The sequence below is a fragment of the Hippocampus zosterae genome, chromosome 4 (assembly GCF_025434085.1).
Source record: "Hippocampus zosterae strain Florida chromosome 4, ASM2543408v3, whole genome shotgun sequence".
In the NCBI taxonomy this organism is placed as follows: domain Eukaryota; kingdom Metazoa; phylum Chordata; class Actinopteri; order Syngnathiformes; family Syngnathidae; genus Hippocampus; species Hippocampus zosterae.
The window spans coordinates 22357753-22582591 of NC_067454.1; the positions used below are offsets into that span (position 1 = coordinate 22357753).

A 224839-nucleotide genomic window follows, 5' to 3' on the forward strand; every position below is an offset into this window, starting at 1 on the left:
CTCAATAGATCTCTGTTGCTCATTCCTGGTCAATTTTTGCTGGTCAGTAAGCAAGCAAATGACACAGATACATTTGGCCTAAAAGCGATCGGTTTCGAACGTGGTTCAAAAGGAACGGGTGGTGACCGTTTGTATGATATTCACTGGAGGGCCTAATCATTTTAAATGCCGGTAACATTATCAAAGATATGTGTGAACTGTCAAAATCATCATGACTACTGGTTACTTGTGGGAGAGCTAACCTGACGCTCGCACCTTGGAAGTAAATATTTCACTAATTCCCGTCACAAATACCCCACATCTTTACTATTTAAACACCATATTACCACCATCATCATTTTTTTTCACGGTTGATGTCACGTATCATAGTCATCAAATCAAAATTATGAATGAATACGTCTCTTTTTTTTACCTTTCACACAAACACTGGTTCCTCTCGGTGAGCCGTCACCTTACCGTGGTGGAGGGGTTTGTGTGTCCCAATGATCCTAGGAGCTAAGTTGTCTGGGGCTTTATGCCCCTGGCAGGGTCACCCATGGCAAACAGGTCCTAGGTGAGGGACCAGACAAAGCACGGCTCACAAAGCCCCTTATGAAAAATAAAATCGATCCTACTCAGTTTCCCTTGCCCGGACGCGGGTCACCGGGGCCCCACTCTGGAGCCAGGCCTGGAGGTGGGGCTCGTTGGCGAGCGCCTGGTGGCCGGGCCTACACCCATGGGGCCCGGCCGGGCTCAGCCCGAAGAGGCAACGTGGGTCCCCCTTCTCATGGTCTCACCACCCGTGGGAGGGGTCAAAGGGGTCGGGTGCAATGCGAGCTGGCACACATGTTTTTGGAATGTGGGAGGAAACTGGAGTCCCTGGAGAAAACCCACGCAGGCATGGGGAGAACATGCAAACTCCACACAGGAAGCCCAGAGCCAGAATGAAACCCTGCACCTCTGCATTGTGAGGCTGATGTGCTAACCAGTCGATCACCGGGCCTCGCGCAAGTAATTAGTCGTATGTAACATATTACATTTTGGAAGTCACTTGCACAACATTTTTCATTGTTGACCGACACTAACCTCACACAGGAAATTGTGATATTTGATCTCAAAATTAACCCATGACACTCGACAAAGTTGAGGGCATGTTTCCAAACTGCAGAAAGTGTTTCTCGAATTAGATGTAAGCACCACATCTTCTGAAAGTATCTTCAAATCTGAGTTAAGCGAGTTCTCCTCCGCCCTCTCCCTCACCAGTAAATCTATTATGTGTTAGAATCTGTTTTTGTGATGCACAATATCAAATTATTCTCACCAACAAGGTCTCATTCTCCATGAGGAAGATATTCACTGATGTCTGCCTTTCTCACGGTTAAATCCAAAGACCAGCCCCCTTAATTCCAGGAGCCAAACATGAGGTCACATTTTTAGCTATCGAAGGGGAACCAGCGGAGAGCGATATCGCTGGTGCTCTTTAAAATCACTGACAAGGAAATAAATGTCGGGAATAGGAAAAAAACAGAGGAGTCTCATTGTTGTGAGAAAAAAAAAAACTGTTTCTTTTCTTGGAGAAAGAAAGAAGTGGGACATTTGAAATGAGCGACTTAAAAGCAAGAGGTTCTCTGACAACTTTTGGAGTTAAGTACCGGTACTAAGAGCAAATGACAATAATACAGTATTAATAATATAGTGAAAATGGTTCCATAGTAATTATTGAGCATGTCCAAACTCCAATCTATATTAAAAAAATGTGAGAAAGTGATCTTGCCATGCATTGCTCATCATGAGGTTGCTGAATAAATTGAAATAGAAGGAGGACAAATAACCTATGACAAAATGATTACCTGTATTGTAGATTTTGTGATGTGATAACAGTATTCAGTGAACGTTCACGTGAAAGAGAGTTGAGACGCAATTTCCTTCCGACAAAGGCAATCAATCCAGAAGGAATTTAGTGACAGAGCACAGTGCTTTTTGTATGAAGAGGGCAGAGAATAAGTACCGGTAGAAAGAAAAGAAGGTGAGGTAGAAAGAAATGTTTGTCATCAAAGGTCATACCAACTCTTTCTGCTGCACTGTGGATGACACTGAGTAACATTTGTTTCTACTAAAGTCCTCTGCCACCTCTTATGTTTTTTCAAGGAAATATGAGAAGACGTACCTGCGCAATTCACTTGAGAAACAAACCAAAAAATAAAAAATGGTGGTTGCAGATGCACTCCTTAAGTTCACTGCTCTGTATTTTGTTCGGTGGTGATTGGCGGTCACACTGGGCTCGTTCCAGAAATTGTCCTCATTCCCATCTTTTATTCGATAGCTGGCCTAGAACATGCAATGCTCTGTCACCCTGACCAGCACCATCCATATGATAAAATGCTCCAGTGAGACAAATGAGATACACAGCTTGGAATTTTCAGGCAACTGTCCAATCGATCAGATTGTGAGTGTAGAGACATCCTCAGACCCACATTAGAAACATGAGGAACCCATCACAATATCGCAGTCCAGGAGGAAGGAATGTACTGACATCCGAGGCAGACTACGAGCCAAAGCGTAATGCGCCTTTGAGCCGATGGGATTCAGCCACACCTTCCCACTGACACTCTGATTTCCCAAAAGAAAACTTTGCAAGACTTACAGAAAGTACAAAATAGGCCAAAATCCCACAACATTGAATACCTAAGGTAGAAAAGCGCTGTACAAGCGAAAGCCCACCTACCACTTACAAATAGATAATGGGGCCCGGCACACGGTGCGTCATCTACGTTATGGGAATGTCGGCCTCAGGTAGAGTTTCCACTTTCAGTTGCGCTCTTTCCTTCACCACAAAAGACCAATGCAAAGTCCGAATCAGTGCATACACTGCGCCAACTTGCCTGCAAGATACTTATACTTCTCCACGTAGGGCAGGATCTTATCGATGAGCACTTCACCCTTTTCCGATTGAGTATCATGGTTTTAGAATTGCAGCTGCTGGTTAGCATCCCAACTGCTTCACACTTAGCTATAAACCACTCCAAGAGTTGACAATTTGGGCTTTAAATTATGTCGACTTTGGCATTCATTTGTTAAGTTCTGCTGCTCTCCTGCAAGGGTGCAGCCAAAAACCAACTAAGAACAGGTATCATTTTGAACCTACAACTGTGCGGTAAATTACGTACATGTGTGCAATTATTACAAAAACATCACGTTGCAGCTGGTGTTGATGGTTCCATTCACTGTCCAACCTTGCTCACTGTTTAGTCTTAACACTTATATCTTCCCAACCACATCCTCGGAAAGGTGGTTGCGTCCCTAAACTTCCACACAGTGCACCAAGCATTCTTGAATATAAATGTGAGTATATAATGGATAGATGTATAATGGTTATAGATGTGAGTACATAATAAAGAATATTTCTTTATTAAAAGCAGAAGCGTTGTTCATTGCAGGCATAGTCAATTAATGATTGCAGGCATAAGCATTCTTCTTTGCATGCATAATTAATCAATCAATCACTCAATATCAATATAACATTAATAATAACATTCATGATAAGCAAATGTATGATAGCTAAAAATAATCAACATATCAAGGGGCCTCGTATCGTCGAGCTTCTAGGCGTGATTAAATAATCCAACTGAGGATATACATTCTTCTGCTTATTGATGTGATTATAGCAAGCATTAAGATAAAATAACCAGCGCATGTTCATTTGTGCAGATCCATCAAATAAAGTTCCGATAAAGACCTTTTTGAATTAATGAATTAATTATTGTAATGTCACAATAATGGTAAAAAGTCAAGGGACTGACTCCTTTTGCAAGACACTGTACATTCAAATGCTAGCTATACCCTGGCAGTATATGGATAACTAACATACAATATATAGTGATCCACCAGACTGACTGTTTCTAGATGACCACGTGCTTGAAAAAAGATGAATAAATGATGTGAATTTATGCCTTCACTGTGGTATTTATTTTTGTACCACATTCTCAAGAGACCACATTGAAAACATCCTCATTAAAGTTTGGTTTTGACATATGAAACCCAAAGGTGCAGAGGACAATGAATATCAAGAAAATCACGAAACAAAGACGATCAATCACAGCAGCAGCAAATTTCCAATCACCGCGCATGGCCTCCACCTGTTGCTGGTCACGGAAATGTTTAGCAATATAGCGCACTTCATCAAGGATGTTGGCGAGCTGTGATTCGCTGCTGCTGACTGTGGGGCTTGGATATTTGGTGAGAAGAAGCTCTCCCTCACCAGGCTCTGGTGAGGCCGAGTGACCACTCTCCATTTTGGCTTTGACATCCATGCTGGTCGGATTGCTCTGTGTTTTGTCCTCACCTGGACGCTTCATGCGCAGAAACCAGGCACACCATTCAAGGAGGCCCACACGGATCTTTGGAATCAAGCAACAAAAAGAGATATGACTCATTAATATTGTTCATATGAAATGCATTGCTGAGTTATCCCATGAGGGATGTTACCAAATGACGAAGCAGCTCTTTCAGTAACCTATCCTCACAAGAGTTGCGGGGCTTGCTAGAGTCTATCCCAGCTGTCTTCGGGGAGTAGGTAGGGGACACCCTGAACCGGTTGCCAGCCAGTCACAAGGCACACATAGACGAACAACCACCCGCGCTCACTCTCAAACCGAGGGACAATTATAGGTGTTTGATTAACCTGCCACACATGTTTTTGGAATGTGGAAGGAAACCGGAGTACCTGGAGAAAACCCACGCAGGTACGGGGAGAACATGCAAACTCCACACAGGAAGCCCAGAGCCAGAATCAAACCCTGCACCTCTGCACTGTGAGGCAGACGTGATAACCAGTCAATCACTGAGGCGCCTATATTCTGAGTAAATTTATCATATTTCTTCCCCTTTATTTTCATTATAATGAATGTAAATGTCAAGTCTACATTTATGTGCGTGTTGTAATGCCTGATTTTGTTAATATTCGTTTTATTTTGTCTTTTCAATTGCACTGTCCATCCAGAAACTTTTCATTTGATATACTTTTGTGAATGGGAGTCACATCTTGGACAAGCCCTTCTGGCTTCATTCCCTCCTTGTGCTTTTTTAAATTGTGCTAAATGAATTAGGTGTGTTCGTATATGTTCAAACATATTTGCAAACCACTGCCACCATGTTGCGTATCAATAATGAGAATTGATTGTATGTCGATGAACATTTCATGCCACTTGTTCTCACATCACACCATTACAGAGTCCCACAGCATATCTTCTCTCTCATCTCTATACTGTATGTTGCATTTCACCCTGGCGAGGGCAGTTACAGAGTTCCCAACAGATGTAGTGTGTTGGCTTGCCAAAAGTTTACAGGAACTACCTGCATGTGTCTGCCAATACAGTACAAGTTAAGGGATTAGATTTTGATTCAACAAGAAATAAACCAGTACAACATAAAGGTTAAGCTGAACAAACATTCATGGTGAGGATGATTTTCTCTCATACAACGAAATGGACACTCACCCACTTTGGCATCCTTACTGCATTAGGGTCACGATGGTGAACTTGTAGGACCACAACCGTGAGAATCACAGAGAGCGCAACAATGCCCATGGTGATGACAAAGTACTGAACTAGAAAGTGAAAGAATAGTGGAAAAGATTATTGGTCAATTAATTCATCTATCGGATACAGTATACCACTTCTCCTGATCAGTGTGGGGTAAACTGGAGCCTGTCTCCTCTGATTCAGGGCTCAAACAAATTGTAGCTCAAGTGCAGATATGAAAGAGTGAAGCAAATACCTGGCCAGCATTTTGGGGGGCTGCTTAATTTAATTGAAACCCTTCCAGACAGATTCTGAAATTCCCCGCTTACCTATTAGAGGGGCAGAGTCTGAAGTGGCCGGCATAATTTCTGCAAGTAGCAGCATGAAGACGATAAGGGAGAGTAGGACTGTGATTCCTGAAAATACCAAATCTCAGTTAGTGTTTCAAAACCAAACCTGCAAAGCCTTTGTTTCTTACATACAAACATGCAGAACAACACATATTGTTTTGATGAAGTAACTGTTACTGTCATTTAAAGAAATAGTAGTTTCCCCAAAAATCCCATGTTTGTTGAATGGTAAACATTGCATCGTTACACAGAGCACACGCTTTTTAACACTTGAGATTTGTCAGTAATTTGAAAAAATAGCACACTTGTGTGGACTAACTAATAGTATATAGTTTTTAAAAATAAATTTTGCCATAGGAGGTTTCGGCCTGACACCAGTGATGCGTGCGTGTGCATGTGCGTGTGCGTTATTGTGACAAATGTGGTTGCGGGAGACGAATATTACTTTGTCAGCATCACCACTTGCTTATTTCACAACTAGTCAAACTTGTTAAGTGAAACTCTAGCTAGCATGAACCTTGCATTACAAGCAATTACTTAATTTGGAGGTAAGTTTTAACTCTGATGATAAATAGACCCCGTTTTTATTAGGATGTTATTAGGCTATCAATACAAATTTAAATTCCAGAGGAATCACAATTGTTGGTTACATAGAATTTTAACAAAATTAAAGTCAATAACTCTACCCAGCGTTATCTTCTCCCCTGAGTCAGCAGGCAGCAGGAAGACGAAAAGGGCCAAAATGGAGATCAGGATACAAGGGATGAGCAGATTGAGTACATAGAAGAGAGTCCGTCTGCGCATCACTATGGTGTACGTGACATCAGGATAGGGTTCCGTACAGCACTCATAAATGTGGTCATTCTTCTTTCCTGAAACCACTGTGAGGCAAAATGAAACATAATTGAGTGTACACTACTCATGGAAAATCTGGAAACAGTTCATGCAAAAAAATGATTGTTTTACAGTATCCATCCATCCCTCTAGTTCTGGGCGACATGGACAAAATTTTATATCTTGATACTCATGACAGATACCTCGATAACGACATGATAACAACAGAGATGGGCATTCCATCCCGAGGATGCCACAAAAAGCGCCTTGTATGAGAATCCATGGTTGTGATGCACAATGTCAAATTATTCTTACCAACAAGGTCCCACTCTCCATTAGGAACATATTCACTGATGTCTGCCTCGATCAGTGATAAGTCTAAAGAGAAGCCCCCATAAGTCCAGGAGCCAAACTTGAGGTCACATTTCTGGATGTCAAAGGGGAACCAGCGGGTATCAATTCGGCAGGTGCTCTTAAATATCCCTGACAGGGAAATAAATTCAAATAAGGAATTAAGAAGACACATAGTAGGGTGACATCATATTCATCTACTCTAAAGAAAGCAATGACACGCATAAAGTAATGAGACCCCCCCCCCCCAAAAAAAAAGCAGCAGGAAATCAACATCAGGAGTTCATGTATTGAGAAGAAATAATAATATGGTCAATGAAGACAGTAATCATTCAGGAGGCAAGTGCCATCCAAACTCAAATCCATATACAAAAAAAACGTGACAATGTAGCTGAACACACGGTCTTTCCATTGCATTGTTAATCATGAGGTCGATTGGGCACTGAATGGATGAAATAAGATAAATGGGCAAGTGAACTACTTCGAAATTACATACAAAATCAAAGATTTCTCAAAAGAAACAACCCCCCCCAAAAAAGTGCAACGTGACTCAATGACAATCTGTTTAAATGCATAGCATTGAAAAAGTGATGGTTGAGAGGCAATTTCTTCAAGGCAATCAATGCCGGCAATCAATGCAGAAGAAACACTTTGAGAGAGCCATTTGTGCTGGAATTAATTCAAATGATGAGGCAAGACGACCGAACAGATGTTTTTTCTTGAAGGGTGAAGAGGGGGTGAAGCGTTTCACAGTGAAGGGAGTAATCAAGGACAACAGCTTCTGTCACACTAATGCACATGTACTTCAAAATTGACAAACATAATCGGACACTTGAGTTACTGAAGGCTCAATAAGTTAAATGAATGTGTTCAATAATGCTTTTGTGCAAGCGCGAGGGTGAACTACAATTTTCCTTACCTGGAGGGATACGCAAGCATTTGCCAGAGGAGCTAACCACAATTTTGGAATTGAAGGTGGGATCAAAGTTTTGGTCGGCACTGTGGATGACATAGATTCTATTTTGACACACCTTTCAAAGCCATTTTTGACTGGACCTGTAAAAATACTTTGATCATGCAAAAGCACCAGTGAGTGAGCATGCACCGTACTGAATATTTGAATGATGATTTTGTAAAATGTCAACGCCCTGCTATTAAATGGAATTGCAAGAGCACCTTGGCAGCATTTTTTAAAATCTGCTGCTTTACAGTGGAGGGTAGGAACAGAACACAAGCTTTTCCCTTGACTTAATATAAGTCTTGTTTGATCGCTCAGTCTTGCATGTGTGCTTTGGGGTCCTACTTTAGAAAAATGATGTCAAAATAGTGTATATTTTTTTCAGCTGGCATAATTAGCTAATTCAATTTTTCTGGTATGTTGGTTGTTTTGGCCTTTCTTTTTAGTTCTGTTCTGAATGCAGTTAAAATAAATACAAAAATAAATAAAATAGCGTGGTTGCAAATCCTTGAAAGTATTTTATATACATGTGTGTACTTTGTGCAACTTGGCTTCAAATGTTGTCACTAATGACAGGTGCAGTACGGTATACTGAGTGCCATTTGAAAGTAAATGACTTTTACACGAGTGGTGCCATTATGGCTGTGTACATGCTGTATAGGACATCTTAAATGTCTTGCATACTGGCATGATTCTGCTTTGTTTTCAGTTCCGGCTACAGTGGATTTCAGTCAAGACTGCCATGCCGACCGCCCAGTGTTGGATTTTTCGCCTTGCTCACGACTCTGTCTCCAAGTGTTCGAATTTTATATTACCGTATATGTTTATGCCTCGCCATATTTTTTGCATTATTTTGCATGAAAGTAGTTTTTTTGTTTGTTAATCATAATCTCAGTTTATACTGTATGCATTTTGGGGTTTCTTGTATTTTCAGAACAAGACATTTTGATTCATTCTTGTCCTCCATCCATCCATCCATCCATCTTCTACCGCTTATCCGGGACCGGGTCGCGGGGACAACAGCTTTAGCAGGGAAGCCCAGACATCCCTCTCCCTAGCTACTTCTTCCAGCTCTCCCCGGGGGATCCCGAGACGTTCCCAGGCCAGCTGGGTGACATAGTCTCTCCAGCGTGTCCTGGGTCTTCCTCGGGGTCTCCTCCCGGTGGGACATGCCCGGAACACCTCACCAGGGAGACGCTCAGGAGGCATCCGAATCAGATGCCCAAGCCACCTCATCTGGCTCCTCTCGATGTGGAGGAGAAGCGGCTCGACTCTGAGCCCCTCCCGGATGACCGAGCTTCTCACCTTATCTCTAAGGGAGAGCCCGGAGACCCTGCGGAGAAAACTCATTTCGGCCGCTTGTATCCGGGATCTCGTTCTTTCGGTCACGACCCATAGCTCGTGACCATAGATGAGGGTTGGAACGTAGATCGACCGGTAAATTGAGAGCTTCGCCCTTTGGCTCAGCTCCTTCTTCACCACGACAGACCGATACAACGTCCGCATCACAGCAGACGCTGCACCGATCCGCCTGTCGATCTCTCGCTCCCTCCTGCCCTCACTCGTGAACAAGACCCCAAGATACTTAAACTCCTCCACTTGGGGCAAGATCTCCCCCCCGACCCGGAGGGGGCACTCCACCCTTTTCTGACTGAGGACCATGGTTTCAGATTTGGAGGTGCTGATTTTCATCCCAACCGCTTCACACTCGGCTGCGAAACGCTCCAGTGAGAGTTGGAGAGCCCTGTTTGAAGGAGCCAACAGCACCACATCATCTGCAAAAAGCAGGGATGCAATACTGAGGCCACCAAAACGGACCCCCTCAACGCTTCGGCTGCGCCTAGAGATTCTGTCCATGAAGGTTATGAACAGAATCGGTGACAAAGGGCAGCCTTGGCGGAGTCCTACCCTCACTGGAAACGATTCCGACTTACTGCCGGCAATGCGAACCAAACTCTGACATCGGTGGTATAGTGACCGAACAGCCCGTATCAGGGGGTTCGGGACTCCATACCCACGAAGCACCCCCCACAGAACTCCCCGAGGGACACGGTCAAACGCCTTCTCCAAGTCCACAAAACACATGTAGACTGGTTGGGCGAATTCCCACATACCCTCGAGAACCCTGCTAAGGGTGTAGAGCTGGTCCACTGTTCCACGGCCGGGACGAAAACCACACTGCTCCTCCTCAATCTGAGGCTCGACTTCCTGACGGACCCTCCTCTCCAGCACCCCTGAATAGACCTTACCAGGGAGGCTGAGGAGTGTGATCCCTCTGTAGTTGGAACACACCCTCCGGTCCCCCTTTTTAAAAAGAGGGACTACCACCCCAGTCTGCCAATCCAGAGGCACTCTCCCCGTTGACCACGCGATGTTGCAGAGGCGTGTCAACCAGGACAGCCCCACAACATCCAGAACCTTGAGGAACTCTGGGCGGATCTCATCCACCCCTGGGGCCTTGCCACCGAGGAGCTTTTTAACCACATCGGTGACTTCAACCACAGAGATAGGAGAGCCCACCTCAGAGTCCTCAGGCTCTGCTTCCTCCAAGGAAGGCGTGTTGGTGGAGTTGAGGAGGTCTTCGAAGTACTCTGCCCACCGGTTCACAACGTCCCGAGTCGAAGTCAGCAGCGCCCCATCCCTACTGTACACAGTGTTAGTGGTGCACTGCTTCCCCCTCCTGAGACGTCGGATGGTGGACCAGAATTTCCTCGAAGCCGTCCGGAAGTCGGCTTCCATGGCCTCACCGAACTCTTCCCATGCTCGGGTTTTTGCCTCGGCGACCACCGAAGCTGCGTTCCGCTTGGCCAGTCGGTACCCGTCAGCTGCCTCTGGGGTCCCACAGGCCATAAAGGCTCGATAAGACTCCTTCTTCAGCTTGACGGCATCCCTTACTGCTGGTGTCCACCAGCGAGTACGAGGGTTGCCGCCACGACAGGCACCAACCACCTTACGGCCACAACTCAGATTGGCCGCCTCAACAATAGAGGCAGGGAACATGGTCCACTCAGACTCAATGTCCCCCGTCTCCCCCGGAACATGGGAAAAGCTCTGTCGGAGGTGGGAGTTGAAACTCCTTCTGACAGGGGATTCCGCCAGACACTCCCAACAAACCCTCACAATACGTTTGGGTCTGCCAGGACGGACCGGCATCTTCCCCCACCATCGGAGCCTACTCACCACCAGGTGGTGATCAGTTGACAGCTCCGCCCCTCTCTTCACCCGAGTGTCCAGAACATGCGGCCGCAAATCCGATGACACGACCACAAGGTCGATCATCGAACTACGGCCTAGGGTGTCCTGGTGCCAAGTGCACATGTGGACACCCTTATGTTTGAACAAGGTGTTCGTTATGGACAGTCCGTGACGAGCACAGAAGTCCAATAACAAAACACCACTCGAGTTCTGATCGGGGGGGCCGTTCCTCCCAATCACGCCCCTCCAGGTCTCACTGTCATTGCCCACGTGAGCATTGAAGTCCCCCAGTAGAACAAGGGAGTCCCCAGCAGGAGTACTCTCCAGCACACCCTCCAAGGACTCCAAAAAGGGTGGGTATGCTGAGCTGCTGTTTGGTGCATATGCACAAACAACAGTCAGGACCCGTCCCCCCACCCGCAGGCGGAGGGATGCAACCCTCTCGTCCACCGGTGTGAACCCCAATGTACAGGAACTGAGCCGGGGGGCAATAAGTATGCCCACACCTGCTCTGCGCCTCTCACCGTGAGCAACTCCAGAGTGAAAGAGAGTCCAACCCCTATCAAGAGGACTGGTACCAGAACCTAGGCTGTGTGTGGAGGCAAGTCCGACTATATCCAGTCGGAACTTCTCTGCCTCACACACCAGTTCGGGCTCCTTCCCTGCCAGAGAGGTGACATTCCATGTCCCAAGAGCTAGCTTCTGCAGCCGAGGATCGGACCGCCAGGGTCCCCGCCTTTGGCTGCCGCCCAGCTCGCATCGCACCCGACCCCTTTGACCCCTCCCACGGGTGGTGAGACCATGAGTCATTCTTGTCCTTTCCTTGCCTTTTGCAAGTGTTTTTGGTTTGTTTCATTTTTTCTCTTTTATTGTAACGAGCATCATTTGTTGTACTTTGTCGGTCTTGTGCATTTTTGTATTACGAAACTAACATTTTTTGTCAATTATGAGTGCACATTTGACGAGTCAAATTCTGTCCAGAGAACTCTGAATTTCCTGACAGATACTACTGTGAGCAGTGTGTCCTTTTCTGCTTTTCTCTGTTTGCGTAACTACAGTATTTCTAAATGTGAAAGGAGGTTCCCTAATTGTTTTGTCCAAGAATGTACAGCAAATACTTTATTTACCTTAAAACCACATTTTTTGTTGATTACTATTTATTTATTTGAGGTTTATTTTTTTTCAAGAGCCTAGCTTTTTTGTTCTTTTTGTCTTTTGTTTTGTCACATGTTGTTTGTTGTTTCATCGTGTGGACCTGATATGGACTGTTTTCAGCGTTTTTTGGCCACGACATTCGTCAAAGGAGAAGTATCTGTGCTTTGTGGTTGCGCCTTCTCGTCAGCACGCCTGTACCAGCACAGATTTTGATTGGGAGGAATGTCGGCACCATTGACTGTCGGTGCTGGACAGACCTGGGACGCTTGTGTTTTTGCGCCTGTAATGGGCAGCATTTTTCACACCCCGTTTTGTTCAGTGGATATGTCGGCGCTGTTGGACAGTCGGCATTGGTGCGGCTGGATGGATGGCTGCTGAAGTTGAGGATGGGGAGAGAGGAGCGTAGGCACAGAGCGCCGATGCGTATTTGGAACCGAGAGTCGCCGCTTGGAATTGACATGGATTTGCATTTTCGTCAATGGATGCTACAGCTTCTTGTTGACTCAAATAAACTTATTGTCATGTTGTTAATGCTCATATTTCATACAGTGACAAACCATTTAAGGACACAAATACTGTACGCTATTGACAGTACGTATAATACGCACCGTAAGTCAAGGACATTTGTAAGCAACAATAACAGTAGCACCACCACTACGACTACACATAATATAAAATTGTTAAAGTGCTCCTTTACACCCAAATCTGTCATGCTGCATACACAGGCGCATCCAGTTGTACCTGTTATAAAGTAGAATATCAGGCTTCCAAAGGAGATCACCAGGAATTCGTAGACTGTCCAAGCCCTCATATTGAGCTGCATCCCATTTTAATTTATAGTCATGCCAGGACTGTGGAGCAAAGAATTACAATTATAACAATTATTACAATTATATAGCATTTTTTCACAATTCACATGCACATGGGATGCCATTCGAGAAAGCGGGTTTTGTAAGAACTAAGTTAACCCACAAATGTGGTGAATTTTGAATTATCCAGTCCAGAAAATCGGTACGAGCGGTTCAGAGTCATTGCTTTTCAAAACATATCGCTACAAACTGTTGGCTGACTTTGTGTCAGTCCCCTCCCACCTGAGACAAACATGACTTAGCTGGAAATGTGAAGCCAGTGCGTAAACAAGTGCATTTGAATGTCTACATTCACTTGTGCATTATGTGCACGTGTTCAGCTCAAAGTGAACATACTAAGAGTTGGTTAGACTAATTAAGATCAGTCATTCTCGGACTGAATATTTAGAGTTCTCAATGTCAGAGGAAGTCAACTCAAAGTTGAACCACCTTTCTGGAATAACCCCCAATTTAGCAATTCAGCAAGCCAAAGCATGATGCCACATAAAAGTCTGAAACTCCACGGAGTACCAACACACATAAGCACATACACGACAATAGAGGCAGACAGTGTTGAACTCAGGTTAATGAAGAGATATATTTTCACCAATTGATGGGCAGGATGAGTCTTTCAGTTAATCTCAAACCGTCTTTTAAATTGCACAAACAATCTAATACAATATTGATGATTTTGTCAGTCTTGATGTAAAAAGTACGGTTTCACTGCTGCATCTTGTGGGTGGAATGAGGGGGAAACAGTAAACTAGTCTTCAGAAAAGGTCCAGGGTTTACAAAAAAGTGGTATACTGTATTCCACATGCAGGGTGCATCATTTAAAGCGGACCTGGGTCACTTGAAACATACTCGTGAATAAACCTTTTCAAATGTTTACATTTCTGATTTGAAATCAAACAAAACATATATTTGACATTGTAAAATTTTCATAGGACATTTGTGAGCTTTTATTGCCCAAAAAGGCATTCTATCAACAAACTAATGCTTTTATTGTGTTATTGTGTTATTGTGTTCAGACTTGGAAATCTTACCATTTGCAGCCAAATGTTGGTTGTCAACACCTGGCTCTTCTCATCCTGTGAGAAGAAGAAGAAAAAAAGATCGTTTGTGGCACCTATGAGTTTAAGATTGATAGTTAATCATGCTGGGCTGGCATTTGATATCTCTTCAAAATCCAATTGTATTACATACATACCTGTATGTACAATATATATATATATATATATATATATATATATATATATATTTATGTGTGTGTGTGTGTGTGTGTGTGTGTGCGTGCGTGCGTGTTTGTTTGTTTTCAAACTCAACTAGCAAATTGGTAGGTATTTTATTTGATGGCTAGTCTTGTAGCTTTTCAATAGTAACAACAATAATAATCGTAATAATAATAACAACAAGGTACACACCACATCCATGATCTGCTTCAGGATGATGCCGACTTCAACGTTAAGAATCTGAGATTCATTGTAGACTGGTCTCTCCAGTTTATTGTATCTATGCAACAGATCTTCAAACAGTCTGCTTTCACTTGGCCCTTGAATAGAAACTATATATACAGTATATAATTAGACAGTTTTAGTGTCGATTATCACTATTTGCTATTTCCACCCATTTCAGTTGGACAAAGCACTTTGTAAATATGTATTTTTAAAGACGCTATATATATGACGTTATTTCACAAGCAACCATGATTGGTGTGAAACAATTCAGACATTTCTGAAAGGTCTGTGGACCAGTCTTTGTTAGAAGCACCAAGAGCTAAACTGAGGCTCAGAGGGGATCGAGCCTTTTCTGTTGCTGGTCCCTCTCTCTGGAATGACCTCCCACTGAACATTCGGCAAGCCTACTCGCTGCCCATCTTTAAAGCCCTCCTCAAAACTCACTTGTATTCTTTGGCGTTCGACTCAGCATGACTTAGATTTGTTCTTGATTTTACTGCTTGGTGCTTTCCACCGCCTTTATTACCGATTCGTCTTACTGTTTATTGTGTATGTTAAATCGCTCCATGTACAGCACTTTGTATGCAGCGATGGCTGTTTGAAAGTGCTCTATAAATACTGTTGACTTGACATTTCCTATCATCTGTAATGATTGTTTTGTTTAGATTACATTTGTTTTTGTTTCATGATTTGCCTTGTCTTCCCGTATGCTTTGTCTTCTTTGTTTCCAGGTTGTTCTCGTCATCCTGGTCCTTTGTGTTAACCAATCAGCTCGCTCCTTTGTGTTTAGTCTGGACATTCCTTGTTGTCTCGTCAGTTAGTTCACTTCTTCCTTTCAGTCTTTGTTACATCATTGCTTCTTTTGGTGATCCTGTCAGTTCCCATTTGAGAGTCCAGTCCTGTTTTTGGTTCATTACCTGTGTGCAGTCCTTTGGACTCCTATTCATTAAGTCTTTATGATTACGTATGCCTTGTTTATCCTTTTGTTATTTCCATCCATCCATTTTCTAATCCCCTTACCCTCACAAGGCCGTACTGGGGCCTATTCCAGCTGTCTTCGGGCAGTAGGCGGGGTACTTCGCAAACAACCGTCCGCTCTCACACTCACACCTGGTTACAGAGTGTTCCATTAACCTGCCACGCAAGTTTTTGCAGGGTTGGACAGGGGAATAGGTGACGATGAGCAGATTGGACGTTGCTAAACGGATTCTGCACTGACTGATTGGGACAACATCTGAAGCGTTGGAGGCGCTGCAATGGAGGATTCTACATTGACCAACTGGGCTAGGTTTTGAGGAGGAACTACTTCACTGAGTGTGTCTCCCTGCAGCGACTCATCAAATTACATTATTCTAACTATCAATATATACCTCCATATTTTGTTAAATATTGCCCACTCTGCATCATTGCAGCCTGGCCATCCTGGTAGTAGGATCCCCATTTTGTTTGATAAAGAAACGTTCTGTTGGAACAGAGAGTATGGCTAAAAAAGGCTTTTTCATTCATTATTTATTCAGTCTTGAATATGGACTTTGCTGGGTAAACAAGAACGAATAAATAAACCTGTTGAGGACATCAATACGTGTCAAAGTGCAAAGATGTGTCAGTGCATGTGTTTTCATGAAACCAGGCCCATTCTAAGCATCAATAACTTTAGTCAGCTAAGAGTTATGTTTATACAACACACTTTATCAGGAAAGTACATTGGCATCATGAGATTCACAAAGCTCTATTAGAAGAAACAGTTAGATTCACAAATGCAGTCAGAGAGATTTAATTCAAAATGTTGGGGTTGTTGTTTGTGTGGTGTAGAACCATTTTGAAAGGAACATCCTACATTGCGTTGTATTGCCATTGTACACCACTGTAAATTACACTCACATTAACAAGCGTAATGCCGTTCTCTGGTATGCCAATCAAAGCTTAGCACTATGTTTTGTTTTATTTTCTTCTTAAATCGACCAGAAAATGAATGTGATACAACGTTTGGATTGTTTGAGTTCAGAGATCCCGGCTGTATTGATCGCTGCAGTTATGCATGAATTCTTGGAACAATGAAAATTGTGTAAACAAATACTAGTTCAGTGCGCACAAGTACTGTGCAACCTGGACCAGTATTTAACAAAATTTACTGAGCCAAGTTACATAAATTTCATTTGGGGGAAAAAAATCTCACTAAACCACTCACCAAGCCAATTATGGCACAAAAAGTGGACATCCAAACTAATTCTGTACTTGTAGTTTAACTGGCCTATTGATGGCATAAATGGAGGGAGGGAAAAACAATACGTTGTAATTTAAAAAAAAATAATTAAGTAAACATGGATCATTTTATGATATCTCAAAAACCATTGTATTCTTCCCAGTATACTGGTTGGAGAGGGACTGAGGGCACTTAATATCTCTCTCTCTGTATAGATAGATAGATAGCTAGATAGCTAGATAGATAGCTAGATAGATAGAGATCTATTTATCTCTCTGTCTATCTATCTATCATTTGTTTAAGCTCGACATGATACAACATGAGTGACCACAGCAAATACAAACAAGGACAGTGCAGGAGTCATGCACCACAGTGACTGTAAGAAAAAGTGATCCCCCTTCTTTGAAAAATCCATCTGAGTGAATTACTTTTTTTTTACATTTTGATTGAACAATCCTCATGGCTGCTTACCTTGGACAGTGCATGCACTCACCAGCAGAACAAGCAAAACATGATGTGTGTCCATGATGGTCCAGAAGAATGTGGATCCTAGTGGGGTGGCTTTTTTTTAATAACATTTGTGGAAACGTGCGTTTGTAGAATGACTCCTCCTACCAGATTGCAAACATTAACATGGCATGCTTGAAAATGTAATGAAAAGGTTACTGAATGTAGAAATGAATACCCTTCACACAATATATTGTTTTGGGGGTTGTTTTGTAGGTCTGTGAAAAAATACACAGTATTAAAAGTATTTTTGCAACATGTTGTGCAATACACTTGTAGTTGAGGAATGTTGGTTGAATCTTGTAATCTGATGAGTAACACCCAGATGCAGCTGGAGTTCATTTGACCTTGAAGTGAAAACACAGATGAAAAACAGATGTGGACATCCCCTTTACTGTGAAAGAAGATTTGCAGTCTTTACAATGATTTGTATTTTACACAAAGAACAGTGGAACATCCACAGCCCATTGCTTTTCTTCTTTACACTGGTCGATTTCCATTTTTTTCCTGTGTCAAAAAGGATGCCTCTCTAAGCAGTGACACAATCAAAGAATAATATCAAGGTTGGTTAAAAACCCAAAATATATCAATATAGAAAAACAAGACTAAGGGGAGTGTGGAATCTGGGAGGCGCGACAGAGTCCCTCAGAATGCATTTAAGAAATGCATTCTCATAAGTACTATTAGTGTTCTTAACTCCATATTACTGTCTGGATGTTCGCCACAGCTCTGACAGGAACTGCTCTTCCAGTTTTTCTCAGATGCTAAAACACAAAAGCCAATCCTCTCAACCAAATGACCGTGTCACGTCCCGTGTCCGCCAGCAGATGGCGGGTTTTCTCCTCCGCCATCAGCACACCTGCCCGTAATTTCGGGCTGATTACCCCCGTTTATTTAGAGACTCCGGCAGTCATCTCACTGCCGGAGAATTCCACGCCGCGCCATTGTTCCTTCGCGAAAGAAAACCCTAAATTAAATTTACTCGTTGCTTCCTAGCCTTCTGGCAATTGTCTAGTCGTTCAAGTTATTGATGGTAAGTAAATTATTTCCTATAGCCTATTCAGATCTTCCTCGCTTTTGTTTGCCGCGAGCGTTTTCTGTTGATACCTTATTTTTACCCTGGTCCTTATTTGACCAGCGCTTTTTGTTATTCTTCCTGTCGGGTATTTTGTGTTTTCGTATTAAAGACTCTTTTTGTTCTTTGACAAGATCTCGTTTTCTGTCTGCTATCTCGGGGATCCACTTCCTTATTTTTTGTTGTGCACGAAGCGATCTGTCTATCGCTTCGGGCACAACGTGACAGAATTCTCCGGCCACCATGGATCCCGCAGACATGGAAAAGATCTTGTCCGCTCTGTACCGACAAGAGCGACAGATGAGTCTGCAGGGCCAAGCCCTTACGGAACTCTGCAACGCGGTTTCCATGCTGGCTCATCGGTTCGATGATCTCGAACCCCGTTTGGTACAGGTGGAGACACGGGGAACACCTTCCCCCGTGGTTCGCCCTACCACCACTGAGGCTCCCGCATCATTCCCCACAATGATGAGGGAGCCCTCGCTTCCACACCCCCCACGTTACGGGGGTGAGCACGGGCAGTGTGGACAGTTTCTCCACCAATGCTCGCTCGTGTTCGACCAACAGCCTTCCGTCTATGCTAATGACGCCGCTAAAGTGGCATATATCATGAGCTTATTGACAGGTCCGGCGGCGTCATGGGCGATGGTGACGAGCGACGCGAAGCCGAGCCTCCGGTCTTCGCTCCACGAATTCGTCACGGCGTTCCGCCGGGTGTTCCACCATCCCGTGCGGGGCAGAGAGGCGGAGGGTCGGCTACTCGAACTCCACCAGGGAAGGCGATCGGTGGCGGATTACTCGATCGAGTTCCAGATATTGGCCGCCCAGAGTGGCTACGGAGACCGAGCGCTGTGTGGGCTGTTTCGCCATGGATTAAATCCCCAGCTCAAGGATGAACTGGCGACCCGTGACCACAGTTCCGACCTGGCGGAGTTGATCGATCTCTCCCTACGATTAGACAACCGCCTGAGGGAGAGAGACCGGGAACGTGGAGGTGATCGGTTCCCGTCCCGGCATACCGCGGAGGAACCGATGCAGCTAGGTGGCAAAGACGCTGTTTTGGAGGAGAGAAGGCATCGACTCAGCGATCGGGCCATGTCTGACAGCGCCCAACAAGGTCCGCACGCTGCTCTCGGCCGTCCGGAGTCGCCGCCCTCCCCTTACACCAAGTACTGTGAGTCGCGACCCCGCGTAGTACCTCCCGAGTCAAGGCGTATCGACCCCCGGCCGGGAAATCCCAACAGACTAGAACTCGAGGGGGAGATATTTGGGGAATCCCGGTCGCTGCGGGTTAGAGCCCTGGTAGACTCGGGGGCGGATGAATGTTTTATGGACACAGCTCTCGCGTCCGAGTTGGGTTGTGGTATTGAGGAGTTGGCTAATAAGAAGCGGGTTTGTGATCTCGATGGGCGCCCCCTGGCGGTAGTTACGTGTAGAACGGAACCACTGAAACTCCGCCTCTCCGGTAACCATGTCGAGCATCGCCGTTTTTATTTAATGCGGTCCCGTAACGCTCCGGTCATTCTTGGGTTGCCCTGGCTCAAGACCCACAACCCCGTAATTTCCTGGGAGCGCCCAGCAGTAGACAGTTGGAGTAAATATTGTTATAAACACTGTCTACGATCTGCCATCGGGGAACATGGACGGACCAGTGTCGAACCCTCCGAAGCTATCTGCCTTGACGGAGTGCCAGATTGCTATCGGGACCTTCGTGAGGTTTTTAGCGAAGATCGCGCACGCGCTTTGCCCCCGCACTGTCCCTACGATTGCGCCATAGACCTGCAGCCGGGCGCCCCGTTGCCGACCTCACGGCTGTATCAGGTGTCCCAACCCGAGCGCGAGGCGCTGACGGAGTATATAAACAGCTCGCTCGCTGCAGGTCTCATTAGACCCTCGCGATCACCATTAGGTGCGGGGTTTTTCTTTGTGGGGAAAAAGGACAAGACCCTGCGACCGTGCGTGGATTATCGTGGTCTTAATGAGATCACGATTAAAAACAAGTACCCACTACCATTATTGGACTCCGCCTTCGCCCCTTTACAAACGGCCACTATTTTTTCCAAACTTGATTTACGCAGTGCTTATCATTTGGTCGGCATCCGGGAGGGTGATGAATGGAAGACGGCTTTTAAGACCCCGTTAGGTCATTTCGAATATTTAGTCATGCCTTTCGGGCTGACAAACGCCCCCGCCGTCTTCCAAAATCTTATCAACGACGTGTTAAGAGACATGTTGAACATTTTTTGTTTTGTTTATCTTGATGACATTTTAATTTTCTCCCGGTCGTTGCAGGAACACCAGCAACATGTCAGGCTGGTGTTACAACGGTTACTAGAAAATCGGCTCTTCGTCAAGGCAGAGAAATGCGAATTCCATGTACCCGTCATCTCTTTCCTGGGCTTCATTGTCGAACAGGGCAAGTTACGGGCAGACCCCAGCAAGACGCAGGCAGTCACTAACTGGCCGGTTCCGACGAGCCGTAAGGAATTACAACGCTTTTTGGGGTTCGCAAACTTCTACCGGCGTTTTATCCGCGGTTACAGCCAGAAAGCGCTCCCCTTGACCCGGCTTACATCTATTAAGGCCCCCTTTAGATGGGACCCGGCCGCGGACGCGGCATTCAAAGACCTGAAGGCGGCGTTTACCAGTCCCCCGGTATTACAACATCCTGTCCCTGATCTCCCGTTTGTCGTGGAGGTGGACGCCTCGGATTCAGGGGTGGGGGCGGTGCTGTCCCAGCGTTCTCCGGTCGACCAGAGGCTGCACCCCTGCGCCTTTTTCTCCCGTCGACTCAGTGCTGCCGAGTCGAATTACGACGTAGGTAATCGAGAACTGCTGGCCGTGGTAGCCGCCTTACAGGAATGGTGGCACTGGCTCGAGGGGGCGAAGGAGCCCTTCACAGTTTATACGGACCACAAGAATCTCGAGTACCTCCGCTCCGCAAAACGACTGAACGCCCGTCAGGCCCGGTGGGCCCTGTTCTTCACCCGTTTCAATTTTATCCTTACCTACTCCCCAGGGTCCAAAAATACCAAACCTGACGCCCTTTCCCGTCTCCACGACCCCGCTGAGAAGGACCGGTCTCCGGAGGCCATTCTCCCGACCCAGTGCATCTTAGGGTCTTTGCAGTGGGAGATTGAGCAGCGGATCCAAGCTGCTCTGGAGGGGGTTCAGGCTCCGGCAGAATGCCCCACGGGGAGGCTGTTTGTGCCTCCGTCGCTGCGGTCAGAAGTCTTACAGTGGGGACACGGGTCTAAGGTAGCATGTCATCCTGGGGTGAACCGGACTATACAACTCGTTGCCCAGCGGTTCTGGTGGCCGGAGCTCCGGAGGGACGTGACGGACTTCGTCAGTGCCTGCACCTCCTGCGCCTGCGGCAAGTCCTCACGCCGGCCCCCGGCGGGGTTGCTCCAGCCGTTGCCCGTTCCGCCTCGTCCTTGGTCCCACATCGCCCTGGACTTCGTGACGGGTCTACCTCCATCCCGTGGGAGGACCGTCGTCCTCACGATCGTGGACCGGTTCTCCAAGGCTGCCCATTTTGTGCCTCTGTCCAGGTTGCCCTCGGCGCTGGAGACCGCCAACCTCCTTATCCAGCACGTCTTTCGCCTCCACGGTATTCCACTGGACATTGTCTCGGACCGTGGGCCCCAGTTCGTATCCCGCGTCTGGAAGCGGTTCTGCCGGTCCCTCGGGGCCACGGCCAGTCTGACCTCGGGGTACCACCCCCAGTCCAATGGACAAGCCGAGCGTGCCAACCAGGATCTGGGGGCGGCCCTCCGCTGTGTGTGCCTTCACCGTCCCTCGTCCTGGGTCGACCACCTACCCTGGGTGGAGTATGCGCACAACACCCTCGTCTCTTCTGCCACTGGTAGGTCCCCCTTCATGGCCGCCTACGGGTACCAGCCGCCGCTGTTCCCGTCCCAGGAGGGGCAGGTGGAGGTCCCCTCTGTGCAGCACCACCTTAAGCGGGCCCATCGCGTGTGGAAGGAGGCCCGGGCTGCGTTGTCCCGCACGGCGACCAGGAACCGGCGGATCGCGGATCGTCGCCGGCGCCCGGCTCCTTCATACGTGGTGGGACAGAAGGTGTGGCTGGCAACGAGGGATCTTCGCCTGGCCGGCACGTCTGCGAAACTGGGACCCCGGTTTACTGGTCCATTCGAGGTCGAGGCCGTCATCAGCCCAGCTGCAGTCAGGCTCCGGCTGCCACCCACCATGAAGGTTCACCCCGTCTTCCACGTCTCCCTACTCAAACCCGTGTCTTCCAGTGACTTGGCTCCTCCTCCCACGCCGCCGCCCCCTCCGTGGGTCGTCGACGGTGACCCGGTGTACACGGTTCGTGCCATCCTGGACTCTCGGCGCAGGGGAAAGGGGTTCCAGTATCTGGTCGACTGGGAGGGCTACGGGCCTGAGGAGCGGCAGTGGGTGCCTCGCTCCTGGATCCTTGATCCGTCCCTTTTGCGCGACTTCCACACTGCACATCCATCCAAACCGGGTAGTCCGCCGGGAGGCGTCCATTGAGGGGGGGGTACTGTCACGTCGCGTGTCCGCCAGCAGATGGCGGGTTTTCTCCTCCGCCATCAGCACACCTGCCCGTAATTTCGGGCTGATTACCCCCCTTTATTTAGAGACTCCGGCAGTCATCTCACTGCCGGAGAATTCCACGCCGCGCCATTGTTCCTTCGCGAAAGAAAACCCTAAATTAAATTTACTCGTTGCTTCCTAGCCTTCTGGCAATTGTCTAGTCGTTCAAGTTATTGATGGTAAGTAAATTATTTCCTATAGCCTATTCAGATCTTCCTCGCTTTTGTTTGCCGCGAGCGTTTTCTGTTGATACCTTATTTTTACCCTGGTCCTTATTTGACCAGCGCTTTTTGTTATTCTTCCTGTCGGGTATTTTGTGTTTTCGTATTAAAGACTCTTTTTGTTCTTTGACAAGATCTCGTTTTCTGTCTGCTATCTCGGGGATCCACTTCCTTATTTTTTGTTGTGCACGAAGCGATCTGTCTATCGCTTCGGGCACAACGTGACAGACCGGTTCTCTAAACACATTACAAAATCTAACCATTTGCCAATACCATAAACACATTTCACATGAAGACACAATTCACAAAGCACAATCCTCGTTCTCATTAATGTAAACACATTTTTCCTTGCTAAAACACAAGTTGCAAAAGAACTCTGCTCATATTTTCAAATAAAAGCTCATGTGATGCAAAATGCTTGCCACAGTCAGCAATATTTGAACACAATAAAAATACCAGGCATCATTCAATACACATAATGCCTCAAAATTGAAGACACCTTTTGCGAATGCTGTGACCACATGTATAAAAGCAAGTTCAGAGTGCACAGTTTGCTTCCAAGCCAACACAATGGATAAAGGCAGAGTCAGGGGAAGAGGAATTTGAGCCTGAGGAGGGAAAAGAGCTGGCCATGGAGTGAGAAGAGCTGGCCACGGAAGAAAAGCAGCAGGCCAACGAGTAAGAGGAAAAGGCCAACAAGGGGGAGAAGGATAAGGAGGAAGAGGAAGAGTTAGAGTACTCTCTGTGGTGCCATGGGCTTGTCCACACATGCTGTCGTTGGATCCTACAACACCCAATGTCTCTTCACGAAAGAGACATCCACCTGGACGGCCAACAACACTATCCTGGGCTCTCACATCCCATATACTGTATGTGAACACCTGGGATAATGTCCGCTTCCACGGAACAAACCAAATCAGAGAGTGGTTCACCACCAACAATAACCAGTTTTTAAATGTCTGTCTGCCACCCTACTCCCCTTTGCTGAAACCCTATTGAGGATTTTTTTCTCTTCGTGGAAATGGAAGGTTTATGACAGACAACCATACGTGACAGATAACCTCCTCAGGGCAATGAATCTGGCCTGTGTTGACAACCCAATGGGGGCCTTCCAAGGATGAAGTCGCCATTCCAGGGTGCTTTTTCCCCGCGGTGCCTGGCAAGAGAGAATAAAGCCTGTGATGTGGATGAAGTGGTGTGGTCTGATGCAGCTCAGGCACATGATTCTGCACAATGATTGCGGTCTGATTATGGTAAATAAAAATACACTTCATTCTCTGAACATATTTTCAAGAGTACTGTTGTGAGCAATAGATTCAGTTTTTGCATTGAATTGTGTTACAGTAATGTACATGCAGTACTTTCTACAGATGTATACTCTTCATATGAAACTCACAAATCTAAACAAAAAAAAAGATCTAAGGAGACTGTAAAATCTCTAAAAATATGCTTTGGCAATTAAGAAACAAAGAAACCTCTCACAAATTGAACATGGTGTTTTTGTTTTTTTTCTGTAGGGTATAACGATGTGTATATTGTTTGAGTTTTGAAGTGAGAAGGTGTGGTTGTGTTCATGTAGCTTTAGAAAAGGGTGTTGTGCTGAGACATGATGGAAACCTTTGTGAAATGTCTTTTAGCATTTGAGAAAAACGTCGAGAATTAATGGTCAATGTTAATGATGTATCCAAATGTATTGCATTTTAGTGGTAGACAATAGGACTTATTCTATTATTCTATTCTAAATTCATATGTTTAAAGTCAAGCTGTACAGCAGTTTTATTTATATTACTTAATTTTGTTTGTGAGCAAATTGGTGCATTGCCTGTGTCCCGGAATGAACTGTTTAACATTCTAAAAATGTCCTAAGCCTCGTGTCAGGTCTCTACTATGGTAGGCAGTGATTTCCTTTTCACAAACTCAAAACCTTGTGAATCTACTTTATTCATCTGTTTCATTCATTTTGGGGGCTGATGTGGCAGTTGCTCATCATGACATGCATGTTTGCTTGCGTGCGTGCGCATGGGTGCGCGTGTGTGCGTGTCTATATTAGGGATGTGAATTTCAGCACTGAGGACGATTCGATACACATCTCGATGCACTACCAGCGATGCGATACTTAAACGATACATGGAATTTTCTGGCGACACGATGCGATACGTTTCACCTTCTTCGCGATGTGATACGACGCGATACACATTTAGTTCAAATCAATGCGATCTGATACGATACAGTGCAATTTGTTGTGATATTGTGCAGTTCAACATGATGCAAATCCGCAAAGAAAAAAAGTTTTAAAAAAGATGGAATTCAGTATGGTATTGCAAATAGTAGACCACTTTATTCCTTATAAACAGTAGAACGTGTAAAACAACTTATTTAAGCCCTTTCACAATTGGGTTTTGTGCAAAGAAAATGTAAACAATTTGGCACCCGAGACTCACAGCTATTGCTGTAGTGTAAACACAAACAGACTATTCACTGAGTAAGAAGATAAGATAAGAAAAACCTTTATTAGTCTCACAATGGAGAAATTCCCAATTCACAGCAGCAAAGTTATGAAAGTAAGAAGTAGAACAACAAAATATAGGAGCTGCTGGAAAGGCAGCCACTGTCGCGGCGCCATTTTGAAGTCAAAATAACAAAAATAACACAAGACAACACATAGGACAGAGACAGTCGTGCAATCTTCACCAATTTTCTGCATACACTTTGTTGTCTGAAGCAGTTCTAGATGAAAGAGGAGAGGATCAAAGTGTCCTTTCTCCAGTGGATCAGAGGCGTCATGCTGAAAATGTGCACACGTCTGCTACAAGCTAAGTTTTGAAAGCAAACACAAAGCTGTAGCATCCATTGACGAAACGAGATTAGTTCACTTCTCCTGTCCCACGTAATCCGCTTCAAACTCCAAGCCGCGACTCCCAGCTCCAAATCCGCATCGGCACTCCGCGCCAACGCTCCTTTCTTCTCATCGTCGGCTCCTCAAGACCTCCATCCATCCAGCCGCAGACCGTTCAACAGCACCGATCTCTCCGCTGAACAAAGCGGGGCTGTGAAAAATGCTGCCCATTACAGGCGCAAGACACAAGCGCCCCGGGACTGTCCAGCAACGACAGTCAAATGGCGCCGACATTCCTCCAGTCAAAAACAGTGCTGGTATACCCATGCTGCCGAGAAGGCGCAACCACCAAGCACAGAGTCTCCTCCTTGATGAATGTCGTGGCCAAAAAATGCTGAAAAAGGTCCACATCAAGTCCACACGACGTAACAACAAACACAAAGTGACAAAAGAAACACAAGAACAACAAAAAAAGCAAGGCTCATGAGAGCACTTGCTGACGGCTGCCTACTCGGGCGCCATCTTGACTTCAAAGCAAGAGTGTCTTATATGAAATATCCATCTCCATAGGACAGAAAAAAAATAAAATTGAAACAATGTGGCAGTCACAGCCTCAAAGCTGCTGTGTGTATTGTAGCGTACACAGACCACTCTCACTGAGTGTCAAAATGAAATGTCCAAAAGAGTCATCCATATATAGTTTTTCCTTGCGTGGGCACAGTGAGCTGCAAGGGGACCCCCAAAATAAGAGGCGATTTTTTTCTGATCCTGACCTGGTTTGCCAAGAGTTTCTCCGGTGTCCAACGAGGAACTGGAGGTGGAGGCGGTGGAGGGGGCGGGAAACTTGTCGGTGATGTGGTGCCATAGGTTTAAGTCAGGCATGTCCAAAGTCCGGCCCGGGGGCCAAATCCGGCCCGCGGTCGAATTTCATCCGGCCCTCGGCCCGTCATAAAATCAGTGCCGTCTGGCCCGCAGTTTGTGCGCAATGGAACACGTGTTGCATTGACTGAGGTCTCGTAGACTGGTGAGTGATGTTTCATAGAGTACTGCTTCCCTCTAGTGGCTAAATGAGTAATAGCATTCACTAAATGAGTAATAGCATTTAGACACTAGAGGGCATCACTCACGAGTTAACAAGACATCACTCCGTGTTTACGGAGTGATGTCTGATATGTCATATTTCAAATGATCCTTGCAGTTGTGGATATGTGTATTGCTTGTTCATTTCCCTGTTGTTCGAGTCAAAGGTTTTGTGACTATTGAAAAGTCATGGTGATACATTTTATGTTTCAAATCAATCAATTTGCACTCAGGAGACTTCTGTTTAAGAAAAAGTCAAGTGAATAAGCAGTTGCATGTGATATACCTGTTTCAAATGAACCAAAAGAAATTCTTAAGATTGTTGAAATTAAAATAAAAATGGAAATGTGAAACAGACTGGCTTACTAAAATTTGTTGAACAATATTGTTGTTCAATGTAAAGAATGTCAGCCAAGGTCGGCCCCCCGACATTTTACCACATAAAATCTGGCCCCCTTGGCAAAAAGTTTGGACACCACTGGTTTAAGTGGTCTGCATATTTGTGGTGCTGCGTTGTATGGCTTCGTAGTGCGATATTCTTTGCAAATTACGGAGCTTTTATCAATCTTTCCGTCTTTCTTTTTGAAGCCGAAGTATTATAAGATCTGAATGTTGCGGAAGCATTAAATACAGTAGTTTCCTCGCTGCTGCTTGCGCGAACTTCCATAGTGTTTCGCTAGTTGTGTTCTGGACTGTATGTGACGCACGATTACCGTCCGTATTCAACACAAAACACAAAACAATGATGGTGCAATCATTGCGCCTAGGAAGGGCAGATAGGTGACGTTTAACATGAATAAAACGGCGCTTGAATCGGATTTTACCGATACCCACCAACGCATCGCGATGAATCTCGATTTCACCCGTCAATCGCGTCGTATCCAGTGAATGAGCCGATGCACTCGCATCGCGCACGTGCGCATCGATTAATATCGATTATTTTCCACACCCTTAGTCTATATGCGCGCACGTGCGGTAACTGGTCGATTGCAGGCGGTTGTTGCTAGTAAAGTAGAAAAAAAGTTGGGCACCTCTGCTGTACAGACACAAGACAGCGGAGACGATTGGCATTGGGCGACAGTCCGTTAGCCAATCAGGATGCAGAGCTCAATGCACTGTTAAAAATGCGCAAAAAAATCTACAGAGAAGGCGTGAAACCGAGTCATAGCGAGGGTTCACTGTATAAATAAGGAGAATTAAAGTCAAATTTGTGATAGGCACAACATTTGTCCCGGTGTGGGACAAATAAAAGATATCTTATTTTACCTTTTCTTATGTTATAGTGAAATAGACGCAGGCCGAAACTCCCCATCCACAGATTCGCTGGATTGATGTTTTTTTTCCATGAAAAAATAAAAATAAAAACAAAACCTTTTGTTGTTCATCTGGGGTCTGTTTCACATAGGAGGTTTTGTGATGGATTCACTTTGTCACACACATTCATTGAATATTACGTCAGCATGTGCAGTGTACTGTATGTATAATAAAACGTATATTAGTGGCGATGGAATGAGGAAAACGTGGATGTATCCTTGTTATTTTGGTTTTAGTGTTGTCTCCCCAAAAAAATGGAATGCGCTTTACACTTTTCCCCGACTAGCTCTGCAAGCATACAGCTCAAAGAGCCATTGTTATAATGTTCTCTGCAGTGCAGCTACTGAGTAATTTATGACTAGGGCAAAGCTGGCTTTGTGTGGTCATCAATTGAAATGTAAATAATGTTGAAATGATTTGCACTCACTGCGAAGCCAATTTATTTTTGCGTGAGCTATTTGTCAGACCAAATTCCAAACGCACACGTCTGGAAAAAAAACTCCCCCTTCGACGTCTCCACTGCATGCTGATTGGTTGGCAATCAATTTGGGGCGGGGACAAGACAGTAAATAGGAAGTGAAGCACTGGTGACGAGAAGATGCGACTACTGTAAACTTTAAATTTTATGTGGGATTTGACTTCGCATTTTGTTTTTATTTTTAGCAAGAGCAACGTCACCGAATATGGAGACAATACGGAAACGTCGGGAGAACGATTTAACCTTTCGAACAAATACACAAAATAGGTTAGTTCGATTGAATCGTTGTGCAAACGGTGCTGACAGTGCTAGCTTCAGTATCGTGTAGGGGTCTAAAAGAGAACAGAGGCTATTTGTTTGCACTTAAGTCAGTTAATGACGTGTGCTACTTGTGTGCCCTCGTGTCGTCACTGCAGTTCTAGCCACGGCGCAGCTACGCAAAGAGTTAAGTGGTTTATAGCCTCCACGAAACGACAGAGAACGTAATGCTGTTTTTTGAGTGGCGGCGGTTCCGCTATCCCTATTTAAATAATTGACAAACCGTGGTGTCTATGACTGCTTCATTCATTTCTCGAATAGTTTTGTTTCTAGTCTGTGCAGTTTGAAAGGCTATTTTATTTTCATTTTTTTTATTTTTACAATAAAAGCAATGTCCTTGCACAAACATGGAAGTTGAGTAGTGTATGAGTTCTGTTTTCTTGGTATTGACACCTGTCAAGTTCCTTCAGCATGAGTGCATTATTGCGGTTTTGTTCTCTTGTATTCGGGCATGGACTTGATAGCCCTCCTTTTGTTAGTGCTCACAAATGGTCCTGTTCCTTTTGCATGAGCAGATAATTCAGCTGTTTTTGTATGCTGTCAATGACTGTTTTAACTCAACATACAAAATCATTAAACTGCGCTAGTCGATAGCTACACGAAGGGCCTTTGAAAGTCTCTATAAATGGTTCTGCAACGTATTCATCAAAATCATCCTCCTCCAGTGCGTATATGACATGTGGGGAAACATTGCAACATATCCTATCAGTTAATATATTTACGCACATTGAAAAAACTGGTCTGCAATATATTTCAATTTTGACTCCATCAATATGATCAGTTATTGTCCAAACACTTTTCAATAAAAACAAACACATATCTTTATGTGTGTGTATATTTATGTCTTTACCAATCGATCTATGTGTTTATCCATCCATCTATATACTGTATAAATTGGCAAATAATCCGCAAGTTAAACATGTAACATGTTAAATAATTCAGTCTGCCCTGTCCTTCAAGCGTTGTTCCCATCTATGTTCTCTCAGTTCAGTTTGACCCGAGCCATTTCAATCTCTATAAAATAAAATTAAACAGATTTTCCTTATCAATGAATGTGTCTGTTGACAACCTACAACAGCCCTAAATGTATTCTCTCTATATTTTATACAGCTAAAACAGTCTTACCAATGTGTGTCACAACAATACACTAAGGACAGATGAAACGCGAAAGAACATTGACTGGAGTAAAACTGATCCGAAAGTTGAGGTTTAACCATTTTTTACTTAACGTCAAATGGTCACATGCACCAGACGGACAAAAATATAAAGTAGCGAAATACTTACATTTTGTGTGAGTATATTTAAATTTGTTTTCCACATTTTTACAGATGTGAATTATATGACAAAGATCCAATAACTGTATCTGTGCTAGAATTTTGTGTAACTGGATTTATCTGTTTTAACAGCACACTTGGTTCGAAGCAGAGCTTGCCACAGAAGAAAAGGCAAGGTTTCCATTTAGATTTGTGGTTCTGCCTGACCCTGCAAAACTGGATTTTAGACTTTGGCCGGCCTATTGTCATGGTAAGTAAATCATAATCCATGTTGTCTGGATTTGTACTTGCTTTAGTAATGTCGACTTGTCCATGAAACAATGAGCACTATCACTTTCCTGGTGTTCTGTACATAGATCTTGATTCCACTTGAGTGGTTTCCTCTGAACAAACCAAGCGCCGGAGACTATTTCCACATGGCCTATAATGTCATAACACCTTTTCTCATGCTTCGGGTAAGTGTGAACATATTGTCAGTACCCATCTGTCTTCAGATATCAAGGACATATCAATAAAACCCCATAAATGTTGAGTGGGATGACAAATCATTCGAAATGAACTCCCAGAGCCACTAGATGGGATTCTGAGGTAAATTCCTTGCTACACTTGCTATATTTTGGTTCACTGTTCTTGCTTTTCCTGTTAGTTGATCGAGCGCAGTCCAAGGGCACTGCCTCGCTCAGCAGTCTACCTCTGCATCATCACTTTTGTCATGGGAGCCAGCATCCACCTGGTTGGAGACTCCATCAACCACAGACTAATTCTGAGTGGCTACAAGCTCCACCTGTCTGTCAGGGAGAACCCGATCATGAGAGATCTCAAACCTGCCTCACTGGTAAGGCTCTGATTATTCCTTGGTGTGAGCCATGTGAAACTACTTTTCTATAATTCAGTATTGGGACAGAACATAAGTGTTCTGTTTTTGTAGTTATTGAGCTGATATCATGTTTTGTTTGTTGACACTATTGCAATACGCAAGAAATTATGAGAGTGGCTGCCTTTCCAGCAGCTCCTATTTTTTTGTTGTTCTACTTCTTCCTTTCATAACTTTGTTGCTGTGAATCTGGAATTTCTCCATTGCGAGACTAATAAAGGTATTCTTAGTATTCTTAAAATGATTGAAAACATCCATCCTTCCATCCATTTTCTAATCCATTTATTCTCACGAGGGTTGCGGGCGTGTTGGAGCCTTGCCCAGCTGTCTTCGGGCAGTAGGCAGGGTTGGCTCAATGGCTGAAATGATTGGCTCAATCAGGCTGTTTAATGAGAGTGACTGTGAAAATAGATTTAAAAACTTTGGTGTCACATTATAAATATAGTTATGTATTGTTGTAATGCACAATATAACTATAATCTATTTGTATGGCTTGACAGTGGTCTGTCTGCTTTTGTTTTACTCACTTAAAACCTTGAATTGTATTTTTAATGTGCGTGACTGCTCCGGTTTCTCCGTCATTCTCCATCAAATGCCCCAGCACCCAGCACACTTCTGGTTCCGAATTGCTTAGAAATTTCTCCCCCAAAAAACCTGAAAGTACTGTACTCAAAGTAAAAATGGTTACTCCATTCATATACATTAAGCCCAAACCTGCCTACACCCAGAGTATTTTTTAAAGTTATTTATTAAACCTTTGGCCTGTACATCAACTGCAATGCATTTTGTCTTCCATGAAAAGTGAAATGTTCTACCGTAGTCTACCAGCCTCACAAGCTCGATGTTATTAATTAGGCCAAATATTTAGTCTCACAGGCTGGTTAAAAAAAATAACAGTGGCAGTGTGCAAGTGGTGAAAATAATCAGTTATTTCAATTAAATTATTAATATTTCCAAATAAGCAAGAGAATAATAATAATCGTAATAAGAATAATACAAATAATACATATTATTATTTACATTATAAAATGAACAGATTTGGAGTGAAAAAGCTTTGTCATATCACAATATCCATGATTTATGATTCATAATTGAACATGTTCCAAAATCATTAAAGCCACATTTCATTTACCGCCATACACACAAAAGAGAAAATGCAGTAGGTGTCACTGTTGCTCAAGAGAACTATGCTGCATTGATTTGTAGTCATTATGGGGGAGATGGGAGTGGAGAGTAATTTGTGATAAATGTGTTTTAATAATTGAGACTGTTTGTTTATTTACAGGTTGAGTCCTTTGAGCTGCTATACTATTATGATGAACATTTGGGACATTTAATGTGGTAAGTCGTAATGATATTAATACAATACATCTAATGGGAAATGAATGGAACCATAATAAATTAATGCAAAGTGTATTTGTCGTGTGTGTTTTGTCAAATACCGTCAACATAATAGTAAAGTATTTGACACACTCAGGCTGAAAAAAAGAAAAGAACAACAGGAAAGACAGGAAGTAAAAATTTCTGGCGGTGTAATACGAGGAATAGGCAACAGTTCCATATCTTTCGGGGCGCAGTATGTTCTTGATTCACTGACTTAAATTAGATTGATGTAAAGATTTGAACTCTCAGTCTCGCAGTCTTGAATTTTAAAACAAGGTACTTTGATATGATACAAGATGAAAAGGAAAATAATGGATGCATACAGTATACTGAAGCACCTGGCGTAAATATTCCCCAGAAAAGGGAAACCATGACTATGACTCGAGCAGTGCATTTCATCAGAACCCATCTCTGGTGTTTTAGGTATATTCCCTTCTTTATCACTCTCTTCATCTACTTCACTGGATGCTTCACGCAGCCTACAGAGCAGAAGATTCCAATGACAGGCCAGCTGCTACTTGCACCAAGCGCACTCTATTACTGGTCAGTTGCTCATCATGTCTCTCAAAAGAAGAAATGTATTTGTTTTTATCCACAACCATCTGCAAAGCAAGCTTGATATTCTCTCTCTCGCTCTCTTTCTCTCTCTTGATAAGTCTGCCCCTGGCATATAGTAAAACTGAATTCTGATTTCAACACATACAGTATACTTGTACAATATGACCGTGGTCCTCTTCAAATCTGCCATAATCATTAAAAACTAACATTGATAGTCAATGGAGAACTTGTAGGAGCACAACCAATCCTACCAAATGTGGCAGTTGAGGTGAGGTTTATTTGCATACATTTACCAAATAAATCTAATAGCAGTTTTTTTTGACTGGCTTAGTTGATAAAATAATGTCAACCAATTAAAAATGGAAAATAAAATTTACTATTGAATTTATGACTATCCCTACGACCAAACAAATCATGTGAGTGACTTGCTCATACACCCGCCACTTCTGTTTTCCCTCCTCTTTTTAAATTTTTTTTTTTTTAGTCATACTTGTGCTCCGAATAGTTTAGGTCACTTTGACATGTTTAGAAAGTTCTCTGGGGCACATCAACAAATAAGCCCCCCTCCCCAAGAGAGGATGCAGGAGGAGGGCATGGTGGGGATGATGGGAGTTATTCGGTATTATAATTTGTTGTTGTTAAATGAACATTGCTTCCAATTGTAATCCAATTGTAATTGTAATAAATCAATTTTAAGAGTTATTGGTTGACATGAAGCTTCCCCACTTGAAAAGAGATCAATTCATTGAGATTTCACTCATCCATGAGCAACATTTTTCTTTTTTCACCTTTCAATTTGGCATAGTTGTGTAGTTTGATGAGAGGTTTCATTCTTTCCATTAGTCACCGGCCGTAAACCACATTAGGTGTATTGGTTGCACTGGCGTTGGCATTTCAGATGAGGAGAAAAACCTAAGAAAAAAACCCACAAAGACAAGAAAGCAGATTATTTTTAATAACTCTTAGTAGTAACACACACTTACAGAGGTAAGTCACATTACATGCAAGTCATAGGTCTCAAGTCGCAACCTTCTGGGTTCAAGTGCACACTGCTTCATCTTGTTACAAAACAGAGAACAGGTGGGGGGTTGAGTTTTGCTAGACTATGCAAACCGCAACAGTCGAAACAAACGGTTGAGACAGTTGTCACAAACAATCCCACCCGTGGTTATGTTACTTAGCTGTACTTAAAATTGCACAATCACATAGTTTTTATTGGTTCCAACCCAATGTTTGTATTGCTAACTAAATTGTGACATTTGGGTTTCGTATTATGAATGAGTTAGATGTTTTTCATTCCATGTGGTGCAAATCATGCGTTTTGTCATCCTATTTAATTCTTATTCTTGAAAAAAAATACCTGTACTATTAATTCAAATTAATGATCCTAGAAGTTGCTCCTTTTGCTGTTGGTGTTTAGGTCTCACCAACAAGTGACGCTGACTGGGTTGCCAGGTTGGCATGAATTAAACAAAAAAACCCTCTTTTTCTTTCTCTCATCTTAAAAAGGCAAACTCAGTTAAAACGCAGATTTCAAACTACAGTATAAACAAGATGACTTGTCAAATCATGTATTTAGTCAAGTTCTATCACTTCTATACAAAGTCCCAATTGAAGTCAAGTCATTCCCAAGTTTTTGGTAAGCAAGTCCCAAGTCCCAAAAATTGCAACTCAGTCTGACTGGAGTTCAGTCCTATGACTTGAGTCCCCCATCTCTGAACACATAGCACAGACGCATACAATTACTATGACATCAAGAAAGAGCCTTAAATGTATTTACTTTTGCTTTACATTTGGACACTACAAACATGAATAAAGCTGTCACAGTGGTTGCCTTTTAATATCAAATATTTTATTGAAAGTGAAATTCATTCACATAAGTGGAATTTCTTCTTTTAATTTTTTTTTAAAATCAAAACACCGTATACCCTCAAAAGTGCAACTAGCACCAAACACTAAGAATGATACTGCAAGCAAACATACCGGTACTAGGCAGTAATCCGGTCACTCAAAAGAGTTAAGTCAACACTGGCGACGTATTCTGTGTAACCTGCTGGGCTGGCCAGGTCATAAACTCTTAACTGATCACAAAACTTTGTCTTACCGGCTGCCTCTTCGGACCTGTGTGGATGATGCAGTCCTCCATGATCTGTTTCGGTGCAGCAGTACGTTGAGGGAGCCTCTTTATACCACTCTGCATTTAGTAGCTGACATTTATTTACATTCGGTTCATCATCAGCTATGGCTGGCTGGGTGTTTCACTTTTTGCACTCTGGGCAGGAACACTGATTTCAAACTCGTTCACCTTGCTCCGCTTGTCTTAATTAAAAATGTATATACATTTAAATTCACGCATCTCTCCTTTCCTCATCGTAAAACATTTTGACTTGACATTAAGACATTAAGAGTCAATAACTAGTTTTAATAAACAGTAATTATGTGAAGGTGATTACACACACAGACACGCGCACAAACACACACACAATTTATGTTGGCCATCGAGGCCATGGCTTTAAAGTTTGCTTGGATTGCCAAATGAGCAAGCCGGCCCTGAGAACCAACCTCCATATTACCGTATTGGCCCGAATATAAGATGGCCCTGATTATAAGACGACCCTCTCTTTGTCACGTCGCGTGCTCGCCAGCAGGTGGCGGGTTTTTCCCTCCGCCTGTTCGGCACACCTGCCCGTTATTTCGGGCTGATTACCTGCCTTTATTAGGCGACTCCGGCAGTCACCTCACTGCCGGAGAATTCCTTACCGTGCCATTGCTCTCTATTTGCTATTCTCGTCATTGACAATTTCTCGCTGCCCTATTGCCTTACGGCCCCCAATCTTCGCGTACTTCTTATTGTGATCAAATTGTTATTTCGGTAGTTCCTCGCCCTTTATCGTTTCGCGAGCGTTTTCGGTTGTCTTCCTTATTTTTCCCTGGTCCTTATTTGACCAGCGTTTTCTGTTACCGTTTTTCCTGTTCGGGCTCCTTTTGTTCTTTATTAAAACCCCTTTGTTCTCACAAGATCTTTTCGTTGTCTGCTTCTCCGGGGATCCACCTCGTTTTTTTCTGTTGTGCACGAGGCGATTTCTCATCGCCTCGGGCTCAACGTGACAGAATTCTCCGGCCACCATGGATCCCGCAGACGCCGAAAAGATCTTGTCCGCTCTTGCTCGACAAGAGCGGCAAATGAGTCAGCACAGCCAAGCCCTTACGGAACTCAACGGCGCGGTCTCCATGCTGGCTCATCGGTTCGATGATCTCGAACCTCGCCTTATTCGGGTGGAGGAACGAAGACCACCTTCCGGGCTTCGTCCTACCACCCCGGAGGCTCCCTCCTCGTACCCTACTATGTCGAGGGAGCCCTCGCTTCCACATCCCCCTCGTTACGGGGGTGAGCACGGGCAGTGTGGACACTTCCTACACAATTGCTCGCTAATATTTGACCAACAGCCGTCCGCCTACGCTACTGACGCCGCCAAGGTGGCTTATGTCATGAGTCTTTTAACAGGTCCGGCGGCGTCGTGGGCTATCGCGACCAGTGACGCTAAACCGAATCTCCGCACCTCCTATCCTGACTTCGTGGCAGCCTTCCGTCGAGTGTTCCACCATCCCGTGCGGGGCAGAGAGGCGGAGGGTCGGCTGCTCGCCCTGCAGCAGGGAGGGCGGTCGGTCGCTGACTACTCCATCGAGTTCCGGATCCTGGCCGCGCAGAGCGGGTACGCCGATCGGGCCCTGTGTGGACTGTTTCGCCGTGGCCTGAACTCACTACTCAAGGACGAGCTGGCGACCCGCGACCACAGCACCGATTTGGAGGAGCTGATCGACCTCGCCCTCCTTATGGACAATCGCCTGAGGGAGCGAGGCCGGGAGCGTGGAGGTGATCGGTATCCGTCCCGCCGCACCACGTACCGTGAGGAACATCGTGGGTTCGGTGATCACTCCCGGGGCCGGGAGACAGCAACCACGGACGAGCCGATGCAGCTGGGCGGCAAGGACGGTGGTGCGGAGGAAGGAAGGCGCCGTCATCGCGACCATGCTGCAACAAACGGCGCCCAACCAACCCCCCGCGCCGCATCCAGCTATCCGGGATCGTCTTTCCACGTTCCTCCCGAGCACTGTGAGTCACGGCCCCGCGCGTCGCCCCCCGAGCCTAGTCGAGTAGACAAGCGACCAGGACACCCCAATAGACTCGAGCTCGAGGCGGAGGTATTCGGCGGTTCCCGGTCAAGACGGGTTCGGGCCCTGGTGGATTCGGGAGCAGATGACTGTTTAATGGACACTAATCTCGCGTCCGAACTGGGGTGCTTTTTAGAGGAGCTGGTTGTGGCGAAGCGGGTGCGTGATCTGGATGGGCGCCTCCTGGCGGTGGTAACGCATCGAACGGAGCCGTTAAAGCTTTCGTTATCCGGTAATCACATTGAGCATCGCCGTTTTTATGTTATGCGGTCCCGGAACGCCCCGATCATCCTCGGTTTACCCTGGCTTCAGACGCATAACCCGGTGATCTCATGGGCGCGCCCCGCTATCGATAGCTGGAGCCCTTATTGTTACCAGCACTGCCTGCAGTCAGCCGTCGGGAGGCACGAACGCGTCACGCCCCCCGAGGAGATCTGCCTTGACGGAGTGCCGGAGTGCTATCGGGACCTTAGGGAGGTCTTTAGCGAGGATCGCGCGCGCTCCTTGCCCCCACACCGCCCCTACGATTGCGTGATAGACCTGCAGGCGGGCGCTCCGTTGCCAACATCGCGTCTGTATCAGGTATCCCATCCCGAGCGTGAGGCGTTAACGGAATATATTAACAGCTCGCTCGCTGCAGGTCTCATCAGACCATCACGCTCACCGTTAGGGGCGGGTTTCTTCTTCGTGGGGAAGAAGGATAAGTCCCTACGACCCTGCGTAGACTATCGTGGATTAAATGAAATTACAATTAAAAATAGATACCCGCTACCCTTGTTGGACTCCGCCTTCGCTCCATTACAATCAGCCACAATATTCTCAAAATTAGACTTACGCAGCGCTTACCACTTGGTTCACATCCGAGAGGGCGACGAGTGGAAAACCGCGTTTAAGACCCCCCTGGGCCATTTCGAGTATCTCGTCATGCCTTTTGGCCTCACAAACGCACCTGCCGTCTTTCAGAACCTCATTAATGACGTGCTCCGGGACATGATCAACATCTTCTGTTTCGTTTATCTTGACGACATTTTAATTTTTTCTCGTTCTCTGCATGAGCACCGGCAACATGTTCGGCTGGTGCTACAACGTTTGCTCGAGAACCGGCTCTTCGTCAAGGCAGAAAAGTGTGAGTTCCATGTTCCCGTCATCTCCTTCCTGGGGTTCATTATAGAACAGGGCAAGCTACGGGCGGACCCCATTAAGACGCGTGCGGTCACTGAATGGCCGGTCCCGTCCAACCGTAAGGAACTGCAGCGCTTCTTGGGGTTCGCCAACTTCTATAGGCGTTTCATCCGTGGTTACAGCCAGATGGCGCTTCCCCTAACCCGCCTTACTTCGACCAAGATCCCTTTTAAGTGGGACCCTGCCGCGGATGCGGCGTTCGCTCGTCTTAAGGCGGCGTTCACTAGTCCCCCGGTTCTGCAACATCCTGACCCTGACCACCCTTTCGTCGTAGAGGTGGACGCCTCGGATTCAGGGGTGGGTGCGGTGCTGTCCCAACGCTCCCCAGTCGACCAGAAGCTGCACCCCTGCGCCTTCTTCTCCCGTCGACTCAGTGCCGCCGAGTCCAACTACGACGTGGGCAACCGGGAACTGTTGGCTGTGGTAACCGCCTTACAGGAGTGGCGGCACTGGCTCGAGGGGGCTAAGGAACCCTTTACTGTTTACACCGATCATAAGAACCTTGCATATCTCCGCTCCGCAAAAAGACTTAACGCCCGTCAGGCCCGGTGGGCCCTCTTCCTCTCCAGGTTCGACTTCGTCCTCACCTACTCCCCCGGGTCTAAGAACACTAAGCCTGACGCCCTTTCCCGGCTCCACGAACCTGCGGGGAGGGACCGTTCCCCGGAGACCATCCTCCCGACCCAGTGCATAGTGGGGGCCGTCCAGTGGGAGGTTGAGCAGCGGGTCCAGTCCGCCCTGGTGGGGGTGCAGGTGCCGGCAGGGTGCCCAGCGGGGAGGCTGTTCGTGCCTCCTGCCCTTCGTTCGGAGGTCTTGCAGTGGGGTCACGGATCCAAGGTGGCGTGTCATCCCGGGGTGAACCGGACTGTGCAGCTCGTCGCCCAGCGTTTCTGGTGGCCGGAGCTCCGCCACGACGCGACGGAGTTCGTCAAGGCCTGCACCTCCTGCGCCTGCGGCAAGTCGTCACATCAGCCTCCGGCAGGACTGCTCCAGCCGCTGCCCATTCCTCCCCGCCCGTGGTCTCACATCGCTGTGGACTTCGTCACGGGCCTACCGCCTTCCCGGGGCCGGACGGTCGTGCTCACGATCGTGGACCGCTTCTCCAAGGCCGCTCACTTTGTGCCCTTGTCCAGGTTGCCGTCGGCGCTGGAGACCGCCAACCTCCTCATCCAGCACGTCTTCCGTCTCCACGGCATTCCGGCGGACATCGTTTCGGATCGGGGGCCCCAGTTTGTGTCCCGCGTCTGGAAGCGGTTCTGCCGGTCCCTCGGAGCTACGGCCAGCCTGACCTCGGGATACCACCCTCAGTCCAATGGACAGGCTGAGCGCGCCAACCAGGATCTGGGGGCGGCCCTCCCCTGTGTTTGTCTCCACCGTCCGGCATCCTGGGCCGACCACCTGCCCTGGGTGGAATATGCCCACAACACTCTCGTCTCCTCCGCTACAGGCAGGTCGCCGTTCATGACGGCCTACGGTTACCAGCCACCGCTGTTCCCGTCCCAGGAGGGGCAGGTGGAGGTCCCTTCCGTGCAGCGCCACCTTAAGCGGGCCCATCACGTGTGGAGGGAGGCCCGGGCTGCGTTGTCCCGCACTGCGTCCCGGAACCGGCAGATCGCTGATCGTCGTCGGCGCCCGGCGCCCTCATATGCGGTGGGGGAGAAGGTGTGGCTGGCTACGAGGGATCTTCGCCTGGCCGGCTCGTCTGCCAAACTGGGGCCCCGATTCGCTGGCCCGTTCGAGGTCGAGGCCGTCATCAGCCCCGTCGCGGTCAGGCTCCGGCTGCCGGCCTCCATGAAGGTCCACCCCGTGTTCCACGTCTCCCTGCTCAAGCCTGTGTCTTCCAGCGCCTTGGCGCCCCCTCCCGCTCCGCCGCCGCCCCCGCGGGTGGTCGACGGGGACCCGGTGTACACGGTTCGTGCCATCCTGGACTCTCGGCGCAGGGGCAAGGGCTTCCAGTACCTGGTCGATTGGGAGGGCTACGGGCCGGAGGAGCGGCAATGGGTGCCTCGCTCCTGGATCCTTGACCCGTCCCTTCTGCGCGACTTCCACACTGCTCATCCGTCCAAGCCGGGTAGTCCGCCGGGAGGCGTCCATTGAGGGGGGGGTACTGTCACGTCGCGTGCTCGCCAGCAGGTGGCGGGTTTTTCCCTCCGCCTGTTCGGCACACCTGCCCGTTATTTCGGGCTGATTACCTGCCTTTATTAGGCGACTCCGGCAGTCACCTCACTGCCGGAGAATTCCTTACCGTGCCATTGCTCTCTATTTGCTATTCTCGTCATTGACAATTTCTCGCTGCCCTATTGCCTTACGGCCCCCAATCTTCGCGTACTTCTTATTGTGATCAAATTGTTATTTCGGTAGTTCCTCGCCCTTTATCGTTTCGCGAGCGTTTTCGGTTGTCTTCCTTATTTTTCCCTGGTCCTTATTTGACCAGCGTTTTCTGTTACCGTTTTCCCTGTTCGGGCTCCTTTTGTTCTTTATTAAAACCCCTTTGTTCTCACAAGATCTTTTCGTTGTCTGCTTCTCCGGGGATCCACCTCGTTTTTTTCTGTTGTGCACGAGGCGATTTCTCATCGCCTCGGGCTCAACGTGACACTCTTGACCCACGTTTGAAAAAAGACTTTTTGAACACCAAATTAATTTTTATACAGAAAATAATTATAGTACGTCTGAAACAAAAGATTATAACAATATATTTGAGAGAAAAAGCGTGTTATTTTGCCTCATTCAAATCTAAAGTGCAATCACATTCGTAAATAAATAGCTTCTGGTTTTTGAAATGTATATTACATCATAACTTCTCATCAGCTGCCGGTTAACTTGGCCGATGTTCAACCCACTTTTCTCCAGATTGTCACTACGTTTCTCCATTTTCTGTTATCTCTTCTATTATGTATTTTCTTCTCTTTTCCTTCTTACCGCTATTTTTTATTTTTCATCTTCGCGCTACCACCATTTTTATTCTTTGTGGCAGTGGTTCACTTTGGCCTTGGGGACTCAAGTTCAGCATTCGCTTCATTGATATCTGGCGCCACCTAGCGTCGTAATGGGTATAATGTATAGACCCCGAATATAAGACGACCCCCACTTTATCAGTATTATTTCAATGCAAAAAACACCATCTTATATTCGGGCCAATACGGTAGTACTGTAGTAGTAATGCACAAAAGCTGCACTGTCTCTCCATCACAGCCAGACTTAAGAGGTAATTGGTGGCAAGGCTGACCTAATCACTTCCACCTCTGACAAACAGGTTTTAAGGCTAACCTCCAAGGTCAAACATCATTACATGTAATAAATAAATAAATAAATATAGATCATTTGCATTTTTATTGACACTGTCTGCTTCAGCTTCCCACTCGCTTGTCTACATCTGCGCACTTGTTTGTTGTCTTGGCTCTTGTGAATGTCAAAGTTGTTTTAATTTGCAGTCCAATTGTGGCATGAGTGTCTTTGTTTCCTTTCCACCGCAGGTACTTGGTCACGGAAGGACAAATCACTGAACTCTTTCTTCTCACCTACTTTGCGATGGTGGCTCTGCTGATTTATCAAAGGCATAATGGCCTGAGCCCAGACAGCAATGGTCTTTTCTTATTCTATAGTTTTAGTGTTACTGTGCTTCTCGTGACACTATGGGTTGTCTATCTATGGAATGACCCGGTGCTACGCAACAAGTACCCTGGTTTAGTGTACGTTCCAGAACCCTGGTCCTTCTACATGTTACATATCATGAAAGAGCAGTAATCTGAACTGTTCATGTTTGTACATTGTTACTCCATATGACCATTTACTGTTGGCTTGAAACTGTATTGCTTTTTCCTTTCTTTTTAGAGAAGATAGCCCGTGAACAAGGAACAAAATTATGTTACAACTGTTTAACGATGTGTTACAGCTATTATGTTTTTGTCATTGCTGAATTGTTGACAGTATTTCTCAAATTACGTTTTCGACACTTCTTTGTTAAGGCAGAACCAATGTTCACCTGTGTATTCAATACCCACTGCCCTGGCTGCTCACTACTGTGCTGACCTCAATAATGAAAGAAGAATGGAATACACAAAATCAGTGCTGTTGTGGATTTCTGTAAAGAACCTCTGCTCCCAAGCAAACACTGTAATTCTTGACATATTTACAACGGTCGATATTGTTATTTGTTTCATTTTACAGTGCAGCATTTAAATATATTTTGAGATTGTCATTCAGAAAACTCCCATGTCCAAATTTGGTGAATTTCCTATTTTTTTCACAAATCCACACTATTGGTTAGTCCATGCGCGAGTGCGCGCGTGAGAGATTATTTTTACAAATCACTGATCAATCTATAGTGTTGAAAATGGCTTGTTCACTTTGACGATCTAATGTTAATAGTTAAGCAAACATGCCGCTGGGTCTCTTTACAAGTGAATATTTTGGAGGAACAAGGATTGAGCCTGATGCCAGTCATATGTGCAGTACATACTGCATCCACAATGCTTTCAAAAGGTCTCCGTACCCCTTGAATATACATTTCTTTTGACCTCTTAACACAAAACTTTTTTCCCCCCCAGATTATATTTGATAGACCAAACACAGAGTAGCATGTGATTGTCAAGTACAATGAATATGATACACAGCTTTAAGCTAAAACGGATCTGAAAAGTGTGGCTTGCATTGTATTCAGCCCACTGTACTCTGATACTCCTAAATACAATCCAGTACAATCAATTCCTTCTCATGGGCTCGCTTATGTGTGGGAGAAGGAAAGGGAATCACTGCTCCATTTGGAGGAGTTCGAGGATGTTGGGGTCTGATTTATGAGTAAGGGGAAAAATGGACAGGCAGATTGGTGAGACGGACAACCACACTCACATCATCACCGAGTGGAAACTGAACCCAGGCGGCCTGCGTGGAAGTCAGGAGAATGTACCACTGCGCCATGAGTGACATGATGATAGTAATGAAGCTGTATTTTTTTGTTCATACTATTGACATGTTTTTTTTTTAACTCATCCTGTCAATTTTCCGTTTGTTTTCATCCAAACTCAAATGTACTTTAAATTAAGTGTTTGTTGAACATTTGAACTGTTGCTTTTGTCGCTTGCTCGGAAAGGACAGGGTTAAACTGCACCTTGGATCTGGTATCTGTGTTTCCAGAGCAACACATATTAAATTACTTGCAGGCCTGGTGGTGTGGACTTTAAACAGGTGGAGGGACAGACTTCAGGAAATTAATTTCTTCTTCCTGGAAAGCAATTCAAGTATTTTCAAATGGTAAGAACAATTCTTTGTGTTAGATTTTCAAAGACCAGCATGAGTTTTTGATTGGACATTGTTCTTTCATCACACAGGCAAAATTCTTTACACCAGCTCAAATCAACGGTAAGATTGCTTGGCAGCACAATCCTTTCCCCCCTGTCGTGCACAACAGAATGTTTGAAGGGCACTTGCAAGTGCGCCTTTTTCAATTGTGTAACAGTCAACTGTTGTGCGGCAGTCTGCAGTGAAATGAAAATAATGTGTGATTTTGAATGTCCGTCTACTTCCTCAAGTGAACTTGTTTGATTCCAGACATTTTAGAATGGGATGAAACTGTTGATATAAAGTCACGATTGAATTTTCTTGTCAGAGTTCAAGGAGTGCTTTTCATTATATGACAAGAAACAAAAGGGAAGGATTGACATCAAGGACCTGATCACAGTTATGCGCTGCCTTGGCACCAGCCCCACACTTGGTGAAATTGAAAGACATCTTCAAGTTCACAAAATGGGTAATCAAGCAACCAAATAAGAATGGCAATAAGCTTCGCAAAACACATTTGTGCAGTAACTCAAGTTGGTCCGTGGCTATTTCACTTGAATTGAATATACCAAGTACTGTCCATATAAATTGGTTTGTTATGTTTTAGAAAAGTCAGGGAGCTTGGACTTCTCTACATTCCTGACCATGATGCACCGGCAAATACAACAGGAAGACCCTAAGACAGAAATTCTTGAAGCCCTGAGGATGACCGACAAACAAAAGAAAGGATACATTCAAGCCTCGGAGCTGAGGGCCAAGCTCACCATGTTAGGAGAGAAACTTACTGTCAAAGAAGGTAAGAAAAAGGCTCACTCAACATGACTGAGGACAGTGTCTCTTCTCTAAGACATTACAAAAATGTCAAAACCCCTGCAAAATGTCCCCCCTCCCATGCACAAAGTGAAAATGCCGGTCCAACTCAGATGAAACCTTAACAAAATCGAACTACTTTTGGAGGTGGAGGGAAGTTATTGCGTTGAGTCTCACTTGAAAAATGTTGTATTTTCCCAATATAGACCAGTTAATCGGGCTCTATTTTCTTTACTGGTGCAAATAATAATAATAACAACAATAATCATTTATATTATTATTATATATAGTATATTATTACTTTATACTATGTCATTATGTAATGTTCATCCCAAAATGTCATGTATTTATGCCAAATTTGGTAAACAAATAATATTCTTGACTATGCTATATAATCAACATTGCCGCACTTTATCGTAAATTGGTATAAAATTCAGGTACTGCATTTTTTTTATATCACCGGTTTTACGAATTTCATGCATTATTTAATAAACTACCAAAATGGTGATCTTAATGAGGGGGAAACATTTCACCATCAGAACACAAGTATCAATTTAAAAAGTACCGTATTTTCCGCACTATAAGTCACACCTAAAAGCATTCAATTTTCTCAAAAGCCAACAGTGCGCCTTATAATCCGATTTGCCTTGTAAGTGAATCAATATTCAGATTTCTTGAATGTAGTATTTTAAATGTTCTCTAAAGCACTTAGAGCTGTAGCTCTGTAAAAGCTCTAAATAAATAAAGCTGTATTGCATTGTATTTCCGTGAGTATAGCTCCATCTAGTGGATGCATAACGCAACCGCAGAGACTGATGTAGCTTCTATTGCATGCCTGATAATTCGGTGCGGCCTATATATGAAAATATATATATATATATATTATAATATCCATTCATTGAAGGTGCGCCTTGTACTCAGAAATGCATTGTAGCGCGGAAAATACGGTAGCTAGATATTGACTTGGTATTACTATGATGACAGCCCTTATTTTCACTCAAATAATCCTCAAAATGAGGGTAGTTCAAGCGTGTTTTTTTTTCTCCCCCTCCCCCTCCCTTGTGGTTTCTTTCTGACTTTCGGTTTTTTGTTTTGTGTTTTTTGTTATTGTAAAGTGTCCTTGGGTGTCTTGAAAGGCGCTTATAAATAAAACGTATTATTATTATTATTATAGAATGCATGCAATGTGTACTACATTGAGACAAAAGGCCAAGAGTCAAACATTATGGCTTCGGTTTTGGGTAACAGTTTTGTTCTCCATACTACTACTCTTCAAGTAGAAAATAATTGAAATGCAAGTGCTATGACACATCAGTTACTGTAAACCATCACGAATAAACCCGATGCCTGTTGGATCAACAACATCTTGATAACCATGAGACATCCCATGATGATTGATGCCCCCCCATAAGATGCTGAAAATTCTGACATGTCCAGCCTGTCAACAGAATTGCTATCAGACTGTATGTTCTGCAGTTGACACTGGATGCGAACACTTCAATGCTTTCAAACCTTTTCAGAACATGACATCACAATTTTGGGACTTTGTAAATCATAACATTTAAAAAATATATAGAAAGCACAAAAATCACTTGAAATATGATTTAAAATACGGAGGGGTCTGCCATATATAATTCAGTCATTTTCAGATTGTTCATTTCATCAAAAAACTTGTTATTACTACAATGACTCACTGTTCTCCTAATTTGGCCAAATGCGGTCAGGAAAGAAACATCCAAAATAATCAATGCGTTAAAATGTCAAACTGAAGTCTACAAATGATTGTGAGAAAATGATATCATATATGGCAGGAAGGCAGGTACTGCACAGTGTATTCAAAATTTATTAATGCTATGCTGTGTTGGTGCAGTGAAGCTTCGAGCAAATAAAGGTGAAACATGGTTTCCACCAAGCAGTTTGTTTGAGTTTGGGACACAAATTTCATTGCGTTCCCAGTGTTTTGGCACGTTCTGTGAAAGCTATTTTCTGTTTGCTTTTTCTAGTGGATGAGCTGTTCAAAGAAGCAAACATCAAGCCAAATGGAGTTGTTAACTATGAAGAGTTTGCAGAAATGGTTACTCTGCCACCTGTGGATTATTGAGCTCAGCCAGTGTGAGGAAGAAACATACACAGACATTTCTGCATGCCGATCTTATTTGAACCGTTTCATGACGTTTGGAGAAACATTGAAGGTCTTGCTTTTGTGTCTGTTGTATTAAAATGCATCTCATTCAGCACATTGTTTTGAATTTTTTATCGAATTGATTTCTCATCATCACTTTTGAATAATTTGTTTGCATATTCATGCAAAGTATTGTCATCATTATCATCTAAATGATTTATTTTACAAAAGGACCCAGTTAGAATCAAATATTTCAGGCAGTGTTTCCCAACCAGCACGGTACGCAAGCACCTTAAAGCGGGTAGATGAACTCTTGAATATTTTATTTCTACCATAAGTACATTTTTCAGTCATTTCATAAAATGCTATGTGCGTGCTAAAACTTGTTTCCATAGGGACACGTGTTTTTTTTTTCCTTTAAAAGCATGTTGGTGGAGCAGGTGAAAGCATCAACACATCACAGTCTTGAATCACCCCTTTTGGAACAATAGTGTGACACCATTTCATGCATACAGCATGAAAATTAACTTACCTGGGGAGTAAAGTAAGATTCACCCTTAAGTTTGTATTGTTTGACATACATTTGACACGCAAAACTTATTGAATGGTTATTCTATACACAGTAAGGAAGAGTAAGTGTGCTACACTAAATTATATACATACCGTATTTTCCACACGAAAAGGTTCACTGGATTATGAGGCGCACCTTCAATGAATGGCACATTTTGTAATTTTTTTCCATAAATTGGACATTATATGACGCAATCTACAATTCATCCACTAGATAGAGCTATGTTCAAGGAAATGCCAACAGAAAACTACACTACATCCTGATTGATAGAGCGACAATGAGATGTCAGTAAAACTTATTTAATAAAGCAGCGACACAGTTCACTTAACCAACAGCAAGTTATAACATTGACTCGTTAACGTTGAACTCTCTTGCCGCTGCTCTATTTCCATATTCAACTGCGAAACTGATCGCCTTAAGTTTGAGCTCTGCGTTGTAAACATTTCTCTAACAAGGAGTCATTATGTGCTTGACACATTACCGTAATGGCCATACACAAGCTGCATCGGATTTTAAGGCGGGCTGTGAGCTTTGAAAAAAAATAGAAGGCTTTTAGGTGCGCCTTTTAGTGCGGAAAATACGGTATGTACCATGGCAAGGCACAGACAATTGATGTGAATGTCTAAAAAATGCTTGGTTTTTTTCAGTACACATGCCTCAATGACCATAGATACATATATATATATATATACATGCATACGTATACATACATACATACATATATAGTCATTCACACCAATTGTTGTTGGGTAAGGATATTGGATCTTTTATACATGCACACTGAGAAATAGGAAAAATTAATTATATGGAGAGCACGTATTTTGCACAACTGCATGTATTATGTCTATCTAAAATACAGTAGCATTTTCCCCATACATCTGGTTCGCAAGTGCATTGTCCAGTGTAGCCCCCACATAGCACTGAAGAAAAAATGTGCCTGCCCCTACCCCTTCAGCATTTAAATTGGCCATCCCTGCTCAAAGAGGTAACGACAAAAATGCCGTGAAAGCCCTCACAGAACAGCTAACTATTTGAGATGAGTTAGAGCCACTGACTCCAATTTAACATGAGTTTAAATGTCTTTGGTGAATTCTGAAAACAGTCACATCCCCAAATAAAAGTGGGCTTGCAAACTTATACAGTACTTCCCCTCCCTAATACATTTCATCACCCACCCCACCCTCTATTTGCATTGTGCAGCTTATACCATTCATGGTGTCAAAAAACGTTGGAATTATTTAGCTCGGTATTATTTTTTTTTTTCATTTCGCAGAAACCTGGAATTTCAGCGGGGGTTGTCAGCTTGTTATATCCATTTTATTTCAAATTGTGTTCCTTGCTCTAATACCTCAGTGGATTGTATGAAATCAAAACTGGACTAATTAGATTGCAGGTAAGTGAATCTTGCAGCATGATGGTCACGCCTGGAAATCTCCGCTAATTACAGGAAAAGGAGGAAGATTCCCTTTGGTGTTTACATCTCAGCTATTTGTGTTATCTGTTTCAACGACTGGTCCATTTGGCAATACCCTCATCTGCAGTTTTATTTTGTAATCCATTTGCATGCGAGAATGTACAATCTACCTTTCCACAGACTACACTCTGTGACACTATCATCTGAACCCTTTTGTCAAGATTGTGATTGCTCTTTTTATCTTCGAAGCATTTTTTTCTGTCACCCCCCCCACCCCCACCCAAATAGCACTTTCATGGCACTTTTCCACTGCAGCCACTGGTTGCTTTTCTTCTTTAGAATAGTATGATGGCTAACTGAGAAAACCATGACTCATTAAAACATTAGTCAGAGACACACTCCCATGGAGAACACGTTACATTTGACAACGATAAGATTGCAAATTAGATTTGAAACTGAGACTGAGGAAAGCTGGGAATCAGGGCGCCACAGCAAAATGGAGACTGAGTTGTCAAAGCTAACAACTTCTCAATAACAGTGAACGCTCATGTGAGCAAGGGTGTATTTGGTGTACACGTGTGTCTGAGCGTGTAGACCAACTGGAAAAAGCAACGGGTAATGACTGATCTTGCCAGTGGAAAAGGGTCAATAGCAAGAAGAGCCACATTTGACAAAGCCTCAACTTTACCTTGGAATAGAGGAATTTTAGTCTGACCTGCAGAGATTTTTAGATCAACAGCAAGCATGGATTTACACACTTGTCATCTCAAAGACGACACTACTATAAAATCAAATGGACCAGAAAATATGTAATTTGCATGTCATTCAAATAATCACGTGTCATGCCATAAATGCATAACTCACAAAAATAAAAAGGAAGCAGTGGGGAAAATGTTTTCCTTTTAATGCAGCTCACTAGATGCAGTAGGTTTTGTGTTTACGCCTCTGTGGCAAGACAAATTGACCAAGGTCAATGCATTTTTTGACAAGCAATATTTAAGCCACTTGATTTTTGTGCTGGGAACAAATGAACCTTTTTTTAGCATAAGGCAAAGCACATATACACGAACACTGTTTTTAATATGAGCATTAATGCCAGCACCAACGTTAGATGTAAGATAACCTGAGACGTGTGCAGGGACCGCCACGGCAAGGACTTATTGCAGAGGATCACCATTTTTTTTTGGAAAACTGGTCCCTTGATTTAAAACAAAATCACAATCCCGGGACTGAGAAAATCCACTTGAAAAAGTGGAGCACAGCTTCAAGTTAATTGCATTTCATTTGGTTGCGCGTGTTGGAGTAACTGATGATACATATACCTGCAGAGTTCATGTTAAAGTATAAGTAGCCGTTAATGTTCAGAATACAATGAAATTAAATTACAATACAAATAAAACCTGACTGCTGACAGACATATGAGATGTATTTCTAGTTGACCTGTGACATCAGCTGGTTGTTGACACCAGATAAATGCATGAAATTGCAGTCCAAAACAGAGTGACCTTCCAGAGTGAATGTATGAAATACGTACATTTAGAAAACATACATTTAGAGTCATGTTACCGCTCACGGAATTATGGGTTCCTAGCTGGTGGTTTTCTTTTCAACACGTTTGATTTATGGCAGGCTGCAATCATTTGCCATTAATACACACACCTCTGTGTTTCTGGTTTCTTATGCGGCATCAAAAACCTTCAAAAGAAACTTACAGAAAGAGAACTGGGTCTGATGTTTGCAGTTGCCAATTTTTGTTTCAGAAAATCTATGTTAAAATTAAAAAAAAGAAACAAAAAAACCCCCACAACACTAACTTTCCTAAAAAATGTGGCATGGTGCGTTTCAATGGAAAAAAGACCAATCCACACCAAAATATAATTCCCCAAACCTACAGTAATATGACCTGGACATATCTATGAAGGTCAGGGGTGTGAAACTCATTTTTGTCATCGGCCACATCAGAGTGTCGGTTTCCTTCGGATGTCAGTGATCACAAATAAATAAACAACATAAACAACAAATTGATTAATAACTAGTTTTGAAAGCAGAGACCAGTGAAAATATTACATTTATCGTAAAAGGGGGATTAGTAAAAAAAAAACATGCTCAGAATATCGCAACATTAAAAAAAAAAAAATGAAGACGATTTTGATATTTTAGCAAGGAACATGAAATTGATGCACATAATTTACTCACGCGGGCCCTGCCAAATGATACGGCGGACCGGGTCTGACCCCCGGGCCTTGAGTTTGGCACCAGTATTACCTAGGTAACTAGTATGATGGCTAACTGGTAACTAGGTAATACAAATCTGAATTTGAGTGACACTTAATTTACTATCAAAAGTCTGGAACGATATGAAAGTTACAGTATTTAAATTTTTAATTAAGGCACCGGGCCCGCCCACGTAGTCCAAAGCACCAAATGTCCTGCAGCCCAATTTTCTCAATTTGTTGTCATCATCACATCATCCCTGAATGATTCTTGTACTTTCCTTGAGCACCATTTAACATCGTTTTTAGGTGTAATATTTTAAATGTGCACAGCGGATCATGAATTAACCTTGCACTATCACTTGTACTGAGAACGCTACTGATAATGAACACTACGGACAGCTGTGACGATGTTTTAAATGAGGTCGAAATTTGGAAACACATTTTGACGTCAAATCAGCTGTTGCGCAGGTTATGACTGAGATGAATCCAATCATCCAAGAGAAGACATTTGAATGTTGCACCGCTACAATTGTCTTGCAACCACAGAATGTCACGTCGAGCCACCTTTCGTTCGCTGCGTATGTGCAGAAATGAAGCGTTGGTAAACAGACGCGTATGGAATGTCAGCACCTCAGTAAATGTGAATGTCCACATTTAATTTATACATTCAGTTCTATTGTACCTGCTACCAACCACAAACATTGATATGTCATTTCTCTAGTTGTGTGTGTGTGTGTGTGTATATGTATACTGTATATTCTAAGCTGGCTACATGGATGGGAGAGCACCATCGTCTGCAGCCTTTTGTCAGTGACCGTTTTGCCATTCTGGGCATTATCAACAAAGTGAACCTAAATATTTACATTCCCTCCGTTACTGAACAGCGGAGTTAAACTGGTAGTCTATTGAGGTGACAAAAATCCACATTTCATCAATGAGTGGTTGCCTTGTTCGCGACTCAGTGGTGACTGATGCTGCTGGTCCGGCCTGGCTGTCTCTTGCAGGTTTTGCAGCACTGCGCTCGCACGTTGGGCAATTGGCAACGGCCCAACCACTGCAGAGTCTGACAGAAGCGGGACGTGAGACGATCACGGAGACAAACTTCTCCTGTTCGGGAGAAAGACACGGATGTGAAATTTGAGACCAACGGGCAGAAATGTGGTACAACCTTTATGTTGACCTGGGAATTACATTGAGAATGAGTAGCTTTGCCAGATAAGTGACTTTAGGTGAAAAGTCAAATGGAAAAAAAAAGGTTTAAATCCAACATTCAGTCTCACTTCTCTTTTTTGGTCTGTACCACTGTCAGGGAGAAAAGGAAACATCTGGAATTCTTGTTACTGAACTCTCCTCTGCTCATATTGCTGAAAAAGCAGAGCATTCAGCAAAACGGAGCGAGCTCTTTACAAATCGTGTGCCTATCAAGCACTCATTGCTTTCTAGGTCATTTTGTCTCATTATGAACTGGCAGGAAGTGCTCAACAGGTATTCCAAAAAGAAAGAAAGAAAGAAAGAAATAATAAAAGAGCCCACTCTTTCCTGTTACAATTCAAAATCTGGAGGCCAGCTTCGGGGTGGGGGTGGGGGGGGGGTGAGTAATGGATTTAAAAGAAGACAACTCAAATATTTAGATGCACTTGCTGAGCGACTCTGAGTGAGCCCTGTTTTTCAAAGAAACTGGAACACTTGAAAGCCCTTTAGGCTTGCAACCCATCATTAAAAGTATTTCCAACTCTAGATTTGAAATCCTTGCCTTGAATATTTTGGGAGGTTTGACTGAATGTTTTGTGGCCCAAGTTGTACACAATCTGAATGTTTTGTGGCCCAAGTTGTACACAATTCAATGGCTCGTTGCCATGATGTAATTGTAACAGCCTTCAAGGTTAACGTCTGCTGTGTATAAAAAGATGGTATTATCCCCGCATGAGTTGAGTTTGAGAACCGCGCTATCACCAATTTATCATACAGTTTGTATGGTATGTTTGAGTCGTCTAGCTTTTGTAGACATTGTATTAGACGTTGAGCATACATGATAAAAGGTGAAACATGCAGTCTCACAAGAAGTGGGCCAATATTCCCTTTTAAAAGGTATTGATTGTCTCCTTGAGACTTCCAGAATTCATTAGATTGCAGCAATTGCCACCAAATGTACCAGCTAGTTTCAACACTTTATTTTTTCACAAAATTTTGTTGGAACATGATTTATTATGCAATGCCCGACATTCACATTTTGAGCTTTTGTCCCGTTCCTCACGGTTTCAGTGCCCGTTATGACTTTTTCTTAAAAGATTCTTCAAAATCCAACATGAAATCTAAACCAACTGCAAAAGCGTATTGACCGTTAAACACGGTCTGATGTCCTATGTTAGATGTGTAATGCACATAATAAACACTTGATTGCATTAGAGGGGCACAAAGGCAGCAGCTGCAACTGAATATGATTCATTTCCTGTTTATGTCTCCTCTCCTATTGGCGATGCTTGACCCGCCTCACCCATAATCATCCCTCGGGCTCCAGCAGGCCCAATATAGAACAGTAATCAACAATCGGCAACGTGGAACATCCTCACTGAGTGATTTGAGTTGAGATGTTGTCATGCAAATCACGTAAGGAGCTCGTCATACGTATCGGTGTTGTGAATTATAGCAGTCTATTGCTTTCAAACATAAACCTCTTGATGCTACTGCACTTCCACGTGGCGATCGAAGGTTCAATTAAATTCAGTCTATGACACGAACCCCTGCCTCGATGCCATTTGCTGTAATACTTGCATTTTAGCCTTTTAGGATCGTAGTTTGAAGGGGAGTGTCAATTACAGTTTTTTTTCCACAGTATTCGCAGCAGGGATTGGTTCTGTCATTGATATTGTGCCTCATAATACGATGCACCGAATGATCTGAATGAACAATGAGTTGGCCATTATTGAGAAGAAGAGCCATGTAGGCAGGAGAAAAAGACATGTACTTTAGTGAATGTTTTCTTGTGAATGAATCTGTTAGAGGTGTTTGAAATGCTTATTCTGTTTTGTAAAAGTTGTAACAAGATGGCGACCCCGTGTCACTCCGTTACTTTACTATGTGGCACCATCTACGTGAGCCAGGAGCTCATATCCCTTTCATGACCGAATGCATGCTGCTCGTCATCTCTTCCTTCCTCGACAAATATAACCTCCTGCGGGGATAATAATGGCAAAGGCACATCAGCAACGAGGGATTTTCCACTGACAAACATACTGATGTTTTGTAGCACACCACAGCCATTTAACATAATGATTGAAAATTACAGTTGTATAAACTCCAATTCCAATCATGTTGCAACTTGGTGTAATACATACTTAAAAATAGAATACAATGATGTTCAAATCCTTTCGACTTATATTCAATTAAATGTATGACAAAGCAATTTTCTGAAGACAACCCCTAGAGTGCTAGCCAATTTCGAGCATTTTGATTCGTCTTTCAAGGCTGACAGAATATTGGGGGCGATGGCTTTGTAAACATGGATGTGTACCACATGAAAGATTGGATTCCAATTAAAAAAAAGTATGGTTCTTCCTTATTACATTCCTTAGTAATCGCTGTTTGAAGAAAGGTGAGTTGGGTTAAACCAGTGCTTCTCAATTATTTTCTGTCCTGCCGCCCCAAGGAAGAGAAAAAAATCTCGCGCCACCCCACCACAACTATAAATAGTATCATTTGTCTATAAAATTGGCATAAGTACACCTTTGCATAACACTGTATCCTTATTAACATATAAGAGAATAAAAAAAGAAAGATATGAACCAACTTTATGGACCAACTTACAACAAAGAATAGCTTTAGTAACTGGAACAGAAAAGATTTATAGTGCATCTGAAATTCAAAAATAACATCAAATCCTTAATTTAACAAAGGTTTTTTTGACTGACCATGTCAAACCATACGATACTGAAAAATAAAATAACTAATAACAATAACTAATAATGCATTCAAACTAATCACCCACATTATCTCAGGAGCACAATATTAAAAAAACAACTTTAACCAGCAAAACAAAAATATATCAAATGTTTTTTTTTTTTTAAATCAAAGATGATTTCTAGATGAATGGCTACAATGAGCACATTTTGCAATGCACAGCTTTTCGAAGCGAGGTTTGAAGCAGGACACAACAACTCTCGGCTCCTGCTCAATGTATAATGGGACCTGTATTTCAGTTTACTGAAGTAGCAGTCACAAAGATGCATGATGGTTGGCAATATTCGGCACGTTTTCGCTGGAAAAAAACTCGAGCAGCTTATCAGCGTGATTGGAGTGTAATATCTTTAAGTGGCGCTTTAATGTATTGAGCTTCATGCTGTCCGCAACCATCATTTTAGACACAGTAAGCTCACCGAACTTTCCTCGTCTGCCACTGTAGTCACAGTGAAGACAAGTGCTACATACATAAGTGATAGTTCGCCACTATTTGAGAAACACTAGGTTAAACCAACCTATTGTTTTTCATTGAAAAGAGAATGTGTTTTTTTTTTTGGCAGAAGTTGAGCTCCGTAATGAGATATAAATGGCACCAAAGTGAGTTACAAAATACATTTGTAACTTTTTTTTAAAATCAAAGATGATGTCTGGATTAATGGCTACAATGAGCACATTTTGAAATGCACAGCTTTTCGAAGCAGGACACAGCAACTTTCGGCTCCTGCTCAATTGCTCAATGTGTAGCCGGCCCGGGACCTGTATTACAGTCTTGGTTCACTGAAGTAGCAGTCACAAAGTGCCATGATTGTTGCCAATATACGGCACGTTTTCGCTGAAAAAAACTCAAGCTGCGTGATTGGGGTATAATGTCTTTAAGTGACGCCTTAATTTATTTGGCTTCATGCTGTCCGCTACCAACATTTTTAGACACAGTAAGCACATCGATCTTTCCTCGTCTGCCACCGCAGCCACATTGAAGCCAAGCGCGACATACGCCTCGTCATTTTTCCTCCCTGAGAATGCTCCCTGTGCAAACTCTGCCAATAAGAGCGCCACTGCCCCTTAACATGGTGGAGGTGCAACCGCACGTTATTTTAGGACAGTAAATTTAAAATAAAGCATGTTCCCTGAGGTTAAACGCGCCCCCCAGGCGCCCACTATTTGAGAAACACTAGGTTAAAGCAACCTATTGTTTTTCATTGAAAAGAGACAAAAACACTTTTTGCAGAAGTTGAGCTCCGTAATGAGAAAAAAATGGCATCAAAGTGAGTTACAAAATACATTAACCAACAGGAGAGGATACACATTTTAAATTGTTTGGGTCCTACATTATACGTAATGCAAGTCATCTTCTCACCGGGAGGATCCTTGTGACAGTCATCCAAGTGACACTTCTGTGTGCTCCTCGGTTGAACCTCATGGTCACACTGGGATGGAAACACCTCTTGTTCTGTTTCAGATTTTGTGTTCACACACTTGATGAGTCGCCGCTGCACTCCACTGCCACAGGTCGCTGAGCACTGAAGGGAAAATTTGTCACTCATTACTTAAAAACGATTCACTTCAAAGATTGCAGAGCTAATTAAGGTGTTTGCCATGATTTGAGGCAGTCAGGAGTTTGGTTTAAGATGCAGCTCTGGGGAAGAAGAGAGCGTGTAGATTTTTTTTTTTTAATGGGAGTTTCTATTTGTATTGCAGTCCTTCCATTCCAGCATTTGATGAATTTCATTTCACAAACCACAGTGTCTCAAACCTGTACACACTGTGAAATTTTGATGAAGGCTGTGGGAGGACGTGGGGGGGGGGGGGTACTTCAGCAAGACTGGAATCAGGCCAAACTTTATAAAGGATGCACGGGGAAAAAAAGTCACATTCAAACTTGCCCTGGCTTTTGTGATTTTAATCAGTGGTCAATTCCTCCAGATGAATACCGGTACTCAACACGTCACGTTCAAAAAAAAAATTGAATTCAGTGGCTCAAATTTGTGAGTATTGTGTTATAAACAAAAAACTTGGGATCTCAAAAGGCAGGGTTTCATAACAAATTTGTTGGTGTATAATCATGTTGAACACTGCAGGTGAAAACAAAAACCACATTTTTTTCTCCTTCCTTTTCATAGAGCTATATTTCATTCCATAATTATTGCCAGCCCTGGTTAAGATGCATTCTTTAGCTTCTCATAAATTCAGTTTTTTTTTCGCTACATAACATAGGACTCTCATTTTTTAAGTGCATTTATTCAGTGGGGAGTGGGAGGGGGGCGGGGGGGAATCCCACATTAAGAAAGAATTATTTTCCATCAAATCAAGTGTGGCACAATTACAATTACTTGCGCTCCTGATGTCAATCCTTTTTAAAGCCAACACAACAGCACCATATCTTCCTCTGTAATGTTTCAGAAGATGGGCGTATAGAGTAAGAGGGATCATCCAGCGAACTGAGTCCTCTCCTCTCAGATGGCCATGGGAGGAGCTTGGCTCTGTGTCTGCTGAACCATTTCTACAATTTTACGTATGAGATTATACTTCTGAAATCTAAATAGAATTTAATAAATATAGAGGGCACTGTATATATTTGTCCACGGTCTTCTAATTAGTAATGCTGCTTCACAGTATGAAGGATTTGGGGTCCCATTTTTGGTCTTTCGCACCCATGCTTCCATCTTGCCCGTTCCTCCAAGCAGAATAACCGTTATGTCAGTCAAATGGTTTCAAAGGCCACTGTTATTTCTGCGCATGCGCGTTCTGTTTTGCGATTACACACATCATCTGAAATATAGTCACACGATGCTCATCCTGACACCATATGATTATCAATGGTTGTTCTGGCCCTGCTGATGTGACAGTGAAAAGGCCTTTGTGTGAGACCTGCAATCAGCAGTCATGTGGGGAGGTGACAGAAGGAGCAGTGATCGGGAAAGAAGTCATACTCCTTGCTTTGTTAGTGTGTGTGTGTGTGTGTGTGTGTGTGTGTGTGATGACACAAAATCATGCACGGATGAATGATGCAGCTCTACTGATGCACTTATATATGTGCCGTGTGGGCGGTGTTATTTCCCAATCAGGGGAACCGAGCACATTTCAGGGGCTATGTGGACATATTTTATTTCCAAGATCATAAGATAAGATAAGATAAGATATCCTTTATTTGTCCCACAATGGGGAAATTTACAGCCTCCAGCAGCAAGAATGTATGTAGAAAGAAGAGAAAAAAAAAACAATAACATCTTTCAATTAAATACAATATGAACACAAATGGATAAATCACAGTACTATTTACAATTTTCCTTCACATCATTTAATTATTATTATTATTATGATTGTTATTTTTTATTCATCAGCCTGACAGCAGTCGGTAGGAACGAGCGTCGGTATCTCTCCTTCTTGCAGCGCGGGTGTAACAGTCTCTGGCTGAAGGAGCTACCAAGTGCTGTCAGGGCGGGCTGGAGGGGGTGGGAGGGACTGGCCATCATAGCTTTTAGCTTAGTTAGCATCCTTCTGTTGCCCACCTCCTCCAGAGTGTCAAGGGAGCAACCCAGGACAGAACTGGCCTTCCTGACCAGTCGCTCCAGTCTCTTTCTGTCCCGGGCCGAAATGCTGCCTGACCAGCAGACAATGCCATAATAGATGGCCGAGGCCACCACCGAGTTATAGAATGTCTTAAGGAGTGACCCCTGAACCCCAAAAGACCTCAGTTTCCTGAGTAGGAAGAGTCGGCTCTGTCCTTTCCTAATCAGGGTGTCCGTGTTTGTGGACCAGTCCAGTTTGTCGTTGAGAAGAACACCAAGGTACTTGTAGGAGGTCACCCTCTCTATGTCCATACCCTGGATGTTCATCGGTGCTGGTGAGGACTTTTTCCTGCAGAAATCCACAACCAACTCCTTAGTTTTCCTCGGGTTGATCTGGAGGAGATTCTGCTGGCACCAGTCCACAAAGTCCTTTGTCAGTCCCCTGTACTCCCGATCATCCCCTTCTGTAATGAGGCCAACAATCGCAGAGTCATCGGAGAACTTCTGAAGGTGGCAGTTTGGAGTGTCATGTCTGAAGTCCGAGGTGTAGAGGATGAACAGGAATGGAGCCAGAATAGTCCCCTGCGGCGCTCCAGTGCTGCAGAGAAGCCGGTCCGACTCACAGCTCTGCAATCTCACGTACTGCGGCCGATTTGTGAGGTAATCTATGATCCATGCTGTGAGATGGTGGTCCACTCCGGCGTTCTGCAGTTTGCCTCCCAGCAAATTGGGCTGGATGGTGTTGAAGGCACTGGAGAAATCAAAGAACATGATTCTCACAGTGCTCCCAGCCTTCTCCAAGTGTGACAGCACTGAGTGGAGGAGGTAGATAATGGCGTCTTCCACGCCGATGCCAGGCTGATAGGCAAACTGCAGCGGGTCCAGTGACGGGCTCACCAGCGGTCGAAGGTGGGCGAGGATGAGTCTCTCCAGCGTCTTCATCAGGTGAGACGTCAGCGCCACCGGTCTGTAGCTGTTCAGCTCCTTAGGGTGGGGGGTCTTGGGCACTGGGACCAGGCACAAAGTTTTCCACAGCTGTGGAGCTCTGCCCAGCTTCAGGCTCAGGTTGAAGATGTGCTGGACAATGTTACACAGCTGGTCAGAGCAGGTCCTGAGGAGCCGGGAACTGATCTTGTCCGGACCTGCTGCCTTCCTCACATTCATCTTCCTCAGTTGGTTCCTTACCTGCTCTGTTGTGACGGACAGGCAGGAACCAGGTGACATACTGGGTTGATGAGAGCTGGTCGAAAGAGGAGGGGGAGGAGAAGAAGTCCTCAGTGAGAGAGGTTGCAGTTTGTGGTTGGGGGAAGGGACAGACGACTGGTCGAAACGGTTGAAAAAATGGTTCAGTCCATCTGCCCAGTCCTTGTCCTTCTCGACCACTGTCTTTGGGCTGTCATGTCCTGAGATGGTTTTCAGGCCCCTCCAGACACCAGTGACATTGCTGGCCTGTAACTGGTCCTCCAATTTCATCCTGTATAACTTCTTCCCCTCCCTGATCTTTCTTCTCAGCCGAATCTGCACGGCCTTCAGCTCCTCTCTGTTTCTCGACCGAAAAGCTCTCTTCTTCTCCTTCAGCAGGGTCTTTATGTCCGGATTAATCCATGGTTTGTTGAGGGAATAATCTCAACTTCTTCACAACCTTTCAAAGAGGTGAAAAGTGTTTTGTTCCTGATAATTAAAGTTTAAATGCCCATTGAAAGGGACCTGATGGAAATTAGCTCCATTTTGAGTGGTAAATGTTATACATAATAAAGGCAGGATTATTATTTTGATTTCATATTTTTGGTATATAATATGTATTTATTTTAAGGCAACATTATGGTTATGTGCGATTTGAAAAGAAAAAAAAATTAAGGGGTGGTCTACCCCAAAATTTTCGTCAATAATATGTTCTAGGCACCGCTACTAGTATAAACGTCACATTATGATTCATATTACCTTTGTGGAATTTGAGTTAAGCAACAAAATCCACCCGGTTTTAGCCATTTGTCCTTTCAGTCCCATTTATTGTATATTGTTAACCTTGAGTATGAAGTGGATCAGATATTCATAGTAATGTTTCCAAAACTAAGACAAACAATCGAAACAGTGGTAGCATGTATATAGGGAGGTCACATTCCTATATATTGCGTGTATACATAGCGTATACCTGTCCCCAGGATCCAATTAGCCATTGAGCGCAAGGCTGAGCATTACATGGCTGAATGTTGTTGGGCTTCAGGCCAGTGTCACAAAGGTCCTCCTCTGGGCATGTGACAAGTCGTTGCTGTCCTCCACCTCCACAAACCTCTGAACACTGATTTCAACACACATACACACACACACGCATACACGCACAATTACAGCTACACAATATGATAGACGCAGGACAAGGTTGCAGGTGAGACAAGTACAACCGTTTATGGTGTATAGTAAAAAGAACAAGTGACCTTCAGAAACACCCTGAAAGGGTTTGTGTTCGTCTCTTTCATTACGTTTGTGAAAAGCAAACCGAGATCTTTGAGCGAACCATTTTCAAAATAAGATGTGGGAAGGAAAAAAAACATGTTAGCTCATTTTCAGCTTCCTAGAAAAGGCAGTAAATGGCATCACTAAAGGTCAAGCAGACTTAAAAGTGATGTGATAGCCTGTTGTCAAAAACATTTCATTTCATAAACCTCCCCTTAAGGCAGCCAGAGTAGGTGGTGCGAGAGGAGAAATTATCTCAATTTAAGTGTCATGTTAGGCACCTGTCCCCAGGAAGAAGTGTACCAGTCAAGGCATGGTTGAAGATTACAGGTCATTTGACTTTGTGGCCTGGAGGACATTGCTCGACAGTGGAAAGGTCGTAGAGGTCTCTGATCCCGCATGTCGAAACACTGGACTTCTCGAGATTTTATGCCACCCCCACAATTCCTGGAGCACTGAAAAAAGAGAGCGCAGTCATTTGGTTAGGAGCCTCCAGGTGTCTTCTAAAATGAGCTGTTTTGTATTCCAGATCTTCAGTGGGCTTATTCTCATCTGTTGCCTGTTTACAAATACTAATTAAAAACACACCTGGCTATGCTGCAACCATTTATTAAATACAATGAATACATACATAGATATACAGAGAGCAGCTTTGACTTTTGGAATGCAACAGTAAATTTTCCAGTTCTAAGTGCACAATGGGAACATGCTTTTAATTGTGATTCACTATTAAATGAGAGCAATGTTAAGTAAACATGCATATACTGTACGCACAAGCTTTCAAGACCGAAGGTACGGCCCAGGCCACATCAGGTCTATCCAGTTTGACGTTATTAAGTTTAAAAGAAAAAGGAAACAATGTGCTGCTTTTATTTTGATGTGGACGAGTGTGGGAGATACCAATGAGCAAAGAGTACAAAAATAGTTACTTTTGTGTCCAGTGTTACCGACTAAATTTTGTTGTTGCTATATTTAGTGACATTGCTCAACCGTAAAGACTTTTGAAAAGTGACTATGCAACATTCTGGCATAGTGAAAGAGGGCCATGGTGATTTACCCTGATAATATATTCATGGAGAGGTGGAGCGGGGGTGTGTAGAATATCAGTTCATCTTGTAATTCTGTTTCCCACATGAAAACAAAGGTTTGAGGTGAATTGAACCAAAAATGGGAATAAATAAACAAGCACATCATCATGTAATTTCGTAGGGCGCATTGTAGTTTGTCCGATTGGAGTTGCCATGGCGTGACATCATCAGCCACCGGACGCCTTAGGCTCAGAAGCAGACGGATTTGCATTTTGATCACAAACATCCAACCAGAATGACCACTATTTTACGCACAGCGATTGATGGCACACGGTTCATTAAAATCATACCTCCAAAGCGCAGTGTTTTGCATTTTATTCCAGGAAACCCTGACAGCGACTTGTCTCACAGTGACTTCTCAGCCATGAAAATTGCTGATGATCATGTACAATCAAATGAAACGCTTGCAAGAGGGATAGAATGGGCAATCCAATCAACTTTGCTGCATTACTTTCCCAGGGGGGTGAAGAAATTCTGATTCTGGTGACTGATTTAGTGTAATATCTTGCCTTGTAGGTGATACATTAGCCTGATTCCCGCTTTAAATTAAGTGATGAAATATGTGTCGCGGTACCAAATTTGTCAAGTGTTACGAGACTCAGTATGTGTAATAATATCACAAAAAATCTGATGAGTAACTCTACATCCATGACAGTTTCTCACACAGTCACACTGGAAAATTAATTGCCCACTCCTGCTTTAAGCCAAGCCACAGACTAATAGAGAAAGGCCAGTCCGGACCCTAGAGGTAAACAGAATCATCAGTCACATTTTTTACCTCAAAGCCATCAACTGGTTAAATGTGTTGAAAGCAAACAGAACACAAATTAATAGTATGTGGAATGTCATCAATGCAAATTCCAAATCCCCACAGTGGAAAAATAAATAAATAAATACATCAAACAAGGCTCATCTCACCTTAGTCCATTCCCCAACTTTCCACATGGAGCAGGGGCGCAGATAACAACGCTGGGCAGGTGTGGGTCTCTCGCCTGGGTCACAATCAGTCTCGGAGCCAGTACTGCACGTCAAAGTCCTCCAGATGGCACCCAGACCACAGCTTGTAGAGCACTGGCCAGAAACACGGTAAAACATTCTAACACACAAAGGACTGTTCACCAGTGACGTTGGCATACATGAGAAACCTCGTTTCATTTCTGAGATCGGGCTAAGCCTGTTAAACTCTGAGTGTTTGTAACTGTGTTCTATGCATCATTGTGTAAAATATTTGGACATTTCCAACACTTCGAGGCAAATTCAGGGCATTAATCATATTACATGGTTATATAAGGTAAATCTGACTGAAATATCTGCAGTGACCAAAATAAAACAGAAAACTAAAACCAGAAACAGTGAGGCACAGACAAGTATGTTGTTTTGCTGGAGTGCAAAAACAGAATGGAAGTGATTCATTGAGACTTACAGAGCTCCAGTTGCCAGTGACCCAAAAGGCTGCCACTTGTGTGGCGGCTGGCGTTTGTTCTGATATTGTCTGGGGGGGTGGCCAAAGAAAAGAATGCCGGCTTGGTGAGATACTCTTCTTCGATTTGTGTGTGGTAATGGCTTCGGTGGACGCGGTGTTCACCAGTGGGGGATTGTATGAAGAGTCCGGGTCACTTGCAATATCCGATCTTATGATCGGGGGAATTAGGATTTGATCGTCGTCGTGGTCATCAAATGGAAATGATGATGTATAAGAGGAATCTGCTGCAGTCCATTCAGTCGAAGCTTTCGTGAGACTCTGTTCCGTTGTTGCTGGCTGGAAACGATCTGGGGGAGGCTGACTGTGTCCTTCCCGGTTCGTAGGCGGCTGCAACTGTGTTCCGGCAGACAATATGGTGTCATCAGGGTCACTTCGATTTCCTGACGTGACAAGATCTGAGGTAAGGAGAAGGGTGGAACTCTCAGAGGGAGGCAGTGAGGTCGTACTGACGCCTCTGTCAGAATTATCTTGAATGGCAACCGATTCCGTGGTGAGATGGGTTGGGTGCAAATTGTCCAGATGAAAATCAGCTGAGGATGCTGGTGATTCATTGGTACTTGGAGTAAGATTTAACTCTGAAGCTCCAACAGTTCCTGAAGACCTTAAAGTTTTAGGCGTAGCGAATTGAGACATTGTGGAAGTTTGGTGCAATTTTAAGCCATCTTCTTCTCTGGATTTTTCTGTCAGTGTGACAGTGTGACGGTCCTCAGCTTGAATACCAGGCTTTGAACCAGTATGTGATGGAGTGAATTCCCCGGTGTGATTTTCCTCCCCTGTGAAATTGTGATTATTTTCAGCCTCGTCTGTATCTTGCCCCACATTTTTACTCTTTGTAGGCTCTCCGGTAGTTTCATTCAAAGGGGAACTCGCATTATTGTTTTCATTCCAAAGGAGCTCATCGTACCCATTTCTCTGCGAAGAATGTTCTGGAGGTGACCTAGTGGTGGGAACAGGCAGAAGATAATCCGCAGCAAGGTAGTCATCAAAATTTCCAGAAGGTTCTCCTTTTCCAGAGTTTCCAATGTTCTCCAGGGTGTCTTTAGTCATGTTTTCTGGTTCTGCAGGTTTCAAAGAAAGAGTTGTGGTCCTCATACTGCCAGTTGGCTCTTCCTCATGCAGAAAATCTTGTTCCTGACTGTTCCCTGAATCTATTCCAGCATTCTCATCTGATAAATCTTCATGAAAGTTGATGAAGTTGTAGTCATAGTAGAAGTCATCCACTTTAGGAGTATTGTCTTCACCTTCTATCTTATTATGATAATGGAAGTCTTCGAAGATGTTATTGACATCATTTGGATCACTCTTTTTTGATTGAACTTTGGTGGAACTGTACTTTGGAGGTAGTTTGGATGCAGGTATGAGGTTAATTTCATTCAACACTTCTTCGCTTGTCCATCCACTTCCAGACCAGTCAATATCACCAAAATTGTCCACAACTTGAGGACAGTCTTGGATTGAACAGGTACTCAGAGAGAGGGGCTTCTTTTGCAGGTCACAGTCCACGCCGGTGTTTCTGGAACAGGTCACATTACGCCGACGTACTCCCCTTCCACATGTTAGCGAACACTGCATGGATGAAGCAATCACAGAATACATTAATTCAACCTCTGACCGTCAGAGCTACTTCGACAAAGTGAAAGCAGATGGCGGCTAGTTGGATTTTTTCCCCCAACATTTACTTGTACTATATTTACAAAACTAACCACTAAAACACTCAGTTTAATTCATTTGTTGTGCTATTTGTGGGGAGTGAAATATCATAAAAACACGAAGAGACTTTTTGGACAAAAATTGTACTTGTGTGCACATGTCCATGTTCTGTGGATATTGGTGTCAACACATGCATATGGAAATCCCAAGTGTACAAATGGACAAGATGGAAGCTTTAATGTCAAGGCGGAGAAAGTTTTCAAGTTGAACCCCACACACCAGATCTTTTGGCAGAAAACCTTCTGGCATCTGCTAGAAAGCTGAAGAGAAAGCCTTTCAAGAAAGTTACAGCATGATACCCCAAATGATTTAACAGCAGTATCTGCATGGAACAATGATGCTGTCAAATACCAAGCCCACAAACGGGCACATAGCTGGGAGAAAAAAAAACAAGCCAGAATTAAAGTACAAGGTGATAAAAAGTCAAAATTTAAATATGTCCAATCATCCATTTTCTATAGCATTGATCCTTATTAGAATCACTGGGTGAGAGGTGGGACCGGTTAGCAGCTAATATCAAGGCTCCCCAATAAATATACGCACATGCAACTTGTTATTATTTAACCCCTCTAATTGCCTTATGAACAAATAACTGTTCAATATCAATACATTTTTCTTGATTTATATCGCAAAAATAAAGTTTATGTGCTGAATCCATTGTAAATGTTACCAACTGTAAAAATAAAATAAAAGGATTCTCCGGGTGCCAGACTGTCCCTAAATAGTAGCATTTTGACAGTAAAATTTGAGACGGTGAATGTAAACCTTTTTATACACTCGTACATGTGAGACCTGACAAAACTCCTGCTTGACACTGCAGCCCATTTACAAGTAATATAGTTCAAATGAGGGAAATGTGAATCTTGTAACAAGTTTGTTTACAGTGTACACACCTAAAATTTCAGTTGTAGGGGCCACTATGCTCCGAGTAAAACAAAGTTAGTCTGGAGCCATGACCTTGGGGAGGACCAGGGTCAACTTTCCCAGTGCTGTGAGTTGGATTTATGTAAACTGGGAAATGTGGTGTACAAAGACGGGTGTCAAAAAAACATGTATTTTGAAAAACAAACTGAGTTTCACCCTTTAGTGTGGGCCAGACAATCAACTAGCATGTCTAAAAGAAGATCCTGTGACATTTGCTTCTTACAGTGGATGAGAAGAAGACGAAGTTGTTGCAGTACAACTCGGGACTGCTTCACCATGGCAACGCATCTGCTTATAATGTCCTCAGCAGCCGACAGTCCCTGCCACCAGACCTGGCACTGTGCAAGGTTATTTTAGTTTTGCATTGTCCATTGTAGTTGGCTTATATTTCATTTAGATTTTTGTTTTTAATTCATTAATTTGAAATAAAATGTAGTTTTTACAACAAGTTTGTTTGTTTAAAAATATTTGAGTTATTAGTTGTATTTTTATATTGTTTTATTATTATTATTTGTTTGTATATTTGTCACTCACTATTGTACCTAAGTAAAGTATTTATAATTCCCCAACAAGTGACGAATGTACTGTAATACCACCCAAAATAAATTTAAAATGACCCCTGACAGCTCAATTATAATATTAATTCACAAAGACGAAGGAAAGGTTTGTGATAATTATAGTTAGCTTTAGTTAGTTTTATCAACATACGATATACAAAGCAGTTTCAGTTCGTTTATTTTTTTAAGCAATCTTGTTTTACATTTATTTCATAAACTAAAATGATTTTTCACTTTTTCTTTTTTGTTGTTACTTTCCGTGAATGATAACCTTCGCTCTGTGTGAATTTTCCCCAAGTTAAGTGGTCATTCAAGGGAACTGTTGACGATGTGTACGTCATTACCTGAACAGTCGTATTCCAGGCCACACTCACCTTTGACCAACTGCCAGTGGTCCAATCTGCCGGGCATGGGGTGTCTGTGTTGCAGGACAAAACGGATGCAGGTTTTGGCGTGGATTCACATTGACTGGGCGGTAAGGCTTTCTGATCATCGACACTGATGGCTTGGATGCACATCACTGTCCTTTTAGTCATTCCAGAGCTCCCGCAGCTTGCTGAGCATTTCTGCCACTCACCCACCCACCATCTGCAATCAGAGACACAGATTTCTTTGGATTGTGGACTGAATTGGGACGGAAATTTCACAATGGAGCCAAACACAATGACTCATGCATTTGACCTTTGAGAGTAAATACTGTAGTGTACATTGGATGAATTTTATTGTATTGCACGCATGAAACAAAATGGCTCTGCTGAGTTTCTGACCAACTGTGCATTCAGCGGTGCTTCAAAAATGCAGTTTCAATGTGGTGAAAAGCCATGCAACATAAACACTTTAACCTTACTACATTGTGTTTGCTAAGAAACTCAAAACTACTTATGCACAATTGTGAACAATCATGATCAGGAGTGGCGGGAGACAAACCCGGAACTGTTTTTTTCATTATTCCAAAAATATGGACGTCCTAAGTGTGTGCATGCCTGGTCTCGCAATTTCGCATAGTCTGTACGATTTAAAGGGCAACAGGTCAATTAAAAGTGTGTATTTTCTTCTTTTTTTTAAGAATCAGAGCAATCTGCGATGCTGTTTCTGCTCAAAAGTTACTTTTTCTTTGAGTAGGAACGTTTTATAACATATCAAAAATGATGTTTGTTGTCTATTGGGTTCGTACATTGCCAGTGGAAGAGGAACTGGAATTTAAAAAGCAACTGACGGTACCAAGTACTGTCGTTTTCTACGTATAATTACAAAAACAAACAATTGACTTTCATCAATTGATTATGACAGTTGATGATATAACTTACTGTAAAGATGACCTTAGAAGAGTTCATGTTCCTGATCATAAACCCAATTTAAGTACTAACTAAATAAATTCTGAAGGAAAGACAGCCTCAAACTTGCGTCAAACTTTGAACTTTGAAATGCGTTGACTTGCACACGTGGCTCTTGGTGCAAGTCGTGTTTCAAACTCACATGGCTGGACAAGGCTCCTTGTTGCATGTGGTTTGGTTGTCATCAGGTCGGGTGAAAGGATCACACAATGACTCATCCACTATTCCATTAGTTCTTTCCACACAGTGAAAAATCTGCCTCTGGACACCTGGAATGATCATGAAATGAGAGGTTTTCAGCCAATAAAGCATTCTTGCATACGCATGCACCATTTATTTTCAAGGTATCAGTGACATAATGTTTGCTCTGCTATCGATAGTAGTTAAGGACAAATGATCAAAATGTCATTTAGATGAGCCATTCATGATGGCATAGTCTGCTGGTAAGCCAGCACCTTAGCCCGGGACGGAGGGAGAATGGATTGATTGGTAAGGAGGGCCAGCTCTTTCCTGGGCTGCTCCCTGGACACTCTGGAGGAGTTGGGCAACAGGAGGATGCTAACCAAGCTAAAAGCTATGATGGACAGACCCTCCCATCCCCTCCAGGCCACCCTGACAGCACTGCAAAAGTTGTATTCAATTCAATTCAATTCAGACTGCTGTCAGGCTATTGAATAGACAGACCTGACCTGAAAAAGTGGACTCACCCCCACCCCATTCTGAATATGCTTATATTTATATTTTATAATTTAGATTTAATGTTATACTCTTTGTTCTTCTACTTCTCCCTTTCATTGTTTTTGCTTCTGTAAAGTGGGAATTTCTCCATTGTCAGACAAATAAGGTTTTCTTATCTGATCTTAGATTGTTTTCACTCAACTATAGAATTGTTATATTTTAGTGTGTGACTCAATAAAAATAATGCAAAAAGAAAGCTGCACTCTGCATCACAAAAAAGGGCGTTGGCCGTTTGGTTTCTGACAAACAGAAACAAAGCAGTGCCTCCAAATGACATATTTACATCTTACTGCAGTACCCGTCCTTGCATTTTCACCTAATGCAGAGAAATATACTTTTGGAGCCCTTGTGCATGCATTTGGTATCATGCACGAAAGATGAATCTATCGAATGGTTGCGCAGCTTTATTGGAAAGAGAAAAGGAAACTCAAACATAAACAATGTACAGGGGGTAAAATAAATAAATAAATAAAAAATATTATTGGAAACTTTCCTCTGTGTCACATAAAAGAACATTGGCTGTTTGGTTTGTCACAGACAGATTCAACCAAAGCAGTGTCTCCAAATGGCAGATTTACATCCTACGGCAGTACCTGTCTTTGCATTTTCACCCCATACAGAGAGAGACACCTTTGAAGCCCTTGTGCATGCGGCTGGTAACGTGCATTATATTAATAGCAGCATGGTTTTATTGGAAAGGAAAAGTCAACAACGAAAGATACTCTCATACATTTTCATTTTGAACTTTGGTAATATTTTAAGGTGAATGGAAACATCCCTGCAGCAAATTAAAAGTATGTGGGTGATCAAATAATCTTGACTGTGGCAACTCTGATCTACTGGAGTGGCATTTGACGGGCTCATAAAAAAAAGAGTTCATCACATTCCGAGTCAGACTCACATGAATAGATTTCTTGTGAAATACCTACAAGATAATATCTACAGCCAACTTTATTTGGTCCAATGCTTCATTTAATTGGGGTGCATGTTGATCACATCTGCCTCATTGTTTTTTTCCCTTGTGTTGTCTCTATCATTGAGGAAAAAAGAAATATTCAACTCGAGTGTGTACAGGAGTGCCTGCCCATGCAATGAGTATAAAATTAACAACCACATTTGATATCAGCCCATTTTAAAAAAATTGTGTCTGTTAGCAAGCAATTAGCAAGTTCTAATTTTCTCCATTGGTGACATGATCGGGTAGGTCAGGCTTTTTTAAAATGTCAATAAATATGTGCAGTAGTGGCATTGAAGCTCCCAAAATACATTGTATTGTATTGTATTGGGTGTATTTATTCCCCCAAAAAGTACTTTGATGTAGCAGACATCAGTTGTAATGGATGACACTTTCCCCGAATTACAGTATGTGGCTGCATTGAACATTTGCTTTCGTTCAGCCCCAAAAGTTGAATTTTGATCTTATCTGACGAAAGCACCCTTTCCCACATTAGCTTTCCCATCTTAGCTGTTGGTCTCTGCAGTTTATGGAGAATGATTGTAGGCCTTTTTGCTGCATATCCCTGTTTGGGCTAAAAGTTTAGAGGGATGGCCAGGTCTTGGTAGGTTTGCAGTGGTCACGCCAAAGAATTCCATCTTTGTCTCATCAGACTAGAGAATGTTCTTTCTCATTGTCTGAGAGGCCTTTTGGATAACTGCAGGAAGTCTGCCATGTGCCTTTTATTAACTCGTTAATTCCACCCATTTTCACTGGAGCAAACCTATATGTGCACGTGTGCATGTGCGTGAGTGCACGCGGGTGCATGCACGTCCTATCCTCCCTGCGTGTTCATGTGTGTGTGTCTCCTTCACCTTGAGATTTAAGCAATTTTTTGGGTGTGTGATGCAAAACGAAGCAATTACGCTGATGCAAGGGCACACAACATGTTTCACACCACATAACTCATTCTCTATCTATCTATCTATCTATCTATCTATCTATCTATCTATCTATCTATATATATATATATATATATTAAAAAATATAATTTTTATAGTGCTTCTCCTGACGAAAACTGTGAGAGCCAGCCTGTTAAATAATGCAGAAAAGCAGAGGACCAAATGCCGGACTGAATATACACACTTGCAAATGAGATCAAGTCCTCCGTGACGCATACACTTTCCACTGAGATCCAGACCACTGTTATGTATACACTTTCCAGCGAAATGACAACATGCACTCTCCATAGCCTCACTGGTTGCCAAGTTCAGGCACCACCCTCTTGATTCATGGGGGATTTTGATGAAAGCATGTCAAAGAAATGTAAATAAAACACCTGAAAAAAATTCTCGAGCAAAGCATTTTCCCCTACCTGTTCCACAGGTGGCACTACATTCAGTCCATGATCCACACTTCCAGAAGAAAACGGAGGCAGAACCGTTATTATTCTCAGAAATATTTTGACTGATTGTGTACTCATAGCGCACTCCTGGATTGGTCTCTTGAAAGAGGAGCTAGAAGAAAAAGTCAAACAAACATAGTTTTGTGTGAGATGAAAATTGAATCGATAAAGAGAGCAGCATCATTTTATGTGTGACCAAATGCTATTCAAAAAAAATAAAATAAAATAAAGGCAACTGAGGTAGAAAACAACTAAAATATTTGTTTTAAAATGTCATAGAATACTATGACTGATGCATTAGAACCGTGCCATTCTTTAGTCAGTGGGCCCCATTAAATTACCGGTAAGTGTGAAATATTCATTTTAAAATGTATACTGTACTTCTACTTAGAAATGTTGAACATTGAAAAGGATTGAATTTACCTCCGAAATAATAAGAGGATTAAATTAATTGCACAGTTTTGATGCAACTACATTTGTATTGACAGCTATCACAAAAAAACCAAAGCAGTGAATTTTATGATCAATCCTACCTGAATCCACAGTGGTTCCATGGTGGGCCCAGGTGAGGTTAGGTTCTCTCGATGGCCTGTTCGTTCATACGTAAATACAGCCCCAGCTGCCTTGTACTCGCCATTCCATTGAATAGTCCAGCCGCCATTCAGATAATACTTGTTGGGGCCGTCACCTCTGAGCGCTAGGAAATTTCCAGCATCGGCCATCTCCTCAATCCTGATGTCCCATGATCCCTCCGGGATCAGTCCAATGTCCACATAACCTTGATGACAACGCATCTCATCTAAGTGTCGATGCTTGTGTAATCACAGTCATTGCAGACATTGTGAAGCCTCGAGAAGTCGATTTAATTGTTTCATAAACATAAAACAAACCTGAAATGTGTTTTACAAAGTAGGTTACGTACTTAAATGTTGACTTACCAGAAAACTTTAGACAGTTCTGAGCCAGTTGATTTCCCTTTTCAGTGATTGCCCTTTTCAAAGTCACAAACATTTGTGGGATGAGCAGCGTGTGTCTTTTAAAGGTAAATCTTCAACACGCAATGTTTTGCACCACCACGCATAGGTAGTATAACGGTGAGACGAAGCACGAAGTGACGTCATTATGAAAGACAATTCCATATATCCACAGTCTGGGTTGTAGAGAATACATTAAAAATAGCCAATATGCCTTGTTTCTTCCTTGTTATCGATAAAACGTCAATCATTCAATTAGCCAAAGAACATCAAACAAGAACGAAGAGTCCTAAGGTTTTTGGCAATGACAGTGATGATTTTAGTCATTCTGTAAAAGCGCTCTTCCCACAAATGCATGAGAATCATTTCAAAGGGTGATATAAAGAAGGTTTCCAACAGAATCACATTTGTGGCAAGAATCATTGCCAAGTCAGAAACATTCGACACTATTGTCGAGTCTATACAACCTTTTCTATTATGACTGAGCTCAAGTGAAATTGCGACAAGTATGAGAAACATACCCAGTCCTGCACTCTCCTCAAATGTTTTTCTCACAGTTGCGCAGGTGGAGCCGTTACCAAGACACACTCCACATCGATCCTCCACTGCATTTGACTCAATCACGTAGTCGCAGCCGACATCCTGCGGCAGGCAGGCAACAACACAACACAAACAATGGCAGAGAATTGAATGAGATAAGTAAAAGAAACTGAAGACATTCTTCTGACGAGATGGTTGAATAAATTGTTAAATGTGAGTGTAAATGCAAGCTTTGGGTGTACGTTTGGAAGGATAACCACGACTGAAGACACGTGCCCTTTTTCAGAATGATAAAATAAGATAACATACTAGTTGCAATTGGTAGCTGAATCTGAAAGGGATTTTAAAGGTGAATGTGGAAATATTTTTGATAGGAACTGTACAGAATGGGTCATTTTTTTTTGTGGTAATGAATTGGGAACATTTTTTCATTATCCTGCATAACTGTAAGCATTTTTATGGGTATTCTCAAGAAGAACAGGTTAGTCTATCCAGGAAGTACTGTCAAATGGAACATTTCTCGATAAATGAACCCTTTTAGGGACAGCGGTTACAACAATAGACAGCTTATCATGTTATTAGGTGACAGGGTGCAGGGAAGGTTTAAAGCAAATCCCATAGTACTTTCTACTACAAGCATTTCAAAGAATGAAGGTTGGCCAATTGCTGTTCTATTCTTTTGCTTTTAACTGAAAACAAAACCCAAATATGATTTCTGAGAGTTTGGAGTAAAAGTAAAGTTCATTTTTTTTATTAGCTTTGATTGAAATCAAGAGTTTAAATCTGACTGCGTGTCGGATCAATGGTAGTTTATTTGGATTGATCAACACGGGCTGTGCGAGGTACATGCCCAAGGTCAACTCTGACCTGAAGGAGGACAAGCACTATGGACAAAGGATGGATAGATGTCGTTGCTATGAAAGAGAAATTGTGAAAGAATGAGTGTCTCAGACAAATGTCACAAAATGTCATGAAATCTGGAGTCTAATCCAAATCCAAAGAGCATATCAGTAACCGGCATTTTGTCCCAGATAGTCAAGTGGATGTTATCTTGAAAAACGGCTACAGCATTTTGAATAACATGAAATGCAAAATGTCAATTGCATAACACTTGCCCGTAGAGAGAATGTAGCACATTCAGCATTTCACCCAAACACACAAAAGAAATACAGTACTGCAGGGGTGTACACATAGTTTTTAGTGCTACTCCCAGCTACAAATGCAATGTCCAAGTCTAAATGATCCACCTATTTTCTCGATGTATTTATTTAAAAATGTACTGAGAATTCTTTGTACGTCTTATATATATTCGGTCACCTTGCATAATTGCATGAACCCATAGACGTCTATGCAGGGTGTGGCATGCAACAGGCGTATGACAGGCTGCCTTGTATCTCAATTAAGTAACACATTTCCCAATGGATGATAGGTGGCAGTCTAGTTTTATTTGATTTATTTTTAACTCATCCACTATCGTTGACAGGCAGGTACAGTATATCAATAGCATTAAACTGAGCGGGCTGGCAGTGATTGAGTTCATGCCATGAGCGAAAGATACAGTACTTACTTCGCGGGCTACTGGTAGCTCACGATCTACTTAATGGCCACACAACTTCGTTCAGCCCGGAGTCGTTCTGTGCTGCCCTAGTGCATACGTGAGCTCAAAAGCGAATCTACTCTTAGACTTGTTACGCATCTTGAGAGTGAAAAGACTTTTCACCTTTGCGTCCTCGACCATCCAATCACAAAGCAATAGCGTTTGTGGTGTTTTTAGTGTGTTGTTTTGTTTTTTTGACTGATCAAAAGTCTGAAAACCATTTCATTTTTGGCAAAGAAACAAGTAGCTACGGTATGTGTGTTATGTATTCAATTTTAATATGACACATTATATTTAATGTTCATCATTGTTTCTGGGAGGAATTTGGGGGGGTTAATTCTTTTTTTTCAATGCATTTCTGCAATGGCGCGGGTTGACTGCAGAGTAAATTTGCAAGTTCTTGAAAGAGAAAGACTGTTCCATCTTCTGATGAAATCGGTCATTGAGTATTGTTTGTTTTTTTCTTCAAACTTAGTGATCGCTGTTCAACTCCAAAAACCTCTATCGTGTAACGTTTAACATCCATGTGTATACCAGTGAATTAATTTTGACAAATGAAATCAGATGTTTACGTTGAGATATATACCCCTACCTTACAGATGCCATTGATGCACATGTCTCGGCTTTTGTTGCCTTCAAAGCACGGGGTGCCATCAGTGACGGCATCGAGCATCTTTTCAGAGAAGTGTTCATTCAGTGGACGGCAGTGGAGTTCACAAGGACTGACTAAAGTGGAACATGGACACGCTTATGTTATACAAGGCATGACAATACATGGAACATTGGGCCAAAACATCACTTTATCAACTTGAATGAAAATCGGCTGCTCACCTCTGCTTATGACTGAGACCCACTTATAGAATTTGCCCTTGTAGAGTGCACTGTTGAAGTGACTGCACTGGATATCTCTAAAAGTGGGCACGTTGTTTGGACACGGTGTTGTGTTACAGATGCGATACCGCCGTCTTTCTCCCAGGCAGTACTTCCCTCTGTTCCTGGGGCTGAAGCACATGTTAGGGTTAGAGCAGTTGATAATGTTGAAGTAGACTGAGTGGCATGAGGCATGAAGGAACAGTTAGAAACAATGATCTAAAACTCCATAAGATAAACTAACTATCGTGATCCAGGTGAGGGAAATTCATTTGTGGTCAGACAAAACACTCAAAAAACACTTGGTCACAGAAGACATGGTAAATAGGCTCAGTGGCAGGAGGCAATAAAACAAAAACAAGGAGACAAAGGCAACAATGAAAACGGTCATTTTTCATAAAAAAGAAAAAAAGCGATTGATTTAAAAAGAGTGATGTGTTGAGCAGCCTGATTAGTAGGAAGGAATTAGAAACTTAGAGAATCATTTCTTTTCTTCATCAGGGGCACAAAATAACGCTGGGCAAAATTTGTGGCGGTACGGGTGGCATTTTCAGCAAATGGGTACCCAAGTCTCGCTGCGTGACGCCACTTGTCTTGGAGCACCCTTAGACAATGCTGTTCAGGCAGCTTTTGTCTTTCACTGGCAACCCATTGAACCAGATGATAAAATTAACAATTGAAAGGTTTTCAATGAAGAAAGGAAATTGCATGAAATGCAATACATTTATCATTTGTTGATCTTGCTTCATGACTGCATGTGTGTTCCAGTCAAACCGAGTCAAATACACTGCCATGTTGGTTGAAAAATTCAACAAGCTCAACTTCACTGTCAATAATGTTTGCTTTTGGTGCTTTGATGTATCTAAATCAGGGGTGTCAAACTCATTTTTGTCACAGGCCACATTATAATGACAGTTTCCCTTGCAGGGCCCTTGTGACGAAACTTTATGAAGAAGTCAAGAATAATGTTTATATTCAATTATTGTTTCATAAACGGCAACGAGGGGTTTGGGCAAAGGACTATGGTGACATTATGTCACCGATTTATCACAGATGAAAACTTGAAACTTTGGTCCAGATTTTAGCAAGTTGGGATCTTTGATTTGCTTTCGGGGGCCACTACAATTGATGTGGCGGGCCACATCTGGCCCCCGGGCCTTGAGTTTGATGCATGATCTAAATGATTGACAAGCTCCTTGTTTTATGAAATAATATTTTGAGAGAGTAAGCTATCTTCTCATGAACCAAAGCTAGAAAAAATGACCACAATCTTTGTCTGGCCCTTGACGTAGAGACAGGAGAGCAGTATCAAAATAGAAGACAACGTACCGATACGCCTTCCTGCAATGTTCTACAGCTATCTGTGTACTTTGGAAAGGTACTTTGGTAACAGGGCACACACAACTCTTAGTGTCAACATGTACACGAAAGCCTGACAAACATCCATTTAACCCAACCTGCTGGATTCTGTCAGAAAAGAAAAAAACATCTTAAAGCAACACACAAAATATAAGGGTGGTCAGCCGGTGAACCCAGAGAAAACACACACAAGCACGGGGAGAACAAGCAAACTCGAGATGGGATTCACACACCAAACATCAGCTCTGTGAAAAAGATGTGTTAACCACTGCTGCCTGGTGCCGCTGATTTTAATATCAAATCTTTGGAAAGCTCTGGGACAAATTGACAGTCTGATGCAGCAATTGCATCAGAAAGTATTTTTTTATGAAAGTGTACTCACAGTGGGTCCGGTCTGTTTTACCTTTGATGGTGCACCTAGTTAATTCACCACTTAACAGTAATTTAAAATGTTTTTTTAAAATTGTTTTTAATTTATATATTTTTAATACATATCTATACTGTATATAGAAGGTAATTTAGGGAAATTGTCATGGTCACTTGAATAGTTTTCAAGTCACAACAAGAACAAAAACAACTGACTAATATGAACTACATACATTTCTTGGTCAAGTAAGTTTTCTTGTTAAAGACCATTGCATTGCATTGTATGGCCTATTTTCATAAAGTGTACTTCACTTGAACTGTCTGACTTAAAATGTGCCATCACCCATTGCCTGGTGACAAATTAAACTATGTCCATCAGCGACAGTAATCGAGCTGGTGACAAGTTTGAATTGAACAACTCCTTACAGCTTCTCTCCTCACTTCAGAGCAGTCAAACTATCACGTATGCATTTTCAAAAAGTTCTTTATCCATACTCATTTTAGGGCCATATTGGCCACATTAAAGACTGGGAGACTGTGAGGATAAATTTACAAAACATTAAAACATGAGATTTGCATCAATAAATGGGTGTGGGATCTTTATAATATTGTTGTGATCAATCAGTACAAATGATAAATGACAACGAGGTAGAGAAATTAATTAAGGGCTCGGAAATACCACATGGCACACATGTCCTGGCATACACTGTAACATGGTAGCCAGGAAGATCTAATCGATGTCATCACGTATGTGATCAAAGGATTTATTTGAATGGGATTTGGCAACTGATTTGGCAACTGAAAGAGTAATTCACTTTTTTCCCTCACAATAAATCATTTGCCTGCTGCCCTCTGTCTTTAGTTCCTTTGATTACAGACTTTTGACCGAGCACTGAACCCCTGTTCGTTGCAGGGGATACCTTCAAGAAAATGCCTAATCTAGAGACCATGTGGAAAAAAAAATCACATCCCTCATATACTTTTAAACCAGAGACGATTGCTCTAAACTGCAAGGGAAGCTCAGCTTCCTCTGAAATGTCAAAAGGTAAGTGATCAAATTATATGTGTGTACGTACAATTGTACGGACATGTCATTGACTAAATATGTGGTACAACGCGCTCAATTTTAATTCCGAATCAGCTTCTTATTACTGGTTACGATGCGACTCTCTTCTGATTCATTCCCGCAGCTTCGCTGTGCTTTAAACTGTGTGGACGCCGAGCGTCGACTGCGCGGACGCTGTGCGTTGAGAAAGTTCAGTGTCAGTTGTCCCAATGCATTGAAACGAGACGAGTCATTGGATAAATGCAGGTTTTGTCCCACCCATTGGACGCTCAGCGTCTCTGGGAATCTATGTACAGTGGGCGTTTATAGGCTGGCCCAGAAACTCAGCTTCTTGCATGATGACTGTATGATCTGTCTGAGGCTGAATCTCTTTTTGATTGACAGCGAAATGAGCCAATCACCGATCTTTTGGTGAAGGCAACCTTCTCATTTTCTTTAAAAGGAACGGAGAGTAGAATTCACCTACAAATAAACATACACATTTTATGATGCAGGCCGAAATTGAGCTTCCCCTCCTTGACAGACCAGCATCCGCCACTGTTTTAAACAAACAAAACATATTTGAACACACAAACAATGGCAGGCCTAAATGTATAGAAGATACTGTATGTATTGTAGTATAGGTGTATTTGATAGCTGCAACTTTACTTTCCCATTTACAAGGCAAGTGAGTATACAGAACTATAAAAAAAACCTTGCAGTTGAGTGGTTGATGAGAGGGCGGCCCGGTGATAAAGCGGTGAGCGTGTTGACACCTCACAGTGCAAAGGTACGTGGTTCATTTCCAGCTCCTGTGTGGGGTTTGCATGTTCTTCCAGGGCCTGCGTGGGTTTTCCCCGGTTACTCCGATTTCCTCCCACATTCCAAAAAAAATGCATGGCAGGCTGATTGAATACTCTAAATTGTCCCTAGGTGTGAGCGTGGATGGTTGTTCGTCTCTGTGTGCCCTGCAATTGGCTGGCAACCGGTGCAGGGTGTCCCCCCCCTATCGGGGAGCCTATCCCCGAAGACGGCTGGGATAGGCTCCAGCACCACCCGCGACCCTTGTGAGGATAAGCGGATCGAAAAATAGATGGATGGAGGATTGATGAGATAGACATGCATAACGTGTGTCATGAAATATCTTCTTCTTAATTTGTTTCCTTTCAGTCAATGAAAGGAGTATCATCATCATTCAAGTAGTGAATTTCGAAGTACATGTGATGCTCATTCGAAAATGGTGGGCTTTTAATACAGATTCGAAAGAATATGTCTGTGTAGATTCGGAGTCATTGAGGTGATCGTGTTAAGCCTGTTAAGATGCAGAACAGCCTTAGCTCATTCTATTCAACCTCAGTCTACTGGCTCCCAAACTTTAGTTTTCGATGACTCAATCACTCATCAGAATCAGAATCAGAATCAGAATCATCAGAATCAGAATCATCTTTATTGGCCAAGTATGTAGAACACAAAAGGAATTTGTCTCCGGTATAACACGCTGCACTAGTATCATCGTAAACAACAAAATCATTGAACCATTTTAGAGTATACCAGTAGTTTTGTAATACCATCTTGTGGTGCAAGAAGAGTGACTATGTCAGTGACTGTTTAAGGAGTTAATGGCTAGAGGGAAGAAGCTGTTTAAGTGTCTACTGGATTTGGTACGCATAGATCTGTAGCGTCTGCCTGAGGGGAGTGGCTGAAAAAGGTGGTGGGCAGGGTGCGGGGGATCCAGGAGGATTTTCCGTGCCCTTGTCTTGATTCTTGCAGTGTGCAAGTCCTCAAGAGTGGGTAGGGCGATGCCAACGATTTTTTCTGCCGTCCTAACTGTCCGTTGAAGTCATCACATTAATCTTAAAAGAACAGCCACGGTAATGTGTGGGCCAGAGCATCCGAAATCAAATCTAGTCTTAGGGAGCTGGTGCGTAACAAGCCAAGACATCTGCTCCAATGACACTAGAATGAGGCAATCAGATATAACAAAGAAGAAGATAGCTAGAACGAGAACCTTGATGTGAACATCAACACGCATTGTTCTACCTTTGCCAAGAGTCGAAAATGTTCACCCTTCAATGCGAAATGACCTTAAGAGGTTTACAGATGAAACCTACACACGTAAACAACATATAGGAAGCTTGGACACAAATGGCATGCGACTAAACTTGAAGCCTTCCATCAGACATTGTGTGATAGCTTGGCTAAATACAAAGAAGCTCTTGTCTGAGCTAAAGATCATTAATTCTCCAGAATAATCAACGCTAAATACTTGTTTTATAGCAATGCTAACGCAACACCATCCGACCTGCAGTAGTTCCCCAAATTCAGCTCACAATTTTACTGTTTTACTCTGAAGATTCATCTTACTAGGGAAGACATTAGCGACATCATGCCTAAACCCCAGTTGAATGCTGCAATTACTGATATGAATTGGTATTTGTCGCACAACACTTTGTCATTTAAAAAAAGAATCCTTTGAAAGCCTTCCACAATTGGCTAATGCAGTAAAACAGCTGACGACTTTAAGACGGACCACCTTAAATGTTACGAATTTATCTTGCCTATGGTGATTTTTAAGAGCAAGACTGTGCAGAAAGAAACGTTTCCAGCTGGAGTGTTCATTAAGCTTTTTTTTTTTTTCACTGAATAATTTTTCCAAAATCAGACACTAGGCTACTAATATTTTATGTACAGTGATCGGTTTCATTTATCTGGAGTCAAAACTAATGCATACATAAAACAAATAATTGTTTTGTTTAAAAAAAAGTTTTGTCAATGCTTTTCGCACAATGATAGAAACTCACTGCCACGTCCACAGAGAGTTGGGCGATCCTCCCGAGAGACATCCAAGAGAGGAATGACACCACCTGTAATGGCAGGTTCTCACACTTCTTTTTCGCATACCTCATTTTCGCTGTGACATATGCCCAATCACAATTGGTCACGGATGGAGCTGGTTCTTTTCTTCCCCCTATCTCTTCCTCCAAGTCCAAGGCACAAAAGCAGCCCCAGTCAATTAAAGTGTTTTTTTCCCCCTCTAACAGGAATTTAAGTGGAATCGTCACGTAACTTAAACGATTCCTCAGAATTGAATAGAACTACTGAGAACCATGTTCCAATGAAATAATGTGTTATCAATTGCCAGCGCGAGTCAGAATATTGTTGTACAGGTACACAGTCGGTAGGTGACACCTGTGTTAAAAAATATCCATCACTCATCCATCCATATATTTTCTGAGCCACTTATCCTCACCACCACCATTCATATTCACATATTTTTTAATTTGACATGGTTTATTTTATGCCTCTTTCAAACAATAATCTCCCTATCCAAATTTTGAAGATATTGTCATTGATGTCAAAGAATTGTCCCTTCTTCTTGAATGCAAATGAGCTTCTCACTGCAGCACCAAAAATGAATAAATAAATAATCATCCAGCGGCGCAATGATGGGCAAGGCAGCTGTTCAAAGGTTGCTTATTTTCTCCAACATGGAGGCTATCGGATTCCTCACTATACTGCACCGCACTGTATGAACCACTTTGCTGAGTTTGCATCTCAGCATTCTGGCCTTGGTGTGAACCAGCTTTTGTATTAAGAAGAAAACATCTTTGGGAGTTTCTTAAACAAACCGGCCACGTCGGGGACAACTACATTCGGCCTCACATTTCTATCTTCAGGCTCAGGTGTCTCCTGGTGGATTGAACAAAGGCCCAGCTAGCCTACCCACTGTTAGTAAGAACTGACAGAAATCAGGGAAGGTCTTGTTGAATCCGACAGGACAAGAAAGGCCATTATAAACCTTTTGAAAGAATGTGAAACATCTTCATTGCACTGAATGTAATAAGGATTTTTTTTGTCTGTTATACATGGAAGTCAACCAAAATATTCTCTTTACAATATGTTATATGCGTCTTTACTTGTCTAAACACAGATTTTTAATTGCTATTGCGTTTGTGGAAAAAGAGTTAAGCAGTAAAATCCACCCATTTTTGGCTAAATCAGGGGGTGGCCATTTTGTTACTTGCTGTCGACTGAAAATGACATCACAGTTACTCAGGGCTCAAGTCACGACCAATCAGGGCTCACCTTCAGAAAACGGGTGAACCGTGAATGGTTGTTAACGGATTATGAATCAGATTGCCATGTTTAGACGAGTGGTGCTGGACATCAACCCCAAAATATTATTGTAAAGAACATTTTGGGGTTGATGTCCCCTTTCAAAGCACGACTCTTGCATTGGATCTAATTACAGTGTGCTGTGTACCAAATGACTAATGTGAGTATATGTGAAAGACAATTGTAAATAGCACTGCGATTTATCCATTTTGTGTTTATATTGCACTTAATTGAACGGTGTTTGTTGTTTTTTTTTCTTCTTTCTTCTTTCTACCTACATTCTTGCTGCTGGAGGCTGTACATTTCCCCAGTGTGGGACAAATAAAGGATATCTTATATCTTATATACACTTGAGTAAAAAGTAGTTAAAAAAACTTACACTGGGTCATCACAGTCCCGCTGTGCACTCTCAACTCCTGCCCCACACGATCTTGAACAGGCCGACCATTCACTCCACGTACCCCAGGCCCCGTTGACACTGTCTGGGTAATGCCCAGCTGCGATACACTGGCCACTGAAACACCACTGGCAAGAAAACAGCACAGTTCAGAATACCGAATGAATTAACACTTCATGTTCTTGGCTGATTGGAGGTTAGTTAATGTGTTAAACCCTAAAACTCTCATGACTTGCTATCAGTTTCTTTTTGAACAAATTATTGTATTGTCGGCACTATAAGATGCTTTGGATTATAAAGAGCACCCTTGAACACCAGCGAGGTAAGCTTAAAACATTTTAAAGTGCTTCAAGCTTTCTTGATATTTCTTAACAATAATTTTGGACTACACTGTTGGTTTTAGGCCACAAAACAATTGAACGAATAGTCGGCTCAACTGACCCATTCCCTGATGAGTACACAATTGTTCAATTAAGAGGGAGTTGATGGGAAAAAATGCTTATATGTTAAAAGTAGTTCTACTTTTAACATATAAGCATTTCTTTTTCAATGTTTTCAATTACATTGAGAAAAATGTAATTTTTCTCTAAGATTTCAACTAAAATGAAAAAAAAAAAAAACGTTACTTAACCTGTAATTCATTTGGTAAAAACTTGAAGGAGAAACCAGGGTTACCATAGTTTCTGATTTTTCATTTTAGTTAGTTTTTATTTCATTTATACTTTTTTTGTACATTAAGTCAGTTTAAATTAAATTGTTGCTTGGTAGTTTTTGCATTAAAAAGAAAATATTTTCATGTTTATTTTATTTAGTTAACGACAATGTTTTTCCATCCATCCATTTATTTTTCGATCCACTTTATCCTCACAAGGATAGCCGGGGGGCTGGAACCTATCCCAGCTGTCTTTGGGCAGTCGGTGGAGGAAACCCTGAACCGGTTGCCAGCCAATCACAGGGCGCAAAATGTTTTTCCACTTTTAGTTTTAGTGATATTGTTTGCATTGGTTAACTACAATAATCTTGCACACAATCTTGTTTGCGTTGGTGGGCCACATTGATGGATGTGGCACACCTTCATTTTGACGCCTCCAGTTTGAAGAACATCATCACTGATGAAACAAGAGACCCACCTTATCTTGGCCACAAGTGGTTCCATCCACAGCACCGTCGAGCTTGGAGTGGCATGTTGCTCCCACAGTACACCACAGCGTGCTGCACACATTCTTAAAAAAAGAAGACAAAAGCATTTGTTTTACCTTTCAAATATCCTGTTCTGTGCTCATTATTTTAGTTCACACAGTAGCAGTAAAGATGCATGGCACCTGTCGAAGCAACTGCCCCCCCCCCCCCCCCACACACACACACAACATTTTCTTGACTGTGTGTGGCAGGGCAAAGTGCCCGCAAGACACTGGTGCAAAGTTGAGGGCCTAAGACACACAAATCCAACCTTGGATTTTCCACTACAGTAAATAAAGAATGAAAAGGAGAAATGTGTGTGACACAGATATAATTGGTTTTGACAAGTGATAACGCAAAAGGTCAAATGTGCTGTTTATCTGCGAGGTTTGCTCACTCAGAGCTCCATTCATTTTGTCGTGACATTTCTGCCGAATGCGTGCGGGTCAATTTGTCTTTTGGCCAACACAGTATATGCATTCATTCATTCATCTTCCGTACCGCTTGATCCTCACTAGGGTCGCCGGGGGTGCTGGAGCCCATCCCAGCCGTCTCCGGGCAGTAGGCGGGGGACACCCTGAATCGGTTGCCAGCCAATCGCAGACAGTATATGCAGTGATGTAAAAATATTCATCTGGGAAACTTAAAAAAACCCAACATTTTACTTCTAATCCAATTAATTTACACCTTCTGTGCTAAAATGATTGTGTTGATGACCTGAGACAGTCAAATCTTAACTTTCCAGATTCTAAGAACAGGGACTGAACACTGAATCCAACACCCTTTTGATTAGAAATGTACACTGGGGTGCACGTCAGCGGTGCGAGGGAAGGAAGTGCGCTTGGTTTAAATCCAGATGGTTCAACTTCAGCCGCTCCACACAAAACTGTTTCGTCCTAATCAGCTGTGCCAAAATTAACAGCGAGACCTCTGGTGAGAACAGATGACCCGATGACAAGTGGGCTGGCGACGTTTGCATTTCGCAGACAAAAAGTTGTGAAGTGGTTACTTCAAGAATGTTGATGTGGCACAAAATCCTGTTATGGCTTTTCGTCAAGTCTTACCAAAATTGCTTTAGTTACTCGAGTTTGTACTGCCTCCTGTGAAAGAAGTCGCTGCACTTAGACCAGGGGTCTCCAACTCCGGGCCTAGAGGGCTACTGTCCTGCCTGTTGTCCGGCTCTCCCAGGTGTAACATATCTGATTTAGACGATTGGCTCATCAGCCAGCTCTGAAGCAGCATTGGAACGATCCTGATTATTTGAATCGGGTGTGTTGCACCTGGGAGAGCCGGAAAACAGGCAGGACAGTAGCCCTACAGGCCCGGAGTTGAAGACCCCTGACTTAGACTGATCAAAACACACACAAGAACAATCAAAACACACACACACACACACACACACACACACACACAAATAACAATGACAGACAGCTGCTTGAGTATATTATGAATAGAAAATATTGAGTCGAAAAGGGCTAAATGTTGTCATCTAGAAAAAAATGGTCACACAATTTGCCACTCACTGAGAAACAGGAGACCCGTCGCTAACGTAAATGAATAAAAGAAAAACATAATTGTCATCCTTGTTCTCTTTCTTGCAATAAAGATAGCCTGACTTTAAAATGACCAGTCCAGTGTTGTATCTGTGCACATAACACACTGCCTTTGTTAAAATCAGTGTAGTTGAGGCCCAAAAACTCTTCAGATAATTTGGACACCCAAGATAATATAAGGTACTTCTATCGTCATTCCGCGCCTTAGGTGAGGCATCAATTTCTAATCCTTAATATGTGGATTGCTTAGCAACTTTCACTTTCAAATTCATTTTTCGAAATCCTTTATTCTGAATCAATTTGCGTGTCATGAGCAATTAGCTTCGGAAAGTAGCAAATATTCGATGCATGTTCCCACCAGAAACTTTTCCCACATCACATTTAAATTATTTGATCTATTTAATTAGGTACGGTCTGCATTCAGTTATACAATATCAACACATCTAAGGTACACTTCTCACGATATTGCTACACACCACATATATTAATAAGGCACTAATTAATACCAATAGTAATAGATCCGAGACTTGCCACTGCCTGCGAGGTCAAAGGGCGGGCAAAAAATGAGCACCAAGTAACAACCTCGAGTGCTCCTTTGAGAACCACAAAGAGATTCTTTTGCAAACCCCAGTTTATAACAATGAGAAGAAGAACCTTTCTTGAACATTGTACAAGATGTTAAATTCCAGTAAATTAAAAGAAAAAAACAAACAAAGGAATTAAAAAGAACTAAAATGGGCAGAGCAAATGGCATTAGCTTGAACAGGCAGTATTAAAGCACTCAGTTTTAATGTGTATAAATATGTTCACCTTCTACTGACTCCGAGGTCACTGAGAAAGCTGTCACAAAATGTGTTGTGATTTTCACTGGCATTCTCCGAGGCTTAATTCCATGGGGGTGGCTGGCAGGTGGAGGGATGGGGAAGAGAGGCCGCTGGTCAGCGGTAAAAAAATCAATTCTTTACATTGTCGAATGCACAAAGGGATTTCAACAAGAAGGCGAATGTAGAAGGGCTGAAAGGACCGTTTACTGTCTGGCATTGGTGCATTATGTTGCCCTCCATTTGGCGCATGTTGTTTCAAGCGTCAGTGCTGAACAAAATATATGACAAATAAAGTGACAAGTGGCCAACCCGCAGCGTGACGTACCTCGATGGGGACTGTTTCCATGACAGTGGCAGCTCGATTTTTAACAATATTTGAACAGGAATGAGACTTCAAAATGAATGTGCTTTATTTGACCTTAAATTGGTGACTCACTAGAGGAAGTAACTACAATTTGATGTTTTCTTTTCAAAGTAATAAGTTTGAGAATGAAGTATTGCAATGAAATGTTTGCATTAAAATATGTTATTACCAAAGCTGTAAGCGTAGTGCGGCTGTGGGCATTAACCTTCCATTGGTGGTGGTCGAATCGGTTGAAGAACTATAAAGTAGGATTTGACATGCAGAACTGAATGAATATGTTCAACTTGGGGTTGTGGAATAGGAATATTCAATGAGTTCAGTGCTGGTACTTTCAGAGGTTGAAATGGCACCAAAAGTTTTAACTTTTCAGTGTTAAATAAATATAAAATATTTGTATCTGAACACGTTGCGGAGTGGGGGTAGAGCTGAGAGTAAAAAGTACAAATGCCGCTGATCATATTCTTATGGGTCAGGCACTTTTACCAAAAGAATAAATGCCTATTCTGCCCCGTTTGATTCTTATGAATATTTAATGAATCCACACCATTGGAGGTCTTAATCAAATCGTTATTTGACTGTGAAAATGTGGTTGATTGTGTGGAATTGAATGTTGATTAATTATGCAAAACGAGTGCACTTCTTCATTCCAACCACCACGGTTCAAGCGTCTCCTGTGCCACACGTCCTTTGTCAGTGGGGCATTTTTGGAGGGGCATTCAATCACCACTTTTATAGCCATGAAAACATTTTCCTTTTTCACATGTCAGAACACGCGCTGGCCTTCAATTCGTTGTGAACGGGGGCCGAGCAGATGGTCACTAAAGGAGAACTGTAGATTGATACGTATGTTGAAAAATTGCATCGATTTTTCCAAATAAGCAATGTAAGATGAGCAAAAATGTTGTCTGATGGGAACGCAGCAAATAATGACACAGAGAGTGAGTAAATGCTAAAGAATAATGTAAAGTAAGTCAGTCATTGTGAAGACTTCCCTACAGGACAGGGAGAAGACATTACTAGACACTGGTGCCTGGTATAGTAATATTATGATGATGATGATTATTATTATTCGCAGCAATATAAGTAGTAGTCGGAGTCACCTCAGCCCTTTCAGATCAAAAGTTAGGAGCCTTTTGATGAAAAAAGTAACCTGTAAGATTGCTTCAAACTGGTCTTCAAATACATCCATTATTTATGTCGACTGATAAAAGCGTGCACATCAAAGCTCCGAACCTGTTAATTGGATGATTATTTATTTTTGTTTTTATATCCACATGTTCATATACTCTTATTCTGCTTTTAAAAAGTGTTTATCAGGGAATGACTCATCCTAGGCTCAGGTGTTGAGGGTCTGGTGGGTTCAGGGGATTTTCAGATTTCAAATAGGGCCCCAACACACCCTGCATACTAGGACTGGGAAGAAGAAGGATGTGGTGGACATGCTGTTGGAAGGTAGTCTTACATCCATGTCATCGCATAGCACGGATCCAGATCCATACTGCAACCGGCATTGATGGGCCGCACTGTACAGAACCCCTGGAAGCAGCAAGCTTTGGGAAACGGTATCCTTCGCTGGGGCATCATCAAGACACCAACCCCAGCCACGGCTGTAATCACAGTAGAGCACGCTGGTTACCTCCCACATTGTTTTAAATTTTAAAAGTATGAACATGAAAACATTTTCCTATGACAATACGACATACTTGTGTTGTAAACAGATGACACAGTCTGCTTGTACATACAGTGGTATAAGTCTTCACACCCCTGTTCGAATGCCAGGTTTTTGTGATGTGAAAATATAAGACGCAGAAGAATCTTTTCAAAACACTTTCAACCAGTAGTGTATGACCTATGCAATCCCAGCGGAATAAAAACAACGAAAAACGATAGCCTTTCGAGAGTAGTAAAAATAGATGGGGTTTCACAAGGGTGCCCACTCTCTTCTTATGCATTGGATGTTGCTGTGTTCAGAATGAACTAATACTAATAATCGGAGTCAGCACACACCTGACACCATTTTAAGTTCATCCCAAAGAAAGTTTAACCTTAGTAGGCTTTACTTGACATTTTTGTGTTGTCTCACAGTACAAACCATTGTCCACTCAGAGCTTCCACCACATCAGCATGAGATCATATCGGAGACAGGATGCCTCCATGTCTTACCTTATTGGACAGCATAAACCAGGAGGATGCAATTTAACATCACTCAGCACACAAGGTCTGGAATCGAAACCAATACACAATAACCAGTAGGGGTCTGCATCTCTCTCTGACCTTTGATACAAATGGCAATTTATTTTCAGAACCATAATGATTGTCTGAAAGGTTTTTGGTCTTGTTTGATTGTTAAGAATGAATCAAGTGACCCGTGTCATACATATGGTGTCCCACAAAGGTCATTTCTCAGTACTCTAATATGGATTAATCATTGAACAAGCATTGCGGGTGATACACAGCTGAATGCAAAGTTTGCCATCAAAGGAAGAAATAAAAAATTTTTCGCAACGTAAGAGGTCCCCCATATTTTTATAACGTGTATGTGACACACTTTTGCCAAAATACCCCATACCTCAACAATTACACCCAAGTATTTAAGACTCCATGTACTTCGCTTGTTTTGGGGGTGCGGTCCTGTTGCATGAAAATGAGCCACTGTTCACCATGCATGCACTACAGTGCAACAAATTCAGAGCGCATGCTGTCATGACGACTAGGGGCGGAGCTAAGGGAAGGAACGAGGAAAGCAGCTTTAACTTGCGGAAGCTGAGCCGAGAGTGTAAAAGGAAATGTGCCCGTACATCAAGAAAGTCAAAGCATTTTCATCTCTGGAAGCAACTCTTCATCCACTACAACTCGTGTGCGGATTCTGGCATTAGTCATCAATTAACACGAGAGTGAATGGCACCCAACCCCATGGGGTGAATGCTTATATTGACAATGACGTAAAATCGCGGTCCAATGAAATTCAGATGACTCACAACTTCAGCAAAAGGCAGCCAGAGAAAAAGAAAATGTTAAACTTTACTTTTATAAGGAGGCTGGAAATCCAAAGACTCAACTAATCATCTAGGAACGTTGCGTACAATTTTGCGCCATACTGTATGTCCCCTTTATAATCCTTTAAAATCTACAACAAACACCCTATTGATATTTAATAGTATCTTTTGCTGTGTTGGCATATAACAGGTGCCACACTTGTCTAATTTGTTCAGAGTTGTTATTGACAGTTTTCATTAGTAAAATAAACAAATGAAAAATAACAGCTCTGTCTGTCATGAAACATACAATCGAAAACCACACTCACAGCTGTCCTTCCTCGAGCCAAGTCTCACGGGTGTCACTATCGCCCCTGGGACCTTTTTCCCCCCCCAACAGTCGAGTCCAGAAGCTACAATACTGTCAAGACGTTGAGCCACTAAAAGTATTCCAGATGCTTGTAGCTCAGAAACTGTGGCAACTACGAGGAAATACTTTCAACATTCAACACAGTTGAAGGCAGAATTACATTGCAAGTCACTGACAGTAGCAGCTGACCGTAGCAGACAAGTGTACACATTATCTAACAAAAATACACACAAACAATTAGAACATGTACATGTATCATGAAAATTAAAACAAAAATACAATGCATGCATGTCCATTCACAATGCATGGTGTCCACAAAATATACTAGAAATAGGGAATCAAGGCATCCACCTGGAACTGCTCATGCATCGAGCCAACAATCAACCACACCTGATCAGTTGTAAATTGTCAATGCAACATTCATCTCAATTAGTAGCACTTGCACACGTTCCTCTCCATTCGAGAAGACAATCAAGACAATGGCAAGACTGCCATCATACAGAAGGTGGAGTATCTCGGACGCGTGTACCACGAGGTGTCAAAAGCAGGTTAAAAAACTGGCACCTTTTGGCTTTGGCTACAAGTGGTTCTACTTAACACTTCAGCACTTTATCCTATCATCAATGGAACTAATCGCGATTTTAATAAGATAAGATATGCTTTATTTGTCCCACACTGGGAAAATTTACAGCCTCCAGCAGCAAGAATGTGGGTAGAAAGAAGAAAGAAGAAAAAACAAACACCGTTCAATTAAGTGCAATATAAATACAAAATGGATAAATCGCAGTGCTATTTACAATTGTTTTTCACATCATTTAATTATTATTATTATCATTGCTGTTATTTTTATTCAGCAGCCTGACAGCAGTCGGTAGGAACGAGCGTCGGCAGCTCTCCTTCTTGCAGCGCGGGTGTAATAGTCTCTGGCTGAAGGAGCTACCTAGTGCTGTCAGGGCGGGCTGGAGAGGGTGGGAGGGACTGGCCATCATAGCTTTTAGCTAAGTTAGCATCCTTCTGTTGCCCACCTCCTCCAGAGTGTCAAGGGAGAAGCCCAGGACAGAACTGGCCTTCCTGACCAGTCGCTCCAGTCTCTTTCTGTCCCTGGTTGAGATGCTGCCTGACCAGCAGACAATGCCATAATGGATGGCCGAGGCCACCACCGAGTTATACTAAGTCTTAAGGAGCGACCCCTGAACCCCAAAAGACCTCAGCTTCCTGAGTAGGAAGAGTCGGCTCTGTCCTTTCCTAATCAGGGTGTCCGTGTTTGTAGACCAGTCCAGTTTGTTGTTCAGAAGAACACCTAGGTACTTGTAGGAGGTCACCCTCTCTATGCCCATACCCTGGATGTTTAATGTTTTGCACACAGGTCAGAGTCATGGTTTACAAGGTAGAAATTAAATTTAATGTGACAGTTAATAAAGACGGACATTCAGCAAACAATGGGTGACATAAAAATACTAATGCGATGATTAACGACCTTTTGGTGGATACATTTTAGTTGTGCAATGCATCCCAGGGACCGGAGTGGCCAAATAACAAAAGTGCATTATTTTTTCTTCACAAGTACCATTGGCAGTTGTCCTAAAGTGCAAAACATTGAAAAAGTTTCCCATCAATGGTCGAGGTGACTTTTCTTGTTTATTTCTTGAAGTGAATTTCATACAACACTTACAGTAAGCGTAACAATTGTTTGTACTCTGACATGCAAACAAAAAAGGAACATAAATGGAGCTTTCAGACCATTTCTGTACCTTTTCTAAACTGTAGTTATTTGTAACTGTGGATCCGACAGGCTTTATCACAGAAATGTGTACCTTAGAGAACAACAATGGGCACCTAAGTGTAGCCATTTTATGGAAGTGCAGAATGATTGCGGGTGGCCCATCATTTGGTAAGGCAGCTGTCAAGCTGCATTATAAGAATGCAGTTTCTGTGTCATTGGCGCTTTACAGCGCACCATCAGAACTATATTACAGCATGTTAGAGAATCAGCGGAGGAGGCATTGCCCAGCATGCTAAGAAGTCGTTACAATTACTACATTTGACTGTTATCATGCCACAATATGTTATGTTGTTCAGTTCTGGTATCCTTGATAGAATGTTGTTGTACAGTCTTGTACAGTTTAATTTACATTACTTTTGGTGGTGGAGAATCCGCCAGCTTGAGTTAAAATGTTAGTGATACTAATGACACCCTGGCCTCTTGAAAGATGAGTGAAGTTGGAATCTGAGCTACATTTGGGCTGCACGCTAGAAGATTTACAAATGTTTTGAAAGCTCACTTAGCTGCTAGAATTTAAAGGTTGAAATGCAAAAGGATTTTCAAGTTATGGACATTAGATCACATATACATATGCAGACAGGTGATAGGAAACATTTTCAAGTTAGGTCTGCACATTTTTGTATATGCAGAGGTGGCCATTCAGGCAGTACTGACAGACGTCCATTTTGCTGACTAATGACAAGAAACTTCAAACAAAGATGTACTAGGCACAGAAGGATTTAGGTTTTCATCCAGCAATGTAATTGTCACTAACCGGGTCAAGGACAGACGGACGCCTGATTCGCTGAGAACTGATGGAAACACGCCCGTCTGTCTCGGTACGTTGCTTAGATGACCTAACTGACTACAAATGCGCGTGAGAGTACTCTGGTTTTTAAAATAATCTCTGCACGGACTGTGATGGCCGGTGGCAACTGGCTGAGGATGTGGAACCAGATAAACTCACTGAAATCAACAATCTTTGTTTGAGTCTAAAATTGTATGTATGTGTACTTCTTTGCATTTAAACATTTATGGTTTTCTGTTAAATGTCGGTGAAATTATTTATGTCACCAATATTTTGCAAACAAGTACGTCCTGTTTGAGAGGTTCGCTGGATGGTGGGAGCAGAGCGAGAGATCGAGAGAGCGAGGCGGCAGCATTAAGTCATGTGATGGACTTTTAATATTATGTTATTAATATTAATATATTCCATAATAGTGATGGAATATAACATTAGTTTATTTATTGAATGTTTGAGTCAAATACATGATGGTAAATGGTGATTGTAAATACGATGGAATATCATCGTTTTAGTTGTCACGGCATTTGGTGTGATTCAATTTGTTCTGCGAATGCATGTGATGTTGAAAATAACAGTAGAAGAAGGAGAAGAAGAGCTTCCGGACCTAAAAGGGCAGCGGCGAACTGTAAATTTAGTCGTGACTAACAGTAATTTCATCTACGACTATCTGTGATTTAGCAACACCGGGGGTGCGGTTAAGATGACGGTCCTAAAATAGAGGTGATGAACTGTAATTGAGCGCATGGAATAAGGACGGTCAAAATAACGATGACAGAATGAGGGACCAACAGTTACAGTTTGGTTCACTCTGAATAACGACGGACTGACAATAATAGAAGTGTGGCCCCTGATGAATGACAAACTAGCAGTATTTAATGACGTACCCACTTCTGTGTACATGTATCTCGACTGATAATCTCTATCGGCATTTGCACAGGTCAGGTTAGTGGACCTGCACAATTTCCTTTAAAAAATATCATCCCAGACACCATGAAAAGGAAGACTGAACTCAGTTTTATGCAGCTCAGACTGTACATGATGTGGAACTCACTCAAGGAAGCGTGTAATATACTGCCGGCTGCATCTGGACCACTTGGGCAGCAAGGTCCCATATAGCAACTGCGGAGACATGATGAAAGGTTTTTTCCCGATGGGTTCACAGTCGTTACCGTTGCCATCATGCTGAATCCCAAAACTGTGGAGAAGCACAACATCAATGTAAAAGTTATCTGGGAGGTACATCAATATTCAACAGTGCGTTCGATTAAATGTAAATGCAAAATTTCCCTATGGTGCTCCACTAAATTACAATGCCATTTTATTGTAGTGTCTGTTAAAGCTAAATTGAAGATGTAAGTTATCCAACGACACAGTGCTTCCCTTAATTGGATTCAAGTTAAATTATTCAGAAACGAATGCGATGGCAATTAAAAATGGGATGGATAGAAATCGGTTGAAAAAAAAAAGGGCAGCATCATGTACTGAATACATACTGGACACAGATATAGATTCAAGTGTCCAATTTAACAAGATCCAACACAACACTCTCTTCCAAAAGCATTACAACAGTGAAGCTAATTCCTTTATTTTGGCTGAGTACCAAATCCTGTTGGGTTTGACGTCAAAACATGAAATGAGATGAGATTAAACTTTCAGCTTTTGTTTGGAGGCCATGTTCTATTTGAACCCACTCATGCTCAAGTGTGTCTATGGACTGGAACATGTTACTGACCAGGATTATGTCTACGCTCAGTTTCAGATTTGAGTTGGCCTGTGAAGAATATTTATACCAAAACCAGAGCGCTGTCTACTGGTGAAAAAGAAATTATTTTAAAACTAAGAGAAGTCAGCGAACAAACGTGTTCTGGTTAATTTAACCATTTGAAATACCCTTGGCAGGGGGGAAGGCCTACCAAGTAACAAACGTCCAACAAGTCGAACATGGAAACAAAAATATAAAGAGCTTCAAGAGTCTAATGATGACATCAGCAACAACCTCCAGAGGGACCAAGTGTCGGTAATTAAACAAAATCAAGCCGCACATTAGTCAGAACTGGATGGTGAAGGTGGAATTGGCAGAAGGAGGCACAACATTTTATGCAAGGATGAGACGATAATTAAACTGGACTAAAGTGACGGTAAGGTTGAAGTTTGGTTAAAGAATGGCTCAGCCTATGTTCTCAAACATACACGCACGTATGAAACAAAGTGGTGTGGGCTCTAATCTCAACGGCAGCAGCAAATATGAACCCGCAGGAATATTTTCTCTGCCGACATAAAACAAGCAAAGAAACCCAACTATTTGGGAGAGCGTTTATCATGCAGCAAGAAAATGACACAAAACGCCACCCCAGAGGATTTCATTGGGGGAAAGAAATAGAAGGTTCAAGCTCAAGATTTAAAGTGTGGAGAGCACATTTCTCAACCATCGGGCCCTGGATCGGCGCAGTCCCATGTGCAATATGGCACGTCATCTCAGTCAGGTAAATAAAAAACAAAACGCCAAGATGGGATCGGCTCAATGAAGAGAAGCAAGTGCAGGCCTACCAATTGTTAAAACAACTACACTCATTGGAACGGAGAGCAGTATGTTTTTGTTTCTCAGATGGACGGTCAAAACATTGCTTTCCGTGAAATTGACCCGTGGCACAAAAAAGCTTGTGTGCCAAAAAGTGCATGCGTTTACCTCACGTTTCAACTCTACCTTTTACTTCGGAGTCTCACGCCCATGCGTGTGGATGTCATCGGAATGGAAAATGGGGTGACAAAGACAAAGTTAAATTTGATATTAAGGGAAAGGAAAATGAAGGGGCAGATGGTGATGGGCAAAACGATGGAAATGGGTGACCTGCAAGAGCAGAGGTAGAAGCGCGCAGTAGGATTATATCTTCCGCAGATGACATCATCTGAAGGAGTTTTGTGACTGTAAGGTAGTGCTTGGGAGAGTGTCGCTCAACAGTTTAGGATAGCGGTGTGCAAGATAACTGTGTTGGGATGAGGAAGATTAGGAAGAAAAAGGCAGAAAAGAGAAGAGAAATCTATGGTGGAAATTGAGAATGGAAGAGTGTTTTATGGAAATTTACAAAGCACAGATGGGGAAACATTAAGCACAAACCAAGTTACGGCCAATTGAACAACTGTCAAGAAACATGTGGAAGAGTGAAACAAAAACTGTACAAGTGAATAACAATTAGTACTCCATTAATTTTGCAAAATGTCACCATTGATCACAGATATTTTGCTGTTTGTTTTAAAGGTAACATGACCGCAACGAAATTTTGAACAGGGAGCTCGAAATTCCTTTGCGACAGTGAAAGTATAGGTTAATGTCTGGTTATCGCTTGGTGAACATTCTTGACCTTGAATGAACACTGACGAGAACGCAACGTTGGTTGCCTTTGAAAACACAGCCATCACCACCTTGCCCACTATTTTGGATTTTCATTGATAATTAGAGGCCCAAAAAATATTGTGTTCTACAGCTACCAAAAGAAATATTCAACTCTATCCTTTCATTAGGAAAAAAAGCTTCTTTGTACATTTCTCTGTTATTCAAGAATCAGCAGTAAAATAGAGCTAATTTCCACCATTTTTCCCCTTTTTCTGATTCAAAAATAAAGAAAATAAGCTTTGGGTGAAAAGATTTATGTCAAGCTGAATGTTGTTGCTCATATTCTTTGCTTTTGTGACATCTCAAAAATCCAAACAGTGGTGTCCTTCTTCTCAACAACATAATAATAATAATAATACATTTGATTTATAAGCGCCTTTCAAGACACCCAAGGGCACTTTACAATAACAAAGAACACAAAACAAAACATAACCAACAATGAAAAAGAGGATTTGATGGCGAAATAATTTATTTTCAAGTATAATACAATACAATACAATACAATACAATACATGCTGATTTATATAGCGCTTTCACAACAGCGGCAGCTGTACCAAAGCGCTTCACAAAACAGTTAACATAAGTAAAATAACAAATAAAACACGGACAGTCGTGCAGTCCTAACCACTTTTCCCTCACACGCGTTGTTGTTTGAAGCAGTATCCAATTTTTAAATACTGTATTTAACTTTAGGAACAAGTGTGTATCAATGTCTGTGTGTGTGCGTGTGTGTGTGTGCGTGCGTGTGTGTCATCCACAAAATGTTGGAGTATCTCGTCTGTGAGAAACAGCGACCGAAGTCAACAGGACAGTGAGAGTGCAACTCTGCAGGACCTCTTTTGACTTCCAGCTGGTTGAGGTCAGCCTGTGATTTATAGAAAACTAAACATTGACCACAAGTAAAGATTTTTTTTCCCAATGGCTGCAGTGTCTTGCGGAGAAAAAAAAAATCAGCTCTGCCAACAGGAGTGAGAAGGATCTTCCTGCTGGATGCACGATCTGTGGTTTGTGGAAATATATACAATTATAATTACAGAAAAATATTTTTATGGCTGCAGAAACAATCCATCCATTTTCTGCAGCGCTTCCATTCTTGTACTTTTCTTCACCACACACATCACATTTCCTGCACTTTGTTCTGCACTCATATTTACAGACACTTTCTGACTGAGCGATGATTCAAGATATACAAAGTTTGCACGCGAGTAATTTACTCTTGCTTGTCTGCAGACCACGTTCCATATTTTTGTCCACATTTACATGGTGCATGATTTGTAAACAAATTATTACTAGCAACAAATGTTTAGCACAGCAAAATAAATGGTGTGCATGTGACTGCAGGAGGGTGCGATCGTTTGAGTTATGACATTCATTAGCTTGCAAGAAACGTAGCACATACCTTCGGCGCTACTCTCAGGGACGAGTCTCCTGTGTGTTACTTCTGGATCATGGCGCAGCTTGTTTTACTTGGCTCTTTTGAACCAGTCCAACTTAGCATTGTCTTTCCTTTTTCTCCGTCTTGGGCTTTTGCTCCAAATAATACTCTGCTTGGGCATCAGCCATCTGTAAATCTCCATTCTGGAGTATGTCCCCCTCCTTCACTTAAACCCATCCCCCGACATGCTGCTTCTTTTTGTTCTTCACGTGCACCCATCCATCGCACTGCTGCCATTCAATGGTGAAAAGGCTGCCAACCTTGAAAATCACAGTCGAGACGGCCCAGGGTTTGAACCGCTCATCTCGGTTAAAAAAAAAATGCTTTGGCGACTTTTTGGTTTGACAAATATATTCGTCAAAGGCAGTGAATTAGTTCAATCAATTCAGCCAAGATTAGGAGTGATGTGATTTTCCATTATTTTATTTGCACTATTGAGGCACTTGCATGTCAACTGTCTGACGTTGCACTGTATGAACAAAAATATTATGAGAGTTACTGAGGGGCGAGAAGCAATCATATGTCTTGGATGGATAGTGTTGTGGACCTCTTTTTCACACAGTATTTTCTCAATAGTGTATTTCATTGAAAGAAATGGAAAAAGTTGATCCACAACCATCTATGATACATTGATTTGTTTTGTTTTTTTTAGTGACTACAATTTCGATATCACACCACACACAAAATGGTCATTTGTTGCCTTGAAATAGGCATCACGTGTGCAGAAAATACAAACCCAATTGCATTGTGTTAAATCAACATGAATACAAACACAATACAATGATTTGCAAATCCTCTACATTCGTGAATACAACTACAACAACAGTATATGTTCAAAATGATCAACTTTCTTGTTTTTAGCAAATAATCATGAACTTTGAAAATTTGGCTGCAACACGTTCCAGAAAATCTAGGACAGGGTCATGTTTACCAATGTGTCATATCAATGTTTTTTTTTAACACCATTCAATAAACGTCTGGAAACCGAGGGCACAAAATGCTCAAGTTTTGTAGGTGGAATTCATTCCCATCAGTTTTTGACAGTCACGGGTTTCCGTTGTCGTATTGTACACTTCATAATGTGCCACTGGTCTGGACTGCAGGCAGACAGATCGAGGACTGCACTCTTTTACCACAAGGTCACGTTGTGCATTTAACACATGCAGAATGTGCACATCACCATTCAATAGGTGAACAGTCTCTAAGCACAAAATAACTTTAAGAATATAAAAATTACAATTAATTAGGTAACAATACATTGAGCCTGCTAATTTTAAAGCATGAAAAAAATATATATTTCATGAGACGATCGGAATGTCATTTCTTAGGTACAAGATAAATATCTCAATCATATCGATACTGCAATATTAAACAGCGAGATTGCATATCGCATGTTTTTCCCAATCTCGTGCAGCCCTATTTATACATTTGTTCGTTTTCCTGAATGTCTTTGTAGCTTGCTCACCTCAAAAAGAAAATTTTATTTCACTAATATCTCCCAGTTTACGGTCCTAAAACCTGCCTTCTACCTTACCACTTCCTTAAGAGAAGCTTTCAATTTATTTAACCAACTGTAGAGAGCTACAAACTCGCAATAATAACGTTTTTTTTTTTAAGTGTACCATGTGCCCCCTATCCAAATTCGATAAGCAACTGCCCTTTCCAAAGATCTTTGCACACCTCTATCCGAAACTATACTTTAAGTGCACCGGTGTAAATAAAACCTAAATAAAAACAGTGTGTAACATGTGCGTCTTGGAAGCTTACTTGTGACCCAGCTCATGTGCAACAGTGAAGGCTAGCGGCAGGCCGGTGTCCTCGCTAATACTGCAGCTGCGATGTGATTGACACATCCCGACCACATGGGACAAACCCAGCGTTTCACACGGCATGTTGATGGATGCACAGATGTCCTTCCTGTGGAAATAGAGGATGCAATCTCAGATGTCCAAAAGGAAAATCAATTTGAACAACCAGTGCCATTCATACCTATTTAGTATGTACAAACACTCCTCACTTCCTCCATTGAGAGTACTGTATTAAAACACATTTACTGGCAATATCTCTAACACAATTATTTTTTGTGGCCAGGCAACTTTTAATCAGCAGCAAGGGTGATTTGAAATGAAACAAACAATATGTGATTCTATAGACAGTCAAATTTAATCAAGAGGGTTCATTTATCATTTAAGAACAATATAAAAGTTATGCTCAAAAGTGTTTGAAAAAATCTACAAAATGCTTGTTATCTCATTTGTCAACATTTGGTTTAGTTCACATTTTTTTCACAAATTTCTAATACTGGTCAGTCCACACATATTTTGAACAACTCGTTGAACAATCTAAAGTGACGACACAATTTTTATGGTTGAACAAATGTGCTCTTTTCTGGGGTCGCCTGAAAACTCATCTGTGTGCACAAGGATCCTGCCAGACATCAGCGATGTGCGTAAATTTGTTTCTCATACTGTCTGTCTGGAATCACACTGTTAAAAGGTGTGTGAAGAAAACAGAAAGAAAATAGACAGTTGTGTCCACACGTATTTGGACACAGTTCCTACATCCACCATCACAATGTGACATAAATGAAAGAATCACGATGTGAATGACTGTGATTGGCCAGTTCAGGTTGTCCTCCGCCTACTGCCCGAAGACAGCTGGGATAAGCTCCAGCACGCCCCCCCGTCACCCATGTGAGGATAAAGCGGATTTAAAAACGAATGTATGGATGGATGGAAGATGTGAATGGAGAAGAAACGTTCATCATTAATTGAAAAAAAAAGGGTTACAAACATTTATGCAGTGCTCGTTCATTGCAGGGGCTTTGAACCATTTGGCCAAAGTCACATAATTGGAAAAAAAAAAAGAATTCCTGCTTGCCCATGGAACTCTATTTGAAGCTTCCATTCTGGCAATGCTTGTTTGCAGCCACCTGTTTGTTTTGTTTTTTGTGGGTATGGCTGCCCTCATTTTTCTAGTCAGTAAGAGCCAATTTCTCGTGTTGTATGAATCTTTTTTTACATGCCTGGGTGGCACACCTTTCAGCTATAGCTTTCAATACACCCACTGTGCGGAGCCTGGCATTTGTGTGCACAACCACCAAAGAGGTGTGACTCACTAACTTCTGAGGTTGGCTGTTAATCACTGAACATTAAGTTTTTTTCTGAGATTTGTTCATGAAGATCCATTTGAAAAATAAAATGCATTTCAATTATGAAAATATTTTCCATAGTCTATGCGTCATCGCCAGTTAGACTTGCGCACGTTCCGTCTAACATGATACAATTTGTAGAAGATATGTATTCCAATAAGCATAATTTAATGAGGCCACTGTGCTTGTGACTGAAAATGTTTGGAGGTCCATCACTAAAAACTCTCACATTCTATAGATCATCGGTACCCGGCGACCTTTCCTGCGCCACAGACCAAGCAAGTCACATCAACATGTTTGACGACCAACAAGGAAGCAAAAACAAACTCATAATTCAATATTTAACCTTCCACTGGGCCATTATAATGCTCGCTGAGCTTGTATTAACTAGTGAGCCCTTCTCTTGAAAAAAAAAACCTCCAAACCATCAGCAGCATGTTGGAAGCAGAAAATCTATTTTTCATCAGTTAATTCATTCAATGCCAAAACGTAAAACTATGTTTGCAAAAACACTGTAATTTAGTGCCAAAACATATTCATATATATTCTGGCTGCGGTCTTTCTATGTTGTGTTTGCATGTTCTCCAGGTGCCTGTGTGGCTTTTCTCCGGGTACTCCAGTTTCCTCCCTCATTTCAAAAACATGTTTGTTAGGTAAATGGAACACTCCAAATTGTACCTAGGTGTGAATGTTTGTCTCTGTGTGCCTTGTGATTGGCTGGCAACCAATTCAGGGTGTACCACACCTACTGCCTGTGGCCTCCAGCACACCCGCGACCCTCTTGAGTATAAGCAGATTAGAAAATGGTTGGATGGATAGATGGATGGGGAGAGGCTAGCAATGAAGTGGCAAAAGCACTAAAAGGGAGGGAAAAAAATTGGCGGACACATGGTCCCACTAAAAAAGTAACACAAGGAGGAGATTTGTGGCGAGAAGAGTAGTGACTGCCTGAATGAAATACTTCAAATGGACAACAACTTCGACCTTTAACAAAGTGCTTGAGTGTTATCGCCCCTTTCATCCATCAGCTCCAACAGCATCGTCTAATACCCACCCCCTCTTACACTCTTTACTGTGTAACTTTTCACTATCATCTCTGCTTCGACAAGGGCATCCTATTGCACAAAACATGCTTCTGGTCATTACCCTGCCAGTGAAAAAGTTCACCCTCTTATTGAGCAAAGCTGATATTTACCTGGTGAGGAGAACGGCGACATCGTGGTGCAGAGGATGATCGTCTCCCTTCATGTTGAGTCGTTTCTGCCACTTGCAAAAGCTACTCAAGCTATTGTCGGCATGGTGAGTAATCTTTAAGTCGACCTGTAGAGCAAATGTCACAACTTAAGATGCACTACAACATATAACTTTGGAAAAAGGTCAAAGCTCCGAAAGAAATGTGCCATAATTGAGCAAAATCTCTAGTTGGTCACCGCAGACAAAACAAAACGTTTTATGACAAGATGCACTAATTGTGTTAGTTTCAGCCACATTAGACCATAATGTTTGAATCCCTGTCCCGAACATGCAAACAGGCTCTCATAACATCTCGAAGATGAAGTACCTTAGCTTTTATAGCTGAATCCATGCTGCTATGAGTAGATAAAAGAATTCTTTTTGGGTAATCGTTCAAAACTATCAACACAAAAAGCACAGATGTGTCGACTGAGATATTAATATTAAAATGGTGATCTCAATAGAAATTGTTGACGTCATGCAATCAAAATAAACAGCTCACTGCAATACTGAACTTTTGTGATATAGCAATGTACAAAATGATTGTTTGATGTTTTCTTCTACAGGTCCTCCCAATAAAAGCATTTGAGCAATTGTAAAAAAGCTAACATTGCATTTCAACATTTGTTGCTTGCAATACAGATCCATCCCGCAAGCTATTCGAAGCTCAGCTTAAATTAATACAAACAATTAAACACAGACAGCGGCCTCACAGTGCAGAGGTACCGGGTTCAATTCCAGCTCCGGCCTCCCTGTGTGGAGTTTTACCCTTTAAGGTATAAGGTTAGCATGTGAATGTGCTTGTGTGGCTTTTTGTCTAATTGGCTGACAGCCATGTGAAGGTGTTCCGCACCTTTTGTCCAAAGTCAAAATGGACCTGGGCAGAATTGTTATCAGAAAGAGTACAAACTACTACTATACCATACTGGCTTTGCTCTGCTTTTTGCAGACAATCTGGTTCTGTTGGCTTCATCACGCAGCGATATCCAAATCTCGCCGGAGTGGTTCGCGGGTGAATGGGAAGCGGTTAGTCTGGGGATCGGCACCTCCAATCTGAGGAAATGTTTCTCAATTGGAAAAGGGTGGAGAGCCCTCTTTGGGTCAAGGAGGGGATCCTATTTCAAGTCAAGCCAAGTAAAACTTTATTGTCAAATATGCTGTATACAGCACAGATGAAAATTCCTCCCTCTTAAATAGACAACATACAACAAGAGGAGCCGCTGCGAGGGAGAGAATTTAAGAATCTCAGGCTCTCGTTAACGAGTGAGGAAAGACTTGAGTGGGAGATGGTGAGGCAGGATGGTCTAGCCTTATTTTCCAGCTGAGCCAAAAGGTAAAGCTCTGGATTTAGCGGTCAATCTGTGACCACCCACAGCTATGGTCATGAGTCACTAAAGCAGAAATAATGACTTCATCCTCCTCTCAAGTCACAGCCCATTGAGGAATGTCTGTGGCTATGAATTGCCACTCACCACTATTTATTCTTTGTATTATTTAGTTTGTTTGTTTATTGAACGTATAAAAATATATAGTACAAGAAATATTTTAAGAAAGGAAAAGAAAACAGTCATCATACAGCACAAATTATGTTAAAAAGAGTAAGAAGAAGTAAAAAAAAACCTCTCGTCGTACCCCTTATTTAATAATATATATAGTACATTGATCATCTTTCAATCAGAAAAGAAAAGGAAAAAAGTCTGCACATCAACAAATGCTTTTACATTTATGTGTGCTATACTTATCTATTTTTACAACATTCGGTTTGTACTGTATTTACATATACATCCTAGCACATTTATATGTCGATTTTCTTGTATTCATAATGGGCATTGCATTTCATTACTACATTTAATACATTTATCAATGTAATTCTGATGATGTATTGCTATATTTAATAAATGTATCACATTTATCAGCTTCATTCTGATTTACGTCGTTTTTTTGTACTCTTCTCTTGAACTTGTTTTTTAATTCAGCAAGCGAGTCACTCATTTTCAGTTTCAAACTTATTTCACAGAGTAACACTGATTACAGATATACTCCTTTGCTTGATGTTTGTTCTCGTTTGGGATTTTTTGTGTTTTGTATGTTAAATTATAGAAACGTTCCCGAATTTCGTAAAGCTTCTGGATGTTTTGACAAAGGAGGTTATTGTGTGCTTTGTACATTAACTGGGCGATTTTGAACTCAACCAGGTCATGAAATTTCATCGTGTTTAATTTGATAAATAGTGGATTAGTGGGTTCCGTATATTTAGATCTATTGATAATTCGGATTGCTTTTTTTTGTAGTTTTAAAACAGGGAGTGTGTTTGTTTTACCGGTGTTTTCCCTTTGGGCAGTAGGTGGGCTACATCCTCAAATGGTTGCCAACCAATTACAGGTCACTCATATATTTTGAAGTATTGTTTCGTCACGTCATTGCTGTCTTGCGGTGTTTTGTGTTCAATGAATGGAAACACAGCTCCACTGGATGGGTCACTTGCAAACGGAGGGTCAAAACATCATTGCCATTAAATTGGAAATGGCTACTTGGGCCTCCGGTGTAAATCGCTTTAATCCTAAAACACCTTTTTGATGACTGGCTTTGATCACAAAGCTGTGGGAAGCCAATCATTTTACCTGCTGTGTTAGGTATTAAAAAAAGCAAAGAATAAATGTCATTTGTTTTTCACATTGAGGCAGCCTCGAATCAAGGTCGCTCAAATGAGCAGGGGCATTAGCAGTCTGTGGAATTGGCTTTTGCATTGCAATAAAACCAAAATAAGGACAAAGTATTTTACCTCATCTTGCTCCAATAAGATAAGTCGAACCATAACAATGTTGATGGCGTTTCCAATACTCGGATCTTGAAAAAGACCTGCTACCTGGATCACAAAAAATAAATACGCAAAGAGACATTAGAAATAGCAGTAAATATTTTCACATTTCGTGGAACATTGGGACGGACGGAATACAGAAAATCGAATTGTCATCAATATTACTCAATTAGTTTTATTCAAGATTAAACATGCAAAATAATCCTGAATGAAAATGAATAGAAAATCATGTGTGAGGCTCCAGTTTGTTTGAGGGATTTCAAAACAATGTAAAAATCCTGATCATATTTGGATGGCACTGAAAGTGTGTGTGTTCAATTTCAGTGTTCAACTGACTTTTAAATCCCCGTCTGCATGCATATGCCATCATGAATGCCTTCTTAGGGAGGAATTGATCCTTATTTAAAATGGGATTATTTCATGCTGTTATGACAATTTAAATGTGCGTGACAGGCTGGATGTTTCTTGCACGGCAGGTTTGTCCAAATTAAAAAAAAAAATCCTTCACGGTGTGTTTTGGTTGGGTCAACACATGTGGGCATTGATTTGTCCCATGCCTAAAATACATAACGCCTGTAGAGCAGCCCGCCTCACCCCCAAGTCATTTATTGTTTGGAAAATTATGTTCGTCTCTCTAATGTAGGTGGCTCATGCATTTATTATTTGTGTATTTTTGATATTCAAGTGGCCCAGTTCACATGGATTGTGCATAGAAGTGCCTGAAACATGTACGGGAAGCGGATTTAACATTTACCTGCCAAGTTTGACAATCAGAATTAACATTAGAGATACAAAGATCATCTCTCCGATGAGTCGTAATTACATTTGGGATTCTTCCATCTGGAATCTTAATCGGTTGACTTTTTTTTTGTTTGTTTATGCTCAATACATACATGAATAGTTAGAATTTCCATTCAAAATATCTGTAGCGTGACTGTCACTCTTCAAGCCGACATTTGGAGTTATCTGTCATTCACTTTTGCCAAAAACGTCTGACAATATACTCCACGAGCACAGCACTTCTGCATTTATTGTGAGGCGGCATGTTAACTTCAGTCTGCATGTAAACCAATAGCAACAACATGGAAAACAAGTTGAACCTGAAAACAAAGTTCACGCCGATTTTTTCCTCGTACCACAGCATTGGCTTGAGGCAATTGCACACTGTTCTCACTCTCTCAGCGCGCAGCCAATGTATGCAGCGTATAAAAAAAATTGACGCTGAGCTATATTTGCATTTTGTATTTTCATATTCTCCTCATAAGAAGAAACTGAAAAGTTTATTCCGCAAATGTGGTGGGAGAGACAAATGCAAAAAAGAACAAAATGCAATACCGTTGTAGCCCCCAACCCCCGTAAAACAAAACAAAGAAATGTTGAAGAAACCGACACAAAACAAAACAAAACTAACGGTGCCCCAAAACTGGAATATGTAGGTATAACATAGAGTATGAATAACATTAGTATAAATATTGGATATAGCTTTAATAGAATTATTGGAAGTTGTCCTCCTTGCACCTGCCTTTTACACTTTTTTCGAATAAGTACTGTTTACCATATAAAAATAAGGCTGGCGAAATCAAAGCTAAAAACCACATTGGTCTGAAAAGCAGAAAGGTTCAAGGCTGGTGCACTGTATAGGAAGGCATAACAATCAAGCAAGGTCAGTATGACATACAACAAAAATCCTTCAGCAGTGAAGGAATATGAAGTGGTTTGCATTCTGGAAACTCAAACTCCGCAATGTCTTATTTGCCGAACTACACTTACGAGTTGAAGTAAAGACTGCTATGATGGCCTTGAAACTTGCTCCGAGTGAAGCCTTCTAAAAAGATGGAAATGATTATGGCGTACCATGTTCAAACATATCTTGAGGGTCACTCCTCCGATTCTGAAAATGTTTCTTCTGCAATACAACTCAAATATATGATTTGAATATTCAACGTGTGATTTCCTCGTTTGTGAATACAGTACACAACAAAGGAATAAATAACAAACACTTCTGAGACAGTCCAATCTCCTACATTTTACTGACATCTGATCGCTCAAGGAAATGTCAAAATAAATTCTGTAGAGGGGCTAAAGAATTTATTTTGTGATTTCCTCGCTTGCTTTTCTGTTTTGACGCATTATTTTCAATTTTCATTGAAGTAAACATAAATTGACGTTTTTTGGAAGCGGTCATGAAAGTCTCTCGACTAGCTTGTAGCGCCATCTTGTGGATGCATTGTAGATTGCGCCATATAATACAGTGCATCCAATATATGAAAAAATGAGAAAATAGCCCATTAATTGAAGGTGTGGCTAATAATCCAGTGTGCCTTTTAGTGCGGAAAATAAGGTAATCAGAAAAAAAGAAAAAAGAACCCCCCCCCCCCCAAAAAAAAAAAAACAGTTTTTGGGCCGTGAGGGGTTGTGTAATTGTTTGGTTTTGAATTTGCACATCAGGGCCACAGGAGAACACACACCTTAATGACTGTTCTCCACACAAGATTGTTGAATGGATATATGGATCAGATCTGAATTTAAAGTACTGTAGAACAGATGCTTACTCAGCAATTTGTTCGTGCAGAGCTATGCGGCTCCCGTTCACGGCTACTCCCACCCCACTGTAATAATCAGTACAGTTTTCCCATTGTTACAATCAGTATTGTTTTCTTTTCTTTCGTACCCTCTACAAAACAAATAAGAATTCCAGCTTTGTCAGCCTCTGGGCCACATGCTCTCCATCTGCATGACATCCTGAGGTTTAAATGTGCCCTTTGAATTCAACCAGCATAATTCTTCTATTCATTGGCTTCTGGTCTGGCCTCCATTTACGTTTTACAGTAGAGCTTTAGTGTCCCGTGCATGTGTGTAATGACTCACAGCGTACAGCTGAGCTGCAGGAACACAACAAACGTCTGAAGCCGACAACCTCAACACAGTGTCAGTAGGTAGACAATTGAACATCTGCTCACTGAGGAAGTCATTACTTATTGAAAGGACAGGGACAAAGGTGGGGAGTCTGGACGCTGTGCATGATTGTTTTTATAAATGCAAACCATTCGCAGCTTGGCGGTTCAAAGCATCAGAGGATATGTGGGATAATGACAGCTTCCTCAATCTATTATTGTAAAAACCAGCAGCTTCTCAGTCAGCGTACTCTCTTTCCTTCCCTGACATTCGGACTTCTGACAGTAGTTTAATTAGCTGCGGTCAGAGCAGACATGCAGTCCTGTATTTGGCAAAATCATTTCGGTGTTCATCTGTAATTTACGTCAGTTTACTGAACTCCAAACATGGAGGTAGTAATTACTGTGACTATAAAAGGCTAGCGAGTGTGAGGAAGGAACAACGGCAGATCTAACTAAACACTCAAGTAGCTAAAACTTTGATTACTTACTGAACATCGATTTTTATTTTAGTTTTTAGTTCCACTCTCTTTGGGAGGTAATGATTTAACAATTAGTTCATAAGAACTTGTGAAAAGCACGACATCAGATTGAGAACTGTTTCCAATGTCTTGTGCCTTTCATATACCCAAAGGCGATGAACATAAAGTATTAGAAACAGGAAGCTGCATTGCAGTTACTAGTACCCCAGGATCTCAATAATGAAGACAGTGATAAATCCATATCGATCACAAAGCATTACTTTTTACATGGATATGTGTGTATTTATACAGCTTCAGCGTAAATGCTACCATATTGCTTTTATGATATTGATTCAGGAAACGGCAAACTCAAATGTGGTTTATTTTAACAGTTCCACATCTTTTGAATGCTATGCCTTTATTTTTAGCAGGTCGCCAATCCTCTGTCTCACAGATCACTCAATCATTCCATCTCTTATCAGCGGATTTTCTGAATCCTACATCATACATACCATCTGCAATAAGCTTTTAATAATGGTTACCTTAATCGGTATATTAACACGTCTGACAAAATGCTCAGAGAGTTTTTAGAACTGCTATGCTACATGAACAGCTTGTCACACAGGCTACCAAAAACAGAGGGTGCGCTGTGGAACTCGTTATGACCTGCGGCCAATCGTCTGGTGCGCCCTCTGCTGTTGAGCTGTCTCTGTCTGACTACGACTGTAGGTTTTTATTAACATCGCCAGTTTGAACCCTCAGAAGGCTCTGGTGGGAACGGTAAGAAAACTACCTGAATTCAAAAGCGGCGGCACATTTTATTGTGATTTTACAAAACACACACTTGCTAATAAAAAAATTAAAAACACACCCTTGTTGATATTCTACCTGCATTCAGTAGACCTGTTGGCTCCAATTTTAACAAAAGCAAAACCGGCACCAACGCGGGCAAATGACTAAATCCCAAATAAAAATAATAATAATCATGGAAAATTGCAGGAGTGCAAAAAGGAGATGTAGAAAATACAAGCTGACAGTTCACCAAGAGATAATTGCACAACTCAAAGCTGACAACAATGCAGTCAAAACAGATAAGAATTACCCACGTTTCACAGCAAAAACAATCCCAAAATGCCTTTTCTACACCATTAATCATTTAAGCGGCAACAATTTTAAAAACATTCCCTTTATGACACCATCAGGGGCCCTTTGCGAAGACGTTGCGAGCTGCATCGGCGTCGTCCCATGCCCAGTGGGTTGAACCAAGTCAATTTTAATTTGAATGAAACCTGGTATCACTTGTTGATAGTGATGGCACAACACTATGTCTCAGGCATGGTTGAATTCCCTTTTCCAACAATACATGCTTTGTTAAGAGTGGCCCATTTGTTCCAGAGACGAACTGTATGAGTGCATGATTGGAATCAAATGTAATGGTTTGCAACTAACAATGCTGCCGTTATAATGTGTAGAGTCGCCGACAATGCAACAAAACTACCTTAGCAATGACAATGTAGGACATCAACATGCTATAACGTATGCGCTCAGCACCAGCAGGAATCCATGGACCAAGTAAGCTACCCCATCGCGTGCAATTTACAGTACGGCACAGTATCAAATTGCAAACAATAAAGCTAGGCTCATAACTGCGGCCGATATATTCTTTCAATCCCGATGTATTTCGTCTCCAGTCCATGTACAGCCGTTCAGGCAGATTTTCCGCATCCTGAGCACCTGGCTCGTACGTGTATGGTCTAATATACATCTTGCTAACAACCTTCTCTTCCTCCAACTTTTCATACACCTGGATCCCCTCAGATAAGCTTAAAACATCACTTTCCGAATCGAGTTTGGACTGGCTTTGTACGCTTTCCATATTTATAATGTCTGAAAAGTGCTACAAGAAAAAAAATCTGAGTTGATTTTGATTTAATATTGTGTAGCTATGTTTGCTTGACGCAACACCGTTGCACAAGGGGCCAAAGATGATTAAGATGCACATATGACATTTAAATACAAATGCAAAATTATTCCTTTTCCTTATGGGCAGAGCGCTAACATACGCTGGCTCACCTGTGGCGACAAACGTCTGTCTTGCATGAATGTCAAGAGTCTGCACATTCATTCAGGCAATTAGCTGCTTACAACAGTTCCAAGTCATGCTGACTCTCACTTGCAAGCTGCATTTTAATAAGTTTATCTCAGCCTTGTGATTGACAAGTGACAAGACCACCTCTCATCCTAAGTCAGCAGGTGATAGACTCAAGCTTCCGTGTGATGCTGAACATGAAAACCTTGGTCGAATGTTGATGGATGCAACTTAACTGATGTTAGAAACACAAAACTAACATTTTTGATTACATTTTGATTCCATACTTACAATGTTCATCACAGCAAGAATGTAGCTTTCGACACCTTTGCTGCCATGGTATTCCACCATTTTCGGGTCAGCCACCACCAGTGTTTCCACCCACTTCTCTTTGCTGATGGAGCGCCGATGGATCCTTCTCTTTTTTCTGTCCTGGCGCTGCGCCCAGTATTCCCGCTTTCTCTCAATCGCTTCCAAACTGTGATGGGAATCTTGATAGCAAATGTGAGAGATGACTTAAATTGCTACACACTCTCTAGTAACATATGCACGCTTGTACAGCCTACTAGTATCTACCCTAATGCAGTATGAAAGTAATGGTAACAGTAAAAAAAAAAAAAAAATGTATAGGCAAAACACCGTGTGATTTTTTTGCTGAAATCTTGCTGTAAAATAGACTTAACAATCCTGCATTTGGAATGACACCAACGTGTTAACCTACTGATCCAACTGTGTTGCCGCATTTCAAGTGCTGTAAAAATGAGTGCTGTCCTTTGCAGTTATGCATGTGCAATGTAAAAAGGACACTTACCTTTGACTCCACAGGAACCATTAACTGCTTTTTTCCCTGAAATGGACTTTAAAAGTGGACTCCAGGATGATGGGACGGAAGCGTGGCGTTTAAAGATGGCATGGGCCTGAAGTGCCGAGGGCTCATCATGCGGCTTTTCCAGAGGCTGGATGAAGAACTCTTCATTTGACAATTTGAACAGTCCTGTCTGAAGAGTGAAGGGTGAAACATCAGCTCTCCAAGTAAAGCAGCAACATTTTCTGACTTTTAAATCAAAACTAAAATGGTAATTATGGGACAACGTGAATATTAAAAATATAAAATTGTTTAAATTTACATTTCTTGATCGGTTTAATTTGCATTTAATCTAGAGATGTCATTTTTAAAACCAGCTTTTCCCTGTGTGTGTGTGTGTGTGTGTGTGTGTGTGTGTGTGTGTGTGTGTGTGTGTGTGCGTGTGTGTGTGTGTGTGTGTGTGTGTGTGTGTGTGTGTGTGTGTGTGTGACAGAGTGATTGCCTAATGAGTACCCCGTGTGTCTACCTGGAAATGTTTGCTTTCTTGGTACACGGAAAGAGGAGGAAGGGTACTTTTGTTTCTGTTAACAGCTGCGTTTTTACCATCAGCTCTGCAAGTCTACCTTCATTAATTGCACATATATGCACAAATATTTATTGAAACAACCAAAGACACACCAACAGAATACAATGACTACATGCTGGATTAAGTCTATCATCAGACAGAGCCCTGGAGAGGCCTGGTTAGCGCGTCAACCTCACAGTGCAGAGGCTTTGGGTTCGATTCTGCCTCAGGCCTTCCTGAGTTTGCATGTTCTTCCCCTGCCTGTATAGGGTTTCTCCCACATTCCAAAAACATGCATGGCAGGTTAATGGAACACTCTGAATTGTCCCTAGCTGTGAGTGTGAGTGCGGATGGTTGTTTTTCTCTGTGTGCCCTGCGACTCGCTGATAATCAATTCAGGTTGTCCCCCGCCTACTGTCCGAAGACAGCTGGGACAGGCTCAAGCATGCCCTGCGATCCTTGTGAGGATAAATGGATAAGAAGATGGACGGATGGAGAGAGCCCTGTTATTGCAATCTCAGTGACTAATTTGGTTTTTGGGTAGTCACATAACAGCATCAAAATGGTCTGCCTTTCTAATAATAATCATGTTCAGTTTGAATTGACACTGTCAGAGGGGGTTTCACTTAATAGTTGAATATTGAGGTTGTAGCTCGTATTTGTGTACAACCGCACTGAAATATACTCAAATATATTTACCGGCACACTATTTTAACGCTATTCATGGAACCAAATACATAAGTGAATATTGGTGGACTTAATTTTGTGATCAGTGCCTGTATACAGTACAGACAATACAACAGACAAATACACCTTTCCTGTGTTATGAGATTATAGTTTCTTATATAGTTCTTTGCCAAGACACGGGTCATCGGGGCCGCCTTCTGGAGCTAGGCCTGAAGGTGAGGCTAAAAGACAAGCATTTGGGGGATGGGCCTGCACTCAGATTCGGATTCAGAAAACTTAAAACTTATCCCCGTGGGGCAGTTCGAGTTATACGAGAACGGCTTATTTTAGAGAAAGTCAGAGCAAAGGAAAAACATAGATGAGAGTAGGGCTGTAGGCTTAGCACTTGAGGTCTTGAGGTGGTGGTTCCAGCAACAAAACAGTATTGCACATCGAGCAGTATTGCACAGTAAGGACACAGTAAAGACAGTATTGCACAGTGAAAACAGTATTGCACGTCAAAAGTATTGCACCGTAACACCGTATTGCACAACGAACGTGGGGATGAGAGCGTGTGATCTGAGCAGCCAGACCACGGATCTGCTGCTCACACACTGCAGTCACAGGGCGAGTGGGGCCCGAACAGGCTCAGCCCGAAAGGACATTGTGGTTCCCCCTTCTCATGGGCTCACCACCTGTGAGAGTGATCATAGGGGTCGGGTGCAACGTAAACTGGGCCGAGGCCGAAGACAGGGCCCTTGACGGTCCAATCTTCGGCTATAAAAGCTGGCTCTCTGGACATGGGATGTTACCTCTCTGGCAGGGAAGGACCTTGAACTGGTGTGCAAGGTCAAGAAGTTCTGACTAGACAAAGTCAGACTAGCTTCGACATAGCTTGGGCTCTGGTCTTGAGAGTGGTTGGGCAATCACTCTCAAAACCACTGTGAAGGTGCCCATGTCGAGAAGCGCCAAGCAGGTGAGAGAATCCTTATTGCCACCTCGGCATGGTGCCGCAAATACTCAAATAACTTTTTTGAATTAGACATTATTTTGCAATGTAATAGTGGAGGTATTAAGATGTGCAAAAGGTCACCTCAGTCGCCCTGACAGGCTCAGGTCCCAAATGCACCACCCACCACTGACAGATGCAGAGAGTCAAAGATATGTCATGCTAAATAAATAAATAGGACAAGACAGCCAGACATGTCACAGAGACAAAGAATTCTAAACAAATGCTCTCCTTGTGCATCATCCCTTCGAAGGACGAATATGCATGAAATGTGTGTCTCCAAAACAGCAACGATCAGATATTCAGCCAGACGTCATGACAAGTAGATTAATGTAAAAATAACAGAATCAAAAGCCTTTTTCCAACCACTATCCTCAGTCGGGTAGTGGGTGCGGTGGAGCTTACGTTGGGTGTGAGGCAGGGTACAGCCGAGATTGGTCACCAATCAATCGGAGGGCACAAAGAGACAACCGTTTCCACTAACGGTGAGCACAGTTTCGAGTCTAAACATAACCAATAGCATCAGCATGATGATCCCAGATCATGGATAATGGTCCATATCATGGCGGACCAGCCTGGACATCACAACTGTAATGCGCAGAGGAAATTATCAGGCATGTTTATTTCCATACTTATGTGACTATTAAATACAGAGTTGTGTTTTCTGTGGAAAGTGTCTCCACCTATGCAAGAAAATGTGTTCAACTCATCACAGATGACACTAAGCAAATGCAACAACCCTCAGCCAGCGGACTATTTTACTACACAACAGCGGAGGATGCACATCTGCAAAAGAGCCTCAACATTTCTTTGTTACTTTTAAATCTCAGCCATCAGTATTGAGCAGCTTCAATGAAGAGTAGATATGATACAGCCCTTATCAAAACGTGCAAATTAAAGTTTGCGGAATATCGAGATTAATTTCCATATATCATGTGTTGTTAAAGTAAGTGGATAGAATTTTTATTGTGTTTTTATTGTTTTGTTTTGTTTTTTTTTAAGTTGTGTTGACTTCAGTGGTGTACTTTGAGATCAGCATCTTGGTAAAGTTAGTGTGGCCATCACATGACACACGCATCTGTCACGGCGATGTCATCAATGTACTGTAAAATAGTGGTGCTCCAATCGGTCGCCCACAGATTGTAATTGTCCGATTTCCATGGAAATGTATGTGGTTGGCATACGTGGACCAATGCCTTTTAAATACTAATCACAAAAAAGGATCATCCACAGCACATATTTTGCAGCCGGCAACCAACAAGACTTTAGTCTGGCGCAATGTGGCATCCACTCCCCCTTTCCCGAACACTGCACGTTACAGGCCAAATCAGTAACAGAATCATATGCATTTTCTGCAATGTTAATTTGAAACAATGTCCTGTTTGTGTATAATGAAGGGATGTACTGTATATCTGGATCAATTTTTAAAAAATGTGATTCATCATTAAATTAAAAGAATTATTGAGAGATTAATTGATTATTAGAATCAACGTGATTGAGGAGCTCTAAAATTTAAACACTGCAAAGCTAATCCATGCGATTGGTTTGGTGATTGATTGCTTTTTCGATCTCACTGGGACACCCCTGTTGTCAACTGTACACTCAAAGCAATTGTCCACTCCTTAACAAAAGCCAATGATCAAATTGTGGACTATAAAGGCTGATAACATTTTCTTCTAGTATAACACATTTCAACGAATGATTGCGCATACTTTATATAATCTCTCAGAAAACTGTTTGGTGTACTGTCCTGTACAGTGCAATTAATTACCTCACACACCAAAAACTCTCCAATGCCCATGTATATCCATATGGAAAACACATCCTGCGTTGCAAGCACTCTGGCTGGAATTCTCTCTTTTGAGAAAAAAAAGAACTAGAGCCAGACACATGAAACCTTGAAGACTTTACTATCAATCACTTCATCCCATTTGGCCAAAAGAATAAAGACTTCAAGAGGGTCAGTAACTGCATAAACATGTCTTTTAAAAAAGTCTTATCTATGCCTGTTTGTCTCATTTCATTAATCCACCAAGGGAAATTGTCTTTTCACTCTGTGGAGGGAAAAGCTCCTGAGCAGTCTGGAGTGGGGGTGGGGGGGGGGCTGTTTGTGGCTGGATGTTTTTTTTTTCGACAATGCTAAAATATACAAGCCACAACACATAGGGTTGTTTCATTTACATCCCTTAATAAATGAATGCTTGAAATGGGACTTTCAATTACAATCCAATCTAAATCCAATTACTATTATTATCAACAAGGCGATCAGGACCATATACAACTCAACTCAACTGTATTTATAGAGCACTTTCGAACAGCCATCGCTGCACACAAAGTGCTGTACATGGAGCACGAACATATACAACAGTAAAGCAACAAATCAGTAAAAGACGGTAGAGAGCACCAAACAGTATAACTAAGATCATAATTTGGGTCATACTGAGTCAAATGCCAACGAATACGAATGAGTTTTGAGGTGGGTTTTAAAGATGTGCAGCAAGGAGGCTTGCCGAATGTTCAGTGGGAGGTCATTCCAGAATATACATATACAAAATAACGATTTCTCAGTCTTAATTACAATAAAAAAAAAAATGAGAAGAAAAACGATAAAAGGGCTAAAATTATTAAAATACATGTTGAGTGTGATAGCTTTAGCCTGCCAATTCAAATTTACATTGTACCCCTTCGTCTGCCATCATCTTAACCTAGTGGAGGTCTTTGTGGGTCAGAATGAGTCTAAGAGAAAAGTTATCTGAGGCTTCATGCATCTGGCAGGGTCACCCATGGCAAACAGGCTTCAGGTGATGGACCAGACAAAACATGGCTCATAGTCCCCTTATGATGAGTCCATAAAAATCGGTTTACAATTTCTCATGCTTGAATGCAAGTCAGAACGTAGGGGGCCCAGCCAGACACAGCCTGAAAAGGCAACTTTGGTCACCATTCCCATGGCCTCACAACTTGTGGGAGGGGCCTCTGTGAGCTGGGCAGTAGCCAAAGGCAGGGATCTTGGTGGTCGGATCCCCAGCTACAGAAACCAGCTCGAGGAACATGAAACCCCGAGATATTATCATACCGAAATTGGATGTTGATTCAAATTTGACGACTGGGCATTAGAGCAAGCCCGTCCCTAAAACCTCTGAAGGTGGTGGTTTCCCCTGCTAGGGATGGACCTGGTAACAACAAATTAAATGTTCATAAATTAACCAGACCAATACCACTGCCTTTTTTTTTTACACAGGTGGGGGCATTGTTTGGATGAATAATGCAGAGCATCCACTCTGATGTTGCTTCTTTATTTTTTATGCGAATCAGTTGGCCTGAAGGTGGTGGTTTCCCCTGCTACGAATGCACCTGGTAACCACAAATTGAATGTTCATAAATTAACCAGACCAATCCCACTGGCTTTGTTTACAAATGTCATTTACCTGCCTCTGGCAGGTATGTGGGGTAGAAGTGAGGGCATTGTTTGGATGAATAATGCAGAGCATCCACTCTGATATTGCTTCTTTATTCTTTATGTGAATCAGTTGCCCTGCAATTAAATTCATAAACCTCCAACTATCACTGTCTTTGACACTAACAGAGGAAATAGTTTAAAAAATAAAATACCTGCCCTTCGAACATTACTGTGTTCATACAGTACATGATAGAACCGGGATATTTTAACAAAGACGTCACTCACCGTTAGGACTGTCACAGTATTTTTTTCAGGCCACTAGATTTTCCCCACAAACTATCACGATAAACAATAGTCCCTTTTTTTTCATGTCACTGATATATTGAGGATTTTAGAGTAGAAATACAGTAATTAAAGTAGCCTACTGTAATTGGCTGGCAACCAATTTAGAGTGTACCCCACCTAATGTCCAAAGTCAGCTGGGATTGGTTGCAGCATGCCCGCGACCCTTGTGAGGATAAGCGGTGTGGATCATGGGTGCGTAAAATAAAAGTGTCCTTTTTAATACTGAGAATACTGTGATCCACTGTCTCAAATGCTGCAGTTGAATCCAATAAAACCAGACACACATAGTCGCCGGTGTCATTTGTGATGAGGATGTTATTAAAAACTCCTAACTGACTCTGTCCTATGCATCATCTTGAAATCAGACTGGATGATTTTAACTGCATGTGCGCCACTTTTTCAAGAATTTTTAAAATGAAATGGGCCTAAAATTTTACAGTACATCATGATCTTGGTCATGTTTCCTGAGCAAGGGTTGCACCACAGCCTGTTTAAACTGTTGGGGAAGGGTACCATGAGAGAGACTGCTGTTGGTAATGGCCAAGACGGTTGTACCAATACTTGGGAGAACCTTCTTAAAGAAATGCAGATGAACAGTGTGACAAACATCCTCTAAAAACGTCAAGGAAATAGCTTCAAAAGAATTTAACACAGCTGAACACGGAACATGGATAGAATGTGGTACTTGAAACAAAATTCCTAGTTGTAGAAACCTTATCAATGAAAAACTGAAGCAATGCGTTACACATTTCCAAAGAAGTCAACTGTCTCAGCAAAAAGGCTGAGGTGGTTTAAGTACAGAATCAATAGTTTAGTACACAAGGGTTTGGACGGTTAGCCTGAATTAGGCGTGATTAATGTTCTATTTTGGCCTCTTTAACTGTGATCTGGTAGTTACACGAGCAGCGTTTCCAGATTTGATAGGAGACATACAACTCGTCTTTTTTTGCACGCGCGTTCGGCTTTATGGCACTCCTGCTTAGCTGTGCCAGTTTTGTCACCAAGCCAAGGCTCAGGTTTAGGTGTTTGACAGCAGAGTTTTTCATCGATCCACCGAATTCAGTATAGAATTGCAGGATGAGTTGAACCAAAAGGTGAGTTCCTCTGTGTGTGAACCACCTAAAGAACGTCACCGGACCCCTGCTGGACTCTCTTCAGTTTGCCCACCGGGCAAAAAGGTCTGTGAAGGACGCAGTCAACATAGGTCTGCACTACATCCTCGAGCACCTCTACAGCACAGGGACCTACGCAAGGATCCTGTTTGAGGATTTCAGCTCTCCGTTCAACACCATCCTCCCGAAATTCCTCATCCCCAAACTTCTCCACCTCAGTGTGTCCCCTACGATCTCCCAGTGGATCCTCAGCTTCCTGACGAGACGGACACAACAGGTGAGACTGGGAGCAACAACATCATCAACACGCACCACCAGCACTGGAGCCCCACAGGGATGTGTCCTCTGTCCACTGCTCTTCTGCCTCTACACAAACAATTGCACCTCAACAAGTCCAGCTGTCAAACTCATAAAGTTCGCGGACGACACCACAGTTATCGGTCTCATCAAAGACGGCGACGAGTCTGTGTACCGACAACAAGTGGAGCAGCTGGAGCTCTGGTGCAGCCGACACAACCTCGGGCTGAATACGCTCAAGACTGTAGAGATGATCTTGGACTTCAGGAAACATCCTTCTCCACAGTTGCCCCTCACACTATCCAACTGCCCTGTGTCAACCGTCGAGACCTTCAATTTTCTGGGAATCACAGTCTCCCAGGACATGAAGTGGGAAGTCAACACCATCTCCATCCTGAAAAGGGCCCAGCAGAAGATGTACTTGCTGAGGAAGCATGGCCTGCCACAGGAGGTGCTACGTCAGTTCTACACAGCAGTCATCGAATCAATCCTGTGTTCTTCCATCACGGTTTGGTTTGGGGCCGCCACAAAAAAGGACAAAATCCGACTTCAACGGACAGTTAGGATGGCGGAAAAAATAATTGGCACCGCCCTACCCACTCTCTTGAGGACTTACACACTGCAAAAATCAAGACAAGGGCACGGAAAATCCTCCTGGATCCCCCGTACCCTGCCCATCACCTTTTCCAGCTACTCCCCTGAGGCAGGCGCTAAAGATCCATGCGCACCAAATCCAGCAGACACTTAAACAGCTTCTTCCCTCGAGCCATTAACTCCCTAAACAGTCACTGACATAGTCACTCTTCTTGTACAACAAATACTGCTACTGGTCACTCTAAAATGGTTCAATGATTTTCTGCACCAACTGTACAAACTGCCATAGTATTGTATTCTACCACTGATCACTTTAGCTCTGCTTGATACTTTGCACATTGTCTCACAGTTGTCACTGGGTGGTACCAGCGCACTACGGTACACACTTACATTATGCACTTACATTACGAAATGTCCTTACATACCTATTTGTCATGTCCTTGTTTACGATGATACTAATGCAGCGTGTTGTACCGGGGACAAATTCCTTGTGTGTTCTACATACTTGGCCAATAAAGATGATTCTGATTCTGATTGAAGAGGGAACGCCAAGGTTATTTGTTAAATGCATCAGAGAACTGACCAGCAGTGAGAGGGTTAAAAATTTGCCGCTTGCACTCTGGAGCGGCAGATTTAACAGCAGCATGCGTTCAAACAACATCAAAGAAAACGGTCTCCAAGTTTGACACCAAAAGAACATAAGCAAGATAAGGTCCAAAATATGTCCTTGTTCATGTGTCAGTCTGGTCACATATTGTGAATAAGTCTTAAAATGTCCTTTGATAATGTGTTTACTGTACTTACGAAACATGCGAATATGATCTGTTGTACGGCTCTATGCCCGGTGATTGACTGGCGACCAGTCTAGGGTGTCATTTGACTTTCACCCTAAGTCAGCTGGGATAGACTTTCAGCACCCCATGACACTAGACAGGGTAGCCAAAAAAATGGATGGATGGATTTAACATGCGTATGGACAGTGTTCAACAAATAATGGAAAATTATGTCTGGACTCTTAACAGCTTTACACTGGAACAATTCATCAACTTCCTTACCCACCCCAACAGCCAAACCCGAATCTTGCCTTTAGTTCTGGTCTAACCGGGCTTAACCATATTTGACCATCTGTTCATTTCCTTCAATGTAATTTTACAAGTATCCAGAACTAACCCGTATCTCATTCTGCAGCATCAGAAATGTTGAGCACTCTTCACTTATGAACATACGCAGGCATCTTCGCGATTCAGATAATCTATCCAACCCAAAGGAACTGGTTTCCCACAACAATACCAACTCATAATATTCCTTTTCCCTGATATAATTCATCTTGTAATTTCGTCAAACTCAACAGTAGAAATGGGAATCGAAAACATTTTTATTTTTGTTTGAACCTGTTCCTAGTAACGCGATTCCAATGCTAGGTTCAGACCGAACATGAAACATCGTGACGAGTGTTTCATGTGTTAGTTCGTGGGGGTGACGATTGCAATGGGGTTGCAAAGAACGAAGAGGAGGAGGCGTCTGCCTCCTGCAACAGGGAAAAAAACGTTTGATCATCAATGGTCAATTTGGTGACCCTGTGGTTGTGTTGAGTGCTTAATCTAGTCCCCAGTCTCAAAGACTGCTCCTTTTTTAGAATGTCCTGGCACATACAGGAAGCTGGCTGTGTTGTATACCTCTTGGACCCACAGATCACAATGAAATTATCCCACATTGTTTTTATTTCACCACACTGTGTGTGTGCTTTAACTTTATTTGACTGCGTGTATGCTTGTGCTGCGCCTGCGTGCCATCGATTCATAAAACCATATATTCATCCTCTCACCCATTCGTCCTTTCCTATAAATTCATGTGACTTCTCGTGTCAAGGGAGAGTAGCGTAACAAAACAACATGGCCGAAGCAGCGAAAATCGGCACCAACAAGCTTGAAGGCAGATGTCTGAAAATTTTTTTGGTTTAAAAAAAAACAAAACAAGAAGACACCATTGAGAGACAGTCACAGGAATGAGAGGGTCATGAGTTTACATAGTGTTTCTCCACGAAATTTACACTGCAATAAATATTTAAATCACTTTCAACAATGTGGCAGCCCCTTGCAAATGGAATCTAATAAATTTTGGAATTTTTAATCCATAGCCAGTCCTAGAAAGAAGATTTTTGACACTGCCTGGCTTGCGCAATTAATTCTGACCATCTCACTTGGAATCATTTTGTTTGCTTGCCTGATAATTCCACTAATACGTTTGTCTCATGTTGGAAATGGGTGATGACGTCACACGCACAAGTATATTTTGGGACTGAACTTTTCCAAGACGATATCAACATTGTAAGACTACGTATATAAAAATGAGTAGTTTATGATGTAACCCTTTTTCATCCATCCATCCATCCATCCCTTCATTTTCTGATCCGCTCATCCTCACAAGGGTGGCGGGGCGTACTGGAGCCTATCCGAGCTGTCTTCGGGCAGTAGGCAGGGGACACCCAGAACTGGTTGCAAGCCAATCGCAGGGCACAAAGAAACTAAGAACCATTCGCGCTCACAATCACACCAAGGGACAATCTAGAGCAGGGGTGCCCAAACTTTTTGGATCGAAGATCTACTTTTCGATCAACTAACCTCCCGGGATCTACCCTTACCTTACCTACACACACACACACACACACACACACACGCCATGATGAGAAACAGCCTGAAACAGAGGCATGCCACGCACTTTTTCAGCCTGTCAACTATCGTAGCTCACACGTACCGTTTTAAAGTGCTTCCCTGGGCCCTCCTAGATTCCTATTCTTTGCTCGTGCCCTCGGTGAAATGTACAAGACGCAAACTCTGAATGACAATCATGATGATAAAAGATAGAGCGCAACAGCTCTGATCACAAGCTGCAATTGCAAACTGCTGAGCGCCAACAACTTCCGGTGAGGTAATCACGCTCCACCGTAAAATCAAAATTTACCTGCTTTATTCTATTTTTAAAAATAGTGAAAATGAGACTGATAAGATGATTAGGGTGCAGTGTATATTAACACAAAAAATATATTACTAACATGTACAAAGACACACAAATGGTTGTTTGTTTGTTTTTCTTCTCGACACTCCTCGGATCTACTTGGGACCTGTCTTAGATCTACCGGTAGATCAGGATCTACCTAATGGGCACCACTGATCTAGAGTGTTCCATTAACCTGCCATGCATGTTTTGGAATGTGGGAGGACACCGGCACACCTGGAGAAAACTCACGCAGGCAAGGGGAGAACATGCAAACTCCAGACAGTAAGGCCAGAGCCGGAATCAAACCCTATACCTTTGCTCTCTGATGCTGATGCGCTAACCAGTTGACCACCGGGCCGCCCCCTCTTTCATTAACATCTGAATTTTAATGTTTGGGCTCTTGTGTTAGCTCAGTTTTTCTCAAATGTGCAATAGGGAAAAGGGGAGTGATTGATTGTTTTTTTTTATGCTGTTACTCTGTGCATATATTGCACACAATGTTATATTTTATATTTCTGTTTTGTTTTTTTCGAGGAGGCATGTGTCAGTGTTCGAGAGGTCATTGTGTTCTATCCTCGGCCCTTGTGACCACATCGAAGGGTCCTTGAGCAAGATACTGTACCCCACTTGCTCCTGATGCTTCATCAGTAGATGAAAATGTTCAGGCTTAGCGGGCCCTTCACTCTCAGCTCCCCTATGCCTTTGTGTGTGTGACATGGTTTTATTTGTGGTGTAATGCATGAAATGTAAATAAAATTTTAAAGTATGAGAATGGAAAGAGATTTTCCATCATCAACAAAGCATATTAAATCAAGCATAAAATGTAACTATTCCCAAGTATGAAATGATTTTGAACATTTAACATACCCAATAATTGCTTCAGTGAATCTGATCATGCGGTTACAGTCTTCAGTTGCAAGCTGTCAATTTTCTGCCCGGTATCGTGTTATATTAGTCACTGGAGTACAACTCACCAGTCCATCACAGGTGCTTATCGCTGCATTCCCTTTGACAGCCGATCCATCCCACACTTCACCCAGGAAATGGCACCGGGCAAATCCAGGGGGGCGGATCTTTCCCCCTTTGAGGCCGCCATACCGGCGCTCTGTCAAGAAGCCCGGGGCCAGCAGATGTGGGTTGAGAGTCAAGTTAAAGTGTAAACTGTGGCCAGCATGCCACAATTGATAGAAGACTCTCTCCTGGTCCGTGGACTCCCCAGAGACATGGCGACGCTGTATGCGGCGAGCACGATGAGACAGGAAGTTGGACAGGAAGTGACCTGTGACACTCACTCTAGTGGGGTGAACCACTTCATACGGAGGAAGGTCCTGGAGGAATCTCTCTGTTGGAGCGATGGTGGGAAGAGAACATGGAAAACTTGAGCTATTCAATCAAGGCACGGGAAGAATACCAGGACTGTCTTTTGGTTTCTCGGGCAACCGGCAGACAGATCAATCCATTTAGCTCTGTGAACAATTATTCGTGTGTCTCATATGTCAGGTTTGCTGTCATTTTTAACAGCTGCAGTATAGAGTGTCATGAAACAGTATTTGCCCATGGGGAGAAAAAAAAATCGGGCCTGATGTGAAAGGGTAATGAAAGGACTCATTTACCCGATGAGTCAGGTAAATTAAGCCCTCTTCCCACTATTGTATACAAAGAACCATAATTAGTGTGAATTTAGCCTTTAATTAGCCTAACTACTATGGATTTGGAATGTGGGCGAAAGGCAGTGAACACAACGAAATGGTGAGATGATGCAAAATCCACAAAGACCAAAGCAAACATTCGAACACGGAACCTCAGAACTGCGAGTCAAATGTACTAACCACTATTCATCCAATGTGCTAGATGTGAGGCTGATCATTGAACAGGGAATTGAATTTATTGTGGTGTATGGCTTGCTCAGATCTCGAGATCCTGGATTTCCACATTTTGGCCAGGATTTGAATATGCAAGGCATTCATTAATTAATCACACGAGCACTTCAATTATGCAATTTATAGCAATCAAAAATTTATGGGAACTATCTTTTCGATCCTAGACTGAAATGTCGATGTGAGCCCTGGAACTATAGTTGAGGTCTGCTTTGCTCGAAGGCACATAAGAACGAAATGCATTGTTTCATAATACTTAATTGCTGCACTCACAATTCACTTGCAAGCGCTGTTTGGAGAACTTGACTGACCTGGTTGTCGTTGTAGTCCCAGCCCAGACTTGCAGTTGTCCAGCACGGTCACAAGTACCATGAAAAAGTGGATGGGAGAAGCTCCATGTGCAATGTGAAGCCTGCAGTCCAAACGGGTCATTTTGCCAGCACAGACAGCTTACGTTTACATGACACTTTTTACACGGTGCCAAATGATAATTCAAATGAGCTCCATCGTGGACCCAGCGTTCGAGCGCGCACTTAAACTACTTTCTGCAAGTCAAGCCTCATCGTTATCTACTGCTGTTTAGGTATTCCCCGTGCTAGGGCTGGTTGTTGTTAGTCGGCCTTCGCCTTTGCTTACAAACGCCTGTGCCTCCATCCGCCTCTCGCCGACAGCCAGTGACAGCTTGAAAACTTTGCTAACTTTCGCAGCAGAACCACCCCCACAGATGGGTGGACCCAAAACAATAGTCTTTCTCTTCGGATCGGCTGCAAGGAGTTTTAAGAGGGACTCCGCGTAATCGGAGCCGACCCAGATGCACATCGGACAAGTGCTTGAGGATTCATGTGGGTCACTTCAGGACTCCCAGGTTTATGCAACTTTCCGGTCGACAAACAGCGGTACCATTGCAGTAAAATGTCAGGAAGTGTTTGATCTGCACAAACCCAGCCAACAAAACGGCATTCTTATTGAAAAAAACAAAACAAAACAAAACAAAGAAAAAAAACCCAAGACACCAACTGTATTCGTCTGCCATCTAGTGGAACAACGGCGGTACTGTCCATCTATTCGTCCACCCATCCATCCATCTATCAAAATGTCTGGTGATTACACGGGTGTGGTATCTCAAGGCAGGGCCAAATTAAGACTGATGCCAATGTGAATAGTCTTCACATGTTTTCATCTTTTTCTAATGTATCGATAATTTGACAGCCATGTGGTATTTCACAGGGTTATAATATAAGGCGGCAACAATCGTGCTGTATAATAGATTTAACATTTATATGAAACAGTTCTCATTTTTTTGTGAGCCAGAAAATGATTCGCTAGACTTTTTTTAGTCAGTAGTGATGTACTGTATACATATATCAATAGTGATATCTATCCATCCATTATATGGACCGCTTTATCGTCAGGAGGGTGCTAACTGACTTTGGGCAAGATAAGAGGGGTACATCCTAAACTGGTCGCCAGCCAAGTGTGGGAGGAAACCGGAGTACCCAGAGAAAACCCACACAGGCACGGGCAGAACATGCAAACTCCACACAGAGGGGCGAAAGCCCGAATCCCGGACGTCCGCACTGTGAGGCGGACATGCTGACCAGTGGGACTTAAAATATTATTAGAATAACAATAATAATAATAATAGGATGACATGGTAGTCAACTAATTTGTCCCTAAGTGTGATTGTGAGTGCATGTGAATACTGTAGTTGGTTGGCTATGTGTGCCCTGCGATTGGCTGGTTGACCAGTTCGGGGTGTACCCCACCTGTTGCCCGATGACGGCTGGGATGGGCTCCAGCACGCCCACGACCGACATGAGGATTGAAAATGGATGGATGATGTTGATGATATAATAAACATAGAAGTCTGCGTTTGTTAGAATTTTCCCATTTGTTCAACTCTATCTCCATGAATATCGGTGATTGATTTAATTCGGTTCGGTTTTGTTTTACTTTCCAGCTCTCCGTGCGCCTTTTACGCACATCCTTTCGGTGATGTCTGCCTCCTCGGGAACGGCCTTTCCCATATACAGTATAATAATCCATCATGAAGTGACGCGGGGTTGCTGCTCGCTCGTTTCTGAAGCCCACAAGTTCCTTTCGCAGCCAATCGTGGCACAGCAGAGACACCCAAGCCAATAAAAGCGCCGCTGCCGTCAGCTGTCTCTCAAAGAAGAGTGAGGATGGACAGCGATTGTAACATGTCCTGATCGAGAGGCAAGCTTGGTGCCGCGTCGTGTTGAGGATGGATGTCACATTAAACCAGACCGACGTCCTGAACCAAAGCGCGCCCGGCGAGGAGCCGTTCCACTTCAATGAGAACGAAGTGGTCGAGGACGGGAGTCCTTTCCTGAGGATCCTCATCTCAGTGGTCTATTCGGTGGTCTGCGCCGTGGGACTGGTGGGCAATCTGCTCGTCTTCTACCTCATGAGGCTACGACAAGGTCGAAAGAAGTCCGCCATCAACTTTTTCATCATCAACCTGGCCGTGACCGACTTCCAGTTCGTGCTGACGCTGCCCTTCTGGGCGGTGGACACGGCGCTGGACTTCAGCTGGCCGTTTGGCGACGCCATGTGCAAAGTGGTGCTTTCCGTCACGGTGATGAACATGTACGCCAGCGTCTTTTTCCTCACGGCCATGAGCGTCACCAGATACCTGTCCATCACTTCGGCGCTCAAGAGTTCCGCGCTCAGTTGGCCGAGGTGCGTGAAGTGGGTGTGCGCCGTGCTGTGGGTCGCCGCCACGGTGGCCACGGCCCCCACGGCGGTCTTCTCCGCGGTCACCGTGGTCGCCGGCGAGAAACTGTGTCTCCTGAAATTTCCGGAGGGACACGACTGGCTCGCACTTTATCACATCCAAAAAATACTCGTAGCTTTCGTTATCCCCCTGTTTATCGTGTCCGTCAACTACCTGCTGCTTCTGCGCTTCATTAAACGCAAGAGCATGTGCACCGGCAACCGAAAGAGGAGGTCGAAAGTCACCAAATCCGTCGCCATTGTTGTGTTATCCTTTTTCTGCTGTTGGGTGCCAAACCACGCGATCACCTTCTGGGGCGTTTTGGTCAAACTTAACGCGGTCAACTGGGATCGGTCCTACTACATGGTGCACGTGTACGTATTCCCGGTCACCGTGTGCTTGGCGCACGCCAACAGCTGCTTGAACCCCTTGCTGTACTGTCTCATGAGGCCGGAGATCAGAAAGATGCTTCGTGCTTTATTCTGGAGGTCACCCAGTCCGTGCGCCAGCGACAACAGAAAGGGGTGCGCGGCGCGCTCTCTTACGCGCGGCCGCGCACAAGCGGTTCACACGACTGACAATGTTGAGTTCAATTTGTCCGTCGTCGATCACAGAGGATTTGCGAGCTCCAGAATTAATAGATCCCTTTAATTTGCGATTTAAAAGTTGACTTTAAATCCTCGTTTTCACACTGTGAATGTGGTCATCGCGCGTAATGCTTTTGCGAGTGAATTTGTAAATCACAGAGCACGTATTATAAGCCACGTTCATGATCAGGTCAAACCGAGAAAGCGGCGTCATTTCAGTGCGCTATACCTCCAAAAACTGGAATTTGTCAGGGAGTGATGGGGACCTTAAGGGGAATCAGGGCATCTTATATTTTGAATGTGTAGGAAAGCAACACACATTTCTATTCATGTACACGTTGTAAATACTGTATGTAAAAATAAATGCATTTTTCATCTGTGGAAATTGGCAGTGTTTTTCATTACCAAAAGAATATGTTGGAATCTATCTGTCTGTCCAGTGTTTGTTGCTTTTTTGGGGGGGGAAGAAGCATCCCTTTGGATCGGCATCTCTCGGATGACAAAAATTAAAACCAATTGAAACCACATCACATCAAAAACACAGGTCATGAGAGGCATATTATTTTACAGGCTGGTAAGATATATTATTATTATATTATATTATATTATATTATATTATATTATATTATATTATATTATATTATATTATATTATATTATATTATATTATATTATAAATTACTTCAATAGATATTCATTTAAAAATGTGCATTTGTAGTTTTCTGTAATGCAGAACTGTAATAGATGATCACATCAGATCATTTAGCTGCAGGAGATGGTCAAATATAAGATAAGATCAGAAAACCTTTATCCGTCGCACAATGGAGAAATATATGAGACACGGCAGTCTAAAAAAAGTTTGACTTTCCAACAAACCACAAACACATAATAAACATTGTGAATTTAAGTCCTCTCTAAAAGATCCAACAGAAACACAAGATTAATATCTTTGTAGAGGCAGAATATTTGCACAGCTCTTCCATTAATTAGTTAGCATTCGATGAGCAAAACTACCTCGTGGTACCTGAATGTTTATCTTCAGACCAGAATTTATGAAACACATTAAAATGCAGTGACTCTAAAGCCATGTAAAACGGGGCTTTGTGAATCAGACGTATACGATATTATGTTGACTTGCGAATCCTAAGGTTTACCATGTATGCACCCATGCTTTTGAATCTTTTTATTGACTGTTTCTTATTTATAGACTAAATCCATATACGTTGTATCTTCAACAATATTCAAGGCAGACAGCGCTGCAATGTCTCCTTTCAGTACTTCACCATTCGAGGCGTTCATCTCTGTCAAGACCAATGTTACAGCTTCATTTGGAAGCTTCAAAGCTTCAAGGGAGACTTCAAGAGGTTTTACAATCTACAATCGTATTGGAATCGGCTGACTTTGAAGGTCTTTTACTGTATCTTATAACTCGGACTCATTGTTAAACACATCAAGCCACTCACTAACTTTTCCCTGAATACATTCATCTACATTCACGTTTCATTTGGACAGAAGAAGAGTTCATTATTATTTTCAAAGCTTGTGCATATCATAAACTCAAGCTCAAAGTCAGGTTGAAAATTCCCATTGCGATTTATTCAGTCATTTTAAACTACCGGTATATGGGTTCCTCTCATCCGCACAGTTCTGACCTTCACCATGTTCTCTCCCTGCTTTCCTTGTCTTGTTACCATCACTGCTGAATAACAAACACTTGATTTCTTTGCATCTCTGAATCAGCACGAGGGCTGATCCTATTTTTTTCACCCGACATTTTCCTGAATGCGTGCCAAAGACCCCTCCCATTTGGTGATCTCCACTCACTTACAGTATCTCTTTTGCTCAAGGGCTTACCAAATCAATACGGCATTCGCCTCGCAGCAGCAAAATAATGGCAATACTTAGAATGTCAGGAACCGCATTTGATCATTTTAGTGAGTGTTCAATATGGATTTATGCATGCCACTATGAAGTGATGGTACCAATATGATACTATACAAAAATATATTACGTTTATTCTAAAATGTAATCCGGCGACATGGTGATTGACTGGTGAGAACGTCGGCCTCACAGTGCAGTGGTGCAGGGTTCGATCCTGGCTCCAGCCTTCCTGCGTGGAGTTTGCATGTTCCCCCGTGCCTGCGTGGCTTTTCTCCGGGTACCCCGGTTTCCTCCCACATTCCAAAAACGTGCATGAGTGTGAGCGTGGATGGTTGTTCGTCCATGTGTGCCCTGTGATTGGCTGGCACTCGCTTCAGGGTGTCCCAGCCTTCTGCCTGAAGACAGCTGGGATAAGATCACGCATGCCTGCGCCCCTTGTGAGGATAAGAGGATTAGGAAATGGATAGATGGATGGATAAAATATAATCCAAAATCAAACGTGCACGCTACAGTATATAAACACTGAATGTCATGCTTAATCCTTAGATGCATAAGTAAGGTCAAAATGACCCAGGGGCTTGTTGTTTTGCTATATGTTTGTAATTTTAAACATGTGTCTTTTAACCTTTCATGTATTTCTCAAATAGGTTTGGACACAAGGGTATTTGGATTTGCATCTATTTGCTGTAGTTTAGAAATAATTCCAAATGTTGCATTGGTCCCACGCTTTTCCATATGTGTGATAAAAAAACAAAACCCAACGACCCTACGAACAGTTGATTTTTATCAACTGTGACTGTCCATTCATCCATCTTCACGATTGCTTATCCACTTCAGGCCCGTGGGGTGCTGTAGCCTATCCCAGTTGACTTCCTTCTTAAAGCAGACTACAGCCTGGAAGGGTCACCAGTTATTGGCAGGGCACCCATAGAGACGAACATCACTTTCACACCAGCAGTGCGTGTGAACTAAACCCTCACTGCCTGCAAACAAGTCAGACAAATGTACCACTACAACATCAGCGACCGAACAAAACAACATTGAATAGTATTTAATTGACAGAAAACGACATTTCCGAGTTTGCTGTCGTGTTGCCACCTTTGGCTTCAACTGCACACATATTAATTCCTCACATAAGTTTTCCTCACCAGAGTGCTTCTGCCAGTCAGGGAATGCTGCTGCGCCCTCAACTTGCATGCATTAGCGTTTGCAGTGTCGGGCTCTGTTTACTAATCAATTGGCTTTTTGAGACCAATTAAACAATCCCAAATATATCACATAGTCAAACATGATTTTTGCAAGTTAAAATGGGGCCATATTTCTCATACTTAATTGCTCTACCATCATTTTGGATCTGAACAAGCTTTCTGCTCTGAGAAAAGGGATGAACATTGCTTCTACTTTTCATTTCGTATCCAGCACCAACCTACTCTTCAAACAAAATGCACGTCGAGCCAAGCAGCAGCTCAGACTGCTGCCGGGTATGTTTGCTAATGATGTATTTCGCCGATTCTTCCCAGGCCCCGACATTCTTTGTCACCAATCTGTGGCTAGTTTTGTGAACATCAAAATACAGTAATGGACCGTCTTTGTAAGTGAGGCAAAATCACGCACAATAGTGGGCAGCGCTCCGTATAACAGCCAGAATAAGTCCATTTTGTACCAGCAGCATATTTTAGATCTTCATCTCCATGATATTGATTATTGTCAGGCTTAACACACCTCCCTTGTGGTGCAACATTTCTTTTAAACCCATGCAATGGTAAAGAACAAAATTATTGATTTCAGAGCGAGACAGATTTTAGAGGCAGTAGACAAGATCAGACAAAACTCAGCTGTGCTCTGAGGTAACATAGGCAGCTCAGCTTGCTGCTGTGAAAATGAAAAAAAAAAAAAAAAGATCAGAGTTGGCATCGCAGAACTCCCGTTTTCATTTAGCAACAAACTAAACGTCATTGCAGTCCTAATGCTGTGTTTTAAATCGCCAAAATAAGAATTTCTCATTGTGCAAGAGTCTACTACAGCATGCAGCCCAAGTTGGTGTGAAAACCCAACTAACTATGCTACAAGTTGGAGGTACGCTCCAAACACAAATCATATTCTTCTTGCAAAACAACACTTGTTAAAGCCCATCTTTTACTGAGCTGCGAGTGTTTGCGCACGTAGGGAATCTTGGTTGGTCAGCAGGGATCCCTAAAAGGTTGAAAATACCGGTAGTTGAAAAAGTTTGCAAACTGAAAAATGATTTGCGACCATGAAAACTCTTGGCGAATGTCTGACGAAGGTCTTTGCGACCGTTTGCGACCTTGAATGAACCCTGATGATAAATCATCACTCGGGCCATGCGCAAACACTGAAGCCTGTGTCCCACTACTTTCGCCAACATTCGCAAACGTTGGCCTGTGAGTGAGATACAGGCTTCACCAAACAACCACCATCGCTCAGCGAAATGAAGGCTTACATACGTTGCGTTGTAAGCAACGTATGTAACGTATGGTCTTTCCAGTTGTTGGATGGAAAGACCCTCATTAATATTCCATGCGGTTGTAAAAGGGTAGTGGAGCTACCTTCACAAGTCAAAAGCGACTATGTTTTTGTTACTTGTTGGAGGCAAAATGTTTCTCTCAAAGCATGCTGCGCCTGGAATTGAAGGAAGTGTAAATGATAAATACAAAAGGAGAAATATGAGACCTACACAGAGCGTAGTGAAACGTATTCATTTCTAAATCCTTCCTGTTGTGTCCATTGACATGTGGAAGGGTAGTGACGGGAGGAACAGGCTTCGACATCGTTCCTCCTCCACACTCAGGAAGCTGTTAAAGACGAGCAACATTTTAAGGTGAATCATCACGTTGCACGTTTTGATTCAATTAACTGCTTCCGTGCATCACTGCACGGTGACGGCCGCGTGACCGAGCGGCTGCTGACTTGTACTGATGGCTTGGAGTTTGTCTGAAAGTGCTGCAGCCATTAAAATGGTGGCCATCATGAGATAGAATTTTAATTATTTGTTTTTGGGTTTTAGCTGTCGTGCACCGAAACGGAATCAACGATGGGGGTGTTGAGTGGGAAAAGTGTGTGTTAGTGTGTGTGTGTGTGTGTGTGTGTCGGGGAGAGGTGGAGGATGGCAGCTCGCAGCCGTGATGCCCAGGACTGGTCCACGTATACACTAACGGTTTGGAAAAATTATCATATTTCCCTCAAATCCCCAATGGCCACCCTGTCTTTGGCTACCTTCAAATTGTGGGCATGGATTCATCAGTTGATGACAGTGGCGGATGCTGGTCTGTCAAGGAGGGGAAGCTCAATTTCGACCTCCAGTACATCATAAAATGTGTCCGTTTATTTATACGTGAATTCTACTCTCCGTTCCTTTTCAAAAAAATGAAAAAGGATGCCTTCACCATAAGATTGCTGATTGGCTCATTTTTGCTGTCAATCAAAAAGAGATTCAGCCCCAGAGAGATCATCCAATTATCATGCAGAAAAGCTGAGCTTCCTGGCAGCCTATCAACGTCCACTGTCCATAGACTCCCAGAGACGCTAAGCGTCCAATGGGTGGGACAAAACCTGCTTTTATCCAATGACTCGTCTCGTTTCAATGCATTAGGACAACCTACACTGAACTCTCTCGACGGCCAGCGTCCGCACAGTCGGCACTCAGCATCCACACAGTTTAAAGCACAGTGAAGCTGCGGTAATGAATGAGAAGAGAGACGCATCGTAACCAATAATAAGAAGCTGATTCGGAACAAAAGTAGAGCGCGTTGTAGCACATATTTAGTCAATGGTATGTCCACACAATTGTACGTACACACATATATTTGATCACTTACTTTTTGACAGTTTAGGGGAAGCTGAGCTTCCCTTGCAGCCTTAGAGCAATTGCCTCCGGTTGATGGCTGTTCAGATGTTGAGTGGTCTTGCAGAGTCATTGAGTCAAAAGCACATGGAGGCAAAACAGAAAGAAGAATATGGGCACAAAATAATTAACATTGCATCCTCAAGTCCATTTTGTGTCGGGTGACATGGCCAAATGAAGAAAACCCACAAGATTTGTGCAACTCAATATTCATATTAAGTAACTGGTTGGTGAGGCCTCATCGTCCAGATTGAGGATGAGAGTGACAATTCCACAGACAGAGGCAATGCAATTATTTCCTGGAGACCATTCTACAGATCAGCAGATCAGTAATTAAACATTTTAATTTAAGTTGACAGATAATTGAGCGGGTGCAAAGTCTGTAAAATTGAAGTCTGGTTCTGACCGCAACTTACCGATCACTCTCAGTCATATTTGCCACCAAGATTTTGAGTTTCTCTCTTGTAGGACGATCCAGGCCTTCATACTCTTGCATCCATTTTCAGCCTATAGACTCTGGTAAAATGTTGTAAAAAAATCTGCAACTGAAGTCCCTTGTCAATCAAACATTATGAAAATAGATTAGCATTGACATTAACATGTACATAGGCGGCCCGGTAGTCCAGTGGTTAGCACGTCGGCTTCACAGTGCAGAGGTACCAGGTTCGATCCCAGCTCCGGCCTCCCTGTGTGGAGTTTGCATGTTCTCCCCGGGCCTGCGTGGGTTTTCTCCAGGTGCTCCGGTTTCCTCCCACATTCCAAAAATATGCATGGCAGGCTGATTGAACACTCTAAATTGTCCCTAGGTGTGAGTGTGAGCGTGGATGGTTGTTTGTCTATGTGTGCCCTGCGATTGGCTGGCAACCGATTCAGGGTGTCCCACGCCTACTGCCCGGAGACGGCTGGGATGGGCTCCAGCACCCCCCGCGACCCTAGTGAGGATCAAGCGGTACAGAAGATGAATGAATGAATGAATTAACATGTACATTATTTTATGTACGATCTAGGATTAAGCATCAGGGAATTCAAACCATAGCCCGTTGCAGACTCAAGCCTCAATTTCTGTGCCGCCTATCCTCACAAGGCGACTTTGGGCAGGAGGCAGAGTACACCCTAAATTGGTCGCCAGCTAATCGCAAGGTAATTAGAGACAAAGAACTTTGCACACTACCACTTCAATGCAATCAAATTCTTCAAGGACACTCTGCTTTTCATATCATCTCATTTCCATGTTCCGTCTAGGAGAATAGGCATATTGTTTGTCAAGTAGCTGACTAATGATACTCTTTAGACTGAATGGAGTCAGCTGGGCGACTCACCAGGCTCTACACAACTCATTGGCTGGTTTGGGTACGGTAGATGTTCTTTTAAGTTCAGACATGGGGTACACAAAATGGAATTAGAAGATACGTCATTCAAGACGTGCCTACACCTGGCAACCAGCTCATTGTGTCCCCCCGCATACTGCCTGAAGACAGCTGGGATAGGCTCCAGCACGCCTATGACCCTTGACAGGATAAAGTGGATCAGAAAATGGATGGATGGATGGAAGGATTGAGAGTTATTTGTATTTGTGATTTGCACTTCAGCATCATCATAATGTTACTTGCTTTGACAAGCTAGCTTGAGTGAATGGTTAGGTTGGGTTCCATTTGCCTTGGAAATCAGAGCTAAGAACAACATCATTGCCGAGTTACCAGCGTTCCAGTTGCCAAGTTGGAAAACAAGACGCCGACCTCCACGAAAGTTATTCTAGCTTTTGCCTTGACCGAATATAATCGATTTTTTGTTGAATCAATGCACTTGTTCACATGCATCCATAATGCGACATGCATGCACACAAAGGATGACATCGAATAACTCGCTCGTAAAAAAATGCCACATGGCAGAGTGTATGCTGCATTAAATATTGTCTCGTCTGCACATGCTCTTCAATCTTTTCATTTCTTGGAGACATTCACTGACAACACACATAACATTATGTCATGTTATGAGTGCATGTAACAAATGAACCATCTATGGATGAATGACTACTACAGTATTGCCATCATTTCACCTTCATGCTTCATGTTTGTAATAGGATTACATTAAAGACAAATATAAAGTACCCGTAACCCCCTGTTGCAATTATCAACAATTTTCCAGATTGGGCAGTCCACAAAGCACAAGTGGACCCTTATTCGGCAGACCAAGTGAGTCTGGTTTAACCTATTTAATCCCAAATTCTTCCCAGACATTTAAAAGTCAAAATCAGGTGTCATTGGAAGTCCTTAAATCTGATAACCCCCATTGTGAAATGTGAACATTATATTGACATCTGACCACAGTTAACCATCAGAAATTCAATAAATTTGTCTACAAATAGAGCTTCAAGGAAGGACGCACCACATGCGGGAGCCCCCTTTGTTAGTGTTTACCTCCATCGAACCGCACTCTATTCTGGTCACCCGCTAAGGATCAAGCCAACACAAACCAGATGCCATGTGACACCCAACTCAAAAGTGTGCTTCTGACGACCCCCAAAAAGATAACCACAAGAACTGCAAATGTCTTTGTTTGCCACAGAACAACAACTTCATCTTCATGCAATTTTAAGTACAACCTACAAAATATTGTGAAGGTGTTTCATGTCTGTGTGCGCTTGGTTTCTACTGTTCATATCAATAGAAGAGTTACAACTTGAAATGACAATTATTATTTTATTGAGTTATTTTCTTTCAGAATCAGTTGTTAGATTGACTGAATTTTGATTTCAATGGTTAATGATACGTGAAGTATATTCTTAAGATATATTATCAGAGCTGGACACCAGGTTAACTTAAACCCTTTATCAAGTTTCTTTATTCAAAGACTGAAAAGTTTGAATAATCAAATCATCATCTATCCCCAAATGTTTGAGGAGTGGCCTCAGTGTGAATCTGGCAAAAGATTAGAGCCGCTGTCCCTTTTTGTTTAGCACAATATACCTGTACTAGCTGGTTCGCCGCCCTCCGGGCGGCTCATCAGCTAGTTCCTGCGGAATGCTGGTAAGGTGGTGGTTCGCCGCCCTCCGGGCGGCTCATCAGCTAGTTCCTGCGGAAGGCTGGTAAGGTGGGCCTTCGGCCCACAAAAGTGTTGTTGCTTGGTTCAACTTTTTGTTCATCTTCATTGCTTATCGTGAAAATAAAGAGATGTTTAGTTCTACTAAATAACTAACAATTTCATTGCAATGCTTGGGGGTAGACAACATTTTTTCGCTAAGATGCCCGCGCGATCGTAGTGAGCCACTGCCTGAGCGGCGCAGTGGCGGCGCGCAGCGGCGCGGTGAAGTAGGTACGTTTTGAAAAGGGACAGACGGAAGGACAGACCGCGTGCGGGACGACGCGCAATATATATATAATAATAGATAGATGTGTGTGGGTGTGTGTATAATAAATAAAACAAATAAATAAACAAACATCACTTTGCACACACCTTAACCCTGCATCTTAACTAGCATGCCTGCATGTGGTTCTATGTGTGGCGTGCATATAGGCATCGGACCTGGGGGCCACAAGCCCAGGGCCCCTGTGAAGGACCCCCCCCACCCCCAATCCGTGTATCAAAGAACGGATACACGGATCCCCCCCCTACCCCTCCACACACACACATTCAACACAATTCTTATAACTGTAGTCTGTTCCATCCACTGAATTTTAAATATGTTGACGGGATCGTAATGCTGGAGGGAACAGTGTGAGTATTGTCTGCGTCTGTGCAGCTCTATTGGACTTTTGCAAATGGCTGTATTCAATCATGCTATTATTAAGAAATAAAGTAGTGCATTCAGAGAGAAAAATCCATCTATCTTGTGGACGTCACATTTCTCATTTCATTTGAAATGTTTGAGTAATCTCTTTTATACACTACATACAAAGGGAATGTGATCTTTAAAATTATTATTTTAAATCATTTTTTTTCCAGTCATCATCAAATTAGTTTCCGGACACCTTGCTGCCCCATTCACAACAGCAGGAAAATGAACAGACAGAAAGAAAAAAAACCTTCAAAAAAACAAACTGTGGAAACTAATTTCGGTATATTATCCATCCCAGGACAAATTTGAGCCTCACATCTTTTTATGAGACTTAAAATGACACCTGCCATTACTTCTACTAATTTCTGAGGCAATTGATGGGCTCAGGTTTTTCTGACGGTTCATTTCCCCATTTTCAATATATTGAAACAGTAGTGTGACTTTTGTTGGCCAGTCTTATATCTGCAACAACTAATCACGGCCTTGCTGCAATTATTGTTAATCACGCAGACGTATGCACCAATAATCTGTCAATGTTTAGAGTGCGAGAGTCCTGTACAGTTTTCAAAGTGAATCTGCATGTTTTTTGTGTGGCAATATGTAATGCGGCAAAACATGTCTGTAAGACATGTACATTATTTGTAAATAACGAGAGCCGAGGAAATTGCGGTAGTCAGGCCCTCCGGGCAACAGTGTAAAACTCAATTTAAGCATAAAACTTAAGCATAAAAGGACACTGTTGCTCCTTTGCTTGCAAAATTTGTCAAGCCCTGCTGTATTCTGCCTTGATATAGCCACCAGTATTTTTTTCTTCTGAAAACAAACTTTGGAATTAGTCAGCTGGACTCAGCATGATGGATAAATATATATACGGTATATTTTTTTTATTCGACGAAAAGAGCAGGTGGTAGCGAGTCTGCCTGCCCCCCTGGGACATTTGCTGCTGGGCACACCTCAGATCCTTGGCAGAAGTGGAGTTTGCTTTGCCTGACAACATTGTCTGTAGAAAATATGGATGACATCTACAATATTAGTATTCTGTTGACAGTTCTCCTGCTGTTTGGAGTTGTCAGTTTGCTGATCTATTGCAAAATTCAGCCGGCGGGAGCAGCTTCATCAGAAGGGAACAAGTTGCCGGCATTTCTGGATGGGAGGGCGGCTGATTAACACTCAGACTCAATCGCAAAGTGGATTCAGAGTATTTAGAAAAAAAAAAAACAAGTCCTGGAATAAAATTAATAAATTGGTCGAGGATTGGACTAATTGGATATATTTTGTCTGCTGCAAATCTTTTGGTTTTATGCTTGGAATCCATGCGTTTCTTCTGCGCTCATAAATTGCTTTTTTCGTCCACATTCATGGCGTCAGACAAAAAAAATATCCCAATGGAGCTACTTTTCACATCGTTGTCCAATCAATGTGTGTTTATCATTGTGAAGACACTTTCGAGAAAAACGCTATCTCCTCTGTGTTTGTGTTTGTTCACTTCCCCTCAAGTGTTTTGTTCGATTCATTGACATCATGCGTAGTCCTCGAACTCCAAACACATAACTGCAAAGACGCAACAAAATGTTTTGGGCTGAAAATTCATTCTGCGGACTGGACTGAGCCACCTAATTCATAAGAAATTTCAGAGACAAACGTACATTTAAATACATGTTTTATTCATTGACGTATTACAGCTCTTTGCACCCTGTCGGAGAGGAAAGGATGACATTCATCGGCAATACCAGAAGAATTGTGGCACACTGTCTTCATCTATATCATCATCGTAATAGTGCAGTGTTTTGTCCTTATGCAAGGCAAGGCAAACGGTGCGAAACAATGACGTTCTCGTTTTCCTTTTTCTTTTTACACATGATGCCATGTGGAGCATAATAACATTTCATAATATTTGAAAGGGTATAAAAATGTATTTACAAATTCAAGTTAAATTTGTACAAAATAAAAGTGCATCAATATAAAATTATTCTGCATGTTTTTGAAGATGAAGGGAATAAAAACTGGACTTTCGGATTAAATAGAACTCTCTCTCTCTCTTACGTTAACATAATTAATTTTCAACCTCATGACTTTGGTACACTGCTGCTTTGAAATATCAAATAGAAAATACAATAAGATGTCTTGACATTTTTTTGGCAGCTTTTCGGGTGACGTGTTACCCTTGAGGTTTTTCATGTATTATTATACATTTACCATAAGAGTTAAATAAATATTACCACAAAAAAAAGAAGAGAAGATTTTGCAAGAAATCCCCCCCATCCCCAAAAAAAGCAGTCAACACTTTCTCTCTTGTTCCTTAGACAAGAGTAGAGAAAGTTCCGAAGAAAGAAGAGCCCCAAGACATGTGAAGGATTGACACTGAGGACGGTGGGTGACATTGACCAAGAAGGTCCTCGTGTCGGAACAGTGCAGTCAAAATGAGTGTGGCAGTGCTGATTTCGTGGCGTGGGACACATCATTTACGCTGATGGTGCCTTGCCCCAGCTATCACACGGAACTGTTTCGGTGGCGCCGCTGTGGGCGTTGGAGAAAGAGGGAGAGACGGGGAGGAAGGAGGAGTGGTCCCTGAGTGTCGGCTCCCCAGTGGGAAAGGCGTCTGCTGGGGGCACCTAGCCTGCGTTATCGTTCTTCAGCCACTTTTCCATTCATTTCCCGCTCGTCCTCATCCCTCCGTTTCTGCCTCTGGAAGAAGCCCAACTGGGTGGAGAATTAACATTTGTTCAGACGTGCACCCAAAATGCTGTAGGATCACAAGTATGTACAACTGTGCCTTTATCCACCTCTATAGTCAAGATGGAATTTGTTGACTTAGATTGATTCATTTGCCATTTAGGGATTGCAGCCATTTCGTTTGGTTCAAAATGTTTGGACAAAGTCATGTACCGGTAACTGCAATCTATCTTCTACCACTCATTGTCATGCTCTGATATCTCTGTCTGCCTGTTCCACTGTTTTTTCGTTTCCGCAGTCTCATTTGGCATTGCTGGTGGGTGGAGTTTCCAACAATGCACCTGCTTATTGTTACGGTCGTCTGGGTATTTAGGCCCCGCTATGGTGGGAGAACAGCACCAAATTATTGTTTATTGCTTACTTCCAGGCCGCGCCTCCCTAAACGCAGAATACACATAGCGCATAGGGCCCCATCCTTTGTGACAGGGCCCCCCTCCCCCATTTTGCACGAGGTAAGGCATTGCATTGGTTACGAGGATGGAGGCGGCCCTATCCCAGCGATTACCCGTCGGCCAGAAGCTTTACCCCTGCACCTTCGTCCCAAGTTGCCTCAGTCCAATGCAAAGCCATTTGAGGTTGGTGATAGTTATTGTGCTACAAGATTGAAGGCTCTGGCTGCTGCTGCCGAGGGCCACAACAACCTTGTCCCAGGGTGAGTTCAGATTATAGATTGAATCCAAACACTTTGGGCTTTGTTTCCCACCCGATGACAGGTGTGCCATGTCAAGTCAGATGCCCTATTTTGGATCTTTGAATGTGGTCTAAGTGACCTTGGACTTTGTTACTGGTATTCTTTTGTTCCATGGGAACTCTTTAATCCTCAGGTTTTCTAAAATGGCTCAATGCATGTTCATTCCTAAATTCCTTTTTTCCCTGGATACGGCAAATCTTCTCATTAAACTAATCCATGGCATCCACTCCGACCTGTTCTCAGACAGGGTAATACAGTTCATCTTCCAGGTCTGAAGGGATATTTGCAAAGCGTTGGAGGCTACTTCCAATCTCTCCTCTGGTTAAAATCCTCAGTCGCATATCTCAAACACAGCTCACATATCAGGGCTTGTGCCAGATTCAATCCAGGGACCTTTCAACTCGGAGGCAAATGTAGTGACACATCCTCCACCGTATTGCATCACATGAAAGTCCAAGTCTTAAAAATGATGGTTTTCATTACAGTTATGCAATTCGTAACTCAAAATTTTATTTCCTGAAAAGCTCTTCAAGCTGAAAGTTTACACATCAAACTTTCAACGGACACGTTGCAATTTAAAATAATAATTAAAAAAAATTTTTTGGTCCTTTTTGTCATTATCTCGTGCCTCTCACACTGATCTGTTAAGGTGGTATTCCAGAAAAGTACAATATTTTTAACAGAGTGATATTATAAGACGAAAGGACTTCAGTTTGAAAATGGATGACTGTGCCTGCAAGCATGTGCCACAAATGATTGAGACATCATCAGCGACGCCTTCTGTTTCTGATTGGTTGTTTTTATTTCCAAACAGTTGTGTCTTGTATTACAAATTAGAGGCCCAAGATAAGATAGAGACAGCTGATTTTTTTTTCAGTTCGTATTTATGGACGACTGTCAAGTCATAATGGCTGTTTAAACTAATATGACAAAAATCGATCCCCTTTTCTTTTCAACAGAATTTGTTCTTCTAAGAACGATAAACACATGATTCATAATAATAGTTTATGAGCAGTGACAAAGGCCATGTTGAATTGTGGTGTCCTTGTGGTGAAATTGCTGTATTTTTCTCCCTGCCAGCACTTACCTTCCAGAGGGCCAAAATGAGCAGGGCTAACAGTAAAAGTCCTCCCAGCGTGCTCCCAAGGATTATCCAGGTTGGGATTCTGTAATCTCCCTCTTTTCTGACTTCCAGTATTATCTATGGATTTTGGAGAAAAGAAAAGACTTTGTCATTTGGTAAATTGGTTGGTATGCTAACAATCTGTTCTAAATACAGCCAAAATGACCTGTACAATAACGTGTGATCAAATACACAGACTGAAAATTTGTATGAGATAAATCATGAAATAATTAATAATTTCCTCTGAATGATATCGCCGAACAATCCATACGTCAGCGCAGAAGATGGAAAACATTCTTGAATGTTGATGTATTGTTACTTGTATGAATGAGGCGAGCCATCTCAAAATCACTCTTAAAAGAGTCATTTCATAAATGAGCAGTCGACACAAATGAGGAAAGGCAAATGAAGCATTGTTTTTTTTTTACGTGTCTATCGACCAATAGATGGCAGCACAGACTTTAGCATGTCCGAACAGACTTTTGAGGCGTTGTGCTGCTGGTCCTTTCGGTCCCTGAGCACCACACCGCACTCATTTTTTAGTGTAGCAGCGATCACACAGCAGGAGTGCACTTCTGTTTTGATCACTTCACCATGAACAATACACTTTCAAAATAGAGTAATTGTGAATGACATGAACAAAGATAAATAGTGAACATGTGCTGGGCGTGCGCATTCATAAAATATATATATATATATATATATATATATATTTTTACAATGCAAAATTTGGTGTTCATGTTCAGCAACATGTTCACATTGGTCATCCATCCTGTACCTTATGTTTGATTTTATCCGAACAATTGTGGAAATGACACTTGCACGATTTTTTTTCATTCATTAATTAGGACAACAATTATTAGGCTACAAAAAAAAGCAATTCGAATTATTAATAGATCAAAATATAAGGAACCCACAAATCCACTATTTATCAAATTATCCATCCATCCATCCATCCATCATCTACCGCTTATCCGGGGCCGGGTCGCGGGGGCAACAGCTTTAGCAGGGAAGCCCAGACTTCCCTCTCCCTAGCTACTTCTTCCAGCTCTCCCCGGGGGGTCCCGAGTCGTTCCCAGGCAACCTGGGTGACATAGTCTCTCCAGCGTGTCCTGGGTCTTCCTCGGGGTCTCCTCCCGGTAGGACATGACCGGAACACCTCACCAGGGAGGCGCTCAGGAGGCATCCGAATCAGATGCCCAAGCCACCTCATCTGGCTCCTCTCGATGTGGAGGAGAAGCGGCTCGACTCTGAGCCCCTCCCGGATGACTGAGCTTCTCACCTTATCTCTAAGGGAGAGCCCGGACACCCTGCGGAGAAAACTCATTTCAGCCGCTTGTATCCGGGATCTCGTTCTTTCGGTCACGACCCATAGCTCGTGACCATAGATGAGGGTTGGGACGTAGATCAACCGGTAAATTGAGAGCTTCGCCCTTTGGCTCAGCTCCTTCTTCACCACGACAGACCGATACAACGTTCGCATCACAGCAGACGCTGCACCGATCCGCCTGTCGATCTCCCGCTCCCTCCTACCCCCACTCGAGAACAAGACCCCAAGATACTTGAACTCCTCTACTTGGGGCAAGATCTCCTCCCCGACCCGTAGGGGGCACTCCACCCTTTTCCGACTGAGGACCATGGTTTCAGATTTGGAGGTGCTGATTTTCATCCCAACCGCTTCACACTCGGCTGCGAAACGCTCCAGTGAGAGTTGGAGAGCCCCGTTTGAAGGCGCCAACAGCACCACATCATCTGCAAAAAGCAGGGATGCAATACTGCGGTCCCCAAAACGGACCCCATCAACGCTTCGGCTGCGCCTAAAAATTCTGTCCATAAAGGTTATGAACAGAATCGGCGACAAAGGGCAGCCTTGACGGAGTCCTACCCCCACTGGAAACGATTCCGACTTACTGCCGGCAATGCGAACCAAACTCTGACATCGGTGGTATAGTGACCGGACAGCCCGTATCAGGGGGTTCGGTACCCCATACCCACGATATTAATTTTATTAAATACGATGAAATTTTATGACCTGGTTGACTTTAAAATCGCCCAATTAATATACAAAGCACACAATAACCTGCTCTGCCAAAACATTCAGAAGTTTTTTGAAATTCGAGAAAACAACTATGAATTAAGAGGTACCGACTTATTGAAAAAACTCAAAACAAGAACAAACATCAAGCAAAGAAGTGTATCTAGCAATGGTGTTAATCGGTGGAATAATCTCGAAACGGACCTGAAAATGAGTAAATCGCTTGCCGAGTTCAAAAACAAATTAAAAAAAATTAGTACAAACAACCTACATCAATCAGAGTTAAAATGATACATTCTAAACATTAAATATAATGATAAATCAGAACTAAGTTGATAAATAGAGAAAGGTATTGAAATATCCATTATGAATACAAGAGAAAATTGACACAAGAGTGCCAGGGTGTGGATGTATATGATCCCGATACAAACCAAAAGTTGCAAAAATATCACGGTTAAGGGTAAAGTATGAACCTTAATGGAGACTTCTTCTTACTTTTTCTTTTCTGATTGATATAAAAATGATTTAGTAGATATAAACACATGATGGGGTAGGACTAGATAAGTTTTTTACTTCATCCTACTCCCTTGAACATAATGACTGTGTTGAATGAAGACTGATTTCTTTCTTTTTACATTTTTATCTACCTTATTTTCTGTCAAATTATTACTGTATATGTTTTATGTTCAATAAACAAACAAACAAACAAACAAAGGATCCATTCGGAAATTCAATCTCCCGAACTCTACCCTGAGACGGGCTACTTTCTTTGAATTTACAAATGTTTTGTGGTCAAATACTCATCGACCTACACCCCTCGTGCACCTTCCATCTAGCCTTTCTTGATGCCCTGACGCTCTACAACCTTCAGTCAGCAGGCGTGCCGGAAATCCAGAGTGGCACTAGTCTCTTAAGTACCGCAACGGCACGTTCCAACAATGCAGTGAGTTTTTGAGTGGTTCCGACAGTGCACGTTGGAAGTGCATTTCCAAAGGCACGCAGAGTAATGATACTTTATGAGAAGAGTTGATTCCCATTGGTATTTCTGAGAATATTGATATATTGATATCATGGTATCGATACGCCCTTTACAACTGCTCAGCATTTCGGGAAAGACGGCTGTCAATTGGTTCTTTGATGCATTCATTTTTTTTTTAAACAATAAAATGGTTATTGATGGACTGTGGCTTTTCTCTGAGACATTGTGCAAGCAAATCTGACAGTAGCTGTCTTTGGATTGCTGACGCAAGGCTCTTCGTCAGCGAGCATTAGAAGCCTTGCATTAGCAGAAGTGCCTTTTCAGACACGCAATTTGTGCCGAGCAGTTTTCAGTAATGATTCGACAGGAATCCTTGCCATTCACGTATCTTTTTCATACTTGTTCGTTGTCATTCATGTGTGTGCATGTTATTCGTAATTGATGAAATGTATGTTTTATTTAACTGACAGCTTCCATTGATATCTTTTTTTTTTTTAATATAAACCATGACTGTGACCACCCAGCCAGTTTTGTTGTCTAAATATCAAGCAAAGCCCAGTTGCTGACACATTATGGCTTACCATTTAATGAAGATGCTGCGATGTCGATGTCCTAATGTGTGTTTCATGTGTGACATATCAGGAGATGCTCATGTGTACCCAACAATGTGATTGATAAAATTGTAAATGTACCAATATCCTATTCAGGTGCTAAATAGTCGTATTGTATTTGATTCAATGATTCCACATACTGTGTGTGCGTGCATGCGCGGGTTCATTTCTCTCGCTCTGTCTCTCACTATACTCTTTGTGTGTGCTACAAATACATTCAATGTGTGTATTTGCCTTGCTAATTGTGGATGCAACAAAAGTAATTGTGGTCTCAGAGTTTGTAAAGTGTTTTGCAAATAGAATGTAGAAATAATACCAGCATACAAAAAACTAATGTGATTTAAGCAACATTTTTGTGGACTCACTTGTCTGACAGGACTCTCTTCGTGTAGAAACATATGACTGGAGGAGGGTAGCTCCACTGATGCGCTGGTTACCAGTTCAAGGATTTTAAACTTCAGCTAGACAGGGGAACAAAAATGCAAAATGTGCTGTCATTCGTGTCTACAAGACGCAAGCCACACCAACGATGAATCAAATTAGCTCCCCCCCAAAAATTAATAGAAGACTTTGATGTGTCGAATTGGTGATTTAAATGGGGTACTGTGCTCACCGCATGTAAAGTATCTACTCGTAGCGCTCCCATGATTCTAACGGAGATATCTCTGTAGGAGGCCACGTTGACTGTGCACTGTATTGGCAGAATCAGGGTGTTGGTTCGATTCTGTGACACCAGATGTTCAGATTTAGGGAATAAGTCTCATGTTACATCTTTATCTTGGGTGAATGAGTTTTGGGGCTGTATTTTACCAAGCGAGAGAAGCGGGTGAGGTCCTCAGGTGACGCCCTGCTCTGTGCTACATGCTGAGGTGGTACACAGTGCGTACCATCTCTCTGTCGGACATGTCAGGGAGAAAATAGGTTACAATCATACAGCTGAAAATTCCCTTTTATTCCTGTTCCTGCAACAAATGCGACCTCAACTGAAGCAGTTTTTCATTTGTTAGCCAAGCACGATTTGAAATTCCAATTTCAAACAATTACTTGTTGAATGCATTCACCTGGTCAATGTGCAAATTAGATATCTGCAGAAGCTGGTTGCCATTTTTGGTCATTTCTGGGACCTCAATATTCAGCTTTAGATCTTTCACGGGAAAGTAGCCAAGATTCTGGATCTGAGGGATGACATGGAGTAAATTGGCTGTTCGCACACAAGATTCTAAGGCACGGTAATGAAGTGTTGACTGCGCAGTAGGCTCACCTGAAAAGTGAAGTTGAATGGAGGACCAATTACTCCAGGCTCCTCCAGCGATAGCTCGGATTTGATCTCATATCGAGTTGGATTTGAATCTCTTTTTTGAAGTGAAGAACAAACACATTCAGAATGCAATGTGTGACACGTATATAACTTGCTGGTAGTTTTTCAATATGTACTGTATGTCGATTGCATGCACAATTTGAAAAAAAAACTGTCATAAGGAACCTTGTGAAGAGAAGGTCTGCCTCGTATTTCAGCGAGTAATATATATCATTGAAGTTATCGGATGTACTAATTTCCTCGCCATTGCTGTTGGGAGAAAAAGTTGTTCAAAGCGCTTACGGATGGGAAGTGAAATTTATTTCGATACAAGTGCAGTTTATGATGAGAATGTTCACACCTGCTTGCCTCCAGGATGACTCGAAGATGATCGAGGAAGACACTGCGACTGAACTCAAACTCCAAACGAAATAATACCTTTCAAAACAAACAAATTGTAAGTAACTCCCCAGCTTGACAAAAATACAATTGTGTTCAAACCAACACGAAAAAAATGTCAACCTCGTTCAAGGACAAACACAGACCAGAAATACAATGGCCCTGACCAAATTATGATCTGAAGTTTTGGGGGGAAGTTTATGCCACAGAGTTTTTTTTCACCAGCATCCACCTTCAAGTAAAGTATATGGGCATCACCTTCTTTTTGCCTCTAACCTGCTCTAGACTCATGGTTGTCTTCTGGATTACATGTTAACTCACTCTTTTCTCTGTAAGTGATGCCAGCGCAGCCCTGGGCTAAAATATATGCCACTAGAAACTCAATCGGAATCGTTTGTGTATTTGGATCGCTATTCCAATAAGGGCATTGAAAATCAGAATCTGAATTATATAAATTGAATTGCCTCGCTTAATTAGAATTTGTTAAAAACTGAATCTGACATTGAAATTTGGATTCCTCCATGAAAATTACAACCTGCATATTTCTTTACATTGATTTCAAGAAATACATTTTTTTCCCACATAGATTCAGTTTGCTTGGTTGTCCACGTTCAGTTTTACGAGTTAAAATTCACATTTTCAATGCACGAATTGAGTTCATGTGACAAACATCCGAGTACACGAGGATGAGCAATTGATTGCAGAATCCCATTCTCCTCTTTGTCCAATCAGCATTTTCCTTTTGAGCATCTGACAGAAGCTTTCCGGAAAAAAATGTGATCTCCTAAGCGGCTTTTAACCTTTGTAACACCTTTCGTGAAACTTTGTGGTTCAAGCCATCGGCTTGGGGAGGGATGAAAAGGTGCTTACTTTCAAATTTACGGGAGGAAGGTGCATATGTAGCAGGTTTTTGTGCAATTGTAGAATTCACATCCAGCTTTTAAAAGTAAAGATTTCAATTAAACAGTGCAAATTCAGTGTATGTAATTCAGATTCAGATTTCGATGCACTCATTTGGGTTTAGCAATTCAAATGCAAATCTAAACTATGGTGGCCCATATTTCAGCCTGTACGGATCCCTCTGATTGGTGAGAACTGTCAAGTGCTGTCATCGCCGCAATCATTCCATCTCTCTTTGGTCAAGATTATTTGGTTTTCTACGCGCGGCTAGCACATTCTGCCCATTCATGACGCAAAAGCAGAAATGGGTTACTTTCTTGCAAAAATGTGGCACTCTACGGAACATAAGATATCCTTTATTTGTCCCACACTGGGGAAATTTACAGCCTCCAGCAGCAAGAATGTGGGTAGAAAGAAGAAAGAAGAAAAAACAAATAAACACCGTTCAATTAAGTGCAATATAAATACAAAATGGATAAATCGCAGTGATATTTACAATTGTTTTTCACATCATTTAATCCATACATCCATTTTCCGAACCGCTTGATCCTCACTAGGGTCGCGGGAGGTGCTGGAGCCTATCCCAGCCGTCTTCGGGCAGTAGGCGGGGGACACCCTGAATCGGTTGCCAGCCAATCGCAAGGCAACCAGAGACGAACAACCATCCACGCCCACACTCACACCTAGGGACAATTTAGAGCGTCCAATCAGCCTGCCATGCATGTTTTTGGAAGGTGAGAGGAAACCGGAGCACCCGGAGAAAACCCACGCAGGAGAGAACATGCAAACTCCACACAGGGAGGCCGGAGCTGGAATCGAACCCGGTACCTCTGCACTGTAAAGTCGACGTGCTAACCACTTGGCTACCGGGCCGCACACATCATTTAATTATTATTATTATTATTATTATTATTATTGTTGTTATTTTTATTCAGCAGCCTGACAGCAGTCGGTAGGAACGAGCGTCGGTATCTCTCCTTGCAGCGCGGGTGTAACAGTCTCTGGCTGAAGGAGCTACCTAGTGCTGTCAGGGCGGGCTGGAGAGGGTGGGAGGGACTGGCCATCATAGCTTTTAGCTTACCGGTAGTTAGCATCCTTCTGTTGCCCACCTCCTCCAGAGTGTCAAGGGAGCAGCCCAGGACAGAACTGACAGAACATGAATCCGGACGTACATTTGGGAGAGGCAGCCTTGATTGTTAACTAACCACAACTTAACCCATCGGACAGTCTCTACAGCTGTGGCCTGCACAAATCAAGTATTGTAAGATTCTCTAAATTTTGACAAAACAAACATAACCCACTGTTGCTTGGCCTAAGATGATAATTGATGACAATGGCACATAATGAATTACCATTTGGCATTAACTGAAGATGCAGACTTTAAGGACGACGGAAGAAGACGGGAGTCAGATATGACCGTTGCTGCGGAGAAAAGGAAACTCATAGAGGAATCCTAAAGAAAAACAAAATGAGCTCTCAAGTGCGCATGCAAAGTTGAGGAGACGGCGCAGTAGAGGAGAGAAGAGGAAAGGGCGGTCGAATAGCAGCAGGAAGGAGCAAAGCTGTGCGTTGTTCACGCTCCTCCATGGCGTAACGAAACGCTGACCAGTTCCATTTGAGCAAAAAGGAATGTAAACCAATGTTTACTGTTGAGTCCCTCCTCCACATAGCATGACTCATCCCTGACAGACCACAGACAAAGTACATAAACAAATGAAGAACTCTTTTCCCCCCAATTCCATCTATGCTGTGGAAAATGACCCATGATAGCCTGGAAAAAGAAGGCTTATCTTTTCCTTTTCATGGCCCCTTTCAAAAGACTGGAATAAGTGTGTGTGTTGGGCACAAAAGTAGGAAGGCAAGAAGAATACATACAGAAAACACCAAAGACACTTTTGTGCCAAAGTCACAACAAATCAGAATACCCCCCCCCCCCCCCCCCGCTATAAACAGATTAAATCAAGTTTAGCTGGCTCGTGCCGAAATCTGTTGAATACTAGCCATAATTTGAATCATTGATCAAGCAATAGTCATGTTTGGAGCATGTACAAATGATGACGCCGTACTGATAAAGCAGCGGTAACGTTTTAGCAGTTTCGAAAGGAAGGAGAACTAGTCCAAAGTCCTAACAGTCTTGCCATTTTCACTTGGGCACAGCAACGATTTGCGGGGTTGGGCAGCAAGAGCAAAGATTTTTACAATAAGCCTCGTTTGACTCTGTTGCATTCTGGAAAAGACTCTACGAGCCGAAGACTATTGTGGCTCTGGATGCTGTGCAGAGTGACTGAGGGGATATGAATCACTGGGGGCACTTTAACGGTGACCGGAGCCCACTTGGTTGAGTTTGCTGGGGAGTGCTTCCAGAGAAATGCGATCTTTTGGTTACCCAGGGGATGACTGCTGTTTGTGATAATAGTGTGGTTAGGACATTGCGTAAACTTTTTCATTCGGTGTCTGCACTTCATTCCGAGCGTCTTTGTCAACACACTGCAACCATGTCTAAACATCAATGGGGTAGATGGCTTATGTGTAATCTGCTTTCAATTTAATATCTTTAATTGCCCCATTTGGAGTGCCATCAATGTCATCCTTATCTAAGCCTATTCAAACATCGCCTTCTTGAAAGTGAAACCCGACACCTTGTTGGAAAGTGCGCAAGAGAGAGCAGTGCCTCATAAATATATCAGAGGCTACGAGCCTTCCGAAAGACTTGGAAAAAGCAAGAAAAAAATACTGAATGTGAGAATCAGAAACAGATGACAAAGAGTCGATTTCATTCACTCTCACCTGCAGGCTACAGATGAGAGAAAAGGTTGGAAAAATAGTTCCAGTTGGGTTTGATGAACATGAATGTGATACTATAAAAAGACGGTATCGATGGAAATATCTTTGGCATGGAAATTCAAAAAGCCAGTCGGACTCACGTGCCGTTGTGTGCAAAATGATGGCAACATGACGTTATGGCACGTTTCCCAGAAATTCTTGAATTTACATGAAGTAAGTTAGAAGTTATGCTCAAACTTTTTTTTTTTTGCCACACATCATGTCTTTTGCAATAAATAATAAACGTGGGAGCAAAGACACCACCAATGATGTTCACCTTTGACCTGTGTAACACAAATCACCTTTTTACCTATCTTTCCCGACAGCTTTAATACATATTTCTATTCCATCTTTCATGAATATTACTTGCTCTCAATTGGGCACATGTTTTCATGTACTGTACATTGCAGTACTTCATCTCACTTTAACTGATGCAACACAGTAAATTGCGGTGAGTAACTGATGGCAAGGCACAGGGCCAAAAAGATTTCTTTGATAGAAAAATGTTTACCAAGTACATTTGGAACGACTGGATGAAAATGATCACACGACAGTCAAAGTATTTGCAATGGATTCTATTCATGATCGTGGATCATATGAATACATTTATCTATAAAAACATTTTGCAGATGCAGTCAGAGCTATCCCAACGGGCTCCTTCGGGATGAGCGAAATAATGGCCAGTCATCATTTCATTAAAAATGCTACTGAGAATAATTTATGCTTTTTCTATTCGTGAGCAGATGTCATTAAGCAGTGACAATGGGACTGATGTCAGACGACATCACAAATTATATCTTCGAGTCTGGCCTGTGGTTTGGCCTGAACTGTGTTAATTTTCAATGTGAATTATTTTTATCTTGGGAACAGAACAGACTAATATTACTTATTCATAGGAGTGAAAATAACGGTTTACTTTCAGATGCCACTGATTGGCGCCACGGTGGTCGACTATCTAGCAAGCCAGCCTCACAGCATGTTCTCCCCGTGCCGGCGTGGGTTTTCTCAGGGTACTCAGGTTTTCTCCCACGTTCCAAAAACATTCCAAATTGTCCCTAGGCGTAGATGGTTGTTGGTCTTTGTGCGACCTGCGATTGGTTGGCAACCAGTTCAGCCTTCGAAGGCTGTTCAAGCCCGCCAACTGCCCGAAGACAGCTGGGAAAGGATTCAGCACGCCGGCGACCGTCGTGAGTAAAAGCGGAGCAGATAATGGATGCCATTTAATCAAATTACCAGCTGTGCTGTCTAACACGTTTGACTACTGTAGTTCATTTTTCTCCATGACATATTAAAAAAGACAAACACTCAACAACGTACAATATTTATGTATAATGGAGTGTCAACATAATTGAGATCGCAGGCAATTGCCAAAATTGGTAATAAGATCTTCATAAATGACTGTATTTTTCTTACTTTTCCCGCATGATAACAATAGCTCACCTGTGCTTTTGACTTCATGAATGGAGAACTGACATTGCAGATCTTCTCACGTTTCAGTTTGTCCTCAATGTAACAATCAATTTTGATATCCGCGTTGTCCTTGGATAAAGAACACCACAGGTTCCAAAATATGAGTATCTTTCCTCACAAAAGAACTCGACCCTTTCAGAATGAGCACAGACCTTCAAAATGAGGCTTGAGAAACGCAGGTTGGGGGAGTAGCTGATATTGAGGCGAGCATTGTAAGCATTTTCTCCTTTGTTTTCCAGTCGCACATCCACGACCAGTCTTCTCCTGTTTGCCTCTACGACCCGTAGAGATCCCTCCGAGCCACCTTCATTTTGATGCCGGCAGAAAGCACCACGAGACTGAACAGCCTGTAAACAGAACTGCCTGTGAGGCAGGAAGGTGAAAAAAAGAAAATGGAAATCATACTCAAAATAAATCATGTGTTCAGTATGAATATCCATTGGTACCGTACGTATATTGTGATGGATTAAGCGGGGCAAATAATCATAACATTCTAGACTTTGGAGGTTTACCCAGTGACAAATCGATTGTGTCTGCTATCTTTTCCAAGTACAGCCATACCTCAGTTTTCGACCTAAATCCGTTCCAGAAGGCTGTTAGAAAACCGAAACCACGCTCTTTAAAAAAAAAAAAAAAAAAAAAAAAAGAAAATCTGAACTGAACATGTCTGATCACAATGGAACGCAACACGTTTAAGCGTCACTTCCTCGTGGAAGGAAGGCGAGAGGTGTCAAGTGGCGCATTTAAGTGCACTCAGTTTGGTCGATAACTGATTTTCGGTCGTAATCCGAGACATAAAAAAACCTCGAAATTTTGGGTCGAAAACCGATTTGGTCGAGAACAGAGACATTCAAAAACTGAAGTTTGACTATACTGAATATTTTGAAGCTGCCACTTGAAAATGTATTGATAAGCCGTCGCCTGCAAGATTTATAAAAGCCAAACCCATCAACCCCAGCTTCAAGCCGAGTGAGAGCCATTGACGGCTATTTTTTGCTCTTTCATTTACAGTCAAACCAACATGGTTGTTTTTCTTCTCGCCTTGCTTTTTCTTCTGGATTTTCAGCCCATTACAATTCTGTTGTGATTGTGCTGCCAATGGTGGCAGAAAATGTGTCACTGAAGATATTGATTCTGTGCACAGGTTTCTTTTAAACACATAACCAGGAAGCGGGTAGATCGTTCGAGCCCGAAATGCAATTTAAAATTTCCATTTGCAGTGCTAATCAGAAAATCAGCGGGGGATTGAGTAATTATTCCCTCCAGTGTACTTACTTTTGAGTCATCAGGTCTGTCATACTATGCAGTCCAAGGTCTGGCGTACACCGGTCATCCTCATCACAGCCGTTCCAGAAAGGCAACTAGAAACAGAAATGTAAATTACAAAAATGAAGCGTGAGAGTGATAGAGTCTTTAGGTTTGTTTTATGACTATTGTGCGCCTCTGACCTCTGTTCTTGACACAGTTGGCCAGCTATCATCTAAAACTGGTCCGTTGTCTTGATCCCACAGCCCGACTTGTACAGCAAACACGATGGGCCTCGCATAGTCAGTTGTCTCCTAAAATACAGAATATTATTTTGAAAAGAAGTCTTAAAATTGACTGATTTTTGTCTGTTTAATATATGGCATCCAGAACTAATGATTGTGTGCGGTGTAACAACAACTAACACAATCACATTATTTTTTGCAGTTTGGGCATGCCTGAGATCCCGGCAATCATCCCCGGGAATGTCTAGCGCAGAGTGCAGTCTAAAACTTGGCATATCCTTGACGTGTCTGCCAGGTCCGCGCTGCTCCATGTGGCGAAATGACGTCATTTCAGACACCCGCATAGCCCATATTTTCCACAATGCACCCCCAGAAAACGATGTAACCTATACGGACGGTCCACGTGGAAAACTATGGCTGACGACCAAGAGTTGTTGTAATCGAGTGTTTTCTACTTCCCGATTCTTTGGTTTCATTTACCTTGTTAAATGGATGCTGACTGGTCACCCCAAACTGTTGTTGAAAGTTTATTGAACTAAAAAAAAACCTATTGTTTTCTACTACGATAGTGGTAAGGTGTTGTTCATAAGCTGTAGACGCTTTTCACTGGCTTCCTATAGTCTGGAAGAATATCAACCACAATAATCCACGAAGTAAACGAAGCTTTAACAGAACAGATTTGTATCATGAAATGATGGCACAGGTAAAAAAGGTTGAAGTCTACACGTTGAAGGGAACTGTGATAGCAGGCCAGGCAGTGGACGGGGAGTGAGAATCACACCATCCTCCAGCATGGTTCAAACTAATTGGAATGCACAATAACGTAAGTCAAGTTAATTGGGAAAAAAATAGGTATCTTGAGTTTCCTTCTCTTTTTTTCTTGAGAGTTACTCTTGACCCTCGTTGCGTATGTGAGGTCATTGGGGAAAGTGACACACATGCCGTCTTGATCCAAAAGATGGAAAAAGACGGCATCTGTGAGGAAAAAGTTGGAGAAGCACTTCATTGACAAATTCTGACATCTTTAATTGAAATGTTATCAACGGTGTGTTGACCAGGGTCCAGGGAGCCATGTAAAAAGAAAGATAACTCACTGAGGTATTTTATGGTAACATTCTGACGAATGTGTTTGGCATCGCCACGTGGATTCAAAACACATTTTGGAATCCTGCTTGTGCACCCTGCAGGCTTTTATAGATTTGCACAATCAATGCTCAACTCTCAACCTGAGGCACTTGAAGCTGCCTTTCATCTATTCCCCCATCTTGTCTTCAGTATGTCTTGCGAAATAAATGTTTTATGAAAAAAAAAAATCTCCTCAATCATGTGCGTATTGATCTCAGTGTCTTACTGCATGTCTTTTTTTTTAGACTAGACAACAGAAATTTTTAATCAGATGTGGCGTTATGTGTCCGAAAATATATTTTGACACTGACTTCAAGAGCGTCTTTACTTTTTATTTCTAGCACATCGGGTTTTAGAATGATTTTATTTTTTGGTTTCAAGTTTGACCTACAAAAGCTTGCATAGTACAGATTGTACCATGTGTTGTAACTTATAGCTGACATTACAGAAAAAAATCCACCTGGTGCCAAATCTAGGCCTTTATTCATAAATATTACTGAAAACATTACTATATTATTTTCACCAGGTCCTCTCGTTTCCTCACACGTTCCAAAAACATTTAACGGCTCAAACACACCGGCAACCCTTGTGAGAATGAAGCGGTTTGGATAACGGATGCATGGGGCTATAGATAAATCTAGTACTGTACTACCTAAAAAGTCAAATGAGTCATATGGTTTGAGAGTCGCTGTCCGGCGAGGATGAGCAATACGCATAATGGATGGATGGATGAAAGGATGAACGGATGGATATTGCTACATTTATAATTGCTGAAGTTATTTTTCAAGATTTTTGGTAAACAAGAAAGAACACCATTTTCAGAATGCACATTTTTTTTATAAATTGATATTGTAACAAATATGGAGCATATCCCAGCTGACTTGGGGCAGAAGGCAGATTACATTCTGAAGCGGTCGCCAGTCAGCCACAGGGCACAAACAAACAAACATTCACAGCCACATCCACACCGTCACTGACAGGCGAGTATACCACTATGGCATCAGCGGACACTTTCCATTATATTTGACATGCTCATCAACAGAAAAACGTAAATCTTTCATTAATGAAACAACACATTAATACCAGGCTAGTGTCTGACACTTGGACTCGCAATAAATTTGCCTTACCATGACATTGAAGTAAATGTGCTCACACGTTTCATCTCCAGGAAGCAAGGTCAGGTTTTGAGGCTGGGCCTTGCTTGGATTGTCCAGAACGGCTCGGGGATTGAAACGTCGCTCCGCAATGGAGACATTGTATTTAATCCCTAATGGGTCACAGGAGAAATGTATTAAATTAGGCCAATTTTGAGGTTATGAACTATTATTCATTCATTCATCTTCCTAACCGCTTGATCCTCACTAGGGTCGCGGGGGGTGCTGGAGCCTATCCCAGCTGTCTCCGGGCAGTAGGCGGGGGACACCCCGAATCGGTTGCCAGCCAATCGCAGGGTACACAGAGACGAACAACCATTCGCACTCACACTCACACCTAGGGACAATTTTAGAGTGTTCAATCAGCCTGCCATGCATGTTTTTGGAATGTGGGAGGAAACCGGAGCACCCAGAGAAAACCCACGCAGGCCCGGGGAGAACATGCAAACTCCACACAGGGAGGCCGGAGCTGGGATCGAACCCGGTACCTCTGCACTGTGAAGCCGACGTGCTAACCACTGGACTACCGGGCCGCCCCTATGAACTATTATTAAGGCCAAAATAAAATGTGTTTTTGTAAAATACTGAGAAAAAAGTCAGAAGTTTATTTAGATGGATAGAAAGACACTACCGGTACTCTGTATGAAGCAAAAATGTGATCGAATTCTCATAACATTGAAATGTTTTTCTTTTAATACACACACATACATACAGTATGTATGTATGTATGTACAGTATGTATGTATGTACTGTACATACATACATCTCTCTCTCTCTCTCTCTCTCTCTCTCATATATATATATATATATATATATATATATATATATATATATATATATATATATATATACACACACAGTATATGCAAAGTTGTTGTAAATTTGACAATTTAACTTTTGCAACAGTCTTTGTGGCTTTCTCTTTCTTGCTCGGCTCCCCGGTGAGTCACGAAGCTGCTTTCTCTCACTCCCTCTCTCCCTCGCCGTGAATGAGCGGTACGCAGCTATAGAGACGCTATGTAAGTCGCCCCATCACGGAGCTTCGTGGGAACATCTATCCTCATCCTGCAGTTCATAGGACAGCATATGCTTGTCATTACTGTATTTGTTATTGGTTGTCTTTTATGTCTTCATAACATTAAATTTGTGGCATCTGTACCATAGAACGTCATCATGAAGATTTCTCTTCTTTTTTTGGTGGTTTTTGTGTCCTCTAAACAATGTTGGGTTGAGCACGTCAAAATAAGCCATGCAAGTTTTCACACGGACCTGCATGTACAGCGATCCCTCGCTATTTCGAGGTTCGTTTATCAATATAATCTCAGGTTCCTATGAAAACGTCATTTCAGCATATTGTGATTATATTTGAAAGAGTTTGATGCCATTGCAATGCATTCGACTAGCGACCCGACTTTAGCACGCCTCCATACCCAGAATCTGTAAATGATGCGTGCAAAAAGTCCATTGATGCACGAACAATGTTAATCGAGTTATTGTTTGTTCTAGGCTGATCTATATTTCTTGTTTTCTTTCTTGTTAATGAGGGAATCATGTTAAACTGGTGTATGTATAACGGTACTTTGACAAATGCCGGGTGGGAGAGGCGAGGGCAGATAAAGGCTTTCTTGTTCCAAGGGGCAAACTGAAGGTAATTTAGAAGCACTGGTGCAACTTGACAAGATTGGCGCTCATGCGCATTTTTTTGCAAATGTAATATATATTTTGACTTTATTCTTGTACTATTTAAAAAGTTAAAAACAAACAAAAAAAAATAAGGAAGAAGGAACTCTGTTCAAGACTAATATAAACATTTCTGCTGTAGACGCGCTTTCATTTGAAAAGCTGAAATTTAAAAACTAGCCCAAGTCTAATGACATCACTGTGGTGGTCCACTGCAATTTTAGATTAACACGAGATGATTGTGAGACCAATTTATACAAGAATCCAAATCCTGAACTCCAGAACTGAGTCCTTTCCAAGCCACATTGTTTTGACAGAATTCCATGTATCGCCTTAAATCTTCTTTGGGAATGGAAATAGTGACTGCTGCTAGTTTAAACTAGGCACGACCCAAAAATTAAAAGACATACACAGACCCTGACTTTTCGAGCATTTTCCATTGCCAATGCTATTTCAGACTGGAAGGGCTACATAGGACGCTGTGTTTACAATACCACGTTGAAATACTTACAATTCAATTTTGCATGAAAATTTCACTACTGGTTGACTTTAGAACCAATACACCAGATCTGCCGATCATTACTCGCCAGACATAACAGAAAATGAAATAAACGTGTTTCACTGTTCGCAACCAGGAAAGACAAGACAACTCTCTCTATTCCCCGTCGACCTTGTATTGGGCATGCCTGATTTATTTGGTATAGATCTATGGGGTAAAGAGGTTAACGAAAACGTACTTCGCCTTGACCTCAGCTTCCTTGGCATCGTTACACAAAGAAACAGGAACCTGAGATTATATATCTCTTCAAATAAACTTCACGGAAAGAGGCTGAGCATGTGTGTAGGTGGACAACCATCAGCCATCTGACAGATTGAGCCATCAGTTTACATTTGAGTGAACCAGACTGACTTCCAGATATCTTGACTCTAAAAAAAAAAACATGACATTTGGATGCAAACATGTGGTTCAGAAGGTTGTGATGCAGCGACATCAGACCTGGATTCAGCAGTGAGATTGATTGTAAAGATAGCTACATATCCTTCGGCACTACTTGCAACCAGGACACACTGCACAGGAAAGCACACCCTGAAAATAAAGATTCAGGCAGGACATAAAGGATATACACTGTGCTGGGATTTACTGCCTTTTCCGCTTGAGACCATCCATTTTTCTTCCTGTCGTGCTTCAACAAGTACAAAATAAAAGCTGACCAATGTGATATTGCAACGTGACAACACAACACTTGTCAGCATTTTACTTTTCTCTCAGAAGCAGTATGCGATTTTTGTGCTAGACCTTAAAAGATGTTGCTGAGTTTTGAACAGTTTTAAATGAAACCAAACCATCCACAAAAATGAAAAAAAAAAATGGGAACTTGACTAAAGCGCATTGACAGCAGTTGATTATTTGCACTGGCTTACCAATTTCCTCCGTGGCAGAAATTGCTGTTCTAGCGGTGATGTTGAAGCAAACAATGGCTGACATGCAGGTCACGTCTTTGCCACCCCTTTGACAGTCTTTCACAAAGATGTTGATCTTACTGGGTTCAAACCTGACGGCGGTATATATGCGGATGACACTCTTTGACCTGTAAACACATGCAGAAAATATCTAAGTAGCCAAGACCAAATGTTTCCAGACTACTTCAAATGTCAATATAATAAATTTAAAAAAAAAACCTTCTCCTGCAGAACACTATTCAAAATAATCTTTGGCTTTTTGTAAATATCACACATTATGTGACCTTCTTGATGAGAGACAATGCACTCTTCTACAATAACGTGTCTGATTGCATTTGAAAGCCTTCAGGGAGGACTGAATCCACCCCTAATACTGCCACTATACTCACTAAACTCACACAGTCACTGGGAGAACTTTTCTTTCACACAAGAAGGCCAGAGCCCAAATTTGTAGCCACAAACTCTGTATTGTGAGGCAGATTGTGCTAAGCATTCGGCCACCAGGCCATCCGGACTACTTCTATGATTAGTCAATTTAGAAACCACGAGTACTACACAAAAAGAATGCTAACACCATTTGGAGAATCAATATTCGGCTTATTCAGTGGTTCTTAACCTGGGTTCGATTGAACCCTCAGGTTTCGGTGAATCAGTCTTATGGGTTCGACAGAGCCTCTGCCATGGAGGTCAAGACTCAACTCAACATGTCAATTCGTTATGATACACCCGCTTGGCCATCACTGGCTAGTTCATTTTGTGCACAATTTTAAAAATATATACCGGTACTTCATACTACAATTAATTGTGTTTACTTTTTTCAAAAACAATTTTGCTCAATAGCAGCTGGCCCACTGAAGTGAATGTGAAATCTGCTTGGTTAAACAACAGTCTTTGCTCACAAAGTTGATGACATGAAGGCCAGCAGTACTGATTTTGAAGACCCTGGCGAGACCATTAAATCTGTTGGGAAAAAAAAAAATCCTGCGTCCTGCAATCATTTGAGCCATGAAAAAGACTACAAAATGCAGAAATGTGAGTTTTGGGAATGAATTAATATATTTTCATGAATGTAGGATGTTGGATTTTCACCATAAATGTAGACGAGTGCCCCTTATAGCATTTAAGCCAACAAAGAATGTTTTGCTGGGTCCACAGGTAGATTATCATTTGTGAATTTTGAGAGCATTACATTTTATAAAGAGGTATCTTTTGCAGATACTAAACATAGAGGCTTGAGCACACTAAAGCAAGAATGGGGGAGGGGTACAGCGTTTTCTAGATTTTGAGGCACAAAACACTGAGCACTTAGACATGAAGCAATCATTGAATGGACAATTGCAACGATGAATTTAATATTTCTTTGCGAGGGCAAAAGGAAAACGATCAGGACCACGAACAGTATGTGTCCGTGGCATCAAGAGACTATCAATGCTGAAATTTGTTGCTTCCTGGATAATGTATTTTGAATTGGTGAGAGCATAAAAATATCAAGTCATATCTTTATGTTAAATATTTTTTTTGGATCAGGGTATGCACAGTCGAGGAAAACACTAACCAGAGGAGAACAGCTGCACCAAGCGATCCCACTGCCAGGTCCACTAAACCATCGTTGTTCATATCCATCATTCCATGGATACTGCGGCCGAAGTACTGCAAGCCAGGTGCCAAGTCTGCTGCTGCTATCCTCTAAAAAGAAAGACAGACATACACACAACGGGAGGTTGTGCATTATTTTCCTCTGATACACACATTGGCAAAATTGTTGGTACCCTTTCTCAGAACTGAGTGACAAAAGGAATAATAAAGAAATGTACTGAAAATTCAGACATGAAAATCTTGCAATATTTTCGAATTGGTCTCCAACTATGTAAAACAAACAAACAAACAAAATGATGGTGCCCTTAATCTTCAAAGCTTCAAGGTTTTGAGGCACTCGCAGCAATCAAACAATTTCTGTGGCTCTCAATAAGACTTATGCTCCCGTCAACAGGAATTTTGCAGCTCCAACTGGTTTCAGTTCCTTCCACATATTTATATTTGATTTCATGGACTAAACATACAGGTTGTGTGAAAAAACAACAACTAGGTATTAGAAATTACTGAATTTTGAGCATGACTGAAGTCTGAACGGATTTCTTATTGTCTTGTTCATATTTTCTAGATGGCCGATCACGTGACCATTCAATGAGAGAACTTCTTATCTTTACTTACTTTTCCCCATGTACAATGTTAAAAAAGAACATGAGTTGTTTCAACTTTGTAATCGGAATAACGATTTTATTGCCAATTCTTTATAGCAACTTGCTTTTCAGCAACCCTATTAAATCAACTGAAAAAGAGTTCAATGTGTTGTCTCAGCCATTGTTGTCTTTGGTGTCATGGTCCTGTTGGAGGACCTCTGACCGACAGGTGAGAAATTGATTCCTGACACATTTTGCTCCACAATACTGAATTGTCTTTATCTGAAAGCATAGACCTGCCAATATGGAATTAACATTGTTGATTGGCAAATACTTTTAAATGCATTTGTCAGTACGCTGGAAAATATGTGCAAATATTTCCCATGGGGTACTGACTTACATTCATCCATCCACCCATTTTCCAATCTGCTTTATCCTCACAAGGGTCATGGGGGATGCTGGAGCCTGATTTCGGGCAATAGGCGGGACACTCTGAACCGGTTGCCAGCCAATCGCAGGGCACACAGAGACGAACAAATATCCACGCTCACACTCACACCTAGAGAAAATTTTGACTGTTCAATTAACCTGCCATGCATGTTTTTAGAATGTGGTGGAAAACCGGAGTACCCGGAGAAAACCCACACAGGCACAGGGAGAACACAACCTCCACACAAGGAGGCTGGAGCCGGAATTGAACCGGCAAAGTCTGTACTCTGAGGTCGACGCGCTAACCACTCGATCACCAGGCCGTACTGACTTACATATGCGCAAAAAAAGATTTTTTTTCGCAATTCCACCTACATTATACCAATACGTTAAAAATTAAGGAGTTTAATATCGCTTCTCCAAAATTTTAATGATTTATTATGATGTCTGGAGTGCATGAATTCCGTTTGGCGTTTTTATCCCAAAGCGCGAGGGGGTATCGACGTGTGCATGCCTAACGTTATTGGAAAGGTTTTTGGGCATTTCGCTTGCAAGTGCATTTGAACGTCATTTGCACGTATTCACAAATATGCAAACAAGTTTTATAAAAAAAATAAAGTTTTATATTTCCAACTATGTTATAATGTATTTGCCAGTGAAATGTTAACAGGGGGTGCTGGAGGCTAGCCCAACTAACTTCTGGCGGAAGGCGGACTCCACCCTGAACTGGTGAGTCGCGGGGCATTTCAGTCAAGGTCAGTCGCATGTAAACAGGACACCACAATGCTAAATAGTAAAGTAGTGTTATTTTCTTTGCATTTCCTTCTGGAAACAGAGCTGATGTAAGTTTACAAAAGGCCAAAGTGTTGTTTCATTTGTCCAAAGGACATCCCAGAGGCTCTGTGGCTAGTCAATATGCAGTTTGGCAAATTCCACTCCCATCAGATTCAAGTAATTTCAGTAAGCATTGTGGGTTTTTCAGACACAACCACAATTTTTGCAAATACTACTTCTATTGTCACAATCCCATCTGGAATAGCATTTTGTGTTGGTTTTCATTTAATTATGGTTGAATTTGTTTACTTTCTTTCTTTGGGGGTTGTGCTCGATTCCATGTGCTTATATTTGACGCAAACTTCTCTGAAACCCATTTCACGACCTAGAATTTATTTGCCTGTTACCTTTTATGCAAAGACGTCCTTTCATTACACCTGTCACACAAGGGCTTGACGGTGTGCTCACTCTGACTCTCACCCCATAAATATTCCGTCAAACCTCTAATGATTGCCAGACCGCTCAATGTTTTTCTGACAATCCATCTATTTCATTTCCAAAACCTTTTTTCTTACACTAAAAAAAATCATCATGAGAAAAATTGGCTAAGGCCAGGCACCTGCCTGTTGCCTGTCAAAAGCATGAACTATATATTTGAGCTTATGTGGCATGTGTTGCCACAGTAAACAACACAGCCACATACTCTTGCCAAGTCCAGTGGGAGAAAAGTCAAAACATCCTTGCAGACAATATATATATATATATATATATATATATATATATATATATATATATATATATATATTAGAGCTGTCAAACGATTAAAATATTTAATCTACCGGTAATTAAAAATGCAACTGTCATAATTAACTCAAATGAACTAAAACAATAATCGTGATTACTCACACATTTTTATCGTTTATGAATTTCCTTTTACATTTTTTGTCCTATTTTGTCCCCATTTTAATGCTCTCATCAACATGGAATCATGAATCAGTTTTCTATGTGCCAAATGCAAATATTTACTGAAATAATTTCAATTTTCAATTTTACATGAACATATAAGCCATATTGCAGTTACCACCCTACGACCTGACATTGTCCTCGTATCGGAGTCCACCAAACAAGCAGTGCTACTGGAGCTGACAGTGCCGTGGGAAGATCGCTTGGAAGAACCCTTTGAGAGGAAGCTCTCCAAGTACGCAGGACTGGTCAGCCACTGCCAGCTGGCTGGTTGGAGAGCAAGGTGTTTCCCTGTGGAGGTTGGTTGCAGAGGATTTGCAGCCCGTTCCTTGGCCACAGCCTACTGTAGTTTAGGCATCGATGGAGAGAGGAAAAGGAGAGCCATCCGCAATACCACTGAAGCGGCAGAAAGAGCCTCAAGATGGCTGTGGCTCAAAAGAGGAGATCCATGGAGTCATGGTAGCTAGCTAGCTGACTGGACACAAGCCGGGACTTGATCAACCCCGGCTGGGTCACCTGGAGGAGGGCGTCTGATAGTTGAAAGACCCGAAACGTCCAGTGAATCCAGGAACATCACTGATGATGTGTCCAGACTAGGCATCAGTAGATGTATGTACACAGCGAATACCCTGAGAGATCAGTGACAGCCAGGAAAGACTGGATGACAACCATGAAGAGCGTGGTGACGACTGGAGAGTCAGTGACAGCCCGGAGAGACGGCAACCGGGGCAGAACGGGTCAGCAACCCAATCTGCATCCTCTGAGAGGAGGGACCCAACCAAGCTACGATGAACTCAATGGAAAAATACCCCCAGGGGTGCCCGAGAGGGGGGGAGGATGAGCACCCCAGTCGGACGGACACACGGCTACAGACCCAGGCAACGGACAATCGACTTTGAGTAAAACGTGTACATGCGGCAAAGTCTGCAAGAACATCCATGGCTTGAAGATCCACCGAGCGAGGATGAAGTGCCCGTTGGGAGCAGAAACAACACAACGCACAGGTGTTACACCTGGTGAGACGCAGGAGGTGCCAGGCCCGGAGTCACCCCACAGTGCCCAGAACCTCCACGTGTTGCAAACTAATCCCTCGAGCATCAAGTCTGAAACGAGGCGGATCAAATGGCCTGCAGCTTGCATGACCTCTCTCTGGAAGCAATTCGACGACGATGTCGACCAAATTCTGGAGGCTATGGCGAAGGGACACGCCGACGGGAAGCTACAAGCTATGACAGCAGTCATTGTCAGCTTCGCAGCAGAAAGGTTTGGCGAGGAGGAGAAGAAAAGCCCAGGAACAACGTACGGAAAGAATCAAAGAGCGGTAAGGATCCACAACATCAGGCAGGAGATGAAAACGCTGAAGTCCCAGTACAAGGCGGCAGGACAAGAGGAACGCACTGGCCTGGCCCAGCTAATGTGCATCCTACGGAAAAAGATTAGAGTTCTCCGCCGTGCAGCGTGGCACCGGAGGCGGCGACGCGAGAGGGCACGGAAGCGTGCTGCTTTCATCGCTAACCCCTTCAAGTTCACGAAGGATTTGCTGGGGCAGAAGCAGAGTGGCAATCTGGTCTCCTCGCAGGAAATCATAAACCAACATCTGAAGCAGACGTACAGCGACCCCGCAAGAGAGCAGGAGCTGGGAGAATGCAACATCCTCATAGACCCCCCTGAACCTGAAGAGCAGTTCGACATGTCGGAGCTGCAGCTAAAGGAAGTCAGGGAGGTTGTCCGCAGAGCAAGGGCGAGCTCTGCTCCAGGACAGAGTGGCACTTCATACAAAGTGTACAAGAACTGTCCCAAACTCCTGCTGCGTCTGTGGACAATCCTGCGAGTCTTCTGGAGAAGGGGAAGGATCCCTGAACAATGGAGAATGGCTGAAGGGGTATGGATCCCGAAGGAGGAAAACTCCACTCAGCTAGACCAGTTCCGCATCATCTCCCTGCTGTGTGTTGAGGCAAAGGTTTTCTTCAGTGCTGTTTCCAAGCGGCTGTGTACCTACCTGGCAAAGAACTCCTACATCGATACATCTGTCCAGAAAGGTGGCATCTCAGGAATTTCAGGATGTTTGGAACATACCGGTGTGGTCACACAGCTTATTCGGGAGGCCAGAGAGAACAAAGGTAACCTATCAGTGCTGTGGCTTGACCTGGCAAATGCATTTGGCTCCATTCCACACAAGCTCGTCCAGCTCACTCTGACAAAGCATCATGTACCCAGAAGATGCAGAGATCTCATCGCTGATTATTACAGCAATTTCAGGATGAGGATCTCTACAGGAGCAATGACATCCAGTTGGCACAAGGTGGAGATCGGCATCATCACAGGGTGTACTATCTCTGTGACACTGTTCTCGCTAGCCATGAACATGCTCACAAAATCTGCTGAGCCAGAGTGCAGAGGGCCCCGCACGAACTCCGTACAACGGCAACCACCCATCAGGGCATTCATGGATGACCTCACAGTCACGACAGAATCAGTCCCAGGCTGCCGGTGGATTCTGAAGGGTCTTGAAAAGCTGGTGGCGTGGGCCCGGATGCGTTTCAAACCCGCCAAATCAAGATCTATGGTGCTAAGGAAAGGGAAGGTGGAAAACAAGTTCCGGTTCACCATCTCAGGCACAGCCATTCCATCAATCTCAGAGAAGCCGGTCAAGAGCCTAGGGAAGGTTTTCGACTGCTCTCTGAGAGACACAAAATCTATCCAGTCAACATGCACGGAGTTGGATGGCTGGCTGAAATCAGTGGACAAGTCAGGCCTACCGGGGAAGTTTAAAGCCTGGGTATACCAGCACGGCATTCTTCCCAGGATCCTGTGGCCCCTCCTGGTCTACTCCGTCCCCATCTCGACAGTTGAGACCTTAGAGAGGAAGGTCAGCAGTCACCTCCGGAGATGGCCAGGACTTCCAAAGAGCCTGAGCAGCATCGCTCTCTACGGAAACAGCAACAAACTGCAACTGCCCTTCAAATCCTTGGAGGAGGAATTTAAGGTCACCAGAGCCAGAGAAGTGGTTCAATACAGGGACTCAAGAGATCCGAAGGTGGCTAAGGCTGGGATCCAAGTGAGGACTGGCAGGAAATGGAGGGCAGAGGAAGCGGTTGAAGAGGCAGATGCAAGGCTCCGGCACAGGTGCTTGACTGGAGTGGTCACACGAGGTCGAGCTGGGCTAGGATCCTTTCCATCTCCCCAGCTGAACACCAAGGGGAAGGAGGGGCGACGTCTTGTCCAGGACGAGGTGAGAGCAGCAGTGGAGGACACAAGAACCTGCAAGGCTGTGGGAATGAAACAACAGGGTACTTGGACAAGATGGGAGAACGCAGTTGAGAGGAAAGTGACCTGGGCAGAGCTTTGGAAAGCAGAGCCTCAACGCATTAAATTCCTCATCCAGGCAGTTTATGATGTGCTCCCAAGCCCGTCAAATCTGCACACATGGGGCATAGCAGAGACACCGGCATGCCCACTGTGCTCCAAGCGAGGAACCCTGGAACACATCCTCAGTGGCTGCACAAGGGCACTTGGAGATGGACGGTACAGGTGGAGGCATGATCAAGTCCTTAAGACTATCGCGGAAGCCATTACCGCAGGGCTGGCATGGGCTAAACAGTTCCGCCCCTCCAATAAAACCATCGCCTTTGTCAGAGCTGGGGACAAGCCTACCGCGGCCAGCAGAACATCATCTGCAGGCATCCTGACATCTGCAAGAGACTGGCAGTTGTTGGTGGATCTTGAAAAACAGCTGAAGTTCCCCAGCCATATTGCAGTTACCACCCTACGACCTGACATTGTCCTCGTATCGGAGTCCACCAAACAAGCAGTGCTGCTGGAGCTGACAGTGCCGTGGGAAGATCGCTTGGAAGAAGCCTTTGAGAGGAAGCTCTCCAAGTACGCAGGACTGGTCAGCGACTGCCAGCTGGCTGGTTGGAGAGCAAGGTGTTTCCCTGTGGAGGTTGGTTGCAGAGGATTTGCAGCCCGTTCCTTGGCCAGAGCCTACTGTAGTTTAGGCATCGATGGAGAGAGGAAAAGGAGAGCCATCCGCAATACCACTGAAGCGGCAGAAAGAGCCTCAAGATGGCTGTGGCTCAAAAGAGGAGATCCATGGAGTCATGGTAGCTAGCTAGCTGTCTGGACACAAGCCGGGACTTGATCAACCCCGGCTGGGTCACCTGGAGGAGGGCGTCTGATAGTTGAAAGACCCGAATCGTCCAGTGAATCCAGGAACATCACTGATGATGTGTCCAGACTAGGCATCAGTAGATGTATGTACACAATTGAAATAACAATTTCGATTTTCAACTTTACGTGAACAATTTTTCACTTGGTGCAGTTATTCACACATAATCTCTCACACAATATTACTGTCCATCAATAATGGTGAAAAAAATATTTTGTCACACAACAGCTGCTCTAACAGCTTTTTTTATGAGGTATTTGGCCGTAGCCGCTTTCCTTGTTGCCAGTTCGAGGTTGCCATTGGCTTGTGGTATACCAAGGTACTTGTAACTGTCCTCAATGTCTGCTATTGTTCCTTCAGGGAGTGAGAGCCCTTCAGTGCGGACTACCTTTCCTCTCTTAGTCACCATCCAACTACATTTCTCAAGCCCGAATGACATCCCGATGTCGCTGCTGTAGATCCTGGTCATGTGGATCAGGGAGTCTATGTCCCTTTCGCTCTTAGCATACAGCTTTATGTCATCCATGTAGAGGAGGTGACTGATTGTAGCTCCATTTCTGAGGCGGTATCCATAGCCTGTCTTGGTGATTACTTGGCTTAGGGGGTTCAGTCCCATGCAGTGCATCACCTTGGTATATCCCACATTTGATGGACACTTGGGTAAGTGGCTTGCCCTTGGCTTCAAGTGTGGTTTTCCACATCCTCATCGAGTTTGCAACGAAGGCTCTTAGGGTCCTGTTCACCTTATACAACTCCAAGCATTCAGTGATCCATGTATGTGGCATCGAGTCATAGGCTTTCTTGTAATCAATCCAGGCTGTGCACAGGTTGGTACGTCGGGACCTGCAGTCTTGTTCGACTGTTCTGTCAACCAGGAGCTGATGTTTGGCTCCTCTGGTGCCAATGCCCTTCTGCGCTTCACTCATGTATTGATCCATGTGTCCACTTATCTTAGCCGCAATGATGCCTGACATGAGCTTCCATGTTGTGGAGAGACAGGTTATTGGCCGATAGTTGGATGGGACTGCACCCTTCGAGGGATCCTTCATGATCAGGATCGTTCGCCCTTCGGTTAGCCATTCTGGGTGAGTCTCGTCCCTCAGCAGCTGGTTCATTTGTGCTGCTAGGCGCTCATGGAGTGCTGTGAGTTTCTTTAGCCAGTAGGTGTGGACCATGTCCGGGCCTGGTGTCCAGTTCTTCATATCTGAGACTCTTTCCTGTATGTCTGCCACTGTTATGGTAACTGGGTTCTGTTCAGGGAGGTTGCTGTGCTCCTCTCTCAGGGACACCAGCCGTTGTGCACTGCTGTTATGTGCAACCTCCTTCTCCCATATGCCTTTCCAGTACCTTTCAGTTTCCAGTCTTGGTGGGTCAGCTCTGTTGTTAGGACCCTGCCACTGAGCGTACACTTTCGCAGGTTGTGTTGCGAACAGCCTGTTTATTCGTCTGGCCTCATTCTCTTTCGTGTACCGCTTTAGGCGGCTGGACAAGGCTTGGAGCCTTTGTTTGGCAGTTTCGAGTGCTTCAGGTATGGTCATCTGGATGTACTTCTCGGGTATCGGCCTTTTCATCACAATCCGTCAATTGACTCACATCTTTCCGGACCGCCTTGATCTTAGCCTCTAACCGTCTTTTCCATGGTGGGTAACGTATCTCATGGCTTCCATGGTTGCTCTTATAGCCAAGCATCTCAAGGATCACTGATGCTGAAGCGTATACCAGCTCATTGTTTTCCGTGATCGTTACGGTAGGGATCGCCCTCAGTGCTGCATTCACACTTTCCATGAGACTTTCCGGTGGTACTTGACATAGCCGTTGTAGCTTTCATTCTCGCCATGATCTTAGCTTTCAGGTCAGTTGCTGCCTCGCTCAGCATTTCATTCATTGGGGCTGGCCTCCCAATCTCTGGTATGACCTCCTCTTCTGATCTGGCAGCCTGGGGCCCTTCACCATGGAACCTGCGTTGTACCTCCTCAATCTCAAGTTGTGACAGCAGTTGCCGTTTGTGGATGTTGGAACACTGAGTTACTAGTTGTTTCGTGCTCAACCGTGACTGTGGGTTTCGAAGTAACCATTCAGCCAACATTCTCTGCATGTAACCCCTCTGACTAGGGTTGCTTGAGTAGTAGCATTCCAACAGAGCCATGTTATCGCATCTCGTCCATCTCCGCTTTGTTCCAGTAGCCCATTTTTCATCGAGGTGCTCTGGTTCCCCAGCACCTGACGCAAACCTTGTTTGGCCGGGCGACGTCTGAGCCGGCATGTCATTCATTTTATTGTCTCTCATCATTGTATGAGGTAGGCATTAGCGTGAAGGATCTTGCCCAAGGACCCACACTGGATGGTGTTATGTGCTCATTTTTTGCCCCAAGCGGGATTCGAACCACCGTCTCCCGTATGCCAAACTGATGCCTTACCAACTGAGCTATCCAGCCGCTCTCATATATATATATATATATATATATATATATATATATATATATATATATATACACACACACACATACACATACACATACACATACACACACACACACACAGTAGGATTCTGATAAATTGGCTGCTATTGCACCATTGTTTACAATGTTCTGTGTGTACGATAGCTTGGATAACAACATTACATCATCGATCTTCTTTACGAGGTTAGTCTTGGATATCTGACCTGACTATGTTTCTTGATAAATCTCAACAGTTGTCTCCACTTTTCCAGTCTGCACTGGAGCTTGTCTTTTGAACACTCACAAACTTTTGAAATAATGGAATACACTCACCCTTGTGATTGTGATTTTATGTCTCTCAGAAAATCTTTTTATGAAGGACCAGACATCAAAAATTTCATAAAAACAGGCCAACTTCAATAGCCGCAAGCTAAAATTATATACATGAACACACGGCACAGACATGAATGTCATAATACAAAGAAAGATTATATTTGAAAATTTTGTATTTCCTGGCACGACACGGTTGGGCATGTGGCCAGTATGCCGGTTTCACAGTCAAAGATTCTGGATTAGATTTGTGGCTCGGCTCTTTCGACGCACAAAGTCAGCGGGGATAGATTATGATTGTTCAACATACCGTATATCTTTACTCAAAACGTATGTTGGGGTTTTTGAAAATGAACAGAGCATTAAATGTTCCATCACCCACATCAAATGCGCCACATTATTGTCACCGTTGGCCTTCTCAATCTAAAATGTCAATCTCTTCTTTTTTTTTCCTGAAAAGTGAAGGTTTGTAACTTTGAAGATATCACCTGATTCCAGCAATGATTTAAATACAGTTCACTTTACAACATACCTGTTTGTATTTGCGTAGTATTCTGTTCTGCTGACTGAAGAAAACATAGATTGCCCCTTTGTGATCGTCTTCTAATGGAGCCCCGACCACCAGGTCATTGAAGCCATCTCCATTTAAATCGGGGACGGGTGCAAGGGACGAGCCAAAGCGAGCATTCTGGCCACCGTTGTGGATCTCTAATGCACCCTCAAAAATGAAACGGTTCTGAAAGATTTGGAAATTAAAATACATTTGTTGGATCTTTCGGTATACGTTTCAGTCAATAAGAAAATGACAACAAAACAAAACAAACCCCAGCAAGCTCGAGTGGCTATTCACTATCGACGGGAAATAACGCTGACATAAACTTGACCAGGAAATACATTTCAGCTGCACATCAGGGATTGATGAAGTAATTTGAGTTTGTATGTTTAGGGATTTACATTCATTGGACTTTGAAGGTGTATGCCCTCATTGTAGGGATCATAGTGTCAAATCTAATTTTCCATCATGAAAGCATACATTGGTGATGGTGTTCATCTGACCTCATTCAAAATATTTTCCATCTTTATGCCCATGGACTTCATGTAATTCATTCGAGACAAGTAAAAGAACAAAAACATGAAAATGATAACAATAATGATAATAATAATAACATGTTGGTCATTGCTCTACTTAATGCATAATCTATGATGTCTGTTTGATCTTGAACTTTCAAACATCTTGGAACAAGTGAAGAGAAGTAAACAAGGAATTTTATTTCAAGATCATTAAAAAATGATTTAAGATTGTAATGGTATCAACCTAGAGCAGGGGTGCCCACTACGTCGATCGCGATCAGCCGGTAGATCACGATCAGCCGGTAGATCACGGACTGGTTCCAAGTTTATCGCGAGTGGTGTACATGTTAGCAATATATTTTTTGTGTTAATGAATACTGCACACTAATCATCCTATCAGTCTAATTTTCACAAAAATTATTAACTAAAGAAAATAATATAAAGCAGGTAAATCTTTAACCAACGGTGGCGCGTGACCTGCGTCACCGGAAGTTGTTAGCGCTCAGCAGTCTGCAATTGCAGTTTGTGATCAGAGCTGCTGCTCTATATCTTTTATCGTTATCATTATTCACATTCAGAGTTTGTTTTGTGTACAATTCACCGAGGGCACTGGTAAAGAATAGGAATCTAGAGGACCGAGGGAAGCACTTTAAAACGGTACGTGTTAGCTATGATAGTTAACAGGCTGCAAAAGTGCGTCCCACGCCTCCATGTCAGGCTGTTGCTCATCATGGTGTGCGTGTGTATGTGCATGCGTGTGCGCGATAACGGGTCAATCGTGGGAGGTTGGTTGATCAAAAAGTCGCTCTTCGGTCCAAAAGGTTTGGGCACCCCTGACCTAGAGACAACTCATAGACCATTCCTATTGAGTATCGGCAAAAACAGCTCCTAAAATATCAAAACAGAGCAAGAGGAAATAAGACACATGGGGAAAAAGTCACATTACACTTTGTCAGCGTCTGGGGTTTGCATGTCATAGTCTGCTTAATGAATTACAGCGACCGATCATGACTGGGATGAGGAATGAACAAGAGACTTCAAATGATGAAATGGCTGAAAAGACAATATAATCTGTCTTGTACGGTTCTTCTTCACTGCTTGCTCAACTGTTGCGAAACAACATGGGTCAACAGCTTTTACTATTGGCATAATCCAGTTATTTATTATTGGCTCTTTAGTGACCATATCATGAAGGAATGTAAGTAGCTCAAGAGTTAAACAGTCACAAATGGACTTTTGTAAAATCTAGATAAAAATTGCTGACTAAACCAAGGGGCTGTAAAATCCTTGGGTGGGGGGGTGGAATGAGTAGAGGGTCAAATGGAAAATATCCAAGTTTATGGAAGTAATTAACTGACTGGAAAATGTTTCGAAGAAAGCCTTCTGGCTGCATGGGAGAAAAAAAAAGCAACTCTACCAGTAGTCATGCGTGTCATTACTCTACTTGGCTTTTCGGTTCATAATAAAATTTAGAGCAGACAAAATATGAGATGATCATTTTTTCAGTTGAATAATTGCAAACGAAGCTGATTTAGGAGGGCAGGTTTTCTTTCACTGCTACCTGATGAATATGCAAAGTCAGAGTGAAAGGTTATCATTCTGAGCTGGTTAAGACATTGGTTTAGTCCAGGTTGGTAAAAATGACTTTAAAAGTGTTTACACACGGAATAGAATGTTATTTTTGATCAGCTGCCAGATTTCAATTCGAGCTTTTGCAGTGGTTGCCAATTCCTACTGATTGATGACTTCAACCTCACGGGGACAATAAAGTTTGAAGTCATGGATCGTTCATCTTTTGCTTTATATGTTCTTTGAAAATGTAAATAATACTTCAAGCATGACTAAACAACTACAAAGTTAGTGGCTCTGTTCATATGCAGTCTGTTCGATGTGGTTGGTCCATACCATGAGTGTCCTTTTCCATTTATTTTTCCAACGAGCAAGACAGACCTGGAACTTGAATTCCCGTCAATTACATCAGGTTCTCGCCCTCAATGATTAGTCTGCAACAGGTTTAGAATATTTTCCTGTTGAGTTCATTATAGAGCGTCTGTTAAAATTCGCTATACTGAAGTCGCAAAGTTTTTCCTTTTTGATCTCCGTATTTGATCTGGATAAAGTCATGGGTCAAATGCCTGTCTGCGGTTAAACTGCCGGGCTGGAATGCAACAATGTGTTTGTGCGTTACTGGGCACCTTTGCTGAGGTGTGTTGTGAAAATAACCGGGGGGATGTCTGGAGTCGGAACAGTTGTTGACCCAATTTAGTAAAACAGTTTACTTGGCTTCAACTAGAACAATGCCAGTAGAGTCTGTGGTCTGCCTCTTTAAGACTGGATCCACCTACCAGCTCTGAAAATCTGTAGATGTATACTTTTCCCTTCTCCATGCCTCCACTGAAGAACATAGGCGCTGCCACCAAAAGGTTGTCAGTTACACCGTCTCCATCAATATCCATTGGTGCAATCTCACTCCCGTAATAGGAGCCAATCTGAAAATAGACCACATGTTCAAAAATCATATTTCAAATTGCATAACAAACTTTTTTTCCCAATCGATCTTCATATTTATATCTAGTAGCCTGGCTACTTTGTTGTCTGATAATCTAAATTGGCTCAAAATCCTCAATATTCAAAGCAAATGTGGGCTTGTGTTTTGTGAAGTCAACTGTTATGACATATTTGTCGATGTTCCGACTGTGGGAACATTACTGGATCAGTCACTGCATGGATCACCATCTATTTGACTTTTTGGGAGAAACATCTGCCCGAAGTAAATAAATAAAATAAAAATCTGAAGAGATGAGGAATTAAAAAGATTTTGCCGGAAAATATCTGCTGTTTGTGTTGAGTTGCTGCTGCCGAGGTAAAATGTAAATTGCTACAGGCTCACAGCAACATGCCATTTTCCAGTGGTGAGTGTAGTGCTGCCGTGCTGGAATGCAACAATCTGTTTCAGTAATCAATGTCAAGAAGACATTGCCACAGTCTCTGTAAAAAAGTCATGAAGACAGACATTGTCATACTTATCATTTCATACAGCATGTGTTTAAGTACCATTCCATCAATTGTGCAATTAAAGTGAGGTGTGTGTATAAAAAAAAAAATCCTCATCTCACCCCTCGGGTGGTGTCAGTCCCTCATTCAGCTCGGGTCCTCTACCAGAGGCCAGGGAGCTTGAGGGTTCTGCGCAGTATCCTTGCTGTTCACAGCACTGCACATTTCTGGACTAAGATGTCCGATGTTGTTCCCGGGATCTGTTGCAACCACTCATCTAGTTTGGGGGTCACTGCCCCGAGTGCTCCGACCACCACAGGCACGACTGTCACCTTTACCTTCCAGGCTCTCTCCAGCTCCTCTCTGAGCCCTTGGTATTTCTCGAGTTTCTCATGTTCCTTCTTCCTGATGTTTCCTATCACTTGGGACCGCTACATCCACTACAACGGCTTTCCTCTGCCCTTTATCTATGATCACGATATCTGGTTGGTTCGCCATTACCATCTTGTCAGTCTGGATCTGGAAGTCCCACAGGATCTTCGCTCTGTCATTCTCCACCACCTTCGGAGGTGTTTCCCATTTTGACCTTGGGGTTTCCAGTCCATACTCTGCACAGATGTTTCGGTAGACTATGCCAGCCACCTGGTTATGGCGTTCCATGTAGGCTTTCCCTACCAGCATCTTACACCCTGCAGTTATGTGTTGGATTGTCTCAGGTGCCTCTTTGCACAACCTACACCTTGGGTCTTGTCTGGTGTGGTATATCTGGGCCTCGATGGCTCTGGTGCTCAAGGTCTGCTCCTGAGCAGCCAGGACGAGTGCCTCTGTGCTGTCCTTCAGGCCAGCCCTCTCTAGCCACTGATAGGACTTCTTGAGATCAGCCACTTCAGTTATGGTCCGGTGGTACATCCCGTGTAGGGGCTTGTCCTCCCATGATGGTCCCTCTTCCAGCACCTCATCTTCTGTTCCCCATTGTCTGAGACATTCTCTGAGTACGTCATCCGTTGGAGCCTTCTCCTTGATGTATTCATGGAGCTTGGATGTTTCATCCTGGACAGTGGCTCTCACACTCACTAGTCCCCGGCCTCCTTCCTTTCGGCTTGCGTACAGTCTCAGGGTGCTGGATTTGGGATGGAACCCTCCATGCATGGTTAGGAGCTTTCGGGTCTTAACGTCCGTGGTCGGAATCTCTTCCTTTGGCCACCTTATTATTCCTGCAGGGTATCTGATCACTGGCAGGGCATAGCTGTTTATTGCCTGGGTCTTATTCTTGCCATTGAGCTGGCTTCTTAGGACTTGCCTCACTCGCTGGAGGTATTTGGCCGTAGCCGCTTTCCTTGTTGCCAGTTCGAGGTTGCCATTGGCTTGTGGTATACCGAGGTACTTGTAGCTGTCCTCAATGTCTGCTATTGTTCCTTCAGGGAGTGAGACCACTTCAGTGCGGACTACCTTTCCTCTCTTAGTCACCATCCGACTACATTTCTCAAGCCCGAATGACATCCCGATGTCGCTGCTGTAGATCCTGGTTGTGTGGATCAGGGAATCTATGTCCCTTTCGCTCTTGGTATATATATATATATTTATATATATATATATATATATATATATATATATATATATTTATATATATATACATACATACATACACATTATACACATACACACACACACACATTTTTTTGGTTTTGCTTATTTTTTTTCTAACTCGGGTCAACCTGTTAACAAATGCCTTTTATACATTCATGTTTTTATTCAACACATTGAATTCAAGATGTGAGGAGACACCAAATACAAGCAACAAAATCACTTGTGAATTAAAAAGTGCAAGAATGCTACTGGAAACAAAAAAGTTATTTACATCAAGAGGCGACACTACCCTGTTAAATGTTTAAGTGGTTTTAATTTCCAAAACCATAACATTATTATTATTACTGGTTGAGTGAGATTCTGTGGCTTTAAACACACCCATCAGCAGAGTTGCACATCTTTATGATTAGGTTAATAAATAAATGTGATTTTTAGATTTTTTTTTCCATTCGCCGCCAAAAAGTCTTGAAACTGGAATTTCGTTTTACTTGCCATTTCCACAAACAAGACACACAAGCAGGCCTGTCAAAGTAACTGTAACATCAACCAAAGATGAACTTTGGAAGGAATTTCTATTGAGTGGAAAAAAACATTGAGGGTGATTCATCTTACTCATTTCTGTGTAATAATACAAGTACTTTATGTTGCTACCTGCTGGCCTTTGAGGGAATGGAGGATGGTGAGGTTACCAGGGCTCTTCAAAGTGAAAATGATCACTTTACCGGTATGATTAAAGCGTGGCGCTCCGGCAACAAGCAGGCGCCCGTTTTTGGCTGACACCACTGATGTCACTGTATAACCTGATCAAAAAACAACAATAAAAAATCTACTTTTAGATAACCTGTGAAAGTTCAATATTTCGCACACTTTGACTGCGTCACTCTGCAAACGAAGAGACATTGTTAAAGCAAACATGTTTGAAAAAAAATAATGTTTTGACATTCATAAAGATACAGAACAATAGCTTTGAGCGTCAATTTAAACAAATGTCCATAGAAATATCACTACAGCAATGTGCAGAGGTTGAAACGCAACCAATACTCTGCTTTTGCCAGTATTTTTTTTTTGTGTGTGTGTGAATTCCCACTGAATATTCCGCTTGATCAACATGTACTTTTCCACCTCCGTAATACCCCTTGTCTAGAATTTTACTTCCACCTCATATTACGACTCGAGCTACTTTAGCTGGCAGCCTGCTGGATAAGCTTAGTCAAACAAACCACTGATGGTAAAAACACAGCTTTTGTGGTGGAGGAGATAGATGGTGCTGGATGCGATGGAAAAGACTGAGTGGGGCACTGGTGTCCGTAACGAAGGCAACCCCCCCGCCCACCCCCCCCACACACACACACCGATGTCTCCTGATTTAGTGTATCTTTTAAAACTGAAACCATATTGACCTCGACAAAAATTGGCAAAATCCTTCTTCTATTTCATAAGTTTGAGATTGACATGGATATTCATTGTGAATTACCCTCTTCTGGATGTAAATGATGGAGACAGAAGCTTACAAACAAAGTCCAAAGAGCAGGAATGTCCAAAGTCCGGCCCGGGGGCCAAATCCGGCCCGCGGTCGAATTTCATCCGGCCCTCGGCCCCTGTCATAAAATCAGTGCCGTCTGGCCCGCAGTTTGGGCGCAATGGAACACGTGTTGCATTGACTGAGGTCTCGTAGACTGGTGAGTGATGTTTCATAGAGTACTGCTTCCCTCTAGTGGCTAAATGAGTAATCGCATTCACTAAATGAGTAATAGCATTTAGACACTAGAGGGCATCACTCACGAGTTAACAAGACATCACTGCGTGTTTATATTGAGTGATATGTCATATTTCAAATGATCCTTGCAGTTGTGGATATGTGTATTGCTTGTTCATTTCCTTGTTGTTCGAGTCAAAGGTTTTGTGACTATTGAAAAGTCATGGTGATACATTTTATGTTTCAAATCAATCAATTTGCACTCAGGAGACTTCTGTTTAAGAAAAAGTCAAGTGAATAAGCAGTTGCATGTGATATACCTGTTTCAAATGAACCAAAAGAAATTCTTAAGATTGTTGAAATTAAAATAAAAATGGAAATGTGAAACAGACTGGCTTACTAAAATTTGTTGAACAATATTGTTGTTCAATGTAAAGAATGTCAGCCAAGGTCGGCCCCCCGACATTTTACCACATAAAATCTGGCCACCTTGGCAAAAAGTTTGGACACCCCTGCCATAGAGTGTCGACGAACATACGACCAAACTGCATCATTCATATCAATGGCAGAGTTTTAACACACTGTCGATGTTATTGAAACATTTGGAGGGATACTGACCCAAGTAGGCGCCATGGTTTTTGAGCTCTTCTGGAAACTCCTGCGTGTAGGAAGCTTTTGGAGGGACCACTTTCCCTTGCCGTGTTTCTTTTAACACTGCCCCGTTCCAATCATAAGCCCCAACAGCTCCCACCAAAGTTCCATCCTAGAGGTGATAAACATGCCACATTGTTGTCAAAACTGATTCCAAAAACTTTACAGACATATTCACTGCACTGTGTACCCTCACTTGGTTTGATTTGTGTTTAGTGTAAAAACAGAGCAATAGATCCAAAATCTCATTTTGCGCCAATTTGTCTGACTTTGCTTGGACTAAATAAGGCTATTTAAGTCGCATTGTCTGTCTTCGATATCCCCCATCCGATGACATTTTCACGGGTTTCATCATTCTCTTTTGACTTTTGTTATCAAAAAGATTGATTACCTTTGATTTTTCCATGAGGGTATGTGAAGAGTTAGACCCCACCTTGCCAGTTATTTTCACGATCCTCCTCTTTGTTTTCAAATCTCTGAATAATCTCGCGCCACCTTACCTCTCTGAACTCATCCGCCCGTACACACCTGCCTGGTGCCTCAGTTCTGTGGACCAGTCTTTGTTAGAAGTACCAAGAACTAAACTGAGGCTCAGAGGGGATCGAGCCTTTTCTGTTGCTGGTCCCTCTCTCTGGAATGGCCTCCCACTGAACATTCGGCAAGCTTCCTCGCTGCCCATCTTTAAAGCCCTCCTCAAAACTCACTTGTATTCTTTGGCGTTCGACTCAGCATGACTTAGATTTGTTCTTGATTTTACTGCTTGGTGCTTTCTACCGCCTTTATTACCGATTCGTCTTACTGTTTATTGTGTATGTTAAATCGCTCCATGTACAGCACTTTGTATGCAGCGATGGCTGTTTGAAAGTGCTCTATAAATACTGTTGACTTGACTTGACTTAACCATGAAGAAAAAAAAAATCACATGCAATCCAGAAACATCCATTTTCTACAACCATAGTCCTGTGGAAAGCTGATATTTACAGAATATAAGCAAACAACACGTTTTAATGCCATGATTAGGCATGCTAAACAAACAACAGCTGGATCAACTATAAATGCTGATGTATAAAATGTCTGGTATATGACATAAGCAGCTTGCAGTCTCAACAAAAACATCTGGACCTTCAGGACATTCTTCCTCTTTTAAATGCCTACATTCCTTCCAAGACGTTATCCTACTTTCAACCCTCAGGTTGACTGCTGTGGAGCATCTATGGAATCTGGCCTTGTGGACAGAATTTCCGACCTTTTATGTCACCCATTTGCAAATTCTCAGCTATTTTCAGCATTTAGTGGGATAGATGGATTTGTCTCCTGACAAATCCCACAGTGAAGGCAAACTTAAAAGCCAAGCATGAACCCATTGAGTAAGCGTAGCGTTTTATGAACCATAGGTGCCTGTATGGTGTACAAGTTGTGAAATATACCCCCTCTCCAACCCCTTTCTGCGGTGTCACCCAGAAAAAGATTGCAAAGCAAAAAAGCCAAACTGCAGGATAACAGACTGTCTCAACTTCACATAATATGTGTCCCCAGAGAGAAGCAGTTTTATTTCCCATCCCTGGATGGCTCGAGTGGAAAAGAAAATCTGTGTTTTCTGCCAAGGGCCCCTAAATCAAGATCACCTAGGCCTCTGGGCCCCCCCCTGGCACCTCTGGAGGGGGAGTGAAAAGTGATAAATGCTGGGTTATGAGGAGGCGTTATGATGTCATCAAAATTGAGACAATGTGTTGCTCCGTGTATGATGACAGACGGGATGAGACAATGTGATAGTATAAGTGCAACTCACCTCAACATTGTGGGCGGAGAATCCAGCTTGAGACATCTGGAGACCAAACGCCGTTCCATTTTTACTGGTTCCTGTGTCAACAAATATGTCTTGAAGGTCTTTAAACGCGCACAGAATTTTATACCATAAGGATGGAGAGAAGATTTTGAATATCTCATTTTGAATGTATCATATGTACGATAACACAGTCTGGCTAAATGGCAATTGAGGCGATACAATACAACAATACACGCTGCCATCTGAACAAGCCTCTGCCAACATAAGTCCGATGAGCAATACTGTGGCAGAGAGGATTTGACAACTATCGACACATTTTGGCCAGCTAGCGAAAACACAAAGACAAGTCATGTGTTGCATTTTGTGTTGCAAGTGATGAGACTTTGCTCAACTGGCTGTATTGGTGGAGTTAATGAGACAATGGCCGTCAGTGAGGAGTTTTCTTGTGTTCAGAAAGGAAGGGAGAAGGAAGCTGGAGTGAGTTTGACACCCCTTGTTGTCGAGGCAGAGCAGCATACGATGCACTGGCCTGACATAAGAGCGTCATTACCTCAAAAAAAAAAACCCAACTTCTTCCACATATTTTTTGATCTCAAAGAAAAATGTCAAATCACGAAAGGATTATCAAGCAAACCTTCTAAACTGAAGATGCGCTCGCCAAGCGCATCCACAATATCCTTCAGTGCCGACTCATCCGTCACATTAAAAAAGTGTTTATCATCTGGGTCACTGGCAATGTATTTGATCTCTTTGAGGAATGCCTCAGGGTTAATGCCTCTTCTGTTGTAGTAGCCAAGAACCTGTGAAGATGAAAGCAATGTTCAGAATCAGCATCAAGAAAAAACACTTTTAATCATGTAATGTTGCCAAATTTGCAACTTAATTCAACTACGGTACATTTAAAGTCTCAGAGAATGGTGTCTTACAATGATTTGGTTCTGACCAGTTCCACTTAGTTCTTGGTAAATCATTGAAAGATTAAAGGATGTTATCAGCAACAAGTAGCTGAGGCCCAAACCACAGTCCTATGTGGTCTGGACAAGCTCATTTACACCTTTAATTCCACATCCTCTCAGTCTCGTTTGGGGTTGATTGTTTTCGGCTCCACTGTTAACATGAGATTGCCACATCACCTGCTGAGGTCATTACTGTTCACATGCCATTACTGCTTTTAAGCTGCACTTGAAACTCAGTCGCCAGCAGAAAAGTAACCTCATAAAATCGCAGCACAAACCAGGGTGAATTATAGGTCTAGTAGACTCACAGCAATGGCGTAACGGGTGATTCCATCCTTCTCACTCTCCTCTATGGCAGGCTGGAGGTCAACGCTATCATGGGACTCTCCGTCTGTTATCACTATCATCACTTTCTTGGCCCCGCGCCGGCCTCCTTGTTTGAAAGCCTCAGATCTGTGACAGCAAACGCGCACCTTATTTGAACCAAATGACATTCTGAAAGTGAGCTAACAGTAGATGTATACGGAACGGTGGCATGTACCGCGCAATGTTGATGCCAAGGGCCGTGTTGGTCTCCTCGCCGCCTCGCTGGTCGATACTGCGTGCTCTCTTTACAACTTCCTCAACTGATTTGAAATCGTTGAGTTTGAACTCGTGCACAACTTTCTCGCCGTACTGAACAACTCCAACCTAGTTAAAGAGACACGATAGTAAACCACAATGAGTACAGCTCCAGCTAAACAACACGTGGTGGAAAATAAAAAAGGAAACACCTGAATTTGACCTGGTCCAATATAGAACTTCTGAAGAATGTTGATGAGAAAGGCCTGCACTTCATACCAAGGGTAAATGGAGTTTGACCCATCCAGAACGATCACTATGTCCATATAGGTCTCACATCCTTGAAAACATTTCGAGATGGCAAAAGGTAAAAATGGTGGTTCAGCGCATTCACAAATAAATATCCCTTTTTGGGCCAGGATGTGTCAGCTTTAAAGCTTACTCTGAAAGGCAGGTGCAATCGTTCGGGAGAACTTGAAGCTCGCATTAACTCTGGAGCATATACCAGTGCTGTAGTAAGAGCTGCCACACTCATAAGACCAAAGTGGGCCGCAGGCCTGAAACGTGAAAGAACCAGATTAGCGTCATATCGGGAATGCTCCTATTTTAATCAAGAGGAGAGACGTTGACGTTGATTGGGGGTTTTGTTGTATTCATATTTTGTATTAGTTTCTCCCCCCCCCCCCACCCCCCACCAAACATTTTGACTGCAGAAAAGGGAGCATTGGCATTTCCCAGCATTCGTTAACAATATAATGCTCCGATTCTGGAATGACTACCGGTATATACATTTGATACAATCAACTCTCAGAACTGATTTGATGGTGATGATGGAACCGCAATTTTAAGCAAAACAGAGAACTTTTTGGACTATCACAAAGTAAGCAAAGTCAATCACTGGCATCTTAATGATTAGTTCTGACCCAGTTGTCTCAACAAAAACAATTGATAGATGTGAGAGCATCGAAAACAAGAACAGGAAATATCGATCTTCACAATCCATTATTCATGCTGTGTGTCCGGAGCAGGGTTGTGGTAAACTGGATGCTCAGCAAGCGGAGGCAGTAGCTTGAACACGTAAATCTGAGCTCAAGGGACAGAGTGCAGTTTTGAGCATAAGATTGATCATATGTGCAACATATATAACATCAACGACCTCAGTAAATTTAGGTTTTCTTCAAGGAAAGGCGCTCTCATTCGTACAATTCATTGTTTTTCCATATCCTTAATCTGACAATGAATCCGATGTGTATTAAGATGGTCTCACCACAAAACTGTTGTCTTTAGGATTAGTCGTAAGTGTCATTCCCAACCTCATCTTGTCTTTCCGCTCAGATACATTGGTCAGAGATATCCTTCCTTGATGGAAAACAAGAGATGATCTCAAATGCTTATTTCCAAACCTAACATACACAGTACTTTCATTTTGTTGGACTTAGGTGTCGCCCTGGCCACGCGTAGACTAACGAAAATACACGTTTAAATTAACAGGGCCAAGATGTGAAGTCTGCACGAGTTGGCATGCCATGTGGGGACATTAGTGGTACAAAACACATGGAAATGTAAAGAACCCATTAAACTGTAAAATGAGGAATGACTGCTTTGGTACCAATATCTGTTTCACACATGCCACCGTGACGTTTAATGAGTCACATGCAGGAGCACATGCAAGCTATTTCTATTGTGTTGTACCTTACAGATCATGCGTCACTTTACCTAGATTAAGCTTGGTGCAACCATTTCCATTGGTTCGTTTGGTCAGTGAACATTTGTATACATCCCCTGTCTGGTAAGCACCGTTCATTTCATATGGTGCTCCGACTAATAACCTGCAAAAAACACAGCGTCGCAAAAAAAAAATCATCATTAATTTTCAGTGCGTCACATATGAGAGCAGCAGCATCCAGATTGCTCATTACCTTGATAAAATGTACATTTTGAAGGATATGGTGATGAATGGTGAAACACACTGAACACTACAGCTTGAAAAAATATAAAACAGAGCTTGGCAATGCAAAGCTTTACCTATTTTTATTTTACTCTTGAATAATTTTTTAAACCAATGGATGGGTTTTTATAGTTGGATTGAGCAGACATTTAACGTCTGCTAAAATAACCATTGACCTTTCTAAAGTGTTCATTTATTTTCAGTATTGTTTGCACAACCTCTCTCACAAGCAACAGCAAAATTCACAACAAATACTTGAGCCATTGAACCAACAAATTACCTTTAATTTATTGAACAGTTAGAATTGACAGTTAAACATTTAATCTTTGATCAACAGTACTAATCTCGAATATTTTGGTGACCACAATTCGTTACATGAAGGTCAAAAGTATTCATAGCGGTACTGATGCAACACAATCCCACCCTACAGCCATTCACACATTAATAATAGTTAATTAATTAAATAGTGAATAATGTTATCTTCATTAAGGTAGAATGTTTTATATCCCCCTTCCTAACTGGCAGACCGTGATCCACGACCGGACCGCCGACCTCCTCTGTCCGAACCTCCTCTGTCTGGACCCTCGGCAAATTGTATAAAATAATAAATTATAAAGCGATTTTTACGTTATACATTTTCAATTTTTGGACTATAATCTGGGCATTACCGCGATCGCTTGTTTAAATTATCCGTTGTATTATTTGCGTGCACGAACAGATGTATTGCAGAGGACGCAGCAGCGCGAATGTGTGTGTATAATGTTTGACGAACTGAAGACGAGCAGGCTGAGCAGGGCATGTCGGCGACAACGATGCGCTGATTGCCTCCTCTGAATTTAAGGTGTGCCCATACATCAGCGTCACGCATTCAAAATGGATGATTGTGTCTGGAAACAGACGAATGCGCGACGCCACAGTGTTCTCACAGCTTCAGCCCAGGAGAGCCGCACACAGACAATTAGACAAGACGAATCGCGAGAGGTTTCGTTTGTGTGCAGTTTTGCTCCCGTCTACCCAGGGATCTTTGCAGCTGTTTAACAGCAAAACACCGCAACATGGTAAATGAACATCACAATGGCGTCCTCAAATAATATTTGCATGCCTCAGACATTTCGTTCACCTTTAGTAGAAGAACAGCACAAAGTTAAAGTAAAAATGTCTTATTTCCCTAAAAGGGCTATTTCTATTATTAGGCAGGCACAACTTAACAAAATAAAAGAGTTCCTCTGCCTCAACACAATACCTCTCATTATTTGCTGTGTACTGGCAAAGTGAATAATTGTTATTTTCATGCACCCTGTTATTGGTTGGTTGTGGGGAGTGCTGATTTGTATAAACTTGGTTTGACCATACTAAATGGGCATATAGCCCTGCTCCCCATGACCGCCATGCATGGGACCGGACCTTGGTCTTATAAAAAAAAAATGTGGACCGACAGCATTTCTAGTTGTGGACCACTGTTTTATATACTGAAGCTCTTGTACAGTACTGGAGAGGTTGTATTGTTCAAGTGATTATATTGTGGCTTGTTGGTGATTTATGCATTTTTGGATGAACACCGTGTTTATTTATATTTTTGGATCAATTATAATGGTTCCATAAATATGTTTTAAATTCCAGGAAATGATTTATTAAAAAAATCATACGATTTAAGATTCGAACAACTAAGTCGTCCAAAGAGAAAGACCAGAAAAGCAGGAAAAGCCCTGCAGTACCAACATGCTCCACAGGAATGAAACTTGATACCACTTAATTGCAAAAGCAAACCGTGACCAGATTTTTCTGGGCTTCTAGGTCAATAGAACATTTAAAGTGACACAAATCTTCATGTTTATTTTTTATTTTTTTGGTTCACTTGCGTCTTGGGTGGCCCGATTTGTTAGAAAACCCATTGGCTGTGATTGGCGAGCAACCACTTCAGGGTGTACTTCGCCTACTGCCAGAAGAAAGCTGGAAGAGGCTCCATCAAGCGCACGCCCGTCATGAGGATATGCGGTTAGGATAATGGATAAGTACTCCCAATGGTGAAAGATTTTAGGAGCTACAAGCAGTTATTTCTGACATGAGAACTATGCAACTGAGCAAAATGGACTAGGTGGGATTGGGCACCAATAGAGTAGTGAAAGGGATGAGTAATGAGGTGTGTATCACATCACTTTTTCAAATCAAGCTCAGACTTCTCTTTTGATTTCCGCATGCTATGGCACAAAATACCAGTTTGTCCCTGGTTAGCCTCGTAATTCCCACAACTTGTGAAGATAATAATAGGATAGCAAAAATCAGAAAAACAACGAATATAATGAAGAGATAATGGAGATGCTGCAATTGGCTGGCAACCAAGGTTCAGGGTGTCCCCTGCCTACTGCCCCAAGACGGCTGGGATAGGCTCCAGCACCTCCCGCGACCCTAGTGAGGATTAAGCGGTTCGGAAAATGGATGGATGGATAATGGATATGCTTATTCGAGGTTTGTGCAAAGATGAAATACAGCAAATGCTAAAGGCTTGAATTGCACATGAAATCGGTACGGTAATTTTGTACTTGACAAAAAGAATATGTTCTACAACAACATGGAGGTGTCTGTTCTTGCAGAAGTCAACCACCACCTATTCGGTATTCTTCACATTGATGCAAAGTTTGTCTTTGCACCTTTCCACCTGATGTTCTACTCTCTTTTTGTCCTCAGGCTTATCGTTGTCCGTCCCACTGATCCTTGGCATTTTCGGAGAGCAGTCAGAGGTCAGTAGAGTGGACAGGAGGGGGCTCAGCAGACAGCCCTGAGAGGATCAAGTGCTGAGGGTGATGGAGGAGGATACAGAGTTGTGGATCCTGACTGTCTGTGGTCTGTTGGTCTGTGGTCTGTTGGTCCATGACTGGGGAACCAGTTCCCCAGTCATGGACCCAGGCCAAGAATGTTCCACTTTTGCACCAGGTTCTGTGAGATGATGATGATCGTGTTGTTGTAGGCGGTGGACAAATCCAGGAAGCACAGGCGTACTTAGACGTTCCTGCTGTCCAGGTGGGTGAGAGCTGTGTGGAACCGATGATGAGATGGCATCACCTGTGGAGCGGATCCTTCCTGTAGGCATACTGGAGAGGGTCCACGGAGATGTCAATTAAGTTTTTGATCTTTGCCATCATCTTATCAAAGCCCTTTAAGACTATATGTGAGGGCTACTGGCCAAATGTCATTCAGAGATCTCACTTTGGAGGTCTTGGGTACGAGAATGATAAAAGCAGTGTTTAGACCGGTCGCACAGATGCTAGCTGGAGCAAAGTGTTGAAAATCTGTCTGTCAGCACCTCAGTCAGCCGGTGGTCACAGTCCTTCACTTTGTGCCGGGAGATATTGCCAGGGTGTGCAGCTTTGTGTGTGTGTGTGGGAGGGGGGGGGGGGGGGGGGATCAATGCTTCGCAGGGTTCGCCTCACATCTGCTGGGGATAAGCTGAGGGCTATGAGGTCATCGGGTGCTGGTATGAGTCTGACATCAGGGCTGTTGTTGGGGTTCTCAAAGCAGACCAAGTACTGGTTGAGGGCATCTGGCAGTGATAGGTCTTTTAAGCATTGTGCATCCTTGGTGTTGTAGTTTGTAATGTACATAAGGACATTCTCGAGAGAACTTGTACCAGAACCCAGGCTGTGTGTGGAGGCAAGTCCGACTATATCCAGTCGGAAATTCTCTGCCTCACACACCAGCTCGGGCTCCTTCCCTGCCAGAGAGGTGACATTCCATGTCCCAAGAGCTAGCTTCTGCAGCCGAGGATCGGACCGCCAGGGTCCCCGCCTTTGGCTGCCGCCCAGCTCACATTGCACCCGACCCCTTTGGCCCCTCTCATGGGTGGTGAGCCCATGGGAAGGACATTCTACATGCTTTGAGGGTTGCTGGAGTTGAACAGGCCATAGATTTTCTGAAAATAGGAGGATTTTGCATTCTTGATGCTGGCATCCAGATCTCTTTTTGCTGCTCTGAGTGCTGATGCTTCGTGTGAAATCGTGTGACATGAAGGTAACATCACTTAGCCGTCAGCAGTACAAACACCTCTGCATTCAGTCAGGCCTTCCGGTATGGATAGATAGTGATGGTCTTTGACCATTTCCCCATTGGTTTATGGGCCAGGGCCAGCAGTGTGGAGGTGTGGTCTGCGAGGCCAAGGTGGGGATGGGGAGGGATCTTTATGCACCGCGTATATTCGCCTGCACGCATTCCAGCATGTTATCCACCCGTATTGGCATGGTGAAGTGCTGGTGAAACTTGGTTGAGTGTCCATCAATTTCATGTTTTCAACATCACCTGTGACCACATACAATGCCTACGGGTGCATGGATTGTAGTGAGCTAATGATGGCATGGGGCTCCCATAGTGCCTAGCTGGCATTTGCATGAGCATAAGATCTGAGAGCTGTTCAAACGGTGGTGACATACAATAAACAACCATAAACTCATGAAAAAAAAACACATTCGCACACACGCACACACTAAAAACCTCTCAGCATTTTGTCAGGCAACCCTTGAGGTTTGAGGTTGATTTTATTGGCAGCTGAAGCCTCTTGCATACAATCCTCTCTTTCATTTCAATATACACACAAGCAAAAGCCATGACTAGCCTAAGCTGTCCCAGGGTGAAAGATGATTAATAACACAAGAAACTGTCAAACACATCAGAATAGCAGAGCACAAAGAATCATGTTTTTTTCCATGAATACCTTTACCATTATTTGACCATTTGGCCCAGAGTGCAATAAAATCCCACTTTTAATGTTTAATACATTCATAGTTTTGCAACATGTGAAGGTCGTCCTCTGTTGTTTTGAATATGATTGAACACTTAACAGTGACTGACTGACCACAGTAATTAGTTTTTTTTAGAAATATATGGAAAACACTCATATGTGAACTTTAATCCCAGTACTGATTAAAAATCTACTTTTTTTCTTCGTGGTTAATTAGTACATGAATAAGTGGTAGAAGTGGACCTCAGGTTCCCTTGAATCTCAATTGTCCATTTTACCAAGATTACTTTACTCCCAACTTTTTGGAAACAGCTCTGGGAAGGCTCTTTTTGCTTGCAAGATTAGCCAACAAACAGTTTCTCAAGACAAAAAAAGTGCAAAGGAGTTTGGTAGAAGTTTAGAAGAACTAGATTAGCCTTGACAGAATCTTCAACTGAGTCAACCCTTTTTATTTTTTTCCCCACCTCCATTTTTACTTTCTGTTCGGGAAAGGCATTTATCTAAACATCCTTCATCCATGAGTAATATTAACAATCATCTGATTGTTATTTTCAATTTCTTCCTCAATCTCAGTCTTAATTTTCTGAAATCCTATTTGAATGTCAGTGTTGTAATGAGCAGACTAGTAGGAATCTATGTGGACAACCCTCAACATCATATTGTTCTTTTGTTTTAGCCAAGTTTGCCAATTATTTTTTCAATACTCAATAAATCATCAATTCCACACAAGCAACCAAATTCTTCATCCTGTATTCATTATTATGTTTATCTTGCTCTCTATGTTACGGCCAGGTGTCCCAATAATATCAGCTATACAGAGTTTATACGTTTACAAGCTTGTAAGTTCATCAGTACCGTATGTAGTGTAATATTATACCGTCTGCCAAGACTCAGTAAACAACAAGAGCATACCACTGCCGACTGCCGACGGGCAGAATCCCCTTACCTCCAAAATCCCCACTTTTCGCGAGACTGAAATCATACAAACTAAAAAAACGGCATTTTGGTTGAACCATTAACACTGCATCGTCAAGAAAAGAGAGCAAGCCATCTTCCTTCCCAATGTCGATGATATATCATTTGCCAAAGGGACTGTAAAGAAGAAATACAAATAATCCTTCTACAACCCTTGGCGAAAATGATGCAATCACCAATCTCAGAGGATGTTCATTCAGTTATTTAAATTTGTAGCGAAAAAGAAAGGAGATCAAAGCCATTTCCAAAGACTAACTTTTTTACTTTATCAAACATGAAAGAAAAAATTGAGACAAAAAAAGTGGTAGTCAGGTAACATTTACATTTTTAAACCAAACAGAGGGCAAAAAAAACAAACAAAAAAACGATGGAATAACTCAATTCCGAAGAAAAAAAGGATGGAATTAAACTGTAAATTTCCATTCCCAAAACTAACACCGGTGTCATATTAGATCTGCCCATTAGTCGGCAGTTAATCCGTTGTGATCACACCCTGGATCATGAATCATGGCTATGGCACAAGAGATGTCACTTGAAACAAAGGAGGGGATGACTAAATTTCATAAAGAAGGTAAATTACGCTATTTTGCAAAAGATGGTGGTTCTTCACAGCCAGTCATGCCTAAAATCTAGACCAAGTACAAACAACCCAGGAAGGGTTGTTCAAGGCAAGCACACCGGTAGACCAAGGAAGACATCAAAGCGTCAAGACACAAACCTGAAGGCAATATGTCTTGAAAACAAAATTTGCACACCAAAACAAACGAGGAACAAATGGGAGGAAATTGGAGTCAACATCTGTGACCGAAGGTAACAAGCCACCAAAAGGAAATGAGATTTACATACAGAAAAGCTAAACGACAACCATCATTGACACCAAAAAACAAGGTTGCAATGCAATTGTGGACTTTGTATGACTGTATGAAAGTCCTATTTTGTAATGAAGGGTAAATCTGCATTGGACAAGGCAATGATGCTGGAACTTTTGCTTGGTGTCATCCAGTGAGATTTACGAAAACGGCTGGCTGAAGTGAACATGTAACTTTCCACAGTCATTGATGATATGGCCACATGTCAGGTAAAGGCACTGTGGATATGTCTGTCATTACATCCTCCATAAATGTGCATGGTTTTATCCCATCAATTGAAAGTACATAAGTTCCATTCTGTACCGCTTATCCGGAGTCGGGTCACGGGGCCAACAGTTTTAGCAGGGAAGCTCAGACTTCCCTGTCCCCAACCAATTCCAGCTATTCCCGGGGGACCAATAGGGGTTTCCCAGGCCAGTCGGAAGACGTAGTCGCTCCATCGTATCCCGGGTCGTCCCCAGGGCATCCTGCCGGTGGGACATGCGCGGAACACCTCAGTAGAGAGGCGTTTAGGAGGTATCTGAATCAGATCCTCGAGCCACATCATCTGGCTTCTCTCTTCATGAAAGACACATAAAGTCACGGCCTGCAAATGGTCCGGATCTCTATCCGAATGAAAATATTTGGTGGAAGCTGAAGAAAATGATCCGTGACAAGGATCCAACCTACAAAGCTGATCTGACAAAAGCACTCGTAAAAAGTTGGAGCCAGATTGATGAAGAGTACGTTTTATCATTCAGTCCATGTCTCTGAGATTGTGACCAGGTGAAGTTTTCTTTTGTTGTTGTTTTTTTCATGATTATTTTTTTTTTCCTCTGAAATAAGTGATTACATTTTTTCCCCCCTCTGCTTGGTCTAAACAAGCAACTGTCACTGACCACCAGCCCCCTGCCCCTTCATTTCTTTTAGTGTTTCTTCAAGCCAGACAGTTGTCATTTGAAATGACTTTAGTTTTGTGTCACGTCTGATCTGCTTTTTTTTTCCCCCGACAAAATTCAACTGAATACGCATCCTCGGAGACTGGTGGAGGTTGTATTCGAAAAGCCAGTGTGTCACTGGGGACGAAAATAGTGAAGATGTAGAGCCATAAAAATCTAATAACAGTACTAATGTGTTTTACACACACACAGCTTCACAGCACATCAAAAGCAGACTGCTTTTTGGACATATTTTGAGGTTGCAAGAAACTAATTTTGGCCATCCCTCTGTGCCAATTGGCTAACTGATGTGTGTGTGATTCAGGGGTATGCTTCACGAGGTGCGGTGATGAACATTAGGCATCTGGTCCAAATGCAGTGAAGAAAGGGCAGAAATGAGTTGAGCACATCGATACACAAAATCAAAACATTAGACACAAAGAAAACTTTAGGCATCTTGATAACTGAAAGAATGATCTGCTCAGGATCTTAGAAGGCAAATATTTCGAAAGAATTAAGAGTAGCTTACCATTTCTCTCCCCCAGACGCCACATGTTGCTGAACAGTGTATCCAAACTGTGCTTGCTTTGGGCCTTTGATGATCCTGTGTTTTGTTGTGTCAATATTAAAGCAGTCGTGGCATCCTAGAATGAGACAAAATGAAAACGTCTTACTTTCAGGAACCAAACACAGCAAATTAAAGAATGAAAGTGTCAGAGATATTGAACCGCAATAAGTCTGTTCATTCAAAAGACACCTTTTACCATACAGACTCATGATTAAACAAAAGGGTTATATTACCATCTCATTGATGATTTTTATATTGAGTAGTGCAATAATCTCACTTTTAGACAGTGGTTGAACTGCATTTTTTTTAAAATGTAAACTCACATTCTCTGTCCGTCCGTCCATCGCAGTACGACTTCTGAAATAACTTATTGCATTGCTCTTATTTCAGGAAGGTTGTATTTTCAGGAACATGCCTTCACAGTCACAAAATCTTTACACGAGATGGCAGCATATCACAAAAGACCTCACTTGAGAGCAGTTCAGCGAACAAATGACTAAGGTTCAACTTTTGTTCATTTCTTTAAAATATGTGGTGACTGATGGCAATTCATTTTAACATTAAATAGCATAACTGTTAGCATAACCGTGATTTAGCTCTAAAAAAGGGCGGGCTTCACTCACTTACTATTTTCGCAGACCCTCGCCCTCATTTCCCCGCTGCGCCATGTGCAGGGGGTTGATTTTAAAAATATAATAAATATTCATTCATTCATCCATCTTCCTAACCGCTTGATCCTCACTAGGGTCGCGGGGGGGTGCTGGAGCCTAACCCAGCCGTCTTCGGGCAGCAGGCGGGGGACACCCTGAATCGGTTGCCAGCCAATCGCAGGGCACACAGAGACAAACAACCATCCACGCCCACATTCAAACCTAGGGACAATTTAGAGAGTCCAATCAGCCTGCCACGCATATTTTTGGAATGTGGGAGGAAACCGGAGCACCCGGAGAAAACCCACGCAGGCCCGGGGAGAACATGCAAACTCCACACAGGGAGGCCGGAGCTGGTATCGAACCCGGTACCTCTGCACTGTGAAGCCGACGTGCTAACCACTGGGCTACCGGGCCGCCCATATAAATATGATTATTAAAATTGTGTGTTCAGTGATTTGATTTGTACAATAATTCTGAGGTTTCGTTGTACACCGTTGTCCTATTTCTGAATTAATAAATACATGCACTACACACGTCTACGAAGCGCAGAATCTGTCTTTCTGCACCTCGATGACATTCAACAAAATCGCTTTGGGGGTATTTTTATAGCACCAATGCCAAAAGAACAAGTCTCAAACAGGTTGTTAAGAGAACAAGAAATATATAGCCTTCAGTAGGAGTTACATGTCAACTTAGAGAGTGTCCAGTGCGGCTATAAACAGACTTTCCGTGGATCTGTTTGAAACATCACTTCAGTCTGAGCTTTCGAGGGCAGAGTAACTGTGAAAGCGTGAAGATATTTAATTGCCATGTCAACCAAAGATGGTGTGGTGGTGAGCCAGGAGCCAAATTGGTGACTCAGCAGAATAAAGATATACAGGCCGGAGATGAACTGAATTTAATGGTGGCGCGGGCACCCGCAGCGGCTCCTCTTGTTGTCCTGTTGTCTGTTTGAGAGGGAAGAAATGTCATCTGTGCTGTATGTTGCACATACTGCACATTTGACAATAAAGTTGTACTTGACTCGACTTGACTGATAGATTGCTATTGTTGACGCAGAGTTCTTTTGTTACATTTGTAGTATAAATAACAGTGTGAATCACTACTTTTTACTCCTTACCTTTTTTTTTTTAAAATAAATGAAATAAGCGAGACCTATCTACCAAAGTACTTTTATTATGCTGTTCTCAGCCCTCAAAGTACTTAACGTGTTAGGAATGTGTTTTATTGTATTAGAGTGATTACCTTTAGGAGTTAGGAAATTTAGAATGGTACTTTGTTTGTACACAAAAGTTTGAAGTTGACAAAAGTTCGGTTCCAGGATGGAGTCACTAATTTATTTGTATTGTTTCCAGTCGGAGAATTTGTTTCAGAAGGTCACAGAACAGGTTGTGCTCAATCTTTGAGACTTCGCTCTCTATGTCTTAGCAGTATAATACTAATGCATGCACATGTGAACACCTTGAAGTGTGATTTACATCCATTTCTTACATTCTTAGGCCAGCTAATGTTTCATGAAACCAAACCTACATGGCAAAGACAAGATAGACGGACAATAAATATTAAAAGGACATACAGGTTTATCAGTTTTGCCAAAATGCCCGGTTTTTGAATGAATGCAGACATATGCTCAATATGGGAGCTAACATTAGTTGTTGCCGTGGCTTCACGGGGAAGTCGAAAAACTGTGACATTGTTGTTTCACAATTTAGCAATGCGCAAGTGTTGATGTAAATAACAGTCCGGGGACAAAGAAACGCCCAAAACATTTCAGAAATGTACTTTCGCATAAAATACAGTATAGTCTGGCATATACCATACTGTGGTAACTGGTGTTATAACTCCATGTCATGGTGTGCAGTCCGGAACCACTGGGACTAATCATTTCCTCGGTACACATTCATACAATGGTTTCCATGCTATCCTAAAAATTGCCCTTTACAATGCTATAGTAATTGTCGTAATGTGCTTAGTTTCCGTCAGCAATGCGTGGAAACACAACCCAAGAGAAATTGTCGAAACCTCAAAGGCACTCTGGTTTTCCTGGTGTGATTGCAGATCCGGGCAAATGTGTTTCCTCCATTGTGTGCTGTCACTCACGTCAACTGACAGCTTTGCGGGTGGTAGAACAAGAGCAGTGAGCCTGTTTTTCATCCAAAATCCAAACATAAGATAAAACACGTTTGAAAGATTTGCCATGACACACACGCATAAGAGCCATTTGCATCCAAGCATGAGTATACTTTTTGAAGAATAGAAACTACGTTGGTCTGTGAAGAGGTGGGACACAGAACCAACAACCATTGTGTGCTGCTCTCAGTCCAGCTCTCACCACTCATCTGTCATCGATTTAATCTGCTGATGGTCTTTTCACTGGCTGCCAGAAACTTTCTGTTTACAGTGCTTAAAAAAGGTCAACGACCTTACGGACCCGACTGACTTTTAAATGACAAGATACTGTATCAACCCAGACTGGACACAGTCAGATTGAGACACATTAGGGCTGTCCACACGGCAAGATTTGGTCCGGTGCTGCACCGGGGCTGCCCCAGTAGAGCGTTCACGCGTGCAAATTAGCTCCGGCGTAGCCCCGGAAAACAGCTTATACCGGACCAAATTTGCTCCGCAGCAAATGCTCGTTTGCGAAGCAGCACCGGTGTAAATTTGCACGTGTGAACGCAACTGGGTTAAATTAGCTCCAGAGCAAATGCTTGTGAAGAGTACGTATGGCGAGAATGCGTTGCTTTCGTGCTCTGTCGGACTTCCGTAATGTGTTGATTCATAACGACACAAGACTTGGCTAGCAACATCTTTCCTTTTGTAGGAGACTGGACTGTCTCGGAGTTGTTTGTTCCTTTGTTGTTTGTTCACAACCCCCCGCCCCCATAGAATTTATTTTGTGATTTCCTCTCTTGATTTTCTGTTTGGCGCATTAGTGTTTGCTTTTCTGAGTGTCATTGATGTCATCGTTCATTTACGTTTTCTTGGGCGGTCACTCTCTAGCAGAAGGCACGGAAACCGACAAGGAGAAGGACGTGCCAGGTCCAGTAGTCGCTTGAGTTGTGTATATACAGTACATTTTAAAAAGAACCAACACGACAGCTCGTTTGTTTTCTGTCGTTTTGCTCCGCTGCAGAAACTGCCGTGTGAACGCAAGTGGGGCAGCCCCGACACTGCCCCGCTCAGCGGCTTTGTACGTGTGAACGCTCCACACAATTTGCTGCGGTGCAAAATATCCCGCAACAAAATATCTCGCTGCAGCACCGGAGCAAATGTGTGCCGTGTGAACGGCCCTAGTGAGTCAAACCATGTACAAGCATGTTCTATGGTTATAAAAGGGGATTCTTGTGATAGCGAATACGATTGTTAATGAAGCTGTGAAGGCGAGGGTTGCTTAGTCTTAACATTTTCTCATTGTTCAGTGGCATAGTTGAGAAGAGAACACAAAATTTTCTCATTTGACCTAACCCCCAGAAACTCTTCCTTGTTACAGTCGTCGTCCACATACTGTGAGGCTTACTCAATCACACACCCACATGCTAAACATCCTCTCAGATCTCTCTCCCCATATGGGAGTATTCAGGGTCAAGTCAAGTCAAGTGTGCCTTTTTCCCTGTTAGGAGGTCGTCAAGTTGAATGCAAACAACAAGGAGAAGGAATGAAAGTGTGCAAGTCAAATTTAGCGACAGAGCGGGAAGAACAGTTGAGACAAGGATATTTTGTTTGAGTGTAGCCAATTATTAATTAGTAAAAAATATGTGGATGCATATTTTTTGTGTACGTCCACTTTTTGTGTCATGATGCTAAAGTCATAGTCTCTTGTTAGTATACATGATGCACCAAATTGCCCTTTCTAGTTTTAAACGTTTTGAAATTTGTGTTGGGTAGAAAGCTACTCAGTTGTAACAGCAACTTTGTAAGTCAACACTGAAAGTACACTGGCCACATCTTTCCAGTGATAGAGATGCAGGTGTTGCCAACAAGCCACTAGAGCAGTGGTTCTTAACCTGGGTATGATCGAACCCCAGGGTTTTGGGGAGTCGGTCTCAGGGGTTCGACGGAGCCTTTGCCATGGAGGGTAAGACACATGCGACTCAACATGTCAATTAGTTAAAACATTCCCACTTGGCCATCACTGGCTGCAGATGATCACATGACATTGCTTCGCCAATTGGTGCTGTGGGAAATTTAGTTCGCTTAGTAGTCAACTTGTGACTGTTGTGATATTACCTCATACAATTAAAAAAAGTAGACTTATCTCTTGAAATTTAATTAACTTTTTTCTGTTTTTCATAAGTGTTTTTTAAAATATCTTGAATTCAATAAAAAAAGTATTCATTTTCACTCATGAAGGGTTTGGTGAATGTGCATATTAACTATTTGGTTTCGGTACCTCTAAAGAGGTTAGTAAATAAATAATAAATAGTGCCAGAAGGTTCTTCAGAGTGGGCACTCAGCTCACAAATGCATTTTACATAAACTGTTTTTACATTTACAAGAGAATTCAAATGAAATAATCCCAAATGTGTGAACTTTTTGTTTAATGTAATATTTAAGGCAAAGCAGTCATACAATTGGTAAAGTGAAATGAATATGTCTAAATATACAGCACTTGCTTTTGTGCATGTTAAGTACGTCCTGTACTGTATGTCGGATTTCCGGTTTCTGTTTCTCTCACTGTCTAAAGATGCATTGCATTTAGACTAGAGCTGTCAAACGATTAAAATATTTAATCTAATTAAAAATGCAATTGTCATAATTAACTCAAATGAACTAAAAAATTAATTATGATTACTCACATATTTTCTATCGTTTCTGAATTTCCTTTTACATTTTTTGTCCTATTTTTCCCCATGTTAATGCTCTCATCAACTTGGAATCATGAATCAGTTTTCTATGTGCCAAATGCAAATATTTACTGAAATAATTTTAATTTTCAATTTTACATGAACATTTTTCACTTGGAGCAGTTGTTCACACATAATCTCACACAATATTACCGTCCATCAACAACAGTGAAAAAAAATATTTTGTCACACAACAGCTGCTTTAACAGCTTTTTTAATGAAATCAAAACAGAGCAATATATCATTATAAAGTGCACATCTAAGGTAAACTAGTACTCAGCCTACAGTGGATTTAAACCATGGTTGCATACTTTGTTTTTCTCAAGTTTGCTTTGAACACAGCAGTCTGTTTCTGTATGTTTGTTGGAGAATAATGAGACCCCAGACACCAGTGTTCATTATGTGTCTGTATTCAAAACTGCCGGCCGTACAAACAAGCGTAAGCACTTCCCCTGCTGCTGGGGCAAACCATTCTGAAAGAGGGGGGTTTCACTCCCCCTAACAAAGTCAGGCTATGTTGATTATGTTGGTACTTTTTGCGCGGAAGTCTCTCTGCGGTTTTTGTGTCTACCTCATTTCGGATGATTACACTTGGTTCGATGACAACACTGGAGACGTATTATTTTCGCCAGGTCGCTACCACTGCACCGCTGAACTTTCGTTGTCATGTCACCACCTCTGCGCACCGTCACTGTCAGACGAACACAGAGAAGCTCCACCCGCTCTATTTATATGGACATGGAACGCTGTAACATTCCACACAAAATAGTTCCAAACGAGTAACAATCGCGTCAGTGGCATACATCGTATACCTGAATGATACACAGAGAGAGAAAAACAGGTAACTTTGGTCTTGTCAGTGGAGCAATCTGGCAACTTTTTAAAAGTAAATTTCCCATTCATAAACTCTTTAAGTATCCGTTTTCGGTGTCTCCGGCTGACATGGCTCATAAAACAGACATGGGCGTGGACTTCTGCAGCGCTCTTGTTGTTTTGTTTCTGGTGTATTTATAGAGCAACGTAACATCCGCTTGTGACGTGTGCCGCGTTAATCTCGCGAAAAAATGTTTAATCCCGTTAAAATTCATTTAAATCAATGCCAATAAAAACGCGCTAAACTGACAGCTCTAATTTAGACCCTTGTTTGCTATTTGAATTGCCCTGGGCTTTGAGCTTTGGGTCTATGATGTGATAAGAAAGAAAGATTCAGAGTAAATCTGGTGATCTATGTTGCTGCAACAAATAGATAAACAATTATGATTTATTTGTGAGATTTACTCATGAACCAATAATTAATTTTCACCCGTTGGTGCATTGTCACTGTCAGAGAAAGACAGAAAAAGAAAAGAAAAAAATATATACGAAGATAATACCAAAAGCATAGTTAAATACTGACTAAATGAAGGAAGAAGAAGACAAGCAAGACTGCTAAGGATATTTGGCCCCTTGTGGATGTGAGCCCTCATTTGTTTGCCTTTTTAATGACTGAATTGTCTTCATAACTTGAGTCTTTCATTTCCTGTTTTGTCATGCCATTTGTATTTCTATGTTTCTGTCAGATATTTTCTCGGACAAAGTTAAAGAAACGACTCGGCACACAGGAAAATTGTCTTCAATATCGGCGGAAGCGGATCTCTGAGAGCGAACGACGGTTAGTTGCTCCGCGATCACACTCAAAGTCCCGTCTCCGCGAGGTCGACATTTTATTGTAACATATGCAAAATACAAGAAAAACACTGCCCCCGATATTTGAATGCCGCACCCCCGGTCCGGCCCTCGGTAGTGATTGGTTACCTGTTTTTCAAACTTGAACCATCAGTATATTGGCGTCTGTTCTGTCTGGTCTACATCGAATTAACATGTTGCAGACTTTGCGGATGACCAATGTCGCCTGGGCGCGACGGGTGTTCTCAACTCGTCTTTTGTTGCTCAACCGTTGTTCCCGAATTATTCATTCCCCTTTTGTGACAGAGTTTCGCCTTCTCCCCTGTGGTCGCCCACCTGTATTGACATGCTAATTGTGGACTTCAACAGCCCTCCGGCCAGATGGCCGGCACCTTTGTGTGCAGGCATTTGGGGGTGCTGGATACGCACCCAAACGCTTCGATGTGCCAAAATAAATGAAACTTTAAACATGATACAATTTTGCTCTAACGGTTTCATATCCGTGTTTGTTGGGTTCGGTACCTCTAACAAGGTTAAGAACCACTGCTCTATAAAAAGAAAGCTAGATTGTATTGTATTGCCTTTAACGTAGCGCCATCTAGGGGTTGCATAGCACAACCACAGCCACTATTGTAACTTCTATTCTATGTGCCTTGTAATGCAGTGGTGCCCTATATATGAAAACAGTTTTAAAATAGGCCACTCAGTACAGCCTTGTAATCCGAAGCGCCTTATAGTGCGGAAAATACGGTACGTAAGTAGTTGGTGGGTGCTCCACCATTTTTGTCCATAGAAAAACACCACGGGTTGGGCTATGTGATGTGCCTCGTTTTCTATCCCAGTCTATGTCGACGTGGTCTGTAGAAAAAATCATTTGTTATTGTTGTTAGATGAAAGCAGTGTTGTTTTCATCAACGATGACGAGGCCGAAATCATTTCATTACCGGCAATTCCCCTTTTTCATAACAATGAGGTGCTAAATGTGGCTCTTTGATGACTAAAATATGACGTGACGTCTGTGACTTTTCTTTGACGAGTCGAGACTGGATGAAATTGTTAGCGAGTGGTCCTGTCAGATGTTCAAAATGCATGACATCTCTCTTTATGGTGCATGTAATCTGTCAGAATATATCAGCAATACTATCCTTGTTTGGTTACGCATAACACCTAGCCGGCACGCAGGGCACACGCTCACACCGGCACAACACGACTGCAGTCAATAGTCACACACACGGACACACGCTAGTCTATTTTGTTAAAACATTGTTGCTATTATTTTGGTTATTTCTTTTTGCTTTAAGTGGATGAAGGTGAACCTCACATTATGAAGTGGTAATATATAATAATTGAGTTTTAAACAGTTTTGGAAATGGCACAGCGTACAGTATAATCCTGTTTAACATGAGTGGGTGAAAGGACTCCCAGTCTCTGCTGTTTCTCATCGGGAAAGCTGTGCAGCTGTTCACAGTTTTTAAGGACCGCTACATCTGAACAGATGTTTGACACAACGTGCATTCCTTAGAAAGAGAAGATTTAGGCATGTTAGTATTATAAACAAACAGACACCCAAACATCTATTTCCCTGGTATCCTTGGAAGTGTTTGGAAACCTCATTCTCTGCACACGGTACCATTGGCAGCCACTGAGTCAATAGACCATTGATGTGTGTCAATCAAGTCAGTCCTGGCTATCAAAAACAGCCCAAATGAAGTCAATTTAGTTTACTTGGTTGAAAAAATATATATACTAAAATAAATAAGAACGATTATCACACCGCCACCACTGTGATGTCTTCATGTAAATATTGACACATTCTCCACACACTCATTTCCTGTCGGATGAATGCTTCCCATGTAAAAACCAGCGTTTGATCTCACTCCAAAACCTTAATTGATGTTTATTGAGGAACAATAAATGTTTATAAAAAGAAAATCAAGGGAAATCAGCACAGTCAGTTTTGTGTCGATTCAATCAATTTGATGTCATAAGTGCTCTTTTATTTTTTTTCTTTCAGGCAAAGAGACTGGAATTTCCAGAGGAACTATAATGTGCTACCATGAACTGAGTGAAAGCTTAGACACGGACAGGAAAAAGTAAGCGCATGTGAAAATATGAGAATTGGTGAGGATTCCAGTTTCCATTTCAAGCTGCTAAAGTGGCAGCGCAATTTAATATTCCAAGAAATGTCAGCATGTGTTAAATGCAAGGTCTTGCTGGATTTCCTGTGTACCTGCTTCCCTGCCCAAACAAATAAACCTAAAGCCGGTGGCTGTCGGTGTGACCGACATTAGTTCAACGTTGCGTTTGGCCCAACATCAAGCTGTAGGAGCTCTACCGCAGACCCCGTGAGGCAAAGCAGCCGCTGGAGTTCATCATGTTAGCCACTTACATCAGGCATGCACGATTGTGATGCAGGTAATTATTGTTGAACATTATGCAGATGGTTCACAGCTTTTTTCTGCTGCTCACTGCATGTTTACTTCCTGTCCTGGGATGTCAATGTGGGTGTGCATACTGCGGACATAAGGCTAAAGTATAATCAGATCATTCTCGATGGTAGCTGAATTTCCAAGATCTACGGGGTGCGCTGTTTTTCTATTGATCCATTGGGTCTTCTATTTCAATGGTTTTCTCTGGAAAAAAAACAGCGAACAATACTTTGTATGAAGCATTTTGGCAACTTAGATTACTCTTGATCGACGCCAACGTAAATACTGAGTGTCTGAAGCAGATGTTCCTGACACAGAACAGCCAACTGTGCACTGCTTAACAGGCTATTAACCTTGTGAACCAGAAAAAGACTCTCCAGTCATTTCAGCATATGTTTCATCATAACACATCATCAAACCCAAATGAACAAATAGGTCAAATGCAATTTTCCATTTACACTATCATAACACAAGGAGTATGAACATCTCTTAACAGCCGGAAGCGTGAAACTGCCATTTTAACTGGCAAACTGTTTGAACGTGTCTGAAATTCAAGTACATTCAAACATACTTCTAGAATGAAGACTAAAAACTTTATTTTTTCCCCCATTATGCCATAGGGTATTGACTTTCACATGCACATAGCCCATGGCATTATGGGAAAAAATGCAGAACAGAAATCATTCACTGCAGACATAATCTTCCCCCACAGTATGTGTTGTAGCTATGACATTTCGGAAAATAAGTTCCACCAGAGCTGAACCTAACCCTTATTTAATAAACATCATTAATATATTCTATTGACCAATTAATCGGCCAATCGATTAAATCATCCGATTATAGCCCTTCAAACATCGGGCAAAATAATCTGCCAAATGGCTGATGTTAGTTGATTTTTTTTTTGTTTAGTTTACTTTATCTACTCTAAACTGTTGGACAGAAGTGACACTGGTTTAATTATTTTTGACACAGTCTGTGAATCCACACAATATCTTTGTATCCCTAAATGGTCAGGATATAATGGCATTTGTTGATAACCTCATTCTAGGAACCTGTCAGGCAAATCAAAGCAAATCCAATTTTTTACAAGCAATGCTTAATATAACAATACAAGTTGAGCAAGGACTGGATGCAACTCTCATTAGATATTTTATTTTGTGCTAGAGGAAAAACAAGGGCAGATTCAGTGCACAAAACAAATCATCTAGAAAAGTTTACTTGCATCTCTGATAATGACATTGTTGGCACAAGAGTGAAAAACTAAATATTGTTAAACATTGCAATTTAAGATCATAGCTTATATAAGTTTGGAAGGATATGGTATATCAATTTACTCGCCACTCTAATAAGACTTAAGACTTTTATTTTTCATGGCCTGTACATCGTGATTTATGTTTTCAAATTTAACGTTTACGGACAAAAAAAAATGCAGAAATAGCCCAGGTCCTAGTGAAAGAAAGATTTATTATCTCTCAAAGAAAAGTGTGTGGTTAAATACAGTTCAGCCCACCACTCGTAATTAAGCAAGTCTTGAATGGCGATTAATTGTTCCAAAAAGCTGTGGTTGACAGATGAGGAAATTGGAAACGAACAGGAAAACACACTGGCTGAGAGGTTGGAAGGTGCTCACGGAGGTTGAAGCATGGCTAACCAGACTAAGAGCTAACAGAAAGAAAGGTAAGAAAGCTCCAAAAAGAGAGTGTGGGAGTGGTCTGACGTCACATTAAAAGGGTCTATGACTTTCGGAAGGGAAACTGTCGTCTGAGCCTGAGAACTTGTCTCCTCCCTCAGATGACACTTGAATGTTCTCACTTGATGTCATCTAATGGGATCATCCCACAGCCCCAATATACACAAACTGTGGTCAAAAACAGCATCGTTCTTGCTTGATGAAATATGTTTGACAAAGCATCCATCCTCCCACCACATCCAGCGTTCTCTCCCTATTCACATACTGAGGAAGGTCTGATGGCACAATTCCATTTCCTACTTCCCACAAATTCCCAAATCAAGCTAAATATTTGCACAAGACATTCCCCCCCCTCCCCTCTCTTAAAATGTTAAAAAGTTTAAGTATTATTTACTACTGTTGGCAGGCAAAATTCTTAACTTTTAACAAATGCTGTTGACGTAAATCTGGATCAACATTGGAGGGTCTTTGCTTGAAGGAAATTGGATAATACTTGAATGGGAGTCAGCAAGGAAACAGCAAGAGTGCATGGCGAGCGTTGTGTAGATTTAAACACTATGGCTGTGGTACAAATTCAGACATTATTTGTGTTCGAAAAAAAAGAACACGTTTATAGATGGTTTTCTTATATGTGATCAAGTATTTAATATCTGTCTCTCTTATGATGTTGAGATTTTCCTGCCATAGTGATTTCACTGGTAATTGACCGCAGCTCTGGCGGAGAACCAGAACCTACACTGTCACTGGAAACTTGACTGTGAGAAGAGCATCAACTTTCTTTTTAAGCAGAGACGTCTGTTTCCAATGAGACACAGGGTACCCCTGTTGACTCTATATAGTCTCAGTAGTCTCTGCAATCTCCTCCCTCCTGTACCCAGGCTACAAGGTCAAGATGTCAGGAAAGGATGCTATTCACAATAACAGCCATTGGTTCACAGGAGATAGTAAATGTTATTTTTAAAATACACCGGAGACAAAGATTCACAGCTCTTTATTCAGGGGAAGAGGAATTTGACGTTACCAACTGTTGTTTTAAAAAGTTATTCAGTGTATCTTCATGTCAACTTCAGAAACAAAATGGTGTAAAAGTTACTCAATCTACGGTAGTTTAAATGGACCAGCCCAAAAATAGGTCATATATAAGAACAATAGCAACATTATTAAACTCTTAATATCTATGATATTGGTGAGAGGCTATGACACACACATGCACATCGAACAAACTTTAACTCACCTAACAGCTGACTGCTGATCCAGAACAGAAGTAAGTAGGAGTACTCCATATGTTGGCCGGTGCACGCATGCATGACTGCTGTGAGTGTGAATGGGGTGGACTGAGGCAAAGAAATCCAGTGGAAAGCCCTGTTAAAGATCCCACTCTGATTGACTGCAACTCTTAGTTAAATCACTCCCTGTGTCCCAGAGAAGTAGGAGGGGGCTTCAGAAGGAGGAGGTCCACATCTGCAGACAACAGGCAGGAATAGTCATTCAACATTTTATTACAATGAAGGCACAGAAAAAGATGTGTTGTGATCATGGTTGTGCTAAATATAGATTTTTTTCTTCATGTATGAAGAGCATTCCTTTGTTTGAATATAAGTTAGCAATTCCCAACCACTGTGAGCGTGAAAGATGGAAAGTCATTTTCACATTGAACAGCAAGATTGGATATGTGGTGCAGTCATTCAGTTTGGAGTCAAGTCAGGTTAAATAACCTTTCAGAAAGCATAAACTCAGTTCTTTGTCACTTTACATTCCTGGAATTATGTATTTTGCACAAAATACATCACTTTCCATTTATAAGTATGGGCTTTGTCATCAGACATGTGAATTACACCTGTGAATTATGGATATCTGCAATGCAATTATTTGTGTGTGTGTGTGTGTGTCTGTGTCTACTCGCACACACATACACACAGCAGGGGTAGCCAAACTTTTTGGAAGATCTACTAAAGAACGATCAACCAACCTCCCATCGACAGACACACACCCTCCCATCGACAGACACACACACACACACACACACACGCACACACACACACACACACGCACACACACTCACGCACACACACACACAAACACATACACACGCACACACACACACACACACACAAACACACACTCACGCACACACACACACACACAGAAACACACACGCGCGCGCGTACGCATGCACGCACACACACACACACACACACAACAGGGTTGGGCAAACTTTTCAATCAACAAATCTCCCGCGATCGACCCGTTACCGCGCATACGCACGCAGTTACACCCGCACACCACTATGAGCAACAGCCTGACGCGGAGGCGTGCTACGCACTTTTGCAGCACGTGAACTATCGTAGTTTACGCGTACCGTTTTAAGACACACTCGAGTCAACATTTAGTTATGACACGCCTGCTTGGCCATCACTGGTTGCAGATGATCACATGACATTGCTTGTCCAATCAGTGCTGCGGGAAATTTAGTTCGCTCATTAGTCAACGTGTGACTGTCTTAATCGTACGTCATCCCGGGTTTATTAAATTAAAATTTTAAAAACTTATACTTATGTATTGAAATGTTATTTACTTTTTTCAGTTTTTTTTAATAAATGTGTTTTTTAATGTCTTGAATTTGTAAAAATATTCTCATTTTTCACTCATGTAGTGTTCATTGAATGTGCATTTGAACTGGTGGGGTTCAGTACCTCCAACAAGGTAAAGAACCACTGAAATGGATAGAGCCTGCAGTGTTGTCAGTTTCATACCTCCATTAACCATCTGGTCACTATGGCAAGCGGTTTAGTAATCAAACGCTGTGTTTGAATATCCAGATATACAAGTTTGGTTTGGTTTGTTTATTGAACATAAAACATATACAGTAATAATTTGACAGAAAATAAGGTAGATAAAAAAAGTAAAAGAAAGAAATCAGTCTTCATTCAACACAGTTATTATGTTCAAGGGAGTAGGATGAAGTAAAAAAACTTATCTAGTCCTACCCCGTTATGTGTTTATATCTACTAAATCATTTTTATATCAATCAGAAAAGAAAAAGTAATAAGAAGTCTCCATTAAGGCTCATACTTTACCCTTAACCGTGATATTTTCACAACTTTTGGTTTGTATCGGGATTATATACATCCTCACCCTGGCACTCTTGTGTCAATTTTCTCTTGTATTCATAATGGATATTGCAATACCTTTCTCTATTTATCAACTTAGTTCTGATTTATCATTATATTTAATGTTTAGAATTTATCATTTTAACTTTGATTGGTGTAGGTTGTTTGTACTATTTTTAAAAATTTGTTTTTGAACTCAGCAAGCGATTTACTCATTTTTAGGTCCGTTTCGAGATTATTCCACAGATTAACACCTTTGCTAGATACACTTCTTTGCTTGATGTTTGTTCTTGTTTTGAGTTTTTTGAATAAGTTGGTACCTCTTAATTCATAGTTGCTTTCTCGAATTTCAAAAAACTTCTGAATGTTTTGGCAGAGCAGGTTATTGTGTGCTTTGTACTTTAATTGGTGGATTTTAAAGTCAACCAGGTCATACAATTTCATCGTATTTAATTTGATAAATAGTGGATTTGTGGGTTCCGTATATTTTGATCTATTAATAATTCGAATAGCTTTATTTGTAGTTTGAGAATAGCGAGTGTGTTTGTTTTGCAGGCATTTCCCCATATTTCCACACAGTAGGTCATGTATGGTAATAATAATGAAGTGTATAATGTGTACAAGGATCTCTTATTTAGCACTTCCTTGGTTTTGTAGAGGATCCCTACGGTCTTGGCTATTTTTCTTTTTACGTTATCGATATGTGGTTTCCAACATAGTTTTGAGTCTATTACTAATCCGAGAAACTTGGTTTCATACGCTCTTTCTATTTCAATTGAGTTTACCATAATTTTAGCTTGGTGTTTGATTGGTCTTGTGCCAAAAACAATTGACTTAGATTTTTTCAGGTTAAGTGACAATTTATTTCTGTCGAACCAGTTTTTTAATTTGTTTAATTCGTTTTCTACGGTTGCCAGGAGCTGTTTCAGATTTATTCCAGAACAGTAGAAAGTTGTATCATCAGCAAATAGGACACATTTAAATAGTTTTGAGACCTTGCAGATATCATTTATATATAAGATGAATAGTTTTGGACCAAGCACTGACCCCTGAGGTACTCCGTGAGTGATTTTCAGTTGATTCGTTTTTTTATTGTTGAGTTGCACGTACTGATATCTGTTTTCTAAATAACTTTTTATCCATTTATAAGATACACCTCTAATGCCATATCTTTCTAGTTTTTTCAATAATATACTGTGATCTATTGTGTCAAAAGCTTTTTTTAGATCTAGGAAAACCCCAACAGTAAATTCTTTGTTGTCTATATTAGTGGCTATTGCTTCCACAAACTCCATAACTGCCATTGAGGTGGTCCGTTTTCCCCTGAAGCCATATTGATTCTCACTTAACAGCGCATGCTTTTGTATAAAACTATCAAGTCTGTGAGAAAATAGTTTTTCTAATATTTTTGAAAATTGTGGTAGTAGTGATATTGGTCTATAATTTGTAAACAGATGTTTTTCTCCACTTTTATAGATTGGAATAACTTTAGCAATTTTCATTTTTGATGGAAAGATACCAGCTTTGAATGACAGGTTGCATATGTGTGTGAAAGGTCGCACTACATATTCTATAATCTGCTTGATTATTGTCATATCAATATTAAAGCAATCAGTTGACTTTTTATTTTTAAAAGTTTTTATAATATTTGATACTTCTTCTTGTTTTACTGCAGTAAGGAACATCGTGGAGGAGTTTTTTTCTACGTATCTATCCACTTCAAATAGGTCTGTTGGATCAGGAATTTGTTTTGCTAGGTTACTGCCGATGTTGACAAAATACTCATTAAATTCAGTTGCTATTTCTGCAGTTTTTTCCAAAATAGTATTTTTGCCTTTGATAAAATACTCTGGATAATCCATTTTTTTAGGACTATTTCTGATTACTTGGTTAAGTATTTTCCATATTTCTTGTGTGTTACCTTTATTCTGCTCTAATAGTGCATGATAATGATCTCTTTTACTGGTTCTTATAATATTTACTAATTTATTTTTATAGGTCTTATATTTTTTTTCTGCTTCTTCAGTTCTGAATTTTAAAAACAATTTATATAAATTGTTTTTCTTTTTACATGCGTTTTCTATGCCTTTCGTTATCCATGGCTTACTTGGGTCTTTATAGTTTTTGGAAACTTTAGTTAATGGAAAATGTTTATCATATAAGAAGATTATGGTAGACTGAAATACTTCAAACGCTGTATTTGGGTCTTCGTTTGAGTAGACCTCGGTCCAGTTTTGTTTTTCTAGGTCTTGCTTAAAGGCATCGATGGAACGTTGGGTTCTTAGTCTTATTTCTGTTATACAAGTTGTTGATTTAGCTTTTCTATCGAAATAATTATGAAAAACTGCAAAAACAGGCATGTGGTCACTTATGTCATTAATGAGAAGTCCACTTTCCATTTTATGATCAATCTTATTTATAAATATGTTATCTATTAATGTGGCCGTGTCAACTGTTATTCTGCTAGGTTTCAGGATTACTGGGAAAAAGCTGTTGCTGTACATAATATTTATGAAGTCAGTTGTTTTTTGTGTCTATTTGGGTTTAATAAGTCAATGTTAAAGTCACCACATATTATTCGTGTTTTCTTATCGTTGCAGTAACTGAGCATATCTGTTAGTTTTTTATTGAATGTGTCAATACATGTTCCTGGTGTCTTATAGATGCAACTTATGATGATATTTGATGCCTTTTTATTGTGTATTTCAATGGTTAGACATTCCATTAGGTTTTCTATTGTGTTTGTCAATCTCTCGATTTTACTGCATTTAAGTGCTTTGTCTACATATATTGCAACCCCCCCTCCTTTTTTGTTTTCTCTATTAGTTGCAAACATTTCATAACCTTCTATTTCCATTTCAGTTGTTTTATCTTCATCAAGCCACGTTTCTGATATGGCAATTATTTTAAATTTATTGAATTTAGTCAGGTATTCTTTAATTTTTGTGAAGTTTTTATAGAGACTTCTACTGTTTAAGTGTATTACCGAAAGTGCATTTTCCAATTTTATATTAGTGTTGAATTGTTCATCCAGGTAATAGTCAGAGTTTGTTACCCTTTGTTTGTTGTTGAAGAAGTTATTGTCTGGGTCCAAATTGTTCTCGGGATCGAATGGCTTATAGTCAATATCTTCAAAAGGTTGGAAGTTCATGTTTTTGGGATGTGAATTTCCCGCTCACACACGGTCGTCGATGGCTCCCTCACGGCCGTCGTTGGTTCCCTCGCTGTCGTCGCTCGCTCTCTCACCGTCATCACTGGGTCCCTCGTGGTCACTGGCTCCCTTGCGGTCGTCGCCGACTCCCTCACGCTCGCCGGCTGGCTGCCTCCCGGCTCTCTCACGCGCGCTGGCTGGTTGTCTCCCGGCTGCCTCAGGCTCGCCGTCTCCCGGCTCCCTCGCGGTCACTGGCTCCCCTGCAGTCGTCGCTGGTTTCCTCTCGGTCGTCTCTCACTCCCTTGCGGTCGTCGTTGGCTCTCTCACGGTGGTCGCAGGCTGGTTGTCTCCAGGCTTCCTCACGGTCGCTGGGTTCCCTGCAGTCGTCGCTGGCTTCCTCGCGGTCATCACTGGCTCCCTCACGGTCGGTCGTCGCTGGCTGCCTCGCGGTCGGTCGGTCTTGAAAAAGTTATTGTCCGGGTCCAAGTTGTTCTCAGGGTCAAACGTCTTGTGGTCAGTAGGGTTGGAGGTCATCAAAGGGTTGGAAGGGTCATCAAAGGATTCGAAGTCCATGTTTTTTGGTATGTGAATTTCCTGCTTCAGTAGGGTCAGAGTTTTTATTGTCGGGTGGTGAAAAATTCTCAGTATGCTGCTTGATGGTGTTGAACTCGAGCATGTTGTGTTGGAGTACTGGTGCGGGGGTGGACAATAAGTTTGTTATGTCTTAAGTAGGCAGTTTCCCCTCTGTCACGTGCAGCTTTTAATTTTGGGAGGAGCTCTTTTCTTTTTTGTCGTACGGCATCTGTATAGTCTTCGTTAATGTAGATGTTGGAGCCTTTTAAATATTTTGCATTTTGTAGGATCCTTGATCTGTCCTTGTATCTTAGAAATTTCACCACAACTGGCCTTGGTCGAGGTCTTCCAGGGTCTTGTCTTCCTGTGCGGTGAGCTCTCTCCACCTCAATTTGCCCCTGTATCAGCAGTTTCTCCTTAAGGATTTTTTGAACTTTTTCCTCTGTTTCAGTCCACGTTTCTCCCGGTTTTTCCTCAATTCCATCAATTACTAAGTTGTTTCTTCTTGACTGTCCTTCCAAGTAGTCCACCTTGTCCGTTAATACAAGCATGCCGTCACATACTTTGTAGAATTCCGTTTGCATGTCTTTGGAATGGCCAGTTTGACAGATTAGATTTTTTTTAATGTCGTCTACCTCTTTTTGGGTAAAGTTGATGCTGGTTTTTATTTCTTGGACTTCCCTGGTAAAAGTGTCAAGTCGTGAGTTTGTTGAGTCTATTATCATCTTGACAAATCCTTTGAAATTTTCCTGTTGTTGTTGCAAGAGCACCGTGAAAAGTTCTTTTTGTTGCTGGAGTAATTCATTTACTTGAGTGAGGGTCAGGGAATCCTCTTCCTGCTTTGTGTCTTGCTTCTGTTTGGGTGGCATTTTGTCGGGTCTCGTTGCTAGCCGGTTGTATGCTAGTTTGTAACGTGTCCAGTAGGCTTGCTGCTGGGTGTTTCTAACGTCGCAAGTGGGTTTACCGGCTCCCTCACGCTCGCTGGCGTTTGGTTGGTTGGTCTCTGGTCGTGGGTTCCAGCTGCGTAGCGACTTTTCGCAGTTAGCTTCCGTGCTAACGTCCGCGGTTAGCTTCCGTGCTAACCAGCTAGCGTTTCGTCCAGCCCCCTCTTCACGTCGCCAATTTCTACACACGCGCTGCCACCGTGTTTCGCTCTGTTCTTTACTTTCAAATGTGGGAAAGCTTCACACGAGAGAAATGTTGACTTTACTGTTGCTGTTGCTGCTCCTTCTTTCCGCTCGGCAATGCGTAGCAACTCACGTGACGTGACGTACTCTATTATGCAATACTGCAATACTGAGGCCCCTGATCAACAGCGTTTTTCTGACTGTTTATAATTAATTACATTTTAAATAGCATGAATTTCATTCAAATATCAGTACCGTAATATCCATCCATCATCCATCCATCCATCATCTGCTGCTTATCCGGGGCCAGGTCGCGGGGCCAACAGCTTTAGCAAGGAAGCCCAGACTTCCCTCTCCCTAGCCACTTCTTCCAGCTCTCCCCGGGGAATCCCAAGACGTTCCCATGCCAGCTGGGTGACATAGTCTCTCCAGCGTGTCCTTGGTCTTCCCCGGGGTCTCCTCCCGGTGGGACATGCCCGGAACACCTCACCAGGGAGGTGCTCAGGAGGCATCCGAATCAGATGCCCAAGCCACCTCATCTGGTTCCTCTCGATGTGGAGGAGAAGCGGCTCGACTCTGAGCCCCTCCCGGATGACCGAGCTTCTCACCTTATCTCTAAGGGAGAGCCCAGACACCCTGCGGAGAAAACTCATTTCGGCCGCTGGTAACCGGGATCTCGTTCTTTCGGTCACGACCCATAGCTTGTGACCATAGATGAGGCTTGGAATGTAGATCGACCGGTAAATTGAGAGCTTCGCCCTTTGGCTCAGCTCCTTCTTCATCACGACAGACCGATACAACGTCCGTATCACAGCAAACGCTGCACCGATCCGCCTGTCGATCTCCCGTTCCCTCCTGCACCCACTCGTGAACAAGACCCCAAGATACTTGAACTCCTCTACTTGGGGCAAGATCTCCTCCCCGACCCGTAGGGGGCACTCCACCCTTTTCCGACTGAGGACCATGGTTTCAGATTTGGAGGTGCTGATCTTCATCCCAACCGCTTCACACTCGGCTGCGAAACGCTCCAGTGAGAGTTGGAGAGCCCTGTTTGAAGGAGCCAACAGCACCACATCATCTGTAAAAAGCAGGGATGCAATACTGAGGCCCCTGAAATGGACCTCCTCAAAGCTTCGACTGCGCCGAGAAATTCTGTCCATAAATGTTAGGAACAGAATCGGCGACAAAGGGCAGCCTTGGCGGAGTCCTACCCCCACTGGAAACGATTCCGACTTACTGCCGGCAATGCGAACCAAACTCTGACATTGGTGGTATAGCGAACAAACAGCCCGTATCAGGGGGTTTGGTACCCCATACCCACAAAGCACCACCCACAGAACTTGACGGCATCCATTACTGTTGGTGTTCAACAGCGAGTACGTGGGTTGCCGCCACGACAGGCACCAACCACCTTATGGCCACAACTCAGATTGGCCGCCTCAACAATAGAGGCACGGAACATGGTCCACTCGGGCTCGATGTCCCCCGCCTCCCCCGGAACATGGGAAAAGCTCTGTCGGAGGTGGGAGTTGAAACTCCTTCTGACAGGGGATTCCGCCAGACGCTCCCAACAAACCCTCACAATACGTTTGGGTCTGCCAGGACGGACCGGCATCTTCCCCCACCATCGGAGCCTACTCACCACCAGGTGGTGAGCAGTTGACAGCTCCGCCCCTCTCTTCACCCGAGTGTCCAGAACATGTGGCCGCAAATCCGATGATACAACTACAAAGTCGATCACAGAAGTCCAATAACAAAACACCACTCGAGTTCTGATCGGGAGGGCCGTTCCTCCCAATCACGCCCCTCCAGGTCTCACTGTCATTGCCCACGTGAGCATTGAAGTCCCCCAGCAGAACAAGGGAGTCCCCAGCAGGAGTACTCTCCAGCACACCCTCCAGCACAGGACTCCAAAAAGGGTGGGTATGCTGAGCTGCTGTTTGGTGCATATGCACAAACAACAGTCAGGACCCGCCCACCCACCCGAAGGCGGAGGGAGGCAACCCTCTCGTCTACCGGTGTGAACCCCAATGTACAGGCACTGAGCCGGGGGGCAATGAGTATGCCCACACCTGCTCTGCGCCTCTCACCGTGAGCAACTCCAGAGTGGAAGAGAGTCCAACCCCTCTCGAGAGAACTGGTACCAGAACCCAGGCTGTGTGTGGAGGCAAGTCCGACTTATCCAGTCGGAAAGTCAGCTCGGGCTCCTTCCCTGCCAGAGAGGTGACATTCCATGTCCCAAGAGCTAGCTTCTGCAGCCGAGGATCGGAACGCCAGGGTACCCGCCTTTGGCTGCCGCCCAGCTCACATTGCACCCGACCCCTTTGGCCCCTCTCATGGGTGGTGAGCCCATGGGAAGGGGGACCCACGTTGTCTCTTCGGGCTGTGCCCGGCCGGGCCCCATGGGTCTAAGCCCGGCCACCAGGCGCTTGCCAACGAGTCCCACTTCCAGGCCTGGCTCCAGAGGGGGGCCCCGGTGACCCGCGTCCGGGCAAGGGAAACCTTGGTCCATATATTTTTCTCATCATAAAGGGTCTTTGAGCTGTGCTTTGTCTGGGCCCTCACCTAGAACCTGTTTGCCATGGGTGACCCGACCCTGCCAGGGGCATAAAACCCCCGACAACTTAGCTCCTAGGATAGGATTGGAGCTAAGTTGCTAACACAAACCCCTCTACCACGGTAAGGTGACAACTCACGGAGGGGCACACCGTAATATGAACTCGTCAAAACAAAATATAGAGATATCTGTAATTGAGATTTGCTTTGACTAATAAAATCGAAATAGAACTCGGTATCTGTAATTCAGTTTTGCCTCGTCAGAACGAAAAATGTTTTCAACAGCATTTTTCACAAATGACACTTTTACCATTTATGCGTATGGGGTTTCTCATCAAACATATCTACAATTCAGTCGCAAACATCTATTCATGAGTTACAGATATCTGCAACTGATTTAGATACCTCGATCCCCATTTGAAATATTTACAACATTTTGCCTAGGTGAAAAAGATATCTGAAAAAGGGTGACGTAACGATATCTTGAATTGGAATAGATTGTAGATTTGGAGTTTTATATGTACTGTATATCAGGGGGGCCCATTACGTCATCGCGATCGACCAGTAGCTCGCTCGGGTAGGAGAGAGAAACAAAAAAAAACATGTGTGTGTCTCTGTGCATGTTAGTAATATATTTTTGTGTTTATGCACACTGCACTTTAATCATCCTATCAGTTTCACTTTCACAAAAAGTATTAAATCAATTAAATAAAAGAACATTAAAAAGTCATCTTAAACATACGGTGGCGCGTGATGCGTCACCGGAAGTTGTTAGTGCTCAAGAGTCTGCAATTGCAGTTTGTGATCAGAGCTGTTGCGATAGATCTTTTATCGTTATCATTATTCACATTCAGGGTTTGTTTCATGTACAATTCACTGAGGGCACGGGCAAAGAATGGGAATCTGGAGGGCCGAGAGAAGCATTTTAACCTCCATGGCAGAGGCTCCGTCAAACCCCTGAGACGATTCACCGAACCCAGGTTAGGAACCACTGCTCTATATTCATGGCCAGCTCAGATCTGGTGCATACTGTGGTCTAGCTCTGAAAAGGGGCGGGCTACACCAACTTTCAGCTATTTTCGCAGGCCCTCCCCCTCTTTCCCCTGCTGCGCCGTGTCCAGGGGTTGATTTAAAAAATATAATAAATATCATTAATATAATTATGTGTTCAGTGATTTGATTTCTACACTAATTCAGAGGTTTCGCTGCACACTGTTGTCATATTTCTGAATTACATACAATGACATGCATCACACATGTCCACGGAGGGCATAAACTGTCTGTCTGCACCTTGAAAACATTGAACAACTTTTTTTTTCTATTCTGTGCAGCAATACTTAGTTCCAGCAGGCTACAAGTTTAAGTGTCCTATTTTCAGCCACCAAATTATGATGTCCTGTTTGTTTTTTTTTAACGCTCTTGTGCACTTGTGCTGACGACAATATAGAGCCCTGCATCACCAAATGGCGTAAAAACATCATGAAAACAAAGGACAGAAACAGTTTTACTGAGGGCCGCCATACACCAAATATGAGCTGAAAGCATCTTTTTAAGTGGCTGAACACAGTGCTCCAGCTAAAAAGCCCTTTCACTGCTGGGAGTGATTCCGCCTGCTACTATGGATATTTTCTGCAATCATTGGGAAGAGGCTGCAGTGAAAAAAGTAGCAAATGTTCCTCTTTTGCCAGCACCACAACACGATTACAGCAGATGATGTTGAAACACAGTAATTAGAGAGGATTTAAACATCACTGATTCTGCGTAACGGTATTATAACTTTGCAGATTTGCAGATAGATACCAAATGGAAAAATTGCCTTTTGTTAAAATGGTCCCAAGTTCAAAAAAAGTTTGAGGGTCACTGGTCTCGAGAATAGAGCGCAAAGCATTCTAATACATTTCCAGGGTCGCTGAATTTCCAAAGATTTGAGTGTATAAGTGAAAATATTAGTAGATCAGCAATGCCTCTCTCATCGCAAATGTTAAATCCTTTGGCTGACTCAAACTATTCATCATTTTTCCACCACAGGCTATCAGAGTATTAACAGTGGAACACAAACATGGGCTTTGTATGTTACCTCATACCCTTGCAGTTAGACCATCCAGTCCTAACTACAGAATGCATAGCGAGAGCACTTAAGCAGGTAATTATGAATACTCTGTGTACATTAGTTTGCCTTAAATCAATTTGTGGTCACTTTCTATATCGTCATGTGTTCATGAACGTTCTTTCTTGCAAAGGTCTTGTGCTTAAGGCCTCCATCATATGGAATTGAATGTCAATGCCTCGTAGACTCATGAAACGATTTCTATGTTGGGACGATCTTCGAGACAATTATGCCACCAAAAGGAACCCAGAATCATCTTTTATCATTGTGAGTACGGTAAAACGTTTATGTCATGGTTGTCGGTTTATTTGGAACACAAAAGTACACGTCACTCAAGTCAAATGTTATCGCTCAAATGAATAATGTGAAAATCAAATCGACAGAAACTTTAACAGCACTTACGAGGCCTAAACTCCTGCTTTTTGTAATTATACGCTCGGGCTGATGTTTAAAAAAATAACACTGACAAGATTCTTTGAAACTAAACTTTGACTCAAGAGTAATATGTCAACTTAAGTAGGAAGACTGAGATCTGAACATCTTTAGCTTATTGCCACTGTTAAAACACTATAATGTAAAATTGACATGGCCATTACACTTGTCTTCTAAAGTCCTGACAGTAAAACGGCACGGCTGAAGATAATCCCAACTGTCATTAAAATGAAATATTCCGAAATTGGGGGAATGGGGGGAGTTCAAAGGGCTACATGGATTGTTTGTCGTCACAATACAAAACACATTCTTCGTGAACAACAAATGTTTCATAATAAAGATTGATGTCATCTTTTGTGGGGACACAAAAACTTGCTTAAGAGTTTCCCAGAGCTTGCAAGACAAATGGTGAATCGTATCAACACTTTTAAAGCCAAGTGCTGTCAATAAAGGCCATGTGCCACTGCATTTGTCACTGTTCATCTGTCACTGATCAGACAGACGAGTAAGCAATTCTCACTCGTCGTTCTGCAAAAACAACATTTGCATGAAGATTGTTAGGTTATTGCTCGGAGATGGCTGCTAGTGGGGACCCCCGCTACCCAACACACACACACACACACACACACACACACACACACGCACTATCCATATAGAATTGCAAACAAGTGCCAATGCATATGTTCTCAACCTGAAACGGAATGGTACTTAACTCACCTTTCTTGACCCTCCACAACGCCAAACCACAACTGCAAGCAATTACCTCAATCACCCTGGATTATCTCGACCGTCTCCTCAGGCAAGAACGGTAGTTTTATCCAGACACAAGACAAGACCTCGGGGATCAAATGCAAAGAAGCAAAGTGCTAATCCCCATTAGAATTCAGGCTGGATACCTGCCTCATGTTGAGGCTCAGCATATATTACTTATAATGTTGTCACGTCGGAGAACTTCTAGCCTGGTCTCAGTAGTTTAGACTCATATGCTTCTGACTGCATTATCTATCCATCTATTTTCACTCAAGCATTAGTTCAACAGTTTGGAATAGGTAAGGGTTTGAGCCATATGGATCCTTAACTTGTGTGTGCACTTTGTAGTTTTAGAATTTTCAGTGTGTCAGGAATTACATTCATTACTGGATGATTAGTTTGCTTTTTGAAGTTTTTAAACAAGGAACAGTCTTCTTAATATAAGTCTAATCTTGGAAGAAAAGAGCACACAAAACCGTCAAAATGAATGCATGGGTACAGAGCACTAACAAAAAGACTTTTTTTTTTGCTGCCATTGTTGTAATTCAGATTGGTGACCTGTGAAGTGTTGCACATGACAATGTAACTGTGTCACAATGTCACAGAACACATAAAAAACATGATCTGCCTCCACAATTACAAAGAGAAACGTGTATCCTGATTGAATACAACAATAATACTCCATTATACATTTTATTAATGATAACATCTATAGGAGATGGAACCTAATTCAACCAATCAGAATGGAAGATAATGTGTACTTCAACTTGCAGACTCAGACTTACATCCCTCTACCAACTATTTTACTCATATTCAGCATGTTTGTCTGAGGTGACATTGGTGAGCAGCTAGTCAGCACATCAGCCTCACAGCACAGAGGTCCGGGATTTGATTCCGGCCCCGGTCTTACTGTGTGGAGTTTGCATGTTCTGCCTGTGCCCACATGGGTTTTCTCTGGGTACTCCAGTTTCCTCCCACATTCCAAAAACATGAATGGGAGATTAATGTAACAGTCTAAATTGTCCCTCGGTGTGATTGTAAGCACGGACAGTTGTTCGTCTCTATGTGCCCTGCAATTGGCTGACAACCAGTTCAGGGTGTATCTTGCCGACTGCCCGAAGACAGCTGGGATTGGCTCCAGCACGCAGGCGGCCATTGTGAGAATATGCAGATTAGAAAATGGATGGATGGATGTTTGTCTGAAGTTATGTCCAATTTGTTCTGCCAGTGGAACCCAACATTTGTAATCGTGGTTTCTCATTGGGTAATCCGATGAAAAACGGTTACCATGAATTTCCGAAATCCTCAGGCCTGCTCATGAATTATTTAAATGTTTGCAGCATTTGTTTATCATTGTATGTATATGTTGTTGTTTGTGTTATTCATTCATTCATCTTCCGAGCCGCTTGATCCTCACGAGGGTCGCGGGGGGTGCTGGAGCCTATCCCAGCTGTCTACGGGCAGTAGGCGGGGGACACCCTGAATCGGTTGCCAGCCAATCGCAGGGCACACAGAAACGAACAACCATCCGTGCTCACACTCACACCTAGGGACAATTTAGAGCATCCAATCAGCCTGCCATGCATGTTTTTGGAATGTGGGACGAAACCGGAGCACCCGGAGAAAACCCACGCAGGCCCGGGGAGAACATGCAAACTCCACACAGGGAGGCCGGAGCTGGAATCGAACCCGGTACCTCTGCACTGTGAAGCCGACGTGCTAACCACTGGACTACCGGGCCGCCCCGTTTGTGTCATATGCAATTGTATAAGTAGACCCTTTCAGAATTCGAAATTTGGGACTCTCTCAATCCATAATGGAACTCGTACTTTTCTGATCAGCGAGTCCCCGGGACTCGCTTCCGGTAAACTGTAAAATTATCACTGCAGAGATTACTGCTTTTTCTGCACTTAGTGATTGACTTCTATGCAAAGTCATTTCTCAACTTGTGTTCCATGCCACGTGATGCCTGTTGAGTGTTGATTTACTTCATATTAAGAATCTACTGCACTAAAACATTAATTCATAAATGTATGCCATATGATTTTTTTTCTCAGTATAAATAACACGTACCCTGACTGTTCTACTCTTTGAATAAAAACACTTCATTCAAGCGTTAGGGAGTGCAAAGAGTTATGATGGAGGAGTGTTGCAAATCATGAAGACCTGCCAAGTGGTATGATAGCATTGTTTTATAGATGTCCTCGGCTAGGCTTAATTTCAAAATCAGTCCCTGGTCCTTGGCCTTGGCCTCGGAGGCAAGTCCTTGGTCCTTGGCCTTGGCCTCGGAAAATTTCTCAAGTCCTTGGCCTTGCCCCGGAAAATGTTCCAGGTCCTTGTCCTTGGCCTTGGAGTCAAGTCCTTGGCCTTGGCCTCGGGTTGCCGGTCCTTGGACACAACACTGGTCTTTGTTTATCGTAGTTGCTTGTTATTACAATACTACTGTAGCCTATCTACCGGAGACAAATTCCTTGAGTGTTTTACATCCTGGGCCAATCAAAATGATTCTGAGTCTGAAAAAGACTTGAAATGTGGAAAGAGCCAATAGTTACCAAAAAAAAGTGCTTAATCCATCTGAATAAAATGACAACATGATGTGCATTGTACAGAAACAATATTGTAGAAGGCGTTTAACATAACATTGTGTGTTATGTTCTTAAGTATTCTAGATTATCGTCAACTGCAAGTTTTTATGCTGACATTCACATAAAAAGCAGATTAGCATCACTGCTCCAGCCAAACTAAAGAAATGAATATGAGATCATATTTCGGGAATGGGATGAAGTAGTTGACCACTGTTGAGGTTAACACAAATCAGAGCATGGAGAGTGGAAGTTGGTAAAGAAAATATGACTGACAGTTTGCAGGCTGAGAGGAATTCAGTGGTCTCATGGCCACCATGCAGGCATATTTCACTTCTGCATCATGCGGACTGTATTTCAATAAGAAATTGTTGAATCAACAGTGGTGTGAAAAAGCATTTGCCACCCCCCCCCCCTCCTCCCCCACTTCCTGATTTATTTATTTTTTGCATGTTTGTCACACTTAAATGTTTCAGATCATAAAACAAATTTAAATATTGGTCAAAGGTAACACAAATAAACACGAAATGTAGTTTTTATTATTAAAGGGGAAACCAAATCCAATGACCACCCATCTCTGCTGTATAATATACGTTAAGGCTAGACCTTGAGATGCAATATGTTGGCTTTTTAATAAACTGTAAATTCAGATATTATAATATATAAAAAAGAACATATATTGGCCTATGCCTGTTTTAGTAATAATGCTTGCTGCAAAATGTTTGGACAGTTTATGGCATTCTAACTAAGACATTTGACTGTAGTATGAATCATTTTGGCTCATACTGTAACTGTGGTTACATTACATTTACGTTCACACTGGAGTTACAAACATTTTCTATATGAATGTGTTTCTCCATTTGACCTTCTCTTCAAGCCAAGCATTTGCCTGGCCACATTTGCCATGTTGAATTCAGAGGACTCAGTCATAATAGGCCATTGAATAATTTGGGCTCATGTGTGTCACACACACGCACGCACGCACGCACACACGCACACACGCACACACGCACTCACGCACACACACACACACACACACACACACACACACACACACACACACACACACACACACACACACACACACACACTTCGGAGTATACCGAAGTGAAATCCAAATAAATTTTGGAGTGAGGTATATAGGTCAATGGATGAACCATGGGATCAGACACAAATGTGATATCTAACTTGATGTACTTTGTACTTTTGGACACATTTTCATCCATTCATAGTTTTGTCCCCCCTTATTAGGGTTGCAGGTGGGCTACAGTATATCACAGCAGACTTTGGACCAGAAGCGGGGGACACACTGAACTGATCATTAACTAGCTGTAGGGCCTGAGAGTTGCTTGAGAAAACCCATGCAAGGGTATAAAGAACATTAAAACTTAAGCATGAAAAAGTACCCGAAATTCAAATCCCAAATCTCAGAACTGTCAGCCCATGCTAACCACAACTGTATTTCACAATGTTGCCTGGGTGAATCTCCCACCAAGAGAAACATACATACATTTCTCCTCAGCCACTTCAATCTCAGTAGCTGTCAGATTCTTGGAAGTCCATATATGCAGTACATGTTCTGTGAACGCAATGAGAAGCAACATTCAAAGAATGAGAAAGATAAATGTTTCTGTCTGAGTTTGAGTGAGTCATTTTAATGTTTCCAGATCTCTCCCCGGTTGAATTGTGCCAGGAGAAATAGTGGGCAACTTGACTTTTATATGGAAATGTAAAGCCACGCGCCTCAAGATGAACAACAACAAAATCCAACAAAGTTCAAGAAGTCACCAAGTTGAAACCGCAATTCAAAATACCATAATAAAATCCACGTCAAAAGCATTTCACTTTTTTCCTTTAAATAAGTTCCACGAACAAAGTACAGATACTGTAAATTAATTAATATCACAAGACATAAAGAGGTGCTTGCACCAGATTTAGAAGGAAGTTAAACACACAAGGTGCAAGGAATCTTTCACAGTCTTGCACATTATTTTTTGTTGTTGCTATTTGTAAATAAAAGAAATTACTGTTGTGATTTAGGGGTGATTTTCATTATATGAAATATGTATGTTCATTTTAGTATGTATCCTTTCCTGGTCTTTGGTTTAACAGACATACTATAAAAAGAAATATGAAACATATGTCCAAATGGATCTTACACAAGCCCTTCTCTTGTCTTCTTGCTTTCCAGGGCAAAAATGCTGAAAAGAAAAAAAAATAAATGTCACCACATTCATTTATCCAATTATGCTGCTCATAACAGATGTTTAGGTCATGCCGTCATGTGGTTTAACATAAACGTATGCTTTCCGTCATTCCTTCATCGTTGGGAGCATTCTCTCCTCTTTCATTGCGCTTGCATTTTGATCACACAGATGGAAAGGTTGTAACAGGGTTTTTGTCCTGTTGGATTTTAGTGGAAAACCAAACAGTCTACAATATTGTGCACACAAAGATTATGCTCCATTGCAAGACTTTTTAAATGGAATACGTAGGACAACAAGTCTCTCCTCCAATGGGAATGTGTGTGTGAGCCAATAGTCTCTGTTGCTCTACACCCTCACAGCTGGCACTGTTCAAACTTAAGATTTAAGGTTTGTTTTTCGACCCGGCTTGACAGTTTACTCGGGATCGAGGAGACAGCTTTGCAAAATGTATTTTTCAAATAATTGTGTAATTTGGCAAGCAAAGAAAATTGTAATGCAGTCTAGATTAAAAATTTTCCCGTGGTGCCACCCGCCTTTGGACATGTCTGCGGCTGCCATGATGATGGTCAATTATTTGCCATCCCGTGCTTATTGAGTGTTTGAATGATCCATTTGACAGCGCACACAAAAAAAGGGAAGAATTACTGTGTGTGGGTTGGCTGCAACAATACAGGAGGGAGGAACAAAGTCTGACTTTACTGTTTACCGGCACCACTTTTGAATCAGGGTGAGACTGGACATTCATCGAGGAAAAGGCTTTGTTGTTAGAAGAAAGGGGAGAGAATCAAAGTGTCCTTTCACCAGTGGATCAGAGATGTCATGCTCAAAATGTGCACACGTCGGCTCCAAGCTAAGTTTCAAACTCAACAAGAAGCTATCGCGTCCACAAAGAGATTGGTTCACTTCTCCTGACCCATGTAAATACGCTTCAATTCCAAGCGGCGACTCTCAGTTCCAAATATGCATCTGCACTCCGCACCGACACTCCTCTCTCCTCATTCTCAACTTCAGCACCCATCCATGCATGAGTTAATGTGTGAAATTGGAGGCTGGAAATTGAGCTTTTCATGAAGATTTTATCAGAACTACACCGGGGCTAGGGGTGTTATAGCTCAGAAATCTGTAATGCCCCAGGTAAGCCCCTCCAGCATTTTATTTGATATTCTAAAATATATTTATAAATTATTTCCTCAGCTACCTTCTTGCCTCCAATGTATTAATCAAGTCCCGCTTTAACCCCGAGAGAGTGAAAAAAATATTCCGGAGCCGTGCCTGAATTGTGGCTTCCACGAATCAGTGGAGCTGATCTCACACCGGCCAGATGCCAAGTCCACAGGACTTTGTTGAAGGTCATCTTTACCCCTCAGAAAACATACTGTATATTGTACATCCAGCACACACCTCCAAGTTCAATAAAACCCCCTAGACCAGGGGTGCCCAAACATTTTGGATCAAAGATCTACTTTTCGATCAACTAACCTCCCGGGATCTACTCTTACTGGCACGCGTGCACACACACACACACACACGCACACGCACACTGGCACACACACGTACACGCACGCCATGATGAGAAACAGCCTGAAACCTTTGGTGAGAATGAAACTGATAAGATGATTGCGGGTGCAGTGTACATTAACACAAAAAAATATATTACTAACATGTACAAAGATACACAAATGGTTGTTGTCTTTTTTTCTCCTCAACACTCCTCGGATCTACTTGGGACCTGTCTCAGATCTACCGGTAGATCAGGATCGACCTAATGGGCACCCCTGCCCGAGACATTATGTTTTTACGGGGGTCCATATACAGTTGAACATGACACAGAGCTGTGAAAAATGAAAGTTGAGCATTTGTGGGACATATGTCTGGAACGGGTAAAAGGTCCCCGCCGGGACATCTTATTACCAGCGATCACCTCTTGTCAGCGAATGCCCCATTGTGAGAGGCCCCTGAACCCAGGGGAGTGTTCAAAACAAAAATGCGAGTGTGTCACAAAAACACAGACCTCAAATGCGAAAACGCCAACAGAGGTTCTATTGAGTAGCTTGTTTGACTAGGAATAAGATATTATTGTCCTTTGTAAGGGAATGGCTACCTTTCAGTGATACTTTTTATACAACGATAGCAAACCTACTCAGCAAACCTACTCAACAAACCATTTTATTACAGCACTATTATTATCGTCTTCTGGGAAACAGGGACAGAGGAAAAAAACAAACACATTTAGTTCAGTGTCGGAGAACATTAGACACCAACAACTCAAGCTCAAAGAAACATCACTATGCAACTTAATATTTTTTTTTTTTACTTTTACTGACTGACTTTATCTGTCAATCAATCATGTGAGTGAAAGGGTCTGAACAAACGTTTTCAACTTTTTATTTTTTCCAAGTAACCCTAAATCTGATGAATTACAGTAGATTAGATTTCATCAGACATTCTGGATTTGTCGTGAGAAAGGCTGAGCCATTCAGCATAGACACGCTAGACTTGAACACACAACCAGCAAAAGAACGTCAGAAAGACGTCTATGGAAAAAAGGACACGGAGTGTACCTATACCAAAACCGCTGAAACAGCTGGCTGGTGCCCCAGTTTCCTCAGCCAAACAGCTGGTGTCCAGGAATGAGAGTTTTAGCTGGAAATACCGACTCAGACTTCAGCTTTTTGAAGACTACCAACTACTGCTACTGTGGTTTAATGTTAGCAGACTGCTAAGTATCTTCCCTTTGCCAGTTGCAGGTCGATTTGCCCCCTGTGGTTGTGGACAGCTGGGGAGCCTGTTAAACGTTGTACTTTCAAGCTCCCTTATGATCACGAAATGTGTCGGTTCTTGAAATTCTCTATTTACCTTCACATCACTTGTCACTGAGGATGATTTAAGAAGCCACATTTTCTCATTTCTAAACCTTATGAGGCTAGATCAAGAGCGACAGCTACTTTTGCTGCAGTATATACATTTTATTTAAAAAAAAAACCCAGACGACATTCCCACACTGGTACCTCCCAGTAATGTAGAGTTATTTTTCTGCTACAGAAACTTAAAATATGTTTAGTTAGCTTTTGGAAAAAACATTGTTAAGAATAAAGGTAATAATTGCCCTAAAGTACTCAACATCTCAATGGACCCCCAAGATGCCCAGCTCGGTGCCGGATGTACAAAGTAAAATCCAGTTCAGCACCAAACAATAAATACACAAACACATCACGAATACTTAATGACTCACTATGTCTGCATTTTACTCCCCAGAATACTTTGGTCTGATATCTTTATGACGAACACTAGACAGGCTTTCATGTAAAAAGAACTTCCTGAGAATCCTTTTGCTGATCAACAAGGTGCCTGCAGTACAATACATGAAATTCTGCAACGAACAATGCAGCCACAAAATGCAGCAATAACATGGAATGGAAAATAATGGTCTCTTCTGGCTGTTCATCAAAACAGAATCAAAATGTATTGTCACATACAAGGAGCATAAAATGCATTTTTTTTCAGAACAAAGCAGTGACTTTGGTCTGTTGTGGTAATGAAGATTTCCAGCCTGTAGACTCACAAACTGAACAATACCTTTAACAAGAAATTATGTAAGTTAAAAAAAATAACTCAGCGGTCGGAGCTTCAACAATCATTTAATCTTAAAATCCCTGTAAAAATCACAACAAACAAGTCTTAGAAATTTGACACAGCTCAGAGAAGAGTGTTGTCAATAATGCCAAATGTTAATAAATAAACATTTTACAAGGCACGAAAGTAGATCGGTGACTTGAGCTTGGCCGTACTGTTGCTCTGACCTTACTCCTGGTTCGGCATCTTCCTATCTATCTGCACGCGTGCACACTTAACAGTTGAAACCGTCTTCTGAGAGTTACTTTAAGTATTGTGAGCATTAAAGATAAAAAGACCAGGTGAAAATTCCCCCATAATGAAGGCCCGTGACCTTAGTAAGGACAAGCAGTTTGCGAAAAGAATGACTGAAATCTCGCTTCCTCATCCTCAATATCCTCTCTGTGGGTGTGCCTGCTGAATGTGCTGAAAACATTCCCCGCTTGCTTTTCACCTGTCACTCAAATGCATTCTAGAATAAACTACACTGACACATCTCTGCCTGTTT

The 224839-nt window shown here is 42.4% G+C and overlaps 6 protein-coding genes across 8 annotated transcripts; 3 read left to right on the plus strand and 3 right to left on the minus strand.

The window, feature by feature from the left end:
* Positions 1–3918: 3918 nt before the first annotated feature.
* Positions 3919–17447, minus strand: LOC127599316 (neuronal acetylcholine receptor subunit alpha-7-like). Of its 2 annotated transcripts, none has more exons than XM_052063204.1 (10): positions 17321–17447; positions 14614–14753; positions 14236–14280; positions 13083–13192; positions 7953–8032; positions 6998–7165; positions 6535–6729; positions 5828–5914; positions 5475–5584; positions 3919–4376 (listed from the first exon to the last, which is right to left on the minus strand). In XM_052063204.1, exons 1-10 carry the CDS (start codon positions 17373–17375, stop codon positions 3963–3965), a joined length of 1404 nt encoding a protein of 467 aa, XP_051919164.1. In that variant the 5' UTR covers positions 17376–17447; the 3' UTR covers positions 3919–3962. The 2 variants fall into 2 exon arrangements, with proteins under 2 accessions (XP_051919164.1, XP_051919163.1); XM_052063203.1 differs by having other exon boundaries at positions 17343–17441.
* Positions 17448–29020: 11573 nt separating this feature from the next.
* cln6a (CLN6 transmembrane ER protein a) lies at positions 29021–43223 on the plus strand. Its single transcript, XM_052063325.1, has 7 exons — positions 29021–29208; positions 30666–30783; positions 30890–30988; positions 31180–31368; positions 32693–32748; positions 33214–33333; positions 42177–43223. Exons 1-7 carry the CDS (start codon positions 29147–29149, stop codon positions 42445–42447), a joined length of 915 nt encoding a protein of 304 aa, XP_051919285.1. The 5' UTR covers positions 29021–29146; the 3' UTR covers positions 42448–43223.
* Positions 43224–43840: 617 nt separating this feature from the next.
* calml4a (calmodulin-like 4a) lies at positions 43841–47024 on the plus strand. The gene is made up of 5 exons (XM_052063384.1): positions 43841–43953; positions 44031–44061; positions 44309–44449; positions 44588–44776; positions 46794–47024. The coding sequence occupies exons 1-5, from the start codon at positions 43951–43953 to the stop codon at positions 46889–46891; spliced, it is 462 nt and encodes a 153-aa protein (XP_051919344.1). The 5' UTR covers positions 43841–43950; the 3' UTR covers positions 46892–47024.
* Positions 47025–47766: 742 nt separating this feature from the next.
* On the minus strand, positions 47767–124383 carry LOC127599236 (A disintegrin and metalloproteinase with thrombospondin motifs 7). The gene is made up of 25 exons (XM_052063007.1): positions 123750–124383; positions 122536–122903; positions 110583–110769; positions 110063–110262; positions 104292–104375; positions 101472–101596; positions 98893–99042; positions 93351–93494; positions 87850–87994; positions 83598–83690; positions 82450–82595; positions 75146–75315; positions 74907–75040; positions 72699–72819; positions 71737–71981; positions 71174–71315; positions 68269–68395; positions 67167–67380; positions 63542–65167; positions 63037–63189; positions 61312–61485; positions 60732–60878; positions 56428–56590; positions 51172–52220; positions 47767–51139 (listed from the first exon to the last, which is right to left on the minus strand). Exons 1-24 carry the CDS (start codon positions 123868–123870, stop codon positions 52072–52074), a joined length of 5328 nt encoding a protein of 1775 aa, XP_051918967.1. The 5' UTR covers positions 123871–124383; the 3' UTR covers positions 47767–51139; positions 51172–52071.
* Positions 124384–125522: 1139 nt separating this feature from the next.
* rxfp3.3a2 (relaxin family peptide receptor 3.3a2) lies at positions 125523–127132 on the plus strand. Its single transcript, XM_052063243.1, has one exon. It carries the CDS (start codon positions 125684–125686, stop codon positions 126824–126826), a length of 1143 nt encoding a protein of 380 aa, XP_051919203.1. The 5' UTR covers positions 125523–125683; the 3' UTR covers positions 126827–127132.
* A 10790-nt stretch (positions 127133–137922) lies between these two features.
* On the minus strand, positions 137923–203519 carry itga11a (integrin, alpha 11a). Of its 2 annotated transcripts, XM_052063053.1 has the most exons (30): positions 203359–203519; positions 190802–190916; positions 182551–182663; positions 182102–182193; positions 181277–181391; positions 181047–181174; positions 180815–180963; positions 180582–180726; positions 179952–180117; positions 179321–179391; positions 177499–177643; positions 175836–175984; positions 172949–173092; positions 170065–170268; positions 159806–159936; positions 158212–158378; positions 155083–155222; positions 152789–152899; positions 152616–152701; positions 151493–151703; positions 151311–151409; positions 146110–146186; positions 145935–146018; positions 145713–145803; positions 145513–145626; positions 145262–145345; positions 145065–145175; positions 144817–144912; positions 140791–140904; positions 137923–138979 (listed from the first exon to the last, which is right to left on the minus strand). In XM_052063053.1, the coding sequence occupies exons 1-30, from the start codon at positions 203429–203431 to the stop codon at positions 138902–138904; spliced, it is 3603 nt and encodes a 1200-aa protein (XP_051919013.1). In that variant the 5' UTR covers positions 203432–203519; the 3' UTR covers positions 137923–138901. The 2 variants fall into 2 exon arrangements, with proteins under 2 accessions (XP_051919013.1, XP_051919014.1); XM_052063054.1 differs by lacking the exons at positions 190802–190916; positions 203359–203519 and having other exon boundaries at positions 182102–182189; positions 182551–182651.
* Between the last annotated feature and the right edge of the window lie 21320 nt (positions 203520–224839).

Coding starts and splice junctions, on each gene's coding strand:
- LOC127599316 (XM_052063203.1), bottom strand. CDS start 17,427: ATGTTATTAAAAAAAAGCCACCCCACTAGGATCCACATTCTTCTGGAC. Junction 14,754..17,342: donor ATGTTTTGCTTGTTCTGCTG/GTGAGTGCATGC, acceptor CTGTATATATAG/TTTCTATTCAAGGGCCAAGT. Junction 13,193..14,235: donor CCAACATTTGGCTGCAAATG/GTAAGATTTCCA, acceptor TTTGCTCCACAG/TCCTGGCATGACTATAAATT.
- cln6a (XM_052063325.1), top strand. CDS start 29,147: ATGGAGACAATACGGAAACGTCGGGAGAACGATTTAACCTTTCGAACA. Junction 31,369..32,692: donor ATCTCAAACCTGCCTCACTG/GTAAGGCTCTGA, acceptor GTTTATTTACAG/GTTGAGTCCTTTGAGCTGCT. Junction 33,334..42,176: donor CCAAGCGCACTCTATTACTG/GTCAGTTGCTCA, acceptor TTTCCACCGCAG/GTACTTGGTCACGGAAGGAC.
- calml4a (XM_052063384.1), top strand. Junction 44,062..44,308: donor TACACCAGCTCAAATCAACG/GTAAGATTGCTT, acceptor TTTTCTTGTCAG/AGTTCAAGGAGTGCTTTTCA. Junction 44,450..44,587: donor TCTTCAAGTTCACAAAATGG/GTAATCAAGCAA, acceptor GTTATGTTTTAG/AAAAGTCAGGGAGCTTGGAC.
- LOC127599236 (XM_052063007.1), bottom strand. CDS start 123,870: ATGACCCGTTTGGACTGCAGGCTTCACATTGCACATGGAGCTTCTCCC. Junction 83,691..87,849: donor TGCTATGCGATGACATGGAT/GTAAGACTACCT, acceptor TCTTTTTTTAAG/AATGTGTGCAGCACGCTGTG. Junction 75,316..82,449: donor CGGGACTGTGATGACCCAGT/GTAAGTTTTTTT, acceptor CATGTGCTTCAG/CCCCAGGAACAGAGGGAAGT.
- rxfp3.3a2 (XM_052063243.1), top strand. CDS start 125,684: ATGGATGTCACATTAAACCAGACCGACGTCCTGAACCAAAGCGCGCCC.
- itga11a (XM_052063053.1), bottom strand. CDS start 203,431: ATGCATGCGTGCACCGGCCAACATATGGAGTACTCCTACTTACTTCTG. Junction 190,917..203,358: donor GATCAGCAGTCAGCTGTTAG/GTGAGTTAAAGT, acceptor GTCTCATTCTAG/GATGCCACGACTGCTTTAAT. Junction 145,804..145,934: donor GCAGACCTTCTCTTCACAAG/GTTCCTTATGAC, acceptor ACTTCAAAAAAG/AGATTCAAATCCAACTCGAT.